The sequence below is a fragment of the Zingiber officinale genome, chromosome 1B, assembly GCF_018446385.1.
Source record: "Zingiber officinale cultivar Zhangliang chromosome 1B, Zo_v1.1, whole genome shotgun sequence".
NCBI lineage: Eukaryota > Viridiplantae > Streptophyta > Magnoliopsida > Zingiberales > Zingiberaceae > Zingiber > Zingiber officinale.
Genome location: NC_055986.1, coordinates 113,260,289 through 113,541,801, shown reverse-complemented (window position 1 = coordinate 113,541,801; position 281,513 = coordinate 113,260,289). Strand labels below are relative to the sequence as shown.

The 281,513-nt window shown below is 37.6% G+C and overlaps 10 protein-coding genes and 1 long non-coding RNA gene across 27 annotated transcripts; 6 read left to right on the top strand and 5 right to left on the bottom strand.

Annotated features, from left to right (window-relative positions):
* The first annotated feature begins 38,925 nt into the window (after positions 1-38,925).
* Positions 38,926-40,679, top strand: LOC121973190 (protein LURP-one-related 8-like). Its single transcript, XM_042524764.1, has 2 exons — positions 38,926-39,306; positions 40,032-40,679. The coding sequence occupies exons 1-2, from the start codon at positions 39,040-39,042 to the stop codon at positions 40,419-40,421; spliced, it is 657 nt and encodes a 218-aa protein (XP_042380698.1). The 5' UTR covers positions 38,926-39,039; the 3' UTR covers positions 40,422-40,679.
* Positions 40,672-42,906, bottom strand: LOC121973178 (reticulon-like protein B6). Its single transcript, XM_042524757.1, has 6 exons — positions 42,781-42,906; positions 42,226-42,414; positions 41,500-41,680; positions 41,270-41,411; positions 41,121-41,190; positions 40,672-41,038 (listed from the first exon to the last, which is right to left on the bottom strand). Exons 2-6 carry the CDS (start codon positions 42,401-42,403, stop codon positions 40,869-40,871), a joined length of 741 nt encoding a protein of 246 aa, XP_042380691.1. The 5' UTR covers positions 42,404-42,414; positions 42,781-42,906; the 3' UTR covers positions 40,672-40,868.
* Positions 42,907-114,108: 71,202 nt separating this feature from the next.
* On the top strand, positions 114,109-115,362 carry LOC121973154 (expansin-A1-like). Its single transcript, XM_042524741.1, has 3 exons — positions 114,109-114,257; positions 114,357-114,657; positions 114,771-115,362. Exons 1-3 carry the CDS (start codon positions 114,116-114,118, stop codon positions 115,072-115,074), a joined length of 747 nt encoding a protein of 248 aa, XP_042380675.1. The 5' UTR covers positions 114,109-114,115; the 3' UTR covers positions 115,075-115,362.
* Positions 115,363-115,394: 32 nt separating this feature from the next.
* On the bottom strand, positions 115,395-116,526 carry LOC121973167 (myb-related protein 1-like). Its single transcript, XM_042524746.1, has 5 exons — positions 116,429-116,526; positions 116,269-116,358; positions 116,043-116,194; positions 115,892-115,961; positions 115,395-115,817 (listed from the first exon to the last, which is right to left on the bottom strand). Exons 2-5 carry the CDS (start codon positions 116,323-116,325, stop codon positions 115,452-115,454), a joined length of 645 nt encoding a protein of 214 aa, XP_042380680.1. The 5' UTR covers positions 116,326-116,358; positions 116,429-116,526; the 3' UTR covers positions 115,395-115,451.
* Positions 116,527-118,597: 2,071 nt separating this feature from the next.
* LOC121973096 (nuclear pore complex protein NUP214-like) lies at positions 118,598-142,870 on the bottom strand. 8 transcript variants are annotated; one of them, XM_042524703.1, is made up of 21 exons: positions 142,524-142,870; positions 142,243-142,454; positions 140,751-140,919; positions 137,454-137,594; positions 136,164-136,288; positions 134,484-134,596; positions 133,049-133,191; positions 131,790-131,952; positions 131,545-131,711; positions 130,638-131,410; positions 127,710-127,862; positions 127,554-127,611; positions 124,608-124,741; positions 124,416-124,540; positions 123,787-124,135; positions 122,528-122,747; positions 120,373-122,421; positions 119,733-119,884; positions 118,964-119,103; positions 118,805-118,871; positions 118,598-118,705 (listed from the first exon to the last, which is right to left on the bottom strand). In XM_042524703.1, the coding sequence occupies exons 1-18, from the start codon at positions 142,726-142,728 to the stop codon at positions 119,769-119,771; spliced, it is 5,415 nt and encodes a 1,804-aa protein (XP_042380637.1). In that variant the 5' UTR covers positions 142,729-142,870; the 3' UTR covers positions 118,598-118,705; positions 118,805-118,871; positions 118,964-119,103; positions 119,733-119,768. The 8 variants fall into 8 exon arrangements, with proteins under 8 accessions (XP_042380637.1, XP_042380652.1, XP_042380619.1 ...); XM_042524718.1 differs by having other exon boundaries at positions 118,598-118,871; positions 130,638-131,002; positions 131,093-131,410; XM_042524685.1 differs by having other exon boundaries at positions 118,598-118,871.
* A 486-nt stretch (positions 142,871-143,356) lies between these two features.
* LOC121973068 (presenilin-like protein At1g08700) lies at positions 143,357-178,469 on the top strand. Of its 6 annotated transcripts, none has more exons than XR_006109375.1 (3): positions 143,357-144,713; positions 147,609-147,731; positions 178,211-178,469. XR_006109375.1 is itself a non-coding variant. In XM_042524668.1 (2 exons), the coding sequence occupies exon 1, from the start codon at positions 143,457-143,459 to the stop codon at positions 144,723-144,725; it is 1,269 nt and encodes a 422-aa protein (XP_042380602.1). In that variant the 5' UTR covers positions 143,357-143,456; the 3' UTR covers positions 144,726-144,764; positions 147,609-147,868. The 6 variants fall into 6 exon arrangements, 1 of the variants encoding a protein (XP_042380602.1); XR_006109360.1 differs by having other exon boundaries at positions 143,357-144,764; XR_006109381.1 differs by lacking the exon at positions 178,211-178,469 and adding an exon at positions 158,711-158,727.
* A 15,030-nt stretch (positions 178,470-193,499) lies between these two features.
* LOC121973028 (protein unc-13 homolog) lies at positions 193,500-219,529 on the top strand. Of its 4 annotated transcripts, none has more exons than XM_042524633.1 (27): positions 193,500-193,534; positions 194,956-195,033; positions 195,106-195,281; positions 195,355-195,419; positions 196,960-197,251; positions 197,803-197,869; positions 198,034-198,187; positions 198,797-198,964; positions 199,063-199,173; positions 199,522-199,731; positions 199,838-199,939; positions 201,563-201,793; positions 203,072-203,146; positions 203,394-203,465; positions 205,670-205,855; positions 205,975-206,133; positions 208,641-208,733; positions 209,460-209,531; positions 212,156-212,273; positions 213,005-213,183; positions 215,086-215,167; positions 216,345-216,455; positions 216,544-216,650; positions 217,903-217,980; positions 218,048-218,143; positions 218,332-218,427; positions 219,238-219,529. In XM_042524633.1, exons 2-27 carry the CDS (start codon positions 195,026-195,028, stop codon positions 219,397-219,399), a joined length of 3,270 nt encoding a protein of 1,089 aa, XP_042380567.1. In that variant the 5' UTR covers positions 193,500-193,534; positions 194,956-195,025; the 3' UTR covers positions 219,400-219,529. The 4 variants fall into 4 exon arrangements, with proteins under 4 accessions (XP_042380567.1, XP_042380561.1, XP_042380574.1 ...); XM_042524627.1 differs by lacking the exon at positions 193,500-193,534 and adding an exon at positions 194,165-194,298; XM_042524640.1 differs by lacking the exon at positions 193,500-193,534 and adding an exon at positions 194,494-194,544.
* Positions 219,530-219,720: 191 nt separating this feature from the next.
* LOC121973056 (heat stress transcription factor B-4b-like) lies at positions 219,721-223,284 on the top strand. Its single transcript, XM_042524658.1, has 4 exons — positions 219,721-219,838; positions 219,919-221,378; positions 221,474-221,993; positions 222,672-223,284. The coding sequence occupies exons 3-4, from the start codon at positions 221,733-221,735 to the stop codon at positions 223,191-223,193; spliced, it is 783 nt and encodes a 260-aa protein (XP_042380592.1). The 5' UTR covers positions 219,721-219,838; positions 219,919-221,378; positions 221,474-221,732; the 3' UTR covers positions 223,194-223,284.
* A 32,272-nt stretch (positions 223,285-255,556) lies between these two features.
* Positions 255,557-260,289, bottom strand: LOC121973022. The gene is made up of 3 exons (XR_006109354.1): positions 259,401-260,289; positions 256,625-256,692; positions 255,557-256,546 (listed from the first exon to the last, which is right to left on the bottom strand). It is a non-coding gene; the product is annotated as an uncharacterized LOC121973022 (long non-coding RNA).
* Positions 260,290-265,745: 5,456 nt separating this feature from the next.
* LOC121973005 (Holliday junction resolvase MOC1, chloroplastic-like) lies at positions 265,746-270,748 on the top strand. 2 transcript variants are annotated; one of them, XM_042524613.1, is made up of 6 exons: positions 265,746-266,201; positions 267,217-267,322; positions 268,127-268,179; positions 269,373-269,504; positions 270,265-270,337; positions 270,422-270,748. In XM_042524613.1, exons 1-6 carry the CDS (start codon positions 265,791-265,793, stop codon positions 270,475-270,477), a joined length of 831 nt encoding a protein of 276 aa, XP_042380547.1. In that variant the 5' UTR covers positions 265,746-265,790; the 3' UTR covers positions 270,478-270,748. The 2 variants fall into 2 exon arrangements, with proteins under 2 accessions (XP_042380547.1, XP_042380542.1); XM_042524608.1 differs by having other exon boundaries at positions 267,214-267,322.
* Positions 270,749-272,426: 1,678 nt separating this feature from the next.
* On the bottom strand, positions 272,427-280,677 carry LOC121972994 (gamma carbonic anhydrase 1, mitochondrial-like). The gene is made up of 5 exons (XM_042524600.1): positions 280,365-280,677; positions 279,239-279,382; positions 276,901-277,026; positions 276,439-276,590; positions 272,427-272,965 (listed from the first exon to the last, which is right to left on the bottom strand). The coding sequence occupies exons 1-5, from the start codon at positions 280,477-280,479 to the stop codon at positions 272,681-272,683; spliced, it is 822 nt and encodes a 273-aa protein (XP_042380534.1). The 5' UTR covers positions 280,480-280,677; the 3' UTR covers positions 272,427-272,680.
* Between the last annotated feature and the right edge of the window lie 836 nt (positions 280,678-281,513).

Here is a 281,513-nt window from a genome sequence, read left to right as displayed (position 1 = left end):
CATTAAGCATTTTTCTTTCAAGCAAGGGCCTAAGGAATCATTGAGGGCTTACATCAAGAAATTTAATCAAGTGACCACGGACGCCCCCTCTATTAATGTAAGCCCTATGAGTTATTCAAGAGCTGATTGACTTAGGGCATATTGTATCATATTTCATTAATAAAAGACAATGGTTATTGCATTTATTTCAGATCTGTGCTAGATGAATAAGTAATGTCCTAAGGTAGTAGGTTTTAGTATACAACATATCAATTGGTTGAATTGATAGTAAGAGCTTGTAGATATATATAGACACTACTCTTAACTATTCCTAGTCAAGCATTAATATACAAGGATAATATTAATACATTGAAACTAACATGTAGGTTAATTGATTACTTAATCTTACAAGTTATGGATATGAGATATCAAGTTAACACATAGATATATATTAGAGAATATGTACTAAATTGACCCGTCATGAGATGTTTCATAGATCGTTATATGAGTATCATAAATATTCTCATAGTGACTATTGGTATAAATAGTCCATAGACCTAAAGTCATTATGATTCCCTACATAAGAAGTTGTGTACTTTTGTATCAGCAAACATTACCTATAACAAGGTAGACTATAAAATCGATCATTGGGTATGCAATAAGTTATGTGGAGGGATGTGAGTGATGTAGATGAAATCTATCCCTTTCATATGACATAAGTGATATCTATGGTCCCCTTGATTAAGTAGGACACAAGAATGCATGGTCATACTCAAATTAGTTAATATGAGATATTGAGTTTATTTGATTGAGTGTGTCTACTTAACATAAAGATTGATAAGAGAATGACACGATTTATGTCTCATTAATCAATCTAGATATCAAGGATAGAAGGACCAAGTCATAAAAGATAATAGACATAGAAATGTTAGGTCAAATCTCGACATTCTAATCATTTGGGTAGCAATGATGCATTATTAGATGTCACTCATTGTTTATGTATCTAAAATAGTTTTAGATACATTGCCAATGTTACGAGAGCATATTAGGTTACATACAAAGAACATGTTGATTTGGAGATAGGTTTAATTTAATTTGACTAAATTATTATAGGCCTTAATATTATTAGGTTACTCAATAAGTTAGACTCATTGGATTGGATTGAGTCTAATCCGAGTTAGACTCAATTGAATCCACTCCTTGAAGAAGGAAGATCAAAAGACAATGATGATTAAATTGGATTAATCGTACATTAATAAAAGGAATACCAAAGGGCAAAATCCCTTGGTATTCATTTGATGAATATAAAAGGATTTTTGGTATTGTATTTTATATATGAGACTTATCATCTTCTTCCTCCTCCTCCTCCTCTTCTTCTTCTTGGTCGAAACTTCCTTAAGGGGTTGTTAGTGTTGGTGCAGGGTGCAGGGTGCACCAGAATTGAACTTGAGTTTTGATGTTGTCAAAGGTTCAAGTTAAGTCTTGTTGTGATCTAACAAGTTGACTGAGTGTGCAGGCTTACTCAATATGGAGAAAGTTTTAGCAGATCGTGGAAGCCAGGCGGAAAGACCAAGTGGGTTGAGAGGGCCCGACACATGGGAAGAAAGCTCGATAGGTCTAGAGGATTATAGTTCAAGGGAAAGTCTTGGTGTACCGATATGATGCTAAGCGGTAAAGTCCAAACAAGTCTAGAGGATCATGTTTGGCAGGTAGGTTGAGGTAAGAAACTGGAGGAGCGATAGTGAGGTCGTGTTCCGGAAAGGAACAAATCCTAGGTCGCTGATCTAACTAAAGAAATCGAAAAGGTTTCCAAGTTGAGATCAAGACAGTGTTACTGTCAATTACTACTCATGCATTTTACTATTATTTATATATTACTGTGCTAACTCTATTTTGCAGGAGCTCTTATTCTAACTCTGTGTTGCAGAACCGAAGTTTATCGGTCGACCGAATACTAGGATCGGTCAATCGAACAAAGCTAACTCAGACCAGAGACTAGTTTAGACTAAAGCATAGCAGAGTTCGATCGAAAACTGATCGGTCGACCGAACCAGAGGATTGGTTGACCGAACCTTGATGATGTGGCATAGATCTCATCGAGCCAAAGTAGAGAAGGAAATATGGTTGATCGGTCAACCTAACCAGAGGATAGATAGATCGAACGATCGCAACATATTTAATGAAGCATTAAGTGTGAATCTCAGCGAACGGGGAAATTCACTGTTCAGTCGACCGAACAAGGTGATTAGTTGACTGAACCATTAAATGTCATTAATGCCCGAAGATCGGATCTCAGCGAAGAAGGAAGAGAGTGGGTTCGATCAATCGAACCCAAGGATCGATCGACCGATCGTTGACATTGTTATAAAAAGGAGCTCGAGGTCCGAGGCTCAAAAATGAATCAATTTCACCAGTTCATCTTGGTGCAAAGCTGCTCTTGCTACTACTATGCTATTTGTCTTCAAGCAAGCTGCTACATCATTCAAGTGCCGACCGAGCTTCATCTTCCACTTTTATCAGTACATTTATTTAAGTTTGCTTTATACTTAAATTGAAAAGAAGATAGTAGATTGTTACTATCTTATACTTGCATTTGTACACATTGCTTCTTTCCAAAGATTTTGGAAAGAAGAATCATAGTGGATTGCCCAATGGTACGGTCAAGGATCGCGAGTCTTGGAGTAGGAGTCAATGTAGGTTTCGAACCAAGCAACCACCTGAGTCGTCTGTTTTAATTTCCGCATTGGTTTTACGATACAAAAAGAAAAGTTTTTAAAGAGCGATATTCACCCCCCCCTCTATCGATCCTTCAATTAGTATCAGAGTCTGGTAGCTTTGAAAATACTTAATCATTTTTCAAAGTAATTTTAAAACCTTTTTCTCTTATTCTTAAAAAGATTTTTTTTTATTTCTTTTATCCCACACTACTAATCCCAAGATGAGAGTCTTGGAAATTTTTCTTCTTTTAATTCCCTTGTGCTAGAATGTCGATGACATATCAAGAAGAGTGAAGCATCTACAACCCTCCACCGTACGATCAAGTGTACTTCAATTGTTGGAGGCAGGGAATGAAGTCTTTCATCGGGAGTGATATCTTTGACAACTGGATTGCATTGAAACAACCTTCCCGAAACTCAGAAGCAAACACAAAGATAATGAATATTTTAATTAGTGTTTTGCCTAACAAAATTTGGTGTCAATTAGAAGATTACAAGAACACATTCGAACTCTGAACCAAATTAATCGAGCTTCACGAGACTCCGTAAAGGCTAGAAGATCAAGGCAAAAGTGAGTTCGAATCTGAGTCCGAATTCGGAGAGCTTTCCTCAGAGTCAGACCCAGAAGAAAAATACCAAATCAACTTTATTGTGCTATGGCTGAGGAGGAAGCAGATGGATCCGAACATGAGTCCAAATAAACACTTGAGCCCGAATCCAAGATGACAACAATCAAAGGGGAGAATCCTAATGAGGATTCATAAGGTAATATTGTAAATATAAAATTTAAAGATCACATAACATGTTTTAAATGCAGTGAAAAAGGGCACTATAAAAGTAAATGTCCAATGAACTGATCCGTACAACCGGAGGCAAAGGAGGAACCAATGTCTGGAGTCCGGAAAAGGAAGGACCAGATCGAATGCTTCAAATGCAAATGAATGAGTCATTACAAATTTCAATGTCCGGAAAGAAGATCCAAGGATTTAGTGGAGCAATTAAGGTAAATAAATTTATTTTACATGAAAATTTGTATGTTTTAGATCTTTCCTATTTGGATTGTACTATGAATTTAAAAAAGTATGGAAATCCTACATTAACATTACTTAACAAAAATAATTTAATTAATAAAAATTTAAATAATTCAAATGTAACTAAAAATGATCAAATCAACCTAAACCTTAATCAAGACCTAGATCTAGTTAATCAAAATTTATTTACTCAAGATAATTTAAATTTAAATCAAAATAATAATTATCTAAAGTTGATTAACAATAAACAAAATTTAATGAAAACTTTAGAAAGCAAAAATAAGAAACTAAACTGTAAAAATTCAAAATTAAATGCAAATTCAAATTTTAGAAAACTAGAAAAATAAAATAATCTTTTGAAAAATAAAATTGATAAACTAGAAAACATTATTAATAATTTTATCAATTCACAAAATCTAGATCTATGTTACAAATCAAAACCAAATCTAAAAAAAAACTTCCACAAACCTAATTATAATCATGTACCCTTTAATTATGAAACTAATCAATAATTTAAAAATAATAATAATAAAACAAAAATAATAAAACAACAAAAATATAACAAATAATAATAATAAACAATAATAACAACAACAACAACAACAATAATAATGATAACAAAACAACAATAATCATAAAAAAAACAAGAATAATAATAATAATAATAATAATAATAATAATAATAACTATAATAAATAATAATATGACTTGTTTGATTTGATTGACTTGTCATGATCATGCATACTTACCTGTTATATATCATGTCATGCATTATCTCCTTATGCTTAGCTTGAAATAGTTAGTTAAAAAAGTTTACCAAACCCTAATAACATAGCATCGAAATGGATTAGGATGATAGTACGCCAAGGAAACTTTGTCAAAGGCATGTCTAAGCTGAATCTTGTGTATTCTACCTGGTGCACTAGACTTAGTGGATTTGACCAAAGCTATCCCAGTCAAACACGAGCTAATTCAAAATTAAAATCACTTAAAACTTAAATTAAATAAACATTAACTTATTTAGTACTTAAATAAAGACAAACTAAATCAACTTTAAATTCAAACTAAATTAATTATTAACTATTAATTAATTAATTAATCTAATCAATTAATAAACTATATTAATCAACTTAATAAATTCAATAATTAATCTAAAAAGCAATCTATATAAATTTACCATAACAATTAAAATTAATTCTTAAACCAATTAATAATCAAAAATCAACTTAACCTAAAATTAATTCTTAATTAATTAACTATCTTTAACAATTAACCTTAAAATTTCTAAACTAAACATAAGTTAATAAATTAATAAACAATATTAATTTAGTTAAATCACAAAATAATAATGTTACCATTAACTTAATCTTAATCCAAGTTTAATTCAAACTCAATTTTAACTCAATTCAAATTACAACTCAAAATTAATAAAGTCATCTCACACAACTATAGGATTACCATATTTGATAATTTAGAATGGGTGAGATGCTATAGTCAATTAACAATATTTTTAAAGGTTTTTGAAAACTTATAAATTTATTTTTAAAATTTTTGATTGATGATTGATTGAGTGTATTATATATAAATTATTGATCACCACCTAAATCTTTAGATTTTTTAAGTCAACCATGACCCTTAGACACGTATAGGAATGTTTTCCTTATGGGTAACAAGGATATCCAAAAGAGTGTCTGGTTAAGAGGGAGAGACTATATTGAAAGACATATTTGAAAAGAGTTTCAAAATGAAATATTTTTGAAAATATATCTTCAAAAAGGGTTTGAAAAATTTTAAGTTCAAGCATTCTCTTTTAAAAATATTTTCTTCAAAATCATACTTAAGAAAACATGTTTTGAAAAACCAAAAGATATTTGATAAGAATAGTTTGAAAATATTTGTAATCACTCTTACAAAATTAGTTGAAAAATTATTTTGGAAGCATCTTAGTTATGAAAAAATATTTTAAGTCTTGAAATGTTTTTTTTTTAAAATATTCTTGAAAAATTTTACTAAGTAAATTTTTAAAAATTCCTTGAATAAACATTTTTGAAATTAGCTTGGAATCATGATCATTTTGAAAACCCAAAATGCATCTTATTATAGTCTTTCAAAAGGGAATACCTTAGGAATATACTGAGAATATTTTTGAGAAAAGGTATTTCATCATTGGTGCAATACTTAGAGAATACCTTAGAAATCAAGATTTCAAAATCACCTTGGGAATTTTATATTCAAGCTTTTCAAGCTATTTTGTTACTTGTTGGTCAAGTTACCCCTATTTTTATGTATGTCAAAGGGAGAGAGATAGTGAATTCAGGGGGAGTTATTTAACTCAGGAGGAGAGTTATGTAAAAATTGTTGGAACCCTAAGGTTGTTTTGGTGTGATCAACAAGTTAAGTTAGGTCCTGTGTGTTTCTAACCTTGTGCCTAAGTGTGCAGGAGCTTAGGAGCACAGGTAGTCGAGCGGAAGATGCAGCTAGCGAGAAGGACGACAGTCCGAGGGATGAGGTGCTGCGGAAGAGTACACCGGCGGACGAGAAGGAAGCGTGCGGTGGTTCCGAGGGATGAAAGCCGGAGCGGAAGATTACTCGGGGAGCAAGAGACGCAGCTAGCGAGAAGGACGGCACGCGGTGCGTCCGAGGAACGAAGACTGCGAATGAGTACGCCAGCGGAAGAGAAGGAAACACTCGGCGATTCCGAGAGACGAGAAGCCGGAGGGAAGCCCGCTCGAGAAGACCGGAAGTTGGGTTCGGGGTGAGCCCTTTTTCGGATGGCAGAGATCACCCAAGCGAGCGGATCCAGAGGAGAAGAACCGGACCGAGGCGGGACTGAACCAGAGAAGAGGTTCCGGACGAAAAAGTCAACGCCTGTTGACTTTGGGCTCCGGGGCACCCGGAACCCTTCCGGGCGCCTGGACCTTGATTTTGACCAGGATCACGATTTACGCGATCTGAACATTGGGGGATAAAGTTTTATCCCCCCAGGGCGCCTGGAACCCTTCCAGGCGCCCCGACCAAGGCTATAAATATAGTCTTAGTCCAGAAGCTTTTCATCAATTCAGAACAACTAATTGTACCAACACTTGTACGCTCTCTCTAGTTTAGCTTCTCTAGTTGTGCGCTTCACTGCTATAAAAGGCTTCTTCGCCAGAAGGAGATAATAGTACGACATCTTCCTTGGATTAACAACCTTCCCGGTTGTAACCAAGTCAACTCTCTGTGAGCCTTTACTTTTTGTTTTCTGTTTACTTTATTATTCTGCAAGTGTTCTGTTGAAAGTTCGCGAAGGGTCTTTGTTTATTTTTTTAGGGCTATTCAACCCCCCTTCTAGCCGGCCCAACGGTCCTACAAAAACTGCTTGTTTGTTTTTGCATATATTAACTTAATTGTGAACCTTGGTTGCCAAACATTAAAAAGAGAGAGATTGTTGGTACAGGGCGCACCAGAATCGAACCTGAGTTTTGATGTTGTCAAAGGTTCAAGTTAAGTCTTGTTGTGATCTAACAAATTGACTGAGTGTGCAAGCTGTTTACTCAATCTGAAGAAAGTCTTAGCAGATCATGGAGGTTAGGCGAAAAGACCAAGTGGGTCGAGAGGGTCTGACACTTGGTAGGGAAGCTCAATAGGTTTGGAGGACTGTAGTTCGAGGGAAAGTCCTAGTGTGTCGATCCGATGCTAAGCGGTAAAGTCTAAATAGGTCTGGAGGACCATGTTTGGTAAGTAGGTTGAGGTAAACAACTGGAGAAGCGATAGTGAGGGCATGTTCTGGAAGGAAACAAATCCTAGGTCGTTGATCCAACCGAAAAAATCGAAAAAATTTCCAAGTTGAGATCAAGACAGTGTTACTGTCAATTACTACTCATGCATCTTACTATTATTCATATATAAATGTGCTTACTCTGTTTTACAGGAGCTCTTGTTCTAACTTTGTGTTGTAGGAACCAAAGTTTATCGGTCGACCGAACACTAGGATCAGTCGACCGAACAAAGCTAACTCAGACCAGAGACTAGTTCAGACCAAAGCAGAGCAAAGTTTGATCGAAGTCTGATCGGTCGACCGAACCTTGGTGATGTGACACAGATCTCATTGAGCTAAAGCAAAGAAGGAAACCCAGTCGATCGATCGCTATATTAATGAAGCATTAAGTGCGAATCTCGATGAACAGGGAAATTTACTGTTCGATCGACCGAACAAGGTGATCGGTCGATCGAATCATTAAATCTCATCAATGCCCAAAGATCGGATCTTAGCGAAGAAGGAAGGGAGCGGGTTCAGTTTACCGAACCTAAGGATCAGTCGACCAATCGTTGACATTCTTATAAAAAGGAGCTTGAGGTCCGAGGCTCAAAAATGAATAAATTTCATCAGTTAATCTCTGTGCAAAGTTACTCGTGCTACTACTCTGCTACTTGTCTTCAAGCAAGCTGCTGCGTCGTTCAAGTGTCAACCGAGCTTTGTCTTCCACTTTGGTCGGTATATTTATTTAAGCTTGCTTTGTACTTAACTTGAAAAGAAAGTAGGTTGTTACTATCTTCTACTTGCATTTGTACGCATTGCTTCTTTATGATGACTTCGAAAAAAAGAATCATAGTGGATTACCCAACGGTGCGGTTAAGGATCACGGGTCTTGGATTAGGAGTTAACGTAGGCTTCGAACCAAGTAACCACCTGAGTCATCTGTTTTAATTTCCGCTTCTTATTTTGATTGGTTTTACGATACGAAAAGAAAAGTTTTTAAAGAGCAATATTCACCCCCCCCCCTCTATCGCTTTCTATCGATCCTTCAGTTAGCACAACCAAGGTTGTTTCTTTTGTAAGTCGTGAGTTTGTGAGACGAGTGGGAGAACGTGTTCATATGGATACCATAGAGGCATAAACACTTGATCGCGTTGAGATCTGCATTTAAAGAAAAGTTAATGTCTGGAGTTTGTGTTTACACAATAAAGGTAGAACTCTCAATTCAACTAGTATACGGTTTCCTTCGCATGAATCTTCTGAAAAGGATCTTGATAATATTCCACTGTGCTTGTGTTGTTTTGCGCTCAAGATCCTAACAGTGGTACTAGGGTCGCTTGCGAAGGCGTATACTAAGTGTTAATAATGTTTTAATATGCTATATAGAAACTGCATGAGCCTTTTATTATGATTTGCATCATGTTATAAATATTTGTTTCATGTTGAACAAACTAGAGGATATAACATCGTCATACGTGTAATGAACGCGTGCTATAGTCTGATTTCTTTCGTTAGAAACATACATGACTATGGGTGGTCTCGAGTTGGCATCTGTTAAGAACAGATTGTGTGAAACACACAAAATTTTATGAACAATTTTGTTGGTCTCAAGTATGGCAATAACTCATTCAAATGAGTTTGTAAAATAATTTTACTTTGGGGGTGCTGCTCCCTGAAACCCCCACAAGGGGTCCTACCCCCTTGACCCCCGCTCGCTAACCGGCTAGCGGGACCACTGTGGTGTTGTGACTCATAATTCATTATTGAAATCATAGTAAATTATATGTCATAGATCTATTGTGAATGTTATATGACATGGTGCATGGTTATGACCCTTTAACCTGATATGATTATGTGTGTGTGTGTTGTAATTCATAATACGACCTACGTGTCATGTCTTTTATCTTTTTTATTCTTATTGTAAATTTATACTATCCTTGAATGTGACTTGAGGTTTTTTTAAATGTTGTAATGTACAAATCAGAAAATGAACTAGTCTATCGGAGGATGGTAAAAAAGGGAGAAGGACAACAACACACAACGAATAAGGAAACACTTGGAGAAGATACTTTTACCTAGGTTGACTTTTTGATCTTCTCATTGGCTTGAGAAGATCGTAGTAGATGGGGTCATAACCATGTTACATTCTATTTAGCATATATGTTAATGTATGTCATGATATACCATGATTGTATGCGATGTATATGTAGTTTAATCGTAATTAGACCCTTTTAATATGTCTACCAATGTTTAGTACTTACTATTACCTCGATTAATTGTATTCTGGTTTTCTAAAGCAAAGTGATTTAATTTATTTTGGTAGAGTGCGATAGGACAATTGTGATGTTCGACTATTAAACTTTGGGTGTGACTTAACTAAATTATCTCAATTGGATTGAGGACTTAGAAGCCTATCTCATATGATGTAATTCAAATTATACTAGTCTTGAGTGATTAGCCAAAGCTAACTCAAGATGAGTTATAATATGGATTTCATACGATGGGCAAATGAACAGATAGTCTTGTTCACCTCACTAAACAAGAGTTGCATATGATGTAATTGGTAAACGTTACCTACCTAAATTATATATGTCTTGGGTGATTAGCCAAAGCTAATGCAAGATGAAGTATAATATAGATCTTGTCCCACTTAAATGCCATTTCTTTTGGGTTTAGAGCAAGTAGCATGTGGGTAAACTACGATTGCCCACATCCATGACTTACTCCTACCAAGATTTAAAATTTAGTGAAAGAATCATTTAATTAAAGGTATAATTAAATGATTAAAATATAATACTTATTTATGCTCTTTTTATTGTAGATAATCATGTCGTATAGTACATCAAATGCTCTCTCTCTCTCTCTGTGATCTGTCGTTGATAAGGATAAGCTCAATTGAGCTAATTTCCTAGACTAGTACAGAAACTTGAGAATTATCCTCAAGTAAGAATAAATGAAAACTGTATGTCCTAGAGAAACTATCCCTGAACCACCCGTCACTATTACTACTCATGCTTATAGGGATGCTCATAAGAAGCATCAAGATGATACATTAGATGTGCTATGCCTTTTGCTTGCTACCATGAACTTTAAGCTTCAGAAGCAACACGAGAACATGGATACTTATGATATGGTTGCACATCTTAAACAACTGTATCATGGGCAGACAAGGCACAAGAGATTTGAAATATCTAATGCTTTATTTCAATACAAGATACAGGAAGGAAATCTCATAGAAACTCATGTACTTAAAATTATGTTAGATTTTGAGGGATGTCTTAAGGCAATCGCCTTATGATTTTACTATTTATTTGATAAATATAGATTCACTATTTGAGTGCATAATATATATTTGAACAGTCTTAAACTCATTTACTGAATGTCTACAATACAATTCATATCATGAGAGAATTTGTTATTAGATCACAACTTGTGATTATCTCTACATGTGCAATTATGAATGTATTGGAATTTCCCTAGTTATCGAATTAGTGCATTCAGACATAAGTAATTCTGTAAGACTAGCATGAGTTATACTCCTTGGTTCATCCAAATAGCTATTTCTCACTAGCTGGAGACATTAGAATGTCGAGAGTTAAACGTGAATACTAGTTATGGTAACTAGTTGATTGGAGTGACTTGCTATAAGACTTCATATGGTTCTCTACATATATAGATATGTCTGTGAAGTTCTTATTGCAACTTGAGTGTAAGTTTCCTTCGACTTGAGGTATGCAAGTCATCTTGGTCATAGAGACTTATACTTTAACATCTTAAGCAAACATCTCTAAGAGGTGTGGACCCGAGATGATTGAATATAAGTCAAAGTGTCCGAAGGTGTTTGGATAGCCCATAGAGGATTAACCACTCTTTCAAGGAGACGTATACCCTATGGTTACTCATTAAGATTATTACTCAAAGTCTTTAGTCAAAGCATCATATGTTAAGAGTATAAGACTCTTATACACATGTACGAGTAATTTGAATTCATAAAATCAAGAAGTATTACTTGAGCTAGGTGTACCGTAGTCAACCTAGTGGGGGTAGACACATAGACCATGTCCTTAACCAAGTGGGTATGAGACAAGTGAAAGGAATAAGACATGATTCATTATAGTTGTTGAATGATCCAGAATTAGTTTTGAGATCAACTGTGATTTTTCGATTAATTGGGGATCATAATATACTACTAGTGTCACTCATGATTATTTCATAATTAAATAGTTAATTATGAATGACAAAGATAAATCAGGAATCTATTAGATGACACGCATTATGAGTCTCTAAAAGACATAAAACAAGTTAGAGAATAGGATTCTCAGATCAAGAGATAAATGTTTAGTTGAATCACATAAGATAAATATAAAAATATTTATTAGAACGGAAGTGCGGATAAGCAACATCTCTTATGAAAGAGTTGTACCCTATTTGGATTAGTTATAAACTAATTTGGTTTAGCTATAACCAACTTAATTTAGTTGTGAACCAAACTAAGGGCTTAATGAGCTAATTTTAGTTAAAACATAATGGGTTGAATTTGAGCATTCTAATCCAACTCATTAAATAGAACTATATATTGATATGGTTAAGAGAGAATTAATACAATATTTATTATTGGATTATTGATTAGGTTTTGAAAACCTAAACACAATACCTCTCTCTTGCCGCCGACCACAACAAGAGGTTCTCCTCTTGTTGTCGTGAGTCACCCAAAGGAAGAATATATTTTTTTGCTTCTTCTTCCTCTTCTTGATCCTTCTCCTTCACTCATGGCTAGTACCTCCAAAGGCAAAGTTTATTCTCTTGGAGTTGTCTTGAAGACCTCGGCGTGGATACAAATAGAGGCGAGATTCGATAACGTTGCAAAAGGTTGATGCCCTTCTCGTTACAGGCCATTCATAAAGTATACCTAAAATAATTGTTATTCGATTTCATTTTATTTTATGATCTTGTCTACACGATTGTATCTTGCATGCGTGTGATGTGTGTGATGTAATAAATTAGTTTATTTATCTTTAAATTTTTCGTTGTACACATTTATAAAACATGTTTTTAGCAAATATCACATCGGGCATAATCAACAGTGGTATTAGAGTCTGATCATGCTTTGACATATTCGTAAAATTATTTTACAATTTGTAATTAGTATTGTAATTATTTTTTTGGATTTTTTAGGATTATTAAGAATTTTCCATTTTTAGAAGTTTCCTAAATTGTTAGAAAATTTTACTTTTGGAAAGTTTCTAAAATAATTTTAGAAAATTAAATTTATAAATATTCTGTTAATTTAGAAATTATTATTTCTAATTTTTTTTTAGAATTTTAAGAAATATTTGTTGGACCTCGTGGTTGTTTTGATGTGATCAACCAAGTTATGTTAGGTCATGTTTGATTTTGATCTCTGTGTCTAACTGTGTAGGAGCTTAGGAGCGTAGAAAGTCGAGCGGAAGACGCAGTTAGCGAGAAGGACGGTACGGGAAGGGAGCCGATGGGCTCGGTGCATCCGAAGGATGAAAGAACTGCGGAAGAGTACACCGGTGGATGAGAAGAACGTGCGCGACGTTGGAGGGACGAAAAGTCGGGGCGGAAGCCTGTTCGAGAAGAAGGCCAGAAATTGGGTTTTGGTGAGCCCTATTTTGGTTGGCCGCAATCACCCAAGCTATTGGGACTTCGAAAGCTAAAGTGAAGACGAAGAAGTGCTGGAAAAGCAGCTAGAGGCGCCCTCAACAACTGTTGAGGCGCCTCCGCCCTCACCAGAGTGAGGGCGCCCTCAACAGCATTGAGGGCGCCCTCAATGGCCTTAAGGGCGCCCTCAAATGGGTCAACATGGTCGTTTGCGCGTAGATAAAGTTTTATCCGCTTACACACTTGGAGGCGCCCTCAACCCCTTTAGAGGTTGTTAGCATTTCGAGCCGCAAAAACCGCTTTTTGCGTTGCGGAAACCACGAAGCTAGCCACGGATCCGTGCGAAAATATATAAAAATAATCTTGTACATGTTTGTCTACACTAGATCTACCTTAGATCTATATGAAAAGAGCGTTACCCTTGTAGTGATGCCCTTCTCTTATCCCGCTCGTCCAAAGGTTGCCGGATCTCGTAGAGTGTCAAGTGAGCACTCCTCTACACGTATCCACACGGACAAAAAGGTGGAGAGAACAACTTAGAGTGTGCTAGCACCCTTGAGAAGTCTCGGCAATGGAGGATGAGAGGGAGAGGAAAACTAGAGAGGAAGAAGAAGAAGTGAATGAACACACTATGCAATTCATTCACACACCTAAAGTGGCCAGCCACTTAATAGAGGTTTAATACCTCCATGGAACACCAAGAGTCATGACACTTAGTCTTCCTCATGAGGTGGCATACAATGATATAGCCTTGATGATGTGAAACATCATCATTGGCCGACCTTATGCCAAGTCACAATGAGGTAACATTTGGTCAAGTCAAACTTGACCCTTCATCTTCCCTCTCAACTCAAGTCAAACTTAACTTTTTTATCTCCCATGGTTGATCAAACCTAACCTTTGATTCAAGTCAATTTAATTTAATGAATCTCTATTCATTGAATTAAATTGACTCAATGAATCATAGTCAAAATTAGACTTATTCAACACATGAATCAAATTGAGTCCAACTCAATTAGTCTAATTTGGATTACTCTCAATCCAATTTGGTTCATCATATGAACCTAATCCTCTTGGTCCATCATATGAACCTAATCTCCATCTAATTGCCCTTTGTGTATGACCCTATAAGTTCTTGTAACATTGACAATGCTCCTAAACCCATTTAGAAACATAAGTAATGAGCGGTATCTAGCAACACATCATTACTACCCAAGTTACAAGAATGTTGAGATCCAACATCACCTTTGTGACTACTAATTGTGACTCTCACAATATGTGACAATGTCCTTCTATCCTTGACATCTAAATTGATCAATTGAGGTATAGACCATGTCATCCTCTAATCAATTTATGTCTTGAACTCCAAATAGACTCACTCTAATCAAATGAGCTCAATATCTCATATTGACTCATTTGGGCATGGCCATGCACTTAGTGGTTTCACTCTATCAAGAATCATGATGTCACTCCCGTCATATAGGAGGGATAGATCCCATCTACATCACTCACATCCCTCCGCATAATTTGTTACATACCCAGTAGTCGCATTTATAGTCCACCCATTTACGGGTGACGTTTGACGAAGCCAAAGTATGCAACTCCTTATGTAGGGAACCATGGTGACTTCAGGTCCAAGGATTGATAGTCATACTAATAGTCACATGAGAAAGTATATGACACTCATATAACGATCCATGATACTTTCTCATGGCGGGTCATTCAGTATACATTCTCCAATGCATACCCATGTGTCAACTTGATATCTCTATATCCATGACTTGTGAGACCAAGTTATCGAGTTAACCTACATGCTAGTCTCATTGTATTAACATTTTCCCTGAATGTTAATATTTGACTAGGAATGATTAAGAATATTGTTCTCTATATCATCTCATTATCGATTCAACCAATCGATTGATATAGATAAGAACCTTCTACTCAAGGACGTTATTATACTTAGTTATTTGACACCAATACAAGTAAGTATAATAACCATAAAGAAATGCCTTTATAAATATATAGGAATATGATAATCACATGATTTATACTAGGGCTCTCACTAGCAGAGGCGTCCTCAAGACTCGAGATAGGAATTCTAGGAGTTATATAAATGCCCCTGGAGCTAGGAAATTATTCATTCAACTCTGTATTCAATTCCTAGCAACATCTAAGCTTCCTTAGTGTGTAAAAAGGCTTCTCGCCTATAGTGAAGGAGACATTTCTAGTAGAGTTGTTCAACCACCTTGGATTAACAACCACCTAGGTTGTAACCAAGTTAATTTCCTGAGTCTCTTATTTTATGTTTCGTTTATTTTTATTATTGTTGCTATTTTTAAAGTTGAAAGCATGAGGAGGGTATTTTTCTTTTGCAGGTAATTCACACCTCACCTCTTGCCGGCCCCACTACACCAACAAGTGGTATCAGAGCCAGACCGCCTCAGAAGGACTGACCGCCGACTGAAGCATCAAGATTAAGATGATGGCTGGTGCAAGTATTCATCCCCCAAAATTCGACGGAGACTTCGCAACATGGAAACGCCGAATGGAGGTATTTTCAAAACAGAGTTTGATGTTCTTTTTATTACGAAATACAGTTTTGCAGCGCTTAAAGACAAGGAAGAATACAATTGGACGAAAAAGGAGCAAACTGATTTTGTGACTAATGGAAAGGCAGAGTTCCATCTGCTTAGCGTCCTGCCACCCCAGGAGGTAAGTCGGATCGGAAGCTACGACTCCACCAAAGACCTCTGGGAAAAATTCCTAGAGCTCCACGAAGGCACCTCAGAAGCGAAGTTAGCAAAGCGCGACATCCTCCGGACTTAACTGACAAATCTCCGGATGAACAACGACAAAAAGGTAGTGCAACTACAAACAAGAACTAAGGAGCTGATAACTCAACTAAACAATCTCGGAGAAACGGTAACAAACTGAGACTCAATACGGTATGCGCTCAATGCCTTCCCAAGAACTCCAGAATGGGTGTCCTTAGTAGATGCATACTGCATCTCTAAGGACTTTGAGGTAAGTACGCTAGAAAATTTATTTTCTACACTTGAACTTCACGAATCTCGAATTGCAGAACCTAAACAAATAGAGAAGTCAAATCTCAATGTTGCCCTACATGCCGAGATGGACGATCCTGACTTCGAAGCATCGATCAATGAAAATGAAGCGGCGCTATTGGTAAGGAAGTTAAATAAGTTTATTAAAACTAATAAATTTAGATCACGGTCGAGAAAGCATCAACGCAACAGAAGGACGATCCGATGCTACAGCTGTAACGAGGAAGGGCACGTCAAGGATGACTGCCCAAAGTTGAAGAAAAGGGACAAGGAGAAACCCCGAAGACCGACGCCCATTAAACTCAAGAGTTTGAAGGTTACATGGGATGAATCATCATCCTCTGAATCTGAAGTCAAAGCCTTCTCGAGATTAGCACTGATGGCCAACCATCAAGTAGAAGAAGATGAGACCAGCTCAGAATGAGCATAGATGAAGGGGGAGGATCATCAAAAGAAGAAAGTTACGGTGAAAGGGGAGCATCAGAAATTGAGGTAAGTAAGGTACGCGCTCTAACTCCCAAGCAATCCTTTCAGTTCATTAAAATGCTTACTAAAGACTTAGTTAAGTAAGAAAGGGAAAATAATGAGTTAAAATTAAACTTAGCAAAAGCATGTCCTCTAAAAATGTATGATAATCTAAAATTAGAGAACGAAAAATTGAAAATTGAAATTGAAAAATTGAAAAATGATCATGCATGCTTAAATAAATTTCAAAAATCAAAACTTAGAACTTATGGGAAATTAAATTGGTACATTAAACATCACCAAGGACAACTTAGAAAAATTCCCAGAAATTATATACCCCTAAGTTTTTGATTAATCCAGTAAGAAGGAACCTATACTGGGTTTCAAAATCTTTTCTAGATTAAATTTTTGTAAGTTAGCGCTTTCAACAAGAAAAATTAAACAGTTAATTTCTTTATAAGACTTTATCTAAGAAAGTTGTTGTTGCTCCAATAACTAAGAAGGCTTAGTGCTTCGCCACTGCTTGGAAGCCAAAATATTGAAATAAAGTGTTTAAGTAACTTACTGATAAAACATGAAAATAGAAATTAAACAATGCTTTAATAAGTTTTTTTTAAACATTTTTTTGGAAATTTCTCAAAAGTTAGAGTTCTTTGTTAATTTAGAATTTATTTTGAAAAATTCCTACCCCGTTTTTTGCTGTGATCAAAGGGGGAGAGATATGAAAACAAGTTTAGGGGGAGTTAATATTTTTTAAAAGTTATACCTAAAAATTTTTTTTTTGATAGGAACAAGATAATATTTTTTACTTAGAAAATTACAAATTCTATTATTGCAATCTTTATGCTTTAAATGTTAGTTTAGTAATTTCTTTAAATTACTTCTTGTTTGTTTATTTTACCCTAACTTGAAATTGGGTTGATGCACATCAAAAAGGGGGAGATTGTTGGACCTCGTGGTTATTTTGATGTGATCAACCAAGTTAGGTTAGGTCATGTTTGGCTTTGATCGCTGTGTCTAAGTGTGCAGGAGCTTAGGAGCGCAGGAAGTTGAGCGGAGACGCAACTAGTGAAAAGGACGACACGGGAAGGGAGCCGACAGACTCGGTGCGTCCGAAGGACGAAAGAACTGCGGAAGAGTACACCTGTGGACGAAAAGAACGCGCGCGACGTTTGAGGGACGAGAAGCCGGGGCGGAAGCCTGCTCGAGGAGAAGACCGAAAATTAGGTTCGGATGACCCCTATTCGGTTGGTCGCAATCACCTAAGCTATCAGGACTTCGGAAGCTAAAGTGAAGACAAAGAAGTGTTGGAAAAGCAGCTGGAGACACCCTCAACAACTATTGAGGCACCTCCGCCCTCACCAGAGTGAGGGCGCCCTCAATAACCCTGTTTTCTACAAAACAAAGTTAGTCCAGGCAAAAATAATATATATATAATATGAAATTATGACAGCCTCTGACTTTCCGACTTCGAGTTTCGTCGAAACTCTAGGTCGAACTGACACCTACTGTTCCCTCGTCAGGGAACACGTCCTCACCTACTCCTCTCAGGAGATTTTACCTGTTGCTAGCTCGGTCCTCCAGACCGGCTGAACTTTCTGCCTAAGGTTACCCACCCCTAGGACCAAGGGTTACCACCCCCTAGGACCTAGGGTTACCACTTCATAGGACTTAGGGTTACCACCCCCTAGGGTTTTCTTCAGTCTAGGGTTACCACCCCCTAGGACGTAGGGTTACCACCCCCTAGGACCTAGGGTTACCACCCCCTTGGGTTTTCCACCTGTCTAACTGCAGCTAGGACTTTCCACCACCTAGGGTTACCACCCTCTTGGAGCTAGGGTTTTCCGCCCCCTAGGGTTTTTTGCCTACCTAGAATCTACTAGGAATTTTGCCTAAGACAACTTAGGACTTTCTTACAAGTTCAATGAACCTTGTTAGATAACAAGACAACTTAACTTTGGTCCCTTTGACATAATCAAAATACAGGTTCGATCGTCGGATGCTTCCCGCACCAACACCGATTCCCATTTGGAAGTGGGAAGATTTTGCAATGGATTTCGTGGTGGGGTTACCAACCTCACCTAGTGGATCAAATGTGGTGTGGGTTATTATGGATCGACTGACGAAATCAACATACTTTCTGCCAATAAAAACTACCTTCACTATGACGCAATATGTAGAACTGTATATACGAGAGGTAGTACGGTTACATGGAATTCTAGCTCAGATTGTGTTAGATAGAGATCCAAAATTTGCATTCGGATTCTAGGAAAGTTTGCACCATGGATTAGGTACAAAGCTCACGTTTAGTACCGCTTTTCATCCACAGACTGATGGTCAATTTGAACAGGTGACTCGAATTTTGGAGGATCTACTATGAGCATGTATGATAGCCTTCAAAGGAAGCTGGAAGTCAAAGTTGCCCCTGGTAGAGTTTACCTACAATAACAGTTATCAAGTCACTATAGGTATGGCTCCGTATGAAGCGTTGTATAAAAGAAAGTGCAGAACCCATTGCATTGGGATGGGGTAGGAGAGAGGGTAATTTTGGGCCTAGACATAGTGACTCATACAGTGAATCTGGTGGCTCGCTAGAAGAACTATATCAATCAAAGACGAAGAGATTTGGAGTTTGCAGTAGGGGATCATGTATTTCTCAAGGTGTCACCGATGAAGGGGGTATTGAGGTTCAGCAAGAAGGGGAAGCTCAGTCCAAGGTATATTGGGCCTTTTGAGATCTTGGTCCGGATCAGAACTCGAGCATATCGGGTTGCTCTAGTACCACCGAACTTGTCAGGAGTTCATAATGTGTTCCATATATCCATGCTTAGGAGGTACATTTCTAATCCTTCTCATACAATTGGTCATGAGTCCGTGTAGTGGACACCAGATCTATCTTATAAGGAAGTGCCGAAATAAATCCTTGATCGTCAAGTACGGAAGCTAAGGAACAAGGAGATCAGAATGGTAAAGGTCTTATGGGAAAATTAGCTGATGGAGGAAACTACCTGGGAGACTGAACTGGATATGCTCAACCGCTACCTCGAATTATTTGGTAAGTCAAATTTTGAGGACGAATTTTTTTTTTAAGTGGGGGAAGAATTATCAGATCTCACGAGCATAATTAGGGAGATTATTTATGAAATTTTCTATGGTCACACGAATGCTAATTACGAGATTAACTTATAAAATTTTCTACAAATTTTAGGATTTTTTTAAAATTTTAAATGAACTCGTACGACACGTTTCAAAGGGATAGAGATATGAAGCTTGATGGAAACATATGACACTCAATTAATTGGGGGTTGATTGACCTTAAATTACCTAAGTGTGTTAGATGACCTAGGAATAAAATGAGAAGCCAGTCGATTCTTCTCTTTACAGTGCCTTCCGAAAATGTCGCACTTCTTCTCCCTCTCCACCTCGTGATCTCCGACCGATCTTCCCACCGGGCTCTGAGATCCGGCTAGGCGCCACTTCATGCAGGCGATTCTCCGAGGACGGCGCAATCGGACGTAGAATCCATCTCACCAGCGACATTGTTTCTAGAAGCAGCACGAAGAGGGGAAGAGCAAGGGAAAGACAAGTACACCCCTCTATGACAATGTGGGATCGGTGTGGTAAGGAATAGGTAGCTAGAGGGGTCGATATACTTGCCTACAAGGTCCGATTGGTGGATGGTGTTGTGGATTGATTTTTTTTTATTTTATTTTCTGTGATGTTCCTACTTCGATTTGAGATTTCATAATGTTCTTGATTCGGTTAGAGAATTTTATTGGATTTCCACCATGGAACTGGGCATTTGTGATTGAATGTGGTGTGTTAGCTTCTTCTCGACAGTTTGGGTTCCTAGATCCAAAATTCTTGAGGGTTTGGGTTGGATGATGGCATTGTGGTTCTTCATGGGGATTTTTCGGTGTCTGATTTGTTCTTAGTTATGTGCGTACTGATGAACTCAGTGATATTTGGGATGTTGTGCAATTCTTTTTTTAATGCCCTGTTCTTTACAATGTTCCTTCGGATTTTTATCCACAAAAACTTTGGAATTGGATTAAGTACTGGTGATTTGTTTTCGGTGAGGTGTGAAATATTGTTTTTCATATTATGTTACGATAAGTTCCTTTGCTCAATGGATTGGAAGTTCTGGGAATGATCCTAGTGACTTGTAAGTGTCTTCAAGATTGTCTCATTTTCTTTTGTGATGGTGTCGAGTTTTCAGTGCGGATTTGAAGATTAGGTTGATGTTTTGCTGTGATCATAATCTCTTGTGGTAGCTTGGGTTCTCTATAATGTTTTATTTCATTTTGGTTTCAAATTGGTTTCAGCGTTGAGATTGTTTCTCTAGAGGATCTGAAATGCTGGGACAGTTGGGGAGAAAGAGGTTGGGTGTTGGTTAACGTAGCAGTCCTTCCTTTATTACCTCAAGATTTGCGTGAATATCAAATGTCTATTTTCCAGTACTTCTTTGAAATATGCATGATTAGGAAATAGATAGATTTATGCTTCTCTCACGTAGGTTCTGTTCAAGGATTGTGCATGTATGTTTACAAGAAATGATATGTGTAAGTCATGCTAATGATATAGGATAGTAGGATGTGTATGCCACATGTGGTGACAGTATGGGATGGGTATCCAGGGATTAGCTCCGGAAGGACCCTTCCAAACATGACTGATATTGTAACTTATGTTGGCTTCAACCTTATGACTACATGTTCTCCTAGGAGGTACCTTTAGGGTTATGATTATGGACTGATTAACTGGCTCAAATGGTGGTTACTACATGTGTGACATATCCACCCTTACTATGTGTGAAGGCTTTCCTACTTAGTATGCTTTTTGGAATTTCGTATCTTAGTTATGTTTTTCCCATTATATATTGCATTTAAGTTTATGTTCCATGCTTATTAGCTACTGCTCTTACTTCATTATGATGTCATACCTTTCATATTGTAATATACTTGTTGGGTTCATAAACTCATGATGCTTATGTTACAGGTGAGGGGGATACCTCCAGGATATGATGGAGACTATGCAGATGGGATAGACGAGGAGGCGGGATGGACACATGACACACTGTCTGGGTGTCTTTAGGAGTGCTATAAAGGCTTTTGTTTCTTTTGAGTCTTTTCTTTTATTGTATGGAAAAATATCTTGGTGCTTCCATATCTTTGTGATGAACTCCTTGGATTGTGATGCTACATGTACATTGAGTATGGTAGTTCATTCGATAAGGTTCCTAGCATAGTTCATTAATGACAATGTTTTAGAGGGTTTGTCCTTTGATTGAACATTGATATACAATTGATTGGTAAATGTTGCATATGTTTTTGTTATGGGTTCCAAGTAGGTGAGGGAAGTTTAGGGATGTTTTACATATACAGTCGAACTACGACTTTAAATCCTATACAGTCGAATGACGACTTTAAACTCTACACAGTCGAACTACGATTTTAAACTCTATCTAATCTAATTATGACTTTAAACTCTATACAATCGAACTGCGACTTTAAACTCTATATAGTCGAATTGTGACTTTAAACTTTATATAGTCAAACTATAACTTTAAACTCTATATAGTTGAATGATGACTTTAAACTCTACACAGTTGAACTACGTCTTTAAATCATATACAGTCGAATGATGACTTTAAACTCTATACAGTCGAACTATGACTTTAAATTCTATACAATCGAACTACGACTTTAAACTTTATATAGTCGAATTACGACTTTAAACTATATACAGTCAAGCTGCGACTTTAAACCCAAGTATAAGTATCCGACCTGTTTATTTCGCTCGACATTATGTACTCATCCAGCTCATTATTCTGTTCAAGAATTCTTTATGAAGGTTGTTTATAAGTATCCAGTCTATTTATTTCGCTCGGTATTATATGCTCCTCTGACAATTATTCAGTCTGGGAATCCATTATGAAGACTGCTTATAAATATCCGGTCTAATTATTTCGCTCAGCGCACCCAGCCCATCCGGTATAGTATTCAGTTTGGGAAGTTCTTACAATGTAATTTGTTTGCTTGGCCTGGTCGTTTTGCTGAGTGTATTTACTTGTCAGTTATATATATATATATATATATATTAGAAAGAGCAAGTATGAGATCTATTTTTATTGGAAATATTGCTAGTTCTGGAGATTAGCGAAGGGACAGGTAACATTTCACAATATTTAAGAAATATTTAGATATTTGCTTTTGGTCCTGTTCAATAATCACATATAATTACATGACGTGAAATCTAGCATGAAAAAATTTAGTCGAATTTGCTCAAAAGATCCCTCGGGAGCTCTTTGAGAAGTTGGTGTTGGTTTATAGATTAGCGAGAAGGTTCTGATGATAGATGACCATCCTTCCGTAGCTATTAGATCACTCCCCCCACTGCATGATTGAGTGTTATGAAAAATCTCTTAGATAATTTCCTTTTAAAATCAACATAGTAGAGATAAGCTCTCCTCCCTGCATATATGTGTTCATTCTCCCCAGCCTAATAAGTAGATAACTCGGCCTGAACAGCGTCTATTTTAACTTTTGCAACATCCAACTGGGCCTGTAGGGATTCTCTCTAGACTTCTTGTACATTTAACTTCGTTTGCTGCTTTAGTAGCAAGAAATTCTTAGTAGATAGTTCTTGAGTTAGTTCAGGAGATCTGGATGCATGTGCAAGCCTTAGTTCTTCTAGCAAAGTAGTCTTGTGAGCTAGGTCTGAAAGGGCTTTATCTTTCATTGCTCTCTCCACCTGGAGCTTAGACTCGCTGCCTTGTAACTGGAGTTCTAAACTCTGCTTGTCCATCTCTTGAGATTTCAAAAACCGTTGGTAGTCTTGTAAAGTTTTTTCCATATCAGAAATGAGCTCAGCTTGTTCATCTATTTTCCCTGTAATTAGGTCGTTTCGTTACCAGGAACAGTGGAAGCAACCTCTAGTTCTTCCACGTGATCCTTCAAAACTTTGTTGGCCCTTTCTAAATCCACAACCAATTGACCCAAGTGTAATCCAGAGGCATAGAACTGAATAGAATAACGACAGAGTTATAGTTCATAAAACTAATTTCAGAAAACTTAGTCATAAACCTACTGCAATAGCGTTTTGGTGGTGTTCATCAGCACACTCTAAAATTGTGATACCTTGTGTTTGTTTATACACTTGCACCCATGACTCCGCTCATGGACCCTTCAACTTAAGTATCCTGTAAGATAAGGGTGAAGTAGTGTTCACTCCCTATTGAGATGGCAACCCATGGGATAACTTAAAAAGACATGAGTTAGTTGAAGACATAGGCCTTGAAGGAGGACCAAGAGGGATATTAGGCAATTGTAAATGAATGGGAGCTGGTTGGGCAGGTAAAGATTCTAATATTTGTCCAGCCGACCCAAGACTTTGATCAAGTATTGAGCCTTCAGACACATGGCTGGTCGATCTCCTATTGGACGTACGCTTAGAGCGAGGAGTAGTTGAAGAAACGCTCAAGGCTAGTGGTAGAATTGGCTGAGTAGCGAGAGAAGTTGATGTTGCCTCGAGGGGTCGAATAACTAGGGGAATCACATGAGACATGGTATAAGAAGGTATGACCTTATCATAGTAATTACAAAATGAGAACGACTATATTTTTGAGACCCAAGCTCTTTACCTCAATCAAAAGAGATCTCGGCCAAAGCAAGGGGAGGACTTTTGGTGAGGGGCTGCTCAAGCATATCTGGGCCGGAAGCCTCTGTTCGGGGCTTTTTGCACCTAATGTTAAGAGGAGTATCCGATTTCGAGAAGTCAGAAGGGGACTCATGAGTAGGTTCAGCAGGGGGGAGAGGGCTAGTAGACGCGGAAGCTTGCTTGAGTTGACGCTCCTTCAATAAATCCTCCCTCATCTTGTTTAAGACCACTCTTGTTAGCTGAGTATTTTTATACAAAAAAGCTAGAAGAATGACTTCAACTGTAAGAATAAGTAATGGTTAAAAGCTTATATAACAAATGATAATTATGAGGAAGATAAGAATTTTTACTCATCAAAGGGGGCACTTAGTTCCAGGTTTACCAAGGTCAGTTTAAAAATAAATAATAAATCTTTTATGGTCAGCGCCAATAAGCTAAATTTCGTGCCTTTCAGTCGCTCTAAAGCTTCTCGAAGGGTGGGATCTGCGAAGATGTTACCTAAATTAGGGATGGGGGAGAGATTTTGTTGTCATGTGGTGGCAATAGGCGAAAGAGTTGGAAGATGAATGAAGAAATATTTATCCCTCCACTCCTCCTAGACTAGAACTCTGTTGAACAAAATCGCTTTAGGGTGAACTTGAAATTTGAACAAATCATTCGCTATTTGGCAAGGATAAAAATAATAGTGGAATAGGTGAGGAGATAAGGGGATGTTGAGCAAATGAAAGACAACAACGGCACCACTTAAGATGTTAAGGGATTGGGGAACAAATTGGTATAGTGAAATGTTGAAATATTAGTTGACAGCAACAAAAAATGGATGCAAGGGAAAATAGAGTCCCGATAGCACTTGTTTCCTGAAGACGACGATGCTCTCTGATAGAGGACGATTAGGACAGTCTTTACTGGTAGGGATGACTATAAAGGTAGGAAGGTCATAGTTGATATTGAGATCATAGGCATCATTGATGGTGAAGCTAGAAGAATATTGTGTATACCACTCATCACTCTTATCCATTTTTGAAAGAAAATGTTACAAAAACAAACAGAGGAGATGAGTAAAGGGTTGAAAAAAAAGTAGCAACGAAAAAAATAAGAAAACAAAGCCTTAGGGTTTTCACTCTTTTTCACAAATTTTTTATAAGGATTCTTCGAAAATACCTCTCGACTTAAACCGACGGATTATAATGAAAAGATAGGTTCAGTTGTGAGCCGTCGGATAGTTATAAAAAGTAGGGGGTAGATAAAATATTGTACATCTATGATGATGCACACGCACGTGTCATCAATGAAAAGACTATAGTGATAATTGATTTGACGTGCATTTACCTAGAGGTGTCAATGTTTTTATTGAGCTAAGCATGGTTTTCTGTATAATCCTTTAAGGGGAGAGCATGACTAGTCCTTACTAGTCCTAAGCTCGGACGAGTTTTCAAAACTCATCTGGGAGATACTAAGTTAAAAATGTCTCAAACTAGACTACATTTGGACCAAGGTAATTCTTAATTCAGAATAGAGGTTATACTGGGCACGTTTAATTTCGACCAGTCCTTGGTTCGTTCCTTTACTTAAATAAGCAATGAGTATTATAGTTAGTTCTTTTTTAAGGCTTACATCCGACCAAGTATAAACTTAAACGAGTTTCAAGTTTGCTCGGTCCTAAGCAGTGTTGTCCTATCTCGTCCAAGCTTGTACCCAAATGGAGTCAGGTTATCTTTAATATAGCGCCCATATATTAAAAACGGTGGTTGATACACAACAAAATTTTATAGAAAATGTGGTTAATGAGTTTAACCAAAGACTTAAACATGTAACAAAGGTATAGCGGATACTAAAAATCAATTCATTAGTTAAACAAATAAGGAAGCAAGCTAGACAGGGCAGAATGAACTATCTTCTTGTGGTTTAAAAAGCTGGCGGGAGGATCGGAAGCTATATATCCACCTTCTTTTAACTGTGCCATCACTCCCTCTTCTCCAAGAAAAAGAGCCCTGGAAATGGAGTCGGCAATGGGTGCATTGAAGCCAAGTGTGTTAAAAAGGGTTTTCTTCCTTGCTTCAAACCGCTCATCCTCCTCCGCCCAATAGGCTATTAACGCCACTTTGGCAATTGTTGTTTCAATTTGGACAGTTAATAAATTTAAGAGCAAGGAATCATGTTCAACCTTTTGGGCCATCATCTCAGATTCTTTAGCAGCTCGTTCGGTTGCATAGGTGGACTTTAATTCTTGAAGTTGAGCGCATAATTGCTTGTTCTCTACAGTCTGATTGTCAAGTTTCATTGTTATTTATTCTCGGAGGCTTGTTTCCGACTGAAGTTGGGCCTCAAGAGCATTCAAGGTAGTTGTCCACTAGGTCATCTTATTGCGCTCAGTTGTAGCTAGCTTCTTGTCTGGACCTTCGGATGCGGCTAGAGAGGGGGGGTGTAAATAGCCGACCCCAAATTCACGTTTCTTCCTACAATTTAAGTTAGCGCAGCGGAAATAAAAGATAGAAACGAAATAGGAGAATATCAAACCTCAAACGCGACGATATAACGAGGTTCGGAGATGATACTCCTACTCCTCGGCGTGTCCGTAAGGTGGACGAATCCTATCAATCCGTCGGTGGATGAGACCCCAGAAAATCGGCTAATAAAAACTCCTTCTGGGTGGAGAAACCTCGCCACAATCTCTCTTGCAACAGCAAGATCAGAGTACAAGAAATACAGCAAGAAGTCAAGAACAATATGAATGTAAAACACTAGTTTGCTTGCCTTCTCGTCGACTGTTGATGAAGCAGCAACTTCACGGATGCCAACCACAGCAGCAACTGTTCAGTTGGAAAGCCAGCCGAGGGAAGCTCACACGAAGCTTCAGCAGTGGAGAGCTCAGCAAAGCTCAGATCGCAGGAGCAAGAAGAGTAGTCAGCACTTTCTGTATTCTATCTTATTGCAGAGGCCTTCGACCTCGTGATTTATATGAACCTGCGAAGAAGACAAAGAAGACACAGAAATCTAGCCGTTGTGACTCAACGGCTAGGCCTGGACCGATCAGGCTTCACCCTGATCGGTCCAGGGCGGATCTGATCGGTCAGGGGACCGATCCCCGCGCTGATCGGTCCTCAGACCGATCCCAACTCTCACAGAGTTGGTTGCGATCCTGATCGATGCGTCAGGATCGATCAGCCATAGTGGATCGGTCCACGTAACGATCGCCTATAGGTGCGAATCATATCGCCTTCTTCGATCGGTCACCGCCGATCGATAACCCACTGAGAGCTACTCAGAGTTACCGATCGGTCACGAGACCGATCGAGATAACTATCCGGATCGGTCGACGGCACCCGATCCGAACAAAATATCCGATCGGCCATGCGGACGATCCAATGCCTCTGTTGGTTTTAGAGCTTCCCAGTCCTAAACCCTAATGTCTTCCTAGTCTAGAGAACGAGCTACCGAGCCCTCTCTGACCTAGTCCGGAGAACGAGCTACCGAGCCCTCTCCGACTTCGTCCGGTCCAGAGAACGAGCTACCGAGCCCTCTCTGACCTAGTCCGGAGAACGAGCTACCGAGCCCTCTTCGACTCCATCCAGTCCAGAGAACAAGCTACCGAGCCCTCTCTGACCTAGTCCGGAGAACGAGCTACCGAGCCCTCTCCGACTCCATCCAGTCCAGAGTACTAGCTACCGAGCCCTCTCCGACTTCCACGTCCGGTCCAGAGAACGAGCTACCGAGCTCTCTCTGACCTAGTCCAGAGAACGAGCTACCGAGCCCTCTCCGACTCCATCCAGTCCAGAGAACGAGCTACCGAGCCCTCTCCGACTTCCACGTCCGGTCCAGAGAACGAGCTACCGAGCTCTCTCTGACCTAGTCCAGAGAACGAGCTACCGAGCCCTCTCCGACTCCATCCAGTCCAGAGAACGAGCTACCGAGCCCTCTCTGACCTAGTCCGGAGAACGAGCTACCGAGCCATCTCCGACCTCCCATGCCAAGCTTCCATACTTGGACTTTTCCCCGTGCCAAGCTCCCTGCTTGGACTTTTCCCGTGCCAAGCTCCCTGCTTGGACTTTTCCGTGCCAAGTCTCCATACTTGGACTTTTCCCGTGCCAAGCTCCCTGCTTGGACTTTTCCGTGTCAAGTCTCCATACTTGGACTTTTCCCGAATCAGGTCAACTCAAGTCGGGTCAACCAGGTCAACCTTAACCAAAGGTTGCACCCACAATCCCCCAAGTTCCTATTCTTGTCAAACATCAAAATACAACTTCTCTATTCTTGTCAAACATCAAAATATATCTCGAGTCAGGTCAACTCGAGTCGGGTCACCCAGGTCAACCTTGACCTAAGGTTGCACCAACAATCTCCCCCTTTTTGATGTTTGACAAAAATCATAATCAAGTTAGGTTAACCCGATAACCTAACTTAGGTTTTCCAATAGTTCTCCAATGTTCTTCCTTGAACATTCTCTGAACATTCTCCCCAAACTCCAATGTTCTTCCTTGAACATTCTCTGGACATTCTCCCCCTTTTTGACACACATCAAAAAGAGTGAATCAAGGTCAAGAGTTTCTTCCTAATGAAAATCTCATACCTTTCATTAAAGCCCTTAATTTCCCCCTTGATACTAAAATCCACAGTCAACTTAGTGATAATCCCATATCACTCATCCTCAGAAATCTTGACGAGTAAAAACTCCCCCTAAAGGTCAACTCCTCCTTGACCATTAGGTAAAACTCTCCCTAAAGGTCAACTCCTCCTTGACCATTAGGTAAAACTCCCCCTAAAGGTCAACTCCTCCTTGACCATTGCACCAACAATGTCTTGGAGAGTTTCAACCCTTTAGAAATCTAAAGCACCAACTTCCATAGCTGGAATTTCAGACAACAGACGAAAATCAACATTTTGGCACGCTCTGATCGGTCACCAGACCGATCAGGACTCCACTGGATCGATCACCAGACCGATCCACACTGCCCTGGATCGGTCCAGTGACCGATCAGGACTTCCCTGGACCGATCAGGATCTTCTCTGATCGGTCCACAACTCTCTGATAAGAATTTCTGATTTTTCTCCCGAAATTCAGAAACCCCTAAAAAATCACAGAAAATTTCAGAAATTGTAAAATTTTGAGGATACATTCCTCATAACATATATTGTCATGGAAAAATAGTTTTCTATGAAAATAACTTCCATTTTTAAATCTTGATACAAAGTTCGAAAGACTTTGAAATAGCTCAAGGTTAGTCCATCTTTGTATCAACTTGCTCAATGATGAATGCTATCACTAGAAAAGCTTCATCAAGGTTTTTCAAATCAATTTTGAAATGATCTTAAACCATTCAATTTAGGACCACAATCTTAGGACTAAATGTACATGACTTGTACACAAGTTTTCCCTACGATCCTCAAATTCGAATTAGGCTCATCTAGGTACAAGAACTATGCACTTTGATCCTAACTCATAATCCTAATATCTCACACACATTTAAGGTGTATCAAACACATCCAAGTCAATTTTGATGTGAGATATGAGTTTAGGTCATCTTAAGTTAAGTTCTCATGCATTTTCTAAACAACAATTTGATCTCCATATCAAATTGTGTTTTTATCCTTAAATCAATTTAATTGATCATAAATGAAAGAGATGATGACATGACATAAAATAATATCATAAGTGGAAATATGTGTCTATGTCATGATGTCATGTCATCAAGTATGAAACTTAAATAAGGCATGACATATAACTAACCTAAGCATTATCATGACATTTCAAATGATAATAAAATAAATATGATGTCATGACATGGCATATGACAAACAATGTATGACAAATAACATATAAAGGTATAGAAAATACTTAATTCTAGCCTTAGTTGTCATTTTTGATAATTTTGATCATTTTACCATAAATTCTATATTCCTAAGTGTAATAGACCTAAAATCATATACTAAAGATTTTTAGATCACTATGTACCAATTAGATTGACCCTAGAAAACTCCTCAAATGTGGTTGGCATATCCTAATCACCTTAGGAATAATTTTTAATTTCATTTTCAAGGCTAGATTACACCTTGAAAATTCCTAAAATGCCATCTTTTGCCATGAGTAGGTTAACTACCTATCCAATTAAGGTTGGCACACCCTAAACCATCTAGCGTGAAGGAATCACGCTCCTAGGAACCCAATACCTATTTGAGCTCATTGGGTTCACTAAATATTCACTAGGGATGACTTCCCTAGCAACCCTCCTAATGACCCTCCTAGGCTTTAAAGCCTTGATCATTTGGGATTCATCAAGATCAACTCTAGGGGTGACTCCCCTTGTGACCTTGGTGATGGTCTTCCTAGCCCTAGGCCTTGTTCCATAATCGAATGGAACATTATGATAATCGGGCTTGACCACTTGAGACTTAGGTTTGCGACCCAAACCTCTCATGTCCTTGGGCTTTGATTTTTGACCCTTAGACCCTAGAGTTGACTTCTCTAAATTCTTAAGAGCCTTTTCTAAAGTGTCAAGTCTTGACCTCAAGACTTGATTTTCCTTCTTTAATACCTCAAGCTTTAATTTTCCATTTTTCTTTGAGGTATTCCTAGGCATATGTCTAGTTGTTTTGGGATTCCTATCTAGGTTTTCCTTAACCTTAGATAAGTTAACTCTAGGGTTGACATTTCTAGCATTGTCCTTATCTAGGCTAACATGTTTGGCACCTGAGCACATGTATCAGTTTCTATGGTTATCATGCTTATCATTATTGACAATTGGAATAAAACTACTAGCACGTGTCTTATTAGAATTGCAAGAATGTGCCTTAAAGGATACCTTAGGGTTTGCCTTAACTCCCCCCATAGATGTGCTTGGTCTCTTGTCCTTGTGAGGTTGCCTCCCCCTTGGACATTGACTCCTATAATGTCCCCTTTGCTTGCATTGGAAGCACACTACGTGCTCCTTGCCCTTGCGTATCGGGACTCCAGCTTCCTTGACTTTTGGTGCCGGTGGAGTCTTCCTAATCCTCTTTGGACATTTACTTTTGTATGCCCATATTCCCTACACTCAAAGCACATTATATGTAATTTACTTGAAATTAAGTTGCTTGAGTTACCTAGGGTTGAGGATGGATATAAGCTCTCTCCTTCATCCCTTCCGGAGGTAGAGGCTTCTTCTTCTTGCTCCAGTCTTGAAGAAGAACTCTCCTCCTCTTCTTCCTTAGATGTTGAGTAGCCCTCAACTTCTAATTCCATACCTCCATGATGTGAGCTACTTGGCTCACTTGACTCCTCTTCATGACTTGAATTGGAGCTCTCCTCATGGAACTTAGCCAAGTTGTTCCACAACTCCTTGGCATTGTTGTATCTACCTATCTTACACAAGATATCATTAGGTAATGAAAATTCAAAGATTTTCGTTACCTCGTCGTTGATTATGGATTGGTGGATTTGTTCCTTCGTCCACTTCTTCTTCTCGAGAGGTTCTCCTTTTTTATCCACCGGAGGAATAAAACCTACTTGTACACAATTCCAATTTACTAAGTTAGTCATAAGAAAATACTTCATTCTTACCTTCCAAAATGCGAAGTCGTCGCGATCGTAGAAGGGTGGAATCGTGACGTCTTCTCCAAGTTGATCCATTCTCTAGCTCGTGCTCCCCCGGGTGTTAATCCGACGAAGAGCGACCTGATTCTGATACCACTTGTCTGGACCTTCGGGTGCGGCTAGAGAGGGGGGGAATAAATAGCCGACCCCAAATTCACGTTTCTTCCTACAATTTAATTTAGTGCAGCGGAAATAAAAGATAGAAACGAAACAGGAGAATATCAAACCTCAAACGCGACGATATAACGAGGTTCGGAGATGATACTCCTACTCCTCGGCGTGTCTGTAAGGTGGACGAATCCTATCAATCCGTCGGTGGATGAGACCCCGGAAAATCGGCTAATAAAAACTCCTTCTGGGTGGAGAAACCTCGCCACAATCTCTCTTGCAACAGCAAGATCAGAGTACAAGAAATACAGCAAGAAGTCAAGAACAATATGAATGTAAAACACTAGTTTGCTTGCCTTCTCGTCGACTGTTGATGAAGCAGCAACTTCACGGATGCCAACCACAGCAGCAACTGTTCAGTTGGAAAGCCAGCCGAGGGAAGCTCACACGAAGCTTCAGCAGTGGAGAGCTCAGCAAAGCTCAGATCGCAGGAGCAAGAAGAGTAGTCAGCACTTTCTGTATTCTATCTTATTGCAGAGGCCTTCGACCTCGTGATTTATATGAACCTGCGAAGAAGACAAAGAAGACACAGAAATCTAGCCGTTGTGACTCAACGGCTAGGCCTGGACCGATCAGGCTTCACCCTGATCGGTCCAGGGCGGATCTGATCGGTCAGGGGACCGATCAGGCCCTACGCTGATCGGTCCCCAGACCGATCCCAACTCTCACAGAGAGTTGGTTGCGATCCCTGATCGGTCTGTGGACCGATCAGCCTATAGGTGGATCGGTCCACAGACCGATCAGCCTATAGGTCTGAATCATATCGCCTTCTTACTGATCGGTCACCAGACCGATCAGATAACCCACAGAGAGCTACTGTGTGGTTACTGATCGGTCACGAGACCGATCAGATAACTAAGGTATCACTGGATCGGTCGACAGACCGATCCAGACAGCCAAAGTATCACTGGATCGGTCAACAGACCGATCCAATGCCTCTGTTGGTTTTAGAGCTTCCCAGCCCTAAACCCTAACGTCTTCCTAGTCTAGAGAACGAGCTACCGAGCCCTCTCTGACCTAGTCCGGAGAACGAGCTACCGAGCCCTCTCCGACTTCGTCCGGTCCAGAGAACGAGCTACCGAGCCCTCTCTGACCTAGTCCGGAGAACGAGCTACCGAGCCCTCTCCGACTCCATCCAGTCCAGAGAACGAGCTACCGAGCCCTCTCTGACCTAGTCCGGAGAACGAGCTACCGAGCCCTCTCCGACTCCATCCAGTCCAGAGAACGAGCTACCGAGCCCTCTCCGACTTCCACGTCCGGTCCAGAGAACGAGCTACCGAGCTCTCTCTGACCTAGTCCGGAGAACGAGCTACCGAGCCCTCTCCGACTTCATCCAGTCCAGAGAACGAGCTACCAAGCCCTCTCTGACCTAGTCCGGAGAACAAGCTACCGAGCCCTCTCTGACCTCCCATGCTAAGCTTCCATACTTGGACTTTTCCCGTGCCAAGCTCCCTGCTTGGACTTTTCCCGTGCCAAGCTCCCTGCTTGGACTTTTCCGTGCCAAGTCTCCATACTTGGACTTTTCCCATGCCAAGCTCCCTGCTTGGACTTTTTCGTGCCAAGTCTCCATACTTGGACTTTTCCCATGCCAAGCTCCCTGCTTGGACTTTTTCGTGCCAAGTCTCCATACTTGGACTTTTCCCGAATCAGGTCAACTCAAGTCGAGTCAACCAGGTCAACCTTGACCAAAGGTTGCACCCACAATCCCCCAAGTTCCTATTCTTGTCAAACATCAAAATACAACTTCTCTATTCTTGTCAAACATCAAAATATATCTCGAGTCAGGTCAACTCGAGTCGGGTCACCCAGGTCAACCTTGACCTAAGGTTGCACCAACACTTGAGACTCTTTAAGTTGAGCAGATAATTCTTTTATTCGCTCAGAGGCTTGTGTAGAAATCACTTTGGAAATTTACTGCTTTAACAGCTCATTTTCTTTAGCCAATTCATGCAATTACTGAGTAACACTCATGCTAATTGCCCAGCGCTGAAAGGTAAGCCTAGTGAGGAGCATTCAAAATAAGTTAAGGACAATTGATTAAATTACGATACCTTAGTTTACTCGTAATAAAATTCATCTGCTAGCTCTGTAGGTGTGAGTTCGCTGAGCTAGTTTTTGGCCTCTACCCAAGCATCTATTAAGTGACCTCCTAAGAATATTAGGAGAGTAGAAGGAAGAAAAGATGTTGAAGAAATTGAAGCTTGGGTAGAAGGCAAATAAAAAATGATTAATGATTGGGGAGGACACTCAGGAGGAGCAAGGGTAGTCTTCGTGCCAGGAGATACATCAGGAATGGGATCTGAAGGGCAGTTTGGTAAAGAAGTATCCTCTTAAGTTTGGACATGGGTAGGAGTTGAGAGGGTAAGATAAAGGATGGTCAAGATCTGCTCGGGGGATTGCTCTCATATATGTTCCCAGGTGGGATCTGATTGAACGAAACTTGCTTGCCTCGTAGGATAAGGGGCAAGGGTTAGCTTGCGCTTCTTTCGTTTTCTTTTTGGTGAAGCCACTTTCTCTGAAAGAGAGCTCGCAGATATTGGAGGAAGATTTGTAGGTAACTCCACAAATGCAGCAGCTGTGCTTGCCTCAGTTGTGAGATCTTCGGATGCCTCGTTATAAGGAGGGGGTAATGGTAAGCCCAACTCAGCTAATAACCATTGTTCCTTGGTATGAAGCTCCTCCACTCTCAGATTGATTGATTAATCAATCAAGGACATAAGAATAGCATCCACTATATAAAATAAAAATTACCTTAGTTAGCGATAGTGTAAGTATCAAAATTACCAAAACTTATCAAAGGGATAGGGTAGTCTATTTTGAATGGGGCTCAAACCCAAAAGGTATAAAAAGTCTTCCTGTAACCACTTGTGAATTTTAAAACATTGATTACTCTGCTTGGGAAGATAGGAAAGGAAGATTGGATCCTGCTTAAGTTTTGTGGGGTCAAGAAGAGGAGGAAAGCAAGATGGCCAATTGATAGACCAAGTAGCAAGATTTGGCATTCTAAGAAGAAGAAGTGAGATTTTCAGCCCTTGTTTGAGGACGACATGTTCTCGAAGAAGACCACTTTCAATCGGGACTGGAAAAGGAAAACCCCCAATTCCAATTTTTTAAGGTAAGCAAACAGATAAAGACTACGAGGAGTAGGAGGAATTCCAAATAGACGAAATAACATGAACATACCGCATATATAACGGAAAGTGTTCGGCATAAACTATTGCAATGGGATGTGGAAATTTGGCTTTCTGTCGCTAAAAAGGGATGAATGGGGAAACACAGACTGACCACTAATTGATCGGAATAGAAAGTGATATGATTATCGGGAGGAAGGTGAGGACGATCGTTCGGGGAAGAAAGACAAATACGATAATCATGACGAATTTCATATCTAGAGTAGAGGTAAGCCTGATCAAAGGCATCAAAACTTGAAGAAGTAGAAGTATACCAAGGGGCAAAAGATTCCTGAGCCATGATAGAACGAAACTTAGATAGACGATGAGTAACTTACTAGGTTATCTAGGATTCAAGAAAAAAGGGATGAAGAGGAAGGAAGGTCGCCGGAGAAAATAGACAGAAGAAAGAAGGTCGTCGGAGAAAATGAACCCGAAAAGATGAAGGACAAAGTGCGAGGAACCCATAGAGCCTAGGGTTTTATAAAAGGTAGTTTAATTGTCACCGTTAGATTGAAACATCAGGACTAAGGAGGGTTGTTGATTTGCAAAGTTGAACTTGCCATTGCATTATGTGAAGTGGAGAATGTCAGAAGACGTTGTAGAGAATGAATAGTAGTACCATGTGACACTCACCCATAAATGAGCATTTATGATGAACATGACAAGCAACACATTTTGTAGCCAAAATGCCTTTTTAAAGGCCCTCTGTACACCCAGTAAATGTCCAAGGCACAAGTAAGAGCACGAACTACCGAATGACCATAGTAAGAAGGCGAGTGGGCAAAAATAGGACTTGAGTCCAGTTAGTCGCTTACATCTCTTTTAACTAAACTCGAAGGGAAGGCTAGTGATACAGATTACATTAAGCGGATCTAGAAGATGATCAGTTTAATAAAGACTGATCGAACATAAGTCTCTTTGTACACGCCCAGCCGGGCAAAGGTCACTGAACTTAGCGCCCTTAGCCTCGTAAAGCCCTTAATATACAATCGACCGGATAAAGGCCAACTAAACATAAGGCTCTTTATGTACGTTCGGTCGGGCAAAGGACCGAGCGAGCTTAAAGATACTTATCTTTAGAAGACTACATATATAGCTGGTCGAACAGAGGTTGGCTAAGTTTAAAATTACCTGAGGTCATATTGTCCCTAAAAATAAAGACTCTAACATATATAATTTATCATATGGTTCCTTGAATAGATCTTTGGCATACTATATGCACCATACTAGTCTCTGAACAGATCTTCGTAGTATTTAGCACACGATAGAGCAGATTGGTACCAATACAGGTTCAAGGTGCTTCATTTCATAGGGCTTACTATAAATGCCCGGCCAAATGAAAGATCAGCTTGAAATATATTCAATAAAAGATATTCCAGTTAAGCGACCGACTTAAGGATCGACCGAGATATATTTAGCAGACAAGCAGCAGATAACATTTTAACAGCCTGTCAAAAGTTAACGGGGAATATTCCTTAGGAATTTTCTCACTAATTGATCCATTACAATAGTATACTCCAACAATCTCATCAAAGGCCTAAGCAATAAGTGACAAAAGAGGTACATCTGTGGGTAGAAAAAAGATTCCTCGAACTATCATTATAGATCACCTAGAATGTACTCTTTCCATCACCTAACAAACTCTGACACAAGGGGTCACCTCACGATCACGGAGGTTGTGAGAGGTGGTATATAAAGGGGGATCCTCTCTATTTGTAAGGTACGCAATTCACATCATCTAAACCATACTATCTTGTGCGTTCTCTACTATTCTCCATTCACTCACTGGAAATTGAACTGATTTGAGTATCAGAGGGCCTTATCAGGGATCCCTTTCCTGGTCTTTGATCACTAACGTTTTGTTGGACTATCAGATTATGTGTAGGATCGTGGAGGAGCTTCATCGTCAGTTAAAGAAGTCTTCCACTTATCAATAGACCATCCACCTAAGCGAGTGCGTCATCTCCCTAACTTTCAGACAATATATATATATATATATAGGTGTGATCTCCTGCGCGCTCACACAGTGCGCGACTGTGCGCGCGCAGGAGATCGCTCGATTTTTTTTTTTTTTGATTTTTTTTAATATTTTAAATTAAAAAAATTAATTAAAAAATTTAACATTTCCTTATATAAATTTTTAATACCTTAATATATCCCCTCAACATATTACAATACTCAATAAATACTTAAATTAATTTTATTTTAATTTTTTTTTAAAACCAAATACTATAACCTAATTGGGAAGCTTGAACCCTAGAGGTAAAATCTAAAAAAAAAAATAACTTTAACACTATAACCCAAAACCCGAACCCTAAAAATAAAATCTTAAAAAAATATTTTAATTATTTTTAAATTCATAAATAAAAAAATAAAAAAAAAACCGTTGATATCCTGCGCGATGCGTACAATTACGCACTGTGGTGTTGCGCAGGAAAACAAGTTAGTGTATATATATATAATTTAATTCTTATGGGAAAAATAAATTTGAAGGAGAAGATTGTTCAATTTGATTTATGATTTTTTAATAAAATTAAATATTTTCAAATTATACTATTCGATAAGCTTGTATCATTTTGTGAAACTCAAAATACGAGGCACCTTTTTTTTCATGTGATGGGCGTGGAGTAGTTTATATGTAAGTTTATCGCACAGAGCTAGTCATAAAATTAAAACATGAAGAAAATGAAAATGAAGTTTGTATGAAAATGAAATATTGATGAAATTCAACATGTGTTACAAACTTCCAAAAAAATACAAACAAAAATAATTGGTGAAACAACAAAACTATGAGAAAGAAAGGTTGCCAAACTTTGAAAAATATTTTCGAGCTAATTTTCCATTCAAGTCATGATGCCTATCCAATAAGCCCCCCTCCAAACCTAACGTAATTAATGCAACAATCTATCAATAATAATAGTACAAAGATTAGTCGATCGAGAATGAAACATCCATGGCCTTTCCAAAATTTCCCAAGCACCTAGTGTGCCACAAACATAATACTAAATTGCACCATCGAATTGGAAACTCGAAAGAGATAAACAAATGAACGAATCGAACACCCACTTAGTGAGGTTTGGAACAATCAACATCATTATCAAGTACATGCCTACTTCCCATTCATGGTTGCTAATGTTCATGAGCTTCTCCACTACCTCATTCCTTTCTTTACTCTGTAACACCTATCTTTTCTAACATTCCTAAGCCACATAACCAATTAATGCAAATGTTTATGTTTTATTATTATTATTTTTTGTTTTTATTTTTGGTGCATAAATAAAGTAGAGAATCATGTTTGGCATTGATTTGATGGTCTTTCAACTTTGGAATATGTATTATTGCATGACTTTTTAAAATCGCAAGTCAACTTTGGATTTTGTATTTTACAATATTGTTAAAATAATTATGTTTGTTTGTGTGTTTATCTTCTTCAAATTTTTTTTTTTTTTTGTATATTCTAGTAAAGTTATTCTGCCCTTTTTGTATGGACTTTGGAAATTATATTAAAGAAAAACATCAATATTTAAAGTTATTCTCCACTAATACAAAATGTTTTATATTAAGGTGCTTTTATTTTGCTAGATAAATTAATATGTAGAATTTTAAAAAAAAAGTAGGGGCGGTGTGGTATTTATGAAATCTTTGAGGGTATTGAAAAAAACAATTCTATAACTTCGAGGACCTTTTGGGAATTAGAGAAAGATGGAGAGAATGTTCATACTCACTCGCTTCGCAGGTGTTGGTGCTGGGGTGGTCCTGGAAGCTGGGGGCTTTAAATACTCGCCGTCCTGCCGAGGTCGAAGTCGCCATCGCCGATCGCTTCCTTAGCTTCTCCATTTTCTCGGCCCCGGAGGAAAATGGCGAAGATACACCCCAACGCTACCCCGGCGTCGAATGTGGCCGCGCAGTCGCCTGGGGCCGAGCCCCCCTGCGGCGGCGACGGGCGGACGGCGGTGGAGCTGACGGTGTGGCGGAAGTCGCTCCTCTTCAACGGGAACGGCTTCACGGTCTTCGACTCGGAGGGGAACTTGGTGTTCCGGGTCGATAACTACGCCGTGGGGAGTAGGAATGAGATCCTTCTCATGGACGCCGATGGGAAGCCGCTCCACACGATCCGGAGAAAGGTAAGGCAAAGGACCAATCTGTGTCGAATCCCTAAAACTGTGGCTTTCGTTCTGGTGAATCTCGAAAAATTGGCTTTGTAGTTGGTTTGATTTACCATGGATCATTTGATGCCTACCCTAAATTTGTAGCTACCATTTTTCAGCTTTCTTGAAGCCAGCAGCCTACTGTTTTCATTCAAGATTTAGGTAATTAGATCTTTGCAAGTAAAATTGAACAAACATTTTAGAAGCTTAAAGAGCAAATGGAGAAATACCAAATACTTACACAGAAATCATGAAGAATCTTCCTAAGGACACACTAGCAGATGGCTTATGACATAGAATTTGATGGCCACCAACTTTGGAGAAAAGACCTTGACTATTCTTGTGGAATCATTGCTGCGTGCTTTAGAACAAAGACTGATGAGTTATTCGTCTGGTCAAATACTCTTGAGCACCATTGGTAGAATTCAATAGGAGATTGACTTAGTGTGGATCAAAGACCCTTCTCTTATTTCTGTAGTCTATGTATATATTTCTCTGGATATGTTTTTCTAAGGGAAAGTTACAAGGGAACAAAGAAATGCTAGGGCTGAAAGAATGCTTGCCGAGTGTTTGTTGATATGCTAAATTCTGTTCTTAGAGACAGAACTAGCATGACGGGGGCCTTGATGTGATTTTGCTAGTAGTCGGTAGATTCCACTTTTCATAACTGATCATTCAGCATTTGAATTTTGAACATGCAGAGGCTCAGTTTAGGTGATCAGTGGCTCATTTACAATGCTGAAGAGACCATCAACCCTCAGTTTACTGTCAAGAAGAATCACGCTCGGCTCCTGCACTCCAAGACTCTGGCACATGCGACTCCTTGTGCTTCAGGCTCCAACTCTCGCCTTGGCTACAACATCGAAGGCACTTACTCACGACGGAGCTGTGCTTTCTTTGACGATGAGCGGCGGCAATTGGCAGAGATCAAGAGGAAGGAAAGTGCCCAGGGGGTTGCCCTTGGCCTTGATGTCTTCTGGCTAATCATAGAGCCAGGGCTGGATGCATCCTTTGCCATGGCAATGGTGATACTCCTTGAGCAGATGTTTGGATCCCAGCGGTCGCTTCTGGACGGCTGGATGCTCTTTTAGTTATTGTTGCAGAACTTGAATTTGTAAGATTGCTAGGCTTTATTTTAGCATCCATCTCATTTGGAGTTAGAATTAAGAAATACACAAGGAAAACAAATATCAGTTGTGAACCTAATGAGATGAGATGATAAGAAAGAACTCAAGAGTACAAACTGTGTTAGTTTGCATTCTTCTTTTTGTTCTGTAGAAAGAGCAAGATATATATGTATTAAGGCAACCTAATGCAGTCTATTCAGGCATCTCTAATTCTTAAACTCACGTCTGAATTCAAAGGAACGATGTCTTCTTTTGTGAAGAAATAAAAGAATGCAACTGAAAGTTGAAAGAATGCATTTGCTTGAAATCAAGCATCTACTAACAATCTCTATGCAAACAATAGCCTGTAATGCAATCTACACATTTGTTCTGAAGATTACTCGATGCAAAAAAGACGTCGAAGAGATTGACTCAGTTCTGCTTCTTGCTGGAACAAGGTGCCCCTGAAAGTTTCTGCAGTACCTTTCTGTTGAGGACTGCGTAGTGCTTGTTAATTTTACGGATCGCCTTCTGAGCAGCTGCGTCGACATGGTCTTCATACTTCTCGTACAGGACTGGAGCCGTATACACAAGCATAAAGACTGGCCCCATTCAAGATCCAAGATAGTTATATTTTGAGTCATAAAATTGTGAAATTTAGAACAGAAGAATTAAGAAACTGACCGATGTATATAAGCGTCAAGAAACTGAACCAGTTACCCACTATTGATGCGATCCACAGACCTCCAATCACCTACGAAACACCTTTTTCGATGAAAAATTTGAAGCCGACAAAATGAAGAAAGCCAAGAAGAAGAAAAGAGAGAACATACCTTCAAAAAATTCTTTAAGTCCTTCCCGGAAGCGACATATCGAAAAGTTGCAAATGCTTCATTCATTTCATGTCTTACCACATGCGCTATCCATAAGAATGCATCCTCAGGTATAATAATTTCAGGAAATTTTGGTGGAGACCTAACACCATGAGTTAGGAAAACATCATGAGGTAATTCAAACTCTTATCAGATTGCTGTTCCAAGAGAACATATTTTGGCTTAATTACCTATTGACAAAAGATGCTGTACTAGACCAAAGGAAACACACAACCAATGTAAGTATAAGAGAGTGGCAGATAAAAGTCAATAGATGATATCCAATCCATTCGAAAAGAAGCCATATGACAGTAACTCCAGTAAGTATGCTTCCAGACAATTGCTTGTTCCTCCATAGAATAATATCAGCGGCTGAAAGAAAAACAAAGTCATAAATCAGGATGTATTCACTGAACTAGTGTATGTGATTAATGGAAAATTTAGGCCACACTGATACCTACTAGCAAACAAGAGACTAAGTTAATACTAACTCGATCGACTAATTCTCCAAGCAAGAAAATCTATAGCATCCACTGGCAAGGCAACAACTATTGTATTTGTGAAATGCTTGTTTCAAAACAAAATCTAAGAAAGTCGAAATTCTACCTTGAATTGACTAAAAGACCAAGAAGCTCCATGTTTAGTCAGTGATTATCCACACACACCAAGAATATATTTCCACAATTTCCTTTTAACTTAAAATTGATCCTGATCCAATTCATCTTCTTTCCATCAGTGAAAGATTGCATATATTGTTCATGTTTCCCAATCCTTATATCTTTAAGCCTCCATTAATCCACAATAACATTATTTGTTTTACTCTAGCAATTGCACAAGAAGTGAATAGGAAAATTCAATTCCAAGGATAAAACTGATACACGCTGTAAATAAATGTTGTGATGACAATAGAAACATACACTTTCCTCCTCCGAGTAAGGCATGGATTGGTTCCTTCCTCCCAAATAAATGCTTCTTCCGTGAATTGTGAGAAGAAGATTTCTCACTTTCCGAATCTGAAGACGATGGTGAACCCCTGAACTCACGGATCATCTCATTGATCTGTTCAATGTGCTCGCTCATCTTTGACATCATCATTCACAACTCCTCTGCAAAAATGGAAATCCAATCCAAACTTACACGAAGTAAAGTTGATCCGTCAATCAAAAAATCAAACTCTAGAACGCAATAAAAAGAATCTTTCTTTTCCATCGGATCATTACAAAATCGTCCCAGAAACAAACAGATTCTGTTTGTGGCAGAAGAAAGAGTGAAGCTTGATTGATTTGGAAATAGCCCTATGTGAAAAGAATTGATTCACACTGCAACTGCCAAGATCGGGAGAACATCAGACGACATTTTCCGATCGCCTAAAAAGTTTTCCCCTTTCGATTCGAAACGGAAAAGGAAAACGAAACAACAAACATCCACAATGCAATTGAAATCGAGGAAGAGTTCGATCGAAGAATACATACCTAGATGCACAGGACGATTCCAAATAGGGTCTCTGCTCTTGGGAAATGGATTCTCATCCCCCTTGCTCGGTTTCCTCTCTCTCTCTCCTCGCTCTCGATTAAACAAGAACTGGAGCCATTAACCAGAGTAGATGGCGGAGGCCCAAAATATTGGAATTTTGTAAATTTATATATATATATATTTCATTTTTACCCCTCTGAATTTACCATTTTCTAAATGGCCCCAATGTTTCAGAATTGCCAAAATGACACCAGTTTTTTCAACTTTTGATGCTACCCCGAACCACATACTTGACAGAAAATAGTGGTGTCAATTCGGATGGTTGAATTAGATTGATTTTTTTTTAACTCAATTTGATTCTGAATTCAACCTGAAACTTTTAAATTTGAATTTGAACTTGATCAACCTGATCTCGACCCAGATAATTTGAAAATTTGATTCAAAATGATTTTTTTTTTTTTTGACTATTTTCCTTAAAATTTTTCATTTTTATCTCAATACTCCATCATTATCATACTAACATCGATATTAATATACATAAAAACATCTTAATTTTCAAAATAAAATTTGATTTTACCCTAAAAGATCCATTAAATCCTATATTTTGGTCAGTCCGTTTCAACCCAAGTCAACCCGAACTTGACCCGATTCAATCCGAAAATTTTTAACCTGAAAATCCTCTAATTCGAACCTGACATGTATAGGATCGAAAAAAATTTAGATATCTCGCTCATGGTTTTGTTCTTGGGTTTTTCCCAAAAGATCTCATGTCAATGGAGATATCTTTCTCTTATAAACTCATGATCTTTTCCATGTGTTTTCAATGTGAGACTATGTTTGCAATCTTGCAACCCCAACAATCTCTCCCTCCCCCCAAAACAAAGGACCACAGGCTTTCCACATTCGATCCTCGACCCACCAGGTCTTCCTGCCCCTCGGTCCACCCGACCTACTAGGACTTCTTGCCTGGTGTCTAACCTTCTGGCAGTCCAGGCTCTGATACCAATTGAAGGATCGAAAAGAATTTAGATATCTCCACAATGGTATGATATTGTCCACTTTGGATCTAAGCCCTCATGGTTTTGTTCTTGAGCTCTTCCCAAAAGGTCTCATGCCAATGGAGATATTTTTCTCTTATAAACTCATGATCTTTCTCGTGCGTTTTCAATGTGGGACTACGTTTGCAACCTTGCAACCCCAACAACTTGAACTTGAAAATGCCTAACTCGAACTTGATTTTATTCATATCGATTCGGATTGGGTCATCAGATCAGATTTATTTTTGACACTCTTAACAGAAAATATTATTGAAAAATGTGAATGAATAAAGTGATGGATGGAAAAAACTGTTCTACTATGAAAAAGATATTAGTTCATATTGCGAGTTGGATGACATCGAGAAGTGGTTGATATTTAGAGTAGAAGGGCGTGCGAATCCAAACCCTAAATTAACCAACCCAAATGATTCTATTGTAAATGCAAATGTTCGTATCGGATCTATCGAGTCATAATGTGTCCACGTGAGCTAATGTTTGTCACCATTCTCTTTCACATGCTTAGCTTATTGCTCATGCAGCCCAGATCCTCTGGTCTGCTTTTTGCGATCTAGAGGAGGACCCACTTGTATGTATTGGTGGAGAGTCATGGTCCCCACCTATAAAATAGGTGTGGGCCATGACTCTCCACCAATACATGTAAGTGGTCGGTCCTCCCCTGGTCCACAAAAAGTGGACCAGAGGATCTAGCCTCTTGCTCAAGACCGGCTTGACTGGTTACTCAAATACGCACTTTGGCTTGTTACTCAAGCTTGATGATCAAGCTACATAGATGACTTGTTACGTACTACGCAAGAGTGACAACCTTATGAGAGGAGGAATCAAGTAAAGAAAGTTTGAACAAAAAACGAAGAGAGATTATTAACAAAAAAAAGAAGAGAGATCATTCCACTTGATACTCTCATTTTTTGTTCTTCTTTCTTTCTGTCAAGCAATTTTTTACTCGACGGATATTTGTGATAGTGTTTAGGTATACACTCAGTTCACTACGATAACCTGTATGTTATGTTAGTGGTATCACCATTTTATCTCGGAAAACAAATGTCCAAGCATGACTTCTTAGCACTGCTAGAGGGAACGAATTTGTTTTAAAGAGATTGTCTGGCTACAAGACTTGTTGTTTTTGTTCCTCGGGCGATGCTCCTCACACAACCCACTCGAACTTAGGCTTTAGGTTTGTTTGGTGTCCATCCCGAGCATTTAGCATTGGCTTCACGAACTTAGTACTCGGAGCACTTAACGACTCGACAATAGATTGTCTCGGACACTACATTCCCACTGGCTCGTGTAATCCCATAAAGAGCTCGAATGAAGTTGGTAATTGGCTTGTTAGGGCGATAGCTTGAGATAATCAATTCAAATCATCTTGACATATAGCTATTAGTGCAATCATCCTCTAGGGTTTTGATATTTGACAATGTACCTAAGTCTAGTCAGTTTGACTAAGGGTTGATCCAAACGGGACTTGATGTTTGGATGTGAAAGAAATCTAGTCAGGACCATATGACTAGCAAGGGAAGTCCTAACCGAGGTTAGCCAAGTGAGAAGTCTTGGAGGAGTGAACTCTAAGCAAGGAAAAATTTTAGGGGGAGGTAACCCTAGGTGATGGAAGTCCTGGTGAGTAAAGCTAGGCCTTGATGAGTGAAGCCAGGTAGTGAAAGTCTTAGTGAGTGAAACTAAGTCCAAGTGAGTGAAGCTAAGTGATGAAAGTTATGGTGAGTGAAGTCAGACGGTGAAAGTCCTAGTAAGTGAACTAGACCCTTGTGAGTGAAGCTAAACCCTTGTGAGTGAAGCTAGACCCTAGTGAGTGAAATTAGACTCTAATGAGTAAAACTAGGTGATGAATGTCCTAGTGAGTGAAGATAGACTCTACTGAGTGAAGCTAGGTGGTGAAAATCCTAATGAATAAAACTAAAAAATAGAAAACCCTAGGAGGAGGTAACCCTAGGTAATAAGAAGTTTTGGAGAAGTGAATTTCAAGCATGTGTGACCCTACTAATGCTATTTTATGTTACTATTTTATATATATTGTGCTAACTTGATGTTATAGGAAAGTCTTAGTTGATTATATTGATTAGGCACTAAGCAGGATCAGAGAAAGTCCAAACAAGTTTGGAGGACCAGATGTTTGGTGATGATGTGTTTATGTGGCATTTTATTTTGCAGGAATTGTTTAGTTATAGAGACTATTTTGAATGAGAAATTGATTTGCAAGTTGGTTTTATTAAGCAAGGATTGATTTGAGCTAACCACATTTATTACTCTTAACAACATTTTACCTTACAAATGTAATTGGGTTTTGTAGGATTGGACTCATTGATTGCATTCAGGTTCAATCAATTGCAACCAGCTCGTAATTCAGATCCAAACCATGTGAACCAACTGAACCCAACTTGAGCCAGTTGAACCAATTCAATGGGAGTTTAAAAGCTTGATCCTGGCATGAAGAACAGTGGCTTCGCCACTGTTTACCATGCTAATTTCTTCTTGCGAGCACCATCGCGAAGCCCCGCTTCACTTCCAGATCTGAGAATCGACTTTCTTCATCTATGACGAACATCGAGCCACTAGTGGCCGTCGCCTAAAGGGAAGAGCGCATCAGGCAGAGTTTCTCTAATCGCGATTTTGTTTCTTGTGTTTCCCCTACCTCGCCGCGGATCAGAGGGAGGTTCTTTGATCTACAGATACCACTTCCAACAGAGATGACAGTGGAGTTTTCCTGACATTTTCAATTCCATTTCGTCCATCATTCTACTCGCGACTCCTGAATCGATCAGATCAATCGATCAAGTGAGCAAGCACCAGTTACAATACTCTGATTCTTCGTGCCTTGAGTGTGTCAGCCAATCGCGAGCTTGAAGGGAGGTACCCAGGAGTTGTTAGAGTCGTCTGTACAAGCTGGGAGCTTGGATTTTCTCAGGCGATGGCTTGAAGGGAGGTCTCCAAGAGCATCTTTGTGTCACTACAGAGAGAAGGAGTATAATCTCAATTTAAGTTGTGGAACGTTTTCTTTACATATGATTTTAATCTAAATGGCTCAGATCTAATGATCTGAATTCTTTCATTCGCAGTTTAGTTTTTTTTAGTTTGAATTTATGTGTTCAATTTCCTATTGCAATTACTGAGTCGGTTTGAAATCTTTTCATAAGTTTAAAAACATTTGATGTTTGAGCTAGATTTGCTACAATTTGAATTGTTGAGGAGTTCTAAAATTAGGGATACAAGTTGGAATAGGTTTTACTGATGCCTTCGGAAGCAGATTTTGAAGATTCTATGATTTCCTTTTCCTTAATATATTATTAGAATATGGAAACCTTTAGAACTGCATTGTAACGACCACCCTTCTCACTACTCTCTAAAGGTGTCCGTTACATAACTACTATAAACTCTTACTTAACTAGTGTAACAAACTGTACTTAAATTTTTCCAAAAAACTTAAGTTTCGGCAGAGTATATGCTGTTCGGCAGGACTAAAATATAATACTCCAAAATCCAGAACATGCATATATAACTCATAATAGCAGAAACATATGAAACTATATCTCAATGCAAACACAAAAGTATCTACTTACTAAACAGAACTCATCTTAACATGCGATCTAAAACAAGAATAATCTCAAATGTCATGGAACATAAAGTAAAATCTCAAATGTTTCTTAAACACTAAAACACGGAAACTTAATAATGCCCCAAGTCTCTCCCATAGTCCTGGCATCACACATCATCGAACACCTCCTTGTCGCCTTCCTTTTCTATAGCTTTTCCTTTCCTTTATCTGCAGTAAGAGGAAATGCAATCTGTAAGCAAAATTGCTTAGTAAGCACTATCTAACTCACAAAAACTCGAGTATGCATGTAAGCTGAAAGAAATCTAAAAATTGAATGCTCAAAAGAAGATACTACTCATGCTCATCTAATAACAAAGGAAACAAAGCATACTGAAATACTACACATGTAAGTAAATCTAAACAAACATGCCAACATACAAGAAAACTAAACTTGCTGAATTTTAAACTTACGTGAAGCTTATTTTACTTGTTTAAAAACTTATACTTTAATACTTTAAAATAATCATAAAGCTTCTCTTGGGCCCAGGCTTAGTACCAATGCGCGCTCCCTAATAGGGATTGTGGTAGCTAGTCACCAGTCGTACAAGGGTAAAAACCTTGGTCTTACCAGGGCCAAGACCTTGGAATTGGTCACCTAAATTTGTTTAACGACAACCTTGGAAGTCGGGTACTAGCCTTTTAAAAATAAAATACTTGTTTTCTTTTATTACTTCTAATATATAATGCCTCGGCATTTTAATAAGCACCTTGTGTGCCAAAATCCCTAAAGTCTTGACCTTGGGATCTACTTAAGGCCTTGGCTTTTTCTTTCTTATACTTTATCTTTCTTATACTTGTTAATACCTCTAAAAACAATGTCTCATAAAAATTCTAACTTTGAAATGCTTAGATAATTGAAATTGCACACTTAAACATACTAAGATTGAATGCCTAAACAAACTGAAATTGGAGACTTAAACAAACTAAAACTGCTGTGCTTGAGACGTTCCAAAAATTTTAGTTCAAATAAACAAATAAATCTGCATACCATGACTAACAAAAACTGCACTGAATTTCTAATCTTCACTACTAATAAACCCAAAACTGCAGGTTATAGGATGTATGACAAGAAGGTATCTAACAACATAATCAAAATTGACAATGAAAAGGGTCTGGACAAGCCACCGGAATCCAATAGTATACTCCCGGAATTAAAAGCTGGCTCTGCTCATTGTATTGTACAAAACAAATCTACACCACCAGTTCCAAGGAGGCTATTCGTGCCTCTTTCACAACACAAACTAAGTTATACTTACTGGAACTTTTAAAATCAAACCTATGTAGAACTCATTCACAGCTTATGTCTTAATAGAGCAACAAAATTCGAAGACTTTAAAACTCCACATTGATCCGAGCATGCTTCAAAAACAACATCCCAAAACCACAATCCATTCCCCTATTCAGAACCACGGCAGAAAACCAAAAAGGAACAGAATACTCCACATAATCCAATTATGAGATGCTTAATATCAGAATTGAGAAGCCTAAACTATATGTCAAATCCATTAAAACCCCTTCTCATCTTCCTATAAAAACTCACGGCGGCAAAACCACGTAAACAACAAATCTCTACAACTTAATCCGAGAATCCAAAGGAAAATACTAAATCAAAGCTCAACTACCCTTACCGCAGGTGAGTAGCTACTTACATTGATTCTTGGATTCAAACCGAGAAGAAGGGCTCTAGGGTTTCGGTCAGCTCAAGTTTTCCGGCTCCTCTTCGTGCTCACGGCTTCCCTTCGACAAGAGGACCTCGTATTGATGAAGAACTCCTGGAGTTAGCCCCTCGCCGGCCGCCGGAGTTGAAAACCCTAGCTTCCCTTTGCTTTCCGCCCGAGAGAAGCCGTCGTCACGCACGAAGGGAAGGTTTAGGGCACGGGAGATAATGAAACCCTCTCTTAACTTATCCCTTTTAATACCTAATATTTCTGTTAACTACTCTAGCTTAAATTAATTCCTCCCTTTTCTTAATCAGCAACGCCCACTTGGGCACTTGGTTAGCCGGATTCGCTTAAGGTTCGGATCAGAGGTCGTGGGTTCGAACCTCGGCCGAACCTATTTATTTTTTGAAACTTCCTCCTTTTGGTAAAAATATCAAATGAACTCCAAAAATTACATAAAAATACTCTAAAAATTTCTAAAAATCTCTAGAATATTTCTAAGGCATTTCTAAATATTTTTAATTACTATTAGGACTCAAAATGAGGAAATTTGGATTGTTACAATTCCCCATACCTTATAAAAAGTTCGTCCTCGAACTTAGAATAATTCTGGATATTTCTGTCTCATGCTGTCCTCACGCTCCCAAGTGACTTCCTCGTGCTTCTGGTTCTGCCAGATGACCTTCACTAGTGGTACTTCTTTGTTCCTTAGTCTCTTAACTTCTCTATCCACTATCTGTGTTGGTCTGCTCTCATAGCTAAGATCCTCCTGGATCTGCACTGACTGAGGCTGAATCACTTGGCTAGGGTCGTGGAGACACTTCTTTAGCATGGAGACATGAAATACATTATGTATTGCTGACATGTCTTGTGGTAAGTCCAGCTTGTAAGCTACCTTCCCAATCCTTTCTGTGATCAGGTAGGGTCCCACGTAGGGGGGACTTAATTTGCCCTTCTTGCCAAATCTCATCACTCCCTTCATAGGAGCGACTTTGAGAAAAATTGAATCCCCTACTTGAACTCAAGTGGCCTACGGCGTGTGTCAGCATAACTTTTCTGTCTACTCTGGGCAATCTCAATCCTCTGTGTGATCTTCTGGATAGCCTGAGTGGTCTCATCTATCATCTCAGTCTGAATGTCCAGCTCTACTTCCATTTCTTTTCTTTCACCTGCTTCTTGCTAGCAAATGGGTGATCTGCACTTCCTGCCATACAACGCCTCATAAGATATCATCTTGATGGTGGCCTGATAGCTATTGTTGTAGGCAAACTCAGCTAAGCACAGATACTTGCACCAACTTTCCTTGAAATCTAGCGCACAAGCCCTGAGCATATCTTCTAAAATCTGATTTACTCGCTCTATCTGTCCATCAGTCTGAGGATGGAAGGCTGTGTTGAACTTGAGTTTGGTGCCTAGTGTATTCTGAACACACTCCCAAAAGTGAGAGGTGAAATGTCCATCTCTATCAGAAACAATAGATTTAGGAACTCTGTGAAGTCTGATCACCTCCTTAACATATAGCTGTGCCAACTGCTCTATAGAATGGGACACCTTGATGGCTAAAAAATGGGCAGACTTGGTCAATCTGTCCACTATTACCCATATCGCATCATATCCATTTGTAGTTCTTGGAAGACCTGTTATAAAGTCCATGGATATTTCTTCCCACTTCCACTCTGGTATTGGGAGAGGCTGTAGAACTCCTCCTGGTCTCTAGTGCTCTGCTTTGACTCTCTGACATGTCAGGCAGGTACTGACATATTTTGCAACATCTCTTTTGAGTCCAGACCACCAGAATCTCTGTTCTACATCCTGATACATCTTGGTGGAATCAGGATGCATGGAGTAGGGTGTACTATGAGCTTCTTCTAAAATTTTCTTTCTCAACTCTTCATCATTAGGGACACAAAGTCAGTTCCCCTGATAGAGGATCCCACTGTCTGATACTCCAAACTCTGAATTATCTTCTTCTTGTATCCCTTGCTTAATCCTTTGGATATTTGGATCTTCACTTTGCTTTCTCTGTATATCCTCAAGCAGGGTTGACTCTAAGGTCAATGCAGAGAGTTGCCCATAAATAATTTCCATTCCAAAGTCTAACAATTCCTTCTGCAGTGGTAGTGCTAATGATGACAAGTGCATCAGAGTTGCACTGGACTTTCGACTTAGTGCATTCGCCACTTTGTTAGCTTTACCTGGGTGGTAGAGGATTTCACAGTTATAATCTTTAACTAACTCTAGCCACCTGCGCTGTCTCATGTTTAAATCTCTCTGGGTAAGGAAATACTTCAAGCTCTGATGGTTTGTGAAGATTCTGTACTGGACTCCATACAAATAATGTCGCTAGAGTTTTAGTGCAAAACCCACAGCTGCCAGCTCAAGATCATGAGTGGGGTAGTTCTTCTCATAGTCTTTGAGTTGTCTGGAAGCATAAGCTATAACCTTCCCTTCTTGCATGAGTATAGCTCCTAGGCCCATCTTGAAAGCATCACTGTAGATGTCAAAACTCTTGTCACTCTCTAGAACAGTCAGAATAGGAGCACTGGTCAATCTCTTCTTCAATGCTTGGAAACTTTGCTCACATTTATCTGACCATTCAAACTTCTTGTTCTTCCTAGTTAGGGTCGTTAGTGGAGAAGCTATCCTGGAAAAGTCCTCCATGAATTTTCTGTAGTACCCAGCTAAACCAAGGAAGCTTCTGATCTCCCTGGCATTCTTGGGTCTACTTCAGTTACTGGTCGCTTCTATTTTGGCAGAATCCACTTGAATACCTTCTTTAGAAATGATGTGACCTAGAAACGCCACCTGCTCTAACCAGAACTCGCACTTCGAGAATTTAGCATAAAACTGCTTTTTGCTGAAGGGTCTGCAGTACTATCCTCAAGTGCGTGTCATGCTCCTCTGGGGTTCTTGAATAGATCAGAATGTCGTCGATGAATACGATGACAAACTTGTCAAGGTATTCTCTGAACACCCTGTTCATTAAGTCCATGAAAACTGCAGGTGCATTAGTTACACCAAAAAGCATGACTACAAACTCGTAGTGTCCATATTTGGTCCTGAAAGCTGTTCTAGGTATATCACTTTCTTTCACTTTCAACTGATGGTACCCAGAGCGCAGATCTATCTTAGATAACACTGTTGCCTCCTTTAACTGATCAAATAGATCATCTATTCTGGGAAGAGGGTACTTGTTCTTAACCGTCACTTTATTCAGCGCTCTATAATCTATGCACATCCGCATAGATCCATCTTTCTTCTTAACGAACAACACTGGAGCTCCCCATGGTGAATGACTAGGGCGGATGAAACCCTTGTCAAGTAGCTCCTGGAGTTGTTCTTGTAGTTCTTTCAGCTCTGCTGGAGACATTCGGTACGGAGCTTTTGAAATTGGACCGGTACCAGGAACTAACTCAATTTCAAACTCCACTTCTCTGTTGGGAGGTAGTCCATGTAGCTTTTCTGGGAATACCTCTGGGTACTCACAGACTACCCGAACATCTTCCTGCTTGGGTCCTTCTTGTTCTTCTGCATTCACGATATACGCAAGAAAACTAGTACATCCTTTAGCTAACATCTGGTGAGCTGTTAGGGAGGAGAGGAATTTTTGGGTCTTCCTCTTCGGCACTCCCGTGAACTCAGAGGATGGTTCACCTTCTGAATTCTATAAACTCTTCATAATGTTTATTGGTAATCCGTTAGCGGAAGAATACTTCGTGAAACTCTGTCTCGGAGTCAATCCAGCTCATCTGATTGACTGCTCTCTTGCTTTTAACTCTCTCCCACTACATACGAGCATCTCCAGATAGGCAGAAAGAGGCACACTTGACCTTCTCGACTTCTGGCCAGTCAAGAAGCTCCATGGTGCTCTCCAGTGTCTTGAACCAAGCCTGAGCATCCCAAGGCTCAGTCGTGCCTGAGAAGCTTCTTATCTTGTAGGTGTTGTGGTGACTTCCAGGGCGGCTGGTGGAACCTCGGTCGCCACTGGAGTCTCCACATTGATAGTTGGGGGAGTGGTAGGAACTGATTGCTAATTAGCCATTAGATTGACAATCACTTATTGCTGCTCTGTTACTTGTCTCTAGAGTTGAGCAACAACTTCAAAAAGATTGGTCTCAGTTGTTCTGGGCTCCTCGTTCTCTTGAGCTCGGTTCTTAGTACGAGTGGTACGGGGACACCCTCTTCTTGACATCTCGTCATGCAGAGGGAAAACTTGAAATCATCCCTATACTTTCTAGATATATCTTACTTAAGCATGATTCTTGACTTTAAACACATATGAGCGGGTACTTCTAAATATTTCTCTATACTGCAAGCACTAAAGGAAAAACAAAAAAGAAAGTATAAATACATTCTTACTTGAAGACGGTAAGGCTAGTGCTGATGTGTGATGCTGGAGAATAGGAACCTGGCTCTGATACCAACTTGTAACGACCGCCCTTCTCACTACTCTCTAAAGGTGTCCGTTACATAACTACTATAAACTCTTACTTAACTAGTGTAACAAATTGTACTTAAATTTTTCCAGAAAACTTAAGTTTCGGCAAAGTATATGCTGTTCGGCAGGACTAAAATATAATACAATACTCTAAAATTCAGAACATGCACATATAACTCATAATAGCAGAAACATATGAAACTATATCTCAATGCAAACACAAAAGTATCTACTTACTAAATAAAACTCATCTTAACATGCGATCTAAAACAAGAATAATCTCAAATGTCATGGAACATAAAGTAAAATCTCAAATGTTTCTTAAACACTAAAACATGGAAACTTAATAATGCCCCAAGTCTCTCCCATAGTCCTGGCATCACACATCATCGAACACCTCCTTATCGCCTTCCTTTGCTATAGCTTTTCCTTTCCTTTATCTGCAGTAAGAGGAAATGCAATCTATAAGCAAAATTGCTTAGTAAGCGCTATCTAACTCACAAAAACTCGAGTATGCATGTAAGCTGAAAGAAATCTAAAAACTGAATGCTCAAAAGAAGATACTACTCATGCTCATCTTGTTGGAGTGTATATTGAAAGCCTAAGCTTTGTAAACATTCATTATGAATAAAGAATCACATTTGGTCAAATTGTCTACATTTGTTTGTAGTTGTTCAGTTAATTTATATTGTAGATAACATAGTATGTGGTGTCACATGCAGAAGATGATGTTATCAGTACCTTATAAATTATAAACAGTAGCTCACGACCAAAATGGAAAGGAACAAACCATTAGAAGGTCGTAGTGTAATTAGGTATTATTTTATTTTGACTATATAATTACACTAGTACACTCAGAGTGTATTGAGTAGAACTATTTGAGGTCGTTTCTTTTATACTGACTTTATAAAGGAACAAAGACCTCAGTTATTATGGAAGTGTGTGCTCTTAATCCTAATATAATAACAAGCACATATATTTGATATTTATTTCTTTAATTTATCAATGGGTGAGATTTAGTTCGATGAATCAATAAGCCCGATAAGTTGGGAAATGATATCACTTATAGTGTGTGTTATTGATTATAGAAGGAAACTGTGTTCTAGAGATACTAGGTAGATAATGTCCCCAAGAGGAGCTCATAAGGATTGTCATGTTAAACTCTGCAGGTAGACTTAGTCCGACATGACGATAAGGTTGAGTGGTACTACTCTTGGACTTAGATATTAATTAAATGAGTTGTCAGTAACTCACTTAATTAGTAGACATTCGATATCTTAAACACAGAGAGACTAACACTCTCATAATAAGAATGAGCCCAAAAATATAATTTGGGATTGGTGCGGTAGTTCAATAATAGTTCTCTAGTGGAATGAATTATTATTGATAAAATTAAGTTGTGTGTTCGGGGCGAACACGGGATGTTTAATTTTATCGGGAGACCAAAATCAATTTCTCCTCTCGGTCCCTATCGTAGCCTCTTATTTATAGAGTACTATACCCACCTATACACACCTTCTATACCCACAAATAGGGGGTCGGCCAAGCTAGCTTGGGAATCAAGCTAGGGCCGGCCCCTAGCTTGAACCCAAGCAAATGGGGGCCGACCAAATTAAATTAAAAAGGATTTTTAATTTTAATTTTTATTATGTGGAAGAAATAATTTATTAAAGAGAATTAAAATTAAAATATCTCTCTTGTAAAAGATTTACAAAAGATTAGAGAAAGAGATTAGATCTCTTTCCTTATTTGTATATTGGTGAGATATTTTATTTTCTCTTTAAAATTATCCACATGTTGATAGAATTAAAATTATAAAAATTTCCTTTTATCAACCATGAAGAGATTTTTAAAGAGAAATTTCCTTATGTCATTAGTAGTTCCCCTAATGAATAAATCCTCTTATTCATATTATAGTTCAGGCGGAACTGCTCAAAACTTCTAGGTAGCGTTTGGAGGATCATATCGATCTGGGTTTCCCCATCAATTTCTCCTCCAAGGATCTGTATCTCGTTCAGATAAGCCATCATCTTTAGGATATGATCCCTTACAGGAGTACCCTCTTGCATGGTGGCTGTCATTATCTTTCACATGGCTTTTTGCCTAGAAGCCCTATCCTGATGACCAAAGAGTTCCTTGAGATTGTTCATAATATCATAGGCTGTTGATAAATCTTGATGCTGATGTTGCAATACATTTGACATTGAAGCCAAATGTAACACCGCGTCATCTCATCTGCTTTTACTCATTTCCTATGATATTCAATCTCCTCTTGGGTAGATTCACCAGTAGGTGCTTCAGGGCACTGCTCAGTCAGTACAAATTTATAGCTTTCAGCAGTAAGAACAATGTCTATTCTGTTGAAGTATGATGGGCAGTGGGTTGAAAGTCATCCTAAGAATCACAAATAACTTTTGGTCAGAACTCTAAATTTAGAATAATATTAATTCCTCAAACAATACTATTTTAAATTAACCAACACCTCATAACACCGTGAATTTTGTATGCCACGTTAGTGTGGACGTATACAAATTCAACATTTGTAAAAGGAGGGTTTTAACCCATTAATTTTATTATCTTGTCAACCTAACTTTTTGACAAATAAAATTAATAGTTGGTATCATTTGGTCACACAAATAATAGCAGTGACTCCGATAAGGAGGATACTATTAGATGTGTCTAAGTGTATACCATTACTTGACACTAAGTCCATTAATAAGATTATGCCCCTTCCGTTGGGGAAGATCACACGCTCTTAATTAACTTCCTATAGTCATCCAAAAATAGAAGTCAGTTCTAGTGATCCACAAACAAGCTCATCCGTTATGGAGGAAGGCACTCAGAGCCAACGCGCAAGCTTGTTTGCATCACTTACAAACCAGTAATGGAGACCATGGGATTTACTTAAAAATCCCTCTCCCACTTAGTTATTTATAAATGAGGAATTTTAACTATGCTAGCCTACTAAACTTGTAAACTAACATGCACACACAACACAATATAAAAGCAATAAATAGAAAATCTAATTTTCAACTATTATGACTTTTATCTCTAGTTGTCCTCCGTGTGTTGTCATCTCAAGCTGCTGTCATATTTGGCCACCGCTACCGGGTCTAGCTGTCGCATCCATCTTGCTCCTTGTTCCGCTGCGCCTCTGGTCCTTAGAAGGTTCCACGCTTTGCAAGATTCGATCCGCGACATAAATAGAATTTTATATTTTTGATCCTATATTCCATAAAAGGAATGTACATGTATCTAGATCAAAAATAAAATCCTAATAAAACTAAATACAGCTCCTGCTGTATTTTAATACAATCATGCACACACATATAAATGCCCTTGACATGTCCAAGGGTCCAATCACACACATAATAACTAAAAGCCATAATAGTTGGATCCTGCATCCACAAAGTTAGCACATCCTACTATTAACCTGCCTAAATTATGTATGACATGTGCATAATTAACCAAATACCAAATACACAGAGGCAAAACCCTAGCTCTGATACCAATTGTTGGTTGCTACTTGGAAAGCCTAGAGGTTCCACTGTACAAAAATTTTGTACAAAGGTCTGAACCTTTTCCTAGCTACCATGTGTTCTTTTAAATTAAATTTTGGATCGCCTGCGGAACTTAACACGTTTGATCCAAAACTTAATCTATTTGTTCTTTTAGGTTTTGACTTGGATCTCCTGCAGAACTTAACACGTTCGACCCAAATCACCATAAGTTATTAATTCCATTAAATATTAATTTCCATAATCGGTTCCCAGTACTGACGTGGCGAGGCACATGGCCTTCTTGGATATGGGAGCAACCACCACCGACTAGACAAAACCTTTTATAGAAAGCTAATATTTAATTTCCTAAAATAACTTTAGGTTAACCGAAGAGAACAATCAAATCACAAGGAAAAGAAAAAACAAAAGAACACAACATCGAAAAACATATTCGAAATTCTAGAACGTAAGCCTCTTGTATTTGGTATTATTTTCATAAATAACTAGTATGATGCGGAAAGAAAAATTACTAGTTATACCTTGTAGAAAAACCTCTTGATCTTCTACCGTATTCCTCTTCTAAACTCGGACATTGTGTGGGCAACGATCTTCCAAGATGAGAAACCACCAACCACCTTCTTCTCCTCCTATCTAGGTTCGGCCACAAAAGAAGCTTAACCAAGGATGAAGAACAAAACACCAACCAAGCTCTAAGAGATGCTAGCTTTCTCTCCTTCTTCTTCTTCTTCTTCTCCAAGTAGTATCCGGCCGCCACAAGAGCTCCAAGCCTTTGAGAGATTCGGCCACCACAAAGAGGGAGAGAGGAAGAGGATGGCCGACCACTCCAAGGAATAAAAGAGGGAGAGAAATAATAGAGGTTGTATCTCATGAAGGCACCCTCACCCCTTCTTTTATATTCCTTGGCCTAGGCAAATTAGGAAATTTAATTACAATAAAATTTCCTTAATTCCCTTGACATGATTTAATTGAGAAAAATAAAATAAAATTTTCCCAATTAATCTCTAATGGCCGGCCACATCAAAGGAGTAAAATTAGACAAGTTTTAATCAACAATTAAAACTTCCTAATGTGTTTCCGGAAATTTTAAAATTAAAATTTCTCTTTAAAAATCTCTTCATGGTTGATAAAAGGAAATTTCTATAATTTTAATTCTATCAACATGTGGATAATTTTAAAGAGAAAATAAACTATCTCACCAATCTACAAATAAGGAAAGAGATCTAATCTCTTTCTTTAATCTTTTGTAAATCTTTTACAAGAGAGATATTTTAATTTTAATTCTCTTGAATAAATTATTTCTTCCACATAATAAAAATTAAAATTCTTTTTTAATTTAATTTGGCCGGCCCCCACTAGCTTGGGTTCAAGCTAGGGCCGGCCACCCCAATTTATACCTAGGCCGGCCCTAGCTTGATTCCCAAGCTAGCTTGGCCGACCCCCTATTGGTGGGTATAGAAGGTGGGTATAGGTGGGTATAGAACTCTATAAATAAGAGGCTACGATAGGGACCGAGAGGAGGAATTGGTTTTGGTCTCCCAATAAAATTAAGCATCCCGTGTTCGCCCCGAACACACAACTTAATTTTATCAATAATAATTCATTCCACTAGAGAACTATTATTGAACTACCGCACCAATCCCAAATTACATTTTTGGGCTCCTTCTTATTATGAGTGTGTTAGTCTCCCTGTGTTTAAGATATCGAATGTCCACTAATTAAGTGAGTTACTGACAACTCATTTAATTAATATCTAAGTTCAAGAGTAGTACCACTCAACCTTATCGTCATGTCGGACTAAGTCCACCTGCAGGGTTTAACATGACAATCCTTATGAGCTCCTCTTGAGGACATTATCAACCTAGTATCTCTACGATATAGTTTCCTTCTATAATCAACAACACACACTATAAGTGATATCATTTCCCAACTTATCGGGCTTATTGATTCATCGAACTAAATCTCACCCATTGATAAATTAAAGAAATAAATATCAAATATATGTGCTTGTTATTATATTAGGATTAAAAGCACACACTTCCATAATAACTGAGGTCTTTGTTCCTTTATAAAGTCAGTATAAAAGAAACGACCTCAAATGGTCCTACTAAATACACTCTGAGTGTACTAGTGTAATTATATAGTCAAAATAAACTAATACCTAATTACACTACGACCTTCTAATGGTTTGTTCCTTTCCATTTGGTCGTGAGCTACTGTTTATAATTTATAAGGTACTGATAACATCATCTTCTGCATGTGACACCACATACTATGTTATCTACAATATAAATTAAATGAACAACTACAAACAAATGTAGACAATTAGACCAAATGTGATTCTTTATTCATAATGAATGTTTACAAAGCTTAGGCTTTCAGTATACACTCCAACAATCTCCCACTTATACTAATGACTAAGCTGCCATATTTTCTACCAGACATCTGATTCCCATTCTCTCCACATGCCGATCGAAAGCTTTCGCCGGAAGGGCCTTAGTGTAAGGATCTGCCAGGTTATCCGCTGATGCAATCTTGGTGATGACAACTTCTCCTCGCTTCACGATATCTCGTATCAGGTGGTACTTGCGCTCTATATGTTTACTTGCCTCATGAGCTCGTAGTTCCTTCGAGTTTGCAACTGCACCACTATTATCACAATAAATTGTGATGATTTTGGACAAACCAGGAATCACATCTAAGTCCATTAGAAAGTTCCTGAGCCATACTGCTTCTTTAGCTGCCTCAGAGGCTGCTACATACTCATCTTCCATGGTTGAGTCTGATATGCATTTCTGCTTAACACTCCTCCATGAAATGGCTCCACCTCCTAAAGTAACACATAGCCTGATGTAGACTTACTATTATCCCTATCTGATTGGAAATCTGAATCCGTGTAACCCACATGGAGCAAATCATCTGCTTGATAAACTAGCATATAATCTCTAGTCCTTCTCAGGTACTTTAATATATGCTTTACCGCAGTCCAATGTTCTTGTTCAGAGTTACTCTGATATCTGCTAACCATGCCCACGGCAAAACAGATATCAGGTCTCGTACATAGCATTGCATACATTAGGCTTCCTACAGCCGAGGCATAAGGAACTGCTTTCATGTCCTCTATCGCTTTTGATATCTTCAGAGACATCTCTTTAGATAGAGCTATTCCATGCCTAAAAGGTAAGAAACCTTTCTTGGAATCCTGCATGCTAAAACGAGCAAGGATTGTATCTATATATAAAGCTTGGGACAGACACAACATTCTTTTCTTACGATCCCTTATAACTTTGATCCCGAGAATGTGTGCACAATCTCCTAAGTCCTTCATATCAAATTGTTTAGACAACCATACCCTTACGTCTGATAATACCTTGACATTGTTGCCAATTAACAAAATATCATCTACGTATAGTACAAGAAATACCACCACGTTTCCGTTACACTTCTTGTATACACAAGACTCATCCGGACACTGAATAAATCCATATGACTGGATTACATCATTAAACCGGATGTTCCAAGACCTTGAAGCTTGCTTCAGTCCATAAATGGACCGATTGAGCTTGCACACTAGATGCTCTTTGCCTTTTTCAATGAACCCTTCTGGTTGCTTCATATGGATGTTCTCTTCAAGACTTCCATTAAGGAAAGCTGTCTTAACATCCATTTGCTAAATCTCATAATCCATATGAGAAGCAATTGATAAGAGTATCCAGATAGACTTAAGCATGGCTACCGGTGAAAAGGTTTCCTCATAATTGATTCCCTCTTTCTGAGTGTTCCCTTTCGCAACAAGCCTAGCTTTGAAGGTTTCTACCTTCCCGTCTGTCCCTCTTTTCCTTTTGTAGATCCACTTGCATCCAACGGCTTTTACACCATCAGGTGGTTCTACAAGCTCCCAGACCTTATTAGAGTACATAGACTCTATTTCAGAATTCATTGCCTTTTGCCAAGATGCTGCATCTATATCTTGGAGTGCTTCGTCATATGTTCGTGGATCAGGTTCATGTTTACCCGGATCAAGTCCAAGACTCTCCCAAAACATAAATCTTCAGTGCCTTACAACCCTCCCACTACGACGAGGCATTGGCGGTGGTTGTGTATCATGTGTGACACGTGTTGCTCTTGTGGTACTTCATCTTGTCTTGTTGGTACTCGAAGTAGACGTGTCCTCTTTAAGTTCTTCTAAAACAACTTTACATCGGGCTTGTGATCCATTATATAGTCTTCTTCTAAAAGCGGCATTGGTGCTAACAATGACCTTCTGGTCTTTAGGACTATAAAATAAACCACCTTTCGTTCCTTTGGGATATCCTACAAACACGCGAACTTCTGTACGGGATTCTAACTTATCAGCATCTGGTTTCAGCACATGTGATGGACTACCCCAAATCCGAATATGTCTTAGACTGGGTTTTTGCCCATTCCACAATTCTATGGGAGTAGAAGAAACTGATTTAGAAGGTACTAAGTTCAGAACGTATACTGCTGTTTCCAGAGCATATCCCCAAAACGAATTTGGTAATTCTGAATAACTCATCATCGATCTAACCATCTCCATAAGAGTCATGTTCCTTCGTTCTGCTACATCATTTTGTTGGGGTGTTCCAGGTTCAGACAATTGGGATTGAATCCCGGCCTCTGATAAGTAATTCCTAAACTCTCCTAAGAGGTATTCGCCACCACGATCAGATTGTAGTGTCTTGATACTTTTACCTAGTCGTTTCTCCACATCAGCCTTGTATTCTTTGAACTTATCAATGCACTCGGACTTGCGGCGCATTAGGTAAATGTATATGTATCTTGAATAATCGTCTATAAAAGAGACAAAATATTCAAAACCACCTCTTGCTTGGACAGACATAGGACCACACAAATCAGAATGAACCAATTCTAACACTTCTTTGGCTCTATACCCCTTGGCCTTGAATGGTCTCTTGGTCATTTTACCTTCTAAGCAAGATTTACAAGTTGGAAAATTATCCAACTCTAATGAACTCAAAAGTCCATCGGCTATAAGCCTCTGAATCCTACTTAAGTTAATATGACCAAGCCTTAGATGCCAAAGATATACTTGGTTCATTTTCGAAGGTTCTTTTATCTTATTAGAGTTTGAAGATGAGTTATAAATTTCCATGTTTTGCTTTGTGGAAGAAATTGGATTTAAAGTATACAAATTGCCAACTAATGCACCAGAACTGATAATCACTTTATTTCTTTTAATAACTCATCGTTACTGAAAGAAACTGAATATCCATCTAAGAACAGTTTAGAAACTGAAATTAAATTCTTTCTAAAACTGGGTACATAAAGATAATTTATTAAAACCAAATTTCTATTTCTACTAAAATATAAGTAGACGTCTCCCACTACAACAACCGCCACCTTAGTAGCATTGCCCATGTAGACGGTAATCTCTCCTTTAATTAGTCGTCGGGTTTCCTGGAACCCCTGCAGGAAATTGCAGACATGATCAGTGGCTCCCGTATCTACACACCAGGTGCTGGTAGATAACACCGCTAAACATGTTTCAACAACAAGAGCATGAGATATACCTTTGTAGTTCTGATTCCTACGAGGACAGTCCGCCTTCCAATGCCCTGACTACTTGCAGATGAAGCACTTGCCCTTCGGCTTCTTCACTCCAGCTTTAAATCCTGTACTCTGAGATTTATTCACTTTCTTTGCTGAGCCATCTTGTTTCTTCTTCTTCTTTCCTCTCGGTTTAGAAGTAGAACCATTTTCAGCATAGTGAATCTGAGAATTGTGACGAAATAATCCTTCTGTCGCTTGAAGTTCTATCAGTAGTTCCCTTAATGAATAAATCCTCTTATTCATATTATAGTTCAGGCGGAACTGCTCAAAACTTCTAGGTAGCGTTTGGAGGATCATATCGATCTGGGTTTCCCAATCAATTTCTCCTCCAAGGATCTGTATCTCGTTCAAATAAGCCATCATCTTTAGGATATGATCTCTTACAGGAGTACCCTCGTGCATGGTGGCTGTCATTATCTTTCTCATGGCTTCTTGCCTAGAAGCCCTATCCTGATGACCAAAGAGTTCCTTGAGATTTTTATAATATCATAGGCTGTTGGTAAACCTTGATGCTGATGTTGCAATACATTTGACATTGAAGCCAAAATGTAACACCGCGCCATCTCATCTGCTTTTACCGATTTCCTATGATATTCAATCTCCTCTTGGGTAGATTCACTAGTAGGTGCTTCAGGGCACTGCTCAGTCAGTACAAATTTATAGCTTTCAGTAGTAATAACAATGTCTAGGTTTCTTTTTCAATCTATGTAATTAGGTCCAGTAAGTCTATTTTGTTGAAGTATGATGGACAGTGGGTTGAAAGTCATCCTAAGAATCACAAATAACTTTTGGTCAGAACTCTAAATTTAGAATAATATTGATTCCTCAAACAATACTATTTTAAATTAACCAACACCTCATAACACCGTGAATTTTGTATGCCACGTTAGTGTGGACGTATACAAATTCAACATTTGTAAAAGGAGGGTTTTAACCCATTAATTTTATTATCTTGTCAACCTAACTTTTTGACAAATAAAATTAATAGTTAGTATCATTTGGTCACACAAATAATAGCAGTGACTCCGATGGGGAGGATACTATTAGATGTGTCTAAGTGTATACCATTACTTGACACTAAGTCCATTAATAAGATTATGCCCCTTCCGGTGGGGAAGATCACACTTAATTAACTCCCTATAGTCATCCAAAATGGAAGTCTTCTAGTGATCCACAAACAAGCTCATCCGTTATGGAGGAAGGCACTCGAGCCAACGCAAGCTTGTTTGCATCACTTACAAACCAAGAATGGAGACCATGAGATTTACTTAAAATCCCTCTCCCACTTAGTTATTTATAAATGAGGAATTTTAACTATGCTAGCCTACTAAACTTGTAAACTAACATGCACACAAGTATAAAAGCAATAAATAGAAAATCTAATTTTCAACTATTATGGCTTTTATCTCTAGTTGTCCTCCGTGTGTTGTCATCCCAAGCTGCTGCCATATTTGGCCACCGCCACTGGGTCTAGCTGTTGCATCCATCTTGCTCCTTGTTCCGCTGCGCCTCTGGTCCTTAGAAGGTTCCACGCTTTGCAAGATTCGATCCGCGACATAAATAGAATTTTACATTTTTGATCCTATATTCCATAAAAGGAATGTACATGTATCTAGATCAAAAATAAAATCCTAATAAAACTAAATACAGCTCCTGCTGTATTTTAATACAATCATGCACACACATATAAATGCCCTTGACATGTCCAAGGGTCCAATCACACACATAATAACTAAAAGCCATAATAGTTGGATCCTGCATCCACAAAGTTAGCACATCCTACTATTAACCTGCCTAAATTATGTATGACATGTGCATAATTAACCAAATACTAAATACACAGAGGCAAAACCCTAGCTTTGATACCAATTGTTGGTTGCGACTCGGAAAGCCTTGAGATTCCACTGTAAAAAAATTTTGTACAAAGGTCTGAACTTTTTCCTAGCTACCATGTATTCTTTTAAATTAAATTTTGGATCGCCTATGGAACTTAACACGTTTGATCCAAAACTTAATCTATTTGTTCTTTTAGGTTTTGACTTGGATCTCCTGCAAAACTTAACATGTTCGACCCAAATCACCTTAAGTTATTAATTCCATTAAATATTAATTTCCATAATCGGTTCCCAGTACTGACGTGGCGAGGCACATGGCCTTCTTGGATATGGGAGCAACCACCACCGACTAGACAAAACCTTTTATAGAAAGCTAATATTTAATTTCCTAAAAAACTTTAGGTTAACCGAAGAGAACAATCAAATCACAAGGAAAAGAAAAAACAAAAGAACACAACATCTAAAAACATATTCGAAATTCTAGAACGTAAGCCTCTTGTATTTGGTATTATTTTCATAAATAACTAGTATGATGCGGAAAGAAAAATTACTAGTTATACCTTGTAGAAAAACCTCTTGATCTTCTACCGTATTCCTCTTCTAATCTCGGACGTTGTGTGGGCAACGATCTTCCAAGATGAGAAACCACCAACCACCTTCTTCTCCTCCTATCTAGGTTCGGCCACAAAAGAAGCTTAACCAAGGATGAAGAACAAAACACCAACCAAGCTCTAAGAGATGCTAGCTTTCTCTCCTTCTTCTTCTTCTTCTTCTCCAAGTAGTATCCGGCCGCCACAAGAGCTCCAAGCCTTTGAGAGATTCGGCCACCACAAAGAGGGAGAGAGGAAGAGGATGGCCGGCCACTCCAAGGAATAAAAGAGGGAGAGAAATAATAGAGGTTGTATCTTATGAAGGCACCCTCACCCCTTCTTTTATATTCCTTGGCCTAGGCAAATTAGGAAATTTAATTACAATAAAATTTCCTTAATTCCCTTGACATGAAATAATTGACAAAAATAAAATAAAATTTCCCCAATTAATCTCTAATGGCCGGCCACATCAAAGGAGTAAAATTAGACAAGTTTTAATCAACAATTAAAACTTCCTAATTTGTTTCCGGAAATTTTAAAATTAAAATTTCTCTTTAAAAATATCTTCATGGTTGATAAAAGGAAATTTCTATAATTTTAATTCTATCAACATGTGGATAATTTTAAAGAGAAAATAAAATATCTCACCAATCTACAAATAAGGAAAGAGATCTAATCTCTTTCTTTAATCTTTTGTAAATCTTTTACAAGAGATATTTTTAAATTATTTCTTCCACATAATAAAAATTAAAATTAAATTTCCATTTTAATATAATTTGGCTGGCCCCCACTAGCTTGGGTTCAAGCTAGGGCCGGCCACCCCAATTTATACCTAGGCCGGCCCTAGCTTGGTTCCCAAGCTAGCTTGGCCGGCCCCCTATTGGTAGGTATAGAAGGTGGGTATAGGTGGGTATAGTACTCTATAAATAAGAGGCTACGATAGAGACCGAGAGGAGGAATTGGTTTTGGTCTCCCGATAAAATTAAGCATCCCGTGTTCGCCCCGAACACACAACTTAATTTTATCAATAATAATTCATTCCACTAGAGAACTATTATTGAACTACCGCATCAATCCCAAATTACATTTTTGGGCTTCTTCTTATTATGAGTGTGTTAGTCTCCCTGTGTTTAAGATATCGAATGTCCACTAATTAAGTGAGTTACTGACAACTCATTTAATTAATATCTAAGTTCAAGAGTAGTACCACTCAACCTTATCGTCATGTCGGACTAAGTCCACCTGCAGGGTTTAACATGACAATCCTTATGAGCTCCTCTTAGGGACATCATCAACCTAGTATCTCTAGGACACAGTTTCCTTCTATAATCAACAACACACACTATAAGTGATATCATTTCCCAACTTATCGGACTTTTTGATTCATCGAACTAAATCTCACCCGTTGATAAATTAAAGAAATAAATTTCAAATATATGTGCTTGTTATTATATTAGGATTAAGAGCACACACTTCCATAATAACTGAGGTCTTTGTTCCTTTATAAAGTCAGTATAAAAGAAACGACCACAAATGGTCCTACTCAATACACTCTGAGTGTACTAGTGTAATTATATAGTCAAAATAAACTAATACCTAATTACACTACAACCTTCTAATGGTTTGTGTTGGTTGCTACTCGGAAAACATAGAGGTTCCACTGTACAAAAATTTTGTACAAAGGTCTGAACCTTTTCCTAGCTACCATGTGTTCTTTTAAATTAAATTTTGGATCACCTGCGGAACTTAACACGTTTGATCCAAAACTTAATCTATTTGTTCTTTAAGGTTTAGACTTGGATCTCCTGCGGAACTTAACACGTTTGATCCAAATCACCTAAGTTATTAATTCCATTAAATATTAATTTCCATAATTGGTTCCCAGTACTGACGTGGCGAGACACATGGCCTTCTTGGATATGGGAACAACCACCACCGACTAGACAAAACCTTTTATGGAAATCTAATATTTAATTTCCTAAAATAACTTTAGGTCAACCAAAAAGAACAATCAAATCACAAGGAAAAGAAAAATAAAAGAACACAACTTTGAAAAACTAGAATCGTAAGGCTCTTGTATTTGGTATTATTTCCATAAATAACAAGCATGATGCGGAAAGGAAAAATTACTAGTTATACCTTCTAAAAAGACCTCTTGATCTTCTACCGTATTCCTCTTCTAACCTCGGACGTTGTGTGGGCAACGATCTTCCGAGATGAGAACCACCAAGCACCTTCTTCTTCCTTGTAAGTTTCGGCCACCACAATTCTCTAAGAGAAGTAGAGGTCCGGCCACCACCACCAAGCTCCAAGGGATGCAAGAAACAAAACCACCTTTCTCTCCTTCTTCTCCTAGCTAGAACCGGCCACTATCAAGAGCTCCAAGAGAGGTTGCCACCGGCCATAAGAAGAAGAGAAGAGGAAAAAGCTAGGGCCGGCCACCAAGGAGGAAAAGAGACGAGAAGAATAATAGAGTTGATCACCCGTGAAGGCACCTCTACCCCCTCTTTTATAATCCTTGGTCTTGATAAATAAGGAAATTTTAATAAAAAATTCCTTAATTCTTTTGTCATAAAAAAGAAAAATTATTTTAATTAAAAAACAATTTTCTTCTTTTAATAATAATGGCCGGCCACTTCTATTTCCCCAAAACAAGGAAAATTTAATTCACACAAGAATTAAAACTTCCTAATTTGTTTCTAGAAATTTATAAAAATTTCTCCAATAATTTTTATCCCTTCATGATTGGTTAATAAAAAGGAAATTTTATAAATTAAAATTCTTCTTCTAAATATGTGGATAATTTCCAAAAGGAAAGTTATCTCTAAAAATTAAAATCTCTTTTCAATCTACAAATAAGGAAAGATATCAAATCTTTTCTTAATCTTTTGTAAAAACTAATAAAAGAAAATATTTAATTTTTAAACTTCTTTTTTAAATTATTATCATGGTCAAAAAGGAAAGTTTTTCTTAAAAATAAAATCTCCTTTCAATCTACAAATAAGGAAAGATTTCAAATCTTTTCTTAATCTTTTGTAGAAAGCTTTAAAAGGAAAGATTTAATTTTTAAACTCTCTTTTAAAACTATGATATCCACATAAGAAATAATTTTAATAAATGCCAACCTTTATGATTGGCCGGCCCTAAACTTGAGCTTCAAGCTTAGCTTGGCCGGCCCCTATTGGTTGGGTAAGAAGGTGGGTATGTGGTGGGTATAAATCTCTATATACAAGAGGCTACGATAGGGACCGAGAGGAGGAATTGGTTTTGTCTCCGATGAAATTAAGCTTCCGTGTTCGCCCTGAACACACAACTTAATTCCATCAATAATTCATTCCACTAAAGAACTATTATTGAATCGCACCAATCCCAAATTACATTTGGGCTCCTTCATTATGAGTGTGTGAGTCTCCCTGTATTTAAGATGTCAAATGTCCACTAATTAAGCGAGTTACTGACAACTCATTTAATTAATATCTTAGTCCAAGAGTAGTACCACTCAACCTTATCGTCATGTCGGACTAAGTCCACCTGCAGGGTTTAACATGACAATCCTTATGAGCTCCTCTTGAGGACATTCTCAACCTAGATCACTAGGACACAGTTTCCTTCTATAATCAACAATACACACTATAAGTGATATCATTTCCCAACTTATCGGGCTTATTGATTCATCGAACTAAATCTCACCCATTGATAAATTAAAGAAATAAATATCAAATATATGTGCTTGTTATTATATTAGGATTAAGAGTACACACTTCCATAATAATCGAGGTCTTTGTTTCTTTATAAAGTCAATAAACTCTAAGTGTACTAGTGTAATTATATAGTTAAGATAAACTAATACCTAATTACACTACGACCTTCCAATGGTTTGTTCCTTTCCATTATGGTCGTGAGTTACTGTTTATACTTTATAAGGTACTGATAACATGATCCTCTGTGTGTGACACCACACACCATGTTATCTACAATATAAATTAATTGAACAACTACATTTATCATAAATGTAGACATTTGACCAATGTGATTCTTATTTCTAGATAAATGTTTATATCAAAAGCTAGGTTTTTAGTATACACTCTAACAGTTTGTTCCATTCTATTGTTTATAATTTATAAGGTACTGATAACATCATCTTCTGCTTGTGACACCACATACTATGTTATCTACAATATAAATTAAATGAACAACTACAAACAAATGTAGACAATTTGACCAAATGTGATTCTTTATTCATAATGAATGTTTACAAAGCTTAGGCTTTCAGTATACACTCCAACAATCTCCCACTTATACTAATGACTAAGCTGCCATATCTTCTACCATACATCTGATTCCCATTCCCTCCACATGTCGAAAGCTTTTACCAAAAGGGCCTTAGTGAAAGGATCCGCCAGGTTATCCGTGATGCAATCTTGGCGATGACAACTTCTCCTCGCTTAATGATATCTCGTATCGGGTACTTGCGCTCTATATGTTTACTTGCCTTATGAGCTCGTGGTTCCTTCTGGGTTCACCACTATTATCACAATAAATTGTGATGATTTTGAGCAAACCAGAATCACATCTAAGTCCATTAAAAGTTCTCGAGCCATGCTTCTTTACTGATTTGTCACTCTCACCTTCCATGGTTGAGTCCGATTCATACGCTAACACTCCTCCATGAAATGGCTCCACCTCTTAAAGTAAACACATAGCCGATGTAGACTTACTATTGTCCCTATCGATTCAAATCCGTGTAACCCACATGGAGCAAATCATCCGCTTGATAAACTAGCATATAATATCTAGTCTTTCTCGGTACTTTAATATATGCTTCATGGTCCAATGTCCTTGTTCGAGTTACTCGATATCTCGCTAACCATGCCCAAAGCGAGATATCGGTCTCGTATATAGCATTGCATACATTAGGCTTCCTACGGCTGAGGAAGGAACTGCTTTCATGTCCTCTATCTCTTTGATGTCTTCGAGACATCTCTTTAGATAGAGCTATTCCATGCCTAAAAGGTAAGAAACCTTTTGGAATCCTGCGTATGCTAAAAAAGCAAGGATTGTATCTATATATAAAGCTTGGGGCAGACAACATTCTTTTCTTACGATCCTTATAACTTTGATCCCAAGAATGTGTGCACAATCTCCTAAGTCCTTCATATCAAATTGTTTGGACAACCATACCCTTAATGCCCGATAATACCTTGACATTGTTGCCAATTAACAAAATATCATCTACGATAGTACAAGAAATACCACCACGTTTTACACTTCTTGTATACACAAGACTCATCCAGGTCGAATAAATCCATATGATGGATTACATCATTAAACCGGATGTTCCAAGACCTTGAAGCTTGCTTGATCCATAAATGGACCGATTGAGCTTGCACACTAGATGCTCTTTGCCTTTTTCAATGAACCCGTTGCTTCATATGGATGTTCTCTTCAAGACTTCCATTAAGGAAAGCTGTCTTAACATCCATTTGCCAAATCTCATAATCCATATGAGAAGCAATTGATAAGAGTATCCGGATAGACTTAATCATGGCTAAAAGGTTTCTCATAATCGATTCCCTCTTTCGGAGTGTACCTTTCGCAACAAGCCTAGCTTTGAAGGTATCCATCTTCCCGTCATCCCTCTTTTCCTTTTGTAGATCCACTTGCATCCAACGGCTTTTACACCATCGGTGGTTCTACAAGCTGACCTTATTAGAGTACATAGACTCTATTTGAAATTCATTGCCTTTTGCCAAGATCTGCATCTATATCTTGGAGTGCTTCATCATATGTTCAGGATCATGTTCATTTGGGATCAAGTCGAAGACTCTCCCAAAACATGAATCTTCAGTGCCATACAACCCTCCCACTACGGACGAGGCATCGCGTGGTTGTGTGACACGTGTTGCGCTCTTGTGGTACTTCATCTTATCTTGTTGGTACTGAAGTAGACGTGTCCTCTCTAAGTTCTTCTAAAACAACTTTGCTACTGGGCTTGTGATCCATTATATAGTCTTCTTCTAAAAACTGGCCATTGGTGCTAACAATGACCTTCTGGTCTTTAGGACTATAAAATAAACCACCTTTCGTTCCTTTGGGATATCCTACAAACACGCGAACTTCTGTACGGGATTCTAACTTATCAGCATCTGGTTTCAGCACATGTGATGGACTACCCCAAATCCGAATATGTCTTAGACTGGGTTTTTGCCCATTCCACAATTCTATGGGAGTAGAAGAAACTGATTTAGAAGGTACTAAGTTCAGAGCATATCCCCAAAACGAATTTGGTAATTCTGAATAACTCATCATCGATCTAACCATCTCCATAAGAGTCATGTTCCTTCGTTCTGCTACATCATTTTGTTGGGGTGTTCCAGGTTCAGACAATTGGGATTGAATCCCGGCCTCTGATAAGTAATTCCTAAACTCTCCTAAGAGGTATTCGCCACCACGATCAGATTGTAGTGTCTTGATACTTTTACCTAGTCGTTTCTCCACATCAGCCTTGTATTCTTTGAACTTATCAATGCACTCGGACTTGCGGCGCATTAGGTAAATGTATATGTATCTTGAATAATCGTCTATAAAAGAGATAAAATATTCAAAACCACCTCTTGCCTGGACAGACATAGGACCTCACAAATCAGAATGAACCAATTCTAACACTTCTTTGGCTCTATACCCCTTGGCCTTGAACGGTCTCTTGGTCATTTTACCTTCTAAGCAAGATTCACAAGTCGAAAAATTTTCCAACTCTAATGAACTCAAAAGTCCATCGGCTATAAGCCTCTGAATCCTACTTAAGTTAATATGACCAAGCCTTAGATGCCAAAGATATGCTTGGTTCATTTCCGAAGGTTCTTTTCTCTTATTAGAGTTAGAAGATGAGTTATAAATTTCCATGTTTTGCTTTGTGGAAGAAATTGGATTTAAAGTATACAAATTGCCAACTAATGCACCAGAACAGATAATCACTTTATTTCTTTTAATAACTCATCGTTACTGAAAGAAACTGAATATCCATCTAAGAACAATTCAGAAACTAAAATTAAATTCTTTCTAAAACTGGGTACATAAAGACAATTTCTTAAAACTAAATTTCTATTTCTACTAAAAGATAAGTAGACGTCTCCCACTGCAACAGCCGCCACCTTAGTAGCATTGCCCATGTAGACGGTAATCTCTCCTTCAATTAGTCGTCGGGTTTCCTGGAACCCCTGCAGGGAATTGCAGACATGATCAGTGGCTCCCGTATCTACACACCAAGTGTTGGTAGATAACACCGCTAAACATGTTTCTACAACTAGAGCATGAGATATACCTTTGTTGTTTTGATTCCTACGAGGACAGTGTTGGAGTGTATACTAAAAGTCTAAGCTTTGTAAACATTCATTATGAATAAAGAATCACACTTGGTCAAATTGTCTACATTTGTTTGTAGTTGTTCATTTAATTTATATTGTAGATAACATAGTATGTGGTGTCACATGCAGAAGATGATGTTATCAGTACCTTATAAATTATAAACAGTAGCTCACGACCAAAATGGAAAGGAACAAACCATTAGAAGGTCGTAGTGTAATTAGGTATTAGTTTATTTTGACTATATAATTACACTAGTACACTCAGAGTGTATTGAGTAGGACCATTTGAGGTCGTTTCTTTTATACTGACTTTATAAAGGAATAAAGACCTCGGTTATTATGGAAGTGTGTACTCTTAATCCTAATATAATAACAAGCATATATATTTGATATTTATTTCTTTAATTTATCAATGGGTGAGATTTAGTTCGATGAATCAATAAGCCCGATAAGTTGGGAAATGGTATCACTTATAGTGTGTGTTGTTGATTATAGAAGTAAACTATGTCCTAGAGATACTAGGTTGATAATGTCCTCAAGAGGAGCTCATAAGGATTGTCATGTTAAACCCTGCAGGTGGACCTAGTCCAACATGACAATAAGGTTGAGTGGTACTACTCTTGGATTTAGATATTAATTAAATGAGTTGTCAGTAACTCACTTAATTAGTGGACATTCGATATCTTAAACACAGGGAGACTAACACACTCATAATAAGAAGGAGCCCAAAATGTAATTTGGGATTGGTGCGTAGTTCAATAATAGTTCTCTAGTGGAATGAATTATTATTGATAAAATTAAGTTGTGTGTTCGGGGAACACGGGATGTAATTTTATCGGAGACAAAACCAATTCCTCCTCTCTATCCCTATCATTTATAGAGTACTATACCCACCTATACCCACCTATACACCCATACTATACCGCCAGGAGCTCAGCCTTAGCTAGCTGGGCACCGCTTGAGTATAATTGGGGTAGTCGTTAAGCTTGAACCCAAGCTAGTGGAGGCCCAAATTAAATTAAAAGAAATTTTAATTTTAATTTTTATTATGTGGAAGAAATAATTTATTCAAGAGAATTAAAATTAAAATATCTCTCTTAAAATTTTAAAGATAGATAAAAAAGATTAGATCTCTTTCCTTATTTGTAGATTGATGAGATATTTTTTTTCTCTTTAAAATTATCCACATGTTGATAGAATTAAAATTATAGAAATTTCCTTTTATCAACCATGAAGAGATTTTTAAAGAAAAATTTTAATTTTAAAATTTCCGGAAACAAATTAGGAAGTTTTAATTGTTGATTAAAACTTGTCTAATTTACTCCTTTGATGTGGCCGGCCATTAGAGATTAATTGGGAAATTTTATTTTATTTTTTCAATTAAATCATGTCAAGGAAATTAAGGAAATTTTATTGTAATTGAATTTCCTAATTTGCCTAGCCAAGGAATATAAAAGAAGGGTGAGGGGGCTCATGAGATACAACCTCTATTATTTCTCTCCTCTTTTATTCCTTGGAGTGGCTGCCATCCTCTTCCTCTCTCCTCTTTGTGGTCGTCTCAAAGGCTTGGAGCTCTTGTGGTGGATACTTGGAAGAAGAAGAAGAAGGAGAGAAAGCTAGCATCTCTTGGAGCTTGGTTGGTGTTTTGTTCTTCATCCTTGGTTAAGCTTTTTTTGTGGCCGAACCTAGATAGGAGGAGAAGAAGGTGGTTGGTGGTTTCTCATCTTGGAAGATCGTTGACCACACAACGTCCGAGGTTAGAAGAGGAATACGGTAGAAGATCAAGAGGTTTTTCTACAAGGTATAACTAGTAATTTTTCTTTCCGCATCATACTAGTTATTTATGGAAATAATATCAAATACAAGAGGCTTACGTTCTAGAATTTCGAATATGTTTTTCGATGTTGTGTTCTTTTGTTTTTTCTTTTCCTTGTGATTTGATTGTTCTCTTCGGTTAACCTAAAGTTATTTTAGAAAATTAAATATTAGATTTCTATAAAAGGTTTTGTCTAGTCGGTGGTGGTTGCTCCCATATCCAAGAAGGTCATGTGCCTCGCCACGTCAGTACTGGGAACCGATTATGGAAATTAATATTTAATGGAATTAATAACTTAAGGTGATTTGGGTCGAACGTGTTAAGTTCCGCAGGAGATCCAAGTCAAAACCTAAAAGAACAAATAGATTAAGTTTTGGATCAAACGTGTTAAGTTCCGCAGGCGATCCAAAATTTAATTTAAAAGAACACATGGTAGCTAGGAAAAGGTTCAGACCTTTGTACAAAATTTTTGTATAGTGGAACCTCTAGGCTTTCCGAGTCGCAACCAACAATTGGTATCAGAGCTAGGGTTTTCCTCTGTGTATTTGGTATTTGGTTAATTATGCACATCTCATACATAATTTAGGCAGGTTAATATTAGGATGTGCTAACTTTGTGGATGCAGGATCCAACTATTATGGCTTTTAGTTATTATGTGTGTGATTGGACCCTTGGACATGTCAAGGTCATTTATATGTGTGTGCATGATTGTATTAAAATGTATTTAGTTTTATTAGGATTTTATTTTTGATCTAGATACATGTACATTCCTTTTATGGAATATAGGATCAACAATGTAAAATTCTATTTATGTTGCGGATCGAATCTTGCAAAGCGTGGAACCTTCTAAGGACCAGTAGTGAACAAGGAGCAAGATGGATCACGGCTAGACTAGACGGTGGCAAATATGGCAAGGCGAGCTTGGGATGACAAACCCAGGGACAACTAGAGATAAAAGGTAATAGTTGAAAATTAGATTATTTATTGCTTTATATTGTGCTATGTGTGCATGTGCATGTTAGTTTACAAGTTTAGTAGGCTAGCATAGTTAAAATTCCTCATTTATAAATAACTAAGAGAGGTTTTAAGTAAATCCCATGGTCTCCATTCTTGGTTTGTAAGATCTGAGCAAACAAGTTTGGCTCTGAAGTGCCTTCCTAACGGATGAGCTTGTTTGTGGATCACCAGACTTCCATTCTTGGATGACTATAGAAAGTTAATTAAGGCGTGTGATCTTTCCCAGCGGAAGAGGCATAATCTTATTAATGGACTTAGTGTCAAGTAATGGTATACACTTAGACACATCTAATAGTATCCTCCCCATCGGAGTCACTGCTATTATTTGTGTGACCAAATGATACCAACTATTAATTTTATTTGTCAAAAGTTAGGTTGACAAGATAATAAAATTAATGGGTTAAACCCTCCTTTTACAAATGTTGAATTTGTATCGTCCACACTAACGTGGCATACAAAATTCACGGTGTTATGAGGTGTTGGTTAATTTAAAATAGTATTGTTTGAGGAATCAATATTATTCTAAATTTAGAGTTCGACCAAAAGTTATTTGTGATTCTTAGGATGACTTTCAACCATTAGTCATCATACTTCAACAAAATAGACTTACTGGACCTAATTAAATAGATTGGAAAAGAAACCTAGACATTGTTCTTCTGTGAAAGCTATAAATTTATCGAGGCGGTGCAAGCACTCTGAAGCACCCTCGTGAATCTACCAGAGGAGATTGAATATCATAGGAAATGGGTAAAGGAGATGAGATGGTAGCGGTGTTACATTTGGCTTCAATGTCAAATGTATTGCAACATCACATCAAGATTTACCAACGACTATGATATTATAAACAATCTCAAGGAACTCTTTGGTCATCAGGATAGGGTTTCTAGGCAAGAAGAATAATGACAGCCACCATGCAGAGAGGACTCCCGTAAGGATCATATCCTAAAGATGATGGCTTATCGACGAGATACAGATCCTTGGAGGAGAAATTGATGGGAAACCCATCGATATGATCCTCAGCGCTACCTAGAAGTTTTGAGAGTTTCGCACTGAACTATAATATGAATAAGAGGATTTATTCATTAGGGAACTCTTGACAGCAGCAGCAGAAGGGTTATTTCGTCACAATGCTCAAATTCACTATCTAAAATGGTTCTACTTCTAAACCGAGAGGAAAGAAGAAGAAACAAGTGGTTCAAGAAAGTGAATAAATCTCAGAGTACGGGATTTAAAGCCGGAGTGAAGAAGCCGAAGGGCAAATGCCTGCAAGCAGGCGGGACATTGGAAGGCGGACTATCCTCGTGGAACCAAAACAAAGGTATATCTCATGCTCTAGTTGTTGAAACATGTTTAGCGGTGTTATCTACCAACACTGGTGTGTAGATACGGGAGCCACTGATCATGTCTGTAATTCCTAAGGAGAGATTATCGTCTACATGGGCAATGCTACTAAGGTGGCAGCTGTTGCAGTGGGAGACGTCTATTTATCTTTTAGTAGAAATAGAAATTTGATTTTAAGAAATTATCTTTATGTACCCAGTTTTAGAAAGAATTTAATTTCAGTTTCTAAAATGTTTTTAGATGGATATTCAGTTTCCTTTGGTAACGATGTAGTTATTAAAAGAAATAAAGTGATTATCTGTTCTGGTGCATTAGTTGGCAATTTGTATACTTTAAATCCAATTTCTTCCACAAAGCAAAACATGGAAATTTATAACTCATCTTCTAATTCTAATAAGAGAAAAGAACCTTCGGAAATGAACCAAGCATATCTTTGGCATCTAAGGCTTGGTCATATTAACTTAAGTAGGATTTAGAGGCTTATAGCCGATGGACTTTTGAGTTCATTAGAGTTGGAAAATTTTCCAACTTGTGAATCTTGCTTAGAAGGTAAAATGACCAAGAGGTCGTTCAAGGCCAAGGGGTATAGAGCCAAAGAAGTGTTGGAATTGGTTCATTCTGATTTGTGTGGATCTGTCCGGGCAAGAGGTGGTTTTGAATATTTTGTCTCTTTATAGGCGATTATTCAAAAAATGGATACATTTACCTAATGCGCCAGTCAGTGCTTTGATAAGTTCAAAGAATACAACGTGTGGAAACGACTAGGTAAAGTATCAAGACACTACTGATGCGATCGTGGTGGCGAATACCTCTTAGGAGAGTTTAGGAATTACTTATCGGAGGCGGGATTCAATCCCAATTGTGGCACTGGAACACCGGAATGGTAGAGCGAAGGAACATGACTCTTATGGAGATGGTTAGATCGATGATGAGAATTACCAATTTCGTTTTCAGCAGTGTACGTTCCGAACTTAGTACCTTCTAAATCAGTTTCTTCTACTCCCATAGAATTGTAGAATGGCAAAACCAGTCTAAGACATATTCGGTTGGGGTAGTCCAGCACATGTCAGATGCTGATAAGTTAGAATCCGTACAAAAGTTCGCGTATTTGTAGGATATCCCAAAGGAAAGAAAGGTGGTTTATTTTATAGTCCTAAAGACCGAAGGTCATTGTTAGCACCAATGATTTTAGAAGAAGACTATATAATGGATCACAAGATGTAAAGTTGTTTTAGAAGAACTTAAAGAGGACAACGTACCACAAGAGACGCAACAAAGTGGGAGGGTTGTATACTGAAGATTCATGTCTTGGGACTTGATCCGGGTAAATATGAACTGATCCACGAACATAAGCACTCCAAGATATAGATGGCTTGGCAAAAGGCAATGAATTCAAAAATAGAGTCTATGTACTCTAATAAGGTCTTGTAGAACCACCGATGGTGTAAAACCCGTTGGATGCAAGTGGATCTACAAAAGGAAAGAGGGAAGACGGAAGGTAGAAACCTTCAAAGCTAGGCTTGTTGCGAAAGGTACACTCGAAGAGAATCGATTATGAGGAAACCTTTTCACCGGTAGCCATGCTTAAGTCTATCCGGATACTCTTATCCATTTGCTGCTCATATGGATTATGAGATTTGGCAAATGGATGTCAAGACAGCTTTCCTTAATGGAAGTCTTGAAGAAAACATCCATATGAAGCAACCAGAAGGGTTCATTGAAAAAGGCAAAGAGCATCTAGTGTGCAAGCTCAATCGGTCCATTTATGGACTGAAGCAAGCTTCAAGGTCTTGGAACATCCGGTTTAATGATGTAATCCAGTCATATGGATTTATTCAGTGTCCGGATGAGTCTTGTGTATACAAGAAGAGTAACGGGAATGTGGGTGTATTTCTTGTACTATACGTAGATGATATTTTGTTAATTGGCAACAATGTCAAGGTATTATCAGACGTAAGGGTATGGCTGTCCAAACAATTTGATATGAAGGACTTAGGAGATTGTGGACACATTCTCGGGATCAAAGTTGTAAGGGATCGTAAGAAAAGAATGTTGTGTCTGTCCCAAGCTTCATATATAGATACAATCCTTGCTCATTTTAGCATGCAGGATTCCAAGAAAGGTTTCTTACCTTTTAGGCATGGAATAGCTCCATCTAAAGAGATGTCTCCGAAAAGATCAAAAGAGATAGAGGACATGAAAGTAGTTCCTTATGCCTCGGCTGTAGGAAGCCTAATGTATGCAATGCTATGTACGAGACCTGATATTTAGCAGATATCGAAGTAACCCAAGGACATTGGATGCGGTAAACCATATATTAAAGTACCGAGAAGGACTAGAGATTATATGCTAGTTTATCAAGCGGATGATTTACACGGATTACAGATTTCCAATCAGATAGGGATAATAAGAAGTCTACATCGGGCTATGTGTTTACTTTAGGAGGTGGAGTCATTTCATGGAGTAGAAATACGTGTCGGACTCAACCATGGAAGTTGAGTATGTAGCAACCTCTGAGAAGAAGCGGTATTGCTCGGGAACTTTCTAATGGACTTAGATGTGATTCTGGTTTGCCCAAAATCATCACAATTTATTGTGATAATAGTGGTGCATTGCAAACTCGAAGGAACCACGAGCTCATAAGGCAAGTAAACATATAGGCGAAGTACCACGATACGAGATATCGTGAGCGAGGAGAAGTTGTCATCGCCAAGATTGCAGCAAGCGGATCCTTTCACTAAGGCCCTTCCGGCGAAAGCTTTCGATTGGCATGTGGAGGGAATGGGAATCAGATGTATGGTAGAAGATATGGCAGCTTAGTCATTAGTATAAGTGGGAGATTGTTGGAGTGTATACTGAAAGCCTAAACTTTGTAAACATTCATTATGAATAAAGAATCACATTTGGTCTAATTGTCTACATTTGTTTGTAGTTGTTCATTTAATTTATATTGTAGATAACATAGTATGTGGTGTCACATGCAGAAGATGATGTTATCAGTACCTTATAAATTATAAAGGAACAAACCATTAGAAGGTCGTAGTGTAATTAGGTATTAGTTTATTTTGACTATATAATTACATTAGTACACTCAGAGTGTACTGAGTAGGACTATTTAAGGTCGTTTATTTTATACTGACTTTATAAAGGAACAAAGACCTCGATTATTATGGAAGTGTGTACTCTTAATCCTAATATAATAACAAGCATATATATTTGATATTTATTTCTTTAATTTATCAATGGGTGAGATTTAGTTCGATGAATCAATAAGCCCGATAAGTTGGAAAATGGTATAACTTATAGTGTGTGTTGTTGATTATAGAAGGAAACTGTGTCCTAGAGATACTAGGTTGATAATGTCCTCAAGAGGAGCTCATAAGGATTGTCATGTTAAACCCTGCAGGTGGACCAAGTCCGATATGACAATAAGGTTGAGTGGTACTACTCTTGGATTTAGATATTAATTAAATGAGTTGTCAGTAACTCACTTAATTAGTGGACATTTGATATCTTAAACACAGGGAGACTAACACACTCATAATAAGAAGGAGCCCAAAAATGTAATTTGGGATTGGTGCGGTAGTTCAATAATAGTTCTCTAGTGGAATGAATTATTATTGATAAAATTAAGTTGTGTGTTCGGGGTGAGCACGGGATGCTTAATTTTATTGGGAGACCAAAACCAATTCCTCCTCTCGGTCCCTATCGTAGCCTCTTATTTATAGAATACTATACCCACCTATACCCACCTTCTATACCCACCAATAGGGGGCCGGCCTAGGTAAAAATTGGGGTGGTCGGCCCTAGCTTGAACCCAAGCTAGTGGGGGCCGGCCAAATTAAATTAAAAAGGAATTTTAATTTTAATTTTTATTATGTGGAAGAAATAATTTATTAAAGAGAATTAATATTAAAATATCTCTCTTGTAAAAGATTTACAAAAGATTAAAGAAAGAGATTAGATCTCTTTCCTTATTTGTAGATTGGTGAAATATTTTATTTTCTCTTTAAAATTATCCACATGTTGATAGAATTAAAATTATAGAAATTTCCTTTTATCAACCATGAAGAGATTTTTAAAGAAAAATTTTAATTTTAAAATTTCCGGAAACAAATTAGGAAATTTTAATTGTTGATTAAAACTTGTCTAATTTTACTCCTTTGATGTGGCCGGCCATTAGAGATTAATTGGGGAAATTTTATTTTATTTTTCTCAATTAAATCATGTCAAGGGAATTAAGGAAATTTTATTGTAATTAAATTTCCTAATTTGCCTAGGCCAAGGAATATAAAAGAAGGGGTGAGGGTGCCTTCATGAGATACAACCTCTATTATTTCTCTCCCTCTTTTATTCCTTGGAGTGGCCGGCCATCCTCTTCCTCTCTCCCTCTTTATGGTGGCCGAATATGTCAAAGGCTTGGAGCTCTTGTGGCGGCCGGATACTACTTGGAGAAGAAGAAGAAGAAGGAGAGAAAGCTAGCATCTCTTGGAGCTTGGTTGGTGTTTTGTTCTTCATCCTTGGTTAAGCTTTTTTTGTGGTCGAACCTAGATAGGAGGAGAAGAAGGTGGTTGGTGGTTTCTCATCTTGGAAGATCATTGCCCACACAACGTCCGAGGTTAGAAAAGGAATACAGTAGAAGATCAAGAGGTTTTTTCTACAAGGTATAACTAGTAATTTTTCTTTCCGCATCATACTAGTTATTTATGGAAATAATATCAAATACAAGAGGCTTACGTTCTAGAATTTCGAATATGTTTTTCGATGTTGTGTTCTTTTGTTTTTTCTTTTCCTTGTGATTTGATTGTTCTCTTCGGTTAACCTAAAGTTATTTTAGGAAATTAAATATTAGATTTCTATAAAAGGTTTCTCTAGTCGGTGGTGGTTGCTCCCATATCCAAGAAGGCCATGTGCCTCGCCACGTCAGTACTGGGAACCGATTATAGAAATTAATATTTAATGGAATTAATAACTTAAGGTGATTTGGGTCAAACGTGTTAAGTTCCGCAGGAGATCCAAGTCAAAACCTAAAAGAATAAATAGATTAAGTTTTGGATCAAACGTGTTAAGTTCCGCAGGCGATCCAAAATTTAATTTAAAAGAACACATGGTAGCTAGGAAAAGGTTCAGACCTTTGTATAAAATTTTTGTACAGTGGAACCTCTAGGCTTTCCGAGTAGCAACCAACAGACAGTCCGCCTTCCAATGCCCTGACTACTTGCAGATGAAGCACTTGCCCTTCGGCTTCTTCACTCCAGCTTTAAATCCTGTACTCTGAGATTTATTCACTTTCTTTGCTGAGCCAGCTTGTTTCTTCTTCTTCTTTCCTCTCGGTTTAGAAGTAGAACCATTTTCAGCATAGTGAATTTGAGCATTGTGACGAAATAATCCTTCTGCTGCTTGAAATTCTGTCAGTAGTTCCCCTAATGAATAAATCCTCTTATTCATATTATAGTTCAGGCGGAACTGCTCAAAACTTCTAGGTAGCGTTTGGAGGATCATATCGATCTGGGTTTCCCCATCAATTTCTCCTCCAAGGATCTCTATCGGATAAGCCATCGTCTTTAGGATATGATCCCTTAGGAGTACCCTCTTGCATGGTGGTCGTCATTATCTTTCTCATGGCTTCTTGCCTAGAAGCCCTATCACGATGACCAAAGAGTTCCTTGAGATTGTTTATAATATCATAGGCTATTGGTAAATCTTGATCTTGATGTTGCAATACATTTGACATTGAAGCCAAAATGTAACACCGCGCCATCTCATTTTTACCCATTTCCTATGATATTCAATCTCCTCTTGGGTAGATTCACGATGGGTGCTTGAGGGCAATGCTCAGTCAGTACAAATTTATAACTTTCAGCAGTAAGAACAATGTCTAGGTTTCTTTTCCAATCTATGTAATTAGGTCCAATAAGTCTAAAGTCATCCTAAAAATCACAAATAACTTTTGGTCAGAACTCTAAATTTAGAATAATATTGATTTCTCAAACAATACTATTTTAAATTAACCAACACCTCATAACACCGTGAATTTTGTATGCCACGTTAGTGTGGACGTATACAAATTCAACATTTGTAAAAGGAGGGTTTTAACACATTAATTTTATTATCTTGTCAACCTAACTTTTTGACAAATAAAATTAATAGTTGGTATCATTTGGTCACACAAATAACAGCAGTGACTCCGATGGGGAGGATACCATTAGATGTGTCTAAGTGTATACCATTACTTGACACGAAGTCCATTAATAAGATTATGCCCCTTCCGTTGGGGAAGATCACACGCTCTTAATTAACTTCCTATAGTCATCCAAAATGGAAGTCATTCTAGTGATCCACAAACAAGCTCATCCGTTATGGAGGAAGGCACTCGAGCCAACGCAAGCTTGTTTGCATCACTTACAAACCAATAATGGTGACCATGGGATTTACTTAAAATCTCTCTCCCACTTAGTTATTTATAAATGAGAATTTTAACTATGCTAGCCTACTAAACTTGTAAACTAGCATGCACACATGACAATATAAAAGCAATAAATAGAAAATCTAATTTTCAACTATTATGGCTTTTATCTCTAGTTGTCCTCCGTGTGTTGTCATCCCAAGCCGCTGCCATATTTGGCCACTGCCACCGGGTCTAGCTGTCGCCTCTGGTCCTTAGAAGGTTCCACGCTTTGCAAGATTCGATCCATGACATAAATAGAATTTACATTTTGATCCTATATTCCATAAAAGGAATGTACATGTATCTAGATCAAAAATAAAATCCTAATAAAACTAAATACAGCTCCTGCTGTATTTTAATACAATCATGCACACACATATAAATGCCCTTGACATGTCCAAGGGTCCAATCACACACATAATAACTAAAAGCCATAATAGTTGGATCCTGCATCCACAAAGTTAGCACATCCTACTATTAACCTGCCTAAATTATGTATGACATGTGCATAATTAACCAAATACCAAATACACAGAGGCAAAACCCTAGCTCTGATACCAATTGTTGGTTGCGACTCGGAAAGCCTAGAGGTTCCACTGTACAAAAATTTTGTACAAAGGTATGAACCTTTTCCTAGCTACCATGTGTTCTTTTAAATTAAATTTTGGATCGCCTGCGGAACTTAACACGTTTGATCCAAAACTTAATCTATTTGTTCTTTTAGGTTTTGACTTGGATCTCCTGCAGAACTTAACACGTTCGACCCAAATCACCTTAAGTTATTAATTCCATTAAATATTAATTTCCATAATCGGTTCCCAGTACTGACGTGGCGAGTCACATGGCCTTCTTGGATATGGGAGCAACCACCACCGACTAGACAAAACCTTTTATAAAAAGCTAATATTTAATTTCCTAAAATAACTTTAGGCTAACGGAAGAGAACAATCAAATCACAAGGAAAAGAAAAAACAAAAGAACACAACATCGAAAAACATATTCGAAATTCTAGAACGTAAGCCTCTTGTATTTGGTATTATTTTCATAAATAACTAGTATGATGCGGAAAGAAAAATTACTAGTTATACCTTGTAGAAAAACCTCTTGATCTTCTACCATATTCCTCTTCTAATCTCGGACGTTGTGTGGGCAACGATCTTCCAAGATGAGAAACCACCAACCACCTTCTTCTCCTCCTATCTAGGTTCAGCCACAAAAGAAGCTTAACCAAGGATGAAGAACAAAACACCAACCAAGCTCCAAGAGATGCTAGCTTTCTCTCCTTCTTCTTCTTCTTCTCCAAGTAGTATCCGGCCGCCACAAGAGCTCTAAGCCTTTGAGAGATTCGGCCACCACAAAGAGGGAGAGAGGAAGAGGATGGTCGGCCACTCCAAGGAATAAAAGAGGGAGAGAAATAATAAAGGTTGTATCTCATGAAGGCACCCTCACCCCTTCTTTTATATTATTTGGCCTAGGCAAATTAAGAAATTTAATTACAATAAAATTTCCTTAATTCCCTTGACATGATTTAATTGAGAAAAATAAAATAAAATTTCCCCAATTAATCTCTAATGGCCGGCCACATCAAAGGAGTAAAATTAGATAAGTTTTAATCAACAATTAAAACTTCCTAATTTGTTTCCGGAAATTTTAAAATTAAAATTTCTCTTTAAAAATCTCTTCATGGTTGATAAAAGGAAATTTCTATAATTTTAATTCTATCAACATGTGGATAATTTTAAAGAGAAAATAAAATATCTCACCAATCTACAAATAAGGAAAGAAATCTAATCTCTTTCTTTAATCTTTTGTAAATCTTTTACAAGAGAGATATTTTAATTTTAATTCTCTTTAATAAATTATTTCTTCCACATAATAAAAATTAAAATTAAAATTCCTTTTTAATTTAATTTGACCGACCCCCATTAGCTTGGGTTCAAATTAAGCATCCCGTGTTCGCCCCGAACACACAACTTAATTTTATCAATAATAATTCATTCCACTAGAGAACTATTATTGAACTACCGCACCAATCCCAAATTACATTTTTGGGCTCCTTCTTATTATGAGTGTGTTAGTCTCCCTGTATTTAAGATATTAAGTGAGTTACTGACAACTCATTTAATTAATATCTAAGTCCAAGAGTAGTACCACTCAACCTTATCGTCATGTCGGACTAAGTCCACCTGCAGGGTTTAACATGACAATCCTTATAAGCTCCTCTTGGGGACATTATCAACCTAGTATCTCTAGGACACAGTTTCCTTCTGTAATCAACAACACACACTATAAGTGATATCATTTCCCAACTTATCGGGCTTATTGATTCATCGAACTAAATCTCACCCATTGATAAATTAAAGAAATAAATATCAAATATATGTGCTTGTTATTATATTAGGATTAAGAGCACACACTTCCATAATAATTGAGGTCTTTATTCCTTTATAAAGTCAGTATAAAAGAAACGACCTCAAATGGTCCTACTCAATACACTCTGAGTGTATTAGTGTAATTATATAGTCAAAATAAACCAATACCTAATTACACTACGACCTTCTAATGGTTTGTTCCTTTCCATTTTTGTTGTGAGCTACTGTTTATAATTTATAAGGTACTGATAACTTCATCTTCTGCATGTGACACCACATACTATGTTATCTACAATATAAATTAAATGAACAACTACAAACAAATGTAGATAATTTGACCAAATTTGATTCTTTATTCATAATGAATGTTTACAAAGCTTAGGCTTTCAATATATACTCCAACACATCTAACAACAAAGGAAACAAAGCATACTGAAATACTACACATGTAAGTAAATCTAAACAAACATGCCAACATACAAGAAAACTAAACTTGCTGAATTTTAAACTTACGTGAAGCTTATTTTACTTGTTTAAAAACTTATACTTTAATACTTCAAAATAATCATAAAGCTTCTCTTGGGCTCAGGCTTAGTACCAATACGCGCTCCCTAATAGGGATTGTGGTAGCTAGTCACCAGTCCTACAAGGGTAAAGACCTTGGTCTTACCAGGGCCAAGACCTTGAAATTGGTCACCTAAATTTGTTTAACGACAATCTTGGAAGTCGGGTACTAGCCTTTTAAAAATAAAATACTTGTTATATTTTATTACTTCTAATATATAATGCCTCGGCATTTTAATAAGCACCTTGTGTGCCAAAATCTCTAAAGTCTTGACCTTGGGATCTACTTAAGGCCTTGGCCTTTTTCTTTCTTATACTTTATCTTTCTTATACTTGTTAATGTTGGTGCAACCTTAGGTGAAGGTTGACCTAGTTGACCAGACTCGAGTTGACTTGACTCTAGTTGTGTTTTGATGTTTGACGAGTTATGTTTGACAATGTTTGACGTGAACAGAAAAGTTGTATCTTGATGTTTTACAAGGATACAAGCTTGGGAGATTGTGGGTGCAACCCGTGGTCAAGGTTGACCTGGTTGACCCGAGGTGAGTTGACCTGACTGGGAAAAGTCCAAGCAGGGAGCTTGGCATGGGAAAAGTCCAAGCAGGGAGTTTGGCATGGTGGAAAGTCCAAGCAGGGAGCTTGGCACGGGAAAAGTCCAAGTATGGAGACTTGGCACGGAGAAGTCCAAGTATGGAAGCTTGGCACATGGGAAGTCGGAGAGGGCTCGGTAGCTCGTTCTCCGGACTGTGGTCAGAGAGGGCTCGGGAGCTCATTCTCTGGACCGGATGGAAGTCGGAGAGGGCTCGGTAGCTCGTTCTCCGAACTGTGGTCAGAGAGGGCTCGGTAGCTTGTTCTCTGGACCAGATGTGGAAAGTCCTGGTGAGTGAAGCCGAGCAGTGGGATAAGTCTGGTGAGTGAGGCAGAAGGAAAGTCTGGTGAGTGAAGCCGGGCGGTTGGAAAGTCCTGGTGAGTGAGCCAGGTGAAATCTGGTGAGTGAAGCCGGTGAAAACCCTAGTGAGTGAAGCTAGGTGAAAGTCCTGGTGAGTGAAGCCGGGCAAGGGAAAATCCAGATGGATCAAGGGTGATCGGACATCTGGTGTTGAGAAGGTCAAGTAGGTCAAGGGAGTGACCAGATACTTGACACGAAGAGAAAAGTCCAAGTGGGTCAAAGGGATTAACCGGACACTTGGTGGGGAGTCTTAGCAGGTCAAGGGAGTGACCGGATGCTAAGCATGATGTACCAACAGGTCAAGGTTGACCGGATGTTGGTTTGGAAAGTTTGGGACTTGGTTTGGGAAAAAACCAAGCTCTGGATCGATCAGTGGATCGATCCAGTGATACACTGGGTATCTGGATCAGTAACCAAACAGTAGCCTACTGAGTGTTATCTGATCGGTCTGCAGACCGATCAGGAAACAACCATCAGAAGGCAAGAAGTTCGGGAGAAAAGGAAGGGACATGCATGCTGATCGGTCCCCAGGACCGATCAGAGGTGCCCTGGACCGATTAGGCTTCAGTCTGATCGGTCCAAAACTATCCGTTGGCTCACAACGGTCTTCTGTCTTCTACTGTCTTCTGGCTTCTTCTTCGCAGGTGGATGCAGGTATAAAAGGGCTGAGGGCTTCTACAGTGGAGTCTCTCTTTTACTCTTCTTCTGGTCCGAAGCTTCTGCTTCTTCTTCTTCACTGCTGTGATTTGAGCTTTGCTGAGCTCGCTTCTGCTTGAAGCTTCGTGTGAGCTTCATCGGCTGGTTCCTGTTGTTGTAGGCGTCGCTTGAAGCTGCTACTTCATCCAGTCGACAAGAAGGCAAGCTAGGGTTATTACATTTTTGTATTGTACTTAGTTTCCTGCTGTATTCTTGTACTCCTGTTTATCTTGTTGTTGCAAGACATTGTGGCGAGGTTTCTCCACCCAGAAGGAGTTCTTATTAGCCGGTTTTCCGGGGACTCATCCACCGACGGATTGATAGGCTTCGTCCACTTTACGGACACGCCGAGGAGTAGGAGTTTCATCTCCGAACCTCGTTACATCGTCGAGTTCGAGTTCGAGTTTGAGGTTTGATCTTTCCTTTTTGCGTTTCTATTTAGTTATTTCCGCTGCGCTAACCTTGATTTGTAGAAAGAAACGAACGATTTGGGATCGGCTATTCACACCCCCCCCTCTCTAGCCGCGACCATCGATCCTAACAAGTGGTATCAGAGCGAGGTCGCTCTTCGTTGGATCAACACCCGGGGGAGCACGAGCTAGAGAATGGAGTTATTTGGAGAAGACGTCACAATTCCACCTTTCTACGATCGCGACGACTTCGCGTTTTGGAAGGTAAGAATGAAGTACTTTCTTATGACTAACCTTGAAAATTGGAGCTTTGTTCAATTAGGTTTCAAGCCTCCGATGGACAAGAAAGGAGAAACCCTAGAGAAGAAGGAGTGGACCAAGGAACAAGTCCACCAATCCCTAGTCAACGATGAGGTATTGAAAATTTTTGAATTTTCTTTACCTAATGATGTTTTGTGTAGGATAGGTGAATATAACAATGTCAAGGAGTTGTGGAATAATTTGGCAAAGTTCCATGAGGAGAACTCCACTTCAAGTCATGAAGAGGAGTCAAGTGAGCCAAGTAGCTCACATCATGGAGGCATGGATTTAGAGGTTGAGGGCTACTCAACATCTAAGGAAGAAGAGGAGGAGAGTTCCTCTTCAAGATCGGAGCAAGAAGAAGAAGCTTCTATCTCCGGAAGGGATGAAGAAGAGAGCTCACATCCATCCTCAACCCTAGGTAACTCAAGCAATTTAAGTTCTAGTAAATTGCATATATTATGCTTTGAGTGTAGGGAATTTGGACATTACAAGAGTAAATGTCCAAAGAGGGTTAGGAAGACTCCACCGGCGCCAAAGATCAAGGAAGCCGGAGTCCCGATACGCAAGAGCAAGGAACACGTGGTGTGCTTCCAATGCAAGCGAAGGGGACATTATCGGAGCCAATGTCGAGGGGGAGGCAATCTCACAAGGACAAGAGACCGAGCACGTCTATAGGGGGAGATAAGGTAAACCCTAAGGTAATCTCTAAGGCTCATTTTTGCAATTCAAATAGAACACATGCTAGTAGTTTTGTTGCAATTGTTAACAATAATAAGCATGATAACCTTAGAAATCAATACATGTGCTTAGGAGCAAAACATGTTAACCTAGGTAAGGAAAATACTAGAAATGTCAACCCTAGGATTAACTCATCTAAGGTTAAGGAGAACCAAGGTAGGAATCCCAAAACTACTAGACATATGCCTAGGAGTACCTCAAAGAACAATGACAAATTAAAACTTGAGGTATTAGAAAAGGAGAATCAAGTCTTGAGGTCAAGACTTGACACTTTAGAAAAGACCCTTAAAAATTTAGAGAAGTCAACTCTAGGGTCTAAGGGTCAAAAACCCAAGTCCAAGGACAAGAAAGGTTTGGGTCACAAACCTAAGTCCCAAGTGGTCAAGCCCACTTACCATAATGTTCCATTCGATTATGGAACAAGACCTAGGGCTAGGAAGACCATCACCAAGGTCACAAGGGGAGTCACCCCTAGAGTTGATCTTGATGAGTCCCAAATGACCAAGGCTTCAAAGCCTAGGAGGGTCATTAGAAGGGTTGCTAGGGAAGTCATCCCTAGTGAATACTTAGTGAACCCAATGAGCTCCAATAGGTATTGGGTTCCTAGGAGCGTGATTCCATCACGTTAGATGGTTTAGGGTGTGCCAACCTTACTTGAATAGGTAGTTAACCTAATCATGGCAAAAGGTGGCACTTTAGGATTTTTCAAGGTATAATCAAGCCTTGAAAATGAAAGTGAAAATTATTCCTAAGATAATTAGGATGTGCCAACCACATTTGAGGAATTTTCTAGAGTCAATCTAGTTGGCACATAGTGATCTAAAAGTCTTGAGGATATGATTTTAGGTCTATTACACTTAGGAATATAGAATTTACGGCAAAATGATCAAAATTATCAAAAATGGCAACTAAGGCTAGAATTAGGTATTTTCTATACCTTGACATGTTATTTGCCATATATTGTTTGCCATATGTCATGTCATGACATCATATTTAATCTATGATCATTTGAAATGTCATGATAATGCTTAGGTTATTTATATGTCATGCTTTATTTAAGTTTCATACTTTATGCCATGACATCATGACATTGGCACATGTTATTATGTATGATATCATTTTATGCCATGTCATCATTTTTTTTTTTGCATTTATAATCAATGAAATTGATTTAAGGTTAAAAACACAATTTGATATGGAGATCAAATTGATGTTTAGAAAATGCATGAGACCTTAGCCTAAGATAACCTAAACTCATATCTCACATCAAAATTGACTTGGATGTGTTTGATACACATTAGATGTGTGTGAGATATTAGGATGATGAGTTAGGATCAAGGTGCATAGTTCTTGTACCTAGATGAGCCTAATTCAAAATTGGGGATCATAGGGAAAGCTTATGTACAAGTCATGTACATTTAGCCCAAAGATTGTGGTCCTAAATTAAAGGGTTTAAAATCATTTCAAAATTGATTTGAAAAACCTTGATGAAGCTTTTCTAGTAATAGCCTTCATCATTGAACAAGTTGATACAAAGATGACTTAACTTTGAGCTATTTCAAAGTCTTTTGAACTTTGTATCAAGATTGAAAAATGGAAGATATTTTCATAGAAAATTATTTTTCCATGATAGTATGTGGTATGAGGAATGTATCCTCAAAATTTCACAATTTTTCGAATTTTCTGTGATTTTCTAGAGGTTTCTGAATTTCGGAAGAAGAAATCAGAAACCAGAAATCAGAGGTTGTGGACCGATCAGGAGGTTCCCTAATCGGTCCAGGTCTGTGTGGATCGGTCACTGGACCGATCCAGAGGGAGCCTGATCGGCCTGGTGACTGATCAGGGCGTGCCAGTTTCGACTGTGCTGTCTGAAATTTCTGAAATTTCAGCAATGAAGTTGGTGTTTTGGATTTCTAAAGGGTTGAAACTCTCCAAGACATTGGTGCAATGGTCAAGGGGGAGTTGACCTTTAGGGGGAGTTTTACCTATTAGTCAAGGGGGAGTTGACTTTTAGGGGGAGTTTTTACTCCTAAAGACTTGAGTGATATGGGATTATCACTAAGTTAATTGTTGACCTTAGTATCAAGGGGGAAATTAAGGGTTTCAATGAAAGGTATGAGACTTTCATTAGGAAGAAACTCTTGACCTTGATTCACTCTTTTTGATGTGTGTCAAAAAGGGGGAGAGTGTAGGTTTGAGGAGAATAGAGAATGTTCAGGGAAGAACATTGGATAACCTAAGTTAGGTTATCGGGTTAACCTAACTTGATTATGGGTTTTGTCAAACATCAAAAAGGGGGAGATTGTTGGTGCAACCTTAGGTCAAGGTTGACCTGGTTGACCAGACTCGAGTTGACTTGACTCGAGTTATGTTTTGATGTTTGACGAGTTATGTTTGACAATGTTTGACGTGAACAGAAAAGTTGTATCTTGATGTTTTACAAGGATACAAGCTTGGGAGATTGTGGGTGCAACCCGTGGTCAAGGTTGACCTGGTTGACCCGAGGTGAGTTGACCTGAAAAGTCCAAGCGGGGAGCTTGGCATGGGAAAAGTCCAAGCGGGGAGTTTGGCATGGTGAAAAGTCAAGCAGGGAGCTTGGCAGGAAAAGTCCAAGTATGGAGACTTGGCACGGAGAAGTCAAGTATGGAAGCTTGGCACATGGAAAGTCGGAGAGGCTCGGTGGCTCGTTCTCGGGATGGTCGAGAGGGCTCGGGGGCTTTCTCTGGACGGATGGAAGTCGGAGAGGGCTCGGTGTTCGTTTCTCGGATGGTAGTCGAGAGGGCTCGGTAGCTCGTTCTCGGACGGATGTGAAAAGTCTGGTGAGTGAAGCCGTGACGGATAAGTCGTGAGTGAAGCAGGCGGTGGGAAAATCTGGTGAGTGAAGCCGGCCGGTTGGAAATTTGGTGAGTGAAGCGGCGGATTGGAAATCTGGTGAGTGAAGCGGTGAAAACCTAGTGAGTGAAGCTAGGTGAAAGTCCGTGGTGAGCCGGGCAAGGAAAATCCAGATGGATCAAGGGTGATCGGACATCTGGTGTTGAGAAGGTCAAGTAGGTCAAGGGAGTGACCGGATACTTGACACGAAGAGAAAAGTCCAAGTGGGTCAAAGGGATTGACCGGACACTTGGTGGGGAGTCTTAGCAGGTCAAGGGAGTGACCGGATGCTAAGCATGATGTACCAACAGGTCAAGGTTGACCGGATGTTGGTTTGGAAGGTTTGGGACTTGGTTTGGGAAAAAACCAAGCTCTGGATCAATCAGTGGATCGATCCAGTGATACACTGGGTATCTGGATCGGTCTGGTGACCGATCAGTAACCAAACAGTAGCCTACTGAGTGTTATCTGATCGGTCTGCAGACCGATCAGGAAACAACGATCAGAAGGCAAGAAGTTCGGGAGAAAAGGAAGGGGCATGCATGCTGATCGGTCCCCAGGACCGATCAGAGGTGCCCTGGACCGATCAGGCTTCAGCCTGATCGGTCCAAAACTATCCGTTGGCTCACAACGGTCTTCTGTCTTCTGCTGTCTTCTGGCTTCTTCTTCGCAGGTGGATGCAGGTATAAAAGGGCAGAGGGCTTCTACAGTGGAGTCTCTCTTTTACTCTTCTTCTGGTCCGAAGTTTCTGCTTCTTCTTCTTCACTGCTGTGATTTGAGCTTTGCTGAGCTCGCTTCTGCTTGAAGCTTCGTGTGAGCTTCATCGGCTGGTTCCAGCTGTTGTAGGCGTCGCTTGAAGCTGCTGCTTCATCCAGTCAACAAGAAGGCAAGCTAGGGTTATTACATTTTTGTATTGTACTTAGTTTCCTGCTGTATTCTTGTACTCCTGTTTATCTTGCTGTTGCAAGACATTGTGGCGAGGTTTCTCCACCCAGAAGGAGTTCTTATTAGCTAGTTTTCCGGGGACTCATCCACCGACGGATTGATAGGCTTCGTCCACCTTACGGACACGTCGAGGAGTAGGAGTTTCATCTCCGAACCTCGTTACATCGTCGAGTTCGAGTTTGAGGTTTGATCTTTCCTTTTTGCGTTTCTATTTAGTTATTTTCGCTGCGCTAACCTTGATTTGTAGAAAGAAACGAACGATTTGGGGTCGGCTATTCACACCCCCCCTCTCTAGCCGCGACCATCGATCCTAACAGTTAATACCTCTAAAAACAATGTCTCATACAAATTCTAACTTTGAAATGCTTAGATAGTTGAAATTGCACACTTAAACATACTAAGATTGAATGCTTAAACAAACTGAAATTGGACACTTAAACAAACTAAAACTGCTGTGCTTGAGAAGTTCCAAAAATTTTAGTTCAAATAAACAAATAAATCTGCATACCATGACTAACAAAAACTGCACTGAATTTCTAATCTTCACTACTAATAAACCCAAAACTGCAGGTTATAGGATGTATGACAAGAAGGTATCTAACAGCATAATCAAAATTGACAATGAAAAGGGTCTGGACAAGCCACCGGAATCCAACAGTATACTCCCGGAATTAAAAGCTAGCTCTGCTCATTGTATTGTACAAAACAAATCTACACCACCAGTTCCAAGGAGGCTATTCGTGCCTCTTTCACAACACAAACTAAGTTAGACTTACTAGAAACTTTTAAAATCAAACCTATGTAGAACTCATTCACAACTTATGTCTTAATAGAGCAACAAAATTCGAAGACTTTAAAACTCCACATTGATCCGAGCATGCTTCAAAAACAACATCTCAAAACCACAATCCATTCCCCTATTCAGAACCACGGCAGAAAACCAAAAAGGAATAGAATACTCCACATAATCCAATTATAAGATGCTTAATATCAGAATTGAGAAGCCTAAACTATATGCCAAATTCATTAAAACCCCTTCTCATCTTCCTATAAAAACTCACGACGGCAAAACCACGTAAACAACAAATCTCTACAACTTAATCCGAGAATCCAAAGGAAAATACTAAATCAAAGCTCAACTACCCTTACCGTAGGTGAGTAGCTACTTACATTGATTCTTGGATTCAAACCGAGAAGAAGGGCTCTAGGGTTTCGGTCAGCTCAAGTTTTCCGGCTCCTCTTCGTGCTCACGGCTTCCCTTCGACAAGAGGACCTCGTATTGATGAAGAACTCCTGGAGTTAGCCCCTCGCCGACCGCCGGAGTTGAAAACCCTAGCTTCCCTTTGCTTTCTGCCTGAGAGAAGCCGTCGTCGCACACAAAGGGAGGTTTAGGGCACGGGAGATAATGAAACACTCTCTTAACTTATCGCTTTTAATACCTAATATTTCTGTTAACTACTCCAGCTTAAATTAATTTCACCCTTTTCTTAATTAGCAACACCCGCTTGGGCACTTGGTCAGCCAGATTCACTTAAGGTTCGGGTCGTAGGTCACAGGTGTTAGGACCAAAAGTAGCTAGAGGGGGGGTGAATAGCTCGTCGCGTGCCCGGTGTTCGGCGTTGCTTGTTTCTTCAAAGATATGGCAGCGGAAAATACAGAAACAAATCACACAACGCTAACACGGTTGGTTTACTTGGTATCCACCTCACAAGAGGTGACTAGTCCAAGGATCCACACCAACACACACACCCTCCACTAATAAAACTCTCCTTTATGGTAACTACCAAAGGCGGAGAAGCCCTACAAGACTCAATACAAGAAGAGAGGAAAGAGATACAAGAAATACAAGCTTACAAGCTTACAATGAGTGCAAAACCCTAACCCTAGTTTCTTCTCCTTGCTTTGATCCGCCTCTTGACTTGGAAGAACCTCCAAGAACCTTCAAGAACTGGCGATCTCGAGCTTGAGAAGAGCTGTGGAGGAGCTGGTGAAGATCTGAAATGAATCGGTGAAGAAGTGCCGAAGACAACGCTCGCCTGCAGCTCAAATACGACTCAACGGTCGGATCCCAATCGATCGGGGAGGCTTTGGATCGATCCACGGATCGATCCAGAGCGCCTCTATGCTCTGGAAAAACGCCTGGATCGATCCACGGATCGATCCAGCGCTTATCGCGCGAAGCAGCAGCGTCCCAATCGATCCACTGATCGATTGAGACCTCTGGATCGATCCACTGATCGATCCAGAGGCTTTCTGTTCGCTGGGAAAGGTCTGGATCGATCCACTGATCGATCTAGAGCCTGGATCGATCCACTGATCGATCCAACACTTGGTTTTTGCCCAAAACCAAGTCCCAAACCTCCCAAACCAACATCCGGTCAACCTTAACCTGTTGGTACGTCATGCCTAGCATCTAGTCACTCCCTTGACCTGCTAGGACTCCCTCACCAAGTGTCCGGTCAATCCCTTTGACCCACTTGGACTTTTCTTTCATGCCAAGTATCCGGTGTTGGTGCAATATCTCTTAGGTCAAGGTTGACTGATTTGACCAAGCTTGAGTCTTGGTCATAGTTTCGATGTTTGACAATACATGTAGACACATGGACAATGCAGGTGCAGTTGTTCATATGGGGAGATTCTGATCAGGGACTGATCAGTGTGAATGAAGAAGAGTCAAGTAAGTATACCTGACTGGAAGGAAACCCTGGTGAGTGAAGCCAGGTGAAAGTCCTAGTGAGTGAAGCTAGGCAGATGGAAATCCTGGTGAGTGAAGCCAGGTGGAAGTCCTGGTGAGTGAAGCCAGGCAGAAGGAAAATCCTGGTGAGTGAAGCCAGGTGAAAAACCTAGTGAGTGAAGCTAGGCAGTGTGAAAGACCTAGTGAGTGAAGCTAGGCAGATTGAAAACCCTAGTGAGTGAAGCTAGGTGAAAGTCCAAGTAGGTCAAGAGAGTGACCGGATACTTGGCATGAAAGAAAAGTCCAAGTGGGTCAAAGGAATTGACCGGACACTTGGTGAGGGAGTCCTAGCAGGTCAAGGGAGTGACTAGATGCTAGGCATGACGTACCAATAGGTTAAGGTTGACCGGATGTTGGTTTGGGAGATTTGGGACTTGGTTTTGGGCAAAAACCAAGTGCTGGATCGATCAGTGGATCGATCCAGGCTCTAGATCGATCAGTGGATCGATCCAGACCTTTCCCAGCGAACAGAAAGCCTCTGGATCGATCAGTTGATCGATCCAGAGGTCTCAATCGATAAGTGGATCGATTGGGACGCTGCTGCTTCGCGCGATAAGCGCTGGATCGATCCGTGGATCGATCCAGGCGCTTTTCCAGAGCACAGATGCGCTCTGGATTGATCCGTGGATCGATCCAAAGCCTCCCCGATCGATTGGGAAAAATCGAATCGATCGGGATCCGACCGTTGAGTCGTATTTGAGCCGCAGGCGAGCGTTGTCTTCGGTACTCCTTCACCGATTCATTTCAGATCTTCACCAGCTCCTCCACAGCTCTTCTCAAGCTCGAGATCGCCAGTTCTTGAAGGTTCTTGGAGGCTCTTCCAAGTCAAGAGGCGGATCAAAGCAAGAAGAAGAAACTAGGGTTAGGGTTTGTGCACTCATTGTAAGCTTATAAGCTTGTATTTCTTTACTACCCTTTCTTCTTCTTGTATTGAGTCTTGTAGGGCTTCTCCGCCCTTGGTAGTTACCATAAAGGAGAGTTTCATTAGTGGAGGGTGTGTGTGTTGGTGTGGATCCTTGGACTAGTCACCTCTTATGAGGTGGATACCAAGTAAACCAACCGTGTTAGCGTTGTGTGATTTGTTTCTGTATTTTCCGCTGCACATCTTCGAAGAAACAAGCAACGCCGAACAACGGGCACGCGACGAGCTATTCACCCCCCCCCCCCCCCATCTAGCTACTTTTGGACCTAACATCCGGTCACTCTCTTGACCTACTTGGACTTTCACCTAGCTTCACTCACTAGGGTTTTCAATCTGCCTAGCTTCACTCACTAGGTCTTTCACCTGCCTAGCTTCACTCACTAGGACTTTCACCTGGCTTCACTCACCAGGATTTCCATCTACCTAGCTTCACTCACTAGGACTTTCACCTGGCTTCACTCACCAGGATTTCCATCTGCCTAGCTTCACTCACTAGGACTTTCACCTGGCTTCACTCACCAGGGTTTCCTTCCAGTCAGGTATACCTACTTGACTCTTCTTCATTCACACTGATCAGTCCCTGATCAGAATCTCCCCATATGAACAACTGCACCTGCATTGTCCATGTGTCTACATGTATTGTCAAACATCGAAACTATGACCAAGACTCAAGCTTGGTCAAACCAGTCAACCTTGACCTAAGGGATATTGCACCAACAATCTCCCTCTTTTTGATGTTTGACAATACCTTTAAGTTTGGACCATTCTGAGTTAAGCTAATCCCATAGCCTTAACTCTCTTCATGCCAAAGTATGAATGTTGGTTCCCTTCATTCTCCCCCTATGACCTCCCCCATAGGTAATGAAAGCCTAACTTAAACCACACATTCTCCCCCTATTGGCACACATCAACCCATCTTTGAGCACACATCAACCCGTGCCTCAATTTTGGGCACACTTCAACAAATGACCCATTGTTGAAAACTCTCCCCCTGAAGAGTTATTCATCGTTGTTCACAACTTCACTCGTTGTGACCAACACGATAACGAAGGACCCATTCCCTTCATTTTCAAACAATGCTCGCCCTGGAGCATTAACATGGTCTAATGACTCAAATGAATGTCTCATACCCTTCATTTATCCTAAACCCTACATTCTCCCTCAATGTAGGCAAATGTCCATCCTTGAGCATTATCCACTAAACGGAAGGTTAACCACCTTCCAAGGTTCATGAAAAATAATTTTCATGCCTTTAAAGAGTCCCTCCCCCTAAAGACATGGTGGTAACTTCTGTCATTGCACCAACAATGACTTGGAATCTCTAATCCTTTAGGAAACCCAAATTTAGAAGCTTTGAGGTTCAAATATTCAAAATTTGAAACAAACCTCACCCTAGACTTCAATATAGTCTTCCTTAACCAATCCATCCTTGTTTTTAACACGAAAACACTCTTTTTATGTATACAAATGTATTTTGAGGGGTTTGGAATGGTTACCTAGACTAACATAGGTTCAAAATGCTGAAATCAGGCCTTCCTAGCCAAAATCAGCAACTTGGATCGATTGGAGTTGGGTGCCAATCGATTGAACCTTGCTGAATCGATTCACTGATCGATTCAGGCCTTGTGGATCGATCGGCTGATCGATCCAGCAAGCTTCTATTCGCGAGAAGCTTGCTCCCAATCGATCCACTGATCGATTGAGACCCTCAATCGATCGGTGGATCGATTGAGGTCTGATAGTTGCTGAAAAATGATTTCAGTCACCTTCAGAGGCCCCTAGAAAATTCTACAAAAATTCAAAAATCATGAAATTTCGTGTAGACATTGTTTAGGGTAAACTTTATCATGGAAAAATAGTTTTCTATGAAAATACATCATATTTTCAAAGATTGACACAAGCTTGAAAACTTGCTAAAACTTTAGCGTATTCTTCAAGTTTATGTCTAACTATTCAATGGTGAGTACTATCAAAAGATAGCCTTCACCAAGGTTTTCCAAAATCATTTTGAAAACATTTTCAAAACCAATATCCCACCATGTTCCTTGGGCTTAATGCACATGAATTGTACATTAGCTTTCCCAATGATGGGAAAACACATAACTATGTGTTTTGATGACTCTAAAACTTAAAAGAATGCACTAAATCAGCATCTTGAGTTTTATTCATCTTCCTAACATCTCACTTGTATCTAATGTGCACTAAAACACATACAAGTCACCTTATAGTCCTTGTGAGATGTGAGATTTTGGTTTTGCCCTAATCTAGGGATCATGCATATCTATCTAGGCATTTAGAGATATTAGACATCCACCTAGGATGTCACTTGTTAATAAGTGTTGTTAAATGCCATTTGTCCTTAAATTTAGGAAATAAAACATAATGCATGATTGATGTTATGGCATACATCAAAAAGCAATAGCTTTCAAAAGAAAGTTCCTATACTACATGATGTATGTATGACATGGCATGGTATTTTTGTATTTTTCATGATAAGTCATGAATGCAAAATACAAATAAAATATGATGTCATGACATATTATGGGCAAACAATCATGGCAAGGTTTAGCATAAATAAAATATACCTAGATTACCTACCTAAGTATCCTTAACCACTTAGCTAAACTCTAAATATACTACTTGTTTTAACTTAAAAAAATTAACCTAGATTGCCCTAAATGCTTCACAGAAATGTCAAAACCTAAATTGACATTTCTATTTCTCTTGATTTGTTTATGCCACTTAAAAAAAAACATGTCCTCAAATGTTGGCATATTCCATTTTTCATCAAGAGTAATCACATAAACCAAGGCCCGGATTGCCTTAAATTTCCAAGAGAATACCAAAATCCCAACTTGATATTTCTCAAGGTTTTCCCAATTTGTGTCATTTTAGATAGAATCAATCTTTCCACCATTAGGCACATTTTACTCTTTCAAGGAGTAAATAATCATTTCAATTCATTTTCAAAGGTTAACAAAAACCTTGAAAATGCTCCTTGAGTGTCAATTTCTTCAAAGTTAGGTTAACTACCCTTCTTTTTAGAGTTGACACTCTCTAACCCATCTATGGGGTAGAGAAGATGCTCCTAGGAACCCAACACCTATTGGTGCTCTTTGGATGCTCTAGGTACTCACTAGGGATTACTTCTCTAGATACCTTCCTAGTGACCTTGTTGGGCTTCTTAGAAGCCTTGGTCACATTTTCTAGGTCAACTCTAGGGATAGCCTCCCTTGTGACCTTGTTAGTGACTTTCTTAGACTTCTTAGAAGTCTTAGTCACATTTATCACAAAAATACTCTTAGGGATGACTTCCCTAGTATTCTTGGCTTGACCACTGGACTTAGGGTTTGTTCCATAACTATATGGAACTCTATGGTACGAGGGCACATCCTTCTTAGCCTTTGGTTTGTATCCCAACCCTCTATGGCCATTGGATGGCTTTGATTTTCCTAGCCCTAGGTATTGCTCATTTTGCCCTTGTAGGATATTTTCCATCCTTTTTAGGGTCTTTTCCATTTTATCAAGTCTTGACCTCAAGACTTGATTTTCTATCATTAAATCCTTAGGTTTTGGTCCATGAGTATTTTTGTTCTTGGGCATGTATCTATTATCCTTAGTGTTCCCGCCCAAGTGTCTATCTACCTTCCTAACCTTAGGTCGGGTAGTTTTGGCATGTAGGGTCACATGTTTTTCCTTAAAGCCCTCATGTTTTCTATTCTTATGGTAAATTGCATTAAAATGATAAAAATTAGAACTATCATGCTTTTTACCATAATGTAAAGGGTTAGGCTCAAGAAAAGATACCTTCTTCTTTACCTTGGAGGCTCCCCCTTGACTAGTGCCTCCTTGAGCCTTGACCATCTTCTTCCCCTTGGGGCATTGACTTTGGTAATGCCCCTTTTGATTGCAAGAGAAGCATATAATATGCTCCTTGCTCTTCTCTGTGTTGGGAATGGTCTCCTTGGGCTTCACCTTGCCCTTTTGTGCCACTTGGCCCTTCTTCTTGGCCAATTTAGGACACTTGCTCTTGTAGTGCCCATGTTCCTTACATTCAAAGCATATAATATCATTTTTATTATTAATTGAAATATTTATACCTTTGCTTGTAGGGGTGGCATCGTTTCCTTTGGATCCGGAGGTGGAAGCTTCCTCTTGATCGGACCTTGATTCCCCTCCATTTGATTTTTCTTGACTTGTGGAGGTAGAATCTTCTTCCTCCTCTTCGTCTCTTGACCTGGATGTAGAGGTTTCTCCTTCTTCTTGATCCGGCGTCACCAAGGATCGCTCCCCCTCAATCCTAGAGGTGGAGGCTTCATCATCTTGAATATGAAACAAGGAGTATGCTCCCTCCTTGTTCCCTTCGATGCATTCCCTTGAGGATGAAGCTTCTTCTTGGACTTCTTCTTCGGAGGTTGAGCATCTCTCAACCTTGGAATCCTCCTCTTGGTCTTGCTCCAAAGAGTCTCCCTCTCTGGATACTTCTTGCTCTTGTACAGTGGAGGGGATCTCTTCATGAAGCTTGGCCAATTTGCTCCATAAATCCTTTGCATCTTCAAATTCTCCAATTTTGCAAAGGATGGTGCTTGGCAATAAATTTACCAAAAGCTTGGTCACTTTGTCATTGGCCTCGCACCTTTGGACTTGCTCCGAGCTCCATTTGCTTTTCTTGAGAAGCTTGCCCTTGGAGTTTGTTGGAGCCTTGAAGCCTTTCATAAGAGCAAACCATTGCTCTATCTCCATCATAAGAAAATTTTCGATTCTTGATTTCTAAGAATCGAAGCTCGTGGAAGTGTATGGTGGAGCCACCCTCGTGTCGAATCCGAGCCCATCTCGGAATTCCATTGTAGAAGTTGAGCTTTTGAATTTCTTTGACTTTGACAATTTTGCTTCAACTTCTTCACCCTCTAGCTCTTCTTGTTATACTTGACCCTTCCGGCGATGATTCCAGTGAAGAGCAACCTTACTCTGATACCACTTGTTAGGACCAAAAGTAGCTAGAGGGGGGGTGAATAGCTCGTCGCGTGCCCGGTGTTCGGCGTTGCTTGTTTCTTCAAAGATATGGCAGCGGAAAATACAGAAACAAATCACACAACGCTAACACGGTTGGTTTACTTGGTATCCACCTCACAAGAGGTGACTAGTCCAAGGATCCACACCAACACACACACCCTCCACTAATAAAACTCTCCTTTATGGTAACTACCAAAGGTGGAGAAGCCCTACAAGACTCAATACAAGAAGAGAGGAAAGGGATACAAGAAATACAAGCTTACAAGCTTACAATGAGTGTAAAACCCTAACCCTAGTTTCTTCTCCTTGCTTTGATCCACCTCTTGACTTGGAAGAACCTCCAAGAACCTTCAAGAACTGGCGATCTCGAGCTTGAGAAGAGCTGTGGAGGAGCTGGTGAAGATCTGAAATGAATCGGTGAAGAAGTGCCGAAGACAACGCTCGCCTGCGGCTCAAATACGACTCAATGGTCGGATCCCAATCGATTCGATTATTCCCAATCGATCGGGGAGGCTTTGGATCGATCCACGGATCGATCCAGAGCGCCTCTGTGCTCTGGAAAAACGCCTGGATCGATCCACGGATCTATCCAGCGCTTATCGGGCGAAGCAGTAGCGTCCCAATCGATCCACTGATCGATTGAGACCTCTGGATCGATCCACTGATCGATCCAGAGGCTTTCTGTTCGCTGGGAAAGGTCTGGATCGATCCACTGATCGATCTAGAGCCTGGATCGATCCACTGATCGATCCAGCACTTGGTTTTTGCCCAAAACCAAGTCCCAAACCTCCCAAACCAACATCCGGTCAACCTTAACCTGTTGGTACGTCATGCCTAGCATCTAGTCACTCCCTTGACCTTCTAGGACTCCCTCACCAAGTGTCCGGTCAATCCCTTTGACCCACTGGAACTTTTCTTTCATGCCAAGTATCAGGTCACTCTCTTGACCTATTTGGATTTTCACCTAGCTTCACTCACTAGGGTTTTCAATCTGCCTAGCTTCACTCACTAGGTCTTTCACCTGCCTAGCTTCACTCACTAAGACTTTCACCTGGCTTCACTCACCAGGATTTCCATCTGCCTAGCTTCACTCACTAGGACTTTCACCTGGCTTCACTCACCAGGATTTCCATCTGCCTAGCTTCACTCACTAGGACTTTCACCTGACTTCACTCACCAGGGTTTCCTTCCAGTCAGGTATACCTACTTGACTCTTCTTCATTCACACTGATCAGTCCCTGATCAGAATCTCCCCATATGAATAACTGCACCTGCATTGTCCATGTGTCTACATGTATTGTCAAACATCGAAACTATGACCAAGACTCAAGCTTGGTCAAACCAGTCAACCTTGACCTAAGGGATATTGCACCAACAACGGGTTCGAACCTCGACCGAACCTATTTATTTTTTGAAACTTCCTCTTTTTGGTAAAAATACCAAATGAACTCCAAAAATTACATAAAAATACTTTAAATTTTTTTAAAAATCTCTAGAATATTTCTAAGGCATTTCTAAATATTTTTAATTACTCTTAGGACTCAAAATGAGGAAATTTGGGTTGTTACATGCATTCACTAGCTTAATTCCAAAGCAAATTCTTTATAGTTTCTTGACTAATATTGCATTGACATTGGGAGATTTTAATGTTGTATGTTCTCACTTGAGTTGTCAATTGATTCAGCTATTATGTCTGAAATCTTTAGTTCAAGTTTAGTGAATGCATGGAATCTGAATTTTATTGTTGCTAACTTGTTGAGATTATCGTGTTTCATGAGAGCTAGAGTTCAAGTTTTGTGGATTGGTTGATTGAGTTCCGGGTTTATTTCATTTAATTCGGTGGGAGATATCTTAATTGATTTGAATTTGATCTCTAGAGTTTACTAAAGAAGAGCTTAATATTGTTTGATTGTTAGTAAAATTGTAGAACATTTCTATTCCTAGTTAGCATGATTTATCATTCTTAGGTTACATAACTTTCATATATTTACTTTTAGTTTAACCAAAACCAATTTCCCAAAGTGTGATAAGAAAACCCAAAAAAATAGTTTTAAATCTAGAATTTACACACACAATTAGTATTCCCTGAAAAAAATACGACTTGAGACTCCTTACTATAACTATACCCTTGAGTTTATATGGGTTTCAATAATTAAAGTAATTTGAAGTGTCATGTGACATGCAAAATAGTTAACATCAAATTTTGACGTCATTGTCGGGGAACCACTAGTAGTGTGTGTTTGATTTTAGATTGTGCATAGTTTCATTTTCTTGTTTTGCATCCTATTTGATTTTATTGAATATCTACTTGTATTCTCAGTTTGACTTATTTTTATGATCAGGACTTCAAAAGACAAATTATTTGAGTTAGATCCAGAGATTGAAAGAACTTTCAAGGCTTTGAGAATTTAGGAGAAATCCTCAGAAGTTTCTAATAATACTTCTTCACACTTTGATACTTCCATGGAAGAACATAATAGGACTCTGAAGGAGCTTGCAGCTCCTGATGAGGCATTCAAGTATTCATGTATCACTTATCCAGATTTAACAGGAGACTTTGAGTTGAGATCGGGACTGATCCATTTGCTATCCAAATTTCAAGGATTATCTGGAGAAGACCTAAATAGACATTTACATGAGTTCCATGTTGTTTGTTCTACCATAAAGCCATAGGGTATTTCAGTAAAGGATATCAAGCTAAGGGTTTTTTCATTTTCTTTAACGGGAGTAGCAAAAGATTGGTTGTACTATTTGCCATCTAGATATATTGCATCGTGGATTGATATGAAGAAGAAGGATTTCTTGGAGAAATTCTTTCCAGCTTCAAGAACCCTAACTATCAGGAAGAGTATTTATAGGATTCAACAAGTAGTGGGAGAGACACTGTATAATTGTTGGGAGAGATTTAATAAATTATATTCTAGTTGCCCTCAGCACCGGATAAGTGAGCAATTATTAGTACAGTACTTCTATAAGGGTTTGTTATCTATAGACAGGAGCATGATAGATGCAGCAGCAAGAGGAGCTTCAGTAAACAAATCTCCAGAGCAAACTAGAGAGCTTTTTTCTAATATGGCAGAGAATTCACAATAATTTAGAAGTAGGACATTAACTGCAAGAAGAGTTGAAGAGATTCAAATTGTTTCTAATGAACAAAAGGAGACAAGGAACTCATTGTTGGAGTTAACATCTTTGGTGAAACAATTGGCATTGGGCAATGCTAGCCAAACATCTTTACTTCCAAATATACAATTTCCATATCAATCAAGGGGAGTTTATGGTATTTGTTCGAGCCAAGATCATAATTCAGAATTATGTCCCAATCTTAATCAAGATAAGTCATTAGCAACATTTTCTAGAGCTCAATTTACAAAATATGATCCTCATTCTTCTATTTATAATCTTGGCTGGAGAGATCATCCAAATTTGAAATATGGAAATGCATTCTATCAACAATCAACTTCTAGTCAGAATTTCTAGCAATCTTAAGGTTTTCAGATACCTTTTCAACCTGCTCAGAATTAAATTTAGCATAATCAATATGCATTCCAGCAGCAGCCGTATCAGCATCATTTTCAGTATAATCAACAAAATCAGTTCCCATTTCAGCACAATCAGTAACAACAGAATTTTCAGCAAGGGCATAATCAAAATTAGCAAGCACTTTCAGCTCCTTCAAGACTAAGTTTGACTCAAGGAAGCTCCAACACTTCAAATTCAGATGCACATTAATCTAAGATGGAGGAAATGATGCAACAATTATTGTAGCAGCAACAACATCAGCAAAGAACTGATTCTACCTTGCAAAATATTAAGAAGCAGATTGGACAATTGGCTTCCAACATTAATTAAATGAAAGCTCAAGGATCAAATCAATTGCCTTCTCAATCAACACGTAATCCTAAGGGTATTGTTAGTGCATTAACTTTGAGAAGTTGAAGACAAATTTCAGGTGAGGATTTAAGAGGAACTGATGTTGCTGAAAAATTTCCAGTGATTCCTTTTCCAGATTCCAGCATCCCTCGAATAGCCTCAAACAACCATGATTTGGACTTTTCAGCAGTTGACTTCTATCAAAACTCAAGCTCAACCCCCATTCATATTGATCCAATGATTTTAGTTCAAGAACAAGAGAAGAGTCGCATGAATCCGGGAAATTCCAGCAGCTCCATTCCAGCTAAACCAGTTGCAATTCCAACAGAAAATCCAACAGTAATTCCAGCACAGCAAGTTGTCGAGCCAAATATTCGTTTACCCTTTCCTCAACGCAAAGTACAACTAAGGAAAAATGTAGAGGAGGAAAAGGCTAGAGAATTTTAAGAGCTTGTGAATTTATTTAGCAAGGTGGAGGTAAATGTTCCCTTACTCACAATGATTAAACAAATTCTCAAGTATGCAAAGTTTTTAAAGGATCTTTGTGTACATAAAAAGAAATTGAAGGGAAATGAGTTGATTAGTATGGGAAAGAATGTATCAACACTTATTCAACCAGTACCTCAGAAATGTGAAGATTCTAGAGTATTCACTATGCCTTGTGAGATTGGGAGCAATCTATTTGAGAATGCTATGCTAGATTTGGGAGCTTCAATTAATGTCATGCCAAGATTAATTTTTCAGGCTTTAGGGATTGGACCATTACAACCTACAAGGGTTGTTATTCAGTTAGCTGACCGCAGTCAGACTCATCCAACTAGAGTTATTGAAGATATATTAGTTAAGGTGAGAGAACTTACTTTTCCTACAGATTTTCATATCCTAAATATGGAGGGAGACTATCTAGCCAATAGATCCTCACTTATTCTTGAGAGACCATTCCTAAAAACTGCAAGGACAAAGATTAATGTTCATGCGAGCACACTTTTTATGGAGATAGGAGACACAGTGGTCCAGTTTAGTATTCTTGATGTCATAAAGCACCCAAGAGAAGATCATTCTATTCTTAGTATGGATATCTTAGAGGAGTTGAGTAGTATGGATTTCTTTTCTGATATTGATTCATTTCTAGATATTTCTGATGATGTTGAGTGTGAGGATTATTCTGCAGCTTTAGAAGATACTTCAGACATGGGAGTATATGCTAATTCTTGTGGATTAATGTCGGTTGAGAGATGATTTATACGTAGGAGATTGCTTAGTAGAAACACTACCCCTAGGATCACCAATAGGAGAAGATTTATATGTAAATTGCTAAGATAAAGCAAAATAAATTTTTAACTTTCTTGTTAGGGCTATTCACCCTCCCCCCTCCCTCCTCTAGCCGGCCTAATGTAGACCTTCAATTGGTATCAAAGCCCAACTATTTAAGAAGGACTAACTGCCGCTTAAAGCAAAGAAGACAATGGTCGAAATAAGCATCCACCCATCAAAGTTCGAGGGAGAGTTCACCGTCTAGAAGCGTAAAATACAGGTATCTTTTTAAACAAATTTTGAAATTTTGCTAACTAGTAAATACGGTTTTAAAGCACCAAAAGATGAGAACAGAAGAGAACTAGAAGAATTCTGATAGAGCAAGAAGAACATAACAAGTTCACAGCAAACAGGAAGGTCGAATTCCATCTCCTGTGTGTATTGCCAATTCAGGAGGGTAATCGGGTAGGCGCCTATGACTCTGCAAAAGAGCTCTGGGAAAAATTTCTAGAGCTTCATGAAGGGACCTTCGAAGCGAAGCTCGCAAGATGGGACTTGCTTCGGAATCAACTGACGAACCTTTGGCTGAAAGAAGGAGAGTCAATTGCCAAACTACACGCTAAACTGAAGGAGCTGATCACCAGACTCACAAATCTCAAAAAAATGATAACGAACAGAAACTCCCTAAGGTATGCTCTTAATGCTTTCCCGAGGACCCCGGATTGGACATCGATAATCGACTCCTAGTACATCTCTAAAGATCTAGAGATAAGTATGTTAGAAAGCTTATTTTTATATTAGAACTTCATGAATCTAGATGCACAGGACTAAGAAAGGAGTCAAGTCAAAACATCATCCTAAAAGAAAAAAGGGATGAACCAGACTCTAAAACTTCTCTCAATGAAGATGAAAATGAAGAAGCCTTTTTGATGTGAAAGTTTTCAAAAATTTTAAAATCTAACAATTTTGACAAGAGATGGGCAACAAAATATTTTTGGAGTAAAAGGAAGGTTTGATGCTACAACTCCTAAGAAGAAGGATATATGAAAGATAACTACCCAAAGTTGAAAAACAAAGGAAAAGACAAAAGGACAAGCAGATCCAAGTACAAGAAGTTGAAAGCAACATGGGACGAGTCCTCATCCGAGTCTAAGCTAGAAGAATACTCTGGGTTAGCATTGATAGTGAATCACCAAGAAGACAATGAAAGCTCGTTCGAAATAAGCATCGATGAAGGGGAAGATAGTCCCGGGGAAGGATCCATTGTACGCAGCCTTACTCTACTTTTTGTAAGTGGCTGTTTCTAGGATTCGAACCCGTGACCTTTTGGTCACATGGTAACAACTTTACCGTTGCGCCAAGGCTCCCCTTCATTATGATAAAGTACTAAAAATGAAAAATTAAAATATAAGATAAGATAAAAACATTAGAAAAGAACTATACATGTTCAAATGTTGAGAATTTAAATTTTTCAAGACCTTAATTGATATTTTAGAATTCACAAGGATTAAATTAGCAAAGTGACACGAAAATATATTCTAAGAAAATATTTGATTAATCTAGTAGGTAAACATCTATATTGGGTTCCTAAATCTACTTTAAACTATTAAATTATTTTTATATGTATGCTTAAATTGAATTTGCATTAATTATTAATACGTTTGATATAATTAATTATTTCGTATACCTACTATTCATGTTTTCTGTTGAATTACTTTTTTTTATGCACAAATGGATTATTTGTTAGTATAAAATTTTTTTGATGAGTAATTAATTTTTTGTGAATTTTTGTTCCACAAACTAAATTTTAAAATTAAAATATTTTGGAAAACTTTTTTTTCATAAAATATTATGTTCTCTATCTCTAGAAAAAAGTTTTAACATTTTTCGACCGTTATCTGAATTATTATAATTAAAAAAATTATTAATTAAAAATTTTCAAAAAAATATTTTTGAAAATTTTAATTTTTTTAGATAAAAATTATATTTTATTTGCTTAGAAAAATTAGTAACAATTTTTTATAACAAAATCTATTTTTGAGCCTTTAATTTAGAAAATGATTATTTCTGCTCAAAAATATTTATTTTGATCAAAATAAAAATATATATTTTGTAAAACATTTTATTCTAGTCTGAATGATTTTGTTTAATATTGACAATTTTTTTGAATTTTATATGACTTAAAAATAATTTTTAAATTATTTATGGTAAATATAAGAAATATCTCTTAAAAAATATTTTATATGAAAAATATTTTAGTAAAAATATAGAAATTTAGATATTATGCAAACAGATACCAAAAATTTAATTTTTGATATGATTAAAGGGGAAGAATAACTACATGTCAAGTTTAGGGGTTGGGTTGTAAACAAGCCGAGCTGAGCCGAGCTTTGGAGTGTTCAAGCTTGTTTGATAAGGTAATCAAGCCGAGCTGAACCGAACTTAAAATAAACTAAGCTTTTGAAATGAGTGTTCAAGTTTGGCTTGGTTTATTTTTTATGTGCTTGAGCTTGTTTGAAGCTTGGCTTGAGCTTGGTTCGTTTAGATGTTATCAAGCTCTCAATTCAAGCTTGGCTTTAGCTTGGTTTGACCTTGGTTCGTTTAGATATTATCAAGCTCTCAATTTAAGATTATTTGATTGTTTGAAATTTTTAATTGTTTAATTGGTTATTGAGCTTGATAATTTAAATCTATTTATTTATTTTATTTTATTATTTATTTATCATATTGAAAAGAGTTTTATTAATGAATATGGTTCATGAACATTGTTCACGAACGTTAACGAGTTAAACACATATGTGTTCAAGCTTGTTTGTTTAGTTTAACGAGTTGTTCAAGGTTGTTTGTTTAATTAATCTTATGTATATTGAATGAACATAAACAAGCTTTTACCAAACCGAACACCAAACTTGTTCATGAACGCTTGGTTCATTTACAACCCTATTTAGGGGGAGGTTTTTTGTTTAGTTGTCACACTTACTTAGTTGCAATTTATCTGTCATTTATCTATTTAATTTAAATACTTTTTCTTTTCACTTGTTAGTTTAACCCTAATCTTAACTCAGATTGATGCATATAAAAAAGAGGAAGATTGTAAGTACCCGAGATTAATTTTGATGTAATCAATTGAGTTAAGTTAGATCATATATTTTTTGATGTCTTGTATTTAAGTGTGCAAGAATTTACGAACACAAGAAGTTGAACGGAAGATGTCGGAAGCGAGAATGATGGCACAAGAAACAAGTCGACAAGCTTGGTGCATCTGAAGGATGAGAAACTGCGGAAGAGTACATCGGCGGATGAGAAGGGCGTGTGTAGAGCATTCGAAGGGCAAAAAGCCGAAGAGGAAGCTTGCTGGAGAAGAAGATCGAAGCTCAACTCCGGACGAACGTGAAGGAAGTCTAAACAAGTCAACTCTAAGGTTGACTATTTGAGTCAACAAGACATGAGGCGCCTCGATTGTGTGGAGGCGCCTCGAGCACAGGCGCGAAGGCAACTCGGTCACAGGCGCGAAGGCACCTCCGAAGCCCTTGGAGGCGCCTCCAACGTGGTTGAGTCATTGGTCAACCGTTGCCAAGCAAATAAAAGTTTATTCGCTTGGAAGCATCTTGGATCCTTTTGGAAGCGCCTCCAAGCAATGGTAACTTTTTCAAAATGCTATAAAAAGTCCCCTAGAGCTAGAAATTATTCAACAATCATTGTATTTATTTTCCTAGCTTTTTCTGAGCATCCAAAGTCTATAAAAGACTACTCCGTTTGTACAAAAGAGATTTTTTTAGTGGACCTTTCAACTGCCTTAGATTAACAACTATTTAGGTTGTAACCAAATAAAACCTTTTTGTCCTTTTCTTGTTTTATATAATTGTTTCTTTTTATGTTATTAACTTAAATTATCTAATATTATGTCCTTGTCAAGATAAAAGTAAGAGAAATTTTTAACATTATTGTCAGAGCTACTCACCCCTCTCTAATCGGCCTAACGTGGACCTTCAGGAGGTTCTATTAATATCAATGAGCATAGACGTAGATTGATAATTTTTTAACTTGCAACTATTTCATTAGCTCTAATTGTGTTTTTTAGACCACAGATGTGAGGAAGAAATCTTCATCCATAGAAACTTTCACCAAAAATTTTACAAAAAAAAATAAGTCTTGGATCGGGGCTAAAGCTAAAGCAATAAAGATTTGAAATAATTAAAAATATATACATTTATAAATTATTGTTACAATAAATTTATTTTAATTTTATTCATATAATATAGGATAAATATGATGAGCTCGAGATAGCATAGAAGAGTTCATATGTTAGTGAGGAAATTTAATCATCTGTTAATAATAATTTAGATTTATGGCTGAAGGTGAGTAGGAGACAGAAAGGGGAAAGGATTTTGGAAATGAGTTTATTAAAAAAAAATTATAGAATTTCTTGTAAATCCTTTTCCTCTCACTAGTTGTCGAATTCATCATATTTTAATTTAAGATTTGACAATAAAATCTTTTTTCATTGAAAAATTTACGACAAAAACGGATTAGTCATTAAATTTGAGAAGAAAAAAAAATCGTCTTAAATCTGTGTTTCTCAATTCTGTGATGATTTTTATTTGTTATAAAAGAAAATAAAATTTATGGCAAATTTACCGTGAATATATATTATTTTCATAGTAGAATTTATTTCATCGTAGATTTTGTTATAAAATTTTTTTAACAATTTTTTTAGTGGATTATGTATCTTTTATTTGATATATAATAAAAATAAAGGTAGGTAAAGCTTGTGTCCATGAATCCCAAAGTGGAAGGTTGACAGCCATCTGTTATTCCTTTAATGTCGTGCGGTTGCCACGTGTGACCGACACTCTCTCATCGCCTTCCTCTCCCACCGGACGCCACCTTCCGTTCCCCTCTTCCTTTTGAACAAATTCAAGGATTCGATTCCTAAGGCAACGTCTAAAGCCCACGAAACTCTCTAGGAAATTTACCAACGTAAAGTCAAATGCTGCTGAACACTCTTCCACATGCATGCATGCAGCAGATATCACAAACCCTAATCCTCTATATATTATTATTATTATATATATAAAAGCAAACAATATCCCATACTAATTAATTAGCTTAAAGCAAGCCCCTGTAAAGCTAATTAAGACAACTAATTATTACGATAAAATATATCATAATTACTGTGGATTTTATTCCTGAAACTGAGATGATGAGTTGATTAGCTAGATGTGTGCTTTAGGGTTTGGTCCCCCACTGGGGTCGGTTAGGGTTTGCATGCCATCATCTCTCTCTTGTTTTTTTTTTTTGTTTTATTTTTCTTTTTTGTTACGAAAGTATGTTATGGTGTGGGGTATCAGATTTTTATTTCTGATAACTTTTTATTTTCAACTTTATGTATGTATTTCTATTTTCTGTAGGAAAAATAAATTAAAAAAAAACTATATTAAAAACAAAAATTATGCGAGTTTCAAAAACCTGTGCACCTTGAAATCTGTAAACCTAAGAAGACAGGCAGGCAATTAGGGTCAAAGTCAGTATTGGAATTAGGAAGGGAAAGATAATTTTAGTTTTGTTACTGAGTTGTTCAGTTTCAGTTCATTGTTTATGATTCTTTTCTTCCACCTGTCCATCTCTCTTTTTTTTTAAAAGAAAAATTATAAAGAATTTTCCTTTTTATCCTAAAATTTTCCGAGTGTTTTCTCTTTTAACTCCCAAGTTAATAAAAATAATTTTTAGCCCTTTCATTACGGAAAAACTTTACAATGACAGAAAGTGATATAGTTCCTCCCTAAGAGCACGACCCCACGTCTAGGGCTGTAAATAAATCGAGTCGAGTCAAGCTTTGGGATATTCAAACTTATTTAATAAGATAACTGAATCGAGGTTAAAATGAACCAAGTTTTTGAAATGAGTGTTCAAACTTGGCTTGATTTATTTTTTATAAGCTTGAGCTTGCTTGAAGCTTAGCTTGAGCTTGGTTTATTTAGATGTTATCAAGCTCTCAATTCAAGCTTGTTTGATTGTTTGAAACTTTTAATTGTTTGATTGACTATTAAGATTGATAATTTAAATTTATTTATTTATTTTATTTTATTTTATTGTTTATTTAGCATATTGAAAAAGAATTTTATTAATAAATATGGTTCGTGAACGTTGTTCACGAATATTGTTCACGAACGTTAACGAGCTGAACACGTATGTGTTCAAGTTTGTTTGTTTAGTTTAACGAGCTGTTCAAGCTTGTTTGTTTAATTAATATAATGTATATTGAACGAACATAAACAAGCTCTTACCAAGCCGAACATCAAACTTGCTCACGAATGCTTAGTTCATTTACAGCCCTACCCACATCAAATATAAGTAAGTAAATTGAAGGGGATATTTTATCTTAATGCACTAACCTTTTATACGAGAAAAGTCAGACATTTAATAAGATTTTAGAAATTGATTCTGATATTTATTGGAGTAAATATTCATATATACTAACTACACCAACATGTGAGGGCATTGAAAAACTTTATAATCTGGTAAAAAAAATGATTCACTCGTCTCTAGCGTCTTCGTCAATCCATCACTAGACCGACATGGATAACTACTAGTATTAATACAGTGGCTAAAATATGAGAGAAGACATGCTTGAACGCGCTAAATTTTGCCCTTATGATCTAATATGACAACATCCACATCTTAATCACCACATCATCCTAAAGAGACTCACCGAGTTTTGATCCTAAAATATAATATGACAATAGCTCATACCTGAACTACTGTACCTTCCGAGAGGACCTCAAAAAATTTTACAATGGTGGTAAAGATGAATACGTTCGTCCCCAGCGCCCCCGTCAACCCGTCCCAAAATCAACACAGAGGAGGTAAATCACAGACGACTACTAACCTTTGAAATAGTGACTAACACATAAGGAAGACATTAAAAAGCCAATCACTCACTCAATTAAATTGAGCCTTGATTTTTAGATAAACCAAGCGCAAGCAACTCTTACAATCTACAAAATAGTATAAGCTCGTGTTGAGTGAACTTGATTGACGCATCCACGTGCAAAAAAAAAATTGAGAGTTTACCTGAGCTACCAGTGTATTACTATGAGCGTTTATGTATCTCATAGGGAAATTAGGGAGAACGTCCATCTATAAGCGTTTATGCTACCGGACATTCAAAATACGCAGGATAAAGATATACAGAATATCAAACTCCTATATATATCAAAGATGCCTTTTAAAATTATGATGGATAAAAATGCAATTTACTGAACTTCAGAAAATAAAATGAAATTTAAAAGTGATTTTTTTAGATTTTTTTAGAGAGAAAAAAAATCAAAATCAAAATCTTCCTCCATTGAGATCTATAAGAAGATTTGCCTGTCACTCACTTCGCTCCTCATTAATCGTCGCCATGGAGTCCCTGCTTGGTTTCTCCCTCTGTTCTTTCCTCCTCGTTGCCAGGGTGCTTCATGTTAATGGAGCCGTCACCAATGGCGGATGGTCCACTGCTCATGCTACCTTCTACGGCGGCGGCGACGCCGCCGGAACGATGGGTAAGTCATCACACAATCTTCGCAAAGTTCGATTTTTTTCAGTTCAATGGCATCAAGATCTGATTTTGATTTGAGTTTTGACGATCGCGGAATTCACAGGAGGAGCTTGTGGGTATGGGAACCTCTACAGCCAGGGCTACGGCACCAACACGGCGGCGCTGAGCACTTCCCTGTTCTCTGGCGGCCGGAGCTGCGGCGCCTGCTACGAGATCAGGTGCGCAGGCGGCGGTGGATGCCTCCCGGGCGGCGCCTCCGTCGTCGTCACCGCCACCAACTACGCCCTCGCCGCCGCCGACGGCGGCTGGTGCAACCCGCCGCGGCAGCATTTCGACCTATCTCAGCCGGTGTTCCAGCGAATCGCCGAGTACAAAGCCGGCATCGTCCCCGTTCAATTCAGAAGGTGAAAAGAAAGTGCTAAAAGATTCACGAACACAATTGAAACAAACGCAAAATATTTTTAGAACATCGAAAAGAAAAGAAAAATTCAATCAATCATGTCCAATTTTGTCGCAGAGTGTCGTGTGTGAGGAAAGGGGGGATAAGGTTCACGATCAACGGCCACTCCTACTTCAACCTGGTGCTGATCACCAACGTCGGCGGCGCCGGCGACGTGGCGGCGGTGTCGGTGAAGGGATCCAGGACCGGGTGGCAGGCGATGAGCCGCAACTGGGGCCAAAACTGGCAGAGCAACAGCTACCTCGACGGCCAATCACTGTCATTCAAGATCACCACCAGCGACGGCCACAGCGTCACATCCGCCGGAGTCGCGCCGCCCGGATGGAGCTTCGGCCAGACTTACGCCGGCGTCCAGTTCTGAACAACTCAAACCTCACATATCACAGCAGAAGTAGGAGTTCAATAAACGTATACCGTCGAGGCATGCACAAGCTCTGGGCTCTGTTTTGAAATGGCCCCGTCGATTTCCATGCCTTCACTTCATCGATTTGCAGTAGCTAGTTAATTTTTCTTGTCTTTCTTCTTCCTTTAAATGTCGTATCGTTGTGGTTTTTTTAAGTTGATGGAGAAGAAGAGATGAATCATGAATGCTTTTTGTTTCATGTCATCTCCAAAACTGTAATGCTGCCAACTACTTAATTATGTTTTTGGAGAGATAATTATATATCAATCCATAAAAAGCATCTAAAACACAAATTTTGATTCAACATTCTCCATAAATCATCTTCTATTTCACTTTCAGTTCAAGTCAATTTTGCTCTCAATTGCACCTTCATCATCATCTTCATCCACATTGAGATCGAGTTTTTCAGTGTCAGCTTCTGCAGCAGCTCCTCCTCCTCCCGAAATAGAAGACGAAAATGGCTTTCGATTCGATTCTCGTTCCTTTTGTAAGCCTTCAGATGGTGTAAGGAAACTACTGTTGGAGTTGGGAAGAAGATCTTCAGGAACTGGAACTGCATTGCTTAAGCATCCATTTGAGACTGCACTGGAGACCAGTTCAGAGAGTTGATTCTGCTTCCCTAGTGCCTCTTGAGCCTTCTCCAGCACCGACTGCAAGTACTTCCCCTGCGCCTCGATTCGGAGTTGTAAATGCCTCTGAACCTTTTACAAGTATCAGTTTGCAACATCACTGAGCTGCAACAAGTTTGAAAAATGGTAAATTCCAAGTCATTTACCTCCAATTGTTCTTGTAGCTGTCTTTGCACTTCAATTTGCATTATCAGTGCTTCATTTATCTGAATAGGCCTGAAATTGACAGTGTCTTAGTTGAAGAAGATGCATCCATTTTTGAATCATTATAGTACCTAATTTTCGATGCTTCCTTACCTATTCGGCTGTCGAATGATATCAGTTTCGCTCGGTCTCTCTGCTGCAACATTGTGTCTTATTGAGACAGTCTGATTGCAAATTGGGATGCTGCTCTTACCACTCTTACTGCCTCCTCCAGTGTGTGCCTGAGCTTTGCTGAGCCTGCACTTCTACAATATCCAAACAAGAGAAACACCATTCTTTGAAGAAGGAATTAACAAATAAATTGTGAAGTTAGTCGAACCTGAAGATGGCTTTTGAGGTGATACAGCGTCAGTCCAGGAATTCCCATGAGTCTCATGATTGTTTTCGGTGTAGCTTCTGCAAGACGATGCTTGAACAACAACAATCAGTTCTCAGGGCAAGGAGATTGGGTTTTTGTGTTTGAATGAATGAATACTTACTGTCTGCTCCACCAAGTTGATTAACTGCTTCTATGAACCTATCATGGAGCTCAGGTGTCCACTTCAGCCTCGGCTTCGCGTCGGTTGACAAGAATAATCCTGACTCATCAGGAATGCTTCCTCCTTGAAGCATGTTGAAGTCTTGGTGATGATGATACATCTGAAATAGTAAGGCCGTCAAACAAAAAGGCAAACATTTCTTTGCTTTATTTTCTCTTTTCTTTTCTTACCTTATGTGTATCGGATCCTTGATCTAGGTTGAATTACGGGTGTGTCGTATCGGTGAGTAGTCGAAACGGATAGCTTCAGGACATGTCTATATAAGCTCAAGTGCTTCTCTTGCAGGTGAGAGTTGGCACAAAGCTCACTTTATAAGGCAAATTGCAAATGCAAATGAGAATTTGGAATCATTTGAATAAACCACCCGTAAGTCGATCCGATCTTCAGAGCAACTCGAAAAGAGATCTAGTCCTTGATTTTCAGTTCTTAAGGACTTAAGTTGGCACTATATTCTTCAGAGGCAATTTTTTTTTTAAGCTACCAACTTTAACTAGTTGTATGTGCAGAAGAATAGATCCTTAAATATCTATTCTTTGGCTAAAGACCGATAAAAAAAAATAATCAAAGAACCATATACTTGTAAAGAGAATTTTGAGACTGCCATCTTTCCAGGTTACTGAATTCTAAGAAGCTGAACATCGAACAGGCTTGTTCGATTCGAGCTCAGATTATTTAATTAAGCAAGTTTGAAGGTTCTCTTTGACTGGTTAGCAACAGCAGAATCAGATACATTCTTTTATATAAACAACTGAAGGAATATGAAATGAGCATGAGATTCCCTTTTCTCTTCTTGATACTTTATATTCGGCATTCGATCATTGTCAACAGTGGAAAGGAGATGAGAAGTTATCCATTTACTCGAAGCCAATTGTCGATGTGAGATCCAACACATGAAATAAGTATCATCCTTCCTTCTGTTGTCGATCAAGTTGAAGCATCCCGTCTTTCGAGTGCCATCTGTTCATATGATTGTACAATCTGGCAGTCGAAAAACAATCTCTGCGAAAGGCATCATAGTTTGTGAAATTTCTTGAATGTTTCACAGTTGTAAATGAAGCAGGCCTGGCCTATTAGCTAGGATGGATATGATTCTCACGGAACAAGTACTAGATTTGCAAACACTAAATTGAGCATCGCAATGAGATTACCATATCTGCAGTCATTAAGGACATTGTTCGCGGAATGTTGCTCATAACCAAGTGTTGATCATCCCTTCATTGTTCTCCAAAGCATTGAAAACCCAATAAAGTCTATGGAAGAATCCCTCTTTTGCATGATAAGAATAAGTGCATCCCTTCCTCATGTTGATGAAATGAATTTGACAGTGGAATATGCTGCGCCCCCATGAAAGAGAGCCTCTTTGTCTCGCCTCAACTTCTCGCTAATCATCATTGTGGACTGTTTAGTGTTTAGAGGACTACAAGCTGTCCCAGTTGTGAAACTTACAGTTGTTGGTTGGATGATGATTGGTGTTTACTAGTTACCTCATGGGGTGGTCTTGCTAATCGACTGAAAACCTCCATTGAAGCTTGAAGTTGGTCCTTGTGATAGAAACTTTTGAGTTTCAACTACTACTTTTTGCTACGAATGCAAGATTTGAGCTAGGGAACTTGATTCCTTCCTGATGCATCATGTACTTTTTATGAGCTGGAGGATGTTTTTGTGAGTGGCACTGGAATATGATTCTGTTCTCTTTGTTGTCGAAGTAGGCAGGGAAGGTTTTTTGCAAGCTATGTGAAGCAACAGACAGAATGACCATTGCATTTGACCCCTTCCAGCTGAGGAATTTACATCTGCCCCTTTTTTTCTTTGGAGTTTTTAGATTTTATATTTGTAAAATCATAATAAAAAAACAAACAGTTAATCTTTGTTAGAAATTCATAGTAGATTCCTCGAAGATATGAGATTACTTAACACATATAAAAAGGGGCGACGATAAGAACACAAAAATAAAAATAAAACCACTAGCTTATCTTGTTCCTGCTTTTCCCCTACGGAGAAGGATGGACATTTTTGAAGCATCATAGAAGGATTATTCCATTTGGGCAGTTTTGACTGGGAGCTTTGTGGCCGACTTAGGGCCATCGCCCGAGATCAAGTCTGGTCAAATTTTACAAATTACCTGTCATTGCACTAATCCAAACAGTAGTTTATATCAATCTTCACATTGACTCGGACGAGCATCAACATATCTGTGAATGCGAGATGTCCACATTCCTGATGCCAATTCCAAAAACTAGTCAATGGCTGGCAACAACACAACCTTAACCATAACTATCTCACAAAAGTTTTGAGTAAAACATAAGGTTACATAACCCTTATACTGGAGTCGCAAAGCTTGAACAATCATCCCATAGTTTGACATGATTCCCAGCCATCGGTCCTGTTATCAAGAACGTAAACCGATCAGAAACTAAAGAATTTGCATTATCATGGGTACAAAAAGGGTTATTGCATATAATAGTGTATACTCACACTGGAGCTAGTTTGCATTTTAATGAACTGCAATGTTCATACAATTTGCATGATTTGATGCTCTTGGTCAGTGCTTGAGCCAGATCCGAGCATACAGAAGTTTTACATCAAAAAACACAGCTTCATACCTAAAAATTTTTCTTAAAAAAAAAATATATCTTGGGTCGGAATTTGGCTTTCAGAAAATATAACTTTAATGCAACGAATTGAATTGGAACATTCCATAGAAAATTAAAATGGAAATTTCAATTCATTCTCAACCTCTACATGCTTTCCAAAATAGAGATCAACAACATTGAAATGCCTAAACTGTTATCGTTTTAACCCTACAGCTAACACCAATTATTTATGTAACGGAATAGTACAGTGACATTTTTTAACTCTAAAAATAATGCCACGTCCATATTTCCTTCATAGTACAACACTGTCAATGATTGAAGGTAACAAGACAGCAATTTGAAACTCTGAAATTCTGGAGGAAAAGACAAGGTGAATTAAAACTTTTCCTACAAAAATTATGAGCATACGAATCTGGATATTAGCAAAAATTCAAATAATAAGATATCTACGCTTGTCTCAAAATACTAAGATATCCATGCTTGTCTGTCAAGATAGCTCACCCATCCTTTTAATGATAACAAAAGAAAGCTATTCTTTCTTCGATACAAGAAAAAGAGCCTGCAACTTCAATATGAATAATTTTTATTTGTTTTAGTTTTTCTAAATGTAGCAGCAACAAGCATGATTCTTAGAGACAAACGATCATTACCTGTTCTCATAATTTGTAGAGATATGTAGCAATAACTCATCTCCTCATCTGAGTGAACAGTTCGGCTGGTGGCCTTCCTGTTCCAGTGGAGCCACTTCCTCCAAACGCAGAGAAAGCACCTCCCTGAGTACTGTTAAAAGCTCCAAATCCACCTACAAAGCCATAATATGAGTAAAGATAATCAGTTTAATTAGAGCTAAAATGGTGTGAGCAGGCATCCTACAGTGAAATACTCTCTTGAAAAAGTAATTTCATGACGATCTAGTTGATAACTTTGTCTATTACTGAAATCTAAAACAGTATACACAAGAAGAGAAACAGATAAACCAGATTGACATTTTGAAGTTTGATAAACCTATTTAATTTAAGAGCATATAAAACAAATTTTGTGTTATCAGGGATACATACTCCTAAAGACCGATCAATCAATAGACAATGCCATATATAATGTGTTATTGTGAAATGGAAAAGACATGTTACATTCATCTGTGTTCCAGAGCGAGAAAGCTAAAACTGAGTTGAGATTTAGTTAAACAAATTAGAATGTGAAAGCATTCCATAAATGACGACCGAAAATGTGAGGGATAAAATTCAATCATATATATATGTTTTAGTATAAATGCAAAGCCTGTTAACGCACCACCAAAACTAGTCCCTCCAAAACCACTGCCTTGAGAAGTGGCACCACCAAAACCACCTATTGTAGGATTTAAGCTAGTGAATCCTCCTCCAGTACCTGCACCAGCAAAACCACCACTGCCACTAGAGGCAGCAGCAGCAAATCCACTAGTACTGGAGGCGGCAGCAGCAAAACCTCCTGCAGAAGCACCGGCAAATCCACCAGTACCGAAACCAGCAGCAGCAAAACCTCCTCCAGTAGCACCAGCAAAGCCGCCTCCTTGAGAAGCAAGAGCTGCAAAACCACCTCCGGCAATATTTCCAGAAAATCCACTTGAAGCTCCACCACTTGTACCTACATTTGCGAACCCACCACCAAATCCACCAGGACCTAGCTGTCGTGATTCTCCAAAAGTACCAAGAACTGATCCAAGAGCCTGCTGTGCTGCACCAATTTGTGATGGTTGCCCAAAACCACTTAATGCATTAGTATTACTACTCAATACTGATCCAAGTGCCGGCTGTGCTGCACCAATTTGTGATGGTTTCCCAAAGCCACTATACGCATTTGTAATACCACTTGATATCCCAGTTGGGCTAACTGATAGTGATGGTGATACATTTTTAGCTGTTGGGAGGCTAAAAGATGGAGGCCGGAAAAGCTGACCCGGTTGAGTTGTCAGTGCTGGCGCAGAGCCCACAGTGCTTGCATTGCCAACAAGAAAATTGCTGCCAAATGGGTTAGGCTTGGGAGTGCTTGAAAAAGAAGATGGTCCAAGTCCAAATCCACTAAGGGCTCCCAAGTTGAGCTCATTACTTGCATCAGAAACCTCCTCTTCCATTTCCTCTTCTTGGATTGAGTTAGCATCCAATTGATTGTTGTTTTCTGTTGCTTTGGTGATTGCAAGATGTTCAACAGCAGATCCTTCCTCAGGTCGAGTAGTTGAAGCTGGAATCAAATTACCAACCATTGGAACAGAGCTCGCTTCTTTTGTCATACTTGATCCAGTCAAACCCATATTTGCAGGAACTGTTAGTGGTTCAATTTTTGATGTAGCCTGGTCATGTGAGCTAGCTTGTGGTATGGTTGGTTCTGATTTTGAATTGACCTCAATTGGTTGTGATAGTGAAAATTGGAAACCTTCACTTGCTGTTAATGGAGGATCAGTTTTTGAACCCAATGGTTGGGATTGGGAAGAGGAAGTAAACAGAGCAGAAGTTGAGGTAGACACTGATGCTGAATGAGCTAAACGAGTTTCTCCTACTGTTTTAGCCTGGAATGGAGATGATCCTCCAAATGTTGGTAAGGAAGGCATAGTGAATGCAGAAGAACCTGATGCTGAAGGAGCTGACAATGCAAATGTTGATGATGGAATCTGTGAAGCTACCATCTTGGTCTGCAAGTTAGGTGCAGATACACTGAATTGCTCATTGTTTGTTGTTTTCTCTGTATGATTCCTTTGTCCTACATCAGAAGATGTAGAAGTTGACATTGTAGAGAAATAAAATGCATTACTCTTGGTTGATAGTGCAGAAGACTTTTGTGGAGAGGCTGCAGACTGCAGAATGCTTCCTGGTAATTTTAAAGTCCAGCCTTCCCCGGAAGGCTTGGGATCTGATTGTTTGTTTCCTTGTTCTTTCTCCACTGTTGATGTACTCTTGGTAGCTGATAAATCACTTACAAGATTTAAAGATGTTGTCACAGGTTTAGGTGCTTCCATCTGGAGATTAGGCACTGTTGGAAGTGGTGAAACAGATTTCATTGGTACAATACTCTCCTTTGGAACATTTGAAGTGCGATTAAATAAAGATGGAGTTGATGTCATAGTGCTTTTAGGTAACCCTTCCATAGGACGAGATATCAACTCTGGAATTTGTGATGACCCAGATCCATAAAGAGAAGATTTTTGAGGTGATGTGACTGATGTTGGAATAACAATTTTCTTTCCATCTTCAACAGGATAAGGCTTTGACACTAATGTTTGTGGTATTCCAGAAGGTTCGTTGGCCCATTTAAAAACAGAACTAGTTGGCAAATTAGAGGCCTGCTTAGAGGGTTTCACATAAACATCTACAGAAATAGAAAAAAAGGATATCATCAGAGCAAAGATCCAGGTGAAGGTGTACAAATGAAACCAAGTGGCACAAGTTGCTTATGAAATGATTGACTGTCATACCTTTGCTCACAGCGTAACCTTCTGGCTGAACCTTACTGATGGAATCAGTCGAAGACGACGAGTTTCCAGTGGCTTTCTGCTGGATAATGGCATACATCTCAAGTTTAGAATCAAATTCTTTCTTAGCTGTCTGGAAGGGATTGCCAACATCAATTTTGACACTTTCTTGTTGAGTCATTCTTTTCACAACCGTCTTTGAAGGCTCAAAGCAAGTCCGGCTCTGCATTAAGCAAATCACCTTGAAATAATACTATTGTTTGACAACACAATATATGCAATCAATGGTATATATGTATTGCTCTAAAACTTCAATACACGATTAAGATTACTTCAACAACTAGAATTTGAAATTTAAAGTTGAAAGAGAGAACAATGGACCAGGTACATTATAGCAATTCGAAATAACCTCAATCCATTGGTGGATACAAAAGGCCAAACATCTGAAACAATACAAATTAAACTGACTTTTACTCAAAGGATTTGAGGTACGGTATCTCCAAACTCTAACATGAATCAACTTTCAGTAAGATAAACTAGAAAAGAAAATTCTGGACTTCCAGCCAGCACATTGATTTCATAAACTGTTAACAGGCCTACAAGTGCAATCAAATATCTGCATTGCACAAAGCTAATAGATCCTTGTGAGATATGTGTGCCTGAGTCAGATGGAGAATGGATACATGACACTGGACAACAAATATGGCAAGTCACATTTGCTCACAATTTATATTAATTCCATTACGTATTGTTCTGGTAACTAAAACTGAAATTTACAAGCATGATGAAAATATTATTTTATTGACATGCACCTTTGTATCATCAACTAGACGCATTATAGGGTCTGTTTTACCATTTGATTTATAGAATATATATCTATTGGAAATCTCTTATACTTGACCTTATTCTGGCTTCTAAATGTAAATATTGTTCCCTGCAACAAAAATTGCATGCCAAGATGAATAATAACCTCCAAGAAGATGACACATCAAACTTGCACCAAAAGGAGACTTGTTCATTGCTTACAATACACTTGCAGATGTAGAATCAAAGCAAAAAGATGTGCATTCTATTGATGTGAAATATCCAATTCAAGACAAAATGACATTATCAGAAGCTGAAAGTAGGATAAACCAACTGGGAGAAAGGCAAATTCAAAATGAATTAGCTGAAATTGATGGAGCACATGAATAAGCACTATTTTGATTCAATTAGACACCGAAAAAAATGCAAATTCAGAAAGAAATAAGTTGTGTGCTAACTTTTTCCAGAGATTCTCTTCTCCTTCTTGTAGTTCCTGGCTCAATGTTTGATAAAGCACTTGTTGAAGCTCTCGTGAGACGTCCCTCACTAGAAGTATCAATGAAGGAAATTCTCTTCATAGAATCTGGAGTATGAAAAGCATTTTTGCCAATTGGAGATTTCAAAGTGATGTCTTCACCAGCAAGACCAATTGATTCTAACAATTCCTTTGCTACACCAGTTCTTCTAGTTGAAGTATCATTTAGCTTAAGCAAATCCATCTGCTTACTAAGACGTTCAGATAGCTGCTCGGCTGCTGCTAACTGTGAGTTTAATGTGTTACAAACACTATGCAAAGATTGACTATGCCTGCAAAACACACCATCTCTAATAGAGTTTACCATGTGGAGATTGTTAATTATGCAGAAAATGAATAATAATTCTTTAGCAAATATCTTAAATGGGAGATGGCAATGTAATCATAGGATGATCATAAGCAACTATGCAATATACAAAAAACAACATTTAAAGAGAAAATTGACTTATCACAGTGATGCAGGAATATACTATAAGAAATACTGCACATGAAAGACCAAAACAAACAGAAACTGAAGATGGCACCGAGTTTCCTCCCATGGCTTACTCATACCTTGATTGTCTCAGGTTATTGTGAAAAGCTCTTTGGCCAGCAGAAATTGTATCACTTCCACCAAATTTGCTAATCTCAACATTATTGAAATGTTTCTCCAATTGTATAAGCTGGTTTGTCAAATTCTAAAAATAAAGAAACAAACCATCAGTATCTTAAACGTATGAAGAAATTTTTAGCTGTAAGATAGACCTGGTGTGCCTTCCGGATATTTTGCTGCTTTTGTTCAACCTCAGGACTCAACTTCTGACGGCTCCACATATCCCAATACTGGGTACTAGAAGCTTGTTTAACTATATCCGCCATGTAAACTTGCTTAGCTGAAACTGAAAGAACAAAAAATACAAAGTGTAAGAAATTTTCAGTCACTGACAATGATAATGAAAAAACATGGTAATATAAAAGACGAAACACAGATATTCTTGCATTCAAAAGGATTGTTAAATACTAAGATATTTGGTAACAATCTGAACAATTTCTACCCTCATGATTAGATAGAGCATACTTGGACAGATTCACAGCATTATTTTTCATTAGTTGCCATCAGACTTTTCAACAACAAAACAAGTTCCCATATCAAGAAAATTTCAATTTAACCAAACTGTAACTTCAGGAAGAATAAAAAAGGATAGCCTAGTACACAAAGCTTCCGCTATATAGTCTTAGGGAATCAAACCACATTGAGTCTATTGTACACAGCCTTACCTTGCATTTTGCAAGAGGCTATTTCTGCGACTCGAACCCATGACCTCAAGATCACATGCCAACAACTTGACCGTTGCGCCAAGGCTCCCCTTCGTGTTGGTCCCCGTGGTTGTTTTGATGTGATCAACCAAGTTAGGTTAGGTCCTATTTGATTTTGATCTCTGTGTCTAAGTGTGCAAGAGCTTAGGAGCGCAGGAAGTCGAGCGAAAAACGCAGCTAGCGAGAAGGACGACACAGGGAGGGAGCCGACGGGCTCGGTGCGTCCGAAGGACGAAAGAGCTGCGGAAGAGTACACCAGTGGACGAGAAGAACGTGCGTGACATTCGAGGGACGAGAAGCCAGGGCGGAAGCCTGCTCTAAGAGAAGGCCGGAAATTGGGTTCGGGTGAGCCCTATTTCGGTTAGCCGCAATCACCCAAGCAATCGGAACTTCGGAAGCTAAAGTGAAGATGAAAAAATGCTGGAAATCAGCTGAAGGCGCCCTCAACAGTCGTTAGAGGCGCCTCCTCCCTCAACTGCATTGAGGGCGCCCTCAACAGCATTGAGGGCACCATCAGCTGGGTCAAACTGCCCGTTAACGAGCGGATAAAACTTTATCCGCTTATCCACTTGGAGGCGCCCTCAACCCCTTTGGAGGCAATTCACTCCTCCCCTCTTGCCGGCCCCGCTGCACCAACACTTCGTAATTACCAAAAGAATATGTTGGGTTGCAAGGTTGCAAACAAAGTCCCACATTGAAAATACATGAGAAAGATCATAGATTTATAAGGGAAAAATATCTCCATTGATATGAGACTTTTTGGGTAGAGTCCAAAAATAAAACCATAAGGGATTAGACCCAAAGTGGGCAATATCATGTCATTGTGGAGATATCAAAATTCCTTTTGGTCCTAACAATTGGTATCAGAACCCGGATTGCCAGAAAGTCTAACCGCCGAGTGTGCACAAGAGCTATAGTCTAATTGAACCATGTAAGTAGAATATTGACCTCAAACAAAGGAAGTGGGGATTCCCGTGTCCGAATCAAGAGGATTAGACATCAGACAGGAAGTCCTAGTAAGTCGGGTGGACCGAGGTGCAAGAAAACCTAGTGGGTCGAGGATCGGACGTGGGAAGCGTGGTCCTTCATTTGAGGGGGAATTGTCAGATTGCAAGGTTGCAAACAAAATCCCACATCGAAAATACATGAGAAACATCATAGATTTATAAGGGAAAGATATCTCCATTGGTATGAGGTCTTTTGGGTATAGCCCAAAAATAAAATCATGAGGGCTTAGGTCCAAAGTGGATAATATCATCTCATTGTGGAGATATCTAAATCCCTTTTGGTCCTAAAAGAATACTCAAATAATTTTAACCCATTGATTCAATTTCTAATTTCTTGTTTTATGTGAGCATCATTTGATCAAGTTGTGGCAATCTCCATGAGAAAAGATTTCAAAAACAAATTATCATGCAAAGGCTTATGTGAATTGCCAAAGAGTAGTGAGCATAACTTTAGTTACAAATTAATTGAGCATATAATTTCAGATATATAAGCCTGTGATTCAGCATTATCAACAAGACTAACATAATTGTATGCTATTCAACTTTAGGACTGAAAATAGAAAAAGATAAGCATAGATGGTTGTCTCAAAATCTCCCTCTCTACTTGAGTTTATTTAGAAAAAAAAAACTGCAAGGAATGCAGGAATCAACTTAATTGAATCTGAAAATTATAAATGTATTACCAGTTTCTTAGCGAAATAACACAAGACAATATACAATATTTCAATAGTCTCTCATTACTCTGATTGCATCATCTTGTCTAGTTGACATGCCTAAGCCCAACCAGATAGGAATGCATATTTTTGGGCTGAGCTTGGCCCAACCCAGTGCTTGTCATGTCACACTTGGGCAGGCACAGCTCGTTGGGCTCAGATATTTTTAGTATCTTTAAAATATCATGTAATTATTAAAATTAATTAACATTCAAAAATTAAAAAGAATTTAAAAAGAAAAGAAATAAAAACCATAAGAAATAATCTTAAACTATAAGTTTTGAAATTAAAAAGAAACTTGAAAAGAAAACAAACTTTTTCTTTAAATGTAAAATCAAAATGGATTCATGGCTAGTCAACTTGGCCTGCAGGCTGGTTTGTGCCAGACAAGCTTATTTTTTAGAAGGAAAAAAAATGCAAAATACAGCCAAATTTGGAGCAGATCAAAGCCTGGTTCACCCCAAGTCAAGTGCAGCCACAATCCAACCATGCTCATTTGTGATGCCACACAACAGAGCATGACAAGCCAAGCCAAATAGCTGGTGACCCAACCCATTTGGTCTTGTCAAGAATATGGCCACAAAAATTTGGACCATTCGTTTCTTAATAAGAATGTCAAGAAAATGTATGAGAATCAGGTTCAGAAATATGACTGCAAACAATAAATCACATGCCTTGTAGCATCTTTCTCTGAAGATTTTGAACTTCCATGAGTGCGTCCTCTGCATATCTCTACAATAACAAAATGGTTTAACAGAGTTTGAAAATGTAAGATAAAGTGCACATAATGTCATTTGAAAAACCATCAGAAAAAGAAATGAAAATGATACCTTGCGTATCTTTAATGTCTCTGATAGATTTTTCAGACCTTCCTCAAGCACTAGAACTGCACTTTGCTGAAAGATAGTGCAAGCATCTCGAAATCCCCCTTCTTGTTCAATCAGCTCCAACATATTATCAAGTTCCCTGGCCATCTCTTTCACCTGATCAGAAAATTTTTGATGATTAAGTGGATAACGTAATATTAAACTTGCAAGTCTGCTTGCTTAAAATAGTGTCAACAAATTGTTGATGAGGATAAGGTTTACATGGCACACATGCATTTTCTATGAACCTGTTAAAGACTGACCCATCCAGGAAGTTGATCAGTTCAATGATGCATCAAAACCAAAACAGCCTACAAATTTGGTTTTACTTAATTGAATGTAGTTGAAGATTTACATTCCTATTTTCTATAGTCTTGAATACAGTTCATTTTTAAGGAAAAGACCTATGTAACAGACCCACTTATGACTATGCTGATTATGATCCTTGTTTCTCTCTTATTGTTGAGTGCATGCATGTATGACTCTCCAGATTAATCACATATATGCTAATTTCTAGAAGGGATCCATGAAGTTCCTTGGGCACATACTCAACTGCACGTGGCTCCAGACGGTACAGGAACTATGAGATCTAAGCAGGGTAGCCTAACAACAAAAATTAGATAGTACTTTTTTTTACTAAATCTTAATTCAATGATGGTTGCCTTAATAATAGTGACGCGTTGTGGCATTGATCACAAACCAGAAACCAAGTTCATTATACATTTGATTTCAGTTTTGCCAGTTGGCCAGTTTTCTATCATTTTAGAAAACTGAGATTGCACACTTAAAATTGAACTTGCACAGCTTACGCAATACCACATACTAAAATTAAAGAGCAGAGAAACACAGAAAGTTCTTGCCAATACAAGATCTATGGATTGTACTCCCTCACAAAAGTAGAAAGGTTGTTTCTGTACATTAACCCGGAAAAACAATGGATGACAAATATACCTAAAAATGGATATGAAACTAGCATATCTGGTACTGATATATGCCATAGATGTCATCCAATTAAGATTTCCATCTTGTACTCAACATTCTAAATGTAAAGGGAGAATGGTGTACCAATTCATATCGTCCAGTACACAAATGTTCTGTGGATAAATAAGGAATGTTAGGCAGTTCATCTACATGTAAGCAATACCAAGGAGTACAAGTATAGCACTGGGTACGAGTTGTGCAAGCTCAATAGCCTTAGCTTGCAAAATAAAAGATGGATAAACAAATATATTTTATTTTTCTCAATGTTAAATAAATGGGCTGATAGAAATGATGAAGAATTTAATTTTAATGAAAAATAGAGATAGACTGGATATCAAGGATTCAAGATGCAAATAATCATGATCAATTTAATTTTAATAAAAAACAGAGATAGTTTGTGACCAAAAGGTCACGGGTTCGAATCCTGAAAACAACCTCTTGCAAAAAGCAGGGTAAGGCTGCGTATAATGGATCCTTCCCCGGGACCCCGCATGGCGGGAGCTTCGTGCACCGGGCTGCCCTTTTTAATAAAACATAGAGATAGACTGGATATCAAGGATTCAAGATGCAAATAATCATGATAAACGTTGTTAATAACAAGAAAAGGAGAAGGAAGGAGTTAAAAACAACTCTTAAAAACACAACAGTTACTGACAATGACAGGACAAATTGTCGTTTCTTTTCTACGCTCCTCTGCCTCTAAGTAGGGGGCATTTCCTCCTGCTACTTGTAGTAGGCTTACTATCGAGCTAGACCATTGTGTGTGCTGAATCAAAAGTCTAAGGAACCACAAAAACTCATAGTTTACAGAGTTGAGTAAGGAATTGTAAAAGTCAATGGCAAGTCAAGAACTCAAAAAATCTAGTGAGCAGCACAAGGATTGCCAAGGAAGCGACTTAAGTGATTAAAATGTAAATAACAGTCTGTAAGACAATTGCAAATGCAATTAAACAGAAAGGTTCCAATTTCCTAAACCACATACATCATAGGCAAGAATGGGGAAAACGACATACTACAAGAGGAAAAGGAGCAGAAGAAGAGCCCATCTGCCATTCTAACCCAGCACAGATAGGCATAGGCAAGGATTAGAAAAGACCAACGCATAGGACAGACAGTTATGAAGCAGAAAACATAAACAGTCATTAACTTTAGTTATACGGCATACAAGTTGATTAACAAGAAAAATAATGCTTGTTTCAATACAGACACTCTCATGTCTTGGGTACAAAAGGTACCCAATGATATGCATGGTTCACATTCTGATATTAGAACACCACCAATCCATTGTGATGAAGACTTAAAACCAAAATATTATTCATATGAAGAGTTTTGAGCCATTAGGAATCAAAACATACAAAAAGATAATGCAGCACAAATGAGAGTGCTAGAGTTGCCAGGAAGAATAAAAAAATAATACTTATATTCCTTTTTTGGTTTTGAATGAGGTGTATTCCCTATTCGAGGCGGAAGCAACAAGATTAACCCCTCCTAACAATGCCATCATACAAATTCAAATCCCAACCTTTAGCTGAAAGATCTCCATATCTAGGTCACTTACCATCTCCATATCTAGGTCCCTTACCACTAGACCAAGCAATTTTTGGTAAAAATACTTACAAGGAAATGACAAAATGAGAAAAAAAATTGAGGTGGTGTCCCTATTCAACGGCAACCACCAAACTCTATGTAAAAGTTTTAACCAACATGAAATATGATTGGCAGTGGTTGAAGTTTACAATTTGAGATAGTAGTACAATATTATAAAACATAAGCATTTTTTTGCAATCATGTTCAGTATGGGATACAAGGATAAGCCAAGCTAAGAACTTTCATATAAAAGTGCCAATATATTTTTATTTCAATTAATAAATTCAAGATACTGAAGAAAGGAAAAAGATGATGATATCATACATTATTATATTGTTTCACCAGCTCTGGTTCAGAATCCGACATCTGCAATTGCTTTGAAGTTCTTAAATTGGAAAAGGAAGGTTGTTGCTTAGAAAATGTAATTTTGCCTATTCCAGAACTTTCTTGTGATGAAAAGGAGGTGGCAGCAGCTGCTTCAGCATTAGATGATTTATTCAGAAAAGTTGTCTGCGCTTCACTGCGAGCATCTTTGCTTGAAGAGAGTATCATAGATGGCGGTCCTCCAGTTCCTTTTAAAATGGGAGCACTGACTGATGGAAGATTAAATGAAATGCTACTTCGAGAAGAAACGGGTGTTTGTCCCAGTCCTGACGGTAACTTGTCGCTGGAATCACTGAAAATTGTGCCTGAAGCCAATGATGAAGAATTTGTGTTGATACTTCTCGAACTGAAAAAACCACCACTTTGAAAACTGGATGTAGGAACTGCAACCTGACCTACACCTTTGACCAAACCTTTTGCTTCATTTTTCTTGGTTGCAGCAGTTTCGCTTGACATGTTACCAACAAGGAGAGGAACCTGCACTTGGGTTCTCGAGGAAGAAACAGTTTCTGCTGCTGTAGATGTTCTATCAATGACTGAGTCAGGTCCATTTTTTGAAGACAAGTTTGTGGAAAGCTGGGTTGTCTGTTGAGGGTAACCTATGGATTGCCTATGAAATGAAACGCCACCTCTTTCATCCCCCTTACCAAGTTGGGTGTTGACTCTAGGAAACTCAGGTAAATTTTTGTTTCCTCCATCTTTCAATTCATCACCTGGTTTTACAGTTCATTGTTTTTATCAAGAAAATCTATATAATTAATAAAACTCAATTTACAGCATTAAATAATTATCTAGAAATCTTGTAAAAACCTATATATTATTGCTTTGCTTTTGCATCATCTCATACCTTCAGGAAAAGAAGCGCTTTCATAAGAAATCTGTTTTGACCTGTCAATTGGTATTAGATCATCTGTACCATTCTTGATTTTGGAAGTGTTTGAAAATAACTCATCCTCCAGTGGCACATCCATTGGAGGAATGGAGGGTTGAGGAAGATCAGAAGTATCTGAAATTCTAAATAAGAAGGAACCATTAATGAAAAGTCAACAATCTCAAGACAATCTACTTAATAATCATACACTAGACCTCTACCTTGCAACATGGAACATGGCAAGCTTCCCTTCACACGTAAGACAAAAAAGGATGCAATATGGTGATAGTTCTTTAAATTCTGTGTCAACCTGTACTTCAACTTTCTCATATAGGGAAATCTTATCGATACCAAACCCCAATATCAGATTGTCTTCACCATTTTCTGGAAGAGAAAAATGTTATACAAATAATATCATTCATAAAGATAAATGTAATGAAAATAGAACAATACTTTATAATGATTCAAACCATCAAGAATCATTTCATCCTTTACATTAAAAGCTCATAAATATAATTCCTCCAACCTCTACTTAAAAATGACATACTTATAACTTAAAAGTCTATGGGAATTTTTCATGTCATTATATTATGCAACAAGTTGAACATGACTGATGTGCATATTTTGCAGCTTGAGTCTGAGCTAGCATATGCTCCATTGCTAGTTACCATATTAGTCAATTAAAGTTGTTCTTGTGGAATAATGTATCATATTCAACATAAAATGTAAAGATGCTCCATCAATAGACTCAGGGTTGATATCAAGAATAGAATAAAAAATGAATTGTCTTCATACAACTATTCAACCATGTAAATGCAATTAAGACTTACACTTGATGATGAACCAAGGGAGAAGGTCGTCTGCCTCCAAATTAGTTGGGCGAAAGCCCAAACACCTAGATTATCAAAAAAAAAAAAAAAAAAAACTATCCTATTGTCCATAACAATGAAAGATGAAATACTTGGTCCATTTCATCTTAATTTTAAATGAGAAGAAATAATATTTGATATATTTTTCCTTACAAATCGTCATTAATATGCTCAAATAATAATATTATGCTAGCAAATATGGTATTATATTGTTTTTATATACTACTTTTGCATGAAAAAAGTGGTCCAAGGTGACATAAAAATCTATTTCTGCTTTAACAGAACCTTATAATCCACAATTCATGCAATTGATAATTCAAAAATCAATCAAAATGATTATGAAGCTGAATTTGACAACCTTGTTGAATGCATCCAACTATTAAAGAACCCTAAATAACAATGAACATCACAGAAGGAAGCACTAATAGAAAGCACTTGCTGACAGATGTTCAATATAATTTGCAACTGATGGACAAGCACATACTTAGCATGATGCATAAGTACAAGAAACAGCTGGTTAAGATTTATAAAAAACAAATATGATGTTTACCAGAAGGATAGAAAGGGCAACAAGTTTGCAACAACAGTGAAACTTAAATTGAAAATTTCACCTTGTAGACCAATAGAAGGTTTATACTTGTCATTTTGAAACTCAAGCCATGACACCTCCCTCCGATAGTACTCATCCATTGTATCCTTTACCAGAACAACATGCTGATCAATGTTCTTTTTATTTGAAGTGAGAAGAAGCCCCCTAGGCGAAAAATTTTTAGTAATGATAGTTGACATAGATGTTCAACAACAAATTTTAACGTGGTTAAGAACAATTATGTAACTAAAAAGTGTGTGTGTGTGTGTGTGTGTGTGTGTGACCTACCAATTGAGAAGTGTGTAATATTGTGGTAGATCAGCACAGTTAGCACGATCTTAAATATTTCTACAACAGAAGTCTTACTTCTCACGAACTTTCTTTGATACCATAGATCGGACTAACAGTAGATATTATGAAGAGAAATAAATAAACCTCAAATATTGATAAAGATACAGTCAGGGTATTGTAGTAAGTATAGTGTTTAATATTGTGATGCAAAAGATAATAGGAAGTATACAAATCACACTAAAAAATCAGTCAATAATCAGAAGTATATGGCCATTAACCACAACACTTGGACCTCAAACTACATATACTTAAATTAGATTGGACCCTGAAGAAGCACAAAATATAGTTGAAATAGGTTCAAGATTCATAATTCCTAGTATATGAGAAAGACATTTCTTTAAGACATAATAACAATAAATATCCCACAAAAATAAAAAGGGCAGCCCGGTATGCGGGGTCCCGGGAAATATCCCACAAAAATATTAATTTTAATTTTACACCTTCAGATACTTTTTAGCATGAATATACTTGCAAAGTTCAAAAATATGCCAAAGTGCATCATAATTAATATACACTAGTTAATTATTACCACAAACATAAATTGATAATAACCCAAAAAATTTTGTTAGAGAAAAATGTTAAAACAACTTATGCATTCAACTTTTGAAACATGGGATCAGCCATGAAAATTTTATTAGCTTTGCAAAGACGCTACATCACTAGCAACATCAATTTTGTATAACATTGATATAATGGTTGCACTAATTTCCACAATTCCCTATTATCATGCTTTCCCACAAATATATGACAAGAAACTAGGAACTAAATTGCAGCATTTTGAGAAGAATTTCAGTATAATAAATAAGTTTGTCCACTGATTTAAAGCATTTTTCTAGAAATAAAACTTCCCATTCATCTGGAAATAATTTCACGCTAGGATCGTCACAAATTATGGAGCTTAGTAATCCTAGCAACCTTGTTTCTTTTATAAAAAATAGGGCTTGGGGAGAAAAAACAACATTTATGTCTTTGTATCGTAGGTGTAAACCAAGTCAAAATGCCAAACAGCTAGATAGAAAAGATTAATAAAAACATCTAGAAAAAGTTGTACAAACTCTAAAACTTAATCTTATAGTAAGTGATAATAGCTTAAATATAAACCATACCAACGATCCAAATAGCTCAAGAGCAAATAGGGTCCAGCTCCAGCTGGCAAAACATCATCCAAAATACCTTCAAATAAACAAGGAAAGGAAATGACCACTGGATTACAAGAACTCTGCAAAAGAAACAAACAAAGAAACAGTTAGATATTATCATATATATATATATATATAAGATAAAATTAATTTAAATATAGATGAGGATATAGTAGGGGATCAAACTCAATGGCATAGAAGGATCCATACTGACTTCACTCAGTGCGATAAAGGCTTAGTTGTTGTTGTATGTATATATAGGATATCCTCAAGACTATACATGAAACAAATTAAGAAGTAACAAAATGCTTTTCTTGGAAAAACAAAATTGCATAAATAAGCAAATACTGCAGTGCGGCTTTAGGGACAGATTAATCTTTTTGAAAAAATTATAGGTTCAAGTGGATTCATAGAGAAACCTTTGGGTTAGAGGAATTCAAGGAAAAATCCTGAAAGGCTTCCAAGGTGTCACAAGTGGAGTGTTCAAATACTTTTCAGTTGCAAAGTTCATTTTAAAGTTGAAAATAACACTCTAAGGATGTTACCCTTTACTGAAAATCCCAGAAGACTTACTAGGAGTCTCAAGTGGAGTGTCCAAACCATTTTTAAGTTTAGAATAACCCCCAAAGGAGATTTTGGCAAATCTCATTAATGGCTCATTTCAACTATAAAACACCTTAACCTGAAATTTGATACTCCTAAAAAGCCTTTGGTATGATTTTCTAATCAAAACAATAGGATTTGAACCATCTAGGAATTTTTGGTCAAAATTCCTTTAGAGTACATTTCAACTCAAAAAAAAAGAAAAGAAAAAGAGTTACCTCTTGTTCTTACAAACTCATGGTATCATTTTTGTCCAAAATAAAAGTCAGCTATCAAAATAATTGGAAAAAAAATGGTTTACTTTACTGATTAAGTGGTATTTTGAGTTTGCAGAGAGACAAACTACGAGGCTTCAGCCGAAATAAAGTAGGGAGGATTTTTTAGAAAACCCAAAATTAGGCATGCCTTTCACGAAATTGCAAAGTAGGGAGGATTTTTTTGGAAAGCTCAAAAAATAGGTATATTTTTTGCAAAAATGCCTGCTTATTTGACAACTTGTAAGTGAGCTCTAATAGTACCAGAAGCACCTTTGAGATACCAATGAGGTTTGAACTTACATGTCCAGCAAAGGATTTAAAAATTGACTAGCTAGGATAGCAAAAAAATGAATCCCGTATCTAGTATTGGTGAGGTATTTTAACTTACCAATATTGTTATTGACCAGTTTGGTAAATATGTTTCAATACATTGTTCTCTTGGCGACAGAAAATAAGATAGTTCTTTATTACACTAAATCAAATCATCATTTCCAAGAGAAACCCAACTCAAGATGTCCTAGCAATTTAGTTTAAAAATCTACCCCAAGGATAAGACACATCATTTGCACGAGTGATAGATTGGCGACACATATAATACTCTATCCAACACGTAGATTACATGAAGAAATTATTTTCAAAGGATAAACAACTCTCAGATCCTCTAAATAAAGAGCCTTTTTGTCTTTCTTCTATTAGAGAAGATGACCACCAAAAAATAAAACCAGAATATTGCAATACATGATAACCAGCGATCAATCTTGCATGTGGTTAAATTACCAACACTGACCTCGGTAAATTTTTTTGCCCCACTGCTGATCACCTGAACCATGTATCCCTCCTCGCTCCCATCTGCATTGACTCTAATGCTTCCAATAATGATACTATCATCATGTATCCATTCAACAGAATCCACTGGGTGATTAAAAGAACATGTCATGTTTTCAGCTTTGAGGCCAATGATTATTTTAATTACTGAAATTTGACACATTAAAAGCACAAGAATAATACAAACAACATGTGTCATAAACAGAAGCAGTTGCAAAGGAAACTGAAGCATGTGCAGAAAGAATTCTAAACAAACCGTTACAGAAGTTAAGAACTACATGGAAGAAGGTTTAATCCATAGAGTATATGTATTATGTAGGGGGATGTATATGGAGGTTAGACTTGGTATATATTAGAAATAAAGTATAAACATAAGCATAAAAACCACTCCAATTCAATTGTTCCTCATCCAGGTATGGCAGTTAGTTCACTGTCACAACTATATGGTTTATGAAATCCATAAATATAAAAAAATTATAGTACCCATCAGTAAGAAACTAGTGCATGCTTAATCAGAATAAAGGGATGATAATCTTTATAGGCTTACAAGCTACCGAAATTGGCAAGACAGTGGAGAGATGGTATTAATAGCTAATCTCTCAAAATGCGTGCTTTTACCCTGTTATCAAACAGTAAAAAACTTCAGAATAAATAACACCACTTCTGAAATAGAAATGATAGGAGGATCTGAGAAGTCAGAGAAGTGCTCTGGGAACTTAGAAATAAAAATTTAGTATAGAAAGAATATTCTTATTTCACAAAATGAGACTCGACATTCTATGGAAATGACTGAATAACCAGATGAGATTAAATTGGCTACACAAATTTATGTTATTTGGTTTAACTAATTATGGAATGGATAGAAGATGAATCAAAGACATAAAATAAATAATGTTTAACGCAGTGCTTCCAGCTATATGAGACTATCTGGATGGTTTATTTTAACTGAGTCAAATCCCATGTTGAGTGGGTCTTTCCATATCATGATCAAAAGGAGGGCACGTAACAACACATGAATGCTTTGAACCAAATGTACACTGAAGTATATATAATGTTAATCAAGATTCAAGATGATAAACCGTCGTTTGAAAGAAAAAAAGACAGAATAAAGCAACATCCAAAGCACAGACCTACTACCCATTGAGATGTAATCAGTATTTTAAAACACCATATTTGCTCACCAAGAAAGGACAAATTTACCAAACTCAAGTTCAAAGACAATGCAAAAACAATAAAATATAGGGGAGCATACCTCTTACGCTCTCACATTCAGCATCTGACCATGATTGGACGAATAGGGACATGCAAATTTTCTCTTTAAAATCAGATGAAAATATGCTTACACTACTCTTTTTTGCAACAGCAATGAAATCGCCATCTGCGCTCCAATCAACTATCAATACAACAAGGAAAATCAAACACAATCATATCTAAATTCGTATTCTGCGTTTCTAAACAAATTGCAATATTGTAAATCAAATATAAATGAATGTGTTTAAAAACAATTTAGTTTCATATGGTAATAATTGTCAGATATGTACATGATGTGGCAGATCAAAATAAACAAAGAAACATTCAACAGAAATAAGATATGGGTCAACCCATTAGTCCAATTTATAAAACATTGACCAACAACAACAATCAAGTCTTATCCCACTAGGTGGTGTCGGCTATATAAATCCTTTTACGTCATTAGCTCTATCTCCTACTATATCATCATCTATACTTAAATAAATTTTATCTTGTTTTATTGTTGCTAACCAAGTCTTTTTTGGGTCTTCCTCTTCCTCGTTTGATATATGTGTTTGTCATAGTTTTACATCACCTAACTGGAGCATTTATTGGTCACCTAAGTACATGCCCGTACTATCTTAAACGTGTCTCTCGGATTTTTCCCTCGCAACTCCAACTTTCTCTCTAATGCTCTCATTTCTTATTCTATCCATCCTCGTATGTCCACACATCCATCTTAACATCTTCATCTCCGCAACTCTCATCTTCTGCTCATGTGCTCGAGTCATAGCCCAACATTCAACTCTATAACATAACAGATCTCACAACGATTTTGTAGAACTTTCCTTTAAATTTAGAAATACTTCTCAGTCACATAAGACACTCGACGTTATCCACTATTTCAACCATCCAACTTGTATTCTGTGTAAGACATATCTCTTAATCCCTCCATCGTTTTATAAAAATGATCTTAAATATTTAAAACTCTCAGTTCCAAGCAACTTATCATCTCCTATCTTAACAATTGTTTCATTAAGTAGCTAAACTTAAATTTCATATATTCTGTCTTTATTCTACTAAGCCTAAAACATTTCCCTTCTAGTGTTTCCCACCAAAATTCTAGTTTAGCATTTACTCTTTCACGTGTCTCATCTACCAAAACAATATCATCTGCAAACAACATGTACCACGGTACTGTGTACACAGTCAATGAGTTCGTCCATAAAAAAAGGCAACCCGGTGCACGAAGCTCCCGCCATGCGAGGTCCCGGGGAAGGATCTATTGTACACAACCTTACCTGCTTTTTGCAAGAGACTGTTTCCAGGATTTAAACCCGTGACCTTTTGGTCATATGACAACAACTTTACCGTTGCGCCAAAGCTCCCCTTCAAATGAGTTCGTCCATAATTAGTATAAAAAAAATAGGGATTTAGAATTGATTCTTAATGCAATCCTATTTTTATTGGAAATATTTCAATTACTCCGTCTGAAGTCTTTAGTCTGGTCGTTCAATATATGTTGCGCTAACACCTCTCTTTTCTAAAATTCTCCGTATAATTTCTCTTGGAACTTTATCATAAGCTTTTTCTAAGTCAATGAATACCATATGCAGATCTTATTTTTACTCCCGATATTTTTCAATTAATTGTCTAAGAAAATGTATAACTTCTATTGTTGACCTTCCAAGCATTAACCCAAATTAATTTTCGGTCACCAAGGTCTCCTTCCTTAATCTTTTTTTGTATTATTTTTCCATAAAGTTTCAGGGTATGACTCATTAGTTTAATATCTCTATAGTTTGCACAATTTTGTACGTCTCCCTTATTCTTATATAAAATAACTAAAATACTTATACTCTATTGATCAGATATTTTTTCGTTTTCAATATCATGTTAAATAATTTTATAAGTCATTCAATACCTTGTTTTCCTAGGCACTTTCATACCTCTATCAGAATATCATCTAGTCCAACAAATTTTCCATTGTGCATCCCATTTAAAACTTGTTCTACTTCTAAAGTTTGAATTCTACGATAAAAAATTAAATTTCTATGCTTATTTGACCTTCTTAAATTACCTAAGTTAAATTTATCAACTAAACCTTCATTAAAAGGTTGATGAAAATATCTCATCCACTACTCATTTATTTCTCCATCGTTTACTAGTACCCTAGTACATTCATCTTTAATACATTTTTATTTGGAGAAGATCTCTTGTCTTCCTTTCTCTCAATTTAGCTATTCTATAAATGTCTCTTTCCCCTTCTTTTATATCCAATTTTTGATATAATCGTTCAAAAGGTTCATTCTATGCTTCATTCACTACTTTCTTAGCTTCTTTCTTTTCTATTGTATATTTTTTTAAGTTTTCCTCGTTCTTACAAATATATAATTCCTTATAGGCTATTTGTTTTTCCGTTACTTTCTCTTGTACTTTCTCATTTCACTATCAAAATTCCTTACTTAGTGGTGCATGTCTCTTTGACTCACCGAGTACATGCTTAGCTATTATTTTCAACTTTGATATCATCTTATCACATGTCGTATTAGAGTCACCGTATATTTCACCTAATGTTTGTACTTCTACCTTCTCTTTAAAATATACTTTGCTTCCCATCATTTAACTTCCACCACTTAATTTTAGGAGTCGTATATATTTTCTTTCTATTGATACTATGTTTGAGGCGTATATCCAATACTACTGACTTTTATTGGATAGTTAAGTTTTCTCCATGAATGACCTTGCAATCATATAAGGTCTCAAGGATAACCTTATAAAACATTGAAATAAAACAAAAATGAGGCAGTTGACCTCACAATAAGGGGTTCTTTACATAGAGAGGGAGAGAGAGATCAATGGTCTGAGTAGAAAAAAATAAGATTAAGTGGGAGAAATAGGAAGAAAGGGGAGGCAAGTGGTAGGCAGCAAAAGATCAAATGTCGAGAATCAACAAATCTCATATTTCAATCAGCTCAGTCTAGTAAATAAACATGTTGGAGAATCCGGATTTCTTTATAGCCAATAATGAAATGATGTATTCAAAAGGACATGTACACTATCATATGCTATTCATCCATGATATGATTAGTTATTTGGTTAGGGCATAAGTTATTATTGTATATTATTTAGCCTGTTAGCTAGGCGAGCATTTTCTGAACGTCTTCCATCAAAGTTGGCAGCCTACAAACACAGTATAGAAGTGTGAAATTTTCAAGAAATTTTAAAGAATCAGGTGAGAAATTATATTTTTCTACATTGTCAAAAATTGCAACTCAATATTAAATCATCTAGCAATTTTGCAATGAAAAGAGGGAACCTGCATCAATATTTTCCATGGCAGCCTTCAGGGGCTCTTTTATGCGACCATAACAAAGTAAACCATCGCTTGCAAGAACAACATAAGATTTTTGAGATTTTTTTTGCCATTTGAAGTCCTTGATTGTGCGAGAATCTCTCATTGAACATAAAAAAGAAGGTTTATCTTCCTACACAGAAATGTTTTCAAAATTTAAAATTAAAAAAATGATGATTAAAGTCTATCTAATATCAAGACAATAAATATATATGTGCAAAATTGTATACTAAATTAAATTCTAAATTCTCAAAAAAGGATATAAATATAAAGTAATGAATAATTAAAAATAATAATTCAACAAACAAAATAGTTGATGAACTTTAATAGACGATCTAGAATGGAAGATATTTTGTAGTGGTGCCAACAACCTGAGATTCTTACAACCTTACCAGAGCCATTAACTAGAATGATCTTCTAAGCCATTAACTAGAATGAGCTTCTGTGTAAAGTGCACCCAATCAGAATGGTGAAATAGATATTTATTTGTAAATGAGAAGATTCTATACTAGTGCAATGCAGAACTTGAACGCTAAATAGCCTAAACTTGGTTTTTCCTGAATTATGAACATTAGCATTTTGTGCCTCAATCTAAATGAACTAAGTAAATGTCTTGTCATCATCAGTAAGAACATTAAATAAAAGAAATATTCAGATGTTATTTATGTGATTAACCACAACTAAGCAGATTATAGCTACTATTCTTAGTGAAAGTATATTTTGATTATAATTTCTAGCAACTTTAAATTACAAATTTTAAAAGAAGGGATTAAAATATCTCCTTGTGCAAACTAATTGCTTAGTAAAAATTGAAGTAAAAGTTGATAAATGCAAACTTAATAGGATAAACATTTCCAATGGTTTATTTTTTTTCTCAATATCATTGCCACAAGATAATATTCACCTTTGTACACATTAAAATGGGGTGGCAGGCCTTTGGTTTTAACTCCCAGGAGGAAAACAACAGCCACAGGCTGTTAGAATTTGGGATATTGCTTCACCACATCAGCCTATTGAAATCATACCCCCCAAAGAAAATTCCTTCAATACCATTGTTATCCCACAACACCACATTGCTTAAAATTAAGCATCTACCATCTCGTTAGGAGGAAAAAAAATACATTTCCACATGCAAATCTATGCATTAGGCTCTAAAGCGGTATATACAGTAGCATCAATAAGTAACAGCATAAACAGCCACATATATGATTGTTGGTCCCCAAGAGAACTAAAATTTCATCATGCCTTCAGAAAAGGTTTACATGTTAGCTTGTTATGATGATAATGTCGACAAGAATTAATAATAATAATAAGATAACACTACATCATATGGGAGATATTATTTTCATCATTCCAATTTGAGGTTCGTAAGTAACACATTTAAACAGTAGCATGGCAGCAGCTAAAAGCAATCAATCCTTGAGCAACTAAAGTATCTAGGCATCAGGTTTCTAACCTTATTATTAACAAGAGATGGCACGTAAAAGAACTGGATTTCACTGCCTACAACCGCCGCAAGCACCGAGGAATCATTGGAGAGTGCAAGTAGAGACACCTTGCCGATCTTTACATCCACAATGCTTGAATTTTCAATGCAGGGGCCCTTCCCATTCTCCTTGATCAACTTCCCCAACCCGATTACATCCTTCGTCTTAGCCACCAGGAACCCTACGGAAGCGAACTATCACGAAAAGTGAACAAAAAACGCAAGGACTGAAAGTAAAGTAGAGTTTGCACCTTCGGAATGGGCCAGAAATATGACGCGGAAGCGCTCGGATACGGCGAGAGGTCGTGACGGTGGATCCTTGAGGTCGAACTGGGAGTCAGAAGCCTTCAGGGGCGTGGACTCCCCGATGCGACAGAACACGAAGTCGGTAGTGCCTTCCTGGTCGCCACCGATCTCTTCCTCGAGGCGGATATGACGCGGCGACCGCTCCGCCATCGGAGAGCCTCGGAAGAAGCGAAGACTGAAAACAAGAGGGTTTCAAGCTGTTAAAACAGTATCGGTGGAGGAGGTGCAGAAGCTTAAACCCTAGACGCAATCGGACGCGCAGCGAGACTCTGGACTGCGTTTGGTTCTGCGTTTTCTATTTTCATTTTCTGATAAATTGTGTGTTTAGTTTGTATTTTTTTTATTTTTTTTTTCAAAGATTAGATAGAAATTTTCTGAAAAATAAAATTATTTTCTACTTTTTAAAAAATATGTATTTTTTAAAAAATAAAAATGAAAAACACCAAACCGCACCCTTATATTACAGTTTTAACTCCATACGTTGATAATATTGTTCAAGGCCCTTATATTTTATTTCTAGAGAAGAAAAAGAAAATAAAGATCAAAATAAATACAGATTTTTCTAGGTCGAAAATAAAAAAAGTGATTATCCCGGATCGATATCCAATTATTTCCAATAAAAACGAGAAAAATTTAAAACAAGCCAAAGGTTTAGATGCCAATCATTAAGAACGAGCGGTTGATAAAGAAGTTGCACCTTTCATTTTACAAGAGATATTGTAGGCCATCCTTACCAGAAAGTGAACAGGGAGAAAACGTTAACGGAAACACAGACCAGCCCCCGGCCGTCTCCAATTTCTCCGCCCAAATTTATTTCCTTTCCGCCTGTACAATTCGCCGGATCCCTTCCTGTCGCCGCTTCTCCCCGTCCTCCGGCGATGGAGCAAAGCATATTGGACTCCCTCGGTGTCGAGATCATCGGCGTCATGTCTCCTGTCTCCATCTGCATGCTCCTCGTAGTCCTCCTTGTCTCTACCCTATCCCCCTCCTCTATCTCTTCGTTCGAATCCTCGGCCGCTTCCGCCACCACCGCTGCTACCCTCGTCTACGCTGAGTCCCCCTCCGATCCCCCTGCCCGCCGCTTCGTCGGCGCCTTACTCAACGCTGCCGCCTTCGTGGCCCTTGTCGCGGTTGTCACCACTCTTCTCGTTGTCCTCTACTACTACCGCTTCACCGGCTTCCTCCGAAACTACGTCCGGTTCTCCGCCTTCTTCGTTATCGCCTCCATGGGCGGATCCATCCTCCTCACTGTTCTCCGCGCCCTTTCCCTTCCCCTAGACGCCGTCACCGCGATGATTCTCCTCCTCAACCTTTCCGCTATTGGCGTTCCCGCCGTGCTCTCCGCAGCAGTTCCGATCCTCCTCCGCCAGGCCTACCTCGTCGCCCTCGCTGTGATCGTCGCCGCCTGGTTCTCCCGCCTCCCAGAGTGGACCACTTGGACTCTTCTCGTCGCCCTCGCGCTGTACGACCTCGCCGCTGTGCTCTGCCCCCGGGGCCCCCTCCGCGTCCTCGTTGAGCTCGCGTCCTCCCGGGAGGAGGAGCTCCCTGCGCTCGTCTATGAATCTCGCCCAGCCGGCTCCTCTGTCTCCCATGCCATGGCCGCCTTTGGCTCCGTCGAGCTCCAACCAGTGGAAACCACCACCCCCAATCCTACCATTTCTACTCAAAATCCTGATCCAGGCCCCAGAATCATAGAAGTACATAGAAATGAGGAGGAAACCTCACCTTTGATGTCAAACGAGCCCAACAATAGTGACACCGGCAATGTACATCAACCATACATTGCAACAATGAGGGGGAGAGATGTGGAAAGCAATCAAGATCCTTCTTCTTCTTCATCTCTGATGCCCACTTCAGAAAGCGAGGAATTTGATACATCAAGAGGAATCAGACTCGGCCTTGGGGATTTCGTGTTCTATAGTGTGCTTGTAGGAAGAGCAGCAATGTACGATCTGATGACAGTATATGCTTGCTACCTTGCAATTATTGCTGGTCTTGCCTGCACATTGATCTTGCTGTCGATATGCCGCCATGCGCTACCTGCCCTTCCAATCTCAATCGCATTGGGTGTGGGGTTCTATTTCTTGACGCGTTTGCTATTGGAGCCATTTGTTGTTGGAGCATCGACTAACTTGGTGATGTTCTGACACTTTGTTTCCTTCAATCTCATAGTAGAGACATTAAAGGTTAATCATTAAAGATCTTGATTTTATCACAGATTCTACTTTTCTTTTATAGTTCTGTATCTCAATTCTCTTGTGCCTGTTGATTGCTGTGTTACTTGTGATCTTAGTTTAACAGACATTTCCTAGGCCAGCATGATCTCTATAACAGCTCACTTGTTAAGTTTCACAATTCAGATACTTCAGAGAATTGCATTGCTAAATTTGATATTGTGAATGGTTGTAACTTATTTTCTAATGTTCTCTATCTCAATTCTCTTGTGCATGTTGATTGTTGTGTTGCTTGTGATCTTAGTTTGACAGACATTGCCTAGGCTAGCATGATCTCTTTGTAACAGCTCACTTGTTAAGTTTTACAATTCAGATACAACAACAACAAAGTCTTATCCCACTAGGTGGGGTTGGTTATAGATTCTTTTACGCCATGGAGCTCTATCTCCTATTATATCATCATCTATAATTAAATAAATTTTATCTTGTTTTATTATTGTTAACCAAGCCTTTTTTGGTCTACCTCGTTTGATATGTGTGTTTGTCATAATTTCGCATTGCCTAATTAGAGCATTTATTGGTCGTCTAAGTATATGTTTGTACTATCTTAAATGTATCTCTCGAAGTTTTCTCTCAATAGATGTAACTCCAACTTTCTCTCTAATGCTCTCATTTTGTATTCTGTCCATCCTCATATGTCTACACTATAGGATCGAGGCACGTGAAAGAGGGTGAATCACGTGAATTTTGAAAAACTTTATCTTGTAAAAACTTAAAAAAACATGAGTGCACAGCAAATTAAAAGAAAAATAAAACACGAGAAACACTAAAACACGATCGGTTACTTGGTTCAGAGCATTCGACGACTCTTACTCCATGACTCAGATCCCTCGGACCTATCAATGGTCAATCCACTAAATTCTCTACCGATAAACTCCCGGTAAAGTAATCGAGCACAAGAAGAGAAATAGGGAAGTGTAACAACCCTATACTTTCCTTAGCAAATAAAGTAATGACTTTTAAAGTAAATGTTACCCAACATATGAAGAAGAAGATCTGGATTGAGTTCTGGTGTTAGAGATGGTCTAACTGTAGCAATCAGGTGTAGGAGTGTCGTAGCGGAGTGGTAGCACGAAGTTGGAGCAGCTAGACGGTCGAGAATAAGCGTACAAAAGTTGTGTTGAGACTCCTGGTTGAAGGCTCTTTTATGGGCATCTCCGGTCGCCTGGACCACCCCGGGCGCCTGGATCGAGGCCTATCTGATCCTACTTCGTCGCTGGCTTATCCATGTTCGTTGTCCGGGCGCCTGGACCTGTCCGGGCGCCTGGACTTGTCCGAGCGCCCGGACCACTGTCTGTGTCTTGTCGAATCTCTATCTCTGAGAGTTCTTCCATCTCCAAGTGCCCAGACCGGTCTGGGCGCTTGGACCCTAACGTATGTCGGCTTATCAGAGTCTGCCACCTCAGCATAGCTAGTCACCTGTTCGGCCCCTTTTCAGGCGCTTGGACCAATTTCGGGCGCCCGGGCCTCTAGGCGTTTGGAGCCCTTTTTCCAGCCATTTGATTTTCTGCATCACAAGATTAGCACAATCATGTATAACATGCAAAACAGAGTTATCATAATATTTAAATGACATTATTAATTAGATCCTGTCTTACCAAGACCAAGATCTAGTCATGATCCCAGCTTAGACTTCCAAAATGACTTTAAATTAGACCAGTGCCTATAGTCCGGACTCGTCCTGGATCACTCTCCTCTAACAACTTACCTTCACTTACCATTTACAGTCATTTGACTTGCCTCTTGACCCACCTGTCTTCCTGCCAGTTGTCAGGTCCACAGACCCTGACTTCAACCAGCTATTAGGTCCCGCAGACCCAGCTGGACTTCCTGCCAGATATCAGGTCACACCTTGACTTATCTGGATTTTGTGTCAGTTATCAAGTTATCAGGTCCTCAGACCTAATTGGACAACCTGGTGTCAGGTCCTCTAGACCCTTTAATTCTTGCACACTCGGCAACAGAATCAGATCACACAATATTTAATTTTAAACTATTTGTCATTCATCAAAACCTGAGTTTGACTATTAGTATTGAACTACACCAACATATATTCATCTTAACATTCTCATCTCTGAATATTCTCTATCTCAATTCTCTGCTATTGATTGTTGTGTTGCTTGTGATCTTAGTTTAACAGACATTGCCTAGGCCAGCATGATCACTCTATAACAGTTCACTTGTTAAGTTTTACAATTCAGAAACTTCAGAGAATTGCATTGCTAAATTTGATATTCTGAATGGTTGTAACTTGTTTTCTAATGCTCTCTATCTCAATTCTCTTGTGCCTGTTGATTGTTGTGTTGCTTGTGATCCTAATTTAACAGACATTTCCTAGGCCAGTATGATATAACAGTTCACTTGTTAAGTTTTACTATTCAGATACTTCAGAGAATTGCATTGCTAAATTTGATACTCTGAATGGTTGCAACTTGTTTTCTAATGTTCTATGTAACAATAATTTCAGGGTTCAAATTATTAAATGCGGCTTGATTAATTTCTAATTTTTTCAAGCATTTCTTTTCTGTCCAGAAAGTCATTTGTTAGTTGAAAATTTAAAACCATGTCTAGCTTGCAGTTTTTTCTTTCCATAATGGGTATTATTGTTCCATAAAGGAGAAAATAAATAAAGCCTGAGTTGATGTTTGCATGCTAGTTTAAATCAGATACCATGACTAGATAATTTAGAGGCAATTTTAGGAATGAACTCATGTGATCTACCTTATTTCTCTTTCCAATCTAGTATTTTGATCAAAAATCAAACCAGTTGCTCAACTGCTCTGTTTACAAAAGCAGTGGCTTAATTGACTGGCCTTCACTGTTGGATTATGGAAATGTGGTTGGTTGCTTCTGAAACAGTTGATCTTGATTCTGTTGTTACAGCATTCAGCTCGTGCTCAACTATCAAACATTCTTCAGGTATCTCACTGTTACACTTATTCCCCTCTACTTTATTCATCATTGTTCTGCCATTAGTTTACGAAATTAATTGGATTTAATGTATAATTTTATCATTTTGCCTCTCCAACTGCCTTTCACTTATTATAAATGAACTCATTTGGTGTTCCTGTCTATGAACATATGACAGAGTAAAGTGCTAATCTATGTCTGTTGCTAGCTTATGTTTCCTACAGCTTCAAGACATTAGTTTCCGTAGCATGAGAGACCCGCGTTACAAGATCAAATAAATAGTTTAAATATATTTTTATCACAGTTTACTTTTACACTGGCTCAATCAGTTGAACAAATGATAAATTAGTAGTAGATATTATAGTTGTGGATGTTGATTATCATGGCACTAGAGAGATTATATCTATATGAAGAAGGGATTCTTATCCAATGGCACTTCTAATCTGGAAGGAGTATAAAGCAATTAATTACATTTTTTTTATATATTGAATTATCTAATACAGTTTGATGGATAAATCTATTGACTAAACAATGTAAAATATTTCTATATATTAACATAGAAATTATTATAATGTTTGTTTTATATAAATCGTATATAAAAAGAGTTATGCCATTTGGAATTTGCATGAGCATTTGCTTTAATAAATTTTGGAATTAATTTTTTACCGGATGTCAAATGACTTGTGCCTGATTTCTCCCATATAAAGGATGATTGTGCTAGGGAAAAATATTTTTATTAGGCTGTTTGGGACGTGGGATATCACTTTTCTTCAAAAGTATATGAAAGAGTTATGCTTTTAGATTTCTTTAATTTCTATGTTCTTGAAATTAATATATTGATTCAGTCAATTACACATGAGACTATTTCTAAAAATTAATATTATGTTGTTTAATTCCTCTGTTATTGCAATTAACATAGAGAATTTAGTCACATCTATTGGAGCATGGTGAGGTGGTCATTTAGCTGCCCTTCCAAAACGGTTTCACTAATGTAGTGGAAATCTAGTCAGGGTAAGCTGATGTCGTCTTCAGTGGTAGATCTAGGAATTCAAATATAGGAGGAATTCAAATATAGAGGAATAATTTTTATACAGAACAATGGATGATATCCTTTATTTTTACGGTGGAACTTCATACTAGTAGGTGTTCCATCGTCGACGAGAAGGGCGATCGCCATGCCGCCCCCGCTACATCTGCCCCTGGTCGTCCCTACTGCGTCACTACTCCACTGCGTACGGCTCTGGGCTGCGGGCGATGTTCTTGGCCGATGGGAACTATCGATTCAACCACCACTTGAACTCAGCGTTGTCATATGATGTGGCGGGGGATGAGTGGGTGTGGCCACCCAACATGTCATGGCCCCTGGGATGTACACAAGTAAAGGCATGTTCACCGACGGTAAGTTTCGTGTCCTGGGATTTGACACCTATCAAAATGGCTGGAAGAAGTTAGATAAGAAGATAGAGCTGGCGATTTGTGTGGCGGCGACGGAGGGGGAGGGAGTATGTGTGCCGAGATCAGGGGTCAAGGATATTAGAGGTGTCAGAGTTCGAAGGGTGACGAAGGCTAGGGGTGCTTCCTTGCGACGTGTTGAAGCCTACATAAATGGTGGCGTGGGACGGAGATCTAATAGTGTGTGTATAGGCAAGCATGGTTTGTCGGAACGATCGCGACGATCGTCACGGACTCTATCGTTCCAATTCTAATGTCATTTCACGAAACAGTCACGGTACAGATTTATAAAAAAATAATAAAAACTTATCATTTGGAATTTTTGTTAGAATGAATTTAGTAATTAAATGAATAATAATTTAATTAATAATTAGTTAATGACAGGTAAAATAAATAAATTTAAATATATAAAATGTCTGTAGGAATTTTTAAAATTTAAAATAGATTTTATATAATATTTTTAAAGGATAATTCAGTTAAAATATAATTAAGTCAATTTAAATTGAAAATTAATTGCCTTAGGTTATGGTTTCAATTAATTCCATATGTTTTTGTTTCTTACGCCGCCGCCTTCTCTTCACACGTCTTCACTGTCACCTCAAAGCTCCAAATCACTTCCCTCGCCGTTGATTTTCACCTCTTCGGCACTTAACGCCATCGCCACTGCCACCGTGACTTGTCGTCGAAGAAGACGACGACATCGCCATGACCTGTCATCGGAGAAGACGATGCCATGAGATTTGGAAAGTTATATACTAGAAATTGGCGCTCATGTTATTCTCGTGTTGAAATGCTCATTTCGGACGTTCCACCTCCGACGAATCATGAGGCAAGCAACGTATGTTTGGAGATTGGAGACGGCACCGCTGGAAAAAAAAACCAAAAAAAAAAAGGAAAGAGATGGGTAGAGTTGTTGAATGACATCAAACGGTTCTCATGTGGTAAAAAGGCGAAATCGTTCGCCCCCAATGCCCCCGCCGCACCCGACCCAAGGCCATCACAAGGGAGGTAAATCATAGCATCCTGAGCGAGCATGTGGCAGGTGGGGTGAGTTGCACAGGGACCGGGGATTTACGCCCCGATTACCCTGAGTTTCGACCCCGCGACCTCATGTGGCAAGCATCCCACCACATACCAACTCGGATGACCTGTGGGGTCACATCAAACGGTTCTCATGCAACTTCCAACTGTAGATGGCGTGAGAATTAAAATTGCGTCATTTTATATCGGTTGTAATAATTTTTTTTACTAAATTTACTATAATATAAAATAGAACTATTATAGTTTAATTAAAACTATTAAATAAAATTATTATATATAAAAAATATTTCAATTTGATTAAAATTATTATAAAAAGTATTTGACTTAATAAAATTATTGTACCATGAGCAATTTTATAATATATGAATATATGTAAATTTTATAAAATAAAAATTTTCTATAAAGCATTAAATAATATTATTTAATGATAATATGATTTATTTTCGAAGGTTGATCTTACGTTTATAAGGGACTTTTATACTAATAAATTATTATTCCTAAGAGAGTCTTTGTCCAAAAAAATGACTAACATCTTTCCTTTTATGACAACATATATAATTTGGATATATAACCGTTGTACAAGTATAATAATCTATAGTCCACATAGCTGGAATAAAATACAATCATGCAATTTAATATGTAGTCCACACGATGACTGGTAACAAATAAAAATACAACGGAAGACATAAGGAAAATTCATAAATCAAAAGTGATAGACTACTAGTCGACTAGGTTTTACATAACAACCATCGGAAATAACAAAAATAGCCACAAGGCTAAACACTAAGTCCATGTCAAAATTATTATAATGTCAAATACATAAAATTCAAAAAAATGTAAGAAAGCAAAAGCAAAGGAAAGATCTTCCTTAGATGTGAAGTGAGACTGACAAATAGGATACTCCAAGCGACTCTGCAACGTCTACAGGTTATTTGAAAAACACAAAGCATATAAAAGGGTGGAGAGTCTGGGTGATTTAGCGGGTAATCGACAAGTTAGTACATGGTCAATATAAAATATGGAGATTAAATAATACAATCTCGATAAGGAAAATAAGAACATGATCACCTATGACATAATAAATGAAAATAATCATAACTAATATAATGAATGTACATACCCAATCTGAATCTAACGCATACGATATAGTAATCAGTAAACTCATTAGGAATCAATAACAGAGTTACTCGTAACACCTGAGCAATATAACTAACAGCATATACATGTATGATATATGAACATGTATAAAGCATGATTACCATATGCAACAATCATATCTCGAGTAAATGTAATAATCATGAGCAAATGCAGATATATCTCCAAAAGATACATCGCGCATCATATGTGTATCACATGCATGTAATATGGTCACTCCCAACCACCCCTCAAGACACCACAACCCTTGTGTGGCCGAGAGACCAGATCCGTGATAATTATACTACCCTTCAGATACCACTACTCTCAAATGGCCGAGGCGGACAGATTGCTAAGTAGTTATCTAACTACATAATAATGGGGGCCCTGATTGCTCACAACGTCGAATATCACTACCCCTGAAAGACCGGGTGGCACAACAGGACAAGCTCCACTCCAAGCTATCATAGTATCACTCTCACTGAGTGGCCAAATAAGTAGCTAAAAATTATTGGCGACTCTCTCACACTATAAAGGAGACAATGGTCGTCAACATACAGTGCAATGATGAACATGATATAAATAATCATAATACAAATGCAAATATCATCAATGCAATAACACAAACAACATAGGTACATCCAGTACATGATCTGTCTATCACCTAAGTTTATGGGTATGAATATATCTCACAGGTGACTACTAAACAACATATATAGTAAGTAGTAACACCAATAGTACACACCAAACACGTATGTACACTACAACGTAAGTATAATCAATATAATACTTCCAATAGTTATACTAGACACATATGCATACTACAACATAGGTATAATCAACATGATACCTCCAATAGTCACACCAGATACGTGTGCTCACATAACATAGATATAATCCATATGATTCCTCCGATAGTACACACCAAACATGTGTGCATATACAACACAGGTATAATCAACATGATTCATCCAATAATACACATCAGACACGTGTACACACACAACATGCAAATGGGCAGTCAATATGGTAACTCCTATAGTACATATCAAACATGTGTGCACTCAACATCATATGCATAATCAATATGTTACCTCAGTCAACAAGGTATCTCCTACAGTATATACTCTACATGTGTATACTCTACAGAGTATAGATATCCAAAGCTAAGATTGTATAGAAATAACTAGATAATCTCTAAGATCAAGCATGCGAGTATCAAGAAAGGATAAGTATGAGAAGATTTAAGGTAAAGCAATATAATCCATTAATTAAAAATAATCATTCACTAAGTTCAATGAACTATAGAGGCTAAGGAAGAAGTATCTATCTTTACCTATTGATCGTACTAAAATAAATCTCACGTCGTAATGCTCGCCTCAAATTAGAGTCTTGCATCACATGAATAATTTAGCTAATTACATATGAAATTAATAGCTAAATTTAAACCCCAACCTAATTAGGAAAACTCTCAATCGAACTATCATTAATTAATCCATAATTAATGATTAACTTTAATTAATCTCATTCATTGACCAAATTAAGATTAGTCATATTACCATCCTTAATTAATTCAATGATTAAATTAAACTCGTCATGTATTAATCATACTTAATTCATCTGAATAAGAATTGACTAATCTCATTCATAATCAATCACAATATCCCTAAAGATTAGGTTATTTCGGATCAATTAACTTTAAACATGCCACAAACTAACTAGATTAGGGTCTATCAATAATGAATTAGTACCCAAGTCAGAAATGAACTAGTTCCAAACTAATTTACATCAATCATTTTGAAAGGAAGCTATCCTCTCAACCTATTGTTAATAATCAATCCAATCCACACCACTAGCCTTTCCATATTTTAGATTCTTACACGAATTAAAATTCTAAATAGGAATTTGACATTCAAAAATATGTATCCTACAGATTGTTACCTCTATGCCACGTAGCTTGGCTCCTTCTCTAGAAATGATGAATTTGTCCAATAGTGCTCAACACCTTAGGGATCATCAGCCAACTATAGTGGACAGGATTCGGTAAGGGATGGAATCGCCACCAGTAGGGATCTGTAATCCAGAACGTGTCAATCCGATGATAAACTACGGTGGTAATTGGACAGGAAAGGGAAACAAGAATAAACGACACATCATACCTTCTTATGGCTGGAAGAATGACGATCATCGGCTACACCTCGACCAGTGTCGGCGGTCAATGGTAGAGGCATCGATCGGGTCCGCAAGTGAGAGGGAGAGTTAACCCTAACCCCGCCCCCCTTGCATTGATCCTTCCTCCAACGATTGCGACACCTGGCGGCGAATCAACTTCAGCGGCAATCGAGTGGAAAGAGGGTAAACACGATGAGCAATGGGGAGGGAAAGTCATGGAGGAGAAGAAGAGATGCGGCGTTAGTGATTAGGCCACTGTAGTTTGTATTTATATACTTAGGATTTGATAAATTAAACCCTAAGTTAATTCCTCAATCAGTTCTCATTTAATGGTTATTCCAAACAGACCTTCTCTAAACCTAATTGATTAATCTTCTTAAACATGTCATACAAACTTCGTTTAAATTTCAAAAAAAAAATAAAAATTTCCAAAAAAATTATAAGGTTATTTCTCAAATAATATTTATGATTAAATTATCGTATCTTACATTCTCCCCACTAATAAAAATTTAGTCTTCAAATTTACTATTCAAATTCATGGATCCTCATTAAAGAGTAACAACTAAGTAACAAATCTATATACTACTTTATCCTAGTATTATGAATAAATCTCCAATAGTAAGGGATTAAGGGTTCCCTTACGAAACTACATGATGATCCACTTCCAAGTAGATAGCGATGACTCTGTGGATTATGAGCTTATCATGCTTCCACTACTCTCATACTATTGTCTAGCCAACTATGGATAAAATCCACTAGACAAAAATGGTCTTCACAACCACCTCCAAAATCCATAATGCACGCTATCAGCATATCCCCTAACGTCTATATAGTACGCTAAACTATCCATTTGTGTGATGGTGAAAAATTATACTATAATATAGCTCTATACTCATGGCTTATTGTAAATCTTGTCATAACTGGGAGGTAAATCACGAATCTCTATCTGATATGATACTTAGAGGTATACCATGAAGTCTGATAATCTCTTTGCAGTATAACTCTACTAAGCAATCCAATGGGTTTGTCCTACAGTTTGATAGAAAATGAGCAAATTTAGTCAACCAATCAGCGATTACCCAAATCGCATTATATCCTTTCCGTGTTTTAGGTAATCTCATAACAAAATCCATCGTAGCATGCTATCATTTCCATTCCAGTATATGAATCTACTGAAACAATTCTGTTAGTCTTTGATGTTCAGCTTTCACTTGTTGATAAACTAAACATTGAGCTATAAAATTTGTGATGTCTTTCTTCATGTTGTTCCCACCAATAGGAACGCTTCAAGTGTCTATACTTCTGGTATTATTTGAATGTATCACAAATCCAAATCGATGTGCTTCCTGGAATAAATTCTCCTAGATGGAATATGGCCCAGGAACACACAAATCCCCATAGAATATTGTATCTCGTTCTCATAACAATAAAACTCCGTTTGTTATCCTAAGATTGCTCTGCTACATAAAATCAAAAATGTTGATCACTAGTTTGAGTCCTCTAAATCTGCGATCAATAATAGGTGACTAAGCAACCATGGACAACAGAGCCCCTCGTTCTGTCTGTCTCTGCTCTATCAATTCCAACTCGGAAACTCTACACCAATCTTGTGATCATAACTTGGTGAGAAGACAAAACTCCTCGAGATTTTCTACCTGAAGCATATGCTATCACATTAGCTTTCTCTAGATGATAACTAACGGTGCAGTCATAAGCTTTCAGGAATTACATCTGTATACAAATCCGTCTATACTAGAAGGTAAAACTAAGATGGTTGAAGTTATTAGCTTTTACTTAAGCTCATGAAAAATGGTCTCATAAGCCTATGTCCAAGAAAATTCCATACCCTTCCTGATCAGTTCGGTCAATGATATAACAATGCTGAAAAATATCTCAACCAATCCCCAATAATATCTAGCTAATCTAGAAGACCATGAACTTCCTACACTGTCTTCAGCTACTCCCGACTTGTATCAACCCCTATTTTCTATGAGTCCACTGATATACCTCTATTAGAGGCAACGTATCCCAGAATCCCACAGAAGATAATCAACATACCATTTACTGAATTTCACATATAGATGTTCTTGTTGAAGCATCTTCTGAACTAAACAAAGATGTTCATGATCCACCTCGAATCGAGAATATATCACAACATCGTTGATCCTGTCTGAAATTGGTGAAGACAGCTAGCTGAGGATGTGGGTTCGCTGTTGACTCGGTGAAGACTTCGCTATGCTTCGCTCTGTGATACAAAGAACGTCAGTGTCGGGCCAAGGAAGGAATCCCCGGTGTTAGCCCTCCGACGCTCAAGTCATCCACTGGAATAGTGGAAAAGACAACAAGAAACTGTAGTAGCAACAAGAGCTCTAGCATAAACAATGCTTACCTCTACCGGTGCATGGACCCCCCTTTATATAGTGTCTTGTAGCGGACGTGCATGCTTCTCAATGCACAGACATGTCTCCCCAACTATACTATGAAAAGATAAGTCGGAAAAGTGTCTCTAACACATTTCCTTAACAAGGCGTGTGTATCTCTGATATGATAGTAGAAGCTTCCACCGTACGATTTGCTGGCGGATCATATCCTATTGTCAGCAACACTGACCCCCACGAGGATACGATGAGCAAGCAGAGGGTCCCACTGTTTGGTTGAGCAGCGGAGCCGCTCGACCGGGATTCCCCGCTCGATCGATCAAGGTTGTTTTTCTCCATGATCGCTTTTGTGTAGTAGGGTGTTTCTGGTCCGGTCAGACAGGCGATTCGGTCGGACTATCCTTTATTTAGTCGTCGTAGTTGTGCACATCTACTCTCTTCCCTTTAGTCATTTGGATGATGGGACATTGTTCCTCATCCGGCCGGATAGGCGGTCCGGTCAAACTATCCTTCGGGTTGTACCTTGTTCCTTTGACATCCGGCTACTAAGTGGATACTAATGCCCGATTGGACCACCATACCTAATCAGCCCATTCCGATCCGCTCGGCCAAGTTTGGTGACCAAGTGATTCCTCGGACCGCCTTAACTTTGACCTCCAAGTTGGCAACTTTTCTCACCTTTGACTCATCCTCGGTATGCTTCTTTTACTCCCGTATCACAAGCCTTCACTTCAAGTATAGTTGAAGGAGGTTGTAAGTCCGACTGATTGGACAAGCAGTCTCTTCACTAACCTTCAATGTCGATAAGACATTTCAAGTTTTAGAGTCGTCGCTCGGCTATATTTCACTGACTTGAGTTTAGAGTTGCCGCTCAGCTGTATTTTACTGACTTAAGTTTAGAATCACTGCTCAGCTGCTCCCGCGTTAGAGATTGCCGTCGATTGGGAGGCTTGTTGTTGACACTTGGCAATTTTTCAACCACCCGTTGCTTCCTTTCCTGAGTGAGTGCCTCACAATGGTCGACGACGCCATCCTAATTTCTTAAAAACTGTGCAAATCTTCTGCTATTAATGCCAAGAACGTCACCCATGCCCTTTAATTAAGTCTCATTAATACTTCCCTATTGCCAGCGTGTCTCACTTTCTACCTCCACACACTTGATATGACAGGTGGATATCCGCGACTGATGTGACAATGTCGTTTTGAATTTAACGACCAGATCTTGGCCTTGTTTCGCATAGCCGTCGATCGGACGGCTCAGAACAACTATATTCTGGGTTTATAAACCCTTATTTGTCATCTTTCTTTTACGCTACTGTATCTTCTTCCTCATGCACACTCTTCACTGGTTTTCTTCTCTGTCACTTCCCGCTGGTGAAACTCCCCCGTAAGCTTTCTCTCTCTCTGTTCGTCCGCTCTTCGAATTTCGTCGACCTCCCTACTTTTGCTTTTTATTGTTTCTCCATGGCAACCTCTTCTCCTCCTCCTCCTCCCATCACTGGACTGTGGTATATGCCCACCAAGTTAGATTTTAACAACGATGAGATAGTGCAGATGCAAATGTCTTACTATATTCCCGATGACTACCAAATAATTATTCCCACTACATATGCAAGCCCTCATACGTCGTCAGACGAATGTCTTACTTTTTAAAAAAATCAATTTCTAGCCAGTCTACACTTTTCGATCTACCCTTTCTTCTCAAAAGTTTGTAGAAATTTTCATATTCCTTTGCTCCAGTTAGTTCTGAGCTCCTTTAGGCTTCTGTGAGGGTGGTGATCTTATTCCGCTTGTATGGCATCCCGCTCGTCCCACGCATCTTTCATTACTTCTACTTCCCCAGACTCTCTGAGACGGAGACTTTTCTGCTACAGGAACGAATGGGCTCTATATTTTTGAAAAAATGTCTTCTTTCAACAAGCATTGGAAGGAACATTACTTTCTTGTTCGCCTTCCCAAGCGGCCATCATTCCCGACTGACTGGCAGATGGAGCTAATGCAGCCTCCCACGTTGCGCGAGTATAACTGGGAGCCGACCTACCTCAAGGTGGTCGATCATCTTGCCGGTCAGAAGTACCATATACATAGGCTACTGTACGAAGGCGTTCTGTATATCTTTGGACTAAGTCCCTTCCACTCATAGCTGTCAGACTCATTAGGTAAACATTTTCTTCTTAGGTCGCCTTAGAATCTAAATAATTTCTCTTTCATTTTTGCAGCTAAAGTCATGTTGAAGTCTTTGCTAAGCGGCGAGAGTAAGCTCTCTCTACCGCCGAGATCAATGCTTGTGGTACTGCCGAGTTGGAAAATCACAGACGTCTTGTTGGTGCGGTTAGTACTAACGGTCTAACTCAAGTTTTGATAAATAACAAGATAGGTTAAGTTAGTTTCTGACCGAGTGTGCAAGAGAAGCCCAGCTAGGTCGACGGGCCAACCGGATAGCTGGCACGAAGTCCAAACGGGTCGACGGGCTGACCGAACGTTTGACATGAAGTCCAGTTAGGTCGACGAGTTGACAAGATAGCTGGCACGAAGCCCAGACTAGTCGAAGGGCTGACCAGATGTCTAGCAGGTAAGTGGAGGTAAGTCACTGGAGGGGACTGACTGTGAGGACGCGTTCTCGGGAAGGAAACATTAGGTGTCGATCCGACTTAGACCCATTTCGGATATCTAAGTCTAGATTGAGACTAGATTCCGGTCTCGAAGAGACGAAATCTAATTAATATTCTGTTTGATTTTTAACTGTGCTAATATTCTATTTTGCGGGATATATTTCTTATATTTTACCTCCGGACTAACGTTTTCTTGCAGGAAGAAATCTGCTGGAAAATGAGGGTTCGGACGCCTAGGATGGTTCCGGGCGTTCGGGATGATTCCGGGGGCCCGGAGGTGAAATTTCATCCGCAACGTTATTTCGCCACGTGGAGCGCCCTGGTTGGTTCGGCTACGTCATATTCAGGACGCCTTGGAGGTTCCAGGCGCCTCGAACCTCCTATATAAGGAGAGTAAAGGCTGAAGCTCCAACAACAACTCACAATCTGCTCTTCTGTGCTCCTGCGATGCTGCGAAAGCTCTCCGACTAATTGCTAATTTGTTTGTATTTATTTATTGTCAGTTGTTTTATTCTCTAATAATTCATGTACTTCTTTTGTAATTCATATTTTGAATTATTAGTGATTGCCCATCGAAAGCATCTTTGTGTGTGGACCTTGGAGTAGGAGTTGACACAGGCTCCAAACCAAGTAAAAAATTACTTGTGTCATTCTTTTTGCTTTACTCTTTCCGCTGCTTACTCGAGATTTTTTTTAATCGATATTCACCCCCCTCCATCGAACGCTTCGATCCAATAAGTGGTATCAGAGCAGGTACCGCTCTGATTTGGTGCAACCACCAATCAAACAAGGGGTGAAACTAGTTCCTTTTTTTCGGTTTTTAGATTTTCAAAATTTTCCAAACTTGTACTATTACCTTTTTGGAAACTTTTCTTTCGTCGCAATCAATCTGAATTGGTGCAACACCAATTCAGTTCTTAAATTATTTCTATCTTATCCCGCACTACTAATCCAAGACCTAGTCTTGGGATTTTTTGTCTATTTCTTTACTTGTGTGCAGGATGTCTCAAATTGAAGGCTTCGACACAGTACGTCCTCCCCTGTTTAACGGGGATGATTTTCCGTACTAGAAGAAGCGTATGGAGGTCCCCTGTTTAATGGTTCAGCGTCACAAGAGGCTATAATGCACCAGTCGACAACTCTAGAATCCCACTGGAACCAGAACAGTGGACTCCGGACATGAAGAAGAAAGCATCAACGGATTTCAAAGCACTCCACACGCTTCAATGCGGACTGACGATAGAAGAACTGAACCGGGTAGGACCACATCAAAATGCTAAGGAGTTATGGGATAACCTGATCGAACTACACGAAGGAACAAGCGACGCCAAAGTAACGAAACGCGACCTGCTTTTAAATAGATTATTTAACATTAAAATGCAGGAAGGAGAGACGGCGAGTCATCTTCACCCGAGGATCAAGGACATCCTCAACGGACTCCACGCAATAGGCAATCAAATGGAGAACCGGAATTTAATAAGGTATACCTTAAACGCTTTTCCGCACAATAATTTGTGGGCATCTATCGTGGATGCCTACAAAATCTCTAAAAATTTATCAAAATTAAAATTAGATGAGTTATTTTGCGAATTAGAATTGCACGAGCAAACTAACGTCGGGATCGAGAAAGGTGTAGCTTTGTTTGCAGGTTCATCCAAGGAAAGGACGAAGAACAAGCCTGAGGTTGAGGCTGAGGATGAGTCTGACCAGGACTCTGAAGACGAAGAATACCTGGTGAACCTGGTAAGAAAAATGTTCATCGGGAGAAAGAAAAGCTTCAACAAGAAGGACTTGCAAAAGATCAACTCTCCAAACGAACTGAAGAACGTGACCTGCTTTGGATGCAACAAGAAGGGCCACTACAAGAACGAGTGCCCGAAACTGAAGAGCGATAAAACAAAGACATCCAAGAAGAAAGCTCTCAAAGCAACTTGGGACGACTCTTCATCGGACGAATCGGAGGCTGAAGATCAGAAGCACCAGAGCCACCTCACGCTGATGGCCCTCGAAGAAGAATCGGACGAAGAATCAAAAGACGGGTCCGAACCCGAATCGAGCCACGAGTCCCTACTCGTTTCCGAAGGTCCCGACGAGGTAAATTTTAATTTAAATAGGAAATTCTTTAAAATTATTGCTTGTCTGAATAGTAAATTAATTACATTAGAAAAAGAAAATAAATTGTTCCTTGAGGAAAATCAAAATCTCAAGAAACAAATCAAAAATTCAAATCCAACTCAAGCCCCAACACTTGAGGAAGAAAATTTAAAAATAGAAGTTAATAAATTAAAAGATCTTTTAGAAAATTTACAACAAGATCTAAGAATTTAGATCTAATTCTAAATAATCAAAAGGCAATCTACAACAAAACTGGACTTGGCTACAAGTCAAGTTCGAATAAAATATTTAAATCATTAATAACCCAACACAAACAATCAGGTAAAGCTTGAGTTCCGAAAACGTGCTTAACCATGCAAGTAGAACTTAATCAATACTACATACCTAAAGAAAAAATATATTATGTAAAATCAAATAAATCAACTCAAAAACCAAAATACAAACCTAGACTAACAAATTCAAAATCTAAGGGGGCGTTTGGTTAAATGATGGGAATGACTATGAGTATGTGTTTGATAGTAGGGTGGAATGGGAATAGGAATGGAAATGAAACTCATCAAGTTATATGGGTTTGGTTGATTCCCATAAATCTAGTAATCATTCCCAAAATGTCATTCCCAAACCCACAATCCAAATACTATCTTTTACTATCATTCCATTCCCTCATTCCTAAACTCATCAACCAAACACCCCCTAAATATTTTAAACCCCGCCAAGACCTAGAATATCATCAAGTCAATTATAACTATAAAAAAATAGACATAAACCAAAAACCAAAAATTAAATAAAGGCCAATAATTTAGGGAGAGACTCTAGAATAGCTGGCACCTCCAAAACTAACCTACCCGACAGGATAACCCAAACTAACCTACCCAGCAGGGTAACTAGGACTAATTAGAAAGGGAACAAGTTTTAACTTGACCTATGGTACTGGTGAAGTTTTGGATGATAGTATGTTAGGGAAGCTTAGTCTATGCATGTCTAGGAAGATATGACTTCGACCTGGTACATTTGGCTAAGTGGAACTGACCGAAGCTACCCTTTATGGATCCTAACCAGTTAAACCAAAATTTTGTATTAAATTCAGTGGATAGGACTATTTGGAAAACCTCGAAGGCATGGTTACTCTAATGATGTCCAAGTGCCTCACCATAGCCCAAAAGTTTATCCAAAGAATACTTATTTGTTGAGCCCAAAACTAAACCTGAATTTAACACAAAATTAAACCAAACCCTAAAACTAAACCTAATTCATCTCACAAAATTATAGGATTCCCTTATTGAAAACATAAATCGGGTAAGATTATTAAGGACTCAATTAAATTAAATTTAACTATTAAATTAAATTAAATTAAATTAAAATCCTTTTAAAAATTCTGTTAAAAACTTTTAAAATTATTTTAAAAATTCTTTTAAAAACTTTAAAATTATTTTAAAAATTCTTTTAAAAACTTTAAAAATTATTTATAAATTCTTTTAAAAAACTTTAAAAATTCTTTTAAAATCTTTAAAAATTATTTTAAAATTCTTTTAAAAACTTTTAAAATTATTTTTTTAAAAAATTTCTTTTAAAAACTTTAAAAATTATTTTAAAAAACATTTTAAAAATTCTTTTAAAAACTTTTAAAATTATTTTTAAAAAAAAAACTTTTAAAAATTTTAAAAATTAGTTTAAAAATTCTTTTTAAAAAACTTTAAAAATTATTTTTAAAAACTTTAAAAATTCTTTTAAAAAAAAACTTTAAAAATTATTTTATAAATTCTTTTAAAAACTTTAAAAAAAATCTTTTTACTTGAATAATCATATGTAAAAATGATTATTTTTACCTAACCAAAACATAGACTAATCCTTAATTCCTACCTATTGTAAGAAACCAAATGGATCTTGGACAGTAGTTGCTCCAAACATATGACTGGAGATCACACCAAATTCACTCAACTTACCTACAAAAGTTTAGGATTAGTTGCCTTTGGAAATAATGGCAAACTCAAGGTAATTGGTATAGGTAATATTGAGTTTAAAATTGACTTCATTATTACAAATATTTTACTTGTTGAAAATTTCAAGTATAATCTCCTAAGTATTAGTCAATTGTGTGACACCAGGTATAAAGTTAGGTTCTTATCTTCAGAATGTCTAATCAAACATCTAGATAACCCTACGATAAGTCTAAAAGGGTTTAAAAAAGATAACATCTATGCTATTAACTTAACCACTTCTTCAATTAAGTGTTATTTAACACAAAAAGAAGAAACTTGGTTATGGCATAGAAGATTGTCACACACTAATTTCAGAAATATAAGTAAATTAAATGGATTAGTTAGAAGTTTACCAAAATTACCAAACTTAGACTCAACAATCTGTAATGTTTGTCAAAAGGTAAACAAACAAAATCTACTCACAAACTAACTAATCATGTCACGCCCCCAAAGGAGTCTCTGTCAGACAAAAATCTAACAGCATCTCCCCCCTACCGATGACAATCTGAAGCATCAATACAAACAAAATACATCAGCCACATGCGGTTGGAATATTTATATACACAACCACGCAGTTATATATAAAACAGCCCACACGGCTGTACTAAAAACACAGCGGAAAAACAAAGGAAAGCACACACAAACTAAATAAATACAATGCATGCCGGCACGGCTTAAACACAAATACAACACCAAACGAATAAGATAGCCACATGGCTAAACACAAATACAATGCCAAAATAAGAAAAGAATATACAAAAGAAAACAAGCACGATCTTCGGATGTGACGTAGGACCCGGTAGACAGGATACTCCGAGCGACACCAACCATCTACAAGCTACCTGAAAACATAAATGTATACATGCGGTGGTGAGTATAGGTAACTCAGCGGGTAATAGAAAAGATAGTGCATGGTCCATAAACAAACATGGAGATCACAAGTATACAGTCTCAGTAGAGAATAAGAACATGATCATACTATCATAATCAATACACCTAAACATATCTGACATAATAACCTGACATATAAACTGTACAAACCACAACTAACATAATGACAAATACATACCCAATCTGGAATCGACACATGGTACAATGATCAGTAAACTCACCGGATCTGCAACAGATATACCCGTGACACCTGTGCAATATAAGTATGACTGCATATACATGTAAAATAAATGACATGTATGCAGCATGACAGCCAAATGCAACAACCATATCTCAATCAAGTGCAACAACCACAATCACATGCAACTAGTATCTACTATGCATGTATGCAAATACATATCCACCGATGCACCGCGCATCATATGCAAATGTGTATGCATGTTCCATGGTCACCCCCGCCACCTCTCCAGACACCACGACCCCTGTATGGCTGAGAGGCTTGGGTCCGTGACAAACCGTACAAACCTCCAGTACATGCACCGCTATAAGCGGTCGAGGCGGACGGTCAGCTATGTAGTTATCTAACTACATAGCTAAGGGTCCCTGACCACTCACAACTCAAGCCCTCGACCACTGTACCCTCAAGACTCACTACACCAGAGTGATCGAGGCTGACGAGTAAAATACCTAACGGTGAGTAAGCGCTACAGGACATAGCTCCACTCCTAGCTACCACTATAAAACTGACAACCCTCTCAACTACAAAGGAGGCGATAGTCGTCAGTATGCAATGAATGATGAACATGATATATATATAATCATGATACAGACACCGTCATCATTCATGCAAACTCTAACTCCACATAAGCACTCCACAACATGAATATAATCGTCATGGTAAATCCACACATCCCACCAAACACATGTACACAACTACACACGTATAATCAACCAAAAATCTCCAATAATCTCACTGGACACATATGCACAGAACGTAAGTACAATCAACATGTATCCTCCAATAATAAACACATCAGACACGTGTATAAACCACAAACATACAATCAACACAACTCCTCCAAAAGAACATAACCAAACACGTGTGTACATACAACATGCAAATATAGGGTCAACATGATGACTCCTAAAACACATACCAAGCTACATACAATCCACATTATATGCATAAATCAGCATGATAAATCCAACCACTCGACAATCCCTACAATACATACTCTACACGCGTAATCACAGCAGAGTAGAAATCAAGAGTAGAGACTGTATATGATATAACTAGATCATCTCTAAGCTTAAGCAAAAGTATCAAGCAGGAAAAACAGCAAATGAACCCGATATAAGGTAAAGTAATCTAATCCGACAAACAACAACCATGCACTAAGCTCAAAGAAAATATATAAAGGCAAAGGAAGAAATACCCGCCTTAAAATGTAGATCGTGTTAAGTAGTCCCACGTCGAGACGCTCGTCCCGAATCCAAGTCCTGCAGAAATCAATATATTTATATTTTATTTAGCTAAATTCATATGAATTAAATAGCTAAATAAAATCCCTAACCCAATAGGATCACTCCAATCACATCTGATCTCCGACTAATCCTCCAAATCAACACATCATTTAATCCAATAACAAATCTCCACATAATGATATCAAACCACAATAACCTATCATAAAAATCAAATCTCCATCATAAGTCCACAACAACCTAACATCATCATCAACAACTAATCAAATCCATCCATTAATCCTTCTAAATCCACATAATCAATCCCTAACCACACATCAACCATTCATAAATCTAAGCAAACACAAACCCTAAATCAGTACTCTAGCCACTTGAATCATATTCTAAATATATGAACGAAACAACAACATGAAATGAGTGTCCTTGTTACCTCATAATTCCTTACAATGAATGCCCATTGTTCCAGCAGCTACTCACCACAATAGGTGGTCACCAATGGAGTTTCCAGTGCAAACAGAGGAGACAAAAGGACTCCAAGCATTTCGTCAAACACCTGTCATACACAAGAAATGCCACTTCCTAATCAACACTACACAAATCAAACACCCAAAATCCACCGCTAGACCTAACTTCTTACCTCCAAGAAGACAAGGTAGCTACCACAGAAGGTAACCGGATCTGTCCGAAGATGAAAAGGGTACTGCAATCCTGATAAAGAGAAGGTGATGAACCTCCCTGGTGGAATTGTCACTGTTCTGCTCACATTGACGAAGGAACAACGCCGCTGTTGGATGCTTGAAAACCCTCCGACATTAACTTGATCGCGACCAATCAAAGACAATTGGGGTCGACATCCAAAGAGGAAGAACTCCTGGGGTGTACCAGCGATGAAATGAAACTAGGGCACAGCTCCAAGACAGGTAGGCAATGCTCCGGTGAAGGGAGACGAGCCGTTGCTGAACCCCTCCTAGTCCAAGATCCGGTGAGGAGAAGATGAAATCGGAAATCGTGCGACGACGATGACACTAGAGGAAGGGTGGCTTGGCTCCAGCGTCTCGTGGGTCGACGAATCGCAGCAGCACACGAGGAAGAGGGAGGAGTAAGGCTCGGCGTCGGCGATCGGAATGCCATTCGCGAGAAAGAGGCAGAAAAGATCTGGTTCGGCGGTCAACTGTTGCTCAACTGCTCCATACCACTAGAGGAAGGGAGGCTGGAGAGTCGACGGAGGCACGCTGGAGAAGACCGCCGCCGGCAGTGAGCTCGCGGCGATCGACGCGGCGTTGGCGTCGGGAAGGAGGTATCGAGCAGAGAGGGGTTGTCAGGGGGAAGGGAAATGAATCGGGGATTAATGGGCTAAGGAAATAACTTAGGTATATAACCTAATGTTAATTAAAACTTTAGGTTAATTTAATTAAACGCTAAGTTGATTTCCTCAATCAACTCCCAATTTAATTGGATATTCCAAACAGACCTCCAATTAACCCCACCGACTCATCCCCTCAAAACAAGTCATACGAACTCCATTTAAATCCTAAAAAAATTTCTAAAAATTCCTGAAAAATCCAATAAGATTTTTCGTCCAATATTATTTATTATTTAAATTTTACGATATTTTACAAATCAAACTCAAACCAATTCAATTCTAGAACTTATACACCTAGACTTATTTGACTCTCATGGAGTCAAATCAATAAATGACAATCTATATTGCCTAGTAATAATAGACGACTATTCTAGGTTTACTTGGGTAAAATTCTTAAAAAATAAGGATGAAACTTTTGAAATCTTTATAAACTTTTGCAAACAAGTTGAAAATGAAAAAGACCTCAAAATTAAAAGAATTAGGAGTGACAATGGGGGCGAATTTAAAAATCATAATTTTAATAAATTTTGTCTTGAAAACGGATATCATCACGAATTCTCATGTCCTAAAACTCCCCAACAAAATGGAATAGTAGAAAGGAAAAATAGAATCTTACTTGAAGCTTCTAGAACTATGCTAAATGAATATAATTTATCCAAGTACTTTTGGGCAGAAGCTGTCAGTACAACATGCTATGTGCAAAACAGAACAACGATAAATAAAACATATAATAAAACCTTTTTTGAAATTTATTATAATAAAAACCAAATATAAAATATTTTAAAGTATTTGGGTGTCCAACATTTATATTAAATATAAGAGAACACTTAGGAACATTCACCTCTAAAGTAGAAGATGGAATTTTTGTAGGATACTCCCTAAACAGTAGGGGGTATAGAATATATAATAAGATTACATTGAAAATTGAAGAAACTACTAATGTAAAATTTGAGGAATCCAAACAACAAACTCAACCTCCACTAATTGAATTTATTCAAGAAAATAGTAATCAAGAAGGAACCAATGATTACGAAGAAGAAGAAGAACCTTTAGAAAATCAATCGCCTAGAACTATAAGAGTCAACCCAAATCATTCAATTAACCAAATAATTGGTGATCCAAAATTAAGGGTTCAGACTAGGTTATCTTTTTCGAACCTAAGTCAAATTTCTTTGATTTCAAAAATTAAACCTAAAACCGTAGCTGAACCATTACTTGACCCAGACTGGGTTATAGCTATGCAAGAAGAACTAGCTCAATTTGAACATAATGAAGTGTGGGACTTAGTACCACCATCCAAAAATAAGAAAATAATAGAAATAAAATGGGTGTTTAGAAATAAAATAAGCGAAACTAGGGAAATTATTAGGAATAAGGCTAGACTAGTCGCTAAAGGATTTAGTCAAGTTGAAGGATTTGACTATGATGAAACTTATGCCCTAGAAGCTAGACTAGAGTCCATTAGAATGTTACTCAGTTATGCAGCCCATAAAGGGTTCAGACTGTATCAAATGGATGTTAAATCTGACTTTCTAAATGTGTTGATCAAAGAAGAGGTCTATGTAGGCCAACCACCTGGGTTTGAATGTCTAGAGCACCCTGACTATGTCTTTAAATTAAAGAAAGCCTTATACGGACTTAAGCAAGCACCCAGGGTCTGGTATGAAAGGTTAACCTCTTACCTTATTTCCAAAGGGTTTAACCAGACCTGTGTTAAAGAATCTCATTTGACTCAAGTCAAAAGAATCTTTAGATACCTTAAAGAAACAACTAATGTAGGAATTTGGTATCCTAGGACTAAGAATTTTGAATTAATAGGGTATTCTGACTCAGATTTTGCTGGATGCAAATTTGACCGCAAAAGCGCAAGTGATGGATGTCAACTACTAGGTCCATCACTTGTCAGTTGGTTTAGTATAAAGCAACACTGTGTTGCTTTGTCTACAATTGAGTCAGAGTGCATAGCTATAGGTGAATGTGTTGCTCAACTACTATGGATGATGCACACTTTAAAAGGCTTTAATATAAATATTACAAATGTAAAAGGATTAATTGATAATATTAGCTCAATTAATTTAACAAAAATCTCGTGCATCATTCCATAACAAAATACATTGAAATTAGACAACACTTTATTAGGGATCATGTCACTAAAGGAGACATTAAACTCAAGTACATTGAGTCTAAATCTAACTTAGCTGACATATTTACCAAACCCCTCCCTGAAAGTGAGTTTAGTAATCTACGCAGAAAACTAGGAATGTGTTTAATAAACTACGATTGCAAAAACTATTTTCAATAATATTTTCAAAGTCTAGGATAAAATCTTTGTATCTTTTTAAATCTTCCATTTTTTAAAATTTTAAATTAGTTTTAGCCTTAGACTAAAATAATCCCTTAGAAAGCATGTTCCCCTAGGGATAGTACTTGAGCATCTCACCAACACTCTAGGATTCTCTTATTTGTGATTGTCAAATATAGAAAGGGGTGAAATGCATAGACAAATTACCTTGACTTAAGATACTTATTTCAATGCATCGACATAAGTTTGGGCGTTAAATATCAAACAAATATTATTCATAAGTAATTCAGTTTAGTCAAACACTACCTGATGCTTAGACTTAACTTGACTAACCAAGTGAAAGTTGTTATCCTCTAATAGTCAGTGAGTAGCTAACTGGTTAGACAGATTTTGTAATGTCAAATTTAGGGGGGGTTGATAATTTTTATACTTATTTTAAAATTAATTTTTGAAAAATACCTCTTTTTAAATCAAGTCAAAACTAAGTGTTTAAAAAAAATTCTTTGGATTTTTTAAAATTAGTTTTGAAAGTTAAAATCATTTTTGAAAATTAGCTTTATTTTCAAATTTTCAAATTCAATTTTGAAAATGACAACTTCTAAACTTAGTTTTTTATTTAAACCCTCCAAACTTAGGTAAAAAGTTTGTTTTGAAAATTGGATTCTTCATTTTTAAAATTATGATATTTTTGGAAATTGGATTCTACTTGGGTTTCAAAACGTATTTTTAGAAATTTATCTAAAAGGATACAAAGTCAGATTTAAAAATACATTTTACTTCGTTTTACTTAGTTTTAAAATCTTGACTTGTAAATTGAACTTAACCCTAATATTTTTTTACTATCTTTGCAAATTATGTTTTCAAATTACAAGATTAAGTTAAAATTACAATTATCTTTCTAAAGTTAAACGTAACTGCTTTTTGAAAAAGATAAAGTTAAAAGCTTAAATTATCTTTCTACGTTTTTAGCTTAAACTCCCCCAAGAAGATCTTACCTACATTTATAAATTTCTTTTACCTTGCATTTTTTAATTACAAGTTACCTTGCTGTTCTATGTTAATTTTTTTATGAATGCCAAAGAGGGAGGGTTAGGTGGTTAAGTTAGTTAAACAAACAAACAACAAAAATAACAAAATTTTAAAGCTATCTTAACAACCTTATGCTTGTTTTTACTTGCATATTTTTTTCACTAACTTAATCAGGTTGTCATTGCATCAAAAAAAGGGAGATTGTTGGTGCGGTTAACACTAACGGTCTAACTCAAGTTTTGATAAATGACAAAATAGGTTAAGTTAGTTTCGTTGTTATCTAACACTCTGACCGAGTGTGCAGGAGAAGCCCAGCTAGGTCGACGGGTCGACTGGATAGCTGACACGAAATCCAAACGGGTCGACAGGCTGACCGAACGTTTGGCACGAAGTCCAATTAGGTCGACGAGCTGACCGGATAGCTGGCACGAAACCCAGACTGATCTAAGGGCTGACCGGATGTCTGGCAGGTAAGTGGAGGTAAGTCATTGGAGGGGAGTAACTATGAGGACGCGTTCCAAGGAAGGGAACATTAGGCGTCGATCCAACTTAGACCCATTTCGGATATCCAAGTCGAGATCGTGACTAGATTCCGGCCACGAGGAGACGAAATCTAATTAATATTCTGTTTGATTTTTAACTGTGCTAATATTCTGTTTTACAGGATATATATCTTATATTTTGCCTCCAGACTAACGTTTTCTTGCAGGAAGGAATCCGTTGGAAAATGAGGGTCCGGGCGCCCGGAGGTGAAATTTCATCCGCAACGTCATTTCACCACGTGGAGCGCCCTGGTTGGTTCGGTTACGTCATATTCAGGGCGCCCTGGAGGTTCCAGGCGCCCCGAACCTCCTATATAAGGAGAGTAAAGGTTGAAGCTCCAACAACAACTCACAATCTGCTCTTCTGTGCCCTTGCGATGCTGTGAAAGCTCTCCGACTAATTGCTAATTTGTTTGTATTTATTTATTGTCAGTTGTTTTATTCTCTAATAATTCCTGTACTTCTTTTGTAATCCATATTTCAAATTATTAGTGATTGCCCATCGAAAGCACTCTTGTGTGCGAGCCTTGGAGTAGGAGTCGACACAGGCTCTGAACCAAGTAAAAAATTACTTGTGTCATTCTTTTTTCTTTCCTCTTTCCGCTGCTTACTCAAGATTTTTTTTTAATCGATATTCCCCCCCCCCCCCCCCCCCCCTCTATTGAACGCTTTAATCCAACATGTCTGCTGATCGGGAACTCTGTCGATCACACTGGAGATGCGAGTAGAGTGGCAGGGAGCAGTGCAACCGCTACCATAAGGGAGCTTCCTGCCAAGTGACCCACCATGGTCCCGATGGTCGTTCCATCCGAGTTGCTGTCGACCGACTTAGTGGGTTATGGCGAGCCGCTGATTCAGCACCAGCAGCACAAGAGACTCCGCTCAAAGGGGACCTCTCGCTTGGGTGCCTCAACACTGGCGCCCATGGAAGTGCATACTATTGGTACAATTTGCACTAATGATCAAATTCAGGTTTTGATGAATAACAAGTGTATTAAAGTTAGAGTGTTTTGTGATATAATTGCTTTACCAAGTATATAGGAATTGACGGGTCTGAAGGACCTAATACCAAGCTGAAATCCAGCTAGATCTGCGGGACCCGATAACTGGTGTGAAGTCCAGATAGGTCCGCGGGACCCGATATCTGGTGGGAAGTCCAGTTGGGTCTGTAAGACCTAGTAACCGACCGAAGTCCAGTTAGGTCTATAGACCTGACAACTGGCGGGAAGACCTGGTGGGTCAAAGACAAGTCAAGTGATTGCAGTTGGTAAGTGGAGGTAAGCAACTTGAGAAGAGATCCAACGAGGTTGTTCTTTACCAGACTAACCACCGGAAGAAGCACAATCCAGAGCCATGATCCAAAATTGAACCATGTGAGTGAAACCTTAAACAAAGTACGGGAGACCCTGAGCAGGTCAGTGACCTGATGCTTGAGAGGAGGCCTTGAGCAAGTCAAAAGTGACCCGATGTTCAAGGAGAGATCTTGAGCAGGTTAAGAGTGACCCAATACTTGAGGGGGACCCTGTGGTCCTTTGTTTGAGGGGAGATTGTTGGGATTACAAGGTTGTAATCATAGTCCCATATTGAAAACACATGGGAAATATCATGGGTTTTTAAGAAAAATATATCTCTATTGGTATAAAGCATTTTGGGTAGAGCCTAAGAGCAAAACTAGCTTAGACCTTAAGTGGACAACATCATACCATTATATAGATATATTAATTCTTTTCGATCCTATAAGTGGTATCAGAGCAAAGCAGTTCTAATTGGTGAAACCACCAATCGAGAATAACCATTTTGAACAAATTTTTCATAATATTTTTTTTATTATTTTTTCTCAAAATTGGTGAAACACCCTTATTTTCTTTCTCTCTCCCGCACTACTGACCCCATGACCTAGTCTTGGGATATCTTGTTAAAATTATGTTGTGTAAGAGAATCGATGCACAAAGAGGTGTTGGGATGAAGCATCCACAAACCTCCATCGTACGACAATGACTACTTCAGAATATGGAAGCGTCAGATGGAGAGCTTCATTATGATAGACGATTTCAACTATGGCATTGTATTGAAGAAATCTACCCAAAATTCGGAGCCAAATAAAAAGATAATCAAGTTAATTTCAAATTTATTACCTAACAATATTACATGCAGAATTGGAAAAATACAAAGATGCCTACGAGTTCTGGGCTAACCTAACCAAGCTTCACGAGGAGCCTTTGAAGCTAGGTGAACAAGACAAAAATGAATCCAAGCTTGAGTTCAATCCAATGGAGAAGTTGACATAATTAGGGATTACGCTTGAGGTTAGTACAATTTACCAAAATACCTATATTAGTAGAGAATTAAATAATGTGTATGATAATCTAGATAATTATGAAATTATCCCTAGTATGTTGCATAACAATCTAGATATTGATCAAATTTATCAAGACTTCGATCAAATCAGCATCAACATTGACTTAAACAAAACATTAAGCAAATCAATTCAAATAAATTAATTAATTCAAAAAATTTAAAATTAAATAAAAATTTAAAAATAATTAATTCAAACATTAAAATAAATTCAAATTTAAACTTTAAAATGAGAAAATAGATTTACATAAAAATCAATAAATACCTTAATAAATTATTTAATAATCTAGATAATATCAATCTAGAAAATTATATTCAAAATCAAGATAATTTAATTAATAAAAAATTAAATCTTAAAGATAAGAATATAGATAAAAACTAATCTAGTAAATTCAACTAATAATATAAATTTAAAAGACAGAGAAAATATAAGTATAAAATCAACACTGTGATAAAATCAAAATTAAATTTAACAAATTCAAAATTAAATATTAAAAATAACATCTTAAACAAAAATCAAAACTAAATTTAACAAATTCAAAATTAAATATTAAAGATAACATCTTAAACAAAAATAATCTAGTAATTCAAAATTAATAATTAATAAAAAGTTAAACATTAAAGATAAACCTTTAAAGATATATAATCAAGACAAGTTAACGAATTTAAAATTAAAAAATAATAAAAACTTAAGCATTAAAAATAATCTCTTAAAGAAAGATAATTTAATTAACTTAATAAAATTAAAATTAAAAGAAAATTTAAATATTAAGTATATTCTTTAAAGAAGGATAATTTAATCAATTTAATTAATTCAAAATTAAAAACTTAAATTAAACATAAATTACACGTAATTAAACCTTGACTAAAACTTAATCAAACTTAATTTAACATAACCCAAGTTTAATAATTTAAGGGAGACACCAAATTAGTTAACACCTCTAAAATAATAGTTACCTAACTGGGTATGTAAAATATGGTACCCTGAATAAAGATTTAATAATAAGAGTTAATAGGCGAATAACCTTAACAGAATTTTTAGAAATTTTTAAGAATTTTCTGGGATTTAATCGGAGCTCGTATGACGAGTTTTAGGGGACGAATTTATTGGGTCAGGGTAAAGTCTGTTTGGAATACTCTAAGGTGGGAGTAGATTAAGGAAATAACCTAGGCTTTAATTAAAGAAAACCTAAGTTTCTTTTATTTATTTCCTTTTCTTCCCTCCCCTTTCTCCTATTTCTACCCGACGCCCTCTCCTCTTCGTCTCGCGCCGCCGTCTCTTCCCCGATCTTTTTTTTTTCCTCTCTGCCCGAGCGCCATCCAACCCGCTGAGCCCCGATCTCTCTTCCTCCTCTTCCCTCCCGAGCCACACGCCGCCGACGTCTCCTCCTCGTCGGCACCCAAGCAACACCCGACACCTACTAGCGCCGCCTTATTTCCCTCTCTGCCCTAGCGCCGGTAGCCGATTCCCCTTCCACCTCCGGCCACGACAAGGGCTAGTCAATTAGTGTCGAGCGCCTTCCCTCTGCCCTAGATCGCCGCTCGTGTCTCTGCCTTAGTGTCGACCGCCTCCCCACTACTTAGCTTCTGATCCTCCGCCAACCGGTGCTGGACTTTTCTCCTGTTCGCCGGCCACTACAGAGTAGTCAACCGATGTCGAGCCCTCACCCCGTATCAATTGTGCCAGATCGCGACTCTACCCTAGAACAATCACCACCCTCCCTTTGCTCCGGATTGTCGCCAATGTCTGAGGTATATCTCGCGCTCTAGCTTTAGTCCTTCTTCAGTTGAGCTCTCTTCGCCAGCACTGACCTAGGGTTTTCGACGGCCAGATTTGAGATCGAAGGTTGCTGCTGTGTCTTGCGCCTTCGGTGTCTCTTTGCATTGGTCCTGGCTGTCGGGATTTGGTATTTGCTGAGAGCCAACAATCGACACTTTTGCGATAAGACTGTTGAATTAAGTATGAGTTTGATTACATGGTTAAATGATAGGTCAATTTTGGGTAAGTTAGGTTGACTTATGTGATCGAGCTAACCAAGATTAAATGATGAATTAAGGTTTCTTGGTTTAATAGGTTTGGGGATTTTGTTAGGCTATTTGCTATATATGTAATTAGCTAAAAACGTTATGTGATTACAGGACGTTGATTCGAGACGGGCGTCTCGACGTAGGATTTCTGGTCACGATCTTCTATTGAGGCGGGTACTTTTGACTTATCTCTTGATATAGTTATGTTAGATATGCATAATAGTTTATTTCTAGTGGTAATGATTATGTTTGCATCTGCTTGATATGCCACTATCTAGTTCTTGTTGTCTACCTACATTCCTATCTATTATGCTTTTCTACTTATATTTTCTTTGATTACCGCCATGTGTATCCCTGTTCATAGAAATAGTGACTAATTGCCTACTGTGTAGTAGTCTTGTTGTTCGTCATATCTGATTTGTGTACTTAGGTTGCTGATACCTAGATCATCGTATGATTTACTTCCTTGTAGTGCATTTTATATGGAGGGTATACGGTTTGTATCTACATGTTTAGTGTCATGCACCATCTTGTTGCATGCTGGCGATGGTCAGCTCCATTATTGTTGAGTGCATCGCCAGTTACATGGTATGCACACACAATCACTCATGAGCTAGTGGTACATCAAGCAGGGTGTGTGCAACTTGCTCTGTCAGGGCTCCGCTGGTCCGCTCCTGGGTAGCGATTGTTGGAGTATATACTAAAAGCCTAGCTTTTGTAAACATTTATTTTTGAAATAAAAGAATCACATTGGTCAATATCTGTATTTATTTGTTAAATGTAAATTGTTTAATTAATTTATATAGTAGACAACATGGAGTGTGGTGTCACACTCAGAAGATCATGTTGTCGGCTCTCTATAAATTATAAATAGTTGCTCATGACTAAGATGGGAAGAAACAAACCATCAGAATAGTCATAGTGTAATTAAGTATTAGTTTATCTTGACTAATAAATTATACTGATACACTCTAAATGTATTGAGTAGGATCATTTAGGTAAGTTCTTTTTGTACTGACTTAATAAAAGAACTAGACCTTAGTTATTATGGAAGTGTGTGCTCTTAATCCTAATATAATAACAAGCACATATATTTAATATTTATTTCTTTGACTTATCAAAGGGTGATGTTTAGCTCGATAAATCAATATGTCCTATAAGTTGGGAAATGATATTACTTATAGTGTGTGTTGTTGATTATAGAAGGAATCTGTGTCCTAGTTATCTAGGTTGAGAAGTCCCCAAGAGGAGCTCATAAGGATTGTCATGTTAAACCCTGCAGGTGGACTTAGTCCGACATGACAATGAAGTTGAGTGGTACTACTCTTGGAGCTAGATATTAATTAAGTGAGTTGTCAGTAACTTTCTTAATTAGTGGACATTTGTAATCTTAAACACAGGGAGACTAACACACTCATGATTAGAAAGAGCCCATAATGTAATTTGGGATTGATGCGGTAGTGCGATAATAACTCTTCAGTGGAATGAGTTATTATCGATGAACTTGAGTTGTGTTCGGGACGAGCACGAGATACTCAAGCTCATCGGAAGGTCAAAACCAATTTCTCCTCTAGGTCCCTGTCGTAGCCTCATTATAGCCTCAAATTCATCCAAATGTAAGGCTCTTTTTGGTGTCCAAGAAGGGGGTCGGACCATTGCTTGGTGACCAAGCAATGGCCGGCCACATCCTCTTATAGGGGCCGGCCAATATTAATTCAAATAGGAGGGTTGTTTTGAATTTTTAAAAACTTCTCTTTGTAGAAAATTATAAGTTTTAAAAGAGAGATTTTAATTTTTAAAACTTTCCTTATTTGAATTAGGTCACATGTTTTAATAGAGAGTTTTAAAAGTTTTAAAACTTTCCTTTTTTAACCATCCTCATGATTTAAGAAAAAAAAAGGGAGATAAGTTTTAAAATTAAAATTTTCTATCATCATGTTAAAAAAGGAAATTTTATTAGAGAAGTTTTAAATTTTAAAACATGGTTTTAATTTTTATAACTTTCCTTTTTTAACTCTAGGAAAGAGAGCATGTAAAATTTTATAAGAGTTTTTTCTTCTTGTAAAATTTTATAAAAAAATTATTTTTCCTTTCCTAAATATGGTGGTCGGCCACCTTGCTTGGTGCCCAAGCAAGGGGCCGGCCAAAACACAATCCTAAACTAAATAGGATTGATCATAACCATTAATTGGTGATTTATTCAATCAAGAGGAAAGAAAAGGAAAATTAAAAAAGGGAAAAGGAAAAACCCTTGGATGATTTTATTTTTTGTAAAAGATTTTTCCTTATTTGCCTTGGGCAAGTAATATAAAAGAAGGGGTGAGGGGGCTTCATGAGAAACAATATAAAAGAGGCTGGCCCTCTCCCTTCTCCCTTTCCCTTTGCTCTCTTCTCCTTGGTGGTGTTGGTGGCCGGATTTTAGAAGAAGAGGAGAAGCTCTTTTGGGTGGTGTTCATCTTGGAGGATCGTCGCCCACACGACGTCCAAGGTGAGGCGAGGAATACGACAGAAGATCTCGAGGTCATTAGCTTACAAAGAGAATGTATAACTTGTAGTTTTCTTCCGCATCATACTAGTTATTTTCTTTGTAAGAATTCTAAATACAAGAGGCAATTAGATCTAGTTTTTCGAAATAGTTTTTCAAGTTTGTGTTTTCTTCTTTTTCGAATTTATTATTTGATTGTTCTTTTTGGTTAACCTAGAGTTATTTAAGGAAATAAATATTAGCTTTCCTTAAAAGGCTTTGCCTAGGCGGTGGTGGTTGCTCCCATATCCAAGAAGGTCATGTGCCTCGCCATGCAGTCCTGGAAGTCAATTTTGGAAATTAATATTTATGGAATTAATAATATAGGTGGATTTGAATCAATAGTGTTAAGTTCCGCTTGCGATTCAAATCTAAACCATTAAGAACAGATAAGTTAAATTTGGAATCAATGATGTTAAGTTTCGTCTGCGATTCATAATTTAACTTCTAAAGAACACAATAGGTTATTTAAGGAAAGGTTCGACACTTGTACAAAAATTTTTGTACAGTGGAACCGGTACGTTTTCCTAGGACTAACCAACAGCGATGACTGCAGCGTGTAGTGGGCAAGGATCCCTCCCCTTGACTATGATACAGGGAGATGAGAGCATTGAGTTTCCCCACTCTGTTGGGGTAGGAGGATAGGTGTACTCCGACAGCATCCTGCCCACTCGGTCACTCAGGAGCAGTGATGGCAGAGTGCACAGTTGTCATAACCCTACCCACTCGGCCTCACCATCGCGTGTGAGATAGCTGACTAGCGTTAGGGGTGACACATGTCATTTTTGCACCATATGCATAGATTGCATTTATTGTTTGTGATTACTGCATTTTGGATGCTGCATTTGTTTAGGTTGCATACGTTTGACATGCATACAGGTGACATTTTGTATCTGGTCTGACGACCCTTATATTCAAATAAGAGGTCCTGGTGAGTACAGTTTTCTTCAATCTTTTCAGTTTGTATTTCCTACTTTTGTTCATAAAACTGTATCACATGATGATTACTGCTAGTCATATCTTATTATGCATGTCTATCGGGTATCCCCTGAGTTCTTGAACTCACCCCGTTGATTATTTTTATTTCAGGTTGAAGTCGTCAGGAGGTTCCAGCTGCTAGTCCCCTGGCCACAAGGATTTTCGCTTTGGTCTTTTGGTTTGTGTTTATTTGTTTAGAGCTATGTTTCAGACTTGTTCTGGTTTTGGTACTCTAGATTTTGTGTGGCTTGTCTTTGAGTAATGTACTGGTTGGGTTTTGTTTGCTTGGTGGATTGTATTTGGTTTGATTTGCTACGCGCCTATCGGGCGGGCAGAAGAGGTAAGTTTAGATGATATTTTCGTTTTCTTTTGCATTGTGTGGACAGTCGGAGGTTGTTTTTTTATAACTGCGTGGATGATTTTAATTTTGTTTGATATATATACCAGTCGTATTGGCTGATGAGTGTGAGCCCTGAGGGCTATATATATAAGTCTCAGATTGTCATCCGTACAAGAAGAGATGTTGCCGAAATTTCTTCTGGCAGGGACTTTAAAATTATTTTAAGTCTTTTAAACATTATTTTAGATCTTTTAAAAAAAAAAAAAAAATTTTTTTTAAATCTCCTAGAAAATTATTTTAAAATTCTTAAATATTATTTAGACACTTAACTTATAACTTAAATGTTAATAAACAAATAATTAAATCTACTAAAATTTAATTAACTTTAATTTTAAACTGAATTTAATAATTAATAAGTAAATAATTAAAACTTAATTGAAATTAAAACTCAAAACATTAATCTAAACTTAATTTTAATCTAACCTCAATTAAGAACTTATGTTAACATTAATTGAAAACTTAACTTAACTTGATTAGTACCTTAATTTAACTTAATTAATATATAATTTATCTTAATTAAAAATTATATAAAATTGAACCTTAATTGTACTTAACTTTCTTTGATAACTTTAACATATTTAACTCTGAATTAATATTAACTCTAAATTTAACTAATCTTAATTTAACGTAACTTAAATTAAATTAAATCAAAACTTAAAGATGAAGTAATTGAAAAATTAAATTATAACTAATACTTTTATTAATCAATTAGCTCAATTAATTAATACAAAATTTAAGTTATTTTAATCAAATAAATATTAAATTATTGAATTGAGTTAAGTAAATATTAATCAATAAACTATTGATAATGATTAACTGTTATTGAGTTAGTAACAATTTATTTCTTAACTTAATCCAAGATTAATAATTGATTAAATGATTAATTTAAATAATTAATGATTAATTAAACTTAATAGGGGATTAATAAAAAATATAAGTTTTTTAAATAATATTTTTCCCAATACTAATTCCCCTAAACACTCAAGTAAGACTTCTTATCGCTAATAAAGATAATTAGAAGTTGCTAGACTAAGACCTTGAAATTTAACATACCCAAACCCTAGTACAAATTAAGGGTAGTGTTAAATTAAAGGAGAATATTAATTTAAGAGGGAGAATTTGTTTTGACAACTTTAGAATGCTTTCAAAAATTAATTTAAAAAATACATAATTTTGAAAGTTTTTGAAAAATCAGACATTTTTAAATAGGTGGGAAATTATTTTGAATCGATACTTTTAAATGTATTTTGAAACTATTTCTTACTTAAAATCATTTTAAAAATATTTACTAATCTTTTGTTGGAAAATGTATACCTAAAATTTATTTTTGAAAATATTTTTTCCCTTTGATTTTTTTAAAAACTACTTTAAAAATCTTATTTAATTTTTTTTCTTTAAAATTATTTTGGCAATTTTTCTTAGAAAAATTTTCTTCAAACTCACTTTGAAAATATTGAAAATTTTACTTAGAATTTTTTTAAAAATTAGATCTTTTTGAAATAATGTACAAATATTTTTTGGTAAATGGTTACATAAAAATTTGTAAAAATATTTTTTCAATACTTCTTTAACTTTCTTTGAAAATAAACTTTTCTTTGAAAACTATTTACTTTGATTTTTTTTTTTTGTTGACTTAGAAATTTCTTTTGAAAAAAATTCCTTAGCAATCGTGAAGAAATTTTCTTGACAGTCTTTTCAAAGTTTTACATGAAAAACAACTTTACTAGAATTTTACTTAATAAATACTCTTAAAAATGTTTGCAAGTTTTTATTCAAATATCTCCCTAAGGTTAAGATATAAAAAGTGTTTAATTTCAGTTATATTACTTGATCACATTTTGTGTCTATCCTTCTTTTACCTTAGTATTTTTTTATGAATATCAAATAGGGAGGGTAAGGGTTAATGTATAAAAAGAACAAATATATTTGATCAAGTAAATCAAATTTAAAACTAACTTAGATCATTTTTTTTTTGCATCTTGTATATTGTCTATTAATATTATTTTTTTTTCTAATTTTAACATAAGTTGTCATTGCATCAAAAAAGGGGAGATTGTTGGTGCAATTTGCACTAATGATCAAACTTAAATTTTGATAAATGACAAGTGGATTAAAGTTAGAGTATTTTGTGATCTAATTGCTTTACCAAATGTGCATGAATTGACGGGTCTGAAAGATCTGACACCAGACTGAAATCTAGCTAGGTCCGCGAGACTTGATAGCTGATACGAAGTCCAAATAGGTCTGTGAGACCCGTTATCTGGCGGGACGTCTGGGTGGAGGGTCTGATAGTGTGTCAGTGATTGGCCTATCTCGAATGCGATAATAGGCAGCTCCGAGCCCTGATCAACGAAGCAAATGCCACCTACACTATTGTCGAAGCACTTACCACTGAGGTCGCTGGGCTAAAGGAGGATCTGGAGAAGACCTTCGAACAGCTGGTGGGCTCCGAGCGGGCGTTGTTGGCGGAGAATAATAAGAGCCAGGACCAGACTCAGCACCTCGAGTGGCTTAATAAGCAAGCCAAGGATTTTTTACTCCATGGTTAAATAGGCGAACACCCGAAAACTCCGCGCGATAGAGGACCTGGAGAAGAAAAACTTGGAGGCTCGAACCCTGACCAAGAAGCCCAAGGAAACTAAGACAACTCTGGCGCAGGAACAATCGAGTCGATCGGCCGAGTAACAAAAAATTACCGATCAAGATGCCGAGATGATATCGCTAAGGGACGAACTAGAAGCGTCGAAAGCCTAGATGGCTAAGTATAAAGAGGATGAGTCTGCTCGACTCAAGGACTTCCAGGCCAAATATCTCCTCTCAGAGGGCTTCAACCAGCTTTTCTCTGATCGAATTCTATGGCTTTTTGACTTGGTCATAGCGGGCATCACCCAATAGCTAAAGGATGACGACCACTTGCCTGCTGACGCCTCTGTTGAATCCATTCGGAAGGATGAGCTCACGACCTCGCTCCACGAATAAGCTGTTGCCGATCTGGAGTAGTTTTTCTTCTTAACTTTCTCATACTTTCTCTAGTTTGCTGTAAGAATTTCTAAGTATATGAATCAATGTCTTCTCATTCTACAATACTTAATGAATTTTCATTCATATTCTCCTGCACTCATAGAACAAACATTTTTACAAGTGTATCTGAATTTAACCACGCACCTCTCACTCAACCCTAAAGAGCTGGAGATGGTTTGTACTCCATAGTCATTCGAGATTTTTCCTATTTTCATCTTGTAAATATTAAGCTTCTGAATGACCTTGGATGACCCTCCCCACAGGGCTTCAAGCTTGGTGATGTCGCCGACCAGCTTCACTCTCTTCCATCCAAAGTCGTCGACCGGGAATGATCTCGGGATCACCCTCTGGTTGTAGCTTTGCTTCATACGATGTTGGTATACTATGAATCAGACGGCTGCATTATCTCGAGCTTCATCCACCAAGTCGAGCTCTATAAGCCGCCGATAGCCATTCTCCTCATCTTAGAGTCGCACTCGATCGGACTCCACTCTGACCTCGACCGATACTATTGCCTCATCCTTGTACACCAGATGGAATGGGATTATGCTGGTCGTCTCTCTAAGTGTGGCGTGATATGCTCATAGTATGCTTGGGAGTTCGTCGACCCAGCTACATCCAGCATGATCGAGCTAAGCCTGGAGCCCTCTGAGGATTTTCCTATTGGTGATCTCTGCTTGACCGTTGCTCTGCAGATAGGCTACTGAGGTGAAAACCTATAGGATGTTATAGCCATCACACCACTCTTTGAGCCTCTGTTTAAAAATTTGCCTTCTATTGTCCGAGACGAACTTGCGAGGTATGCTGAATTGACATAATATACTCTACCATATGAATTTAATAATCATATGATCTATTATCCCGGCGAGCGACTCAACCTCCACCCATTTTGAGAACTAGTTGACTGCCACCAGTAAGAACTTTCTTTGTCCGGTCGTGATGGGGAACAACCCTACTATGTCCATGCCCCACTGGTTGAACAACCAAGACACAGTCGATGCTTTCATCTCTTTAGTGGGTTGGTTCGAGATATACTGATATTTTTGGCAAGAAAGGCAGGTGTCCACCATCCGAGCTGCGTCGTCTTACAATGTGAGCCAAAAGTACTCTACCAATAGTATCTTGTGAGCCAATGAATGACAGCACGGATGACCACCACAGGAACTTTGGTGAACCTCTTGCAAGATGCACTCAATATCATCTGATCCGATGCACTTAAGCAGCGGCCTTAAGAAAGCTCTCTTGTACAATTGATATCCAATTAGTGTGAACCGATCAACCCTCTTCTTTAACAACCGAGCCTCCTCCTGGTCAGTAGGTGTGATGCCCGACTGGAGGAACTCAACAAATGGCGTCCTCCAGTCACTTTGTGGGCCCATAGCTGCTGTCTTGTCGATGCTGGCCACCAGCAAAACTTGTTTGACCAGCTTACCTGTGATGGCCAAAATTAAAGAACTTTCCAGCTTGTTCGTGCACCAGTTATCTAATCGGGGTACTTTCCATATAATGACCTCTTGGAAACTTGTCTTTAATTTATCGAAAGCTTCAGCATACAACTTGAGCCGAGGGATATTTATCTTGAACGTTCCTGATAATTGCTAAGCCACAAGTTGAGAATCTGAGTGGATGAGAACCCTTGAGGCTCCCACGTGTCGGGCTGCTTGCAGGCCCGCTATCAAGGCCTCATATTCTGTCTCGTTATTTGTAGCTCAATAGTCCAGTCTCACGAGCAGTTGCATCATATCCTCACACGACAATATCAATAGGATGGGGGGAGGGGTGAATATCGCTCTTTAAAAATTTTTCATATTGTATCATAAAAATAATCACAGTAAGTAGTGGAAAATAGAATAATAAAATAGATAACTCGGGCGGTTACTTGGTTCGGAGCTTACGTTGATTCCTACTTCAAGGCACGTGATTCTTGATCACACCGTTGAGCAATCCACTATAATTCTTCCGGCACATCAGGACTTGCCCTTGAACTACAGTCCTCTAGACCTATTGAGCTTCCCTGCTAAGTGTCGAGTCCTCTCGACCCACTTGGTCTTTCCGCTTGGCTTCCACGATCTACTAAGACTTTCTCCAGATTGAGTAAATAGCTCATACACTCAGTCAAATTGTTAGATCACAACAAAACTTAACTTGAACTTTTGACAACATCAAAACATAGGTTCGATTCTGGTGTGCCCTGCACCAACAATTCTGTGCCTCAGTGACAAAATCTGCTAAGGCCTAAGCTTTGATTGTTGTTTGGTATTGATACTGTATGTCAAACTCACTTAGCTCGGTGGTCTATTTGACCAATCATCCAGATGCCTTCGGGTTAAGGAGGACTCTTCTTGGCACTGTTAGTCAACACCACGATAGGATGTGAAAGGAGGTATGGACGGAGCCTCTAAGCTGCAAGTACTAGTTTAAACGCCAACTTTTTGAGACAGGAGTAACGGGACTCTGCATCTTTTAATATATGACTTAAGAAATATATCGGCTTTTGTTCAAAGTCGTTCTACCAGACCAATACCAAGCCAACCGCATGCTCTATGGATAATAAATATATCCAGAGCTGCTTGTCGACGATAGGTTTTACCAGTACAGGTAGGGAAGTAAGGTATTTCTTAAGCTCTTCCAATGCCTTGTCGTATTCTGAGTCCCACTGGAATTTTGTCGCATGGTGCAAAATCTTGAAGAACGGGTGACTCCGATCAAACGATTTAGAGATGAATCTTGGCAGCGCGGTGATCTGTCTGGTCAGCCGTTATGTTTCCTTCGTGTTGCGGGGCGGGGTCATGTCTGGTAAAGTCTTCATCTTACTCGGTTCGCCTCGATTGCCCACCCAATCATGATGTTACCGAGAAATTGGCCACTCTTCGCCCCGAATAGGCACTTACTCGAGTTTAACTTGATTTCGTACATCCTCACGATTTGGTAGGTTTTTTTGACGTCTGAGCAAAGGTCAATGGCTTAGAGAGATTTTATTAATATGTCATCGACATATACCTCTATGTTACGACCGATTTACCGTCGGAACATCTTGTTCATCAGTCTTTGATAAGTGGCGTCAGTGTTCTTTAATCCGAATGACATTATGTTGTAGCAGTAGGTGTCGTCTGCCATAATGAAGCTGACCTTCTCTTGATCTTCCCTGGCGAGCGACACTTGATGATAGCCCTGATACACATCAAGCATGCAGATCAGCTTGCAGTCGACCATAGAGTCCACCATTTAATCAATATGAGGTAATGGATAGAAGTTCTTTAAGCAAGCCTTGTTCAAGTTGCGGAAGTCAATGCAAACTCACCACTTGTTGCCCGACTTAGAGACCAGCATGACGTTGGCTAGCTAGCTCGGAAATTAGACCTTGCGAATGTGACGACCTCCAACAACTTTTCTATTTTCGCTCGGATAATTTGGTTCTACTTTGAGCTAAAATCTCTCTTTTTTTTGCTTTACTAGTCGTGCATCCGGTCAGACGTGCAGCTCCTACTGTGCGACACTCGGTGAGATGCCCGAAAGCTCGTGAGTCGATCAGGTAAACACATCATGATTTTGCCTAAAGTATACCACCAGCTCTGCCTTTCTTTCATCTGTCAGGTCAGCCGCGACATAGGTTGTGGCTTCCGATCGGCTGAGATGGATCTGGACTTCTCCCATTTCATTGTAGACCAACACAGGAGGTTCCTCTATAATTGCATTTATCTCCAAACGCAGGATCTTCGGGGCATCCTTGAACACAGATTTAATCATCTCGACATAGCACCGTTGAGTGACCAATTGGTCGCCTTGGACTTCTCCCATCGCGTTGTCCACCAGAAACTTGATCTTCTGGTCGAAGGTGGACACCATGGTGTTGGTCATTTTGCATGTCACGTGGCACATCAAATTAATTAAGATTAGGAACTCAACTAAAATAAAGACAAGTGTTATAGCAATGAGTCCCAAGTCGTATTTTTCCAAGGATGACTAATAAATGTGCGTATATTCTAGAATTGGTTCGAATCAAAATCTAATTTCAACTTGAATTCATCTAACTCCCAAAAGTGCACTACATCAACCTTAAATAAGATCAAGACAGTGTTGTTTTCTTCTACACGTGATTCATTTCCTTCTCATCAAACGGAAATCAACTAAGCTCGGATTCTAATGTCTCATTGAATCAAATAGATCAATTATTATCTTTTCGATTCAAAATCATAGTAAACATGAAACTCAGGAGCTCACTATACTTCTAGAAACCGAAATAGCATCCTAGCCACAAACACAATCAACTTCACAATTAATTCGATCACCACATCTTCAATTCATTCCCACAATTAACAAATAGATACAAAGGTAAATCATGAAGAACATCAAGTGATCCATTCAACATCTAAACTAGTTCACAATCATTAAGATCAAGAATCAAATCAACACTAATAAAGGAAAACCAAGTTAGTAGCTAAACATGGTTTTCATTGCAAATGTTCAAAGAAAACAAGTAGTGAAGCTGAAAAATAAAATCTGAATTGCAAAACTAGGAAATCAGATCATCAGATCTGAACAAAAGTATAAGAATTCAAAAATGAAACAAAATGGAAGATGCATTCCACACCCAAACCCGAGTCCAAACTCCTTCTCTCTGCCGTGAAGCAGAAATGCCATCGGGAACGACCATCAAGCAACCGACGGTGAAGATCTGAATGTTGGGACCGAAATGTAGCTAGAGGCGGGGGGGGGGTGGGGGGGTGAATAGCTCGGTGCGATCTCGTGCTCGTCGTTACTTGCTTCTTGTGATGACATGCAGCGAAAAATACAAAGAAACAACCACACAACGCTAACTCGTAGATTTACTTGGTATCCACCTCAAGAAGAAGTGACTAGTCCAAGAATCCACACACTCACGCACCCTCCACTAACAAAACACTCCTTTATGGTAACTACCAAAGGCGGAGAAGCCTACAAGCTCACAGTACAAGAAGAAAGGGAAGGGAAATACAATACAAGAAAAAGCTTACAAGATATGCACAAGAAACTCTAACCCTAGCTTCTTCCTCGCCTCTTGACTTGGACGTGCACCAGCACAAGCCTCCAAGAACCTTCAAGATCTGGCGTGAGAGCTGTGTGGAGAAGCTATGGAATCGCTGTGAAGATCGAAGCTGAACAGTGCAAGCATTAGCGCAGAAAGAACTCGATAACGACTTTATTCTGCGCAAACGGTCGGATCCCAATCGATTGGATTGCTCCCAATCGATTGGGGAGGCTTTGAATCGATCAGTCGATCGATCCAGAGTGCCTCTGTGCTCTCTGGAATTGCCTAGATCGATCGACTGATCGATCCAGGGCTTATCATGTAAAAACGCACCTCCCAATCGATCGACCGATCGATTGGGAGGCTTTCTGTGCGATCGGCGATTCTCCCAATCGATCCATTGATCGATTGGGAGGAGGCTTGTCACAGGAACTCGCCCAATCGATCGGCTGATCGATCCAGCTCTTGTTTTTGCCCAAAAATAAGTCCAAAGTCCCCTAGACGAACATCCGGTCAATCATGACCTGTTGGTACATGATGCCTAGCATCTGGTCACCCTTGACTTGCTAGAACTCCCTCACCAAGTGTCCGGTCAATCCCTTTGACCCACTTGGACTTTTCAACACCAGATGTCTGATCAAACTTGATCCATCTAGATTTCCTGTGCCTGGCTTCACTCACCAAGACTTTCACTTAGCTTCACTCACTAGGATTTTTCTTCTGCCTAGCTTCACTCACTAGGACTTCTCATTTGCTTGGCTTCACTCACCAGGACTCTCCATCCTGCCTAGCTTCACTCACTAGGACTTCTCATTTGCCTGACTTCACTCACCAGGACTTTCCATTCTACCTAGCTTCACTCACTAGGTCTTTCACCTGGCTTCACTCACCAGGATTTTCCAGCTGCCCGACTTCACACACAGGGGCTTTCACCTAGCTTCACTCACTAGGATTTCCCATCTGCCTGACTTCACTCACCAGGACTTTCCAGTCAAGTATCTAGTCAACCTTGACCTACTTGACTTTCCTTCAAAATCTCCCCACATGAACAATCACACTTGCAATCTCCATGTGTTGTTTACATATATTGTCAAACATCGAAACCCAAACATCAAAACTCAAGCTTGACCCTATTTAAGCTCAGTCAACCAGGTCAACCTTGACCTAGGGAATATTGCACCAACACTGAATTCCAACTCATTCAACATTGTTCATAGCTTGTGGGGAACGCCCTCTTCAAGCTCGCATTGCCTGAATTAGCCAGCATCCGAAGATTGCCATCAACAAAACGGGGAACACCCTCAATTCTGCCGATGATGGACTTCACAGAATCGAGAACACAAAACGGAGAACACCCTCAATTTGTGCCTTTCTTCTTGATTGCTGGCCGCCGGATGGTTTAAAGCTCGTCGTCAACGAAGGAGTTCGTCCTTGGATCTGGAGTGTGGAATCTGATATCGCAGAAACTAAGAGGAAGAAGACGGAGGTATAGTGGAAAATCGCGAGCCCTCTAGCACTGTAGCTTCTCAAAGCTTTTAAATCAACCTCAGATCTGATCCAACGCTCCAGATTTCTTTGAGACTTAATTAACGGTAGGATGAACTCAGATCTGGATCAAAATATCTAGATCATTATCTATGGCTGAGATCTACTCCTCATTAGGTTGGATGAGCTGGATCTTCAATGGATGACTCAGATCTACTTGATCTTGGATGAACGACCCATAATGCTCCAAAGCTTTATCGACTTGTTTAGCCCTAGATTTTAACCCAAATGTGGTCTGATTTGATTGGGTCCATGACCCTTTTGATGCCTACAAAATAATAATCAAATATTAACATCAAATACCATGAAAATAAATTAATTTACAATTAAGTCCAAAATCGATACAATGCATAAAATGTGATGTAAATATGAGTTCCATCTATAAAAACTACATCAAACCATGAATGTATGAATGAAAATAATACAATAAAATCATGGTTATCACACCACCACTCGAAATTCGTTCAGGGCTAGTTGGCCCAATATTACGTTGTAGGCGGACGACGCTTCTACCACGATGAAGTTTGTGGTCCTCGTCCGCCTGAGCGATTCCTCTCCGAGTAATATGGCCAGCTGAACCTGACTGATCGATAATACTTCATTACCTGTGAATACATATAGTGGGGTCGTCATGGGTTGCAACTCACTTCGATCGATTTGCAGCTGATCGAACGCTTTCTTGAAAATGATATTCACCGAGCTACCTATATCTACAAAAATTCAATGAATATTGTAATTAGCTATTACCGCTCAAATGATCAGGGTGTCGTTATGAGGGACTTCCACTCCCCTAAGTCCCGAGGACTAAAGCTGATCTCCAGTCTTTCGGCCTTCTCCCTGCTGCATCGGACAACGTGTATCTTTAATCATCGGGCGTGCTACTTCCTTGCTCTATTGGAATCACCGTCGGTTGGTCCTCCAACAATCATTTTGATTTCACCCCGCACAGCATTGCTTTGGTTCTCCTCCTCCCGAGTTGATGGTCGAGCTCGCTCAGTCGCAGCCTGGGTGGGACTTGCATTATCTCCTTGTGGAGGTTGGCATTGACGTTGCTCGGCAACCGGTCTGTCTTCTTCCCATCGCACGTTTGATCGGCGATGATGATGTCGATCGGGAGATGGTGAACGACGATGATATCCTAGAGGAGTCGGTCGACTTGTAACTGGCCTTAAGTCGTAGCAGTCCCAAGTGTTGTGTGTCGTCGATTGATGAAAGGAAAAGAACAATGATGTCCATGACCTGCCTTTCGTAGCTTTCGACCAGTCGGTTGCCACTTGCTGCATAGCATGGGCTCAAGGCTCCTGGTGCGGCTATACTGCTCCTGCTCGGGGGCCCTTTGGTGGTTGATGACTACTGGTCGACCGTCATTCACGGGTAGCAGTAGGTTCAGAGGGTACCTCATTCCTTTGTGCCGCTTGAGCCTCCTCCATATTGATATATTCGTTGGCGCATCTAAGCAGGTGGTCGAAGTCTTTTGGCGGCCTCCGGATAAGTGAGCGAAAGAATTCGCCTTCTAAACGTCCTTGTGAGAAGGCACTTACTAATAGCTCCAGAGTGACTGATGGGATGTCCATGACCACTTGGTTAAACCTCTTGATATAAGCTCTGAGTGCCTCCTTGGGCCCTTGCTTTAGAGTGAACAAGTTAACATTCGTCTTCTAGTAATGACGACTATTGACAAAATGATACAGAAACGCTACTCTGAAATCCTTAAAACTACGGATTAATCCGATCGGCAAGCGTCTAAACCACCTCTATGCTAATCTAGAGAGAGTGGTGAGGAAGACCCGACACTTCACTCCATCGGTGTACTGATGGAGTGCGACCATGTTATTAAACATAGTCAAATGGTCCTCCTGGCTGGTCGCCCCATTTACTCTCCGATCGTCAATGGAGTGTAATAGTGTGGTAGTGGGTCATCTAGGATCCCTTGAGAGAATTGCCCATTGATCTGTTCGTGGGAATCATCGACCTTTGGTGCCTTTCCCTTCTGTCCGTCCTGGATAGGTGCATCGCCCGATGAAGATCCTTGCTCTCGATCCGCTCGGCCTTGTTCCTCTGAAGGGGTATGGAACAATACTCGATGAAAGAGGATCGACGCATTTGATGCATCCCCGTATGTGTCGGTCGGTTTATTGTTTGCCCTCCGACTGGTTGTGACTTCCGCTTGATCTCTATTACTGACTTGCTGCCCCATTGCTGACATCGCGTGTTCATTTTCTTGGTGCTCGGTCATCGCCTGCTGTTGTTGCTCCACAGTCTTAGTCGCTCGAGCTTGTATCAACATGTCCAATTCCTCCTTTTTCAATGTCACTGTCGTAAGTCATCCAGTGTCCTCCATCTCCACGTCTCAGATACAAGTTAAGTTCTCATAGACGACGCTAATATGATCTTGTTCGAAATCAGTGAAGACAGCTAGCTGGGAATGTGGCTTTGCTATTGACTCAGTGAACACTTCGCTGCGCTCCACTTTGTGACACAAAGAACGCCAGTGTCGAGCCAAGGAAGGGGTCCCCAATATTAGCCCTCTGATGCTCAAGTTAGTCATCGGAATAGTGGAAAAAATGACAAGAAACTGCAACAGCAAAAAGAGCTCTAGCACAAACAACACTTACCTCTACCGGTGCATGAACTCCCCTTTATATAGTGCCCTGTAATGGATGTGTACGCTTCTTAATGCACGGGCACGTCTCCCCAACTATATTATGAAAAGATAAGTTAGAAAAGTGTCCCTGACACATTTCCTTAATAAGGCGTGTGTATTTCTGATATGATAGTAGAAGCTTCCACCTTATGATTTACTAGTGGATCATGCCTTGTTGTCAGTGACGCTAACTATCAAGAGGATACGATGAGCTGAGCAAGGGGTCCCACTATTTGGCCGAGCGGCGGAGCCGCTTGGCTAGGATTCCCCGCTCGGTTGATCAAGGTTGTTTTTCTCCACGATCGCTCTGTGCAGTAGGTTGTTCCTGGTCCGGCCGGACAGGTGATCCGATCGGACTATCCTTCATTTGGTCATCATAGTTGTGCACATCTGCTCTCTTCCCTTTAGTTGTTCAGATGATAGGACGTTGTTCCTCGTCCGGGCGGACAGGCGGTCTGGTCGGACTATCCTTCGGGCAGTACCTTGTTCCTTTGACATCTGACTACTGAGTGTATACTAATGCCTGATCGGACCACTATACCCAATCGACCCATTCCCATCCGCTTGACCAACTTTGGTGACCGAGTGATTCCTAGGACTGCCTTGACTTTGACCTCCACGTTGGCAGCTTTTCTCACCTTTGATTCGTTCTCGGTATGCTTCTTTTACTCCCACATTAATCGTCAAAGAAGACAATGACAAATGGTCCAAATACCCTAGAAATACCCAGTTCATTAAATCCATAAAAACATCTGGAGTATTGGTAAGCTTAAATGACATTACCAAGGACTCATAATGTCCGTATAATGGACACACTCAACCATAAGATCACTACAGCGGGTCTGTAATTTGATCACCAACTGCAAGTCATCGAATATATAAATATCATAGATATGTTACTCCCTATGCCATTATCAATAACAAATACCAAATAATATATCATCAAGTCAAATATTCACTAATAGATCATTAGAAAATAATATATCACAACATCTGATCTCACAATATCCATTAATCCTAAATCATTCTCAACGTCAATCTCACCTGATAGCTTCCCACATAGCGATAGAGAAAAAAATGGAGGTATCTAACCTTCAACACCCACTTCCAATCAATTTAAATATATCCACCATGGTTCAATATTGCATGTTTATGTTATACCAACTAAAGGGATTATACCCTATGTGTAAATTTGTTACAACATATATTTTTAGTGAGACAAACTCTTCATATGCTCACAAATCTAACTTCTCAGCGACCTACTCTCGTCATAGGGTACTATCAAGATATAGGAATATATGCCATAAGATATAGAAATATATCACCATTATACCAAAAGTGTATGACTACTGAAGTCCAAGGAACATCCCTTGACTTCCTGATCGATGATCAACAACTCTCCAAATAGTAGAGATATGACTCATCCATACGATATGAGTATAGAAATTCTATTAATCTTACTTAAAAGTGGCCTTCGACATAGAAAATAATTGCTTGGCTTATATTACCTAAATAGAATATTCCTTCGTCATTAGTCTCGATAAATTTCAAAGACGGTTGGTCCAAGGGTTGCATGGTTTCTATTCTTACTCGACCATTTATTATAACACAATAAGAAACCAACCAATATATGCCCAAAAAGTTTGTCAAATCTCATTATTTCAAGTACTCAAATATTTACAATAAGAAAATGTCAATCCAAAATCTAAAGGGTCACTTAACTTATTGACTGAGAGTCTACCCAATAAAAGGATATCACAACAACTCTCATAATCGTGCCTATAAATGTCCTCCGATAAGTGTCAATAAAAGGCCAAACACTCTGATTTGAATATAAACTTCAAGACCTTAAGTAAATGATCATGTGACCAAGATCTTTATGTACTTGATGGAGACAATGGTTAGTCAACTCAACTAACCATCTCTTTGTAACCCATCACACTACACTTGTTTACTAAAAGCTCAGGAACCTCTAGTGACAAGTCATGCACACAAATGATAGAGGAGCACTATCACTAAATAGCTTATCGGAATAACTATCAATCAACGCTTTGTCCCTCAAAGATTATCATATGATATTTTCAGTTAGTAACAGTTGGATTTTATATGTGTTAATCAACTAACATTAACTACTTCATATCCTTGTGGGTTACATATTTCTATGTACCATCGATGATATCCAATCATATTCGATCGATTCATGAGTCAGGATATCTCATGAAACAACGTTAGACAAGTCGATTAATAATTGCCTAATTAATCATTATACCTCGATTCCTCCTTTTCAAGTTCAAGAACTCTTGATGATGAGCTATATAGAAAGAGGGAGTTCGTAGTTGAGTTTTAAATTCTAAATTTCTAATTGAGTAATGAGAAATTTTTTCAATAATACGTTAAAGTTGAGTCACGGATTCTAGATCCTTCGTTAATGAGAAATTCTTTTAATAATATACCTAAGTGTTATGTGAAAATTATTAATAAACTTAAAAATAATATTAACATAATTTAATTTTAAATTAAAAAATTAATTGAGAGTTAATTAGTAAAGGGTAAAATAGTAAGTTAGTAAGGTTTACCAATTGAAGAAAATCTTATAATAATTAGGATAAGATAATTAAATCGATTTGGATAAAGAAAAATCGAACCATTTCGAGTAAATAGTAAAAAAGTTAAGAAATTCTGTTTTCTCTCTCCACCATTTTCTCTTCCCCAATTCCTCACACACCACTCGCCCACGTCGAGCGCCGCCAAGCCCCGCCCCGCCCCCCGCCGCCCGCCGCCCGCCGCCCGCCGCCGCCAGCCGACACCGCCCATCTGGTACTCATCTTCCCCTCTTCTTCTTTAGGTCGTTCTGTCACCGCTCGTCTCTCACTCCATTCTCTTCCTCCTCGATCATTCTTCTCTTCCTCGCTGTTCGTTTGGCCGGAGCCAAAGTCCTCTCTCTGCGCCGGTCGGCGTGCGGAACAGGAAACTCCGTCAGTGCCGGAATGGTTTTCTAATCGCTGCCCGAGGCGACCTGATTCAGAGTGTTTTTTGCAGACATCCGAGTTGGATCTGGAACTCACCAAAGCCGTAGTTCCTCCACCGATGCGACCTCCGTAAAACTCCACTTCCTTCTGATCGCAGTCTGTCTCTCGCCTTCACTGCCCTGTGTATTGTGCATTATGATCTTTTTCGAGCTATTTTTCTGAACTCCGTAATCGCACGGCGATGCATCGGCATAAACAATCAAGTCACTCTCACATCTACCAGTTCATCCTCAAGCAGTGTATCGTATTTTCCATCTATTTTCGCGTTTTGCCGTGAAAGAGTCGTATGTTATGTATCTACCCATATAAATTACCATTTGAAGTACCTGCATCTATTTATCTTGATCCTGGCGGGCCCAGTTAGTATCCACTATTGAGAGTGGTAACCCGTGGGGATAAAAATGATGAGACGTTTATTTCCACAGGCGCCGACTTTATTCGACCTTTTTTTTACCATACTTTAGAAATGGCGTGCCAGTAGTTCGCGACTCTTTTTTTCAGTCCGATCTCGTTGGGATAGAAGGAAAGGCAAGGAGTGGAGGGATTCCTCTGGTAATGCTCGAGTCTTTTGGACTGATCTCGTGAGTTACGGAAGCGTTTAGTTTCATCCTCGATTCCTTCGATCTTCGCTCGTGTGGATCTTAGGTTTGTGGGGAATGTGATGATGGTTTTTGGAATTCGCCCTGGGATCAGTTGCTTTGAGGAAAAGGAGTGCCTTTTGCACTTTAAGCACAATAATGGTTGTTTAATGGTGTGCTTCAGATCTCGTGATTGAGATGATCCTTATCGTCTAAGGCGGTAGTTTTCGTGGTCATTGCGAATTCCTTGAATTTTACTTTAGTTCGATTTTCTTTTTTGGTTTATTGTTTGAGATCTAGTCATTGTAAATATTGGATTTGGAGTTAAATTTCTTCCCACTTTCTTTTGATTTCTAAACATCAGTATTCCTGTGCTTTCAATTGATGTTTTTTCATCACAATCTTGAGGGTGGATCAAGGTCAATGATTGTGAGGAAGGTAAAGAACGACTTTTGAAGTCGCTTTAAACTGTACCAGAACTCTCAACTGTTGAGACAAAGATTTGAAAAAACAATTGTCATTAAATTTGCACCATTAGTGTCGCTGAAAAAAGTGTAGATACTTTCGAATTTTGTCTATCACTGCTTGTATACTTGTTCGATCTATGCCAATTTTCATATATTTGGTGCAGTTAAGCAAAGAAGTATGAACGTCATGCAGTTCTGCTAGAAAGATTTTGAATCTGGCGCTATCTTTTATTGATGGAAGAGTATGCATCTTGATCATTTGCATTGACAGATGAATTTTGTGTTAAGATGGTTAAAATTTCAAATTGTTACAGGGATAACATTATTGAGCTGTTACAACGCTATCGTCGTGACCGTCGTGTTCTTCTTAGTTATATCCTTTCAGGAAGCTTGATAAAGAAAGTTGTACTTCCACCTGGTGCAATTTCCTTGGATGATATTGATATAGATCAAGTCAGCGTTGATTATGCTCTGAGCTGCACTAAGAAAGGTACTAAAGTATACCATGAGTATTCAATTCTGTTTGGCAAATAATTGTGCTGTGAATAGCATTGTTGCTACAGGTGAAACACTTGACCTTTCAGAAGCAATTAGACTTTATCATGACAGTCTGGACTATCCAGCAACAGTAAGTTCCATCTAAGACATTGCATTTTTTGCACATTATGCTGTATTGATGCTGCTTTATTCATAGTATATGATATTTCAGCACTTTAATGATTACTATTTTTTGATGTATGGCTGCCAATGCAATATTTTGCTGCATATGACATTGCATATTTGTTCATCTGAAATGTTCAAATTAGTTTGTAATTATGCAATCAGAAAGATTTTTCTTGATAATAATCAGGTAACAAGATGGAAATCATTGAGAAACTTCTGAGGTCATGATTCTGCTCATTGAAAATTTTGAATTTTGAATTATGTAGAAATGGTAAAGGTACATTGGTTATGCCACATAGTGAATCGGTAACTATTTTATTCAACTGTACTGATCTGTCACTCAAATTATGGTGCAATTCTAGATATCTGTCATAAACTTTTTTTTTTTAACTTTATTTTTTATTTTTTTCTTTTTTACATGTGATCAATGTCAGTGTTAGCTGCATGTTGCTGGCTCCAAATGAGCTGAGGCAAGTCAATCCATGCTCAACTATGGTCAAGCCTATTCCATAGCAAAATAAATTAGCTTGAACTGAGTTCAATATCGAGCTGTAAATTTGATGTCCAAGCTTGTTGATTAAAAATTTATTGACATGGAACCAAGCTTTAGCTTTTAATGTGCTCAAATAGATACAAGTTTTCTCTGTATTCGATTAAACAAGTTAACTGAACATGATAGTGAATCTGTGCACAAACTTGTTTACATAAACTATTCATGAGCTTTGTTCTTGAATGAAACGAGTTGAGATTATGAGGTATTCAAGCTTGTGCATTTTTTCGAGGTTAAAAATATAATTAGTTCGCACAATTTTTTAACATGAAATCGTGCTGTTAAAAATAAAAGGTTGGGTGCCATTGTTCATTAAGGAGTGGGCACACCATCCACTTAACTGTTGTCAGATTAACTATTATAGAGGTTATGATTTAACAGGTTTTTCTTTGTTGATATGTAAAAGAAGGTAGGTCTTATGAAGTTCTTCCATATTAAATTCAGAGAGTAAAAGGTTTCTGGGGATTGAATTTTTGTTCCTTATTTCATCGAAGGAAAGAAAAGCGAAGTATTGCAGCATATAAAATATACCACTTTAAAAAAAGTGATTTCAGATCCAACGTACAAATTTTATTTAATTTTAGCTTTTACTATTTCCAGCGCACCTTATCTATCTTGCTAGTATCCTAATGAGATCAGATCGTTGCAAAACCTTATCAAAGGTCCCTCTAATCATATTGATCTATTCATTCAAGCAATGAACTTCTGTTCATAACTTCATATTTCTCTCATCTCCCTTGGGAGATTGCTGCTCGAGGCATGCAGAATTTCGTGAGTTCACTTACTGAGACACATGCGACTGCCCCCTACTGCTGGAATTGTATTGTTTGTATCTATTAACAATGAATTTTTGTTACATTTATTTTGAAATTTAGAATTTTTTCTATTGCTCTGACTTCTATTTTCAAAATTGTGATAATCTATAGTATTTTCTTGTTTTTTTTTTCGTTTATAGAGTAGTGCTGGACCCGAGAAAGACTTCTTTTTGGTTACAAATCCTGAATCATCTGGTTCTCCACCAAGTCGGGCTCCTCCGCCTGCTCCAGTTGTAACACCATCACAAATTGTAGCAAACTTGTCGAGATCAGAGTCATTTGAAACTCCACATGATCAGGATCACGAATTAACTGTAGATGATATTGAGGACTTTGAGGATGATGAAGAAGAAGTTGGTAGTCTCAGGGGTTCCAGACAACAACCAACTGATGCTGCTGATCTTTCACTTAGGTTGCCTTTGTTTGGCACAGGTACCTTGAATAAGTACTCAATCTTTTTATTGTTTAACAAAGACTATCTTGTGAATTCAAGAATATTCTTATGCAATGTTGTGAGAAATTGGATTATCACTTGGGTCAAGGGTGAGTGATTGGCAAATTTGTCTTATGATTATATCACAACTGAATGAATTAATAGAATTGACATTTTCAGTAGTTATCAATGGCGAAATAAATACTTTTTTGTCCTAAAAAGTATCTTTTTTCCTTTCAAATGTATAGTAGATAAAATATATCCAAGTTAGATTCATTCCAAATTGAAATGATGTGCTCACTTTGGATATCTCACTGCTATTTTCCCTATGGGTGAAAGTGGAAGATGACTCGATCATTGCAGCAACTCCGGAATAAAAATAGATTCCTGAGATTTATGTCTTTATGTTGCTCCTGTCATGAATATTGAAACTACCAGTAGTTTTTGTATAGACAGTGGAGCATTGATAGTGTCCAACAAGGAGTTAATGCTCATTGATAACCTTCTCATATTACAAAATAATTAACCCTTTATTTTCTATTTGGTGCAGGTATTAATGATGATGATCTTCGAGAAACTGCCTACGAAATTCTTGTAGCTTCTGCTGGTGCATCAGGGTAAATTCTGAACTTGTGCATTTTTTTATGGTTTTTTGGCAATTGGTCCAACACTTTTACTTACATATATATGCAGTCTCAAATCAAATGAGTGTTGTCTTTACAAATTCATACAAAACCAATAATTCATAACTTGCAAATTTCTGGATGTGTTGTGTGTTTAGGGGTCTCATTGTACCATCAAAGGAAAAGAAGAAAGTGAGGAAATCTACATTGATGAGGAAGCTCCGTCATAGCAAGAATGAAGATGTTACATCCACAACTCCACGTGCTACGGGTTTAGTAGGTCTATTAGAGACAATGCGGGCCCAGTTGGAGGAATGCTTTGTTCCTTTGTTCTTATCTTGCACATCAATATTTAGCCAAATTTTCTATGCTAGTAATATGAAAAAAAATGTTGTATTATATTTATGAACATGCTGCAGAAATTTATTGTTTCACCAATACTGAGTAAAAGATTGTTGACATTCCTGCAAAAAGTTAGCCATTTCTCTTTATTCAATCATTTTTGTTTAACTTTTAAACTGAATCTTCAATTTGACATCATGGAATAATTAAATAACTTCCTAGTGAAAATTTAAACACATTTGATCCTTGAGAAAGGAGAAGAGTTACAACTTACAACAACCTGAAATTGCTATAATACATATAATGAGGAATGTTTCACCTAGAATATTCCAAATCTTAGGCATTTATTACCATATGCATCTGAATTGGTGACAAGTCAAATGTTATCTTAAATATTTCCTGTAACAGTTGTTAATTTTAATTTGTATTTGACTAGCCTACTTTATAGTAATACCATGTAGAATAGATTCCTCCTAAATCCCGTAACTTGTAGCTAAGCTGATCCAATCACTTAATATACAATTTGCTTTTATTATTGTTGTCTGATATTTTATCTTAAGAATTATAGATACTCTGCAGATTTCAGAATCCATGGATATTAGAACAAGACAAGGATTACTTAACGCTCTTGTTGGTAAAGTGGGAAAAAGAATGGATCACCTCTTGATTCCACTGGAATTGTTATGTTGCATATCAAGAACAGAATTTTCTGACAAGAAAGCTTTTCTCCGGTGGCAGAAAAGGCAGGTAATTCATATTCTTGCTGAACTCAACTAGTCATTACTGTCTGTCAGAAAATGAAGTCATATTACTCTTATCCATTATCTTTGTGTGCTGTTTCTCAGCTGAATATATTAGAAGAAGGTCTCATAAACCACCCAGTGGTTGGATATAGAGATTCAGGGCACAAGGGCAATGAGTTTAGGAATCTTCTCAGAAAAATTGAAGAAGCTGAGGTACATCTTGTATGAGTAATGATATGTACAAAGAAAAAATCTCAGGAAAAAGCTCAGGGATAGACACATAAATTTATAGCCCACCATTTTCACTTTTTGTGGGCCCATCATTTTATGTGTCTATCCCTGAGCTTTTCCTTGATCTCTGTGCATATCATTTTTCATCTTGTATAAGGACATTAGATGGTTCTCTTCTTTATGGTACATTCTTTAAAGGCATTAGATGACTCCTTTATGGCTAACATTCTTTATCCATTTTGTACCCACTATCTGTTTTGCTTATTTCTATTATAGAAAAAGTATAATTTTGATTTGCAAGTTCATAGTTTTTTGTTGCCAATGTTCCAGTTACTTCAACCAGCTGCTGCTGAAGTTCAGCGTGTAGAATGTCTAAGATCGCTCAGGGAAATTGCTACCTCACTTGCAGAGAGACCAGCTAGGGGTGATTTAACTGGAGAAGTATGCCACTGGGCTGATGGCTATCCCCTTAATGTTAGACTGTATGAGAAAATGCTCTCTAGTGTTTTTGACATCTTGGACGAGGGAAAACTTACAGAGGTTTTGTTTGACTCAACATGTGAATGTTGATTATTTAAACTCTAATAATCGAGTTCTATATTTTAGCACTGTATCGCATAATGTCTATTTTGCTTAATAATTCCAGGAGGTAGAGGAAATTCTTGAATTTTTGAAGAGTACTTGGCGAACTTTAGGTATTACAGAGACGATCCATGAAACATGTTATGCATGGGTTTTGTTTCGTCAGGTAAAATGATAGCTAAAATTTGTTGGTAAATTATCTCTATACTGCTTATTATGCTACTTAAGGATATTAACAAGTCTTTCCTGGTTTCTTACTCACTGCATATTAGAACCTTCTTGTGTTACGCCTGATAGAAGAAAATTGATTTATTGTTATTTATGTGAATCTTGTAAATGATGGACTATTTTGATATGCTCATTCAATATTAGACTGAAGAATGATGTTTTTTCAGCTCGGAGTACCTTCAGATTTTGCTAATGGTGTCATGCCCGAGGATGACCTTCCAAGGGGAAGTATCACCTTGGGCCATATGGCAATTTCTCCACTTGGACTCCACTACACTTTTTCCCCCTGTTTACATAATCTTAGCATTTTATAAAAAATAAGTTTTATCACTATAACAACTTAGTTCACATCCACAACACAACAAGTAATATTGTTTCCTGCAACAACATGACTTACAACGTGTAATGAGACTTATACGCCACAGAAATCATATTCAGCACTTTGAGTAAAACACTTCACTTTTAGCTTCAATGTCAAACATTAAAACAACCTTTAAGTATCCATAAAATGAATAACAACACATTAGCAGAATATTTATGTCTCAAAGAGAAAATTCAGAAGATTTCACAAAAAGCTAGAAATATCATAGCAAGCAAAGCAGAAAATTTGTTCACACTTGAGGCATCTCTGAGCAAATTACTCTCATTCTGGACTCCAATGACCTGTCTTGGTTTGCAAATTTAGAAAATAGGTGTGTGAATACAAATGTGCCCAGTAGGCATAAATAGAAGTAAACATGTGCTTGAATAATTGTAATTTAACAGCTCAATAAGCAAGGGGAAATGACTACATTGATTTAATCATATTAATAGCTTAAATTAGCTTTTTTTTTTAATCTCAATTATACAATAATTTTCATGTTTTTCACTTAAGCATCATCTTTAAATTGAGGTTATATAACGAGCGAGTGATTACTATATTAGCATTAAGATAATTCCATGAGCTATTGCTGCTAACAGCATCAGTGTCATAATGTGAGCAAAATTAACATCAAGTTAGTATTAATTAGTATGATAAAATAAACAAGGTAATGTAGAGTCCCCATATCATTATCCTAAACAACCTAATACAATGTAAGGAATAAACGATAGTAGAAATGGCTAAAGATCTAACATAACACGGTTATATACTGTGTAAGATGGAATCCCAATCAGAGTGAGAGGAGATAAATGGGCCAAAGTCCTCTATATTGGGCTTATAGCTGAGTACAGGAACGGACTACCAATCATATCACACTTGAATGATTGTTACAAATTTTCAGCCTCTAATTTAAGATGTCTCCCAATCATATTTTTTTTGTACTAACATATTGGCCATTTAGGTTTCAAGATATCTGAACCACAATGTTGGAGCATTGGTTGTAACAGCCTCTAATGAGGCAATTTGTTTCAGTTTTGATTTAAGATCTTATTAGAGGATTATTTGTGCAGCTAACTGCTTGTATCTAAGCTAATCTTTTAAGAACTTGAATTTTTTATGCTTGAACTTTTCATTATCTCACACACTTAGATATGTTAGACATTGTTCTGCCTAACTGGAGTTTATTTTGTCAATATTTAGTTTGCTCTTACAGGTGAGCAAAAACTCCTGCAACTTGTCATTCAGCACTTGAGGAAAATACCTCTGAAGGAGCAACGTGGTCCACAAGAAAGGCTACACTTGAAAAGTCTTTGTTGTTCAATTGAAAGCGAAAATGGGTGGGGAGACTTAACATTTTTCAATTCTTTCTTATTGCCAATAAAGAAATGGGTTGATAAGAAGCTTAGTGACTACCATCTGCAATTTTCAGAGGTATGTCTGCAATGTAAGCTTTCTGTAATCATGAGACCGACTGCCAATTTGTCAATACTACCTTTGCTGGATGCTAGACATATGTTAGTTCTTTATATGTTAAAAAGTATAGCAGCTATCAAAATTTTTATGTGTCATATTAATAAACCGTAGTTAGACTTGAGCACATGAGCATAAGATGAGAGTTGCAGAGATGAGGATGTTAAGGTGGATGTGTGGACATACGAAGATGGACAAAATAAGGAATGAGAGCATTAGAGAGAAAGTCGGAGTTGTATCTATTGAGGACAAACTTCGAGAGACACGTTTAAGATGGTACGGACATGTATTTGGACGACCAATAAATGCTCCAGTTAGGCGATGTGAAACTATGATAAACATGCATATCAAGCGAGGAAGAGGACGACCAAAAAAGACTTGGTTAGCAACAATAAAATAAGATAAAATTTATTTAAATATAGATGATGATATAATAGGAGATAGGGCTCAATGGCGTAAAAGGATTCATACAGCCGACCCCACCTAGTGGGAAAATGTTTGGTTGTTGTTGTTGTTGTTGTTGTATATTAATAAACCGTAGTACTTGGTTTATTATTCATCGATCGTAGGTAATAATTCAATGTTGATGCCGAAGCAAGCCCAAAAGAAAAAGGTTGAGGATTTCTTTAGGCTTTGATAGTCAACATCACAAATATCTAAATCCTTGTAAACATGTATCTTAACCATATATGTTGAATGATTTGGGATGCAGTCTTGCGTAGGAGCTTAATAGAAGAATGAATCCATGTTGCTGATTTCAAATAGTTGAGATAAGCATGAGTTTCAGATATTTATTATATTTTCTTATTAGGTGATATCTATTGGCTGATAGATTGACTCTAGTAGGGCAATAGAAACAACCTTACTAAATTTTCATTCAGCCAACATGACTGGATGATTCAAGAAACGCTTGTCTAGTTTTGTATCTATATCAATATATGCTTTTGGTAGAATAGTAGATTAAGATATTTGGAGCTCACTATGCTTCTATGTCAACTCTATATTGCTTCTCAAATCTCAATATACTTAAAGTTAAAGCATCAAATATGGCTCATCTTTGAATAGCATATCATCAGATCACATATGGATGCTTTGTTTTATGGTTTTTCTATATTACTGCTGAATTGGGTTCTTGGTTGGTAATCATTTAACAGATAGATTTTTATATTTCACTTTCATCTGTTAGCCTCTGCTTGGCTTTGTCAAAGTATTCTTTTCTCATTGGTATATTAAATGCAGGGAGCATCCACAATGGCAGAGATATTAACAGTCGCCATGCTTATTCGCAGGATCTTACTTGAAGAAAATGAACAAGTTTGTTCTTCAAATATTTTGTGATTGAATTAGTCAAACAGATATTTCTAAAGCTTCTTATTGACTTACAAACTCAGTTATCAGATTTCTAAATTTAACTTTGCATAGTGGCATTTTCATGATTTCATCATCATGAAAGCCACACCGTACGGTTACAGATGATAATTTATACAAAATTGGGAACTGAAACTTGCCTTTATTGAAATAATACTCCAAAGCTCAACATGATTGTGCTTTTTTGAAGCAGGTTACAGACTTGTTGGATCAAGACCAGATTGAGACATACATCTCTTCTTCCATTAAAACTGCCTTTGCAAGAGTGAGTCTTCTGGTCAAATGTCATAGTTTCCGTAACTTCAAATTTGGCTTTTGTTGTTTCATGATTCATCAGCAGAATGGTTGTACCTTATCAATGAGAATGTTTGAGTTCTGTCATATGTTTATGGCTAGAATCTTATCTTTTTTAATAAAATTGGTACTGGAACTTTACTACTCTCTTCTAGCAATTTCCTCTTTTAGTGGACCAGAGGCACCAACTTTGCTAGTTCTCTAAGAAGTAGATTGTGACTGTGTACTCTCTATTTTGTCTTTTCTTTCTTTTCTCTCTTTTGAAGCTGTTCGAATTTGGAATCTTAATATTTCTTTTATCACTAATTCATCATATTCTCCTTTCTATAAATTCAGATCATATGACATCTTTAGTTTGAGAAAGACAGTTAAGGAGGTAATGATTCTTATTAAAAGATGTTATGTCAATTAACATCACTACAGCATACACCTCCTCTTGGTAACAAATAGTTGATATTTTCATCAAACCTGCTTGTTGAATTCATTTTCTGTTGTGTACCAGTTGGACACGATTAATTTCTGTTTTTTAGCTTGAGGAGTGTGAGAATAAATAATCTCACATTGCTCACTGGCTGTTAGTTATTTATGTCCGTATTTATACATAAGTAGTTATTCTCTTCTCTAATTAATTATTCTCTTTATTTTCAACTCATCTAGGACATAATTGTGGAAAAGAATGGAGCAATCAAATTTCGACCCATGCTAAAGTTTCGGTATATGATGGGAATGATACAGTTTCAGTATCATATTGTGCTATGTTGATATGGTTTCGGTACTTTTTAAAATATAAAATATATTAATTAAAAACATTTTTATTAATATTTAATCATTATTGATGCTTATTATTAAGTTATATTTGAGAGGTTGAATGTTAGTTTAAGTTTTGATATGATTTTATGAAATATTTGATTCTTATTATTATTGAGTAAAAATCAATTTAGGTTAATTGAAGTCCATTAAGAAGGTTTAATTTATATTTAATTTAGATATACTTTGATGGGTTTAAAATTAAATCTAGTTTATATATAATATAATTTAGTTTATTAGTAGTAATATATTTTATAAAGTTGCAATTTATATTATTTTTTTTTATCTAAGAAGGGAAAATGATAATCATCTTTAAAGATGTTAGGAGGTTTTATTTTTCCTCTATTTACCTGGAGAGATTTTTTTTCTCTTTGTTTATTTTGATGGAGAAAAAAATAATGAATCAAAGAGGAAAAAAATTAATAAGGAAGAGACAAATTAATGGATAAAAGACAAAAAAAAAAAGAAGGAAAAATTCAATAGGAAAAATGAAATAGATGTTTAAAAAATAAAAAAATTCAACCTCTAAAATAATAAAAAAAAAATATCGTGGCCGCTGGCACGGCCTTCACGGGGCTGTGGCGTCAACCTCCACGATGGCGCGATGCGCTCCGTGCCATCTTCGTGATGTTGTGGCGCCCTCCGTGTCGGCCTTCGAGGCCGCGACAAGGTCATAGCAAGAGCTTCGCGGTGCCAATACTGTGCCGATCGGTTAGTGGAATGGTAAATTCCATGCGTGCCGATCGGCATGGCACGACACAGGATTTAAATCCTTGGGACAAACAAATGTGGAATCACTCATTGATTGTAGTCTTTTCAAATACTGTAATTATGTATTTATTTTTATTTTTTTCAGTTTATTTTAATTTTAGAATCAGATTATCAGAGATTTGCATGATGAGTCATGTAGTGGTACTTTAATCAATCACATAAGCACACATTTAATTGTTAACCATCTATCAGTTAAAATAAGTTTCTTGCACTTTCATTTGGATTTTTGGTGCCACTAGGTTCTCTCCCAAAAAAAATTGAGAGCAGTTGAGGATAAATTTTCTTATCATCGTCATTGAATACCTGGATATGGTATGGGATTGACTTGACCAAAGTACCTTCTTTCCTGGAGCTACGTAGCAAAGCTCCTTGCGCTATTAGCCAGCAAATTGAAAGGAGGATATGCTTGTATTCTTTTTGGGACTAAGGAATCCTCTAGAAATGTACAACTTGCATTTTCTTTCCCATGAGTTTTTCATGACGTCTTCACCTGTTTAATGCATGAATTAATTTGGTTTTCTTTTTTCTGACTTGTTATAGTACTTCACTGGATCCATTTATATTAGTGTCACACTAATTTTATTTTATTCCCTGCAGATCACACATGCTGCTGAAGTTCGAGCTGATACGGGGCATGAGCATGTTTTGGCATATCTTGGAGATGAATCAAAAAAACTATTAAAGAAAGATTCAACCATATTTATGTCTATATTTACAAAATGGTATTCAAAGGCAGCAGTTATTTCTGCTTCCTTACTTCACAAATTTTATGGAAATAAGTTGGTATGTCAGCATCTCATTTCTACTATGTAATATTTGCCTCTTTGGTACTCCTTTATATTCTTTTATTTAATGAAATTTGTGTAACAGAGCTTTGTAAATCTTTTATTTGCATGTTCCAGAAACCATTCCTTGATCGTGCAGAGCATCTTACAGAGGATGTTGTAACTGTTTTTCCTGTAGCTGAAAGTCTTGAACAATATGTCTTGTCAGTAATTTCATCTTCATTTGGAGAAGATCAATTGGATGATTATTGTAGGAAAAACTTATCTCTGTATCAGGTAATTATTTTCTTAATTTATCCCTGTTTTGCTCCTGCTTCTTATGTGCCTCTCTCTGTAATTTTGCCCATGGTTTAAAATCTTGACCCATATCAATACCGTATCAAGTATATGATTTCGGTATTTTATAAAATATAAAATATATTAATAAAAAAAAAAAATTAATCTAAATATTTAAAAAATAAAATATTTTTTTAAAAAAAAGAAAAAACATGGGATCACGGCACCTCCATATGATAAAATAAATAAATAAATAATTATATATTTTCAGAATTAAATCAAATAAAAAAATATATATATATATCAAATTAATGGGATAGTTTTATTATGGTTAATTAAGCCTTTTTACTATTTAGATGATCTACTTATAATTAGAAGTTAATTGAAATTATTAATCTAAGTTTAATTATTAACGTAAGTTTTCTACATCGCACCCGCGCGCCTGTAGGCATCCTTGCCGCGGGATCGCGGCGGCCTGCGGTGCTGGTGTTGGGCGGTGGGCGGAACGAAAAATTTTGCCTGGCGCTTAATGAAATTTTAAACCATGATTTTGCCCCTCCATTTCTTGATTCAACATTATAAATTCTAACCACATGTTGTAGTTGTACAACATGACATGCAGTTAGTAAGATAGTAGTGAGGATAACATGACTCTTGAAGGAAAGGGGAACATGCATGTTCAAGCAGTTTTGACTAGATTGTTGTTTTTTATCTTTTTGATATTATACTGGGTATGTTAACATGGGGATTGATGGAGAATATGGTTATTCGAGAGAAATGAGTTAGAGTGAGAAAAATTCTCCTTAGCATTATTGCTATGTAAGGTTTTAATACAAGTGTCAAGTTGATTCTTTGATTTTTGCATACAAAGATGGACAAATGAAAAAGATCAGATCATTCTTTCATTTAATAACATCTTATCATTAGAACATAGTCATCTATGAAGGTCAGAGGATTTAAAACTAAAAGTAGAGTTAAATGTACTAAAACAAAGGATGTTGAGACACACTTATAAACATTTCTAGGAAAAGTGTGCCTAATATGTTTGTATAAATGACATGACTCACACTTAAGGAATGGAAGACTAGACTAGAAAGACTAGAGATCATTAACTTCAAGTGTTGAAGAGTAGGATAACCAAGATAGATGTGAATTTGGGAAAAGGTGCGACTAAAAATGTCACTGTCTATGCTTGTACGAGACCTTAAGACAGAATTGTGAATAGGTATAGAAGTTTCGTCAAATATAATAAGAACAATTCAATGGTTCAGTGAGCTTACTAATAGAAATATATAAAGCAGTAGATAAATTAAGACATTTCCAAGTACCAACTAGCAAGACAGATTAGCTATTATGTCATTGGTGAGACATGGTAGTGTCGTGAGAGTATAGGATGAGATGTTATCTGAAATATGCTCAGAGGCCCGTGAGTCGGGGGGGGGGGATTATTTTTTTTACTATGCCTAAATTTTAAGGGATTAAGGGGTCATAGTGGGGTTTTAGTCAAGTATCTCTCAGACATTTTGGTCTACTCTGGTCTTTAGAATGACCACCTCTACCACATTATTGCTCTCTATGGCTATTGTGTGATCCTCTAGGAGATGAGTCAACAGTCAAGTAGATCAATCAACTGTAGGATTAGATGATGGTGAGACTGTGGTTGAGGCTCGCAACATCCCCATATATTCTTTGGAGAGAGGAGGAATTTTGCGTTTTCCAAAACTCTTGAGATTTTGTTGACTTTAGTTTTGGTCAAACTACGCAGAGGAATATGTTTGTGAGCAATTTATAGAAGCGATGCTATATATCTCATTGGGAATATCTCTCTAGGATCAATAGCAATAGCCTTGAAGCAACCCACATGAGTGATCATCTCGGAGTCACCTTGACGTAACTAGAACATACTCCAAATGATGTCGTAAGCATGAAAAATGTTGCCCATTTAAAGAGACTTCACCTGGTGCCCAGGTCTCATAGCAACAGAAGATGCTCTAAAAATCAATGATCTGATATAAAAGGGCGAGTAATTGCATCCATTTGCTTCCATATAGTTGATATGCCCTTAGTTGGTGATTTTTTTTAATCAAACTTTCAGTTTAAACCGAACTGAAATTTTCAGTTCAGTTTCAATGCAAACTATTTCAGTTGCGGTTTGATTTTGGGTTGATTTTTTCAAACCTAAAAGAATTTGGTTTAGGCTCATTTTTATCTATGAAACCAGTAACCGAATAGTGTCCATCATCTGTAGACCCCACTACCTATATGTATAAAATATGGATGCTTACAAAAAGGCTCCTGATGGTTAAAACATTTACAGATTGGTCCATACCACTTATCATAGGCCTATATTAACATATGATATTCGTGTTAGAACATGGCTTTATTTTGAAACATAAAGTAAAAAAGATTGTCATTGATGAGAATGAAATACAGTGAAGTACCATGCCTTTCAAAAGTATGCTGGGGCCACATTGTGAATAATCTACTAACTTCTTTTTCTTTCTTAGGTTGAAAAGATATCTGGTACTTTGGTTTTGCGCTGGATCAACGTGCAGCTAGACAGAATTGTGGGATGGGTCAAGCGGGCTGTTCAACAAGAGGTAGACCTTACTTTGATTAATTGAAAAAGTTTACTTCCATGCACTATTAGCTTCTTGGCTCTGTAATGTTACTGAAATATGTAAGAGTTTTCTCTCATATATAATACTCCATCAACCTACCCAAAATTTAAAGTCTCTTTCCATGTCAGTGTGCTAGTCAGCATACTGTGTGACACGCCACAAAAAGGAAGCCTTGGAAGAATCACTCGTGCTGCCGCATCTCAAAGCAGAGAATGAGGAAGTATCTCTATTGTCTGAGCCTGCATCAGAAGTGCTGCAGTTCACCATGGAAAAAGCTTGTGTCTGTCTGGTTCGGTTGGCAGCATGAGATATTCCATCTGTGCCCTGTTGGCTTGATGGAAACAGCACACATTTGATACTCTGATTATCTAATGTTTGAACAAGCTATGATTGGCTAAACTATTTCTTCTATCAGATTTCATTGAGATGTTTAACTTGTAATGACTTCATATTTCCTGTTTTTGGTTCTTGTGAGCTGCAACTTGCTTCTTGATGCATTTTTTTTAGCATTGAAGATGTTTGGTGCATGTCTTTTGAATTGTCTTTATGGCATTTCATGCCTTATCTTTTTTATTGGAACTTAAACATTTATAAATTTTACTAATATGTGTGGTATGCTGAAAGATGAGTTCTAAATATAGATCACTTTGTTTTGCTTTCTGTTTACTCAGATGCCATGCCCATGTAACTCGGATTATTTTGTAGGATTGGGAGCCCATATCACCTCAGCAGCGACATGGAAGTTCCATTGTTGAAGTCTACAGAATAATTGAAGAAGTAAAACTGAACACATATACCTATTTTGAGTGCTAGGAAATAAAATTTGAATATTTTGTGATATTCTTTGTTCAAAATGTTTGGTGCACGTGATCTTTTATTTGCCTGTATATTATTTGTTAGAAAACTGAAATAAGTCAAATGCTAGTGGCATTACTCAGTAGCTTTTGATAGCATAGCAGTTGGTTAGGGTATTCTTTTACTTCTCATTTAGTAATTGTTGTACATCACAAGGTCATAACTGAATGGACAATGATTGGATATATACTGCACATTAAGTGAAAATTTTAAATCAAAGATTGTTTATTTAATATGAGGTGAGGATCTTTCAGGAGAAACTGATATCATTGTGTAAGTTAACCTGGAAAATATTACGTGGCCATTTTTTATCTTTTGACAATTGCATTTTCATTGCATAATTCAGAATGATGATTTCTTTACTTGTACTTTGGCTGGAAAAAAAAAAAAAAAACTAGAGTGATCACTTTCTGCCAATAAATTTTTTTGGGGCAGTCCCCTCCCTCAGTCATGACTTCTCTCCCTATATATGTTACCCTCTTGCCCTCTCCTTGGGGGAGTTATGGCCAGTCAGACCTTTGTGTTTTCTGTCAGACCATGTTTTACCAATAATACTCTTTTTGTTTCATTGCCTATTGCATAGTTGATTGTGATGGAGAATTTTCCTGGTCTATGCATTGGTTGTATGGTTTGTTTTGAGTAGGCAGTTGCTCACATGATTGTTGGTTGAAGCATCCTATTATCATATGATTGAATAATAATCATAGACTATCTTTGCATTCAAACATTGCCACCATCATATTCCACTGACATTCTAAACTCCTCTATCTGCAATCTGTTCTCATATCACTGTTCTCAACAATCTCAATCATCTTTTTGCTATTTGACAAGACATCCAAGCTATCCACTTTTGTACAGAACTTTTTCCCAAAAAACCGAAGTTTGGCAGTTTTTTAAACTTCACTGATTATGTAACGGTAGCACAATGTTTCATCTGAATCTGTTAGCAGTTGTTGGACCATGATCATCAAATTTCTTAGAAAGTCAATATGAATTATTGACACAAGCCTATATATAATTATATATAACCTCAGGTTTAATAATATTGTAGGAAGTAATGTACTCAAACTTGATATGATGTTAATGATAGGATACTCTCTTGCCATACTAACTTTCTTCTTTAAAAAAAATGCTAACAATCTAGGAGCAAACTCATTATTTCAAACAAAGGCTATTAAATCAATTGACTGAAAATACACGGAAACAGAACATATTACATTGTAAGTTGAACTAACAAGTGCCCTAGCTAGATAAAATGGTACATGGATGCCAGGCACTTCCTCATTTCATTCTAGAGTTTCAATGCAATTAGAATATTATGATTTCAGCACCATGTTGTGTCAACACTTGGCACACTTCGACATACATGTAAGCTTGCCTAGATGAATTCAGATGAGTCTTAACTCCTTTGACACCATTTCATTTTCATTTAGTTTTTTTACCGCTAAAAACTAAGGTTATAGTCAGTAGATAGTCCATTGCATTAAAATTTGATTCTACTACCGTACCAATATTTGACACACTTCGACATGCTTAAAAGGTTATAGTCAGTAGATAATCCATTGCATTAAAATTTGATTCTACTACCGTACCAAAATTTGACACACTTTGACATGCATTTAAGCGTGTCGAGAAGAATTCAAATGAGTTTTATTTTAATTTCTTTTTTATTTGGATTTCATTATATTAATTAAGTATGCCGAGATTAATCGAATGAGTGTTATTCTAATTTCTTTTTCATTTGGATTTCTACTTTTAAGGAGATTATATTAATTAGCTAGTTTATTATTATTATTTTTTATCATTTTTACTTCACTTTATGTCAAGGTGAATTAAAATTTTAAAGAAACAAACCATAAAATTATACAAACTATTTGAATTTATCTTGATGTGTGTTGAAGTGTATCAAAACGTGTCAAATGCTGGCAATATACAACTCATTGTTTGATCGAAATGGGCGGCAAAGGAGAGATGACCTATATTGCATTTTTGTAAACTATTACAATGTTACATTGTACCATGCTGCTCGTCAAGGCTTGAGATTGAAACCCTTCATAGATGGGTCAAAGACTACTAGCATCTTGATAATGCATGTAGAAAATGAACTGTACATAGATATATTTTCATGGCTAATACAATGACTGCCATCTTCTGAGTATATGAATATATTAACAAGAATGGAACTGTTACTTTATGTTTGGCTCAACAATATGTATACGCATTTGCAGAAAATTGTGGACTTGTGCTTTGATATTTACCAAAGATATACTACAATGTCAAAAATCCCACTGCTTGTTTTCAATGAACGAGTCTTTTGATTGTATTGCACCTATTTGAACTTTTCATCAAGAGGTAGTGTGCTGGAGCTTATAGTGGTCCTTTATGAAAAGTTAAAACATCATCGACTTATTATGTCATCCTTTAAATTGCATTTACAATAATCACCACAATCTGTAATTTTCTGTTGTGTTCTAAATTTAAAAGAAAGGGATTCTTCCAATATTTATCTTCATCTCATCTTTTCAGTGTTAAATTCTTAATTGCAGACAGTTGATCAATTTTTTGCTCTTAATGTACCAATGGACGTTGGAGAACTGAACAGCCTTTGCCGTGGTCTAGACAGTACATTTCTAGTTTATACACAAGGAGTAATCGAAAAGCTAGGTGAGTGATACCTGTTTTCTTGCATTAGATAATACCAAGTTGATTCTTTTTGTTCATTAGCCTTCCTTGTACCAAGAACAATAAGCTTTGTGATATATTTTTTTTTTCTAATTTGTATTTATTGCAAATGATTTTTTTTGGTCATTGTCACTTAATCCTCTCTTTGTAACACATGACAGTGAGTGCTAATACAAGCATAGAATTACAGATCTGGTCATTTCACTATAGCTTAAGCTTCCAGCAACAGGATGGTGAAAGGTTTACTGGAAGGATTAATAGTTTTTGAGAATTTTAGTATTTATGATTTTGGTTTCTTCTAAATTATTCCTTTCTGTTATCATAATTAACAGTCAGTTCTTTGGAAGATTCAAGATCTATCTTTAATGTTTCATGCAATGCTAATTTATCTAAACGTTGTGGTTGATCCCTTTGTTATGTGGTGTATTGAAGTTCATATTTTGGTTTTTTATTTAGCATTTTAAAAACAGATTTTTGTTTTTTCCTTATGATAGTGTATATGATTGTCATTTTCTGTTGTTAGGTCATATAAGATATAATTTTGTGAACTGTTGTTGTTTGTATTTATCAGCTGTATATCAGAAATTAACTAGATATGTCAGGATTTGCGGTTAAATATATCTAACAACATCAGCTGTGTTAATATCAATTTGATGCAACTGATTCATGATTTGTTTTCTTATAGTTTATCATTGTGGATATGGTTCCTGCAGTTAATAAAGAGGATCTAATACCACCTGAACCTATTCTTACTCGGTACAAGAAAGAAAGTGGAATCAAGGCATTTGTAAAGAAAGAAGTAGCAGAAATTAGAGTGGTGGAAGATAAAAAATCAAGTCAAATAAGTTCACTGACAACTGTAAAACTGTGTGTACGATTGAATACTCTACATGTGAGTTCCTATGCTATCCCTGTATCTTAAAGTTAGTAGGATTTCCATTGTCCTTCAGAAAATATTATTTTGCCTCCTATGACTTCCGCTATGATTCTGTTGTATTTATTTGACCAATTTCATTTTTGTGTCTTTTGATGGCATAGTTTGTGCTTGCATGGTGGTTTTATTGTAATATATATCCAGCAAACTTTTATTTCAAGTATAGTTTATTTTGTTAAACCTTTATTACTATTGATTATTTGCTTCACTTTTTTTCTAGCACTGCTTGGTTTAATTTTGTTTAATGTATTAGTTTACAGTGTTTTAACATGTATTAATTCATGCAGTCAACTTGAACAGTCAAGAGAAATACGCTTAGCGATTGATATTAGTAGGAAAATGACTAAATATGCAAGATAACAGTTCTTTCCTTGAATGTCCATGCAATTCTAGGATGTATGCTAGCCAGAAGGTGGATTCTGATGTTGGTTGGTTCAAGCTAAAAGATTTTGGAAGGAGGCAAAATGGTGAAAACAGATTGGAGAAGGTGAATGAGACTCTAGGTAGGATGTGGTAGCAGGTTCAATCTGAGCCATGGGTAAGACCAAGGGGGCTTAGTACTTCATGAGGAATACTACCTAATAGTTGCATGTAGCTTATACTTGGAACTTTATATGTACCATGGTTGTTGATATAGTGAGTTTGCATTATCTTTCGTTTAGTTACTTGCACTCATCTGTTTACTGGAATCAAACTGAAATGAGGAACTATCTGTTGGAAGGATGGAGTTGCAGAGCCATGGGTAAGACTAAGGTTAGGGTAAATAGATTTTAGAGTGGGCTCATCCCAATCAAACTTAATCTCTCATACAAGTGTCTAGGTTTACAATTACACCCATAGAGCTTTATAGTTTGGTCCTTCATGATTAATACCCCAATTGAGTTTAAAATTGTTGTGATAAATATTTAGAAGAACTCTTACAATGAGGAAAATATTGTTGGCACTACCTGAGCAAGTCGTTCACAATGTTTTTTTTGAGTTAATGGTAAAAAAGCTAGCAAAAAAGACTAGAAGTGATACGTCCAATTGTAGATGAATTACCTACTCTTTCTTTAAGCTTACCTCAGATGGCAGAGATTCATTTTTGTATGATTGTTAGAAGATACGAGGAAGAGTGAAATAACTTATTTGGAATACAATCTTCAATCAGGTGTTTGGCAAACAAATTAATGGTAAATACCAATAACATTTTCATTTTCTATACAGGTGGGAAAGGGATTCTTATTGTGTAAGAACTGGTCCAAATAGTAAATATTTGGGACCATCCACATAAATCTTATATCTCTGGTTCCTTGTCTGTAAGGCAATATCACTTTTAATATTCAACAAGGTTTAAAATTTTGTTTCTTGCCAAGATCTTGATGCGGTGTTGGTCGACTGCAATAAGGAGGAAGAAACTGACTGGGAGGAAGAAAGGACAGTGAAGAAGCAGAGGATGGAGAAGGTGGAGAGACATTGCCACTGCTTCTGCACATGTGGATACTAAGTAGCTTAGGGAATTCATTAATGTCTTATAGTAGGAAGTTATTGTGAATGCTAAGTAGCTTTAAATGATTTTGAAAAATTTTCTGCACATGCACGTGTTTTTCATTCGTTTAGGTTTTATTTCAAAATTATTATTATTTTTTTATATTGTGTATCATCTGTAAGGTACTTCTGGGTTGTGTATTCTTGTATTTATATGCCATTCTAGTTATAAACCTTTAATGGTTAAAACTCGAAAGCAGTTAGTCGTTTCAGTACAGCATACAATGATATTTAATTTTTTTTATAGTATTGGTATGATTTTTCCTGCTAGTCTTAGTATGGTTTTTAGATGGTTGTAATTTATACTCATGAGGAATTTTGTCTTGCATACAGTATGCCATTACTCAATTAAATAAACTGGAAGACAGCATTTATGATCGTTGGACAAGGAAGAAGCAAGAAAATTTTAGCATTAGTATGTCTCTATACTAATTATCCTTTGAGCATGTATTCATAATATCTTGATTCTATCCTTTTCTTAGCAGTTACTGAAGTTGAATCATGATTATTATTAATGTAATCAGTGTAAATCCATTCATTATAGTTTATGCTACTCAAAAAGTCTGTAAATCCATTCATTTATTGATATAGTCAGTGTAAAAGATGAATTCTTAAATAGATTGTGTACTGTAGATTCACCATTCCTATTGTGTTATTTTAGATATGAAATGGGTCCATTTGAAAAAAGTGATAACTGCTAGATTCTGAAGAGCTTCTCTGCATATTAACCAATAAATGGATGAAAATAACTGGAGGTGTGTACTGGAAATAAATCTCTAGAAGTAATAGGTACATGGACCTTGGAGTGTGTATTCTACAAGATTAGTTTGACGAACTCATTTTTTAATATAAAATTGATTAAAACAGAGAGGGACTTTAAGTTTTACATAAAAAGAAAGTTGAAACAAAGATTGGAAGACCAAGGGAACTAGATTTATAATGAAATATAAAAAATGTCATTTGTGAGCAATTAAGTGTATACTGTCAATGATAATCGTTAAGGTGGATGAACATGAAAATCCCAAAGGTTATTAGACAACAAGAACGTTATATCTGTGACAATTTGCTAATATGATAAAAAAATTGTTGAAATGAAAAGGAATTCCTTCATAGGCTATTTTATTTTATTTTTTATAAGAATGCAGAAGGATCCATCCTATTTTTACTTTGTCAGTTACAGCATTTAAAATTGCTTTGTGTAAGAAAGTGGGCAATGCATTGAATTTATTAATTTTTGTGTGGATATGATTTATAGCCAACCTCACCTAGTGGGATAAAGCTTGGTTGTCGTTGTTGTAATTGTGTGGATATGATTTCAGTAAATGGTTATCATACTAATTTATAGTTATAGTTATAGTTCAATGGAGAAGGATCAAAAGACCTACATGACTTTAGAATCTCTGCTCTTACAATGGATTATTATGGTAATTAGTTTCCTTTGGTCACACATCAACACTAATGATCATTATTCATTTCTGGACAAGCTATTTTGCTTCAACTAATCATGTCATATATTGATATCTCACAAGCTGATATTTGCTTATGGATCAACAGTATGGAAGGAATTTTATGTAGGTCTAAATTTTATGTAGGACATCCAATGAGTGATAAGTCCAGAAGCTTCAACTCGAATCAGAAGAATGCATTTGATAGAAGTAGAAAGGAAATTAATGCAGCTATTGACAAGATATGTGAATTTTCAGGTACTTTTTTATGTTGCTTGAGATTTCTGTTGATTCATGAGTTTCAAAGAGTTAGTGCCTACAACTTTTTGATGTTGTTGTTGTTTAGGAACAAAGGTCATTTTCTGGGACTTGAGGGAGCCATATATTATCAATCTTTACAAGAATTCCGTTTCTCAAGCTAGGCTGGAGGCACTCATTGATGCTTTTGATTCAGTAAGTTAATCTATGGATCAGTAACTCAGAGATGATATACATCTAGATGAGTTTGAAGAAGTGCAATTGCAATTATTGCAAGTTGACTTGGGCAGTTATGACTAAATAGTAGTTGTTGAATAATTTGATTAAAGAATGAATACTTCCAATTTCCATATTGTCTTTCAGAATTGCTACAAGTCTTTGATGCAGTTAGTAATACTATCTGGCTTCCTGTGCAAGAGAAGTGTGTGTTGATAGAATGTCATGAGATTATCATGATAAATTTAGAACCAAGCAATGCTGGATCACTGCACCTTAGCATATTGATTGAATGTGAAGGTGCAGCTTATTTCACAGGTCATTAAACATAGTATAAGAGTTTCCTTTGGCATATTATAAGAGCAGGTTGTGAAGCTATTTAAATGGTAGTGGTTATTCCTGGTTTAGGTGATACTAACTCCCAGCGTCTAATTTAGGTTTCAAATACTTGGAGTAAGTGTTCTCTATATGACAACATCAAGAAGTAAAATTTATGAAACATTAGCGCAATAATAAGAATTCAGATCATTGAATAAATTACAGAAATTCAAGATCATTTCAAGCAGGGATCCAAGGGCATTCTCATCATCCTAATATGTTGTGTTTGTTCCAACTATCAAGGGTCGACTCCATGAATCTTATCATTTGAGCTCTGTGCTGGTAATATTATTAGTTATATTATATTAAGTAAATCATTTTTAATTACATTGACAATGTTCAAACATGAAGTAAAAAAACACTAATTTGACCAATTCATTTTTTGTTGCTAATAAATCCACTTATTGTTAATAAAAATTATATCCAGTATTGAGATTCCCCATGATCAGAAGAGGACCATATATTGGTCCATCCACTAATTCTCATTGCCTATAATTTAGCTGATTTCACATCCGATTTATAAATTGAAACTTGAGAATGTAAACTTTTCAGCTCACATCCCAATATCAATCAACATATAGCCGTTGCTTTCAAGTTAAGCGCATAATGTGGCCTAAGGACCTAAATCATCAAACAGCAACTAATTGCTTTTTTTAAACTTGATAAGATTACAAGTTTACAACTAATTGTGATGGAAGTTATAATCGACAACCATCACAGGGTACCAATAGATGCCTTATTTCTGTGCAATTTCACAATTCTAAAATGAGATATTTTACTATATTTTTTCTTACAGTCCCTTTTTCTATTCAATACACTGGAGTTCACCGATCATACACCTTGCTATTTGCAGGTTTTGAATCAACTTTGTGATGTTATTGTTGAGCCACTTAGGGATCGGGTTGTCACAGGGCTCCTTCAAGCGTCACTGGTATTTCACATGCTAACAAAGCATTCAAGAGTAGGTTTGGTAATAATTTGTTTTTCCACATCTGTAGGATGGTTTGTTGCGGATAATACTTGATGGAGGGCCTTCACGTGTATTCTTCTTAAGTGATGCCAAGTTAATTGAAGATGATCTTGAAATCCTAAAGGTATGATAAGCCACCACTATGCTGAAATTGCTTTCCAGAATCTGAATACATGAAATTATAATAGAAAGTTACACTTTCATACAACTCACCACCATTCTTTATTGAAGGTACACAATACTTTTTTATTTAAGAAATAATTGTAAATGTATTTAATCTTTTTACCTCTTTCTTCTTTTTGAAAAATTCAGGAATTTTTTATATCTGGTGGTGATGGATTACCCAGAGGAACTGTTGAAAATCTTGTGGCACGCATTCGACCTGTAATAAGTTTGCTTGGCTATGAGGTATTGATATCTTGTTTTATTATTATGTCAAAAAAATAGAAAGAAATATAACAATAAATGATCATTGTAATTCTCTAATCGAACAAATCTAAAAGACTCAACCCAATATGTGATAGGCCCATGATCCTCTAAATGTCATACTTTGGTCAGCCCATGGGCAGGAAAGTTATGCTTGACACAACTCCCGAGCCTTGTCGTGCTGGGCACAGCACATCACCTGTTTAACAATAGGCAATGCCGAGAGGACAGGCCTGGACTAAGCTAGTTTGGCACCTTTGGAAGTGTTTCTATATAGTGGATAATTCCTTCCACATGTTCATTACAGACGACCAGAAATATTTCTTGTTGGCTTGAGCTCCGTTTTGTTGAACCAATGTGACAAGCAGGTGGAGAAAGTTACAATTAATAGAACATCCTAGGACCAGTATAGGGGGGGAAAAACTGAATTTAAACCTGCTTGTAGATGAACATCTTATTGTTTGGTTTCTTTTATGGCCATGTCAACATCATTATCAAGCAAGTGAGCACTATGCAAGGCCGAATCACTAGTACTTAGCTTTGCTGAAAATATGATGTTCGTAGTTTTAGATAAATTTTGATTGTGTGCTTATCTACTCCTAAAGCAACTCCACATTTTTTTTGGGGGATTGGGATGACATTGGCAGCTTTATTACTTGGTTTACTTTGTAATTTAACAAATTAGACCGCTCCACAATTTTATTTCATGCCAAGTTTCCCTGAATATAAATCTGTTGTTTTTTGCATATTATAAATACTAATTGAATTAAAAGATATTTTCAAATTTCACAGACACGTGTTTTGATTGATGACTTGAGAGATGTCACTCAAGGAGGCAGAAGCAAATTTGGAGCAGATACCAAAACTCTTTTGAGGATCTTGTGTCACAGAAGTGATTCTGAAGCATCTCAGTTCCTTAAGAAGCAGTTCAAAATACCCAAGTCATCTAGCTGAGGCATTGTTTGTGATATTTTGTCATCATCTTGTTGTAAAAATTGACGAAACCTTATTTATGCCTTTTGTTATATTGTATGAACAGACTGACTCATTTATTTAGTGACCATCTGTTTCTGTTTTGGAAGTATTATCAATCTCCAATTAGCTTGATTGCACAGCTTGCTAAAATATTACTCGAACACTTTATTTATGTCGTGTAAGATTGCTTGTACGTATTGCCTTAATTTGGACTTTTGTACTACTTATTCCATTCTCGTCTCTCACAATTTATGTTTTTCTTGTGTTGTTGCAGGGGTTTGTTCTCAATTATACACTTGATATTTTATAAATTATTTCTATTTAGTAGTAGATAAAATTGCATCACCTTGCTCACAATTGCCTTTTGCATTTCAGGCAATTCTTGATCTACAAAGGCAGTCCGAGATGACAATTTAAGGTTAGTCTTGAAGTAGTTTTTCAGTTTATCAACTTGAACAATTTTTGGATCGTAGCCTTTAGCTCCACACACCATAGCAGATATTCAAAAGGAAATGTCGTCTGCGGTTCCAGAAATTTCGGGCCAAATTGACTGGACGTGTCTCAACGGAATCCCCTTTGAAATGTTCGCAAGTATACATGAGCAAGGGCATTGTGATACAAACAGTCGATGACTAGCATGAGTAGTGAGAAAGATGAAGATAATGTCGTCACTCCTATGCTTTGTCCTCCTCTCATGCTCAGGTAAATAAGTCTGGTTTGCTCTCGTCTCCTATCTTCTCTCCCTTCCCTTCCGCATGAGTAAACTGAGCCCTAAGAAGTATTATGATGATCTTTTTTACTTTTTGCCATCTTTTTTGAAAGAACTCTGCTGCAAAATAAAGGAGCCCTTGAGCAGAAAGCAGTGACCCCCTAATCATTTCATATTCTTTTCCTTTTGTTGCCACTTTTGCATCTGTGTAATCCTTGCATCTATGATACATCTTGTGCTAGATCAGGACTAAATGATTGCATCAAAAATGCTTACACATATACCTTTCTCATCTTCTAAATTCACCTTACATCACACATAAACCTATCAATATATTAGTCTTGTCACTTTTGAAAGGTTTTTGTAGATCTTTACTCAATCGTCACTCAGGTCTATTTTTGTTCGTGGCTCAGGTTCAAATCAGATCACCCATCCAAGTTCGAAAGCATGGCTCAAATACTAGTACTAGTCTTAGTTCAAATCATTGCCCTGAACCCACTAAAGCACCCTCCAAAGAAAAGAAGAAAAGAAAAATAAACAAAAGCAAAGTGCTCTAAAAAGCTTCTTTGTTCATCACTCTCCAAATGTGCATTGTCATTTCTCCCTTTTTGCTTTTCCAATTTGAAAAGCACTCGAAGGAGAAAGAAAAGAGCTTGCCTTTTCCATGCACTGAACAAAGTTTCTGGGAACAATTGAATATGCCATTCAGGCTCTCACTTCTCAAGACTACATAAACAAGCTTTAGAAGAATGATCTCTAATAGGTCAATGTCCTTCTGGCCGTATCTGCAAAACATAGACCTGTGTCTTGCTACCTAATGAGAAAAAAATTCTTCGATATGAATTTCAAGAACATCAATCTAGATCTCTTCACATGAAAATACATTGTCACATGAATCGATATAGTTCATAGATTCACGAGTATCAGTTATTGTGTTTGCATCTGCACACTGACAATACTAGCTAGTGTAAGCCGAGAATCTTTGTTTCATTTGAAACAAGAGCCTATTGTTTTTGAAGTTTCACTCCTTGTAAACCATAGCAAAAACAGTTTCGCAACACAAACTGATCAATCTCACAAGCAGTCTTTGTTTCTGTCGAAACAAGATTTGATTCCAGCTGAGGAAAAACTTCCAAAAGTCATCTTCTGAATCAGCTCTTTCGTGTAAATCTCTCTTGTAAACTCATCTTTGATCTGTCCAACTGTCACTACATCTTGACCAACACTGCAAGGCTAAAGAATACAAGAGGTTGCCATCTCTGATCACCATCTTTTTTTATCTATTTATTTACTTATCCATTTACTGATTTGTTTTTTTTTATATTGTCGCTGCTTTTTTGTCAGTCAAAGGTAGATTTAAAGTCCCCATGGTCAGTGCATCACATGTGGACAGGCAAAGGTCATGTGAAGTACACAGAACATGTCTACAAGCAATAACTCATCCAAACTAACTTTGCATATCCAGAATAGAATCTTCCTCAACGTTCAATCGCTAAACCATGAAAGATTAGTTTGCGGTACGATACCGGGATACAGATCTTGTATACATTCTACAGATCCACACACCTACCTAGGCTTATAAAATGGTGAGCGAGATCTGAATATGAATAGTAGTGTCATGGAGCAGGAAGGCTACGGAGAGAGATGTGTGTCAGCAGCCATGGGTCATGGAGGAGTGCCTGCTCCTTTCCTCTCGAAGACCTATCAAATTGTCGATGACCCTTGCACCGACCACATTGTGTCGTGGGGAGGAGATGAGACTACCTTTGTGGTCTGGAGGCCCCCTGAGTTTGCAAGGGATCTCTTGCCCAATTACTTCAAGCACAACAACTTCTCCAGCTTTATCAGACAGCTAAATACTTATGTAATTATTCCTCCTTTTCCCTTCTCTTTGATCTCTTTTGAATCCTTTTTTACTGTGATTGTTATGGATTCGTCAAGTAGTGCTAGTCCTAATTAGTAGGCAAGCATTGATGATCAACCACGTGATTCTTATCGGTGGCATTTAGCAGACTGTTGTTGAAGTCCATTTATGTGTTGTTAGGATTGACTGCATTATCATTAACAATATGAAAAATACATGGAAACTAACTAATTAAGGTTTTCAGGAAGATTTGGCAGAAAGGTGAGAGTTTGCCTCTTGATTGCATACTGATATGGTTTCTTTAAATGCATATTACTATGATTGTTATCATCGTCAAGTCGTCTTTAGCCTAGCTATTTAAGATGCATTCATATTATCTTTTTGCTTTCTACTATGGCAAGGTCTATCATTTTGCTATTTCGAAGGTTCTTGTTAATCGATGAAGTAAATATGATACATTTTGTCATGTTAGCACCATTGCAGGTTTGCCTCTCTATCTTCAGTGCATGCTAATGTAACTTGTTTCAAATATGATCGTCAAGTTGTGTGTGTCCCCACTACTTAGGAATATGAATGCACGAATCCCATCTTACTGGTTTTAACTAGGATGAAAACCGAACTATTTCAGAAAGAGTAGTGTATATTTGATACATTTTGCCATGTTAACAACCACTGTAGGGTTTCAGAAAGATTATGGCAGATAGGTGGGAATTTGGCAACGAATTCTTCAGGAAAGGAGCAAAGCATTTGCTCTTAAAAATCCACCGAAGAAAGGCCCCTCAAGCTCCCCTAGACTACCTCCAATTCCACCACGAGATGATCAACGGTTGGATCATGCAACCACCATTGACACTCTCCGCGATAAGCTACAATGACCACGACGATCGGGGCCTCCTTTCTGCTCTTTTGGAAGACAACAAGTTGCTAAGGAGGAGGAACTCCTCCCTTCTGTCTGAACTCACCCGCATGAAGAGGCTCTACAATGGCGTTCTTCACTTCCTCCAAAACCATATAGTCATTGACTCATCTCCTTATTCAGGATCGAGTTCCCGATTGCAATGGCACGACAATGAAGGCTCAACCAGCTTCCCTGATATAACAATGGAAGAGGTTGACAAAAGTATCAAGCTTTTCGGTGTTCCTCTTCGCCATGAGAAGAGATTGCAATCTGAAATTAGATCTAATAGCTCATGGAACTGAAGGAAGTAGAGAAAAATTGTTTGAACACTAAGAGTTGTACATTGTATGTAAATCAGCTATGACTAAGGATTCATCTCTACTTAATGTGTTTTGTTTGAATCATGAAAATAGAAGTGCAGTGTGGGAATGAGACTCCGATCGATTGCCAAACTTGGAGAGGTTTACCATTTATTAGCGACTACGACAAATAGAGCCAGTTTCTCTCGCCCACAATCTCTGCTCTAATCACATACGAAAAATATGGGCATTGATGTACCCGGGGAACCTGTTTGGGCCCAAATCAATTAGTCTGTAGATGAGAACATTCTATCCAAGCCCCGTCCAAGCGAACTCTCCTAACCCAGTGCTCGCATAAAGGCACTCACTTGGACGAAAGAGATCTAGTCAAGCTGTGCTCTTCGACCTTAACCCCTGATCACTCTTTATTGTTGGGGTGCTCGACACGGATGCGTGTTAAAACAGATTTAGTAAACATACATAGTAGAAATAAAAATATAATAATTCATATTTATTACATCATACATACCGCACACAAACAAGAATACAACATGTTTAGTAAACATACTTGTGGGTTCGTTAACAAACCTTATAGAGAGCGTTTGCTAGCCTCGCAAGGAGCGGAATTGGAATCAACTAAGTGAGACTCTCAAAGTCTCGCTTCTATTCGTATCCACGCCGAGCTTTCATCAAGTTGACTTTTAAAGCCCGAGTCGAGTTTCCGTTTCAGTACATAGTAGAAATAAAAATATAATAATTCATATTTATTATATCACATATATCACACACATACAAAAATACAACATGTTAAAGTAAACATACTTGTGGGTTTGTTAACAAACCTTACAGAGAGTGTTTGCTAGCCTTGCAAGGAGTGAAATTGGAATCAATTAAGCGACACTCTTAGAGTCTTGTCTCTATTCGTATCCACGCCGAGCTTTCATCAAGATGACTTTTAAAGCCCGAGTCGAGTTTCCATTTCGGTACATAGTAGAAATAAAAATATAATAATTCATATTTATTACATCGCACACACCACATATACAAGGATACAACATGGCTAGATATGATCATAAAATAAAAAATTTAACGATAATAAATTATACTTGTGGGTTCATTAACAAACCTTGTAGAGAGGGTTTACTAGCCTCGTAAGGAGTAAGGAGTGGAATTGGAATCAACCAAGCGACACTCGGAGTTTCACCTCTATTCGTATCCACGCCGAGCTTTCGTCAAGATGACTTCTAAAGCCCGAGTTGAGTCTCCGTTTCGATACTAGCCAAAGTGGAGAAATTGAACGATATGAGAGAATGATCACGGTTCGATTCGTATCTAGTGGGTGAAGCAATCCGACAATACAGATCGAGGTGAACGACAGCAACTATTGTTATCGTTTGGAGGCTACAACCTCGCTGTTTTGAACGTAAGTTACTCAGTCAGTAGTTGCTATTCATGTTCATGTTCCAACGTGCTTGATCAGCAAGGTGAGCAACTTGTTGTTCAGTCCAGTGACGCAGCCAAGATTTAAAATTACCTAGGGCTGATCGTTGGCATTGGTGTTCCGACGATGATGGTTGAGGCAGAGTCGTGATGGTAGGGCGGAATCGATGTCGCTTGTGGCAGGGAGAGCAGTGATACAAAACTATCAATAGAGATAGCAATGAATGTGATGGTGTGGTGTTCAGGGAGGAAGGTAGTGTTGGATCATGAAAGTCGATAGAGGGGGGGGGGGGGGGGGGGGGGAAAATCGATCGAAAAATTATAGTAGCGGAGTGCACAGCGGAAAAGTAAAAGAACAACGCTAACAAGAACCAATTTACTTGGTTCGGAGCCTTGGTCGACTCCTACTCCAAGGTCTGCAACCGTCGAGTGCTTTTGTTGGGCAATTCACTATTAGTTTGAAAAGATGATTACAAAATCAATTACAAGTGTAATTAAACAAAAATACCGACAACAAAAATAGAGGAGAAAAACTCTTGGCAGCACAATATCGGAGGAGCTTTGCAGCGTCACAGGAGCACAGCGTAGTAGAGCAGATGTCATTGTTGTTCTTTGCTTCAGGGCTCACCCTCCTTATATAGGATGTTCCGGGCGCCGGGATCCTTTCCAAGCGCTTGGACCGTGACGTAGTCCAGCCAACCAGTGAGCTCCACGTGCGACGACTGCGTCAGGATGAGATTTGCCTTCCGAGCGCCCAGACCACCTTTCTCCAGAATGTCCTTCTCCTGCAAGAAAGAGTTAGTCCAAGGCAAAAATAATAGTTTAAACTTGTTAGTTAGAGTCCTAGAGCTAATCATTTGATGATTGTATTATGGACTTGTTGTATCATATTCTTATATAAATAAAGACATTTGTTTTTGGTTATTATACTTACTTGTATTGGTGCCAAATAAACTAAGTATAATAGCGTCCTTGAGTAGAAAGTTCTTACCTATATCAATCGGTTAGTTGAACCGATAGTGAGATGATATAGGGAACACTACTCTTAATCATTCCTAGTCGAGTATTAACATTCAGGGACAATGTTAATGCAATAAGACTAGTATGTAGGTCAACTAGATGACTTGATCTCACAAGTCATGGATATAGAGATATCAAGTTGACACATGGGTATGCATTGGAGAATGTATACTGAATGACCCGCCATGAGAAAGTATCATGGATCGTTATATGAGTGTCATATACTTTCTCATGTGGCTATTAGTATGACTACTAGTCCTTGGACCTGAAGTCACCATGGATCCCTACATAAGGAGTTATGTACTTTGGTTTCGTCAAACGCCACCCGTAACTGGGTGGACTATAAAGGCGATTACTGGGTATGTAACGAATTATGCAGAGGGATGTGAGTGATGTAGATGAGATCTATCCCTCCTATATGACGGAAGCGACATCGATATTCTTGATAGAGTGAGACCACGAAGTGCATGGTCATGCCCAAATAGTCAATATGAGATATTGAGCTCATTTGATTTAGTGAGTCTACTTGGAGTTCAAGATTTAGATTGATTAGAGGATGACACGGTCTATGCCTCACATTGATCAATCTAGATGTCTTGGATAGAAGGACACTTGTCATATATTGTGAGGAGTCACAATTAGTAGTCACAAGGTGATGTTGGATCTCAACATTCTTGTAACTTGGGTAGTAATGATGTATTGCTAGATATCACTCATTACTTATGCTCCTAAATGGGTTTAGGGGCATTGCCAACGTTACAATAACCTATAGGGTCACACACTAAGGACAATTAGATGGAGATTAGGTTCATATGATGAACCAAGAGGATTAAATTCATTTGATGAATCAAATTGGATTAAGAGTAATCCTAATTGGGCTAATTGAGTTGGACTCAAGTTGATTCATGTGTTCAATGATTAGGATTATGACTCATTGAATCAATTTAATTAAATGAATTAGATTCATTATATTAAATTGGGTTGAATTAAATTGTTGGATTAAATCAACCATGAGAGAGATTAAGTCAAGTTTGACTTGACTTGAGAGGAAGATGAAGAGTCAAGTTTGACTTGACTTTATGCCACCTCATTGGTGAGTTGGCATTGAGTGGGCCAATGATGATGCTCCATATCATCATGGTTGCTTAAGTGGGATGTCACCTCATGGGAGTTACTAAGAGTTGTGACTCTTGGCATTCCATGGAGGTTACAACTCCTCTTAATGTGGTCGGCCACATCAATTGCAAGATGAGTTTTCATTTGTGATGTAACTCTCATCTTCTTTCTCCTAGAGCTCTCTCTTCTTGCTCTCCCTCTCCTTTCTTGGCCGAATACCATAGGTGCTAGCACACCTTTGTTTGGTCCCCTCCACCTAATTTTGTTCGTGTGGATACTTCTAGAGGGTTGTCTACTTTGACAATCTTGAGATCCGGCAAACCGTTGGACTAGCGGGATAGCGAAGGGCATCGCATCGAGGGTAACGCTCTTATCTAGTGTAGATCTAGACTTTAGAAACTCGTACTCGTATTTTGTTTTAATTTTCTTCGCACGGATCCGGTGGCGGGGGTTTCGGGGTTTTCGCGACGCAAAAAAGCGGTTTTCGCGACCCGAAAAACCCAACAAAACTATCCTGCAAAACAGCAGTTAGCACAATAGAAGAAGAGTAGTAATTAGATTCCATCTCACCGAGACCGGAATCTAGTCAAAATCTCAACTTAGAGTTCTGAAATAGTTCTAAGTTGGATCAGCGCCTAAGTTCCCTAACCGGGAATGCGTCCTCACTAAGTCACTCTCCTCCAGTGACTTACCTTAACTTACCTACCAGACATCCGGTCAGCCCGTCGACCCGTCTGAATTTCGTGCCAGCTATCAGGTCAGCTCGTCGACCTAGCTGGACTTTGTGCCAGACATCCGATCTGTCCGTAGACCTAGCTGGACTTTCCTGCAACACTAAGTTAGCACAATAGATAAAATAGTATAGTAAACGTAGGGTTACCTCCCTAGGGTTGTCTACCTTCATTCACTAGGACTTCCATTATCTGGCTTTACTTACCAGGACTTCCTCCACCTAGCTTCACTCACTAGGGTTCGGTTTCACTCACCGGGACCTCCACCACCTAGCTTCACTCACTAGAACTTGACTTCACTCACCGTGACTTCCATGACCTAGCTTCACTCACTAGGGCTCGATGTCACTCACCAGGACTTCCACTTTGCCTAACCTTTGGTTAGAACTTACCTTTGCTAGTCATCTAGTCTTGACTAGACTTCTCTCTCCCAAACGTCAAGTCCTGTTTGGGTCAACCCTTGGTCATATTGTCAAACATTGAAACCCTAGAGGTCGATTGCACCAACAATCTTCCCATTTTTGATGTTTGACAATTTTCTTAAGTTAGGCTTGGGTTTTTAAGGGTTAATTCTCAAGAGTTGAGAAATTCAAAAAAGTTTGAGAGGTTTTAGATATATATTTTTTTAACTTAAGACATCACTCTCCCCCTTTAACACACATCAAAATGATATAAACTTAAGGTTCTATTAGGTTTTGTACCAACAATATGCGAAAAACTTTCCAAAGTGTTTGCAAAAACATCTTTCTAAATAAGCATAAATGAAAACTTAAGTAAACCTTTTTTTAACTTTATAAAACTGTCGAAGAGAATTAAAAAGTAATTTTAAACAAATTTTCTAAGTGACAAAAGTGAGTTTTCACAATAATAACTTTTGAAAGCTTAAGTAACTTTTTGATAGTGCATTTTCAAAATATTTTTCAATGTGTTTTTACAAAAAAATTGTAAAGCTAAGAGAAATTTTGTAAAAGATTATGAAAATAATTTTTCAAACTTAGTTTTAAAGATTTGTAAAAGTATTTTTTTTTTAAAAAAATTACTTTTAGTCTTTCAATCAGGGCTCCCCCTTAACTTGACACATTCTTAAGATTTCTTGTTAACCACAAGTAAAACTTCCTATGTGTCTAGGGGGTTGATCCAAATTAAAAGAACACAAAGTTTGAAGGTAAGTTTTCAAAAAAATAAATTTAAAAGTGATTGTACACCAAAACCTTTTAAGAAGAGCTTGTCAACTTAAGTTTTTAAAATGTTTACTAAGTAATAAAATAATTTTTCAAAATATGTTAAGTCAAAATAATTTTTGAAAAGCATAGAGTGTTTTTTTATATAAAATAAATTTGTAAAATAGTTTTCAAAATAATTTTTCAAAAGATTTTACAAACATATTCCTCAAAAACACCTCCCTTGACGTCAACACTCCCCCTGAAATCAACACTAGGGTTTGAGCATAATTTCAGGGCTTTAGCACATTTATCTACCTAAGCGTGTTAAGGAAATTGGGATAAGTAAGACTCATGTTTAGTATACTATTTTCATAAGTATTTCCACATACTTATTATAATTATTCATTTAAGTTTCAAGTTAAATGCAATAATTTTTTATTAACTCAATTTAATACTTATTTGATTAAAACAACTTAAATTTTGTATTAATTGATTGAATTAATTGATAAAAATCTTAGTTATAATTTAATTTTTATGTGCAGTATCATTAGATTAACTAAGTTTAAAGTATTAATTTGGAGTTAAATTTATTAAAGTTATTAAACCAAATTAAGTAATTTTAAAATTCTTTAATTTAAGTCAATCTTTTATTGAGATAAATTATGATTTAAGTTTTAAGTTAAGTGTCTAAGTTTAAAAAAGATTTTGATCGTATCTTTTAAAATAATTTTTTAAAAAGATATTCAAAATAATTTTTAAATGATTTTAAAATAACATTTAAAAGATTTAAAATGATTTTTAAAGATTTTTTTAAAAAAATAACTTTTTAAAAGGAGTTTTTAAAATAACTTTTTAATAGATTAATTAATCTGTTAATAAGTTAGGAGATAAGTAGGTTAGCTTAAATTTTATAAGTAAGATTAAGAATTAAGTAAATTAAATAAGTTGTTAATTTCAAGTTGTTAAATTACGTTGAAATTTAAGTTAAGTAACATAAGTTAGATTTAATTTTAATTTAAAGTTTAAGTTTAACTTAATTTAAATTTAACTTAATTTTAATTTTAATTTTAATTTTAATTTTAATTTTAAGTTTAAGTTTTATTTTAAGTTTAAATTTTATTTTAAGTTTAAATTTTATTTTAAGTTTAAATTTTATTTTAAGTTTCGGTTAGTTCCACTAAGCCAAATGCATCAGGTCGAAGCCATATCTTCCTAGACATGCATAGACAGAGTTTCCCTAACGTACAATCATCCAAAACTTCACCAGTACCGTAGGTCAAGTTAAACTGTTGTCCCTTTTTAAACTAGTCCTAATTACCCTATCGGGTAGGTTAATTTTTGGTTACCCTGGTAGGTTGGTTTCGGAGGTGCAAGTTATTCTGGAGCCTCCCCTGAATTATTGATTTTTCTTTTAAATTTTTTGTATAATTAAGATTAGTTTTAGTTAAGATTTAATGTTTAATTTGTAATTTAAATTTAAGTTTTAAGTTAATTTAAGTTTTAATTTAATTTAAATTTAAATTTTGAATTAATTAAATTGGTCAAATTATCTTTTTAAAGGAGTGTATTTAATGTTTAAGTTTTTATTAATTTTTAAATTTGAATTAATTAAATTGTTTGAATTATATCTCTTTAAAGGTTTATCTTTTAATCTTTTATTAATTGTTAATTTTAAATTTTCTAGATTATCTTTGTTTAACATGTTATTTTTAACATTTAATTTTAAGTTTGTTAAATTTAGCTTTAATTTTATCAAAGTGTTTGACTTTATCTTTATATTTTCTTTGTCTTTTAAGTTGATTTGATTTGTTTAATTTATTAGATTAGTCTTATTTTTAAAATTTAATTTTTTGTTAATTAAATTATCTTGAGTTTGGATAAGATTTTCTGGATTGATATTATCTAGATTATTAAATAATTTATTAAGAAATTTATTAATTTTATCTAGATCAATATTGATCTTGTCATCATTATCATTTGAATTTTCAGATTTATTTAACTTTAAATTTGAATTTTTAATATTTAACTTTTTTAAATTTGTTAATTTATTTAAATTTTTGTGTAAAATAATAATTTTAATATTATTAGTTGAATTTTTCTTAGAGGTAAAGTCATTGAAATTGATTTGGTTATCATTTGAATTTTTAGGGTTATTAATTATTTTCAAATTTTCTGAAATTTCTAAATTAATTATATTTGCTTTATTAGATAATATCCTAGGGGTATTTTTACATGTATTATCAAATACACTATTTTTAGGTATATTTTCAAAAATATTAACATGAACATTTTTTAAACTACTACTAGCAGAGGTATTTTAGTAAATATTACTAACTTTGAGCGTAACCCCTAATTCAGTAGACTTTTCGATTAAATTTGGCTCGAGTCCAGATTTGATTTTGACTTGATCCTCTAGCTTTAACGACTTCTCGTGTAGCTTGATCAACTTAGTCCAAAGCTCATGTGCATTCTTGTACTTTTCTAGTCTGTATAAAATATTGTTAGGTAAAATATTACAAATAAGTTTACTTACATTTTCGTTCAATTCTGAGTCCCAAGAAGGTTTTCTCAATATCAGCACATTATTGAAATTTAGGCTTCCTAAGAACCATTCCATTTCTCGCCTCCGGTAGTTGAAATCTTCTTGATCGTATGGTGGTTGTTCGTGGATGCTCTGTCATTCTTGAATAGATATTGGTATATTTGCAAAGTATAGACAAGAAACAATTTCCAAGACTTTGTCTTGGGGTAAGCAATGTCGGAGATAAAGAAATATGTGTGAGAAATTTTTTTTTTTAAAAAAATAATAAAATATTACTACAAATTTTGTTAAATGCGATATTCTGTCAACACTAACCAACGGTGAAAAAATGAAAAATGAATTTTTCAAAAATATTTTTGGAGGGGAAAAAATAAAAAGTGTAAGAATATTTTTTAAGCAAAAACGATATCTAATTTTTCTTTTAAAAAAGACCCCCTTTGTCTGATTGATGGTTGCATCAAATCAGAGCGGTACCTACTCTGATACCACTTGTTGGATCGTGAAAGTCGATAGAGGGGGGGGGGGGTGAATATCGATCGAAAAATTATCGTAGCGGATTGTACAACGGAAAAGTAAAAGAACAACGCTAACAAGAACCAATTTACTTGGTTCAGAGCTTTGGTTGACTCCTACTCTAAGGTTCGTACTCGTCGAGTGCTTTCGTTGGGCAATTTACTATCAGTTTGAAAAGATGATTACAAAATCAATTACAAGTATAATTAAATAGAAATACCGACAACAAAAATGGAGGAGAAAAACTCTTGGCAGCACGTTGTCGGAGGAGCTTCGCAGGAGCACAACGCAGTAGAGCAGATGTCATTGTTGTTCTTTGCTTCAGGGCTTACCCTCCTTATATAGGATGCTCCGGGCGCCCGGATCCCTTCCGGCCACCTGGACCATGACGTAGTCCAGCCAACTAGTGAGCTTCACGTGTGATGACTGCGTCAAGATGAGGTTTGCCTTCCGGGCGCCCGGACGCCTGGACCACCTTTCTCCAGCATGTCCTTCTCCTGCAAGAAAGAGTTAGTCCGAGGCAAAAATAATAATTTAAACTACCCTGCAAAACAGAAGTTAGCACAATAGAAGAAGAGTAGTAATTAAATTCTGTCTCACCGAGACCGGAATCTAGTTAAGATCTTAACTTAGAGTTCTGAAATAGTTCTAAGTTGGATCGGCGCCTAAGTTCCCTAATCGGGAGCGCCCTCACCAAGTCACTCCTCTCCAGTGACTTACCTTAACTTATCTTTCAGACGTCCGGTCAGCCCGTTGACTCATCTGGACTTCGTGCCAGCGATCAGGTTAGCCCGTCGACCTAGCTGGACTTCGTGCCAGACATCCGGTCAACCTGTCGACCTAGCTGGACTTCTTTGCAACACTGAATTAGCACAATATATAAAATAGTACAGTAAACTTAGGGTTACCTCCCTAAGGTTGCCTAGCTTCACTCACTAGGACTTCCATTGTCTGACTTCACTCACCAGGACTTCCCCCACCTAGCTTCACTCACTAGGGCTTGACTTCACTCACCAGGACTTTCTCCACCTAGCTTCACTCATTAGGGCCCGGCTGCACTCACCGGGACTTCCACCATCTAGCTTCACTCACTAGGGTCCGACTTCACTCACCGGGACTTCCACTTTGCCTAACCTTTGGTTAGAACTTACCTTTGCTAGTCATCTAGTCCTGACTAAACTTCTCTCTCCCAAACATCAAGTCCTGTTCGGGTCAACCCTTGATCATATTGTCAAATATTGAAACCCTAGAGGTCGATTGCATCAACAGGTAGCAATGGCAGGGTCATGGCTGCGGCTGCGGCTGCGGCTGCGGTTGCGGCTGCGGCCATGTCCCATGTATATAGCGCGCTAATAAAGAGAAGGTTTGCTGTGGCTATGCTAGTCAAGTCACGGCTAGACGCATGAGAGGATGGACAAGGAAGGCGGCGACACCGGCTGCTCGTGTGACAGATAGAGTAGTACACTTAGGGAGGTGAAGCGACCAATAAAGGAAAATTTAGATTTAATTAAAATTTTTGATAATTTAATATGGAGAAATAAGAATTGAAATAAAATTACTATAAATTAATAAGTTAAAATAAAATGTAGATAAGATTGAAATAAAATTTTACTTATAAATTATAAATTTTTAAAAATGGATGGCGCTGAAGTCTACCAAGCATGGCTCCGCCCTTGCGTTCACGTTCCAGTTGCTGTACACGTTTTTGATCAAAGCAACGTGATTGACCAAAAGCAATTCAACAATTGAATTGGTTTGGTGACCAGAAACGTGAGTTGCTTTGACCGTGACACTCTTCGCATTCCAATTGGTCATCAACAACAAGCAACGTGACTTGCTTGGCTGTTCAACACGTTGGCGTTAGAGCACAGCAACATGACGAGCTGTTCGTTGGGGCACAGCAACACGTTGGCGCAACCTGGCCGGAGGAGCAGCAGGGACCGGCGTCACTGGCCGGCAACGCTGGATCTCCTTCGGCGGCAAAGAAAGAAATAAGAGGGAGAAAGATAAGACCAAACAATTAAGTTTTAATTCCAAAACTTAATTTTTCTCTCAAACCCATATCAATCTATAAATCTCTTATCGGGATAGAGCAACAAGTCTAAAACTCAATCTGTTAATTCACTATCTATACTATTAATTAGCTTTAAATTTGGTTCAAAACCAAACCCCTTATGGTTCATTAATCAAACTCTTTTTAATTAAAATCAAATTAATTTAGTTTATAATTAAAGTAAAGAAAGTCCAACTTGTTATCAAAAGACGTGACTCATCTGTGCTTCTATTGCGTCAAACTCTTTCCATATTTGTCTTTTGTCTGGTCTAACCAGATTAAATTTCTCTCGATCTGAGAATCTAATTCTCAAACTCGTTTTATATTTTTCAGATAATCTAATTCTCAAACTCGTTTTATATTTTTCAGATAATCTAATTCTCAAACTCGTTTTATATTTTTCAGATAAATTTGTAGTGTGTGTGACCTTATAGGTTCTCGGTTTATGTTGGTTATCCATAATTAACTATTAATTATGGATCGATCATTAGTGACACCTAATAGTACATTATGATCCTCAATTAACTGAAAAATTATAGTTAATTTCAAAACTACTTCTGAACCCTTCAGCAGCTATAGTGAGTTGTATCTCGTTCTTTTCACTCATCTTATACCCACTTGGTTCAGGACAAGGTCTATGTGTCAGTCCCCACTAGGCTGACCATGTCACACTTAGCTTAAGTAATACTTTCTCATCCTACGAATCCAAGTTACTTCAACATATATCCAAGAATATCATACTCTTGACATCTATTGCTTTGGCAAGAGATTTTGAGTAACAATCCTGAAAAGTGACTATACAATAAATATCTCCTTTTACAAGGAGTGGTGAATCTTTTGATGGCTATCAAATACTTTTGGGTACTTTGACTTATACTCAATCATCCTGGATCCACACTTCCATAGAGATGCTTATTTAAAATGTTAAAGTATAAATCTTCATGACCAAAGTAATTTGAATACCTCAAGTCAAAAGGAACTTACATTCGAGCTGTAATGAGATCTTCATTGACATATCTATATATGTAGAGAACCATGTGAAGTCTCATAATAGGTCACTCCAATAAACTAATTACCATAATTAGTATCCACGTTTAACTCTCGAAATCCCAATATCTCTAACTAGTGAGTAATAGCTGCTTGGATAAATCAAGGAGTATAACACGTGCTAGTTTCATAGAATCGTTGATGTCCAAACCCATCAATTTAACAGCTAGGGATTATTTCAATACATTCATAATTGTACATGTAGAAATATTCACTAGATATGATCTAATCACAAGTTCTTTTACGCTATGAATCGTATTATGAACATTTAGTAAATAAATTTAAAATCAATCATACACATAGAGAATATACACTCAAATAATAAATTTTTATTTATCCAATAAATGATACTATCATAAGATAATTGTCTTATAACATTTCTCAAATATAACATTGACAACTGTAGCCACCTATCTTATGATCCATAACAAGTCCTAACGTGGCAATTTATACCAGATGTGACATCTAGCTAATGAACATGACAAGCGTACGACTCCACCACTATATCCCTCGCCAATTGGCCCTTTTTCATTGACTTAGTCGTCTCCTGACTCAAGTGGTAGCTTGCTGGACCTCCATCCCTTTCGACTATATAAGGGTGGGCGAAGGTAAATAGAGGTATAATTTTCTCTCCTATTCGGAGGTCTTTCTTCTCCCTCACACAGTCACACTAGCTTCACACTAGCTCTCTCATTGTTTTGTCTTTTCCTCGCATATTCTGTGAGTTCCATTTTCAACTCAATGTTGACTGGACCGTCAAAGGGGTCACATTAGCCATGCCAGTATCTGCCAACAGGTGAACATGTGCAGGATCATGAGATCGACTAAGAGGAGACAGAGCAACAGGAAGAAGAACCGTCGATTTGAGTTGGACTCATTGGGTTGATCCGTCTTATCAAATAATTTAAGTGGGTTGACTTAAAATTTTATCAATTTATTTTAAGGCGGATCTAGGTGGGCCAACCTACCTGGGCCCACAATCTGCTTGGGTCAGCTCGTGATGGGCTTGAGTTGGCTCGTAGGTTGAGAAATTTTTTTTTCTAAAACATAAAACTAAAGTGAAAATTTTAATAGACTCATGGGTTTGACGTCTAGTAGGTTCGAAGGCAACTTCACCAGCTTATAGTATGACAGAATATCAAGAATACTATATAATTCAGTTAAGAAACAACCAACAACATTTTTATCGCAAACATATCCATTATATATATATATATATATATATATATATATATATATATATAATATCCTAAAATGCTGCATAACTTCCCCTACACGCCCATCCTCGACTGCCATAGTGGCAACAACGAGAGAGTTAGGTAGTGACGACAACGTGGGGAAAACCTAGTATACTAGTTGCTCCCGATGAAGGACGGCAGCAACAACGATGAACGACGACGTTTGAGAGGAAAACCTAGTTTGCAACGAGGAGCGTTTGTTGGCTAGGGCAGTCCCAGTCACAATGAGAGTCGGTGTCTGGTGTCGGGTCTCACCCGACAGCAATGACGAACGATGGCGATAACAACGATGGAGGACGATGGTAGCGGCGAGAAGGACAATGGCAGCGGCGGCAGCAAGAGGTGTCTAGCGGTTGGGGCAGTCCTAACCGCAACAAGGGTCAACGTCTAGTGGCTAAAGCAGTCCCGTCTCACTCGACAGCAGCAATAGAGGGTTGGTGGCATAGGCAAAGATGGAGGCAACATAGGCGATGAAGGAAAGAAAACCAAAAGAAAATTAAAAAAAAACACGATAGTAAAGGAAAGGTGAAGAAAATAAATTTAAAAAAAAAACAAAGCGATGAGAAAATAATTGCTGATTAGGATTGCCATTGTGGCAATCGGGGATGGGTGTCTCATCTAGGGGTGTAAACAAATTGAATCAAGCCAAATATGTAAAAAAAAAATATAAAGCTTAAAATAGGTATATTCGAGTTCGAGTTCGAGTTCGATTTGAATTTCAAAAAATTCATAATTTTTTGTTCGAGTTCAGTTCGAATTAGAGCTTAGGTTCAAGTTCGACTCGAAAGATTCGAACATGTGCACGAATTATTGCTCGAAAATAGCTACTCAAAAGTCTTAAAAATTATTTATTTAATATATATTTAACTTATATTAATAAAATATTAAAGCTCGCGAGCGGCACACGAACTATCGAACAATATAATTTAGGCTCAAGTTTGGCTCGAAAAAAGTTCGAACATGTTCGAGTTCGGCTAGAATTCAAAAATTTTGAATACAAATCAAATATTTTTTGAGCTGACTTGAAAAGCTGGTGAACCGGCACAATTTGTTTGCACCACTAATCTCAGTATGTTGTTTTTTTTATTTTCTTCACCTTTCCTTTCCTATCGTGTTTTTTAATTTTCTTTTGGTTTTCTTTCCTTTGTCGCCTCCATCGTCACCTCTGTCGCCGACCCTCTATTGCTGCTACCGGGTGAGACAGGACTGCTCTAGCCACTAGACACTGACCCTCACTGCGACTAGGATTGCCCCAGCCACTAGACGCCTCTCGCTGCTGCTGTTGCTGTCGTTATCCTTCGTTGCTGCTACCGCCATCCACCGTCGCTGCTGCCAAGTGAAGGCGCTGGAATTTCGTTCTGTTTAAATTTCCCTGTACAAAAATTGTACAAGTACAGAACTTTTTCTAGCAACCCGCATGTTCAATCAGACATGTGTTTGATCAATCAAGCAAGTTCTTGACGGATCAAAGCACACCTTGATCGAAGTACAAGATCACTGACCTCTTGTGTTGGTATTCAAAATTGATATAAAGAAAACTAAACTAATTATGCAGCAAAATTAAAGAACTAGTTGTTGTTGGAGCAATCCCAATGGTTCGCGGGACCATGTGTTTTGGTGTTTGGGCAAAGGGTTTAAGTTAGGTTTACCCTCGTTATTTGATATGTGTACTTGAGATGTGCAGGACTGCAGGTGACACATGTGACTTAGGTTGACGGCTTCGGGTCCGGTGAAGGATGGAGCATCCGAGGGACCGTAGACAAGGCAGCAAGGACAAGGGCCGAGGGAAGCGACTTCGAGGCATACGCGAAGGATGGCATTGGGACGAGCCGCGGGCTTGGATGCATCCGAGGGACGAGAACCAAAGGAAGTAGGCTTGAAGGCAAGAGGTCAAGGCTGCAAAGAAGAGTCAAGTGAGTCGTGAGGGTCTGAGTGCGAGAGAAATGTACTCGGGATGGGAAACCCTAAGTTTAGGGTTGTACCAGTCGACTGGTACTGGAACCAGTCGACTGGTGGTGAGCACAGAAGAATGGCTGGGATCAGTCGACTGGTCATGGGACCAGTCGACTGGTAGATAGCCGTTGGAGTGCCGTTGGGCTGGCACCAGTCGACTGGTGCAAGGACCAGTCGACTGGTAACGGGCAAATCAGCAAGGCTGATTTCCCCAAGCTCTATAAGAAGGAGCTTGGTATGGCCGGCCAATGTGACAAAATTAGACTTGGTTAAGGTCTAATTAGTAGTCTACAAGTGCTCAAGTGTTTGTGGAATCCAAGAGGTTTTGGTGTGTTGTGGTGAGGTTTCTCCACTCACAAGGAGCGACTTGAGATAGCCGGAGTTTCCGGGGGCTAATCCACCGAAGGATCGGGATCGTCCACCTTACGGACAGTCGTGGAGTAGGAGCAAGTTATCTCCGAACCACGTAAACGAACGTGTTAGCGGTTTACATTTCCATTCTTGTATTTGGTGTTTAGCTTTCTATTTGTGTTCGTTTGTATTCCGCTGCGCTAACATCGTAGGAAGCAAGGATTTGGGGGTGCCGTCTATCCAACCCCCCTTCAAGCCGGCCACCGATCCTCCAACAATTGGTATCAGAGCGAGGACGCTCTCCATTGGACTAATCGCCATGGCCTACTTGATAGAACCACCGAAGTTCGAAGGAGGAAGCTTATGGGACATCACCTTTTTGATGGTAAAGATGAAGAACTTCTTCGAAACGGATTGGGACACAATGATGGTAGTGGAGGAACCATTCAAAGTCCCAAAAGACAAGAAAGGGAAGAAGCTCCGACCACGACATTGGACGGAGGAGCAAACCTCACGATCGGAGGCAAACTCAAAGGTAATATCAATATTGATTGAAATTTTACCTTCTAACGTGATAAGTCGTGTAGGTGAATACAAGAACGCCCACGAGTTGTGGAGCAAGGTAAAGAAAGTTCTAGGAGAAGAACTTTTGCCTACACATGATGAGATAGAGCCCAAGGAGATGGGCTTAGTAGCTCAAGAAGAGGAGGAGGAGCAACCGGAAGTTGAGCCATGCTCAACATCCGAGGAGGAGAAGCAAGATGAGGCATCATCTACATCCTCAAAGGTTGAAGATGAATCCAAGACAAGTGAAGAGGATGAAGAAGAGGTCTTGGAAAAGGTCAACCTAGCAAGCACCTCCACCGAAGTGAAGTCAAAGGACCATATCACTTGCTTCGGGTGCAATGAGAAGGGACACTACAAAAGTAGATGTCCTATGGGTAAGAAGAAGGTAAATTCTAAACCCATTCAAGTTGATTTGAATACTAATGTGGGTTGTAGAAATGATGGTGCCAAGAAGAAGAAGGAGAAGAAGCACATTAGATGCTTCACTTGTGGTGAAATAGGGCACTACCATACCAAATGCCCAAAGTGTTAGGATCCTTCGTACGGCTAGAGAGGGGGGTGTGAATAGCCGCCCCAAATCGATCGCGTTTCTTCCTACAATTCGTTAGTGCAACGGAAATACAACGTAGAAAGAAAAACAGAAGAAGAAATCAAACCTCAACACGCAGCGATGTAACGAGGTTCGGAGATGATACTCCTACTCCTCGGCGTGTCCGTAAGGTGGACGAGCCCTATCAATCCGTCGGTGGATGAGTCCCCGGAGAACCGGCTAATATCAACTCCTTGTGGGTGGAGAAACCTCGCCACAAACGTTTGCAACAGCAAACAAAGAGTACAAGTACAAAGAATAAGTAAGAAATACAGTAAGAATACACAAGCACTCTACCAATCTTGCTTTCTCGTCGACTGGAGTCCGGATGAAGCAGCAGCTTCAAAAACCCTAACAGCAGCAGCTGTTCCAGTCGGGGAAGCTCACGCGAAGCTTGCGAGGAAGGAACTCAACAGAGCTTAACACCAGAACAGCAGCTCTGTAGCTGAAGAGAAGAGTAAGAAGCAATCGTGCAGCTACAGCTCTCAACCTCTTTATACCTGCGAAGAAGACAGCGAAGAAACTAGCCGTTGCGTCGCAACGGCGCTCACTGATCGATCGGCGGACCGATCAGCCTAAGCGCGTGAAGCTTGTTTGTCACCGATCGGTCCCGACCGATCGGTGTCGCGATCAAGCCTCGATCGGTCTGGACCGATCAGAACCTCTGATCGGTCCATAGACCGATCGAGCTTCGCTCCTCACGCGATCATGCGATCGGCCGCCCGATCGTCAGGCCGATAAATGGATCGGTCGATGGACCGATCCACGGCTTTCTCTCGCGAGGTTGCGTTGCCTCGATCGGTCTCCGCCGATCGATTACAATCGATGAGCCAGCGATTCGATTACGATCGGTCACCTGCCGATCGTGGCAGCAACGATATCACCGGATCGGTCACCGACCGATCCAAACTTCTCAACCCTAAACCTAAGGCTTCCACACCAACATCCGGTCAACCTTGACCTGTTGGTACATCATCCTAGCATCTGGTCACTCCCTTGACTGCTAGCACTCCCGCTAAGTGTCCGGTCAATCCTTTGATCCACTTAGACTTTTCCACACCAGATGTCCGATCATCCCGATCCATCCGGATTTTCCTCTTCGTGCCAAGTATCCGATCACTCCCTTGACCTACTTGGACTTTCCAACACCAAAGTCCGATCATCCCCGATCCATCCGGATTTTCCTTGCCCGGTTTCACTCACCGACTCTCCAACGCCTAACATCCAGTTAGGACTTTCCCACTGCCGGCTTCACTTACCGGGACTTTCCAACCGCCTAACATCCGTTAGGACTTTCCCTTCGCTTCACTCACGGGGCTTTCAACCGCCTAACATCCAGATTAGGACTTTCCCATTGCCTGGCTTCACTCACCAGGACTTTCCAACTGCCTAACATCCCAGTTAGGACTTTCCCTCGTGCCAAGCTCCCTGCTTGGACTTTTCCAGTGCCAAGTCTCCATACTTGGACTTTTCCAGTGCCAAGCTCCCTGCTTGGACTTTTCAGGTCAACCAGGTCAACCTTGACCTACGGTTGCACCAACAATCTCCCAAGTTCGTATTCTTGTCAACACATCAGAATACAACTTTTCTACTCTCGTCAAACATTGTCAAACATCAAAATACAACTCAACTAGGTCAACCTTGACCTAAGGTTGCACCGACAATCTTCCCAAGTCAAACATCAAAATACAACTCGAGTCACGTCAACTCGAGTCGGGTCAACCAGGTCAACCTTGACCTAAGGTTGCACCAACACAAAGAAGAAAGAGCTCAAGAAGTTGGCGCATTTGAAGATGTGGGAAAAGAAGTGGAGGAAGATTGGAGGCTCGAGTCAAGGGGGAGCTCCAAAGGTAAAGGGTAAGGTAAACCCTAGTTTAAATTTGAAGTCAAATTTAAATTCCTCCATGCATGCTAGGAATAATGTTAATCATTATATGCCCATGCAAAATTTTGGTTTCAAATATCATGATAGAAGTAGGGTTGATGTCGATCATAACCCTAGGAGACCTATGCATGATAGACCTAGGAAAGTTAAATTCTCATTACCTAAGGAGAAGAAGGTAATAGAGAACCAAGGCATAAATCCCAAGAAGGGGAGACATATGCCTAGAAAGGGTAGGTCTAGGAATGTCCAAGGTGGACATGTTGACTCTAGGTTTAGGAACCTAGAAAGGGAGAATCAAGCTTTGAAGGCAAAGCTTGATGGTTTAGAGAAATTCCTTAAGAGATTCACTATTGGATCTAAGGGATTAAATATGATGTTGGGGAGTCAAAAACCCAATAATGATAGATCGGGTTTGGGATACCGATCTAGTGTCTCCAAGGTCAAAAGGAGACCATGTGCTAAGGTGGCACATGATAAGGGCAAGGGAGAGTCATCCAAGGCCAATGAAAAGAAATATGCTAGGGTTGCATATGATTATGGCAAGAATGATGTGTCCAAGGTCAAGAAGATAAGGAGATCTTCTAAGGGACATCATTGTGGTTTGGTCACAATAGATGAGTCACCTAGGGAGGTGACTAAGGTAAAGAGCTCTAGGGGGAGCTCCAAGAGTCAATTTGGGACTCATGGCCAATGGATCTCAAGTGGGTTCTACTTGGGGGTCTAGAGGAGCCATGGAGTGTGCCAAATGGTTTAGAGACGGATTTGAGTCTCAAACCTAGGGATTTGGCACACATGGATTGTGTTTCATGCAAGAAATATGACATTTGGGGTCATATAGCATGATAATTGGTTTTGGATGTATAGATGCCATATAAACCAATGCTAGGGATGCATTGTGGGTTGGTATGGGCAAATACATCAAAAGGAAGCCAAAACTAGGACTTTAGGTCAATGTTCAATTGAACCATTTAGCTAGTTTTGGATTTTGTGTCAATCTTGGGATTGGTGATAGATACATTTTGTAATGTATTTTTCCCAAGTAGACAAGAGTACAATAGACCTCTCCACAAAATTTGGGAATTTTTAGAGGTCTAGGGAATTACTGGTGCATTTCTGAAGTTGTCCTGAAAAGGCTGATTTTTTCAGAAATAGGGTACCAGCCGACTGGTGCAGATACCAGTCGACTGGTAACAATGTTTTTGAGCACAGAATGGTTCTGTAAGCTCATTTTGACGAGGGCAGTCGACTGGCACTTGGGGCAGTCGACTGATACCAGCCTGAAAGTGCTTTTCAGCGCTATTCTTGACCATGTCAACTCGTTTAGATGTATGGGATCCAAGGGGGATTAATACATGAGTTTAGGGTCAGTTTGGATGATAAGTTTTCAACAATTGGGATATTGTTGGAGAACTTTTTGGATGTTAGGCAAAGGGGGAGAAGTAAGGTTTAAATTGGGAAAACCTTTAGTGCCTTTGCGTAGGGGGAGCCTTGGGAAAGGTTCTTAAAAAGCCCTGTGATAAAATCCTAGCTCAATGGGGAGCATAGGTGTAGGGGGAGCCTTGGGATAGGTTCTTAAAAAGCCCTGTGTTAAAATCATAGCTCAATGGGGAGCGTAGGTGTAGGGGGAGCCTTGGGATAGGTTCTTAAAAAGCCCGTTGTAAAAATCCTAGCTCATTGGGGAGCGTAGGTGTAGGGGGAGCCTTGGGATAGGTTCTTAAAAAGCCCTGTGCATTGTTACGGCGGTTGCTAAGTGTGTAGCCTTGGCAACGTAAGTCCATTCGGCGGTTGCCAAGTGTGTAGCCTTGGCAACGTAAGTCCATTCGGCGGTTGTCAAGTGTGTAGCCTTGGCAACGTAAGTCCATTTGGCGGTGTAAGTCCAAGTGTGTAGCCTTGGCAACGTAAGTCCATTCGGCGGAGTAAGTCCAAGTGTGTAGCCTTGGCATCGTAAGTCCATTGTATTAGCATGTTTATTTGCTATTTGTTTTCCCTAACTTAAACGTATTGCCAAACACCAAAAAGGGGGAGATTGTTGGAGCAATCCCAATGGTTCGCGGGACCATGTGTTTTGGTGTTTGGGCAAAGGGTTTAAGTTAGGTTTACCCTCGTTATTTGATATGTGTACTTGAGTTGTGCAGGACTGCAGGTGACACATGTGACTCAGGTTGACGGCTTCGGGTCCGGTGAAGGATGGAGCATCCGAGGGACCGTAGACAAGGCAGCAAGGACAAGGGTCGAGGGAAGCGACTTCGAGGCATACACGAAGGATGGCATTGGGATGAGCCGCGGGCTTGGATGCATCCGGGGACGAGAGCCAAGGAAGTAGGCTTGAGGCAAGAGGTCAAGGCCGCAAAGAAGAGTCAAGTGAGTCGTGAGGGTCCGAGTACGAAATGTACTCGGGATGGGAAACCCTAAGTTTAGGGTTGTACCATTAACGCATCTGGAACCGATCATGGTGGTGAGCATAAGCTTCGTGCCGAAATGGTAGGATCGATCGGTCATGGGACGGTCGGTAGATAGATATGGTGGCACCGGTTGGTGGTGCGAGGACCGCTGATCGTTAGCAAATCAGGTTGATTTCCCAAGCTCTATAAGAAGGAGCTTGGTATGGCCGGCCAAGGTGACGAAATTAGACTTGGTTAAGGTCTAATTAGTAGTCTACAAGTGCTCAAGTGTTTGTGGAATCCAAGAGGTCTTGGTGTGTTGTGGTGAGGTTTCTCCACCCACAAGGAGCGACTTGAGATAGCCGGAGTTTCCGGGGGCTAATCCACCGAAGGATCGGGATCGTCCACCTTACGGACAGCCGTGGAGTAGGAGCAAGTTATCTCCGAACCACGTAAACGAACGTGTTAGCGGTTTGCATTTCCATTCTTGTATTTGGTGTTTAGCTTTCTATTTGTGTTCGTTTGTATTCCGCTGCGCTAACATCGTAGGAAGCAAGGATTTGGGGGTGCCGTCTATCCAACCCCCCTTCAAGCCGGCCACCGATCCTCCAACAGTTGTACCTTTCTTCGTAGCTAAAAACCTTTTGATCTTCTACCGTATTCCTCTCATCTTCTTTGACGTCATGTGGGCGACAATCTACCAAGACAAAACCACCCTTCTTCTCTTCTCTTCCAAACCGCCGGCCACCAAGGGGAGATGCTCTAGGATGGGGCGTCTTCTCTTCTTCGTCCTCTTCTTCAAGCCACCGCCACCAAGGAGGAGGGGGCGCCGACCTAAGCAAGGAGGAGGAGGGGGCGCCGACCACAAGGAAGGAGGAGGAAGGGGGGCGCCGACCACAAGGAGGAGGGGAAGAATTGTGCCGTCGGCCCTATGCAAAGGTGGAGGAGGCTTGTGGGAAAAAAAAAAAAATTAGATTTTGGAGGCACCACCTGCTTCCTTTTATAAGCTTGCCACCGACCCTAGGTAAGGAAGAGAAAACTAAAAACAAAAACCAAACCGGATGGGTGAATGCGAGATTTTATATAGAGGCTACAACAGGGACCTAGAGGAGGAATTTATTTAGGCCTCCTGATGGGCTTGGGCTTCTTGTGTTCGGTCTGGACACTCAACTCAAGTTCATCAATAATAACTCATACCACTAAAGAATTATTATTGAACTACCGCACCAATCCCATAGTACAATATGAGCTCTTTGTTATCACGAGTGCGTTAATCTCCCTGTGTTTAAGATATCGTATGCCCGTTAGTTAATTTTGTTACTGACAACTCAATTAATTAACATATGATTCCAAGAATAGTACCACTCAACTTTATTATCAGTCGGACTAAGTCCACCTGCAGAGTTTATATGATAATCGATATGAGCTCCTCAAGGGGACATCATCAGTCTAAATAATTATGACACAGATTCCTTCTATAATCAACAACACACCATATAAACAGTACTATTTCCCAACTCATCAGACATATTGATTTAACGAATAAATCTCACCCATTTGAGGTTGTTCGAATAAATCAAACAACCTCAAATGGTTCTGCTCAATACACATATAGTGTACTAGTATAATTTTATAATCAAGACAGACTAATACCAAATTACACTACAACTGTTCCAATGGTTTGTCCCAATCCATCTTGGTTGTGAGCTACTATTTATAATTTATAAGGAACTGATAACATGATATTCTGTGTGACACCACACACTATATTATCTACAATATAAATTAAATAGACAACTGCATTGACATATATATAAATATAAAATGCAAATATTTGACCAAAGTGATTCTTATTTCAAAATATTTCAAAATAGATGTTCATACAAAAGCTAGACTTATAGTATACATCCCAACAATCTCCCACTTATATTAAAGACTATGCTGTCATAAATGCTGTCATACATCTAATTCTCATCCCCTCAACATGTCTATCAAAAGTTCTCGCTGGAAGGGCCTTAGTGAAAGGATCTGACAGGTTATCTGCTGATGTAATCTTGGCGACAACAACCTCTCCTCGTTTTATGATGTCTCGTATCAGGTGGTACTTGCGCTCAATGTGTTTACTTGCTTTATGGGCTCGTGGTTCCTTTGAGTTTGCTACTACACCACTGTTATCACAATAAATTGTGATAACTTTGGGCAAATCAGGAATCACATCTAAGTCCATCAAGAAGTTTCTGAGCTATACAACTTCTTTGGCTGCCTCAGAGGCTGCCACATACTTAGCTTCCATGGTGGAGTCTGAAATGTATTTTTGCTTAACACTCCTCTATGATATGACTCCACCTCCCAAAGTAAACACATACCCCGAGGTTGATTTACTATTGTCCCTATCTGATTGGAAGTCAGAATTCGTGTAACCCATAGGGAGCAAATCATCTGCTTGGTAAACCAGCATATAATCTCTAGTCCTTCTCAGGTACTTTAATATATGTTGGAGCAATCGACCTAGGTTTTGATGTATGTGTCAAAGAGTTTAAGTTAGGCTTTCATATATATTTGATATGTGTTTGAGTCTTGCAGGACTTGATGAAACACATGAGAACTTGGTGCGAGCAAGTGTGGGAAACTCATCCAAGGGCTCGAATCCTTGAGTCGGTGAAGGATGGTGTGGAAAGACATCCGAGGGACCGCCGGACAAGGAGCAATGGAGTGGAGCCGAGGGAAGCGGACTTCAAGGCAACGTGAAGGATGACACGGAGAGGAGCCACGGGCTCGAGTGCATCCGAGGGACGAAGGCCGAGGAAGAGGGCTTCAAAGACGACTCTGGAAAGGATGAGAGGAGTGAATGTACTGGGACTAGTCGACTGATCAAAATTCACAAAATGCACAGAATGATTCTGTGCTTGTCGACTATGGGGACCAGTCGACTGGTACATAGCCGTTGGCGGAATTTGGGTTTCTGCAGAGAGCCGTTGGCTGGCTCTAACGGCACATCAGTCGACTGGTGCTTGGACTAGTCGACTGGTGTCGGGGTTTGAGTTGATTGATGATCAACTCTCTCCTCTTATTTAAGGGGAGCTTTGGGCATGGAGTAGGTTACTCTATTGATTATAAACCTTCTTAGTCTTGCCCAAAGCTTCCAAGTCTACTCTTCCTCTCCAATCCTAAGTTTCATCTTGTAAAGAGGAAGAGACCTTTGTGAGAGGTTTGCTCCACCGAGAAGGAGAAGCTCTAGCCGGAGATTGTCGGGGAGTGATCCACTGAAGGATCAAGGGCTCGTCCACCTCAAGGACACGTCGTGGAGTAGGAGCAAGCAATCTCCGAATCACGTTACATCGAGCTTGTTAGCGTTTGTATTTTTCCTTGATTGCTTTCATTGTTTTGTTTAGTGTATTTCGCTGCGTACTAACCTTCTTGTAGAGAAGAAATCGATTTGGGGGTGACCTAGCTATCCAACCCCCCTTCAAGCCGGCCATCGATTCTCCTACAATATATGCTTTACGACAGTCCAATGTCCTGATCCTAGGTTATTTTGATATCTGCTAACCATGCCCACGGCAAAACAGATATCCGGTCTCATACATATCATCGTATACATTAGGCTTCCTACAGCCGAAGCATAAGGAACTGTCTGTTGGGACCTTCACGTCCACTAGAGGGGGGTGAATAGCGTCTCACCCAAATCGATCGCTTCTACCTACACTTGTTAGTTACGCAGCGAAAATACAAACAAACAAGTAGAAACCTAATCTAAATAAAAGACAAGAAATGCAAACCAAGCTACACGATCATTTAACGTGGTTTGGAGATTAGGGCTCCTACTCCACGGCTGTCCGTAAGGTGGACGATCCTGATCCATTGGTGGATGACTCCCCGGCAAACTCTGGCTAGCTTACGTAGTTTCTTGTGGGTGGAGAAACCTCACCACAACTCTCACAAGAACACTTGAGACGCTAGGGCACAGGTAGACTACTAAAAGGGGTTAACCACCTCTATTTCGTCAACCTCAACCAAGCTCCCAAGTCTTGGTTATATAGGCCACGGGTTGGAAAATACCACCTACCAGTCGACTGTCCTCTGTAGAAATTCGACTGTTACATCCCAACGGCTTGATACCAGCCTTTTGTTCGCTCCCAATCGACTGCACCAGTCGACTGTACCAGTCGATTGATGAAACCACCAGTTGACTGCTACAGTACTGCTACAGTAACACTACAGTACTGCTACAGTGACCCTTGATCCTATGATTTAACCCCCGAGTACATTCACTCAGCACTCGTCCTCGCCCGACCAACCTAGACCTAGCCTTCTAGCCTCCTCCATCAGCTTTGCGTCCCTCGGATGTCTCCCCATCCTTCACGTCTTGCATTCTGGAGCTTTCATTGGCCTTGTCATTGTTGTCGGGTCTTCCTTTACCAAGAGGTCGCGCCTCCAAGACTTCATCTATTGCCAAGTCACACTTGAACTTACGTTGCCAAGACTACATGCTTGGACTTATACCGCCAAGACTCATCCTTGGACTTAATTTCCTCCTTTGCCAAGATCACACTTGGACTTTCCTTTTTATACCTGTATCCTGCACACTCACAATGCATATCAAATACAACAATAAACCTAATTTAAACCTTTGTCCAAACATCAAAACCTAGGGTACCCAGATTGCTCCAACACTGTCTTCATCTCCTCTATCTCCTTTGATGTCTTAGGACACATCTCTTTAGATAAAGGTAATCTATGCCGAAAAGGTAGAAAACCTTTCTTGGAGTTTTGCATGCTAAACGAGCTAGGATAGTATCGATGTATGAAGGTTAGGATAAGCACAACATCCTTTTCTTGCGATCCCTTATTACTTTGATCTCAATAATATATCCACATTCTCCCAAGTCCTTCATATCAAACTGCTTGGACATCCATACTCTTACGTCTGACAACACTTTGACATTGTTGCCAATGAGCAAAATGTTATCTATGTATAGTACAAGAAATACCACCACATTTCCGTCACTTTTCTTATATACACAAGATTCATCCAGACACTGAATGAATCCATAAGATTAGATCACTTCATCAAATCGGATGTTCCAAGAACTTGAAGCTTGCTTCAGTCCATAAATGGACCGATTGAGCTTACATACAAGATGCTAATTGCCCTTCACAATGAATCCCTCTGGTTGTTTCATATAGATGTTTTCTTCAAGACTTCCGTTAAGGAAAGCTGTTTTGACATCCATTTGCCAAACCTCATAATCCATATGAGCAGTAATATATAAAAGAATCCGAATAGACTTAAGCATGGCTACCGGTGAAAAGGTTTCTTTATAATCGATTCCCTCTTTCTGAGTATACCCCTTCGCAACAAGCCTTGCTTTAAAGGTTTCCACCTTCCCGTCTGTTCCTCTTTTCCTTTTGTAGACCCATTTACATCCAATGACTTTTACACTATTTGGTGGTTCTACAAGCTTCCAGACTTGATTAGAATGCATATATTCTATTTCAGAGTTCATTGCATTTTGCCAAGATGCTACATCTTTATCTTGGAGTACTTCTTCATATGTCCAGGAATCAGTTTCATGTTCATCAGGGATCAAGTCCGAAGACTCTTCCAAAAATATGAATCTATCAGGTTGCCTAACAACCCTTCCACTACGACGAGACACTACCTATAATTGTGCATCATTTGTGACACGTGTTGTATTATTGACTTGTGGTATCTCATCTTGTACCGTTGGTACTAAAGTAGAAGTGTCATCTCTTATTTCCTCAAGAATAATTTTACTCATGGGCTTGTGGTTCATTACATAGTCCTCTTCTAAAAATCAGGCATTGGTGCTAATAATGACCTTCTGATCTTTAGGACTATAAAACAAACCACCTTTCGTTCCTCTAAGATATCCTACGAACAAATGAACTTCTCTACGTGATTCCAACTTATCAGTGTCTCTCTTCAGCACATGTGCTGAACTACCCCAAATCCGAATGTGTTTCAAACTAGGCTTACGCTCATTCCATAATTCTGTGGGAGTAGAGGATACTGACTTAGAAGGTACCAGGTTTAGAATGCACGTCGTCGTTTCCAGAGCATATCTCCAAAATGAATTTGGTAATTCTGAATAACTCATCATTGATCTAACCATCTCTATAAGAGTTTTATTCCTTTGTTCCGCCACACCATTCTGTTGGGGGTGTACCAAGTGCAGACAATTGGGATTGAATCCCGGCCTCTGATAAGTAACTCCTAAACTCTCCTAAGAGGTACTCTTGTTGGAATGTATACTAAAATCCTAGCTTTTTATATAAACATTTACTTCGAAATAAGAATCATATTAGTCAAATATCTACATTTATAAGCTAAGTGTAGTTGTTTAATTAATTTATATTGTAGATAACATGGTGTGTGGTGTCACACACAGAAGATCATGTTATTAGTTCTTTATAAATTATAAATAGTTGCTCACGACTAAGATGGATAGGAACAAACCATTAGAATAGTCGTAGTGTAATTTGGTATTAGTTTATCTTGACTATAAAATTACACTAGTACACTCAGAGTGTATTAAGATGGACCATTTAAGGTAAGTTCTTTTTATATTAACTAAATAAAAGAACAAGACCTTTGTTATTATGGAAGTGTGTGCTCTTAATCATGATATAATAACAAGCACATATACTTGATATTCATTTCTTTGATTTACAAAGGGTGCGATTTAGTTCGATAAATCAATAGACCCGATAAGTTGGGAAATGATATTATTTATATGGTGTATTGTTGATTATAGAATAAAACTATATCCTAGTAATCTAGGTTGATAATGTCCCCAAGAGGAGCTCATAAATATTGTCATGTTAAACCCTATAGGTGGAATTAGTCTGACATGACAATAAGGTTGAGTGGTACTACTCTTGGAATTAAATATTAATTAAATGAGTTGTCAGTAACTCATTTAATTAGTGGGCATTCGATATCTTAAACACAGGGAGACTTACACAGTCATAATAAGAAGGAGCCCATATAGTAATATGAGATTGATGCGGTAGTTCAATAATAACTCTTTAGTGGTCTGAGTTATTATTGATGAACTTGAGTTTGATGTTCGGGGCGAATACGGGAAGCTCAAGTTCATCGAGAGACCAAAACCAATTCCTCCTCTCAGTCCCTGTCATAGCCTCTTATTTATAAAATCTTATACCCACCCATACCCATCTTCGTACCCATCTTAAGGTGGTCGGCCAAGCCTAGCTTGGAGCCCAAGCTAGGGCCGGCCAAACCAAGGTTAGATGGGTCAAGTAGGTGGCTGACCCTAGCTTGAACCCAAGCTTAGGTGGCCGACCACAATAAAATAAAAGTGATTTTATTTTTTAAAATCTTTTTTAATGTGGAAGGCATGACTTGAAAGAGAGTTTTAAAATTAAATCTTTTATTCTATAAGTGTTTACAAAAGATTAAGAGAAAGATTTGATATCTTTCCTTATTTGTAGTTAAAAGGAAGATTTTAATTTTTGATAAAACTTTTCTTTTTGTAACCATCCTCATGGTTTTAAAAGAGAGTTTTAAAATTATAAATCCTTCCTTTTATAGTTTCTACAAAGGATTAAGAGAAAAATTTGATATCTTTCCTTATTAGTAGTTTAAAGGAAAATTTTAATTTTAGAGAAAACTTTCCTTTTTGTAATCATCCACATGTTTTAATAGAGAGATTTTAATTTATAAAAGTTTCCTTTTATAACCAACCATGAAGAAAATTTTTAAAGAGAAATTTTTATTTTAAAATTTCTGAAAACAAATTAGGAAGTTTTAATTTTGTGATTAAAACTTTCCTTCTTTAGAGGGAATAAGGTGGTCGGCCATTAGAGGTTTGATAAGGAAATTTTAATTAAATTTTCCTTCTTAAACATTGGCAAGGAATATAAGGAAAGTTTATTTATAAAACTTTCCTTATTTGCCAAGACCAAGGAATATAAAAGAGATGGTAGAGGTGCCTCACCTCATAACACATAATCTATTATTCCTCTCTTCTCTTCATTGGTGGTGGCCGACCCTCTCTTCCTCTTCTTCTCCTATTCTTCTTCCTTGTGTGGCCAGCGACATCTTCATCTCAAGGAGCTTGGTGGTGGTTAGATCTTGTTAGAGGAAGAAGGAGAGATAGGAGGCATTGTTTCTTAGCATCCCTTGGAGCTTGGTTGGTGGCCGAAAGTTCTTCATCTCTTGAAGTTTGTTGGTGGCTGAAACTTGCTTGGAGAAGAAGGAAGCTTGGGTGGATTCTCATCTTGGTAGATCGTCACCCACATGACGTCCGAGATAAGAAGAGGAATACGACAGAAGATCGTGAGGTCTATAAGCTACAAAAGGTATAACTAGTTATTAGTTTCCGCATCATAACTAGTTCATCCTTTTGTTTAGATCTTGAAATACCAAACACAAGAGGCTAATGAATCTAGGCTATCGAATTTATGTTTTTGATTTTGTGTTTCTTTTGTTTTTCGAACTTGTGATTCGATTGTTCTTATTGGTCAAACCTAGGGTTACTATAAGGAAATTAAATATTGAATTTCGTTGAAAGGCTTTGTCTAGGAAGTGGTGGATGCTCCCATACCCAAGAAGGCCTAGTGCCTCGCCATGTTTAACCTGGAAGTCGATCTCTGAAATTAATATTTAATTGAATTTGTAACATGGGTGGATTTGGATTAATAATATTAAGCATCGTTTGTGATTCAAGTCTAAACCTCTAAGAACAGATAAGTTGAATTTGGAATCAATAATGTTAAGTTCTGTTTGCGATTTCAAATTTAATTTCTAAAGAACACAATAGGTTGTTAGGAAATGTTCAGGACTTGTACAAAATTTTTGTACAGGGGAACCGGTACGATATTCCGAGTAGCAACCAACAACTCTCCACCACGATCAGACCGTAGTGTCTTGATACTTTTACCATGATGTTTCTCCACATCAGCCTTGTACTCTTTGAACTTATTAAAGCACTTAGACTTGCGGCGCATCAGGTAAATGTACTCATATCTCGAATAGTCGTCTATAAAAGAGAGAAAATATTCGAAACCACTTCTTGCCTGAATAGTCATAGGTCCACACAAATCAGAATGAACTAATTCCAACACTTCTTTGGCTCTATACCCCTTTGCCTTAAAAGGCCTCTTGGTCATTTTTCCTTCCAAGCAAGACTCGCAGGTTGGAAAGTTTTCCACTACCAAAGAACCCAAAGGTCCATCGATTATTAACCTTTGAATTCTACTCAAGTTAATATGACCCAACTTTAGATGCCAAAGATATGTTTGGTTCATTTCCGAAGGTTGCTTTCTCTTATTAGAATTAGAAGATGTGTTATTCATTTTCATTTGTTGCATCGTGGGAGTTATTGGATTAAAAGTATACAAATTATCAACCAACGTACCAGAACAGATCACCTCTCTATTTTTCTTGACTACCACTTTGTCATCAAAAGAAACAGAATATCCATCCATAAATAATTTAGAAATTGAAATCAAGTTTTTTCTAAAACATGGTACGTAAAGATAATTTTTCAAAATCAAAGTTTTATTTCTATCGAAAGATAAATAAACATCTCCCACTGCAACAGCCAGCCCTAGGGGGAGAAGGTGGAGCCAAAAACCACAACCAACAACTACTTGGATGGGTGGATGCAAGACTTTATATAGAGGCTACAACAGGGACCTAGAGGAGGAATTGGTTTAGGCCTCCTGATGGGCTTGGGCTTCCTGTGTTCGGCTCAAACACTCAACTCAAGTCCATCAATAATAACCCATACTACTAAAGGGTTATTATTGAACTACCACACCAACCCATATTACAATATGAGCTCCTTTTTATCATGAGTGCGTTAATCTCCCTGTGTTTAATATATCGTATGTCCGTTAATTAATTGAGTTACTGATAGCTCAATTAATTAACATCTGATTTCAAGAGTAGTACCACTCAACTTTATTATCATGTCGGATTAAGTCCACCTGCAGGGTTTACATGATAATCGATATGAGCTCCTCAAGGGGACATCATCAGCCTAAATAATTAGGACACAGATTCCTTCTATAATCAACAACACACCATATAAACAGTATTATTTTTTAACTCATCAGGCTTATTGATTTAACGAATAAATCTCATCCATTAATAAGTTAAAGAAATAAATACTAAGTATACGTGCTTGTTATTATATAGGGATTAAGAGGACGCACATCCATAATAACAGAGGTTCTGTTCTTTTATATAGTCAGTATAAATCGAACAACCTCAAATGGTCCTGCTCAATACACACATAGTGTACTAGTGTAATTTTATAGTTAAGACAGACTAATACCAAATTACACTACAACTGTTCCAATGGTTTATCCCAATCCATCTTGGTTGTGAGCTACTATTTATAATTTATAAGGAACCGATAACATGATCTTCTGTGTGGCACCACACACCATGTTATCTACAATATAAATTAAATGGACAACTGCATTAATATATATATAAATATAAAATGTAAACATTTGACCAAAGTGATTCTCATTTCAAAATATTTCAAAATAGATGTTTATACAAAAGCTAGGCTTATAGTATACATCCCAACACCGAGTGAGACCCGACGCCAAACGCAGACCCTCGCCGTGACTAGGACTGCCCCAGCCAACAAACACCCCTCGTCGTAAGCTAGGTTTTCCTCTCAAACGCCATCGTTCATCGCTGTTGCCGCTATCCTTCATCGGGAGCAACCAGCATACTAGGTTTTCCCCATGCCGTCATCACTGCCCAACTATTCATCTCTGTGAGATCCGACAAATTAACTTTCTATACCAATTTTAATTTCTATATGAAATAATTTCTCAAAAGTTCCAGATTTAATTTTAATAGTCCATAGTTTGAATTTTTATAAAATAAGTTTCCAAGTTATTTCAATCGCTTAATCCAATGTTTCACAGAAGACTCGACAATCAACTTCCCATGATTGATAGATATCATTTAGTTATAAACATTTTGCAATTGTTAGCATATTTGATTTGTTTCTCTTATGCTAATGTATACATACACTAGAATCTTTCACAATTCATAGTTGTTTTTTCTTTAACTTTTCCTATGTGTTTTTTTATTTTCTTTTGGTTTTCTTTCCTCTCCATGTTGTTACCGCACTGCTGTCGGTCCTTTGTAAGGAGCTGCTAGGTGCTATTAGGTGAGACTCGACGCTAGACGTTGGCCCTCGTCGCGATTGGGACTGCCCTCGCTTCAGGCACCCCTCACCGCCAGACTGTGGGCATCGCCACGATGGCGCTTGTTGCTTTGTTCAATTTTACTTCTACTTATTCAAAAATATACTTGAAACAACTTGAATACTTGGTACTAACAGTTGTTTTTTTGTTGTAGGTACTTGTATGATGTGATCTACATAACTAGTTTTGTGCAGATAATGTCCATATTATTTGATAAATTTTAGTGGACTCACTTAGTCGTAAGATTTGGAGAGACTCATTTTGTTACACAATTTGATTTGTTGTTGGAGAAATTGCAATGTGATCTACATAATTACAATATCTTCTTACAAGATCTTTGTCCGATTAGTTCAATCCAATCACCATCTTTTCTTTATATTAATTTTTCCACCTTGCCAAAATGCATTACATTTAGCTTGAATAATTATTATCAACGTATTATTCTTTGTGTATCAATGCACGATACATGGAAATATCAAACAAAAATCTTTAGTCCTTTAATTATCATCAATGTATTATCATAAGCTTTGGTCCTATAATTTACAGGAACTTACAGAACAACATTTCTGACAACAGAAATACCAAACACCTGCGAGGCACTATTCCACACTTTACATACATATCAATAAGTGATGCCACAATCTTTAGATGTCTATCAAAATCTAACTTGTCAACAAAACCATGCAATTGAAGGCCTAATCGGTGACACCGAAGCATGCCACATGATTTCTTGATAAAAAAATTATATCAAGCGTATGTTCATATAAAATTATATCAATGAGTCATTCAAATAATTTCTTTTATTGTTGTTCGCTTAAATTTGATTTAAATATGCAAACATTATTTATATTTATCTATTGAATAAATTCGAATCACACACTCACCGAACTCTAAAACAATACTTTAATTTTTAAATTATGCAAATATAATTTCGATGCATGACAAGCCATCTAAAACTTCAACAAAAGATACATGAAAGAGCATGATGCATCATTCATGGAAGAAAATATTTAATCCAAAAATGTAAACCTGAGCATTCATGAATAGCTTTTGAGTATGTTTGAGTGATAAATCTAGGCACCAAACATGTTCGCAAAGGAATTCCATATTACAACTGAAAGTGAAGTTGGTGCTTAATCCAAAGAGGGAAAAAAAAATCAAAGATTTCACGTGTAAATCTTCAACCCAAATGCAAATCCTGATTCTTGTGAAATGAAAAAAAAAACAGTTAGGAAGAAACATAAAACACTAGTTTTATAAAAGAAATCGTGTTATATAAGCAAGTACAAGGGTTGGGATACTTGGAAACTTCATATGATAGGGTAGAAAAGCACAAGGTGAAGTAATTTTGAAAAATGTAATAATCCAAGCACTTTCTTAGTACAAAATAAAAGCACCTCAAATGTTAAGCATAAGCAACTAGACCATTTAACAAGCATAAGGTATGGCTTGTAGGATAAATTACTTACAGTGTGATTTGTTGTATACTAATCTTGGTTGTTTTTTAAACATTTATTCATCCTAGCGTATATTATTAGAACCTGCAATAATAAAGGGAATTATTAACTTCAATTTCTCAATCAATCAACTACTACAATTTAATAAAACTTTGATAGTACCATCTATATCTGCCAATTCTCCTTCATATGTGTCATCATCGCTGTTATGATGATTATTTATAATTGATCTGGCAAAACACATGATTATATATAAATTGCATTAGGGAACTGCTTTGTAAATAAAATTATCATACAAATATAAAATTAATCGACACATATCCTTGTTGTAAAATTGGATAGTTCTGCTTGTCATATGACACACCTCGATATCCACATCCATGACATAGTCGAGACTTTGAGGTTGACTTCTCTTTTGATGATTTCAATCTCTTCCCACATCCTTTTGTTCTTACTAAAGATGGATCAATAATAATAGGAGCCACATCCATGGATCTCTTCCTTTGACTTCCATTGTCGCATGTTTTTTTACTAATGTTTATCTCTTTAATTCTACTGTAGATAAAATCAAATTATTCATCCAAGAAGTTTATCTCCTCATCAGTTAAAGATGCATCATTAATACTGAAGCTTTATTGGATAACCTCGAGTGTCTTGACATTAAAATCCTTTCTGGAGCATTGATGAAATTTTGTTTCCTAAAGAATATGTTGCTCCAACCTTTGCATCTTGTGTCCATCATTTGAGTATATACTTATAAGGTAGATGAAACACTTAGTTAATACGAAAAAGCTAGCATATGCCTGCATGGAATGCCATCAAATTCAAATTTTCTATAGCTACAGGATATGTAGTCCCTCTGTTTATCATGTGTGAAGATCCTAGGTTTGGAGAAAGAACAACTTTGAAAATTCATCGCATGATAAACTACTAACTCAACTCCTATAGATTCTTGTTGCACATAGTAACCATGACTCTCATTCATTTCACTTTGAAACTCCATCTATTTCTTTTTCGTGTACTGCTTAACCATTTAAATTTCCATTGGCTAGTTTGTCTTAATTCTTGGATGCTCATTCATATCAATATGATCAACAACTAATTCATTATGTCTTTAGTATCTCAATACCCTATTGAAATGAGTGATAAAATTCATCAATGAGTTCTTATTTGAGACATACCTATTGAAAAATGCATGTGAGCCTTTAGATCTTTGATTACTTGACATTCTATCACAAATACATGGCTAAAATATACTGGCACCCACTTGTGTCGTAATTCGTACATCAATGACAACCAACTATTTTTATCTTAGTTAGCACATTTGATAACCTGTTTCTATGAATTCTCAAATTCATTAGGTCTCACGGTAGGACATCCAGGTTGTCACGCAGGTACCCGCGGTTAAATTCCCAGATGTGGTGTATTTGTAAGAATTTGTCCTCCAAATGGGGGGGGGGGGGGGGGGCGCAACCAATAGATGCTGGACTTTTGGGTTGGCCGCCACATACGCTTCCCGATTTACCCTGGTGACTGGTGGAAAATTTTCGTAGGACCGGATCGGTCACCTCTAAGGATAGTTAATGAGGCTAACTAGAATTATTATTTTTTTATTTCAAATTCATCAGGTATTGTACAATTTCCAATGACATTCTTGATACTTTGATAGTAGTTACGAAAAGTCAAAGGGTGTAATTATCTAGGAATTTATTCAATATGTGCCACAAACAATATCGATGCATTGTTTGAGGGAAAACTTGGGCAATATGACTTTCATCATAGCAGGATCCTGATCAGTGATCATCACGTTTGGTGCACCTTTAGACATTACTTTTAAGAACTTGTTAAGCAGCCAAACAAAAGACTTAGTTTTCTCATCACTTATAAAGTTGCAACCAAAAATAATTGTCTGATGATGATGGTTAACTCCTACAAATGGTACAAAAATCAACTCATATTTGGTGGTGTTATATGTCGTATCAAATACAACTACATCACCAAATATATTATATGTCGTCCTTGATACATGATCAACCCAAAACTACCTGCTAAATCTTTTATTTGAATCGGTCTCGTATTAAAAAAAAACTGGATTCTTCTCTTTCTCATATGAAAATAACTTGATTAGTGTTTCAGCATCGATACCCTTTTGTTATCCCTTAGTTCTTTATCAAAGTTTCTAATATCTCTTTCTACGCAACTCACCTCCCCTCAGGATCTCCATACTCTATCTCTAATAATCACATTTGTTGACAAATTGGCACATTGGTCTCTGAAAATTATTGAGTCAATGCTTTCTTTGCTACCGAAACATTATGCTGTGAGCGTAGCAAATGTACCTTTGAAGGAGTCGAGAGTGGATGATTATGGTTTTCCATGAAGTTTTTGACAATCCAATTAGGTTAGCTTATTCCTTGACAAGTGAAATCTTGACTGATAATCAGTTCTAACTTCGCCACGTGTTTTTTCCCTTATATGTTGATCACCTTTTGCATGTTTATTCTACCACATTTGATCTGTATGCCCTTCTTTAAAGCATACAAATTATTTCTAGACAATTTCATTTGTCATCTTATTTTTCTTGCTATTATTTATCCTAGCACTAAATCCGGCTTCTCGTGCATATTGGTTATAGAACAAAAATGCCTCATCTAGTGATGAGAATTTTATTCAGAATTTTATTCCAATTTTTAGCTTTCGATTATTTGTAACTTGGGGAATATATAATTGAGCCTCACTGTGATTTTCTTCCATTGCTTAAAATGTCAAATTCAGATGAAGTTAAGCTCTACCTATCACTATATAGCCAAAAAAACATTCTAAATTAAATAGACATAAAACAGTATTATCATGTGGCGGTAATCTAACATTACAGTATATCGTTTTAGTACTAAAGCATGATCTCTGTAAAAGCGAGAAGCGGTGGTAATTTTAGTACCTGCACTAGAGTCTTGGGATGTAATACAACCTTATCAATGCTATTATTATTAGCTTTCAACCCGTCAATGCAATACGCTTCAAAAGAAAATCTGCTCCTACAATCTATCGTACTATACTGTTAGAGGCATTGAAAACATAAATAAATAGAAGAGAAAACAACAATGAATTGTGAAAGATTCTAGTGTATGTATACATTTAACATCAGAGAAACAAATCAAATATGCTAACAATTGCAAAATGTTTATAACTAAAATGATATCAATCAATCATGGGAAGTTGATTGTCGGGTCTTCTGTGAAACATTGGATTAAGTGATTGAAATAACTTAGAGACCTATTTTATAAAAATTTAAACTATAGACTATTAAAATTAAATCTAGAACTTTTGAGAAATTACTTCATATAGAAATTGAAATTGGTATGGGAAGTTAATTTGCCGGATCTCACAGGGATGAAGAGTTGGGCAGCAACGACAGTGTGGGGAAAACCTAGTATGTTGGTTGCTCTCGATGAATTAGGACGGCGACAATAGCGATGAACAATGGTGTTTGAGAGGAAAACCTAGTTTGCGATGAGGGGTGTTTGTTGGCTGGGGCAGTCGTAGTCATGGCGAGGGTTTGTGTCTGGTGCCGGGTCTCACCTGGTAGCAGCGACGAATGACGATGACAGCATCGACGAAGGACGGCAGCAGCAGTGACAAAGGATGACGACAGCAGCGGCTGCGAGAGGAGTCTAGCGGCTGGGGTAGTCCTAGTAGTAGTGAGGGTCGGTGTCTAGCGGCTGGAGCAAACCTGTCTCACCTGGTAGTAGAGATGGAGGGTTGGCGGCAGAGGCGGCGATGGAGTCGATAGAGGCAATGAAGGAAAGAAAACCAAAAGAAAATAAAAAAAAAACATGACAGGGAAGGAAAGATGAAGAAAATAAAAAAACACAACGTGATGAGAAAAAAATTGCTGATTGGGATTGCCACTGTGGCAGTCGGGGGTGGGCGTGCAGGGGAAGTTTACAGCATATCGTGGCAGTCGGGGGTGGGCGTGCAGGGGAAGTTTACAGCATATCGTGATGAATATATATATATATATTTATATATAAACAAAGTTGCCTATTAAAAAATTGTCCATCTAAACTCCGTTTCTATGAAAAGTAAAAATTATATATATATATATATATATATATATAAGCAAAGTTGTCTATTAAAAAATTGTCCATCTAAACTCCGTTTCTATGAAAAGTAAAAATTTTATAGAAAACTTTAAATGTTTGATTATTAAAAATCATTAATGTTTAATTATTAAAAATAGATAGATCATTAATATTTTTTTACAAATTTCTATCAATAAAGTAAATATTTTATTTGTAACTTTATTTTCTATAAATAGACATAATAATCCGGAAATATGAAAATATAAATTGCATTCAAAGATTCAATTTCATCACATGATTTAATATCAATGAGGTTGAGGGGTTATGTGTGCTATATATAATACCCCACTTTTTTTTAAAACAAAATAGTATGTACTATATTAAAAAGATTATTATTAATTTAGGCAGAAAAAATGACTCCTCTTTTTAATGTTATCCCTTTGGAAATATATCGGGCTCTTGGTTTGTTGTTATGATCTACCTGCTTCTGGAAATAAAAAGATTGTAGCTTGGAATATGCCTTTGATGATAAAGAGGCATGTTAATTATTTTTTTTACATATTTTCTTGATTTTTTTTTACATTTTTACAATTATTTTTTTTTAAGGGTGAACATATACATGAAACAATAAAACATCCTATCATGGAGAGAGTGAAACCAATTCTTAAAGAAAGTCATGTATTTTTTATAAGATAACAACAAACAAATACAAGATAAATCTTATCACAAAAAATCATGTATGCAAAGTGTTTGATGATACATTTCCATCTATGATGTATGAATTCAAGTCCTTCAGTGAATTGAAGAACATAGATATTGATAAGACCATACTTTTTGTTATATTAATTTATTTTTTGTGTTTCATGATTAATTGATCTAACAATTTTTTTCTTATAGCTTACAATTTTTGTTTTTGTTTCTGAGATGTCATTGGTAAAATGGTTACATGAGACTCACCACAAAGTAGATAATTTGATTGTCGTCTTACATAGCTTCTTGATTTTGTATCAGAATATTCAGAATAAGCATGTTTAACTTTGGTTTTGGTTTTTTGATTTGTTGTATTTTAATAATCTTGTATTTTACTATTTTTAGGAACAATAGGCTATCATGTACTTTGTAGGGAGACTTTGTCAATGACATCATGGTATACTTGGAAAAAGTGGGTGAAGAACCGGTTGTTATCATTCTTCAAATGTGTGGAGTAAAACGTTTTATGGATGAAGTACGTGTTAAAATATTTTCCATGTTACTAAGATGATAGTAAATTGGAATTTGGATGAAATCATGGAATTTTGTAATAGATAATTTCAATTATTTGCAAGACCCCAAATTTAATTAATACTATTTCAATGTCATCTGTTCAAACAATCTTGGAAGAACTTTCGATTGCAATTTTTTTAGTTAGCAGTCATAGTCAGTTATATGTCATTGTTTCTAGAGTTACGAATCCCAGGGGTCTAAAATTTTTGATATGTGATAGTGATAGCAACTAGAAAAATTCAACAACAAATGTTGTTTTTAAGGAAGTTTTTCAAAATTTGTAAATTTTATTTTATTTTCTAATTGTACATCTATAATCAATTTAGTTTATTTATATTTTAATTATTTGTTCAAATGCTCATACTTACTAATTTTAATAGTTAATTATATAAAATAACGTCTGTCACAATATAATAAACAAGTTGAAAATTTGATAACATAAAAAAAAATGTGGAACCGCCACATCAGCGACCCCCCTAGAGCCAGTCCCATGGATATGGAGGAAGGTAAATGCAGGTACACAGGTAGAAAGTGCATGACGGAGACGTTAACCCCAGACAGTGACACTCCGGGGATCGACCCCTGGACCTTTTTAGCCACAGAACCATGTACTCCCCATCTGTGCTACGCCCTGGGGACTGAAAATTTGATAACATGCTCATACAAAGTCTGTCACAAACATTGAGCGTACTATGATGCAAATGATGCATCTAAACATGCCTATGGAATGCAATCAAATTGACCAAGATACCAGGAAAGTATTTTTTTCTAAGTATGATCCAATCCGGCTAATCCATATTTTTAAACTTAAAAATTTTAATATTTTCTATATATTTTTAAATTTTTTGATGGGCTTATATTGGTCCGTTTAACCCACAATCTATTTTAGGTTGGATTGAAAAATTTTCAATCCATCAAAATGATGAATCATCCTGCTCCATTCCGCCTTGCTAAATGACCAACCCACCCACCACAGGTCAATCCCCCTGCCACAGATCGACACAACTCTAACCGCCGGAAGCAAGGAAGGAGGGGAGAGACACGAAGGAGCACCATGAAACACATAATAAAAAAGTGTATAAAAAAATGTTAATACGTACATGAAGTCTAAGCCTCGAACGAACTTGAGTGTGTGTGTGTGTGTGTGTATATATATATATATATATATATATACACGAAAGTGTTCTGTTGCGGATCTTTTGTCGTGCATCTATGCACGACACTGGTCCAGATGCCTAGATTCATTTAGTATTTTTTTTATTTATTTTGGATATATTATATGTATTTAGGGTTTAATATTTTAGAATTTAGGAGTTGGATTATAATATGTTTGACCTAATAAGATTTTTCCTCTAGTGTTTAAACTTCTCTCTTGGATTATAGTGTTCAAAATTAAAAATATTATATACTCACAGGGTATATTATATGTATTTAGAGTTTAACATTTTAGGATTTAGAGATTGTGTTATAATGAGTTTAAGCTAATAAGATTTTCCCTCTAGGGTTTAAACTTTCCTCTTGGACTATAATGTTCAAGATAAAAAATTTTAGATGCTCACGGGGTATATAGAGTTCATCTTTAAGGAAATGTTGATTTAAAAAAAAATAAAAAATTGAATCCAAGTGCATGGATTGAATCCATGTCCTGGGATCGCTATGGTGTGCACAGGCGCAAAGCGTTTCATCTACAATAGATCACATATATATATATATATATATATACACACACACTGCGACCTTCTGCTGTGGATTCATGCGTGCCCTGACTCAAGGCGACTCTAATGCACTGGAGGCGCATAGGCGCCTCGAGTCAATTTTTTTTTATAGTGTTGAGGTGTTTTGATCAAATGCAAGCGCCTCAATTCAATCCAGTACATTTTTTTAGATACATTTATTTTATTTATTTATTAAGCTCGGAATTAAGCTAATTAGATTTTATCTTTAGGGTTTAAGAGTTGACTTATAGTATTCAAGTTAAAAAAACATTTAAACTAAAAAAATTTTAGGTGCTCTCGGGATATAATATATGTATTTAGGGTTTAAGATTTAAGAAATTTTAATTAAAAAAATTGAATTGAGACGTCTGGATTGGATTTGATGTAGGCGCCTCAACTCTATAAAAATATTTGACGAAGGTGCCTCTAATTCATTGGAGATGCCTCGAGTCAGGGTGCACACAAGTCCGTAGCAGGCGGTCTGCAACATATCAATTATATATATATGAAAATGTTAGCCTGTACACTCGTTCGATGCACACTCCTGAGTGACCTTCACAACTCCGGATGCCCCGATTCTCAAAATTGAATCGGGTTGCTTAGGGTGCACCTGGGCACCCAAAGTTGTAAGAGTCACCCAGTACTGTGCACCGAATGAGTGTGTTTGTATCAAGGTAGGTCCTAGATTTTAAAGGCCCCGCTGCAAAAAAAAAAAAAAAAAAAACCCTTTAGTTCGAGTAAGAAAATTTCATTTAAATCGAAGGATTTATGCACTCAAGGGCGGATCCAAGAATTAGAGATGGACTGAGTTAATTCTAAATTGATTAAGTCTACCAAGGACACCATAGAAGAAGTATGAGTTCATTTCGTGCAATCACGTTAACATTTCATCATTTCCTATATTTCACCAAATTTTATTTTTTAAAAAATATTTTTTTATTATTTATGTAATCGTTAAGTTAATTTATCAATATTAATATCCAATTCGTAGATATTGAAAATTTGGAGGTTATAGCGGCTCAGAGCAGTCATGTTGATAACTATACCTCGGGGGTGAGGGTCTGGCCACAAGCAATGATAGGGAAAGGGCATGGGGACGAGTAAGCGAGATTGAGAAGATAGACGATATAGTCAAGGGAGGACGGGTAGAAGATGATGACGGGAGGAGCGGAGCAAGTGAGACAACTAAAGTCAAAAGAAAATTGGAGCGTCGTCTCAAAGTCAAAGACGAAGAGGATAGAAGCAATAGTTACCGTCCACGGCCAGACTTAGCTGATAGCTTAGGAAATAACAAACAAGTATGTTACAAGTTGGACCGGAAAAATGAGATTCGTATTTACAATTATAATAAAAATAATAATTAAATAAATATATAATTGAATTAAAAATAAAATTATAGGGTGCCAAATTTTTTTATAAAAATACGAAGGACTCACAATTGTCATTTCTCCAATTTACAAGTAAATTAAAAGATTTTAAATTAATAAAAAGAAAATAATTGAAAACAAAGTAGCATATGTTTTTTTTTATTGACTTGGTATTTATGATTGGGACTTGAGAATTATGGTGTTTGTGATTTTTTTTTTCTCTCTTACTTTGCCATGGATGATGGAGCCACTCAAGGGCTGGGCTACAGTCCAGGATAGCCCTTGAGTGACTTCGTCCCAGTATGTACTACTATATAGTATCGATGGATGAGGGCAGTGATGCGACGATGTGATAACAGTGACGTTAGACGATGACTATCAATGTGGACGAAGAATTTGAGAGTGAATAAAAATGGATTACGAAAGATTAAAGTTTAGGGAAATAGAAATAGGAAAAGACTGATTTACTCTCATGCGCATTTTTTTTTTCTTTTTAGTGGGTACCTTTATAAAAAATATCCATAATATTTTAAAATTCATAATTACTTCTTTTAATTTTTTTTAGTTTTTACTTAAAAAAATATATAAATATATTTTTACCAAAAAGGGGACTCGCCAGAGGTGTGGCCTTGTGCGCTGGCCCCACCTTGACCGCCTCTAGGCCGACTCTGGTTTGTATGGTGGTAAAAAATGATGGCAAAAATGAATACGTTCGCTCCCAATACTTCCGTCAATTTGTCTCAAGATTAATATAAAAGAGATAAATCATGAACGATTATTAACTTTTGAAATAAAGACTAGCACGTAACATATATTTACCCAGTCTGGTGTGTGTGAGAGAAAGAAAGAGAGCAGTGAGTGAGTGACTTATTTTTATTATTTTGCTTTCGATTCTTTCTCAATGGCGAGCATCCAAATTGGCTTCCAATCTTGCCTCTCCCGCCCAACCCCCGCCTCCATGGGCGCGCTACGCTCCGCCCTCCGATACGCCGCCGTCCACCGTCGAGCCCTCTGCGGCTCCGCCTTGGCTATCACCGGCGGCGACCAGTTATTTCCCAGCGGGAGGCGGAGCACCGTGCTCGCTCACTCCACTAGGGTTAGGATCGGGCCAACCGACGCCGCGCTGCTCAAGGAGGAGTGGCTGGATTCCCTCTCATTCCCGTTCTCGGAGAGGGTCCGGCAGGTCGTCCCTGCCGCCGAGGAGGAGGCTGAGAGCGGCGATTGCGTCGCGGGGTGGACCGTTGGGATCGACCCTGATGGTTCGGGGGCTGTGGCTTTGCTGAAACCCGATGCTTCTGGTTATTCTGCTCAGGTAGTTACTTAGGGTTGCGGGAAAGTTTATTTTGCATGTTCGTGAAAACCCTTGTGGAAGCTGGGATTTTGGTAAAGTCATTCTTTTGACGTTAATTTCAAGCATGCGATGCAAAAGAGTGAGATGAATAGTCGTTTGTATTTTTCCATCTCGTAAGTTTATGTGGCAGAAAATAGATTTGTCATGCCAAGTAATAGAAGATTGTAGGACATTTAACTTGTAGAAGCTGAATAGCTTTCCCTATTTTTCTTATCAGATTATATCTTCTCTTTTTATCTATACCTGTAGGAATACAAGAAGCTAGAAATTATCAAACATGGAGCATGTTGTTTCTCTTCTGCAGTTACTGAAAGCAAATTGATGGTTGGATGTTCCCATTCAATCTTAAATTTTTAATTAGGTCCATGTGTCTCCAATTACTTTAAACATGTTGCTGGATAGCCTTTATCATGAACAAGGCGAAAAAGGTTACACTATTATCTCTGGCCTTGACCTGACTTAATATACAGCTTCAAGCTCTTTGAAAGAGGTCATCATGCAATGTTTATGGTTTATTGATTTGGCAAAGAACCACTCTTTTAGTCTATTTAGTTGGGACTACATCCACCATTCACTCAAATAGAAAAGCATATTTGGAAGTATTCATTTGAGGACACATCTATTGTGTGCAGATTGAACTTCTATAATCTAAATATGTTTGGGTCTTAGTGTATGATTTTTTGTTTTAAAATCTGCAAAGCTAAGAATTAGCTTGTGAATATGCATCTATGTGCCTGGAGGATAATTCTCAGTTAAACTTAGGCCTGGGCAATTTCATATGGCATGACCTAGTAGGAGGAATTTGAAAGAATTTGAGTATTATAAGTGCTTTTCTTGATATATGTTGATACTATGGTTTCCTATAGTTTGCACAGTTCTTTACTGAACGTTGTGTGATTTCAAGAACAGTTATACTTGCAATACTGCCATGCTTATGTCCTTCCTAATTGCTCAAACAACTGCTAGCATTTAGCAGGTGTTTGATACTCCAAACATGGAAGTATTGGTCGGAAAAAGAGTTCGAAAGCGCTTGGATGCAAGATCCATGATTCAGTTGCTGCAAACATTTGGCGCACCACTTGGTATGAAGCAGGAAAAAATATCTCTTTAGAAATTCATAATTTTATAAAAACTTTGAATAGCATGATGTCAACAATTTTCATCAAGTCCAATTACTATTTTCTGCTGAACTTCATACCATTCTTCGAGTTTGTTATAACAGTTCTTACCTTCATAAGTCTCAGATCCAAATTTCATAGCAACGAAGTCTGTATTTATAGTACAATTGGCGTCAGTGTGTTAGTCAGTTCTTTTGTAGCTACCTGTATAAACTGCATGCTTGTCTATGCAATTTCTGTGCACTCGTGATATTGCAAATTAAATTATCTAGCACTAGCTTGATGCTTCTTGAGATTGCTTACTTCCACTTATTAATGTTTGGAATTTATGTTTAAATTGGTTTTTATAAATCATTAATTCACTCTTAAATTTTGATGATTGAACATATTCAGTGAGTTATAAAAACAGAAACTGGATACTGCAATTACTGAATATGTTTGTAGTTTTAATGCTTATGAGTTAATTTTCTTTGGGGTTCTTGCCATGTTAAATGGCACAGAAAATTAGAGTTTTTGTAGTAAAAAAGAAAAAAAAAAAAAGACCAAATAAATAATTCAGTAAAGATATAAATAGGCTTCATTACTAGTCACATATACTGAAAGGTGAATTGATAAAGCTACACTTTGTTTACATTATAAGTTCCACTTCGTAAACAGGTAGTGTAATTCTTTTCTTACAACAATGACAATATTAGATTATTCTAGTAAAATTTTCTATGGAGTTAATTTTATAAATTTATGTTGACTAATATAAAATTTCTATTTTAGGTACTAAAGCATTTATTGAGCAGTCTATGCCTTACCCGCAAGATGGAAAACAGGTATTCAATATCAATTGATTTATTCACTTCATATTAGTGGTATCTATACCTTAACTTGCATAATTTCCTGAAGATTGTTGACTCTTTATGTGTTGTTGCGAATGATATTGAAAAAGAAAATAATTCATGTAAAAGCATGCATCTGTATTTACATGGTGACATATGGTTGGTCAATCAACTTTACTATATTTTTCATGTGACTGTAGGAGGGATAACTCCATATCAGAGAATGGAAGATAGTATGAGATCATGCTATAGAACTATGGATCTCTATAGTTATAGCAAATTCTATCCTCAATTATTTTACTTAGTTGCTTGCACTAGAGTTTACTTGCATTTTAATTCTTGGTTGAAGCTAGTGTTAAATATTTTTCTGATGCAATGGGGTCTCTAGGCAAATGCATAAAGTCACATTTATGTTCTATCAATAGAGTTAATAACTATATGGTTGCATCATATATAGGTTTAGTCCACATGGGATACTTGCTAGTTAGTCAATAGTTGGAGTTGTATGCATGGAGTTTATGTTGTTTATAATAGTCCTATTTTAACACTCAATTCTGTATCAGAGCTGGTAAAACTAGTGGTTCTTCTTTTAGATCTCTAATTTGAGGGGATGTGGGTTTGATGTAGCTGCCCCTCTTCCTTCTCTGCTCTACATAATCACTCTTTGATTTCCTAGTGCAGTTTCTGTATCCCATAGTCATAGTTGTTGCAGTGACCTCGCTAAGATCAAAAGCAGACCACTTCATCTCCAATAGCTTCTTAGGGCTCAACTATTGACTATCTACCATCCCATTCCATGCCTTCCCCTTGCTTCCAACCTGCTAATTTTTTCATTTTTTATTGAGGGACAAAATTCATGGCCTTACTATTTGAGTTATTTGCTTATTGAGCTACTCCCAATTGAACTGGGCTCCACATTGAATTACTCTGTTTGTCATCGGCATTGGTAAGTTGTGCTACATTTTCATTGTTGTTCAAGATAGTACTAATATGACTAATTAATTTTCATATAACTTACTGACTAGCCCATTATTGTTCTATTCATTTTTTACATTACATTTCAGCTCGATAAAAACAAAACTTTCTTGCTAAAAAGGAAATGCAACATTATATCATACTGTATTTCATCATGTTGGAATTTTTGTTGCTAATACTTGTAGCTTTGATTCTCTTTCATTGCAACAAAGGGGTGGTGGAGTGGAGGGTTCACATATGGATTATGGATAGGGATTCTAGTCGCATCAGGGTTTTCAGTTGTGCCTGTGGTATCTCGCATTTGGAAGGAGCATTTTGGTATCCAGCGGAGTTCCTCAACCAAGGTTAGTGTGATACACACTGAATAGCTGCACTACAATGCAGTCAGATGTAGGATTACAAATCTTTCAATCGAAAGTACTTTAGCGAATCTAGAGATACTTAATAGCAAAAATCCTGTTCGAGTTGAATTTAAAATATCACTCATCTATTTCTGAATTCTTAATTCTTTGCCTCACTAATTTGATTGTAGTTTATATCAACTATAAATTATGGTGTGTTTGGTTTATGGTAATAACTATCCCATTCCCTATGAATTCCATAGAATAAGTATTTATATGTTTGGTAACAAAAATGAACTTCAATCATCAATTCCTATGGAATTGAAATGATTTTAAAATACATTCCCAAATCATGATGAATGATTTTTCCTTACTCCATTCTAGAATAGTTATTCCCCATTTATTCCCTTCTCCAAAAATTATAGATTTTTATTCTATTCAACCATCATATATATCTATATTATGAATGAGCAAAGCAGACCTTAATATTGTACCAGGTCTCACAATCTGCACAAATTATTTCTACAAACCAAACATGGAAATTCCAAAACATTTATGTTACAGTTCCTAGGAATAATTATTGTATTTGATGAACCAAACACATTCGTTTGGCTTCAACGATGTTTTTGTGATTCTAATCTTAATTCTAGCTTAATATCCTCTGGTCGATGTTTTTGTGATTCTAATCTTAATTCTAGCTTAATATCCTCTGGTCTCTATCTCCATGGTTCTTTTTTTATTATCTGCTATGTTGTTTACACAGGAGGATAGCAGGAGAGTTGCTTCTTCTTTATTCCCCTCTTTGCACTCTTCTCTAACAAGGAAAAAGGATCATGGTACACATTTGTCCATGCTTCAATCGAAGATACATAGTTTTTTTGGCAACTCAAAATCTTGAAACATTGTTTCTGTTTTCGCAGGAAGAGCTGAGGCTCTCCTAATCGCTGCATACGGCAAGGGTTTGAAACTAGAGTAACAAGCAAGCAATGCCATAAATGTGCTATTAAAATGAAACTTGGAAGGCTCATCGCAAGATTGGAAGAGCAAGATCCATATTTTTTTTCCTTGCAGCTTCGTTTCTCTTGTTGAAGTGTCAATTTACGGTAAGCCAAGAATGAGAACATCCAGATTGATGATTCTGCATTCAGATTTTCATTTGTTCAACCACATTTAATGTTGTAAGCTTCTATATTTATTCTGTCAACAACTAGCCAACTATTCAATTGTTATTATGCTCCCTTTTTTTTCCTTCTTTGTTCTCCAATTTTCAAGATGAATATTTTAAAAGTCGACTTTTGAGTGTATAAATTATGTTTTAGATATATCCGGTAGACGATTTAGACAAGACTGTCTATTTTAGAATTAGTTGAATAAAATTGATGGCTTTCCTATTGTTACTTTAAAAGTGACTCTTAAATATTTTCTAATATTTTTTTCCTTTATTAAAATATCTCATAGTAATTTTGATGTTATTTTAAAATGATAAAATAGATATTTTATTAAGTCATGCTGTAGTGACAAGATGTTCAAGTAATTTCTCCAGCTTCACTCGAATTCTAATTATAGCACATTATAGGGTATTTTTATCTAATGAGATGGAAAATTTAAGAGATGCTAGTAGGGTTGTAAACAAGTTAAGTTTTGGGTGTTTAAACTTGTTTAATAAGGTAATTGAGTTAAGCTGAGTTTAAAATTAATCAAATTTTTGATATGATTGTTCAAACTTGGCTTGGTGAACATGACTTGATTTATTTTTTATGAGTTTGAGCTTATTTAAATGTAAATTCGCTACATTAACGACTCTCCTAGTGTCAGTCCACGGATATGAAGGGAAGTACATATAGGTACATAGGTGTTAGACGCATGGTGGGGTAAATCCCAAGTTATCAGTTCCTGAGAATCGACCTCTGACTATTACGTCAGAGATGTCATGTGCCCACCATCTGTGCTACATCCTGGGACAGCTTGAGCTTATTTAAAGCTTGGCTCGTTTAGATATTATCGAGCTCTCAATTCAAGTCTGTTTTGAGTTTAGTTCGAGCTTGGTTCATTTAAATGTTATTGAACTTTAAATTTATTTATTTTATTATTTATTTAGCATATTAAAAATAGTTTTATTAATGAATATTGTTCATGAACATTATTCACGAACGTTAACGAGCTAAACACATATGTGTATAAGCTTATTTGTTAGTTTTACGAATTGTTAAAGTTTATTTATTTAATTAATCTTGTGTATATTGAACGAACATAAATAAATTTTTACCAAACTGAATATCAAACTGTTTATAAATATTTAATTCATTTATAATCTAGATGCTAGTGTTCCTAGTGACCCGTAAAGGTCTTATTAATTGTAAAAGAACATTGGAAGCATTTTGGCATCAAAAATTTTTAAGAGGCATTTAAATGGGTTTTGATGATTTCTTTATATATTTATATATATACTTGAAATAACAAATCAATAGCAGCCATTTTGCCATCAAAAATAATTTCCTATATATATATATATATATATATATATATAGAGAGAGAGAGAGAGAGAGAGAGAGAGAGAGAGAGAGAGAGGATTGATATTCTGAATAACAAATCAATAGCAGCCATTTTGCCATTTTGGCATCAAAAATAATTTCCTATATATATATAGGATTGATATTCTGAGGTACATGCATGGACACCTCTCACACTGGAAGATATCTCCCTTCATTGGAGGTGCCTTTCAATTAGAGAGTTGGGCACGTGCGTCATCTAAAATATAAATCCTTTTATATATATATATATATATATAGCAACAGCTACTTTATTTGATAGGATAAATGCATATGGAAATAATGTAAACAACAAACGCACATAAAGAAAACAAAACAAATGGGCAGAGAAACACAAACTTTCCATCCAAAGACCAAAACATTAACACGAGTTGTCTATCTGGGAAACAATATAGCTTATTACTCCAACAGCCACATCCATGCAGGTTTCTGCACTCATTCGAGTGCTTTACAAGAATCTCTGAAAGCACGGTTCATGCGAGATCACTGAAAGTAATTTAATATCCTCGTAAAAGCAGTGAAAATGACGAGAGGCCAGTCCTAGAATGAGCCTACACTTCAAATTATTGCAAAAAAAAAAGCTTGAAACACTGGTCGACAATGAAACCAGCTCAACTCGCTCAGCCTGAGTTACTGAGAAGGGGTGGTGCGTGACTTGTCGGGCAAGATGTTGTCAGGAAGAATTAGCTCTGAGGGTGTTTCACGGACGATTCCGAGCATCGAGTCATACTCCTCGTCCTTATGCGCGAACCTCTTGCGCAAAACTTTCTCAAACTCGATCTCATCGAACGACTTGGCGTTCTCAGCCGCATGCACTAGGGCCAAGTTAGCGTAGTTGGTAGCAGACTGAGCGATAAAAGCTATCTCTTCATCGGTGAGCTTTCTCAGCAACTTGGCAGGATTGCCTCCCCATACCTGACACATAACAAAATATTCACAAATGCCCATAAATAATAAATATAATGAAAACTTACTGTATCACTAATAGTGTTCCATCGGATTCGACATCCACTGTTGTCGATTGATCCAAGTCATCAGCTCATATTAGTCTTGACTATTTGAAAATGTGCTACATGTATTTCGTTCATACATTGAACTAGGCCCGACCCTGGGCCGGGTCCTAACCAGACCCGGCCTGGACCCGTGTCAACGGGCTGGGTACCCATTGACCCAGTTCCGATTCAAAAACTGGAACTGGCCTGGCAGGGTGACGCCCGGTTCCGGTTCAGCCCCTCTAAAAACCGTCCATCAGTGATTAACCGCCGGTTCAAACTGGCAATTGAATTTTTTTTTTGGGGATTGTTGGAACGGGTAGTTCACGACCGTTGGAACTACCGCCATTGAGATGAATTTTCTTTTTTATATTTTTTCAGCGGTTCAGATTATTTGATCGTTTTTTTAATCAATAGTTACAATTTAGTATTTGTTACTCTATAAATAGAAAGCTCATTTCATTATTTTTACTTATTTTACCCACATTTTCTCTACTCTCATTCTCAATTCCGCAATCTCTACACGCTATCGACTCCCATTCTTCACACTTTCGACTTCCTCTTCCAAGTTTCAACTACAATGGAAGGAGACCGAGGGCAAGGAGGTTCATCATCTCGATTTCGGAGAGGTAAGAAAATAACGAATTTAAACATTCAATCCACCGATGATGAGACCAAGCAACTTAAGAATCCGACTTCGACATCCGAACACAAGAAAGTACTGATGCAATTACTTCCAAGGTTCGGGAAGTTCCTCCTTTAAAATCTTCTATTTTTATTAAATATTTTGATAAGGTCAGTCTTCTATCGGGAGAATTACATGTAAAATGTAAGCACTGCAATGCTTTATACAAATCCTAAGTCGACGACAACTATGGGTTGTTGAAATGACACGTAGAAGTAAAGCACCGGATGGAATTTGGAATGGACCGTGCTCAAGCACAATTATCTAGATTTTCTACTAGCAAAAGTAGTGATTCTAGTTTACTTTATATTCTGATAAGAAATTAAAAGAATCATTAGTTAGATTTATTTCCGTAGAACATCTTTCATGTAGTTTTAGATCTAAATGCACTTTTGAAGATTTTGTAAAAAATCTCTTAATCCATCTGCTAAATGTGTTCCTAGAACTACACTTACAAAAATAATTAAAAGATTAGTAAAAAAAGGGAAAAATTAATTGAAGAATTTAGTAAATTAAATAATAAAATTTCTTTATGTTTCAATATTTGGAGTGATGGCAAATACATTCATATATGAGTGTGACTTACCATTGGATTGATAGCTCCTGAAATATCCAAAAAAATTTATTAACTTATAGAGTTTTTGATGAATCACAAAATGCTCACAACATCTTACAATTATTATGTTTAATTTTAGAAGAATATGGATTAACTTATCAAATATTTTCAATATCATTTGATAATGCTAGTTCTAATATTGCTAGTATTGAAGAACTTAAATTTATATGTCAATCCATTATTGGTGGTTTATTTTTTCATATTCGTTATATTTGTCATGTTTTAAATTTAAGTGTTCAAAATGGATTAAGAATTTTAGCAAATCATATTGAACTTATTAGAAATATTATTTCCTATTTATGGTTATCCATCTATAATAAAACAATAGGAAAATTTTTATAAAATTAATGGAATGAGATCTAAAATTTTTTCATATGAAGTACCAACACGTTGGAATTCAACATATCAATTGTTACAAGATTCATTTCAATATAGAGAATTATTATGTTTATTATTTTTCGCATAAAATACAAATAATGCTAATATATATTGATTTTCACAATAATGAAATATTTATAGTAGTATTTGTGAAATTTTCAAGGTATTTAATGATACAACCGAATAACTTTCGGGTTTTTATTATCCTACTTCTCATTTAGTTTTAGAGAATTTTTGAAATTTATTTAGTTGCATTTGCTTTAGACCCTAGATATAAATTAGAAGTTTTACAAGAAATGTTAGGTTTGTATTATAATGTTTTAATTTGACTTAAAGATTCTTCTTCTCTTGATCCAAATAATATTGTATATAATATTAGAAATTATTTATATGATATTTATAAAGAATATAGTATAAAATATGGAATACAACCTAATATTTTAGAAACACAAAATATAGTAGTAATTTAAAACTTACAAAACACAAACTTTATTAAAAGAACGGATGAAACGTCCACGAGGATCCTTAAGTTCACACAGGAACTTGAGAATTATTTTATGACTTCTTTTAATTTTAATAAAACAGATAGCGAAGTAGATTTCGATGTCCTAAAGTGGTGGTTACAGAAGGCTCAAAACTTTCCCGTCCTCTCCATGATTGCCAAAGAAATTTTAGCTTATCCAATGTCAACAATGGAACAAACGTTCAGTGCTAGCGGTACATATTGGATGAATGGCGATTGACTTTATCTCCCGACTCGTTGGAAGCCCAAGCATTACTTGACGATTAGACCAGAGCCAAGAAAAAAATCCAAGAAATGCAACTTTCATATAACAAAGTTAAAGAATTTGATACCGAAGGAACAAATACTACGAGAACATGAAATGAAAGTGAGTAACGCCACTTCATAAGATAAGAGAGTAAAAAGGTAAGAGAACTATGTGGGATTTGATTCCCCTATACCCTAAGGAGATGCATAGACAACTTAAATACGTACAAGCCATTTTTTTTCTTTTTTAATGAATTAACAATTTTTAATTTTTTTTAATATAATAATCTTGAACCGTGACGAGCCGTGAACCATGCACGAACCATAAACTGACCGTTCCGAACCATAAACCATAACCATCTTGGATGGTTAAGGTTAAGGGTCGACCCCCATGAACCATCGAATCGTCGATTCTGAACCAGAGTCGGGTCAGTGCAAGAGTATATCCCTCATAATGTTGATATTTTTTAAACTATTTCTAATTATGTTAACTAGTATAAATTCCCGGTACATTAATTTATTTTCTTGCATCTTATCATCATCTCATATTATCATTGTTTGAAGTTAGACTTAATTTCACCAAATCAACTTACAACGTATCTTTAAAGTTGTTAGACCACATATGTGAATATTAGAGTACGGGTTGGGATCATATGTGAAGTGCTAGATCAAATTCGGATAGAAAGTAGGTCAAATAAAGACTTTTTGGAAGAAAGATGAGTTCCTAATTGTTAGATCAAATGTTTATTTCTGATGCAGATGAAACTAAATTAACACGATCTTGATGAACCTGGAACTTTGAAACATAAGACTATAAGAGAATTGCTAACAAAATTAACATTCACAGTGAGTATACTCTCATTACATAGAGCAACCGGTTTTAAAGGCATCAGGAGAAGTTAATTTCTGAAAATAAAAACATAACATAAAGGACAATATAGTTGTTACCTCTCCAGCTGGGATCTTTGTATTCTGCCTTACGAGGGATCCTGCAGCAACCATCCCATGCTTTTCCACAAGTACCCCATCAAGCAGTACGGCACCCATTCCGACAAATGATTCATCCTCAATAGTGCATCCATGCAAGACAGCACTATGACCTATATAAAGTTAAAACGCCAATTCAAGAATGAGCTCTATAAGATGCAATTCATCTGTATCTTGAATCCAAAAATCTGAATCTTAATATGGTCATGAATTGACCTAATTTTTTTTAAAGAAAAAACATGCAAGGTTTTTGAACAAAAAACTTTATGGCTGGGATGTAAAGAACTGCCAGCTTGGACACGGATTCATAGTAACGAAAGAAATATGTTGACAATAGAACAATAATTTACAACCCAGTATCTTATGCAAGACATGCTAAGCAATTTATATAAACTATCACCAAGGATGATTAAAATCACTTGCCTACTGTGACATTATCTCCAATAATAGTTGGCAGGACCTTCCCACTCAAATTAGATTTTGCCACATGCACCAGAGAATTATCTTGTATATTAGTGCCAGATCCTACATGGATGCTGTTTACATCACCTGCAAAGGATCAGACGAAAAGGAATCAAAGGTTAAACTAACAATAAGAAATGTCCCGCTGAAAGTTGATTGTCTTCTACCTCAACAAGTATTCACTAGCAGTAGATCTAGCAACAACAAATTTTATAAATTTCTAATGATCAATCTATGTTTAATACAATCCTTGGACAATTACACATATACCCAAAGAAAAAAAAAATTATCGATTTTCTGCATGCATCATTGGTTGTGTAACATTGTGCAATGTATAAATTCTTCCAATGAATCATACTGAAGTTGTAGGATATGACGCAATCAAGAGACTCTTTTGCAATCCAATATAGGAAACATGCTAGACACCATTAGGGCAGACAATCAGTAAATGTTTGACACCACGGGTCTACTCTTGGACCTGAGTGAAAGACTGATTTAAGGAAATTCAAACTCAAAATATGAACAATAAAATGGAAGTGGATGTAATCACCATCTGACATTTTTTTCCAAAAGAAACTTCATTACATACTTGTAATAAAACTATGCTTTATAGATCAAAATGTTGGGTGCTTAAAAAACATGTACAAAATGTTAGTGTAGTTAATAGGTATTTGTATGAATGAGAAAAAAAAAAGTATAGCTACCATTCATGATAACTAAACTAGAGTGAATAAGTAAATCAAAGAAAATCATCAAAAACGGCGAGGACATTCTGAAAAAATGACCCTAAGCTTGAATTACAAAGAGTGAGATACTTAACTATTCAAAGTATAGATAAAGGAGTCAAAGAAGAATTTTATGAAAAACTCTAGAAAATATTCTGACAATGTCTTACACAAGCTCAATGGTGCAAAAGGTCCCTCTGCCTGACCACAAATATGTGGGTTATTATAGCTTTTGTTATTGTCAAATACAGATTTAAGTCAAATAAATAGAATTCAGTGGGAGACCAAACAAAAGATAAACATGAGCGCTAGCAAGTAAAATAATATAGACTAGATTTTTTGAGTCAATCCAGTTGCAACCTCCTATTGGTTGGAATGTGATATCAAACTTTCGACATACCAGTCAGCTTCCAAAATCATGATAATTTTTCACCCTTTTCAGCTGGGTTTTGGAGCACATTCGCATAGTATTTTACTAGTGTGATGAGCTGAAGCAGTGCAATAAGTGTATCGCAAGGAGTTGTAGAGGAATTATTCTGGAAAGACTTGTGTGAGATGAAGGTGAATTTTCCGCGTCTTATCAAAATCCCTCAAAAAAAATAACATTTTAAATTCTCAAGCACTTGGGGAAAAATATTTTTTATTTCCCTCCAACTATCTCAATTGGAAAACCCAGTTAATCAAGAAATGTCAATGGGTAACATATCTTATGAAATCAATTAGCATACTGGGTGTATATGTAGCCATACTCATGTGCATTCCAGACTGCAAAGTATCCATCCCACTTGGGTTAAATAGTGCATATCTGATTGCATATAACTTAAATAATCAATTAGCCACGAACACCATAGATTCAAGCAAACAAAATGAATGAGCTAGTTTAAGGAAAGAAAATAGTCACCTTATATTAAACATCTGCCTTCAGAATATACAATAATATAAAGGAAAACCAGTTACTATTCCTTCCATTTCCATCCTTCCAAGTAAACAAGAAGAGGTTAAGCTTCTTTTTTTTTTCTTTCAATTTGATCCTTCCACTTCTCCTTTACTTCACATTTCTTAAAATAAGCATAATTATAAAATAAAACAAATCAACTAGCCAGAAGTTATAACAGATTGTAAGATATTTGAATTACTCATTCCTAAAATATGATTCATATTTGTCAGCCTAAATTAATTACTCAATTGTAATTTAAAAATATGGCATTCTGTATATGCAGAGGACATCAAGACTTAAGTGGGTGAGATTGCCATGCCCCACGTTAAAGTTTTGGGCTAACGAGGAGAATCAATAAGCTTAGACTAGTGAGCAACTACTATATTGGGCTTGAGCATTTCTGTGCTAGTGCTTGGATTGAGCCAGATAATTTAATGGGTCCTCTTACCTATGCTAGTCATGATAGCATATTAATTCAGGAATGCAATTTCTTGTTGCTATGTCTTCCTACACCTTTCTAAGTTACAAAATTTCATGCCAATAAAATGAATCTTGCAAGGAAATAAGAAAAGATATGAAAACATCATTACATTCTGGTTGTATATGTACTTGGAAATTAATTGAAATCACAACATACCTCGCAAAACACATCCATACCAAATTGATGATCCTTGGCCTACTTGGACATCACCAATAACAGATGCACTAGGAGCAACAAAAGCATCTTTGTGAACATTAGGTACTTTGTCAAACACGTTCATAAGTGTACGATGCCTTGATACTGAAAATAGCAATAAGAGAGCATTTTAGCAAGTTAAAATACTATGAATTTAAAACATATTTGTTTCTCACAATTACTTAGTATAATTCTAGCAAGAAAAGTTTCTGAGCTAAGGTACAAACTATATCATAGAATGAAATCTGTACTGATTGTCCTAGACAACAAGATATTTCATACTGGGACATAATTTTTTTTTAAATGACCTAAGTTGTCCTGGTTCATTGAAAAGTCTAACATAAACTGTATTACCTATGGCAATCAAAACATCTACCCATAATCATTGGTGTTCAATAACATGACTGTAAACTGTAACAAATAGTATCTTTACTAAACATCTACCTTCAGAATAAACAATAATATAAAGAAAAACCAGTTACCAACAAAGAAGCTCAATAAATTTCCTGAATACTAAAAAAAAGATAAATTCTTATACATAGACCTCAATGATGTCATAAAAATTGGATTTTTCATTGGTATGCAGGATAAGCTATAATCAAGTTTCTTGTCTAAGATAGTAGAGATATCTTGTGCACATAGGTAAGAAAATCCATAAACTGCAACAACCAATGCGTTTATGTTTCAGGGTGAATCGAAGTATCAAGTCTCATTTCTTTTAACCTTTGGAGTACTTTTTGATGACAATTACAGAAACCAATACATCTGAAGTTCCTAACCTGTCTTCGAGTTTTTGGGAAAACATCACTAACATGGATAACATTTGAGCAACTGGAAAATTTTCATTCTAGAACATCGTGAAAAAAAATCTTGAATTTATGGCACAAAGGCAATATTTTACGCGAAACGGAGAAACTAATCATAATAAAGTAAGATCCTCTGATGACCATTTCGATTCAAACCTAAACAATGTCAGTAAAGCCGTGATACAAACAATAAAAAAAATGCAAAGATACTGAAGCAAAATAACCGAACGCAGCAAGATCGCCGGATCGAAACAAGTACGCGGAGAAAGAAGCAGTCTTACTCTGCTCCTGGAAGAGATAGTTTCCCTGGAGTCGGGAGCCGAGACGATCGATGGCCTGGCCGGTCTCCCGGATCCAGAATCCGACAGTGTAGATCGCCCTCCCTAGTGTCCCCATCGATCTCGCGCCCTAGCTGACAGACGGATGCAGAAGGCCACGGGATAGATCGCCCCCCTTTGACGCCGGCGACGAAAAGGAAAAAGAGAAAGCGAGAGGGAAAGGGAGATCCGCGAGAGGGCAGCGGTCTAGGAAGCAGAGCGTCGCAATTGGGGTTTTCGCCGGAGACGGAATTGCCCCTGTTCCTTTGCTTCTATTTCAAAATGCCCTCCGAACGCTTTATAGCTTTCTTATTAAGGTCAAAATTATTTTAATAAATAAATAAATAATTTTGGAAATGTTAATAAATACAAAATTGAAAGACCGTTCAGAAAAAAGACGAAGAAACCGATCGGCGGCGCTCGCGTCCCCGCTTTCGATTCCTTTCCCTTTCCTTCAAAACCCTACCTTTTCCTCTTCCACCTCTCGATTGCGTCCTCCGTACTCGTACCCGCCGCCGGCGCTGCCTGTGCCATCGCTCACTGCATCCGGTTGGAATCTTACCTATCAGGCAGGTGAGTTCTGCGATTGCTGGTCGTGTTGGTGGGGGAGTTTCCATTGGAAGGATTTCGGTTGGTATTAAGGTTATTGGGATACTCACTTGAGGTCGCAATTTGAAGTTTATCGTTCATCCCTTAAAGAAGTCAGTGGTGATATCCATGGGCGAAAGTTCTACACTTTTCGCAGGTGGAAGATAGACATTACTGAAGAGCTTGCTAAGCTATTTATATGTAGTCGAATTTCAAGTGCATCAAGAATCCTATCGAGAAATGGATTGTTAAGACTGCAGTAAAAGGGAATCATTCCAGTTCATTCGACAAAGTGATTGATGAGCGTGATTTAATCACTTCATTCCAGAATCCCTTCAGACCTTCCGGTTGTAGATAGATAGCAGTGGATTCCTTTTTGAATCTACTGACGTCTTCATTTGCAACGCCTTCTTCCTTAGGACGCTTTGCTGGTCTGCCATCTAAGCCATCTCCTCCATCCTCTGTCGACTGGAGTTGGGTTGAAGAGTTTCGACTTGTATTCGACATGATCCACCATGTTCGTGG

Bases quoted from the DNA above. Each gene is read 5' to 3' on its own strand.
- LOC121973190 (XM_042524764.1), top strand. From the start codon at position 39,040: ATGGCGAAGATACACCCCAACGCTACCCCGGCGTCGAATGTGGCCGCG. The intron at 39,307-40,031 runs GTAAGGCAAAGG...TTGAACATGCAG, and splicing joins TCCACACGATCCGGAGAAAG to AGGCTCAGTTTAGGTGATCA.
- LOC121973178 (XM_042524757.1), bottom strand. From the start codon at position 42,403: ATGATGATGTCAAAGATGAGCGAGCACATTGAACAGATCAATGAGATG. The intron at 41,191-41,269 runs GTATGTTCTCTC...GGTGTTTCGTAG, and splicing joins ACTTAAAGAATTTTTTGAAG to GTGATTGGAGGTCTGTGGAT. The intron at 41,039-41,120 runs GTCAGTTTCTTA...GAATGGGGCCAG, and splicing joins CTTGACGCTTATATACATCG to TCTTTATGCTTGTGTATACG.
- LOC121973154 (XM_042524741.1), top strand. From the start codon at position 114,116: ATGGAGTCCCTGCTTGGTTTCTCCCTCTGTTCTTTCCTCCTCGTTGCC. The intron at 114,258-114,356 runs GTAAGTCATCAC...CGGAATTCACAG, and splicing joins CGACGCCGCCGGAACGATGG to GAGGAGCTTGTGGGTATGGG. The intron at 114,658-114,770 runs GTGAAAAGAAAG...ATTTTGTCGCAG, and splicing joins GTCCCCGTTCAATTCAGAAG to AGTGTCGTGTGTGAGGAAAG.
- LOC121973167 (XM_042524746.1), bottom strand. From the start codon at position 116,325: ATGAGACTCATGGGAATTCCTGGACTGACGCTGTATCACCTCAAAAGC. The intron at 115,962-116,042 runs GTAAGGAAGCAT...TGTCAATTTCAG, and splicing joins ATCATTCGACAGCCGAATAG to GCCTATTCAGATAAATGAAG. The intron at 115,818-115,891 runs GTAAATGACTTG...TACTTGTAAAAG, and splicing joins AGCTACAAGAACAATTGGAG to GTTCAGAGGCATTTACAACT.
- LOC121973096 (XM_042524685.1), bottom strand. From the start codon at position 142,728: ATGGCGGAGCGGTCGCCGCGTCATATCCGCCTCGAGGAAGAGATCGGT. The intron at 134,597-136,163 runs GTCAGTGTTGGT...TTTCTTTTGCAG, and splicing joins GGGCAAAAAAATTTACCGAG to AGTTCTTGTAATCCAGTGGT. The intron at 131,953-133,048 runs GTGAAATTTTCA...TTTCTCTTCCAG, and splicing joins ACCTTCTATTGGTCTACAAG to AAAATGGTGAAGACAATCTG.
- LOC121973068 (XM_042524668.1), top strand. From the start codon at position 143,457: ATGGAGCAAAGCATATTGGACTCCCTCGGTGTCGAGATCATCGGCGTC.
- LOC121973028 (XM_042524633.1), top strand. The intron at 195,282-195,354 runs GTACTAAAGTAT...TTGTTGCTACAG, and splicing joins TCTGAGCTGCACTAAGAAAG to GTGAAACACTTGACCTTTCA. The intron at 213,184-215,085 runs GTGAGTTCCTAT...TCTTGCATACAG, and splicing joins TACGATTGAATACTCTACAT to TATGCCATTACTCAATTAAA.
- LOC121973056 (XM_042524658.1), top strand. From the start codon at position 221,733: ATGAATAGTAGTGTCATGGAGCAGGAAGGCTACGGAGAGAGATGTGTG. The intron at 221,994-222,671 runs GTAATTATTCCT...CAACCACTGTAG, and splicing joins TCAGACAGCTAAATACTTAT to GGTTTCAGAAAGATTATGGC.
- LOC121973005 (XM_042524608.1), top strand. From the start codon at position 265,791: ATGGCGAGCATCCAAATTGGCTTCCAATCTTGCCTCTCCCGCCCAACC. The intron at 268,180-269,372 runs GTATTCAATATC...ATTGCAACAAAG, and splicing joins ACCCGCAAGATGGAAAACAG to GGGTGGTGGAGTGGAGGGTT. The intron at 269,505-270,264 runs GTTAGTGTGATA...TTGTTTACACAG, and splicing joins AGCGGAGTTCCTCAACCAAG to GAGGATAGCAGGAGAGTTGC.
- LOC121972994 (XM_042524600.1), bottom strand. From the start codon at position 280,479: ATGGGGACACTAGGGAGGGCGATCTACACTGTCGGATTCTGGATCCGG. The intron at 277,027-279,238 runs GTATGTTGTGAT...GATCCTTTGCAG, and splicing joins GTATGGATGTGTTTTGCGAG to GTGATGTAAACAGCATCCAT. The intron at 276,591-276,900 runs GCAAGTGATTTT...AACTTTATATAG, and splicing joins TGGAGATAATGTCACAGTAG to GTCATAGTGCTGTCTTGCAT.